Source organism: Muntiacus reevesi, chromosome 4 (assembly GCF_963930625.1).
Source record: "Muntiacus reevesi chromosome 4, mMunRee1.1, whole genome shotgun sequence".
Taxonomy (NCBI): domain Eukaryota; kingdom Metazoa; phylum Chordata; class Mammalia; order Artiodactyla; family Cervidae; genus Muntiacus; species Muntiacus reevesi.
In genome coordinates, this window is record NC_089252.1 from 144,261,326 (window position 1) to 144,549,683 (window position 288,358).

Here is a 288,358-nt window from a genome sequence, read left to right on the forward strand (position 1 = left end):
ATTCCACCCCCAAGAGAACGGAGTATCATTCCCCACTCCTTAAGTGTGGGCTTCGGATAATGACAGTACAGTATAGAAAAGCGGGGCAGAGTAACAGTACAGTGGCGAGACCTGAAACAAACACCACCTCAGCCAGGTGATCGAGTCATGTTTATAATAGGATATGTATCCTGGACATAATGTAAAGCTGCTAAGTCACTTCAGTCGTGTCCGACTCTGTGCGACCCCACAGACGGCAGCCCACCAGCTCCCCCATCCCTGGGATTCTCCAGGCAAGAACAGTGGAGTGGGCTGCCATTTCCTTCTCCAATATATGAAAGGGAAAAGTGAAAGTGAAGTCGCTCAGTCGTGTCTGACTCTTCGGGACCCCATGGACTGCAGCCCACCATTCTCCTCCGTCCATGGGATTCTCCAGGCAAGAGTTACTGGAGTGGGGTGCCATTGCCTTAACCTCTGTGGTCTTCTTCCCCAAAACCCACAACCCAGTCTATTCAGAAAAACATCAGACAAATCCCAGTTAAGGGACCACCTACAAAATACTGACCAAGCATCTTCAAGACTATCGGAAGGTTATCGAAGGTTAACTTCAAGGTTATCGGAAACAAGGAAAATCTGAGAAATTCAAGTCAAGAGGAATCTTTGGAAATGCGATGGCTAAACGGAAGGAATCCTAGACAGACAAAAGATGTTAGGAAAAAACTAAGGAAACCTGAATTAAGAATGGATGTACTAATATTCACCCATTAATTACCAAATATACTATACTTGTGTCAATAAAAGAAGACAGTGGGTGTGAGGTATATGGAAACTTTCTGCACAATCTTCACAGTTTTTCTGTAAATCTAAAACTGCTAGAAAAAAAATTAACTTTACTTTTTAAAGAAGCTTGAAGTTTCAAAAAAAAAAAAGATACTTGGTGAAAAATCTCCCTTCTACCCTTGATCATCTGCTCAGGTTTCTTCCCCTCCAAACCACCATGCCTCTTTCCAGGAGGGTTCCAGTGAGGCAGCATGGTTTGGTGTTAAGAGTCTGGCCCCCACAACTGGAATAACTGGCCCTCAGTCTTGATCTCTGTTGGTTTCTAGCCGTGTGACACCGGCAGTTCCTTACCCTGTCTGGGCCTTATGCCCTCAAAGCTAAAATCCCTATAAAAGTATTGGGAGTGTTAAACGTATTAATGTATACAGTAAGCGTCTTATAAGTGTTTGCTTTTATTATTGCATATAAGTAAGCAAATATATTTATGCAACAAATATGTTAATAGAAAATATCCAAAACTTGCAAATAAGGCACATCAAAAAAATCAGAGTCCTTTCAGAGTTATTTTAGATCATTGGCTAATAACCCCACCTATGGGTCAGCCGGGGGAAGTAACTGCTACATGATTTGCTATTGATTGATTAGTGTGTAGACTCTATAAAGAGGTTAACCAGTAGAAGATTGATGAATAGCAAATTTTTTTGCAGGTAGGAAAAAAAAAAGTTATGGTTTTATTGCCAGGTAGAAATTAATTTCTTTGTATCTAATTTTGCAGTCTTATTCAAGCATTCTTTTTCCCCCTGAATGTCAATAATAATTTTTCATTTCTTCCTTTTTTCTAAGTTTATTTTTTTAAATATTATTTGTTTGGCTGTCCCAGCACATGGAATCTTGTTCCCTGACCAGGGATCAAACCTGGGCCTCTAAAATTGGGAATGCAGACTCTTAACCACTGGACCACAAGGGAAGTCCTCATTTCTTCCTTTGATTCATCCTGCTGGTTTACTCATTAAATAGTTAAATAAATCTTGGTTCTTACTATGTATCTGTATTAGTCAAGTTTACCTTGGTGCAAATTTTGCTTTGACAAATAGTACCAGGCCATATACACTGTCCTACCCTTTGTTTTTTTTTCACTTAATACATCTTGAAGGTAGTTTCACACCAGAATATAAAGAGCTTCCTTACTCTTGTTTTGCCACTGTATAGAATACATCATATGGTTATGCAGTATTTATACTCAGAATCAATTTAGCCAGCCCCCTATTGATGAAGACTTAGGTCGTTTCCACTCTTTTATTGTTGCAAACGATGCTGTATGAATAACCCTGCACACAGCCTGAGGGCAGAGCCACTGAGAAGCTGAGGGGAGGCTGAAGGGCCTCTAGAGGGCAAAGGCGCCTAAGGGAGGGCCCTGGTGACCTGCTCCCAGCCCTGCCTAGCCGGTCTTCCCCTGGCTCTGTGCCAATCCGGCCTCCTCCTGTCTCCTCCGCTCCATCCTGAGCTCCTGGTATCTCCAGACAGGAAGGGACAGCCTTCGGTTCCCCGAAGCCCTGGGCTCTGGCTTCCACTGAAAGCCAGCTGAGGGGGCCTTGGACAGGAGGATCTTGGGGGCGCGGGGCCTGGGGCTGGTACTGTCCCTGGGCTGGAGCCACTGGGGGCGCATGCTCAGCACACCCTGAGGGCTCTGGTAGGGGGTGAAGACCCGGGGGCCGGGGGCTTCCTGAGGCGGCTGGGGGGCTGGGGGCGGGGGCGGGGCCGTGCCCAGCAGCTCGGGCACAGACTTCCTGCGCGTTCCCAGCGCGGGGGGGTGGTCAGGGCACAGGGTGTGGCAGGCGGTGGTGAGGAAAGGACTGGCCAGGCTGGTGGTGACGGTCACAAGGTGGTCCAGGACACCCCCTTCCTGAGGAGACCGCGCAAAGGGGAGGGTCAAGGTGGCCTGCAGTCGCTCTAGGAGAGACGGGGAGGCCTGAGCCTGGGCCACGAGCCCGGGCAAGGCTGGCCACTCGGGCTGATAATGCCGGCTGAGCTGCTCCACTTGGGGCCGCCGCAGCAGCTGCCGGATCCTCTGCACCGTGTCGAAGCTGTCCGTCAGAAACGCCCACTCCAGGGCAGTCTTGCCCCGGACGGGATCCACGGCTGTCAGGTCAGCACCTGGGGGGTGGGGGGCACAGGGGCGTCATGGGGTGCGACAGGGCACTGCTGACTCACAGAAGGACAGATTCTTTAGCAACAGGACTGAGTGTCTCATCCTGTTGCAGCTGGAAGCTGAGGATCCTCAGTGGCTACAGCCCAGGGTTGGTACCAGCCCCAGATTCAACTTCTGGTTTAGGACTGATGAAGAAATTGGAGTCCAGCGAGGGGGAAAAGACTTCAGAGTGACCTCCTGGGGGGGGGCGGTTTCCAAACCTGGTGTAGAACCGAGACCCCCTGAGCTAAGGCACTCATCAGAGGGATGGTGTGCAGGTTGCCCAGGATGGGGTGGGGGTCCCTGGAGCAGGTGAGGGGATCCTGCTGGTTCTCACTCCTGGTTCTGCCCTTCATCACCACACCCCCCTAATCCTGGGAAGCAGGGAGAGGCTGTCACTTTGAAACAAAGGAGGGGGTGCAGACCTTCCTCTTTTCTGACTCCAAACCCAGTCTGATGCAATGGGGAAGGGAAAAGCTGAAGGCTGGGGGTCCCCAGAGTGAACAACAGAGGGGAGACCCACCTCATGGAGTAATGAGGGTCTGAGACTCCACAGACAACGTGGACTTCACCCCAGAACAACTCTACACTGCCCCTACATTTCAACCGTCTATCACTGCATTCCTGGAACCCTGGCTCCTCAGAGCTGGAAATCAGCCCAGAGAAGGCCATCACTCTCGTTACCCTGGGTACACTCAGAGAAGGAAGCCGTTTGCGCTCAATCACTCAGTTGGTAGCACAGCCGGGATGAGAACTCAAGAATCTGGTTCCAGACTCCAGCTTTTTTTGGTATTAGATTATCCAGCTGGTCCAGTTATCCTCCCAATCTTTCTTTTCTGGGACCATCATTCACAGTGTAAACAGAGCCCTCAATAGCTGGACCCTTTATCAGAAACCCCAGCACACGTCCCCCCACTTCTTCCTTCTGGATTGATCTTCCTTCTCCATCTCTCTCCTCGTTGCAACTATGATAGCAGGCAGTGCTGGAGGGGAGGGATGGGGGAGGGACTCCAGGCCGCAGATCCTGGTCCGGGCCCCATGCACCTGCCATGAGAAGGGCAGCGACACATTCTGAGCGATCCCGCATGGCGGCCTTCATCAGCGCGGTCAGTCCCCGCTGGTCCCGGCGCTCCAGGTCAAGGCCTGCATAGTAGTTGATCAGGTGACTCACCAGAGACACGTGGCCTACAAGGCACCAAGGGCAGAGCTTAGCTACTCAAGAAAGGGATGATAAAGCCCCAAACCCACCTTGCATCCAACAAGGCAGCGTCTGGGGTGGGAGAACGTCATTGCAGACAGTGTGGGGCTATGGGCGGGTCTGGAGCAGGACTACTGATTAAGGATGGGGTTAGCAGCCTCTCACCTGCTTGGGCAGCCAGCATAAGGGCTGTGTCCCCTTCTTTGTCCTGCTGGTTCACATCCAGGAAAGGACAGCGGCTGAGCAGGGCCACCACACTTTGGAAACCATGGTAGCAGGCGACCATGAGGCCTGTCTGGAGGAGGGGCAGCTCAGCCTCTGTGGTTTCCTCCAGGAGCTCCATGTGGGCCCTGGGTCCTCTAAACCCACAACCGTCTCAGAGATGTCCCAGGACCTGGGAAGACCCACTCTTACCCACTCCCTCCTGAGGACCCAGGCGATGGGTGCTGACCCTGAAGCTCACAGCGCCCTCGCTGCCCTGCAAAGCCCCCTGGGGTGGCTCACCCTCCCGTTGCCGTCCACCTGGGTGGCTTCCTCTGGGGAGACCCCATCATCCAGCATGGCTTGCAGCTGGGCAGGGTCATTGCGGACACAGGCCCAGTACAGGGCCCCCAGTGTGCAGCCTGGGGCAGAGGCCTCACTGTCCGGGCAGGACAGGGCCTCAGACGCATCCAGCCTTCCCTTCTGCCAGGTCGGCTCCTGGTCTTCCATCTTGCAGCCAAGAAGGCGAATGGCTCCTTCTCATGTGGTTGACATCTATAACACAGGATGAGGGGAACAGTGTTCTCCCTGGACCCCGAGAGGGATCCCAGCAGTTGTGACTGCCCAACTGGCCCTGGGGAGAGCTTTTTCTTGCTGGAGTCTCCTGTCCCATCTACCTTGGAGAAAGGACAAACCCCTGGCAGAGAGTTGCAAGAGTCTTAAGAGTACAGAAGTCCTTCACTATTAAGTGAGGATCCTAGTGAGATTCAAGGAGAGGAGCGGTCTTCTCTTTCCCATGGGACCTTACCTGGGGTTCGCAGGGTCCCTAGCAGGCAGTCACTGCTGGGGCCCAGCCTGGAGCCCAAAGCATTCCCCAGACTCCTGGGAGCACACTCACCGTGTCTCTGGCGTGTGTCGAGGTGGACTATCCGCCCCAGGAAGCAACGCTGGTGACAGATGGCTCGCCTTAACGGAAAAAGCTGCCTCAAACACCTCGGAGCTGAGCTGGATCAAGCCGGGTTAGTTGGGGGGAGGCGGTGCGGGGGGCGGGGGCGGGGGCGGGGGCGGGCGGGCAAGGCGGGCCGGCGCTCTCCTCTCCAAGATGACAGAGACCCGCCCTAAAAGCCTGCCCGGGTGGGCGGGGCCCAGTCAGGGTAGCTCCGCCCCCGCGGAGGCGGTTCGGAGAGTAAGCACCCCGTCTCAGCCGGCGCACTCACCTTGCGCCTTCAGGGGAGACTGGCTGTATCAGAAACCGATCCTTCGATGGTGGAAGGGCTACGATGCCCCCAGACGCAGTCTCAAAAGCTGAAGTCCCTTCTTGGTGGAGCGGGGTCTTGGTGATGGGGCGGTGGTGGAAGAGGGTGCTATTGATGACATCTCACTAAACACGGGCTGGAGCGGAGATGGGGGTTCCAGGGGTCACCTGGATCTATTTTTTAAGGTTCTGGAGAAATTAAAGTATAAAGAATTGCTTAATCAAGGGCACAAAAATTATGATATAGAAAGTTTACGGGATTAGTTTGTGGTAAATTAAATATGAAATATTTAAATTATGTTGATATCTAAATGAATTCATTTGATTATGTAAGTTGTTTACTTATATTTATTAAATTAATAATGAAGTATTGTTAAACCATTCTTTAAGTTAAATTACTAATAAATATCAAGTTTAATGAATTGTTTTGGGGCTTCAGGTGTAGAAAATGGAGCAAGTCATATTCCTCTGCTTATATCAGTCCAATTATAAGACTGTATAAGATCTCTCTCTTGTTTTACTTTACTTTATTTGGCTTATCTCTTTCTTCCCTGATCCCCAGAGCCCATTCTCCTTTTCTTTACCAATTGACACAAATATCCTTGAAAATGTACATTTCATTGAGAAAGGTACGGTTGATTTGTGTATGTTTTAACTAGCACCTTGCTTCCCTTGTGACTCAGCTGGTAAAGAATCTACCTGCAATGCAGGAGACCTGGGTTCGATCCCTGGGTTGGGAAGATCCCTTGGAGAAGGGAAATGCTACCCACTCCAGTATTCTGGCCTGGAAAATTCCACAAATGGTATAGTCCATGGGGTTGCAAAGAGTTGGACACCACTGAGCGACTTTCACTTTCACTTTCACTAACACCTTAGATTGTGCTAAGCTCATTGTGTTTGTTCTCTTCACTCAGCGCTATGTTTTCAGGTTCTGTCCTTGTTGCATTCCTTGCAGTGTATCCGTCAGGAGTACCTTTGGTTGTAAGTAATCAAAAACTGACCTCAGCGGTGTGGTGGCTGCCACAGACTGACTGTTCAACATCCATCCAAAACTACAGATGCTGGAAAGCTAAAATGACACCTCCCAGATTCTTGTGAGCTAGGAATCTATGATTTATGTTCTGCTCTTGTGTGAGACATAAATTTGGAATACAGCTAAGTAGCATGGGACATCCGTTTTGCTGTCACAGACCATGATAGATGCAGGGGGATTCTGGTGAGTAGCTTCCTGATTCATCGGCTTCCTGTAGTAATGACTGTTGTTTTCCCCATCACAAGCAGAGGTCATGTGCCTCTCAAAGCTGGGAGTTGTTCCTGGACCTAGAGCCTGCTTCTCCATTTAAACTAGCCAGGTTTATTTCTATTGTCTGTAATTGAACAGACACTCTGACTCATGTGGCTTAAACAAATAGAGATTTATTCTTCATACAAGATAAAAAGTTCAGGGATAAGAAGCTGTTGGTGTTGATTTAGTAACAAGATTTCAAGGTCTTCTCTAGGAGTCTCTTGACTTTCCCTCATGGTCACAGGATGGCTACTATACCTCTAGCCATCACAGCAAAATGTGGTGAATGTACACTATGGGTTTTGTGCAGCATTTGGAAGAAATCTACTAGCTTATCTGTTAGACATCACTGGTTAGATAATGCAGTCCCTATCCATAACTCCCCATTCTCTCTAGTCACCTTTTAGTTAGGTAAGGCAAAGTAACACAATTTTGGCCAATGAAATGCAAGCAGCACTCTGATGGCTGAGGCTCCTGGAAAAATCTTGTTCTCTTGATAAAATATGTGCAGTGTACCTTTTAACCTTTCTTTCTTCCCTCTTTTCCTGTTGCATAGAATTCTATAGAGTGCATCCATTACATTTTACATATCTACTCTTCCAGTGTTGGATACATATGTTGCCTCCAACTTCATGCCACTGCAAATAATGTTCAGTGAGCATCCTTGTACATCTCTAGTTGTAGACCTGAAAAAGAGTTTCTCTGAGACTGCTAGGTCATAGGACGTACACACACTTATTGACCAGGTCCTGTCAGATTGCTCCCTATTTTACAGTGTACCCACCAACAGTGCATTGAAATATTTCAAATCCTTACCAACCCTTGTACTTATTTGGCCTTCTAATTTAAATATATATATATATATATATATATATATATATATATATTTATTTATTTATTTATTTGGCTGTGCCAGGTCTTAGTTGTGGCACACGGGATCTTTAGTTCCGACATGCAAACTCTTAGTTGCTACGTGTTCCCCACCCAGGGATCAGACCCAGGCCCCTTTCTTTGGGAGCACAGAGTCTTAGCCATTGGACCACCAGGGAAGTCCCCTTAGACTTCTAATTTTTGTCAATCTGATAGTACAGAACTATAAAGGGATACGGCTATTTTACATTGGATTTTTCTGATTATCAACAAGTTGAGCATCTCTCTACATATCTGATAGTCATTCTTGTTTCCCCTCCTGGGAATCACCTATTGATAGTGTTGGTCCAGTGTTCTATTGGATTTTCCTGTGTTTTTCTTATTGGATTTTCAAGAATTCCTTTTAATATTCTAGATAATAAACCCATTGTTAGACGGGTTTTGAATGTGGCTACTGTAGGCTCAGAGGTTAAAGCGTCTGCCTCCAATGCAGGAAACCTGGGTTCGATCCCTGGGTCGGGAAGATCCCCTGGAGAAGGAAATGGCAACCCACTCCAGTATTCTTGCCTGGAGAATCCCATGGACGGAGGAGCTTGGTAGGCTACAGTCCACAGGGTCGCAAAGAGTTGGACACAACTGAGTGACTTCACTTCACTTCACTTCACTGTATATAAAGCTTTCTGTTAGCTTTATCTGTTGTGAACTTTATTGATAGAAATCCTAAATTTTGATGTGGTTAAATTCATAAAAATTTCTCCTTATACTTGGTGCTTTTGAGTCTTGCTTGAGAAGAATTTCCCATTCCAAGATCACAAGGATCTTCATTTCTCTTATTAATCTTGCAGTTTTTTTAGTATTTAGTCTTTAATCCATCTGGAATTTACTTTTATATATGGTATGAGGAAGACTCTGTTATTAACAGAATTGGGTCTCCCTAAAATTCATGTGTTGAAGCCATGACCCCTTACTGTGACTATATTTGGAGATAGGGACATAATGGAGGTAATTAAGACTAAATGAGGTCATAGGGTAAGGCCCCATTCCAATAGGAGTCTACTGTCCTTTTATTTTTTTAATTAAAAACATTTTTGGCTGCGCTGGGTCTTCGTTGTGGTGCACGGGGCTCCTCTAGTTACGGCGCTGTGGCCCTCTCGTGTTGCACCGCGGGGGTTTCTCATTGCAGTGCTCAGGCTTAGTTGCCCTGTGGCATGTGCAATCTTAGTTCCCCAACCAAGGATCAAATCCAGGTCCCCTGCACTGGAAGGCGGGTTCTCAACCACTGGACCACCAGGGAAGCCCTGGGACTGCTATCCTTTTAAGAAAAGGAAGAAAAAAAGAAAAGGAAGAAAAGAAGAGACATCAGAGCACGCTGCCTCTTTCTTTTTCTCCCTGCCACACCAGCCCCTATATAAGGACAGTGGAAAGGCCACGAGAAGGTACAGTGAGAAGACAGCCATCTACCAGCTAAGGAGAGACCTCTTACAGGAACCCAGCTCTGCTCACATGTTGATCTTGGACTTCCAGCCTCCAGAACTGTGAGAAAATTCATTCCTATGGTTTAAGCCTCCTATTCTGTGGTCCTTTGTCATGACAGCTCAAACAGACTAATACAAAATCCAGCCTTTTCTCCAACTAGTGAATAACCCCATCTATTAAGCAATTCTCTTTCCCCTGTAGCATCATCTTTACCATCTATAAACTTCGAGTTCCCTTTAATGTTTCATGTCGTGTTTAAGTTTTCTTTTATCATTTTATTAGAGCCTTTCTCTGCTGATGCAACATTGATTTTACTACATCGGTTTTGCAGTGTGTTTGACTACCTAACAGGGTGAGCGCTCCATCTTTTAAAAATTTCTTTTTCAAAATTGATTTTTATCTTTTCACATAAAATTACAAATCAGTTTGCTGGATTCTTTAGAAAAGAATTTGCCAGCATTCTGATAGAAATTGCATTGAATTTATAGATTAATTTGAAGACAGTGGACTGCTTCACAACATTAAATTTTCTCCTCCACAGAACATGGTATATTTATTCATTTTCCAGGTTTCCCTTTATGTCCTTCAATAGTGTTAACTTTTTTCCTTCTCCAGCACAGTCTTATACATTCACTGTTAGGTGGGTTCCTAGATTCTTTCTAGTTTTTCTTGCTATCATAATTAAAGTCTCATGTTTTTGTTTTCCTTATTGTTGATGTAGATGCAACTTTTTCTTAGCCCTCATGTATGCTGAATCAGATTAACCACAATCCCCAGTTAATGACATATTCTCCTTATTGATGCCTATATAGTCTGCTTTTATTTTGTTTATTACTTAGTTAATTATTTTTAATAAAGCAATAAGCACCCAGAATAACATCTCCAAGCAAAAGCTAGAACTTGACATCACACTACGTGATTTCCTCAATTACCTTCTGCCTCTCCCCACTCAAGGCAGCTATAATCCTGAATTTCATATCCATTATTTTGTTGCTTTCCTTGATATATTGTTTCATTGCATCTTTAGATATTCCTTCAAAGTATATACATTATGTATATTACACATGTATAATTCTGGTATTTTAGTTTACAGGATGTAAATGCTGTGGTAGTCATTTGCTCTCTGCTTTTATCATTGAATAACATTTGCTAAGACTCACTCATACTGTTGTGTGTGCTACAGTCCCTTCATCTTGGTTGCTATGTAATACTCTACTGTCTGAATATACCACAGCTATCCTACTGCCTTATCGATGGATATTTGGGGTGTTTCCAAGTTTCTGCTACTATAAATTGTGCTTGAGTTTGCCTAACTCAACAACTGTCCTCAGACTAAAGTACATTCCTTGCTCTGTTTCCCTGAGTTTCTACCTTCCCTTAGATTTTAACCTAATAAATTCTTGCTCTCTGGCCAATTCTTCTGGCTTTTAAATAATTTGCACTTGCATTTTAACTAGCATTTTTACTGTTTTACTCAGAAAGATTAGCCCTGAGTCCAGCCAGTCATATTACTGGAAATAGAATTTCCTCTAACCCTAATTAAAAAATCAGTCTAACAGGAAAATGGGCAAAAGACATGGTAATTAATTCATAGAAGAAATACAAATGGCCAAAATAAATATATGAAAAGATGCTTCACTTCACAAGTAAGCAGGAAAAGGCAAATTAAAACAATAATGAAATGTTACTTTGGACCATCATTTCAGCAAAAATTAAACATTAATAATATCAAATGCTTACACTGTTGGAAGAATGTAAATTAGCAGAGTATTTTTGGAAAGTATTTTGACAGTGTCTATCAAAATAACAAATGTACATACACATTAACCCAGCACTTTGGGAAAGTGCCTTCCCAAAACAGCACTTGCATATGTGAACAAGGATATACAGGATATACTTTGCAGCATTATTTGTATTGAAAATGTTAGTCACTCAGTCATGTCCAACTCTTTGTGACCCCATGAGCTGAAGGAAGCCTGCCAGGTTCCTCTGTCCATGGGATTTCCTAAGAAAGAAAATTGGAGTGGGTAGCCATTCCCTTCTCCAGATCTTCCTGACCCAGGGATTGAACCGGGTCTCTTGCATTGCAGGCAGATTATTCATATTAATTAAAAAAAATTTAGAAACAACTTTTAAATGTTCATCAGTAGAAGGAGGGCTTGAAGAAATATGCACATGCAAATTTTGCCTTCATTAAAAAATAATAGGATACATCCATATGGACTGCTCTGAAAATATCTCTTAGATGTGTTAATGAAGAAGAAAAACCCAAGGTAATATATATGTGGTATGTGTGTGCAAGCACATGCACAGTTGACTGCTTACATGTATGTAAAGACCTGAAACAGTAGTTCTCAACATTGGCTGCACAGTGTAATTACTTGGGGACTTTTAAAAATAGTGATACCTGGAACCACCCCAGAGATTCTGAGGTAATTGGTCTGGGGCACAACTTGGGCAATGGGATTTAAAAAATCTCCCCATGTGATCCTAGTGTGCAGCCAAAGCTGAGAGCTACTGTAAAGAATGAAGCTCATTAAAATGTTGGCAGTAAGGAACATCCCTGGTGGTTCAGTGGTTAAGACTCCGCACTTCCAATGCAGGGAGGGTGGGCTTGATCCCTGGTCAGGGAACATGCCACACAATCAAAAAAAAAAAAAAAAAAAAATGTTGGCAGTAATTAACTTAAGGAGGGGGATAGGAATGAAGTGAAAGGGGACCTTCATATTTTGGTTTTTAATGTTTGAATCTTCCACCAGGATAATTATTTCTTGATAACAAAAAGGGGAAAGAAAAGAAGCAGAAATATTTCCTCTTCTTCCCCAACCTTTCCTGTGCAGAGTTCATCATTCCTTGGTGCTCTGTTCTTCATTCACTCATGCATTCATTCATTCCATAGCTATTCCTTGAACCCTGCTTTGTGTCAGGCACACATTTTAGCTCTGGTGCTTTTCACACTAGTTATCACACTAGTTATCATTAATTTTGTACTTAGCTGTTTCCCGCACCTGGGTCCCCTCTGTCTCCTGCATGTGGCACAGTGTCTACCACTCAGAATATTCACAATTTCCTGAGTTTCTCCTTTGGTGTGAACCCCTCAGGAGTGACTGTAGACGGCTAGGAGCCTTTAACCTGTTCTGAGAGTCCCATAGCTAAAACATCTAGCTAGGTGAAAGGGGCTTTCACATTTTGCTCTTCGAATTCTCTTCCTTCCTAGAGAAAGTCCAACCAGTCCAGTACACACCACCCCCAACCCCTTCAAGGGTCCTGTTTCTGCAAGGCCACTCTCAGCCAGCAGGTGGCAGCCCTGTGCAGGAATTGGGAGAGCACACTCCCGCACCCGGCCCAAAAGAATGGAGGCTACAGCAGAGGCTTCTGGGGTCAGGCGCACGGGCAGGTCTTGGCAAGACAGGTGCACAGGCGGAGAGGCCTGGGGTTCCATTTTTGGCACAAAGGACAAGAGAATTATTTTTGTAGATCAACATGAACCAACTGGTCTGGGTACGCAGGTTTGTGAGGTTCTTTCACCTTCCATCTGCAGCAGTGGCTCGTTTGGAGGTGTCCTCTGCAGTCTTTGTCCTCTGGAGGACTCTCTGTCTCTCTCCAACCCCTGCTCAGCATCCCAGCCTGGGTCTTGACGCTTCCTGCCTGTATATGTCTTTGCTGATAGAGATGATTGTGGTGGTGGGAGAATGGAGGTTGCTGGTTAATGTGTAAAATAAGGGTAACATCCTGGATAATACAGGGACCTTCTATCAGGTACATTTCCTTCTGGAGTCTTCATGTGGCAGACTTAAGGATTAACAGTGAAGGAACTATCCAGGTTGTCCTGCTATTATCTCTGAGCTGCTGAGTCTGACAAGAGTTTGCCAGAATGCTCCTTTCTTGCCACTCCGGTTTCTCTTCAGCCTGGCTCTCTTCACTGCCTTCTGTCTGTCTGTCTTCTTTCTGTCTGGCTTCCCTTTTTATCCATCCTTTCAGCTTTTGATCTTTCTCATCTTATTGTCTGAATCCTTCTTTTTATCCTTCTAACTCTCTCTCTTAAGTCCTGATAATATACATTGTTTAGAATACAAGCTTGATTCTCTATCTCGCTCTCTGACTGTCATGCCATATCTCCAGCCATCTAATCCTCTGAGCTGGGGTTTTCAGGAGTCTTGACTTGTGGAATTCAATCAGAAAAAAAAAAAAAAAAAAAAACGGGAGAGGTTTAAGGAGAGAGCAGTTGCAAATTTGCAGAGAAAGAGCTCAGCAAACTCGGGTCCAATCTGGCGCACAGATCAGTCACCTGTTGGGAGTCAAATGTCTTGTCAGCTCCTCCTCTTCCTTTTTTCCAGAATCTTTCTCCAGCACGAGCCCCCCTACTCCCACCCTACATGCCTAGTGGCAGGTACAGCTAGGGCCAGAGGTCAGTAGGGAAATGGGCCAACTCTGCTTAAGGACTAGACATGGAATGGGACTCAGCAGGCTGGGGCGGAGAATGGAGGAGGTGGCCTCTGACCCCAGCTCTGGCCCCTTCTGGGGGTCCTGTGTGACCTGCCATAGGTCATGGCCCCTCCTCCCCAACCACAATCTACATCACAAAACCCACAGCTCATAACTCACTGCCAACCAGGGAAGTCTGGGATTGATTTAGGGGCCCCTCTGATCAGTTTACCCTGACTAGACTGTGGCCGTTTGGGTGGGGGTGGGGATGAGGGTCATGGGTGAAGTTCAGGCAGGGGTATCCTGGCCCAGAACTACATCATACCTGTTGCACTCTTAGTGGATTTGTGGGAGGAGGGATCCAGGCACAGGAGTTCAAGTTTCTCACCCACCAGCCCATCCTCGCTGGCTCAGCCCAGGGCCATACTGAGGGAGCAGCATCCATGGCCTATTAGGTTTGCAGGGTCGGTGTCCTCAGGGTTCAGGTCCCTGGCATCTTACAAAGCAAAGAGAGCATCCTTACCCACCAAGGGAGTAGCCAGGTGAGTCCTAAATAAGCCCCTCCACCAGTCACCACAAACCTCATGTATACTGCTGGGCTCAGGGCAAATCTTCCCAGTCTAGGGTTCCATAGTCCACCATCAATTACCTGTATGTTTCACCTGGTGCATTTCATGTTGTTAGTTTCCATCCATCCACACTATACATTTCTGGAGATAATCACTAAAGAATCTCCTTCACTTGGAATGTTGCCAGTTTTTTTGACCATCATCCACAGTAAATATGGGCTTGTCTGGTGACTCAGATGGTAAAAAATCTGCCTGCCAATGCAGGAGACCTGGGTCGGGAAGATGACCTGGGTCAGGAAGATCTCCTGAAGAAGGAAATGGCAACCCACTCCAGTATTCTTGCTTGGAGAGAATACATGGACAAGAAGAGCTTGGCAGGCTTCAGTCTATGGGGTCGCAAAGAGACACGACTGAAATACATCTACCTCTGGCCCTAGGACACATGAATATGCATACACCTAAGAGGAAAGTGTGGGACTTCCCTGGCGGTCCAGTGGTTAGGTCCAGGTGGCTGCCAAAGCAGGAGACACGAGTTCAGTCCCCGGTCTGGAAAGATCCCCCATGCCGCAGAGCAACTGAGTCTGTGAGCCACAGCTCCTGAAGTGTGTGTGCTCAAGAGCCCATGCTACAATGACTGAAGCCCATGCACCTAGAGCCCACGTTCCATGACAAGAGAAACCACCGAAATGAGAAGCCTGTTCACTGCGATGGAGAGGAGCCCCCCACTTTCTGAAAACTAAAGGAAGCCTGTGCGCAGCAATGACGACCCAGTGCACCCATCAATACATAAACAATTAAATACATAAAAGCAAAGTGTAATGAAACCATGTGCTGCACTATGATCTTTTCTACTCCATTTTATTTTTTTTGTAAGAAACATTTTAAAAAATACTTTTACGAACAACTAAGGGGCTGACAGGTTGTAAGTAACTTCTTAAATTTTTTACACCTTCACAAATTGTAACGCCCATTTTACAAACAGGAAAATCCGAATCCTCTTCATAAAAGCCGGTGAGAAGGTCAGGCAGGGTTCTTTCATTGATCCATTTTATAGATGAGGAAACAGAGACTCCAAGAGGTGAATGGACCTGCTTGAGATCACCCAGCTGGTGAGTGACAGAGATGGGTTTCCAAGACAGATCTTCCCTGGGTAGAGTGGGTTTGTGGTCCCCCACACACTGTGGCATCCCTCCTCAACCCTCCCCGTTGATATCTTTGTCTATTTCCAGTTTGAAGGCCATCCCTTCCAAAGGGAAGATGGAGGGACAGAATAGCTGAGTGATTCTGTTTTCCATGTCATCTGTTAACCCTGCACCATCTGCCAATGCTACTGTCAGCTCTGACCCTCTCTCTCTGAGTGGCTGGAGTGGGGGAGGAGTCATTTTCCTGGGGTCTGGACTCAGAATACCCACAGAAAACTCATTTTTCTGCTCAGAACCAACAGCAGGGGCCTGGAATTACAGGGCGTGTCAGGGAGTGGAGCGAGAGGAGAGAAGGGATTTTCTGACATCAGAGGGATACAATAGCAGTCCCCCGCCCCCTACTCTCAGGGGCTTGTCTTCACGCCCCTCACACCTTCACCTTGGTGAGGCTCTAGACCTACCGGGAGAGTGAGTTGACCACATGCTCTGGGGGCAAAGGCAAAGTAAGTCCATCTTACAGGGAGCTGAGGCAGATTTATGGGGCCTCGGGTGTGGCCGGCTGTTACTCAGCCTCTGACTTTTTAATTCCCCAGCCTCCTCACCCACCCCGCCTCCTCCCCAAGAAGGCCTTTGTGCAGGACAATGAGGAATCTATAAATTCCGGGGGACAGGGGCGTGGGGGAGGGGAGCACCGGTCACTTCGGCTCAGCGGAGACAGCAAGGGGGGGCCTTCACGGACCTGCTGTGGCTCAACTGTTCCACACAGGCCCAGAGAGAAAGGTGGGGCCAAGCCTTACCACTGCCTGACTGACAACAAGCTGAGTCTCCCAGGACGAGGGTGTCTCTAGTCCCTGCTTCGTTCACTCTGTCTTTGGGTTTTGTTGTCAATACATCACTGTATTTATTTATTTTCCCTCTCTTCCTCATCATCCCCTAGTCATTCCCTCACCCGCGCATTATTCACTCAACAAACACTCACTGAGTCGTAAGTGTCCAGGCCAAGGATGGGGGACACCACGGGCAGACCCCAGCCGGCCCTGGAGGAGCACACAGCAGACAGCTGCGGCTCAGAGGGGCCAAAGTGTAGCTCTAACCTTAGTTTTTCAGGCTAGCAAGCTTCACCCTCCTCTCTTTCCTCAGCAGGTCCTCTGCAGGTGATGTACTCCCACTGGCATTTTTTTGTTGTTTTATAGAAGCAGAGTTGATTTACAATGTTGTGTTAGTTTTAGGTATACAGCAAAGCAATTCAGTTATACATGTATCTTTATTTTTTTCAGATTCTTTTCCCTTATAGGTTGGAGCATTTTTAATGTAATCCTGCCAAGGGCTCTGGGAGTTAGGGATTATGTACGTGTCCCCGGACACTGTGCTAATATGGCCCTGAGAAGGTAAGTGGTTGCCCTCTGGCAGGGGACAGCACATCGGGACCCAGGCCCTTACCTCTGCATCACAGCTGCACCTCTGGGTGCTGTGGGGACCCAGAGCAAGGGCATGGGCTGTGGCCTAAATGTCCTCTTCTACTCACTTGCCCAAACTAGCCCTGGGCACCATGGTGACCCTTCCTCAGTTTTCTGTTCTGTTCTACCTTCACACAGTAGTTACTAAATGCCCCAGGCTCAACCATGTATTTACTCATCTCAACCATCCATTGTATGATAATACATTAATGAATCCAATGCTTATGATGCATGTGTATGTTTGTTGAACAATCACACATCCTGTGTGTCCTGTTGTGTGTCTACTTGTAAACTGGGGATATTTGTATGTACTTCGTCATAGAAATTAATCAAGCCGTGTGAAGCACTTAATGCCTGGCACATAGTAAGTGTTCAGTCAATGTGGTTGCTAAGATTTCTCTTACTGGAAACCACAGGCTGGCCTGCATGAATGAGGCATTTGGGTGAACACAGGGATTTGCAGCAGGTCCCTCTCAAAGAGAAACCCCTGAGAGGTGAGCAGATGGCCCAGAGTCCCCTTCATTTCCCAGGGACTCCCGCATTCCTGAAATGAATGGAGATGTTGAGCACTTTCTAGGTTTGTGCTGGGTGTCAGGCTAGCAGACAAGGAACATGCCCAAATTTACGGAGCTGGGCTTCTAATAGATGAAACAGACCACAAACCAAGTGAATGAAGACAGTTACAGAAAGCGGTAAGTCCTGTGGAAGATACAGACAAGGTTAAGTGACACAGTACATCGGCAGATGGCGCGTGGGGCTGCTTCAGTACTGAGGTCAGGGCTGATGGGGAAGTGACAACCCTGTGAAGAACCTGGGCAGAGCGTTCCCGGCAAAGGTATCCTCATGGTCAAGGCCAGAGATGGGGGAAAGCTTGTCAAGTTCAAGGAGCAGAAAGGCAGCCAGTGGGAGGAGAGCCTGGGCAGAACAGGGAATGATGGAGGAGAGGTTGGCACAGGCAGGGGCCAGGGTGAGAAGCTGGGGCTCTCTTCCAAGGGAAGCCATGGAGGTTGTTTAGCAGGAGTGACATGCTCTGATTTGTTATCTGATTTGTATTTTTAATGGGTCCCTGGCAGCTGGGTGAGCTGACTGTTGAGGACCCAAGAGAGCAGGCAGGAGCTTCTGTAGTTGTGCAAGGAAGTAGGAGTAATAGGGGCTTGCACCCTGGAGAGAGTGGCAAGCAGGGGCTGATCCAAGATACATCTTGGAGACAATTCCCTGTTGGTCTAGTGGTCAGGGCTCCGTGTTCTCACTGCCAATGGCCTGGTTCAATTCCTGCTGAGAGAACTAAAATCCCACAAACCCAGCAGTGTGGCAAGATACCATCTTGGAGGCAGAAAAAATTTTGCTAGTGGACTGGACAAGCGATGGATGGGAGAGAAATTCGGGGAGGAGACAAAGAGTTAGAGAAGCCAGGTTTGCAAAGCTGTCTGGGCCCTGGATTTGAGAGCCCTTCTGCTCTCTCTGGCTCTGCCCCACGTAGGTCATTTGCTCTCCTTCACACAGTCGTCTGCCCTAAAGCAGGGGCAGTCCAGGCTCGCTCCATCCCTCGGTGAGAAAAGGTGCCCCATGCCTTCCTCCACAGTCAACACCTGCCAAGGTGAAGCTTGGATTTCAGACCATTCACTCCCGGCCATTGTTTAGACCACAACCCGCACAAGCGCACAGCTCCCCTCTCCCCAAGCTGGACCACTGGCCCAGCCTGAAACATGCTCGGATCTCAGACCTACAAGCGACCGGCTGGTAAGGACACCGGCCTGAGACGACTCAGGGCAGGAGTGGGAAGGGAGGGCTCGGCCTTTCCTAAGGGAATCTCCCGGCCCCGCTCCCGGGGGAAGGAAGTCCCCTCCCGGACCTGCGCCCCCGACCCCTCTCCCCGCCGCGGAGGCCGCTGCCCCTCCCGCCAGCGAAAGCTCGAGGAGCCGATCTTCCGGCCTCGGGCTACGGGCGGGGGAGGGTCCGAGCGGTAATTGCTGCCATCTGCTCCCTCCTCCCCTCCCCTGCCCCCAAGCCTGGGGGAGGGGCTGGGACGTGCCAAACACCCCCCTCTTAGGCGCACCCCGGCAGGCGGGAGTTCAGGGGTGACCCGCGGACGCGCCTTCGGGCGAATGCAGGGGGGCCACGAGAGCGTCCCCACCCTCCTCTCTGGCAGCGGACGAGGGGTGCCCTGCTGGAATCACCCAGAAGCCCAGAGTTCAGGTTCTGCTCCTCTGGGATAGGGATTTAGGAAGCATCCGGGGAGCGGTCCACCTCAACTCTCTCTCGCAGGCTCTGGTCCGTGGTTGAGGCTTGTTTTGGGATACTGACGCGTCCATCTCTCAACTGCAGGGCTGTGACTGGTGTTGGGGGGAGGGGAGGGTGGAACTCTAGGCTGGGTCTGGAAGCTAGGCGTCTGGCGACCGAACTTGGCTCTCAGACGCCTCCCTCCGGCTGGGCTGAAATTCTCAAAGGGTTGCTCCTCAAGGATGGCTCATCCTGAATAGGTTCCTCCTCTGTGAAATGGGGATACCCCAGTATCTACTTCTTGGGAGATTCCACCCAGGGCCACTTGCTAGACCAGGAGCATCAGGCCTGCCCCTGGGCATGGGGAGGCCCTGGGCGGGGGGGAGTGATGACAGGGGCTGAGTGAGCCCTGTGGAAGGTGCTGTGACAGCTGGGGACCCTGAGGAGGTAGGGGCTCTGCTGGGGAAGAGGGAGGGTGGGCTAGGGACTGGAGGCCGGGGACAGATTATGGGAGCAGCCTTGCTGATTTCACACCCATCTCCTGAGGTCTCTGCAACCTCAGGTAGTTTGGATATTGTTCACTTGACCTCTATCCCTGTACTGATGACAGCTCTGAGCGCTGGGGATGCTCACAGGGCAGAGTACCCCCATGCCCTGGCACAGGGAGCCACTGCCCAGATGCTTACACATCTTCACACCCACCCTCAGGGTCTAAACAGCCACACAGGTGCAGAAGCACAGGTACTGGTCCTGAGTGAGATTTGTTCAGTCAATAAGTCATGTCTGATGCTTTGAGACCCCACGGACTGCCGCACACCAGGTTTCCCTGTCCTTCATTATCTCCTGGAGTTTGCTCAAACTCATATCTATTGAGTCAGTGATGCCATCCAGCCATCTCACCCTCTGTCGTCCCCTTCGCCTCCTGCCTTCAGTCTTTCCCAGCATTAGGGCCTTTTCAAATGAGTCAGTTCTTCACATCAGGTGGCCAAAGTATTGGAGTTTCAGCTTCAGCATCAGTCCTTCCAATGAATATTCAGGGTTGATTTCCTTTAGGATTGACTGGGTTGACTTCCTTGCTGTCCAAGGTACTGTCAAGAGTCTTCTCCACTACCACGGTTCAAAGCATCAGTTCTTCAGCGCTCAGCCTTCTTTATAGTCCAACTCTCACATCCGTACATGACTACTGGAAAAACCATAGCTTTGACTAGATGGACCTTTGTCGGCAAACTAATGTCTCTGCTTTTTAATATGCTAAGTTTGTCATGGCTTTTCTTCTAAGGAGCAAAAGTCTTTTAATTTCATGGCTGTGGCCACCGTCCACAGTGATTTTGGAGCCCAAGAAAAAAATCTGTCACTGTTTCCATTTTTCCCCATCTATTTGCCCTAAAGTGACGAGACCAGATGACATGATCTTAGTTTTAAGTCAGCTTTTTCACTCTCCTCTTTTGCCCTCATCAAGAAACTCTTTAGTCCCTCTTCATTTTCTACCATTAGAGTGGTATTATCTGCATATCTGAGGTTGTTGATATTTCTCCCAGCAATCTTGATTCCAGTTTGTGATTAAGCCTGGCATTTCACATGATGTACTCTGCATAGAAGTTAAATAAGCAGGGTGACAATATACAGCCTTGACATACTCCTTTCCCAATTTTGAACCAGTATGTTGGTCCATGTCCAGTTCTAACTGTTGCTTATTGACCTGCATATAGGTTTCTCAGGAGGCAGGTAGGTGGCATGGTATTTCCATCTCTTTAAGAATTTTCCACAGTTTGTTGTAATCCACAGAGTCAAAGGCTTTCATGTAGTCAATGAAGCAGAGGTAGATGTTTTTCTGGCATTCTCTTGCGTTTTCTATGGACCCAACGGATGTTGGCAATTTGATCTCTGGTTCTTCTGCCTTCTCAACCCAACTTGTACATCTGGAAGTTCTCAGTTCATATACTGTTGAAGCCTAGCTTGAAGGATTTTGAGCATTACCTAGCTAGTATGTGAAATGAGCACAAAGGTAGGGTAGTTTAAACTTCTTTGGCATTGCCTTTCTTTGGGATTGGAATAAAAACTGACTGTTTCCAGTCCTGTGGCCCTTGGTGAGTTTTCCAAATTTGCTGATGTATTGAATGGAGCACTTTCACAGCATCATCTTTTAGGATTTGAAATAGCTCAGTCGGAATTCCATCCCTTCCACTAGCTTTGTTCGTAGTAAGGCCCACTTTACTTGGCACTCCAGGATGTCTGGGTCTAGGTGACAACACCAGGGTGGTTAACCGGGTCATTAAGACATTTTTTATGTAGTTCTTCTGTGTATTCTTGCCACCTCTTCTTAATCTTTTCTGCTTCTGTTAGGTCCTTGCCATTTCTGTCCTTTATGAGCCCATCTTTGCATGAAATGTTCCCTTTGCGTCTTTAATTTTCTTGACAAGAGCTCTAGTCGTTCCCATTCTATTGTTTTCCTCTATTTCTTTGCATTGTTCACTTAGGAAGGCTTTCTTATCTCTCTTTGCTATTCTCTGGAACTCTCCATTCAGTTGGGTAAATCTTTCCATTTCCCCTTTGCCTTTCGCTTCTTTTCTTCTCTCAACTATTTTTAAGACCGCCTCAGACAACCATTTTGCCTTCTTGCATTTCTTTTTCTTTGGGATGGTTTTGGTGAGATCAGGCTCCTAGGTACTCCAAGCCCAAACCCAGCTCCTCTTGTCAAGATCCCCAGGTGACACAGATATCCTTCCCGCTGAAAACCCAGGACCTCACTGTGGAGTCCTATCCTTGTACCAAGGCCACAGACACGGAGCCCATAACAAAGGTCACCTCTGGAATTGACTGAGCCCTTTTGTAACCAATACCAAAAACGGCCACCTTGGTATTCACCCTATAGCACTCTTGCAGCAGGAATCTTTTTGTCTTTAGGCTGAACAAATTGGCTACTAACTCATGGAGAGTGTTGCCTCTTCCTTGAGCTGGCCCACTGTTCTAGTAGTATCTAGTCGGCTGTCTCTGTTCTGTCGGGAGATCAGCCTGCCATGCTCGCCATGCCCACATCATCTCTGCTCTTTGTTCTTAATAAACTCACTCCTTTCTGAAATGCTCTGTGTTTGGAAATTGTTTTTCATCCCGTGCTCAGACTGCCATGACACACAAATTCAGCACAGAATCCCTGCCACCTCCCCTCCTGCAACCTTGCCATGTCCAACAAACTCGTGTTTGCCACTGAGGCCAGCTCTACAGGGGTGGAGTTGCAACTTCCTCCCCCCCAACCATCTCTACCTCTGGCCTGATGGCCTGATTCCTCAACAGAGGTGAGTCCTGGGGATGCCCAGCAGGCCTGCTCCTGGCCCTCAAGAGGTTCTCACCGCAGAGTGGGGATGCAGTGTGAGATGTTCCAGAATCCTCAGGAGTATTGGACAACCCGACGGTCCTGCCTGCTAGAGGTGTCAAGACGATGACTTCTGGGTTGGGGCTGGAAGGAAAAATAAAACTTCATGGGGAAGGAAGAACAGCATGTGCTAAGACATGGGAGTGTGGAGGTAGTGATGTGTCTGGAACAAGAGTGTTGGAGGGGAGGAACTGACTGGGATAAGGAGCAGAGAGGTGTGTGAAAGGAGGGCTGAAGAGGCATATATACCTTAGACTTGGGTTTGTTGTAGCAAATTGACATGTCAGCACAGGAAGGGACAGACAAGAAGGTAAGAGGCTAGAAGAAGTGAAATTGACACAAAGTAAGATTAAAAGGTGGGCTTGCTGGTGGCTCCTATGGTAAAGAATCTGCCTGCAATGCAGAAGACCTGGGTTTGATCTCTGGGTCAGCAAGATCCTCTGGAGAAGGGAATGTCTACCAACTCCAGTATTCTTGCCCAAAGGATTCCATGGACAGTGGAGCCTGGAGGGCTACAGTCCATGGGGTCACAAAGAGTCAGACAGGACGGAGTGACTAACACTTGCACTTTTTTTCAAGATTAAAAGGTGGGTACTAGCCCAGTGATTAAAAAGGCCATTCATTCATCTGGGCCTCAGACCTAGAAGACAATAGGGACGAGTGGGGCCGTGGCTCTCAGGTCAGCCCCAGGGATCCCTTCCGAAGGCCGCAGTTGCTGCTCACCTCTGGCCAGTTGTTGCCATGCCAGCTTCTGAGCTGTGTTGTCAGCTATTTTCAAGAAAAATTAGAAACATAGGGTTTTACGGGTTGCTTCCTGGTTTTTAATTGTTGACAACTCTCTTTTAAAACTTTAAAATGGTATGTGTGTCTAAAACACATGTAGCAAAGATATACCTGAGGATGCAAACAGTGACAGCTATGGAGATGCTGGAAAGTTGTTGGAGGTTTTATAAAAGGGAAATGATCTTTATAACAGGCCTGAGTTTTAGGCCCACTTAGGGGCATTATGGAGGAAAGTCCTGGCCAGTGGGGGCAGTTGCAAGTGTTAGAACCAGAAGATCTGAGGCCTGAACACAAGCAGCTGGCCTGGAAAGGAGGGAAGGCACTGGGCACAGCATATGGGTCTTCAGGAATTAGCCTCCCCTTTAAGACATTGCAAAAATATCATATAGTGGGTGGGGAGGCCTCTCTGGAGTGGGATGCCCCAGAAAATCCCCAAGGTTGCACTTTGGTAGGCAGGCAGGCCACTTGGAAGAACTGGGTAAGACATTCCAAACAGCCCCATGAGGGAGGGGCTGTGTTGGGGGAGGGGCTCAGGAATCCGCCTGGCCTTCAGGAAGACCCCAGCCAGTCCTAATGGGAACCACACGTGGAGTGAGCTGAAATCCTGGATTGCCTGTGACGTCTGGCTTTGGAATCGGACACTTGGCTCAGGTCACTCCTGACCTGCTCAAGTCTGAGGCCTCCCTGGCTCCCTTCCTAATCGCTGCCAGACACATTCTGCCCTGCACCCAGCTCTGGGGCCTGCCTGGGTCCTGGAGAGGAGGTGCTTCCCAGTACCGCCCCCCTCCCCAATTTCCTGCCAGGAGAGAACCTAAGCTCTGGAGAAGTATGGATTCTCAGATCAGAATCCTAGGTTTCCTGCTGGGCCAAGGGTTGATGCTCTCAGAATGTCAGAATCAGAAGTCCTTTCCATTGTCCCCCAGAACAATGTGTCCTGAACTTCACACCCCTCCTGGAGCGCTGAGCTGGTGCTCGCCTTGTAGAAACTGGTGCCCTGGCCTTCATCCCGCCCCTGTAGCATCTCTGGGGCTCTCTGTGGCTCCCATAGGGATAATTTCCTGCAGGACCTCAGACACCCGGGGCAGGGAGCAGTCCAAAGGGCTGGGCAAGAGCCTTGTGAGCAGGTGGTTTACTCCTAAGGATTCCCTGTAAAAACAGGTTAGGGGAACAGGTGTCTCCTAGCATAATTCCTTGTGCTCTCTCTTCCCCCTAACTCAAACACCTCCTGGTCCAGGGATGGAGTTGTGTCACAAGATGTCTTAACACAACACAGCAGATGTAGGAAAACTCCTAGTCCTTATTCGAGTGGGCCACTCCAGCCTTTTGCCATGGCTGTCATCATACCCGCTAAACCTTCTTCATAACCCTCTACCAATGGTGTGTATGTATGTGGGGGTGGGGGTGAGGGGTTCACTTCCTGCTCAACGCAGGACCCTCTCAGTGGTCCCCTACAGGCCCAGCCCCCTTCCTCCTGGGTATCCTCCTTGAGAAGTTCCAGGCAGCCTGCTCAGCATCAGGCCAGGGGCCCAGGAGCTTGGACAGGCTGCATTCCTGGGGGAAGGGGAGAGGAGAGCAGGACTGCACAGAACCCCCTCCTCCCTTCCAACACAGACCCCAGGCTGCCCAGCCTGGAGCTCTCTTCTCCAGTCTGCTGAAGATGGCCAGAACAGCGCCAGCAAAGCTCCTGGCAAAGGCAGCAATGCCAGGAACCTAGGAGCTTCTCCTGGGCTCTGCTGAGCAGGAAGCCATCTGTACTTGGAGCTATTCCACCCCTGAGGAAACCTAAGGTTTTCCAGCATTGATAATGACCCACAGTGGGCCCTGGGTAAGAGGCCCATGGGATGAGACGGAGGGAATGCAAGGCAGAGGGACAGGGCAACTCCTTGGCATAACTTAGCACCACACTCCTGCAAGGCAGCTCCATCTCCAGGGCGCGAGAACTTAGGGACCTGCAGAGAGAAATCAGGCCCAGCAGAATGGTAGTCAGACAGCTGTTGGAGGAGAAGATAAAGAGTACGGGGGTGGGGGGTGGGAGGGGGCGGGACAAGGAACCTCCTCCGGAACTGTAGGTTCGGGTAGTCCCTCCAACCCAATCCACCCCCATCCCCCAGCCAGGTTTCGGGAAGCTCTCCCAATGAATATTTAATAGCTCAGCGCTGGGCCTGATTGAATTTTAATGCTGGCGACCCGAGAGCTCCAGCCGAGTTCAGGCAATTAGTCAGGAGCCATTAACTGCTGACGGAGCTGATTTATGGGCGGGACTGGTGGTGGGTGGTGGGTGGTGGGGGAGCCCAAGCTGGGTGGAGGCCCTGGATTAGGCGGACAAAATCTCTGGGGTCAGCCAATCCCTACGGCTGTCTTGGCTTGGTTTGCATCTCATTTGCATAGCACTCTGAGCAGGCAAACCTGGGTGGTGAGGAAACCCAAGAATAGGGGCATCTGTCTGAGAGCTAGACCCAGGCTTGGCCCTCTTCCTGAGGCCTCACTGGCATTTATGTCAAGGAAAACCACGCTGTGTTTTGCATGTGGAATTGCATTATTCAAAGGACCTCTCTGCCCCCCACGCCCATATCTTGGTAAGGCCCAGTTCTGGGGAAAAATTCCAGAGGAGGAGCAGAGGGGTAGAGAGCAGGGCTGACCTGGGCACTCTGGGCAAAGCTGAGGGGCCTGGGGACCTAACAAGAGACTCTAGGTTAAAACAGACAGGAGTCCTAACTGTGACTCTATGCATTCCATGGCTCTCCCACCTCCTTGCGCCACCGCCCCTGCCGGTTCCGGGTACCCCCTTTGCTTCTCAGAAGGAGGTTCTGCTTGATGCGGATGAGGGTTGTGGGTTTTCATAGGACTGAATTATGCCTCCGAGGCCTGGGAATGAATTCAGGGGGCTCTTGGAGGAGATGACCCTCCTCCCCTCGCTACCCTCATCCCCCTGACCTGTGTGAATGAGCTGGGACTCAGCCTGGAGTGCTCTATTGAACTATGCCCGACCCCTTAAATCGCAGGTCAAGGATTTAGCTGGCCTGTCGGCTGCCACTCTGGCAGGTGGCCTCCTCCTCACCAGCCCCCACCCCTGTCTGAGCCTTCAACCACTGAGGATGTGGTGGAGAGCGGAATCCTTCTCCTGGGGTCCAGGCCTTATTTGAGCTGGAGTGATCTTTACTGAGGGAGGGGCAATGGAAGGGAATGGAAAGAGCTCTGGGCTGAGAAGCTAGTCCCTACAGGGAGGCTTGTAGAGAAGTTGGCAGGGAGCGGGGGTGGGGGGATGGTCATTAGTCAAGGATGGCTTCCTGGAAGAGGGAGGGCAGAGTAGTGTGCCTGGAAGGAAGGGAGGGACGGGTCAAAGAAAAAGAAAAGGAGAGGAAATCTACTGCAGGGGAACACCCTGTTGGAATCAGGAGAAGGTGAAATGTAAGCTCAAAACTGTCCATCCCTGTTAGCAGTAGCTCAGTATGAGCCTGCCTGCCTAGGCAGGTGAGGCAGAGTGTGAAGAGAAAATGAAAATTCCTATCACTACTGTGTGCCAGGCACTATGCTGAGCACTTTAAATATATTGTTTCATCTAATTTTTATAGCATTCTCAGTAGGAGGGTGAAAAAACTGGCTTGAAACTCAACCTTGAAAAAAAAAAACTAAGATTATGGCATCCAGTCCCATCACTTTAGGGCAAATAGAAGGGGAAAAAGTGGAAGCAGTGACAGATTTTATTTTCTTGGGCTCCAAAATCACTGTGGACAGCCATGAAATTAAAAGACACTCCTTGGAAAGAAAGCTATGACAAACCTAGATAGCGTGTTTAAAAGTAGACATCACGTTGCTGACAAAGGTCTGTCTATTCAAAGCTATGGTTTTTCCAGGAGTTGTGTGCAGATGGACCATAAAGAGTTGGACCATAAAGAAGGCTGAGTGCTGAAGAACTGATGCTTTCCAATGTGGTGCTGCAGAAGACTCTTGAGAGTCCCTTGGACTGCAAGATCAAACCAGTCAGTCCTAAAGGAAATCAACCCTGAATATTCATTGGAAGGACTGATGCTGAAGCTGAAGTTCCAATACTTTGGCCACCTGATGCGAAAAGCCAACTCATTGGAAAAGACCCTGGGAAAGATTGAAGGCAGGAGGCGAAGGGGGTGGCAGAGGATGAGATGGTTAGGTAGTGTCACCGACTCAATGGACATGAATTTGAGCAAACTCCAGGAGATAGTGGAGGACAGAGGAGCCTGTCTCACTGAAGTTATCGGTGTCCCAAAAAGTCAGACACGACTTAACGACTGAACAACAAGATTTCTTAGGACTCTCAATTTACAGATGAGGACTCTGAAGCTCCAAGAGAAGGAATAACTTGCCCATGATCACATAGCTACTTGTTGGCAGAGTCTTTGCTCTTGTCTACCACTCCATCCTGCTCAAAGGCATCTCAGATTCAACTTATAACTCTTTTTTATACTTTTCAAATCTACTTTTTACCCCATTTTTTTTTGGCTGTGCTGCACAGGATCCTAGTTCCCTGACAATGGATAGAACATGGGCCCCCTGCAGTGGAAGCACAGACTCTTAACCATTGGATTGCCAGGTCAGTCCCCTCCCATGTTTCTTAACTTCCCTCTACCAGCTTCCCTCTAACTAGTGATAAAAATACTGCAGGTAAAGATAAAGATACTGCAGGTAATCTTTGCCAAAATCCTGAGAAACAATCCCCGTCTACACTGTCACCCAAGCCTGAGTCCTTGGTGTCATCAATGATTTACAATTCTGGGAACTACTTCCTAAAGATTTCTGAATTCTGTTCCCACCTCTTCCCCTTGGTTCAGGCCCAGGTAATTCTCAGGCCAGGTGAGGTAAGACAGGAGCCCTTACTATGTGCCAGGCCCTGTGCTAAGAGCATTCCTGCATTTTCTCTTAATTGATCCTCACCAGAAGTCCGAGAGTGGGTCTTTTGATTGCTAGGTCACCAAGTTACAAACAAGGTGAATAAAGTCAGGAAATGGTCCGAAGAAACCCCCAGTTGTATTGGGCTCACTATGATGTTGGGGTGAGGAGGAGACCCCACCAGATGACACAGAGCTCCAAAATCTCTTGCCCTTTTCTGCTGTTCATAGACGTTCACAGTTTCCTAGACTGGCTCTGTGTCCTGACCTCAGGGTGCTTCTCCCCACTTTGACAGAGGAATTGGGTTTCAAGTGACAGAAGACCCAACTTAAATATGCCCTAACCACTAGGATGTTTGTTTATTTTGTTGCAAAGCAAGACTTGCTATATGGGACTGTTGGCTAATTCAGTGACACAGCAATGTTGTCAAGGAGCTACATTTCCTTCCTTCCTTCTTTTTTCATTCTTTACTTCTTTTATTAACTTTACTGAAATTACATGCAGTAGAATGCACATTTTAAAAATACAGTTTGATGAGTTTTGACAAATATATACCTGATAACCACCATTCCAATCAAGATATAGAACATTGACATCATGCCAGAAAGTTCTCTTGTGTCCATGTGTAGTCCCTTCCTCCCTTATCCTCATAGGTAACCCTTGATCTGATTTCTCCCTCCATAGATCAGTCTTATATGTTCTAGACCTTCCTATGAATGGAATCAAATTATATATACTCTTTTGTGTCTGACTCTTTTGCTTCAGACAGTGTTTTTGAGACTCATCCATTTAGTTGTATGTATCACTAGTTCATTTTTATTGCTGAGTAGGATTCCATTCTCTGAATACTCTACTATATTGCATTCTTTTTTCTCTGCCATTTTTAACATGTTGGTTTACATCCTTGTACCCTAACTTTTCTTAAAATCACAAGATGGCTCTGCAATACTAGATACCACATACAGACAACAATATTCAGTGTACAAGAAAAGCTATTTCTCCTTTGGCTTCTGAGAAGTCTTCCAGAATTCTCCCAAAGAACATCCCGCCATGCATTATAGGTCAGAATCATGTAAGTCATATTACATGTCCATTCTTTTTAAAAATTAATTAATTTGTTTGGCTGCCTCGGGTCTTAGCTGCAGCACATGGGATCTTTCATTGTGGTTCCAGGGTAACTTAGTTGCCCCTGGGAATGTGGGATCTAGTTCCTCAACCAACGATTGAACCCATGTCCCCTGCATTGGACGGTGGATTCCTTTTTTATTTTATTTTATTTATTTTTGTATTTTGGCTGTGCTGGGTCTTTGATGCTGCATGGGCTTTTCTCTAGTTGTGGTGAGTGGGCGCTACTCTCTAGTTGCAGTGCTCGGGCTTCTAACTGCTGTAGCTTCTCTTGTTATGGAGTACAGGCTCTAGGCACACAGGTTCGTAGTTGTGGTACACAGGCTTAGTTGCTCTCTGGCATGTGGGATCTTCCTGGACCTGGGATCGAACCTGTGTCTCCTACATTGGCAGGCAGATTCTTACCACTGAGCCAGCAGGGCAGCCCAGAAGGTGGATTCTTAACCATCAAATCACCAGGGAGTTCCTTACATGTCCGTTCTTAACCCAAACACTGGCCAAGAATAGAATTCCCACAGGTGTCTCAGAATAATCCAGACTCACCCCTGGGGCTGGGGAGGGGCTTGGCCTCCCCTAAAGAACCTGGCAGCCCGGTCCCTGAAAAAAAAACCAAGGCTATGTTAGCAAGAAATGGGGGGCAATGATTGTTGGTCAATAATCAGTAGTCTCTGCTTTATCTGATTCTTCAGTGTTAACAATTCAGGTTTTATTCAGGGATCCACCTCTCAAGAAATGTAACCCATTTCCAACAAAGGAATAAACCCTGATGGAGTAAATCCTGATATGTCTATGTCAGTCCTAGTAATCCTGCCCACCCCCAGCCCCAACCCAACCAGAGATTGGTTTAAGGATGAGAACTGTGGAAGACACTGATTGTAGCCACCTAACATCCATTCTTCTGTCTTCTTCCTTAATAATAAAGAGCTGCATTTTATTTAGGGTGACATAGTGCTCTGCTGAAAAAATGTTTTTAGTTTTCCTTGTAGCTACATATGGCCATGTGACCAAGTTCTGACCAATACAATGTAAATAGAAATGCTGGCGGAACATCTGAGAAGGTTGCTTACAAGAGTTGATTCTGCTGAGGAACAACCTCTGGCCCTTCATTTTTGCTACTTTTGGTCTACAACATGGATCCAACATGGTCTACAACATGGAACTCCAGCAGCTATTTTGGAACATGAAGTGAATTTGAGAATGAAATCATGTGAGATATATTGGGCCTCCAGTGACGCTGAAACTATAGAGCCAGCACACCAGCACTGTCTATTTTCAGACTTCTTTTATTTATTTATTTTAGGTAAGAAGTGGATTTATTCAGATTCAGATTCAGAGGAAGTACACTCACAGACAGAGCATGGGCCATTGTAGAGGGTGAGTGCGGCCAGACTTCTTTTATATGAGAAAGAATAAACTTTGAATCATTCTGAATTTTGTTAACATCTACAACTGATGAACACAGGCAATAACGATTTCTGGTCAAAGAGACAAGAGGGAAAAATCTTCTGGATGTCTCTGGGAGAAGTTTCTTTGTTCTCTAAAGGAGGCACCTGAGAGGAACAGTTGGGCCCATGAGGGATGATTAGAACTACATTCAGGCATTTTGTGACTTGAGGGGAACCATCTAGGGACACAACAGAGATGGTGAGGGTGTTGGATATGAAGATGGAAGGAACCTGGGTCCCTGAAGAAGGTGCTGAGTCTCGGAATTAACCAACTCTGGAGTTACCGTTTCTCATTCTTATGTAAAATATTGTATTTGATCAATTCAGAAGTGCACATTTGGTCACACTGTAACATTTCTGAAATCAGTATACATCCTACTACCAGCAGTGCCTTAACCTACTGTCAGCCAGACAGCAGTTGTGCTTTAGAGTTGTACATGTGTTGTGCATGTGTTGTACATGTTGTACATGTGTCCTTGCTGCACATGGACACATTTTGGTGACTTTCCTGGTGTCATGATTGGACAATTGCAACCCAATGATGTTTCAGTCCATAGACCATATAAGGACTCTCTGGGTTCTGACTGATATCTAGAAATTTTTATCAAATATCTGTCAAGATCCTCTGCCAGCAAGCATCAAGACTTCCAGAATGAATATTGGTGGCTTAAAAGAAAGCCTCAAGGTTAACAGCGGATGTGGTAGACAACCTGCAAAACCATCCCCAATTGTCATCACCTCGGACTAGTCACACCCTTGTGTAGCCCCTTCCCACAACGTTCTGGTTTGGTCTTTGTGACCGGTTAGCATAGGGCAGAAATCATGACACTATGTCACTTTCAGTATTAGGATGTAAAAAGGCTGTGGCTTCTGTCTTGGATGACTGACTAGGCGGGAAGTAGATTCTGCTACCCACAGCTTGAGGGCTAGCTCATAAGAGACACCAAAGTCACCAAAATGTGTACATGTGCTATCTGGCTTGACAGTAGGTTAAGGCACTGCTGATAGTAGGATGTATACTGATTTCAGAAATGTTACAATGTGACCAAATGTGCATTTCTGAATTGATCAAATACAATATTTTACATAAGAATGAGAAACAGTAACTCCAGAGTTGATTAACTCAGAAACATCCAGCTAAACCACTCCCAGATTCCTGACCAATAAAAATGATAACATAATAAATGTCTGTCTCTTTTAACTGCTGAGATTTGGGGTAATTTTTTTTTTTTTACAGAGCAACAAACAGTTAATTCAGTGGAGCAGTCTTTTAAGAAATATTGTCTCACCAGTCCTTAAATCTACCCTGATGAGGAGTCCATGTGGAAAAACACTGGCAGCTCAGAGTTGAAAAGTGATTCCAAGAATCAGACTCTGGATGTAATAAACTGAAAGAAATTCATAAGTAATTTATTTCACCCATGTTTTCCTAGTTCAATAGGTGCAAAAGTAATTTATGTTTAAAAGTAGGGATTTCCCTGGTGGTCCAGTGGTTAAGAATGTGCCTTCCAATGTAGGGGATGCAGGTTTGATCCTTGGTCAGGGAACTAAGATCCTGCACATCATGGGGCAAGCCCGAGCATCACATCTAGAGAAATCCCATACACAGCTGCAAAGAAAAAAAAGTCAAAAGAAAAAAAAAGTGTATTTCTATGTAAGTTCAAAAGGACATTTTAAAGAAATGTAAAATAAAAATTCTAAGTGATAAGAAACCATTGTGTGTGAATATGTGTGTGTTAGTTGCTCAGTCATGTCCGACTCTTTGCGACCCCATGGACTATTGCTGGACTATAGCTCACCAGGCTCCTCTGTCCATCCATGGAATTCTCCAGGCAAGAATACTGAAGTGAGTGGCCATTCCCCTCCTCAGGAGATCTTCCTTTCTCAGGGGTTGAACCTGGGTCTCCCGCATTGCGGGAAGATTCTTTACCAGCTGAGCTACTAGGGAGCAACCCGGGAAGCCCTAAGAAATCATTATGTCAGTTTAATTGGCAGTGCGTTTTCTCTCTAATGGTACATAAAGTAACACTGCTTCTTAATATCAGTGGCATCTAAATTGGATGAAATATGATCATGTGTTTTGCTTACTATACAAGCCATTGTGAGGCCAGTTTTCTGGTGCTTGCAGTTGAGGATTCAAACTCAGCTGTATAGGAGAGGGTTGAGGAGGAAGTGAGTGAGGAGAAGGAGAGAACAGTGTGTGAGGGAAACTAGGAGGTTGGGCAGGGGTCTGTGGTCAACAGCTCAAAAGTATTTACGGGAAACCCATGTTGCTCACTGTTTCAAGTGCATTAGTCCTAAGCCTCCAGTGCGTTATTAAGGTCCTAGCAATTGCTGGCTGCGTTGGAAATACTTGCATTTCCCAAACAAAAGTAAAGACATGTGACCTGACACAGGAATTTTCCTCTATTTAAAAATTTTTAATCCACCCGTACCCCCCTCCCCCACCCAACTCCATGCTTTTAGTTTTATAGCTTTAGGGCTCATACAAGGGCAAGTGGAAACATGCTAGACAGAAGCTTCCCTGGGACATAGGTTGCCCCTCATCTCCCAGAGCAGCGGCCAGTTGTTGGGAAAATGTCCAGAGGCCAGAATCTCAACTAGGCAAGAGAGAGGACTGAGGCTAGGGATCCAGATAGCTTTAGAGTGAGGTGTGAATCGCGATTCCTACATTCTTGACGACTCAATCGTTTGTTTCACGAACATCTCATCATCCTTCCTTGGTAAAGCCGCATGAGGCCTGGGCATCTATCATCAACCCACTTTACAGATTGGGAAGCTGAGGGGAGAGTGTTAAATTTACAGGGTGAAGGACAAACCAAGATTTGAATTCAGGCAGTCTGGCTCCAGAGCCTGCGCCTGTCTCAGGCACTGCCTTAGGGCACTTTAGATCTGCGGGAAATTTAGCAATCGCAGATCCAAAGCCCTGATTTTACAGTTGAGGAAGCAGCGGTTTCACAGAGGGTGCAAGCCTTGTCCAAGATCCACACTGAAGCGTGGCTGGGCGGGACCCGGGCTGGGGTACTCTGGATTAGAGCTGGTAAAAGAAGGGGGCGGAGGAGGGGGCTGTAGGCACCCGGAAGCACTGCCCCTCCCCACCTCGCCCCCAGTGCAAAGCGCCCCATCTTTCCATTTTGGGAACGGGTTTTACTTGGTGGGAGCGGGGGTGGGGGTGGCCTCCGAAAGCCACCCGGCCGCCTTCATTCTCGGGATTCCCTGAGGGAGCCATTGTCCGGGAGGAATGTTCGGCCGGCAGCCCCGAGGGGGGCGGAGCCTCTCTGCGTGCCCCAGACAAGCCTGCTTTGTGCTCTCCACTCAGGGCCCCTCCTGGCCTTCCCAGTATTTTTCAGGGCTTCCAGGCCGGGTCGCTAAAGGAGGAAGCTATTGGATAATGCCTGGGCCTTGGGAGAGGCACTGGTCCCTGAAACGCGTCTGGGAGGGCTGCCTGGAGGAGATGTGAGGGCATCACCCAGAGAGCTGGGGTAGTGTTTCCTCAAAGTCAAAAATTTGCATTCCCAGCATCTTATTACTAGAATTTGATCCTAATCTGACACATGCACAAAGGTGGGTGTTACAAGTCAGTTCATCACGCTTTTATTTTTAGGGGGGGAAAAACTGACAACAAAGGATATTGTTAAATTAATTCTTGCATGTCCAGATGATGGAATATTAAACTGTCATTAAAATTATGTGATATAAACAACAAGGATTAATCATATAGCACAGGGAACTATATTCAATATCTTGTAATAAACTGTAATGGAAAAGAATCCGAAACAAGAATACAGATATATACATATATATGTACTACAGAATCACTTTGTTGTACACCTGAAACTACTACAATATTGTAAATCAACCATACTTCAATAAAAAAAAATTATGTGTTATAAATATATGTGCAGACAGGAAAAGATACTCAAAATACTTGTTTATTGAGAAAGCAGATTATAAAATAGTGTGGCAATCTCTCTATATATATACATATCTAGAAAAACAAGCTGTCTTATTCCAAAATCTTACTAGTGGTTTTCTCTGAGTGGTAGGATTAAGAATGACTTTGAAAACAAATTTTTGTTTTGTGCTTGTCTGTATTTTCTAATTCTAAAAGATACTCTAAAAAGATGTTTTGTATAACTATTGTGTGTGTGTGTGTGTGTGTGTGTGTGTATGAGAGAGAAAACTGCCTGCTGCTTAGGCTGGGTGCCCCCCACAGGAGAAGTTTCTCCAGTTCTCAACGGTAGGCAAGGACAGCTGTTCAAGCATCAGAAAAAATGAACAGTGAGCATCAGACAGGCAATGTGTCTGAGCCCAGTAATAATAGCAACAACTTAGCACTTCACACAGTGCTTCCACACACATGATCTTATTTGAATGCTACCACAACCCTCTCAGAACACATCATTCACCTTTTACAGGTGAGGAGCCAGGCTCCAGCAGCTAAGAACTCCCCCTCTGCCCCTGGCAGCAACAGCAAGTAGGGGAGCTAGGATTGAATCCAGGGTCTCAGATCTCTAGTCACCACATCCCACTGCCTCCCCACACATGTCCACTTCAGCATCTGCATTTGTTCCTCCACCTGTCTCTCTCCTCCTCTGACTGAGTTTCTCTGGTGCACTTAAGAGTGTTATTCAAGTCTCTGTTCCCAGGACTTAATACATGGTGGGCATCAGTACATGCTATTGAATAAACAAATGAATGAACAAACAAACATTCAAACCTGGAGCCCTGGTGAAGCAAGTCTTAATAGTTTCCAAACCAGTTCTTTGTAGCCTGTGTCTCTTTATACTTGCTGTTCTGTATTTATTTCCTTTTTGATCTTTAATACTTGCAAAGCCGTTTGGAAAATGGCTGACAGGGAATGTGTGGGAACAGCTCTTCGTCTGGATCTGAATCAAAGCTTTAAAAAGGCTCCCATTACCCACTACGCAACAGTAACTGGAGGCAGCCACCCTAGAGGCCAAGGGCACAGAGGAGAAGCCCTCGGTGAGCTCTCCTCCCTGCCTGGGGGGAGGGTTTCTGTCCAGGACCAGTGCTTGGAAAGGATGGGGCTCCTCACTTTGAGTACAGACCCTTCCAGACCCCAGACCCAGAGTGGTGGACATTCCTTCGTTGGAGAGAGGACTGTGGTTATAAAGCCTGGGCCAATCAGGGAAGGCATCCTGGAGGAGAGGCCTGGTAGGCTGGTTTAGGAAGGGGAGAGGCCAGGGCAGAGGGGAGAAAAGCAGGGAACATGCCTGAGCAGTTGGGCGCTGGATGATTTAAGTACAACCAGATGTGCTGGGAATCTCCTGTCAGGCCCAGCCCCAGTGAGGGCAGCGTGGGGGTGGGGAAGATCTCTGAGCCACTTGGATTTCCAGTTCCCCATTCTGCCCTGGATCTGTAAGCTTTAAGGAAGGGAGAAGCCAGTGGAGTTCCAGAGGAGCTGGCATGTGAAAGAGTGAGCCAGGCAGGCTTGGGTGGAGTCTTCTGCCTTTGGCTAGGGTATAGGAAGGGAAGGGTTCTTCCAGGAAGCAAGATATTTATTGGGCTCAATCCCTGGAACCTAGAAAGAAGGATAAGGAGAGCCCTGGGGTAGGAGTTATCAGCTGTGCTGGGAGTAGGGGATAGCTAGGGGAATTTACAGAAGAGGACGTGTCTAAGTTGGGGTTCTGCAGGATGAACAGGAGTTGCCGCCCAAGCAGACTAGGGGAAATGGGACTCCAGGGAGGAGGACTCTGTGGTTTTAAAATGGTGTGGGTGCTTAGCGAGAGGTTCTGTGGGGGTATGTCACAGGGGTACGTTGTGGGATGATAGTTCAGTTTGGGGCGCTGGCCCAAAAGCCAGGATGGGGGTGGGATGGGTACGCTACGGCTCACAGACAAATTGGCAGAGCCAGAGGAGGTATGGGGATTTTGGAAGTGGGTCCCAGGCTCCCCAAGTGTTGGGCCTCTGGAGGAAAGGAGGGGACTGATAGCCAGCCCCAGCTGCTCCCCCAAGTCTTAAGTGGTCTGGCACAGAACTGTGTCTGCCCAGAGGAAGGGGTGCTTTTTCTTATTCTCATGGAAGCTCTTAGGAGCCCTTGGCTAGCTGTGAGGTGGGGATTGGACCCAGACACAGACTGTAGCTCACTAGGAGGGCAAAGTTGGTATGAGCACATGAAGAGTAAGTGAGGGCATGAACAGGATTGGGGAGGCACTGGGAACTGGGCCTTGAAGTCCAAACAGCCAGAAAGAGAAGGGCTAAGGCTCCACTTGTAGGGGAGTAGCCTGAGCCCAGGGTGAGTGGGGGGTGTGGTAGCCAGCGGGTGTGGTATGCTCTGGGCACACACCCTAGTCCCCCAGCCTGGACACATTTCCTTCCTTTCTTGTTTCTTAATGACTCCTGAGTGGCCGATCCAGAGGACTACAAAGAGAGGTCTCTCCGCCCTGCCCTTTCCTCTTCCTCTCTTCCATTTCTTTCTCCCTTCCTCCCCCTACCCCCATCCTTCCCCAGGCCCTTTTCTTTCCTTCCTCTTCACCCCACCTGCTCCTCCCTCCCTCTCTGGCTTCTGCATCTGCCCTTTCTTCTTTCTCCCTTCAAAACCCTTCATGCTGATTCTCCCTGGACCAACAGGGGTTGTTTTCCTTGATGTTTTCAGAAAGGCCTTGCTGCAAGTCTCTGGGCCAGGAAGATCACACAGACACACCTCTGCACACATACCCATGTCCCACACCCACACACACACGTGCACAGGCGCTCGGCAGCACACCAAGCATAGTATCTGCCTCCTCCTTGGATGTCACATGAGCAAAAGGGCTGGGAAAGAACGGAGGGCTCTCTGCAGAGGCCAAGCAGAGCATTACCGTCAACACTACCACTATCATTATCCAATCCATCGCCAGGCACTTGACCTACCCTGGGATGATCACAAGACCAGCCAGAACTCTGTCCTCAGCAGGGGGCTCTTAGGGCACAGATCCCTCAACTGGGGACAGTCAGGAGTCCTCAGAGAACAGAACCTCCCCCAAGGCCCCGCCCAGGAGGGCAGACATGATGATGAAGGGCCATTTGCCAGGATTGAGTATTTGTCAGCCCAGGAGGCTGGATGATGTATTAACAGGACTTTAATGAGCTTGAGGAGGAGGAGCCACACTTCACTGCCTGAGCCTGGTGGGCAGAGGAGTGACCAGACCAACCTCACCCCCATCTACTAACGTAAGTCAACCTATGCCTGTTTGCCCATCAGAAACAATTCAGTGCCTCCAAGTTGCAGCCCTTTCCCTCGTGAAGTCAGGTAAAGGCCTCTCGGTGTGCTATCTTACCGGGAAGGCCTTCCTGAGGTTTAACCTCATCTTTCATACCAGCTCTGGAGGAATGGGGGAGGGGTGTGTGTGGAGGAGAACCCCATCCCTGCTCCAGGGGAGCACCTCATCAACTCGTTCCTCCACCCTCACTCCTGTCATCCACCCCACGCCGGAGCCTGGAGGAGCACGGCCTCCACTGACACCTAGCCACACTGCCCTAGCAGTGCCAGGCCTGGCCTCTAGGCACCAGTGCTGCTGGCTGGGGTCACTCAGCTCATGTGGACATTCCCCTTATTCCTGCCCCTGACCCTTGGGGACCCTGACAGATAGGGTGGAAAGAGTACAGTCAATTCTAGATCCAACTTTGCTGTGTGACCCCAAATGCATCTCTTCTCTCTGGTCCTCAGGGACCTCATCAGTAAAGAAATTCTCAACAAATTCCTTCTCCCCCTGCTGTCTCGGGATTGTCCCTTCAACCTGGGGTTCAGTTTTCCTATAGAAGCTTTAGCTCCGTTTCTTCTGCCTTTCTGATTTTGAAGGCAGAGGTTTCAAATGCCCCACCATTCTGACCCTGTGTCAAGGTGTGGTCCTAGGGATGTAGAGTAGAGAGGAAGAGTGAGTTCTGGGGTCAGAGAAGATCCTGACTTTGGTGAATTCCAGAAACTGCCTGGGTTCTAGTCTTGTTTCCTTCTGTGGATTGGGAAAAATATAGAAGCCTCCTGGTTTCTTTTAAGGGTACTCTGGGAGATCAAAACCCAGAGCTACCAGAGGAGGCTGGTGAGACCCCAGAGACCCACCACTAGCAGAAGGGAAGGGGAGAGTTTAGAATTCTACAAAACACTGAGGACAGAACACTGCTGGGCAGCTGGAGTGAGAGCACAAGGGTAACTTTGTCCAGCTAGTGCTCAGAGAGGTTGAGCAGCGCCGCAAAGAAACAAAAAAACATTCCAAGAAGACGCGACCAGCAAGCTCTGCCCTTGCGTGGGAGCACAGGCGATCTTGGGACCCGTGATGCTCAGCATCTCCTAAGGAGGAAATGTATCTGGAATTTCCAACCTAAGCTCGGATCTCTCTCCTACAACCTCCTGGGGCAAAGTGGGTTCTGCGGGCTGCTGGCTCTGCAGGTTTCCTTTCCTGTCTGAATCGCTCGCTGCTGAAGCCTTGTGTCACTGTGTCTGACAGAATTCTACCCTCGGAGGTGCTGCCCCGGGAGGATGTGCCTTTGGGACGCTAGGGTGTTCCCGGCACAGAGTGGACGCTTGGAATGTGTTGAATGAATGCACTCATCAATGAACGCCTTTGGACAACTCTAAGCAGATCACAGGTGCGTGATTCATCCTGCTTGGCTCAGTGTGGCTGCCGTCTTCTTAGGGAAAGCCCTCCAGTGAAGCCCACAGTTTAGACATCACATCACACCCTCCATTGCCCACCTCCTGGGCTCTCAGTCTTCCCCCCGAACCCACCCCACTTGGAGTCCGCGAAGAGCAGTGGACTTGAGCTGCGTGTATCCCATCTGTGCATCCGGGCTGGCAAAGCCAACAGTTCACCTGGGGCAGGTGGGAGGCTGGGAATGACAGAGTGAGTCCACCAGGCTTTGGCCGAGAGGCCGAGGCAGTCCAGGGAGTGGGGGTCGAAGGCAGCTAGCGGACGGGGCGGGCCGGGCCTGCTGTTTTCCCCTTTGCCCTTCGACCCAGGAAGCCGCTCACACCCGGCGGACACGCTCGGCCGCCCTACTGCTCAGTCCCGGCCTCCCGCTTCGGGGACCGCTCCCCACCCGGCCCTGCCTCCACCCCCACCCCAACTTCCCGCTCCAGCGGCCCAGGAGAGGCGGGGGCGGGCCTGAGAGTGGCGCAAGGACACTCCACACCAAGGGTCATTTGCGCTTTTTTCCCCTCGGTGGCTAATTTATTTTAGAGCTAGGGAGGAGAGGGGCGGGGCCAGGCCGGGCTGGTGGAGGGGAGGGGCCCGGCGGGCCTAGGGGGGATGGGGGCGGGGCGGGGGCGAGGAGGGGAGGGCGGGGAAGCGGCCGGGGGTGGGGAGGGCCGGGGAAGGGGCGGGAGCTGGGGGAAGGGAGGGGCACACGGGGAGGGGAGGAGCGGGGAAAGGGGAGGGGAGCAAAGGCCTGCGAGGGAGGGCGCTGGGGGCGGGCGAGGGGAGGCGGGGGTGGGGGTGGGGGTCCTGCCTGCGGGGGGAGCCGGGGCGGCCCCTTGTCCGGCCACCCCCACTGCCCAGTCCTGCTCCCGCCCGCGGCGGCCGCAGCAGCCGCAGCAGTAGCGGCTCCAGGATGGTGAGCGCCGCTGCCCCCCAGCCCCGGCCTGTCGCCCCCGGCCCGCGCCCCGGCCTCGGGGCCGGACGCCCCCTCAGGCCGCGCACACTCACCTAGGACCCGGCCGGGATGCCGAGGTACGAGGCCGCGGGCCCGGCGGGGGCAGGCACGGGAGCGCGCGGGCGGGCCGAGGTCAGGGGGTGGTGACCGTTCGGTCGGGGTGTCGGGAGCTTTGTCCGCGGGCGCGGGGCAGTGCGAGGGCCGGAGAGGGCGGGGGCTGCGGGTCGCGGGGTTCAACGAGGCGGGGGTCGAAGGGCAAGGCCAGCGAGAGACCCGGGCGGGTGCGTGGGAGCTGAGGGTCACTTCCCGGGGGGAGGGGGCGGGCAGGGAAGGGGCTCTTCTCTGCGCCGCCGACGGGCACCCTCTTCGCCGCCCCCTTTGGTGCGGAGGCTGCAGCAGTAGCGAGCGGCAGGCTCTGGGGGGAGCCTGCGGGATTGGGGGGTGGGGACCCAGAATTTGCGGGTTCGGGTCCCAGAAGGATCCAGTGTCCGGAGCCCGAGGGCCGGCCCGAGGCCCCTCCCACTCCGTCAGGTCTTTGTCCAGCGGCCCCTGTGTGTGATGGAGGGGGGTGGGGACTGGGTTCCAGGCCCGGAGATTCCCCAGCATCGTGACGGGGCAGTGACAGGAGACTGAGGCCACTTGGGGCCCTGCGTCTCTCACGCCCACCCCCTGCCTTTCTTTTCTTCTAGCCCTGGAGCGCATAGAGCCCATCTCCGAGTCAGGGTGTTGCGGGAAGCCGCACTTACCTTTACCCCTGGGCTACAGGCTGCTAGGGAGAACCTCTAAGCTCCCGGCTCTCTTTCTAGAGCCCTTTAAACTTCCCCACTCCGAGAGCCCTCTCTTGGTCTAAATAGAGATTCCCTTGCTAAGGACCCCGCTCTGTAGAGGGTCCTCCGTTAGGGTTGGGCACACAGTAGGTGCGCAGGAAATGTAGGCCTCCTCCTTGGGCCCCTCCAGTCCCGGTGGCCTCTTGGGCGGAGGAGGCCTGGGAAGGGGTCTGCGCGGGGGCGAGTGTAAGCGGCCTGGAGCCTGCGCCCAGCGGCAGCCAGGAGCCCGGAGCGGAGGGGTGGGTGGGCTGTTAAAGGGACGGTCACTAAATCAGGATTAGGCCGTGGGGCTGTCAGGCTGCCAGGCCCTGTCTCCATGGATACCTAATTTGGAGGAGAATAGAGGACGGAAGAATGTTTGCGTTGTCGTCCGCCAGGGCTGCAGAGGCTAAGCGGACTCCAGCCCTCGGCCAGGCAGCAAGGAATGGGGACCCGGTTCGAACCCCACTCTGGGCTGCGGCGGGGCGGGAGAACTTTTCGGTCTGGGGGCCCAGAGCCTTCCCTGAGGAGTTGCTGGAGTGGGCCAAGTGGTGCGGTGGTCCAAAGAACTCTGACCTTGCACAGGGAGCCCAGACCTTCCCCGAGTCCAACCTGAACCCCGGTGCATCCTCCTGGGAACGGCCGGGCTGGGGTTCCTCGGAGCCCCCCTCCCGGAGCTCCTAGCCGGGAGCAAACGCCGTCCTCCGCTGCTCCGTAGGCGGGGAGGACGGACGCTGGGCGGCTGGAGGTTGAGCGCGGCGGGACCTAGGCGCGCGCGGGTACCCGGCGGCCGCCCGAGCCGCGGGGCAGGGGGCGGGGCGGACTTCCTGGGGTGGGCGAGAAAGGGGCGGGGCTTGCCTGCCGGCCTCGCTCCGCCGGGTGACAGGCCTCGTAAATCCCCTTCTCCCATTTTTAACGCCATTTCATTTATTTCCACTTGATTCCTTGGGAGTCCGCAGCAACCGCCGCTGTAAGGAGCGACCCTTGTGCCCTCCGTGTAATGTCTTCTTGAGGAAAGTCCTCTTGGGCCAAAGGGAATTAGCTCTGTGGGGACAGTGGAGTGGCTCCTGGGAGAGGCCCAGCGACCTCCACTTTTCAGGGGGACCCCCCATCTCAGGGGAAGAGGAGGGCTGAGAGACACATGGATGAGTTTGCTCTCCGAGGGCCTGCGGGGTTTTCTGGCCATAGTGTAAGGGTGGGCTGGGCTGAGGATGGGTGAGTGGACAAGTCCAGTGCTCCGCCTGGAACCGGGCAGGAGAGGGACCCGACCCGAGTGTAGTGTTCTCAGAGCCTTGCTCTCGGTCATCCATGGCCGCAGCTTTTTATGGAGCAAGAATCCCCTCCCCTCCCCTGCCTGGGCTGCCGCTTTATTGCAGAGACCTCAGACTCTCCACGCAATTTCACGCCTCTCTGCCTTTGCTCTTGCTGTTCCCTCAGCCAAATGCCTTCCCATTGTCCCTGTCTCTCCACAGCCTCCTCATTCTTCAAGGCCCGACTGGGATGCCACACTTCCCCCATGTAGCCTCCCCCAGAGCCCCCAGCTCTAGTCACTCACTCCTCCCTACATGTTCTCCTACCCCTGCACCTGTGCCTCCCCTCAGCCTCGGAGGCTGTGTTGGCACTAGGCTTTGCCTCCAGGAGGCCAAGGGTGGGGCGTATACTTCCTGGCGCCCCATCCCCACTGGGCTTGGCACTTTGTAGGTGCTCCATAAATATTTGTTGGTTGAATAAAAGGGTTTTTGTATGGGCAGCCTGCAAACCATGGCCTTCCAGGCAAATAGCTCTGTGCTCCTGGGTGGGTGGAGGTCCCTGGGTGGGTCTCTTCCTCCTCCTCCTGGCCAACCCTCCCCCACCCCCAAGTCCAGGAGGACTTTGCCCCTTCCTTTCCCCACAGACCAGCATTCTTTCTCTGCCATTATCATCCTGTTAAACAGAGAGGCCAGTCAGGATCCATATGGATCACATTAACAATTGCTTATTATCTGGGCCAGGACTGCCCCCACTCTCCACCCCCAGCTCCTACTGCTGCAGTTGCTGGACCCTTAGGAACCCAGCTTCCCCCTCCCCCACCATTGGTCAGCCAGGGATTGCAGGGGACAGGCTGATCTCCCTTACCTTCCCTGTGTCTTCTATTTAATTTGCTTCTTCTTGACTTGGCTGGCTCCTCTACCTGATTTAATGAAAACTAGTTTCCCCATGGGATCATGGCTCAGTGAAGTTACAGGGCTGCTGAGGAGAGGGGTGGACCTGAGTTCAGATACACCTGTGGTCCAAAACACTGAGAGCTTCTGCCTTCCAGTGAACGGAGGCTGTGGGCTGTGGTAGGCTCCAAAGGACTGACTGTGGGGTATACTGGTATATTTTGCCATCTCAGCCCTGAGCTGGCCCTGCTCCCTTTTGGGAGCTGGCAGGCTAGCAAGGAAGATGAAGACAGGAGAGACCCTGTGCAACTGTGTGGGTCCCCACCTTGTGTTTCAGTTGAAGAATCAAGAAATTTCAAGAGCAGCTGCTGAGTTAGCCTTGAAGGATGGGGAGTGGAGTTTCTGTTTAAATGCATATAGCCCAAGATGGAATGGAAGGGATCTTCAAGATTACCAGGCCCCACCCCAACCAGGCCTGGGTTCATAACTTTTTTTGATTTACAGACCTCCTCAGAAGGGCCGACAAAAGCCATCCCCAGAAAAATCCACTTTTATCAGTTGACACCAGACTTTGCATTCTGCTTTAAAGGGCTCTTGGACCCCCTGAACCTCACGGGGTCTGTGCATCAAGAACCCCTTGTCCTAGTCCAGACCCCCCTGAAGGGCTGAGAGCAGAGTGAGGCCTAGAGCCCAGCATTCTTGCCCTTCACTCTGTGCTTTCTCCATGGTCCGAGGACAGGATGAGCCAAGAGACCAGGGGTATCGGATAGAACTGCTGGGCCCAACTTTGAGTGGGAAAGGTTCACCCTGCCTGGGTCAGGCTATGGGCCAGTCATCTCATCTCTGAGTGTGTCACCTGGAGTGAGGAGGTCCAGGGGTTAATTTGTTTCAGGACCCACTCATCCCAGGGATGAGTGACAAGAGAGTCCAGCTCTTCTCTGAGCATTCTCTTAAGTGTCTTGATGAATCATAGCTAACACATAGAACTTATGTGTATATCTTATTCTATATCTCATCGGTGAATTGCAACTAATTATGGCACCCTCCTGTAAGCATTTTTGTGACAGTTAAATGAGGCAGGAGACACAAGCCCTGAGCTCCAGTCTTGAAGGACTATGGGCCTGTGAGGGTCTGGTTAGAAATGCAGTGGACAGCGCTCAGGGCTATACAGATCTTTCTTGATTTATGATAGGGTTATGTCCTGATAAATGCATCGTAAGTTGAAAATATTTTTAGGTCAAAAACACATTTAATACACCCTAACCTACTGAACAGCCTTCCCTGGTAGCTCAGATGGTAAAGAATCCACCTGCAACATGGGAGACCTGGATTCGATCCCTGGGTTTGGAAGATCCCTTGGAGGAGGGCATGACAACCCTCCTTGCCTGGAGAATCCCATGGACAGAGGAGCCTGGTGGGCTACAGTCCATGATGTCGTGAAGAGTTGGACATGACTGAGTGACAGCACAGCACAGCTCAACCAACTGAACATCATAGCTTAGCCTAGCCGACCTTACAGGTGACCAGGAATACTCACGTTAGCCTGAAGTTGGGCAAAATCATCTAACACAAAACCTACTTTATAATAGCGTTCAGTATCTCATGTTAGTTATTGCAGACTGTACTGACAGTGAAAAACAGAATGGCTTAATGGGTGCAAAATGGTTGTGAGTGTATCACTTGTTTACCCTTGTGATGGCATGACTGACTGGGAGCTGTACCTCATTGCCACTGTCTGGCATCACAGGAGAGGATCCTACTGTGTATCACCAGTCTGGGAAAATATCAACATCCACAATTCAAAGTATGGTTTCTACTGGGTGAAGATCACAGCATTGTAAAGTCAAAAAGTTTTAAGTCAAACCATCATGGGTTGGGACTGTCTTTGATTACTACTGATGTTGACATTTTCCTGCTTGAGCCAGTCAAGGAGAAGGGACTGCAGTGGAGCCACCTAGGTGCCTTGCTCTCTTTTCTTTAGTACTAAGGATGCATGGACAGTCAGCCTTTGCAGTTCACCTTGGGGACTCGTGGTGAGGTGGACAGTTCTCAGTGAATGGGAGCATTAGTCAGCAGCTTCAGTCCAGCCTCCATAGGCCCCATCCCCAATTTATGATGATCATTCTTGCCTCCCACCCAAGTGGCCAACCCCTGGGCTGCAGTGATCCTGCCAGTCATGTCCGACTCTTTGCAACCCTATGGACTGCAGTATGCCAGGCTTCCCTGTCTATCATCAGCTCCCAGAGCTTGCTCAAACTCGTGTCCATCGAGTCAGTGATGCCATCCAACTATCTCATCCTCTGTTGTCTCCTTCTCCTCCTGCCTTCAATCTTTCCCAGCATCAGGGTCTTTCCCAATGAGTCAGTTCTTCAGGTGGCCAAAGTATTGGAGTTTCAACTTCAGTATCAGTTCTTCCAATGAATATTCAGGACTGATTTCCCTTAGGATTGACTGGTTTGATCTCCTTGCTGTCCAAGGGACTCTCAAGAGTCTTCTCCAACACCACCATTCAAAAGCATTAATTCTTCGGTGCTCAGCCTTCTTTATGGACCAACTCTCACATCCATACATGACTATTGGCAAAACTATAGTTTTGACTAGACCCTGCTACTAGACAGGTCTAATTGCCTGGACAAGTCACATACTCTGTGTCTCAACATCTTCATCTGCAGAAGGGGGATAAGAACACTGGCGAGTGAGCTTGTAGGTAATAGAGGCCTTGGTTTCACATAATGTGCTCTTTGTTTCTGAAGTACATGCCTACCTCTGGTGACCTTTTCAGTGACTCAGAACCCATGCAGGGAACCTCCTCCCAGTGCAGGAGGAAGGAGAAAAAGAGGACATGTATGTGAAAGTTCTGGCCCAGGGCAGGGCTTGCCCTGGCCATCTTTGAAGTTCTCTCCGAAGCCGAGTTCAGGCAGTAGGGGGCTCAGGAGTGGGTGAGAGGAGAAGCAACTTGGCTACTACTTCTGAAGTCCCTCCAGCTCCTCTCACTGTCTGGAAGACCCAGGCCACCTGACCCCAGCCCAGTGCTGGGATTAGTCAGTCGGGGATGGAGGGGAGGATGTGACAAAGAGACTACATTTACTCTAACAAACCTGTGTCGAACACCTGCTGGGTCCTGGCACTGTGCCAGGTCCTGTATCTCAGCCAGGCTCCCAAGGATGCCCAGCCAGGGCCAGGATTCCTGGGCCCCTAAGACTCCACACACACTCGCCGTGCACCTGAGTGGAGCTATCATGCCTTGAACCTCCCGGAGCCACCCTCCGCTTCCTGTGTGGCCTGGGAGGAGCATAGCACATCTGCAGGCAGCCCTGGCCCTGTTCGCTTTGCTGCAGGCCCCTTCGTGAAGCCCAGCCACACTCCCCATACACTCTGCAGGGCCCTGAGCCAGGCCTGAATACTTTATCTGAGTAGCCATTCATCCAAGGCTTCCCTGGTGGCTCAGACAGTGAAGAATCTGCCTGCAACGCAGGAGACTCATGTTCGATCCCTGGGTCAGGAAGATCCCCTGGAGAAGGGAATGTTAACCCACTCCAGTATTCTTGCCTGGAGAATTCCATGGACAGAGGAGCCTGGTGGGCTACAGTCGGTCCATGGGGTTGCAAAGAGTTGGACATGACTGAGTGACCGTCACTCACTCAGTCTTTCATCCACTGAGCGTTATTCTAACGTGGTCCCACTTTCAAGGAGATTATAAGACATTCAGGGACCAGTGGACAGGCCAAAGGACAGGCTGAGCTTTGAGAGCCACACTCCTGGTTTTCCCCGCATAGAAGGGAGCCACTGAGGGTGGTTGAGCTGGGAGTGGTGGATGGGCCTCAGGATGGGCTGAAGGAAGACTTGGGCAAGAGACTGGTTCCTTCACAGCAGGGCCTTGCATCATTGGCAGACTCCCCAAGAGACTTCTTTTCCCCAAGGGGGCCTTTCATAGGTGACAGAGGTGCTAATTTAGTGGGAGTTAAGAAACTGGGAAAGTCCACCTGCTGCTGACTGGCCTACTGGGCCCTTGGATGCTTGAGAGTCTGGGGTGTTATGTTCTTCTTTCAGGCCAGCAGGGGAAAGAAACGAGTGAGATTTGGGTTATACTGAAAAATGACACCTCCCCACCTCATCATGTTCTTCCACACCTACCCGGTCTGCCTGAAGGTTTCTGTCAGGGCAGAGGGGCTCCAGGGAACTCTGGCCATCAGGGGGTATCACTGCTCCCAGCCATCTCCTCAGAGAGACAGTAGCCACTGGTGGCCAATGACACTCATCCCTTTAGGAAGAGGCTCCTTTTCCAAGTGGACTTTGTCCTGCGTGGGATGGCCATTCTTCTATCTTTGTCTTCCACACTAGTCCTCTTTAGGCCAGAGTCTCGGGGCCTCAACCCCTTTTGGGAGAGTAGAAATTGTCTCATAGGGGTAGGGTGGCCAAGAGTTCAGTTTCTGGACTTGCTGGGTTTGTAGTGTCTATTAGACATGTAAGTGGGGATGACCCAGAAAAACTGCAAAGGAGCCCATCAGTCTGCTTGGAAGTGCCCTTCCCAATAGACAATCTCTCATGTTGAATGCCTCTACTGATGGGGAGCTCATCACTTTTAGAGAACCCACATGTTATCAGACAGCTAACATTAAGCCCCAAATCTTTCATGGCAAATTCAACTCATTTGAGGATGGTGGGAAGGGGGACAGGCGGGAAGGGGCTGCACAGAGCTGCCACCCAGAGATGACTCAGGTATTCAGAAATATTTGATCCCCAGAAGTCTCTCCCTCCGAGTAAACACTCCCCATTCCCTAGTCATGGTCTGCTGCAGCTCGCTGCCTACCTCTCTGATCCCTCTCCTTAGGGCTGTGACTATAACCAGGGTCTGGGGTCTCAGACCTGCAAGGACTTACTTGGTGCCAAAGTAAAGTATGGACAAGTTAACTGTGCCTCAGTTTCCTCCTCTGGGAGTTGTTGTGAGGATTACACCAGCTCCTGTGCTTCCAGCAGTGCTCGGCTCTTGTGTGGGATCTCAAACTGGCACAGACAGGAGTTGCCGTGGTTGTCTGGTCTTTGCCTAGCACCGTCCCCCCACCCCAACTCCTCTTTCTCTCTCTGTTCCTGTGGTCTTGCAGGTGTGGGGGCCACCCCCTTGAGGACAGCCCTGCCCACTCACACCCAGGTAGACCGGCCAGGCTGCATAGCTGGAGTTACTCAGCTTGGCTCCCCCAGGGCTGGGAAGGGAAAAGAAGCAGGCAGAGGCAGCCACTGGGGAATCCAGGGTGGGCTGCCTGGGCCTGCCCCCTTACCACTGCTGGCCAGGCCGGTGGGGGCATCTGCTCTCACCGACCCCTATGCAGGGGTGGGGAGGCTATATATGGGGCTCCGGAAGGTGGGGTCACCCAGACTTTAAAGCTTAAGCTTTTTGGAGATCACGTGCCACCCAAACTGACTCAAGCCAACTTTGGATTCTAAACCAGGCTGTGGGGAGGAGGTGGGGTTTGAGAGGGGGGCCTTTGTCTGCTTGGCTAAGACCCGTGGTCCACGATCCTTGAGAAGTTCAGGAATGGAGCTGTATTCCAATGTTATTAGTTCCCTTTGTAGCTCCATGTTTTTAAAAGTTCTACCCCCTACAGCTTTATTAAGGTGTAATTGACAAAGTAATCCCGTGTTATCATTTTTTAAAAATTGAAGTGTAATCGACATAGATCACTGTGTTAGTTTCAGGTATACGGCATAATGATTTGATGTTTGTGTATATGAAGAGATGGTCACCACAATAAGTCTAGCTAACATCTGTCACCATATGTAGTTATACCTTTTTTTCTCTTGTGTATTTTTATCTTATGCATTGATAAGTAATTTTGAGAATAGGCCATGGGTTTACTAGGCTGCACAAGGGGACTATGACTGAAAACTGGTCAGGAGGCCTGCCTGTAGACAGGAAAAGTATGGCTCGGGATGAAGTTGGGTCTGGCACGGAGGGCTCTCAAGAGGAACCTGAAGGGGTATGTGGCTTATCTAGGCAATTTCTAAGTAGCACAGAGGACAGAAGAGACGGCAGGGCCTTGGGGCTTCCCCCTCTATTGGCCGAGGAGGAGTAGGTGAGAGGTGCCCCAGGATGCAGGGCAGCAGGGCCAGGGGTGAGGCTAGGACATCCAGGGAAGCTCTGGTCTGGGACTCAGGCCCCCCGCCCCCACGGTCATACCCAAGAGTGGAGAGCCAAGGGGCCTCACACCGCAGGGCAGAGCCCCCCTTCTCAGGAGGCCCAGCTGGGAGGCTGCATTCTCTCCAGGGGGTCCCTTGTTCCACTGGGTCCTTTTGGTGCCAGAGATCCTCCCCCACCCTGCCTTTTCCAGGCTGAAGTACTTGGCCAGCCCCCTTGGGATCCAAGTCCCAGAGTGCCTAGTATGTCGCCCCCATCCCTGGCCCTCCTCCAGGTAGTCCTGAAAGTACCACTCTTCTTCCATTGCCTTCACACCGGCCTGGGGGCATGCTGGGATATGCTGGGTCCTCTGTGGAGGAAACAGAGAGCTTCAGACACCTACCCCACATCTCTGAGGCTGACCCACTCCCCGCATCATCTGAGCCCCGAAGGAGGTGGGACTGTGACCTACAGATGGACCCCTGGGCTCAGAGACCCCCCCTAGTCTCAGATCAGTCCAGATACCTGAATAACTCAAGTCACTCATGAGACCAGGCTGCATTTGAGGGTCCCTGGAAGCAGCCAGTGAAGGTGAGAAAAGGAGAAAGAAGGGAAGGACTGTGTTCTGCTGTCCAGTGGGCTTACACCATAATCCTCTCCTAGCAGTCTGTTGGGGCTACTCAATGACGTCATGAAGATCAAGACCCCGGCCCAGGATGCAATGACCTCTGGAAGATAATAGCCTGACCCTCCAGCCCTGGAAAACACAGACATAGAGTGGGCCCTCCTTCCCTTTGTGTCCTGCCCCAGGGCCCAGGAGTTGAAGTCCACCCTAACCTGCTCCAGAGCAGCTCAAGTAGTGAGAGTGGGGTGGACTGTGGCATGTGGCGGGATGGACTGTGCTGTCCTTAAAGCAGTTATCAGCCCCAAAGATTCGCTTTTTTTGGCCTCCATGAAAACTCTATTTGCTCAATACGGTGCCTCACACAGACCTGGGAAGAAGCCCATCGGCTTTGCTGACCTTCACTGAGGGGCAAGCAACTGATACCCTGGAACCTCTCAGAACTGTAGGTGGTTTAAAAGAGGATGGCTGTTAATCAGAACGATTTTCTGTTGCTGAAGTTTCAGGCAGCCTGAGTAAAGCAAACCAAACTGAGGCAGGCAGAGACAAACTGGGTTTTCTTTAGAGGAAGGGGCAAGGGTGATAACTGGGCCAGTTCTCCCTACCTGGTGTCTCCAGGAAGATGAATTGGGGACCGGAAACCAGTATCCCCTGCCCTGTGTTTCTGGATATCTCCCAGCCTGGGGAAGGGGTGAGATTATGTGGCTGGAAGGAAAGGTCTCTGAGCATCTCCCAGCAGCTCCAGCCGTCAGGAGGGTAAGAGAAAACATGATGGAGATGCTGTTGGAAAGAAAGGGCTGGGCAGCAGAGCAGAGCTGGAAAAGTGATTAGTAGCTCTGATGAGGCTGAAATCAGCCCCAGTGGCCCCGGGGCAGCTCAGGAGAGAAAAAGAGCTGTCATTCATGGAAGGCAGACCTGAGAAGCTCCCCCAAAGGCAGCCAGAACCCAGGGGGTACAGGGTGGTCCCCAAGCCCTGGGGACAGATGCCCTTCATGGAGCTGGGAGTAGTATTGAATCTGCTACTCAGATAAAGCACTGGCTGCCCGTGTCCCTGGTCCTGCACCCCAGGACCTTCTGCAGGAGTGAGGCAAGCCCGGGAGCCATGCCCAACCTTCTAGGGGAGTAGATGGGCTGTTTGATCAGTGAGTGTGTAAATTGGGATTTTATGGATCGCTTATTCACTGCTGGAGCTGGGGCCCCCAAATTCCTCTGTGCCCCAGAATGCTTAATTTAGTCCTGAGCTTTCCCCTGGGAGAGGACGGAGGACAGCTCCCCACAGGCCCCCTCCCCTCCTGCTGTGTCTCCTCCCAAGGCCCCAGGCTTTGTCATTGCAGGTTGAGCGGTTCAGATGTGCTAATACACTCCCTGGGGGTCACTGGACAGTGGGACTTACCCTTGAGTGCTGTGATTGGCCAGAGAGACCATGGAGGGAGGTTCATGGCAGCAGCTGGGAGTGTGTGTGTGTGTGCGTGTGCGCGCGCGCACACTCACACCCGCTGGCTGTGCGCCTGTTTGAGGGGAGGGGTTTGGGGGGCGTCCGTCCTGCTCAGACCACTGGGCAGAGACAAAGGGTCTTCATCTAACCTGCAACGAGGATTAAGTCCAGAACAAGCCACATGCCTACCTGGTCAAGCTGGTTAGGGAGCCCACCTGTCTGTCTACATCCTCTTATTACATCTTGACGTGGTGGGACTTACTCAGTGTACACTGAATGGATGGATGGATGAGTGACCACAAGATGGACTGCGTTTTTAACTCGGGTTGTGTGTGCTCGAATGATTCAGCATCTACAGATTCCTAAATCTGCCCCTAGGATTCCTAAGTATCTCCCCTTCCTCTCACTGCTGACACAAGGCCAGACCTGAAGGACTGACCAGGCCTCGGGGGACACAGCTGTGACCCCCAGACTCTGTTGCCACTGGAGAGTGCTTTTGCTGTCGTCAGGTTTTCCCCTGCCGGCCCCCATCTGTCCATGGCATTTGATGAGGATGAGGATGGTAGGGGAGGGGGGACCGGTGTCGAGCAGCTGATGGGGGAGGGAAGGAGGCACAGCCCGAAGGACCGGATGACAAACTGCTCTGTCCTACTATCCTCTCCTCCTCTCCAGCCTGCCCCTCCTCTCCTGATGGCAGGCGGGACAGGCTGAGCTGGCGGGAAATGCTTGGTCTAGTTAGTTTTCTGCCCTTCCTCCCTGGCTCCCGGGGAAGCTGGAGTCCTGAGCAACAGAATCCCAAGTCCTAGGGATGTCTTACCTGGAGACCCTAAGAAATGAGAGTTCAAGAGAAGCCTGCGTTTTTTACTCGGGTTGTGTGTGCTCGAATGGTGGGCTCCCTAACCAGCTGACTTGGGCGGAGGCTCCAGCTATAACGTGAAGCATCCCAGCTGCAGAACCGATCCTGGCTGAGATGAAAGCAGTGCTGTCCTTTCTGAGGAACTTTCTGCAGTGGTGGGGACGCTCGTGGGTACCACCACCCCATGTGATTAGTGAGTGCTTAGGGTGTGGTGAGTGCTATTGAGGAACCGAATTCTTAATTGAATTTCACCTTAATAATATATTTTTATTTTTAAATAATAGTCATAATAAATTATTTCATTTAGAATAATTAATACATTTTAATGAATTTACATTTAAATAGTTCCCCACGGCTAATGGCTGTGATGTGGACTGCACAGGATTAGAGGCTGTGTTCAGAGATGGAAGCCAGGCTCTTGCGTGCAGAGCCCTTCCTGCCTGTGTGGACCTTAGGCGGGGTTCTTCCCAGGGTGCAGTGCCCTCTCCCCAGTCTGTCAGAGCACCCCAGCCCCAGGGTGGATCATCTGCTCCTGTGGGCAGCTGAGTGGCCCTTAGGAGGTCCTGGCCACTGAGAGGGCCCAATACCCAGGGACACACCCACAGCCCAGAATGGGAAAGGAGTGGCTTCTGGAGCTCTAGACTTTGAGGCATCTTAGAACTTCCTTGGGGGTGTCAGTCCTAGAAGGCTTCCTGGAAGAGGGAGTGGGGAGTGGGCTGGGGCTTGTGCCTTAGAGCCTAGCCTTGCGTTTGGTGCCCAGACACCTTGGCCAAGACTGGGAGAGGGAGGGGCTGGCAGCATAGGCTCAGAGTCCCAGCTTCCCCGCTTACTAGCTGTCGTGACCTTGGGAGAATCACCCCCCCTTCTCTGAGCCTTCATTTTGTCTTCTGTAAAATGGGGAGAATGCTCCTATCTAGCAGGGAAGCTGTGAGGATAAAACTGAATGGCAGTTATTAAAAATTCTTTGCAAACACTAAGAGGATGGTAGAAAGGGAAGGTTTACCCTCAAGGGTGCTGGGCCCCTGGCCTGGCCTCTCAAGATCACAACAGATGGTCATAGCTTGTCTGTGGCCCTGACCGCGGACACAGGCAGGGATTTCTGCACTCTCCCCTCCCCCCAGCACATGTGCACACACACAACCCAGATGGGGGCCACTTGGCTAGCCTCCTGCTGTTTGGCATTTGACATATGAGGAGTCCAGGGCCAGAGCACAACCCCCCCACCCCAGCCACCCCCATCCCAGAGAGGAGCCAGACTGGCGGGGAGGCCTTACTACCTCAAGGAAGCAGGATCCCAAGGGCCCTGATCTCTTTACCATGTGTCCGGTGGCCTTTGATGGGAATTCCATTGCCCCTTTTGTCCCCTCTCAGAGGCCTGGCTGGGGAAAGAGAGAAGGAGGAAGATTTTTTTTTTTTTTTTTGGAAAAAAAAAAAAAGCCAGGTGGGGTCCCTGGGGGCTGGGCTGAGTGCCCTTCAGCTCCAATCAGATCAGGGCTGGGTATTTCCTCTGGTGTTCACAGACACAAATTCCCCTGTCCACGCCTGAAGAAGTTCCCTGGCTTTGCTTCTTGCTACTCTCAACAGCTGGTGTGGGCTCAAATTTCGTCACCTGGATTTTTTTATTTGGACACAGAGGTACTTTCAAGCCTCTTTGGTCATTTATCCATCCATCCATTCATTTATCCATCCATCCATCCATCCATCCATTTATCCAGGTATTCATCCATCCAGGCATCCATTTATCCACTCTAGAGAGTCTATTAAGAACTTATTGTGTGCTCAGCACTGACCTAGGTTCTTGGGAAATGAAGTGAACAAAACCAAGTACCTGCTTTCATGCAACTTTCCAGTGGGTAAAAGACGAGAAAGCAACAAGTGGGTCAGATTATGATGAGTGCTACAGAGAACATCAAGCTGGGGGGTCTGGGTCTGCTGCGATGACAGCTGAGCAGAGGCCTGGAGTGATGGAGGGTGAGTCGTGTGGAGATCTGGGGAAATAGCATCACAAGCACCAAGTGTAGCAAGGACAGGGCCTCCGTCCGAGTGGGAGCAGAGCCAGTGTGGAGGGAGCTGTGAGGAAGCCACTGTGCCTGAGGGGAGGCCCCAGGGGGAGTGGCGGGAGGGGAGGACTGGAGGCGAAGGGGAGTGGAGAAGGGGAGTGGATCGGGAGGACGAGGTTGACCACTGGGAGGACTCTGACTTTTATTCTCTGTGACATAGGAGACTCTGGAAGTTTCCAAGTGGAAGAATGACATGCTCAGACATGTTTTCAAAGGTCCTGTGGCTGCATGTTGAGACTGGGGAGTGGGGGACAAGGGTGGACGTGGGAGGGGAGGTGGCAGGCCGCTGCCGTCCTCTGGGTGAGAGGTAGTTGCAGTTTGGATAGATTTGGAAGCCCGAGCCAGTCTGATCTGCTGGTCTGGGGTGTGAAAGAGAGTGGTTAGAGACAACCCCACGGTTTCTAACCTGAGCACTTAGAAACGATGAGACTGCCATTTCCTGAGATGGGGACTTGGGGTGAGGGAGTGAGAAACTCGGAAGTTTGATTGGGACATGTCAGTCATGCCCATTTAACATTTAAGTGGGAGGGTCAGGGAGAAGTTTGACTGTGCCAGTAGGGTGTGTGAGGGAAAACTAGCTGGAGAATCCTCAGTGTACAGCCAGTGGTCAAGGCCATGAGCCTGGATGGGGTCTCCAAGAAATTAATGTGAAGAGAAGGATCCAAGACAACCTTGGGCTCAGCAAGGCTCAAAAGAGAGGGGGTGAAAGGAGGGCATGAAAGAAATAAAGGAGGAGAGGGGTTGGGGCACCCAGTGAAGAAGCTTCAGGGAAGAAGGGTGATCAGCTGAGTCCACACTGAGCTGAGTACTGGCCCTCAGACTGACTGTCAGATTTAACAACACGCACGCAGGCAGCTGGAGTGCTGGGTATGAAAACCTGGTTGGAGGAAGTTCAAGTGAGAATGGGGGGGGAGGAATCAGAAATTGTATTATAGGCATCTTTTGAATTCTTTGTTTGTTTTGTTTTTTATTTTGGTAAACAGCAAGCAGAGAGCAATAGGATGTAGTTGGAAGAGGATCAAGAGATTCTTTTGAGCTCCCTTGACTCCGAGATGGGAGAAGGAGCAGCCTGTTTGTGGGCTGAAGAGGATGACCGATAGAGGGGAAATTGATCACACAGAAGAGGGGAGACTTGAGGGAACACAGTCTGAGCTTTGAAAGGGGATGGGATCCAGGAGCAAGAGGAAGAACAATCTCTATTTTTGTTGCCAGGAGGGACTTTCTCTGGCTCCCTCAAAAGGCAAGGGGTCAGTTAGGACTGGAGTGGCCAAGGAGGATGCATGAAGAAGGAAGGGACTGCCGTGGGCCCTGAAAGATGGGACAGTGATGGTTGGCAGAGGGAGGACTTTCATTGGGTGGCCTTGGGTAAGCAAGGCCCGATAGGCCAGAGTGAGCAAGCAGGGCTGTTTTCCAGGTTTCTTTTGGCTCCAACCATTGCGACCTCCTGGCACACATCCCCTTCCTCATTTCCCTAGGCTGTCCCATCTCCCTTTCCCAGTTCCAAGTTCTCCACCATTCTCCAGCCAAGGAGCAAATTTAGGGACCGGGAGGAGAGTGTTCAAATCTGCTGGCTGGACTCCTGCTCCCCTGGGATCTGCTCTTCAACTGGATATCCTTGCCTTCCCACAGCCTGTGGAGGTGGAAACCAACGACCAGAAGGAGGAGGCCCTCTTTCTGAGCTTGGGCAAGTGGGACCTCCTCCCTGGGACCCAGTTTTATAACATCTACTTGGGTGGGGTGTTGGGCTTCTCTGGTGGCTCAGCCTGCATTTTGGGAGACCTGGGTTTGATGTCTGGGTTGGGAAGATCCCCTGAGGGAGGGCATGGCTACCCACTCCAGTGTTCTTGGCCAGGAGAATCCCATGGACAGAGGCGCCTGGGGGGCTACAGTCCAAGCAGTCACAGAGTTGGACACGACTGAGCGACTAAGCACAGTGGGTGGGGTGTTGTGCGGGAGCGATGACAGGGACGTGCCAGCACTCCCTGCTCAGCCCAGTGGCCGAGGACACACCCCAGTGCTCTGTGCCTGCAGAGACCCATTTTAGGTGCTGCTCTGATCCCCCGCCGCCGAAAATAGGCTTAGGCTCCACTGCTTCCAGAATTGATTCTTTTCTTTCTTGCTCCTTACACTTTTCACTTTTCCCTTTTTTTCTTTTTAAGGGTTTTTCTTTTTTTTTTTTTTTTGGTATGTGAATGGCTTTTAAAGTCTTTATTGAATTTGTTACAGTATTGTTTCTGTTTTATGTTTTGTTTTTTGGCCCCGAGGCATGTGGGATCTTAGTTCCCCAAAAGGGATGGAACGCAAACCCGATGCATTGAAAGCACAGACTTTAACTACTGGGAAGTCCCTCCCCTTCTTTCTTTCTCTTCCTTCCCCTCTTTCTTTTCCTTTCTCTTCACCCGTCTTTCTTTCCTTCTTCCTTTTCTTTTCTCTTCCTTTCTATGGACATGATCACTCTTACTTTATCTTCCCTGTTAGATGATAGAGTCACAAGGAAGGGTCACAGTCTGATCCATTTTGCCCCTCTGACAACTGCTCAGTGGCTAGCACTCTGAAGGTATTAATATATGGAAGCGTTTTCTGGCTGGATGCAAGCAAGACAGTGAACCTGCAGAAAATGGGCTCCAGCCCATGGACCACAGAGTTCTGTAGCTGCCTTTCAGGCCTCCTTTGGCTCATCCCTTAAGCACTTCTTGAGCCCCATCTTGTGTCTAAGGCAGGGTGCGGGGGACCCAGCTGTGCTGGGGCTGCTCTCTGACCAGACTGGGGGAACAGCTTCCTAAGGTGGGCACAAGAGCCGAGGCAGGCGACCCATCCTGTCCTCCAGAGTCCCCTGCGTGTCCCCTGTCCTCCCCTCTTGCAGTAACTGGGGGTTGGCACGAGGTGGGGTCAGGGCCCCCTGGTGGATGGGGAACAGTCCCCTTCAAGCTCTGCCAGGCAGCTAGAGAACCACTGTACCTCCCCACCCCCCCAAACACCACCACCCAGGGCACCAGTTGTGAGCAGGAGACAAAAAGCCGGGACAAAAGGCCTGTGGGAGCCGTGGTGAATAGATTAATGAGATTTCCATACGAGGCGGACAATAGGATTCTCCACTCCAGCCCCTTTGTCCCAGGCTGAGATAATGGAGCCCGAGGAGCTGCCCCAGGAGGGCGACATCCACCCGGGCCCCTGTCCTCACAGGCCTGGAGCCCCAGCGCAGCTGCCCCTCTTTCCAGCCCTGCCCCCAGCCCCTGGGTGAGGGAACTCTGAACCAGAGAAACTCTATGAGTAGGGAAGGGGTGTTGTGGGCCTTCTTAGGGAGTTGGAGGGGTGTACGGGGGTCCCTGCCACCTCAGCCTGTATAAAAGTTCCCAGAGAGAGAAAGTTTGCTGTCCACCGTCTATACTGTCTCACTTGAGAGCTGAAGAAAGTGAGGCTTGGAGAGGTTGGGTGTCTTGCCGGTGAACACACGGGGACTGCTCGGGCTATCTGCTGCCTCTTGATGCCACAGTGGGGATGGAGGAGCGTCTGAGGCCTGTGTGAGGGAGAAACACACTCCTGAGTGTGCCCCCTTCCTCTCACACACCTCTACCTCGGTGCTCCCCTTCTGACACCAGATGTGAGGGTTTTCCACACACCAACCCGTTCTGGTGGTAGCGGCCTGGTGGTAGCGGCAGATCCCAAGGGGTAAGGGTGCTCCCGCAAGACCGCCCCTTCAGGTGCCAGTCACACATCCAGGCTGTTACCTGTGCTTCTGACTGATGGGGCGTGAATCAGAGGTTCCCACGACCCTCTTCTCGGATTGATGAACTTGCTAGAGTGGCTCACAGATCTCACGAAACCAGTTTACTTACCAGATTATCAGCTTATTATAAAAGGATGTAAGGCAGAAGCAGCCAGATGGAAGAGATGCACAGGGCAGATGTGGGAAGATGCCTAGAGCTTCCATGCCCTCTCTCCCAGCAGTCACCCAACCACTCCTCCCCAGAAGCTCTCCCAACCCCACTGACTAAACCATTGGCCACTGGTGATTGAACTCAATCTCCAGCCCCTCTCCTTTCCCCAGGAGGTGGGGGGTAGTTTGTGTTTGGGGGAGCTGAAGGGTCCAACCCTCTAATCATGGCCGGTTCCTCTTACCACCAGCCTTCATCCTTAGGTTTCCCAGGAGCTTTCCAAAAACCCTCATTAATATAAACTCAAGTGTGGTTGAAGGGGGCTTGTTACGAATAACAAGACACTCATTTCATCTTTATTGCTCTGAAGCTATTTCAGGAACTGAGGACAAGAGACCGAATATTATTATGAAGCATGTTCCTGTCGCGCTTATGCTTAGGAAATTCCAAGGGTTTGGGGAGCTGTGAGCCAGGAGGAGTGGATGAAGACTAACTATATATTTCTTTTAAAAAATATTTATTTATTTTTGGCTCTGCTGGGTCTTTACTGTTGCGTGGGCTTTTCTCTAATTCAGTGAGCAGGGGCCGCCTTCCAGCTGCAGTGCGCAGGCCTCTCACTTTGATGGGTTCTCTTGTTGCGGAGCACAGGCCCTAGAGCTTGCAGGCTTCAGTAGTTGCAGCACACAGGCTCAGTAGTTGCGGCTCGAGGGCTCCGGAGCACAGGCTCAATAGTTGTGACACACGGGCCTAGGTGCTCCGTGGCAGGTGGGATCCTCCCGGATCAGGGATTGCACCCGTGTCCCTTGCGTTGGCAGGTGGATTCTTCACCACTGAGCCACCAGGGAAACCCTAAATATATATTTCTTATTGTAAATCACACTACCACAGCCCGTGTCAGGCCTGATGCAGTTTCCTGGGCCTGGTCCACAGGGATGGGAGAGGCCCATGAGGGCTAAGATCAGTGTGATGAGTTCCTTGGCCATTTGTAAAGGCCCAGACACTCCCTCTTTGATCCTGGAAGACTTCTTGCAAATGAGGGGGCGGCGTTTATGGAATTCTTTTCTCCTCTTTCATCCAGCAATCCTTTCTGTTACTATTTATTGGTCACCTATGAGTTAGAAGGACTGGACTCTGTGTGGAGTCACGCAGAGTTCCAGCCTTCAAGGGTCCACAGACAAAGAGCTTAAGTGACATTTTCTCCACGGAACCCCAGCCACCTCCAGGGAAGGTGGTAGACTCAAATAAGGAACTGTCTGCACAGCCTAGGGGCATGGATGCTTATCAGATGGCGAGTCTGCTGGGAAAGGAGAGCTCTCCTTGGCCTGCTTTGCAGTGAGAGGACACACATTCTCCCGCCTGTGGGGGCACTGGAGACTGGGCTCCCCCAGGGGAAGATTGCAGGTTTGAAGTGTAAACACGCAGCTCTTGAGGTGTAGCCACATTTCCCGGCAAACACAGAAATGTTTCCACAGGGCCAAGGGAATGGGCCTTGGAGGCTGTGTCACGGCCTCAGGGCAAACACAGAAATGTTTCCACAGGGCCAAGGGAATGGGCCTTGGAGGCTGTGTCACGGCCTCAGGCTCTTCTGTGGTTGTGAGTACCGAGGACTGGACCAGGGAGCCCGTGCAACCAAGAGGTATGGGCCTGGGGTCTGTACTTACATTGCTAGGGTCTGAATCCTGCTCCCCTTGGTAAAAGCTGGGTGACCTTAGAATGTATCAGTCTCTCTGTACCTCAGTCGCTTCACCTGCCAAATGGGGATTGAGACAATAGTATTTCTCCCGAGGTTCTTATGAGGGCTACACCAGATAGTGCGTAAAGCACAGAGTGGGGGCTGGCTCTCCCCCAGTGGGGACAGTGGGGAGCCAGCATAAGGACCAGTCTGTTTATTAGAGCTGGAAGGAACCTCCCTCACAGAGCATCCTCCACATTCCCCCAACCTCAAGGGGGAGTGACTTGTTCAGATTTACTCAGCAAGGCTGGGCCACTGCTCAGGTTTCTACCTGTACTATTTGTCATACTGCTTCGTATCTGACCCTGGATTCTGTAGTTATTTATTTGGCCACATCAGATCTGGGCTCTCCAGTTGTGTGATGCTTGGGCTCAGCAGTTGCACTGCGTGGGCTTAGTTGCCCCAGGGCATGTGGGATCTTAGTTCCCCGACCAGGGATCGAACCCTTGTCCCCTGCATTGCTAGGCAGATTCTTTAACCACTGGCCCACCAGGGAAATCTGTATTCATCTTTTTAAATCCTCATGGCCACTGTGCAGGGCAAATGTTATGCTGTTTTTCAACAGACGGAGAAATTGAGCTTCAGTGACGTCCAGCAGTCAGCCCAACCTAACACTGTAAGGGTCAGAGCCTCGATTCAAATCCAGTTCTCTGATTCGAAACCTACAGTTTCCCTCAAGTCCCTGGGGCTTGTCTTCTGTCTAGCCCAGCTGATATAGGGACTGAAGTATGCCCTATGAACCTGGGGAGGAGGTGGGGAGCCTCTTCAGGGGAGATCCCTCCTGCTCCTGTGGGAAGCAGACCACAGAAAGGCCCCGCATCTCTGTGTGAGAGGAGAGGGCTGTAATTGGCCTGAGGGCAGGAACAGGGAGACAGCATGCTCTGCCTGCTCTCACCGCAGATAATATCATGCAGGTAGATGGTGATGCTTCAGGGAAGAATGAAGGAGGAGGAGAGAGATGGGCTGGTAGTCAGTCAGTGGAGGACTTAGGGTCAAGGAAGTCTTTTTGAAGCTGGGAAAGAATTAGGCTTGCTGTGGGGGCAAAGCCAGGGCATGGTAATGGGGAAGCAGTCAATTAACGGAGCAAGGTCCCAGCCTAGGCTGGAGAGGTTGAGCTGGAGAGACCCTCAGGCCTTCTGGTCTCTAAAATGGATGTAGATGTAGATAAAGGTGAAAACAGAAGGCCAGAGGTGATGGAGACGTGCCCCCAGCTACCATGGAAGGGAATTGCCTGAAGCAGAAGGCCTGTGTCTGAGCAGATTGAGGGTAGAGATCAAGTGGGTAGGATGGGCTGCAGGGGCTGGGAAACCCCAGCGGGGCTGAGTCCAGAGCAGATGAGATAGACAGGTGTGGAACTGGCAGGACAGGTTTAGAGGGCCAGAGGTAGTGGGTTTCTGAAGTCCACAAGGGCTGAGGTGGGAGTGATTCAGTGCGGACCATGGCCTGAGTGCTTGGTCTGGAGAGTGCGGACCTGAGTGAAGGCCACTGCCGGCCAGGGCAGGAGCTGGTGAGAGGGGCTGGGAAGATACCCCATGACACCGAGGAGGAGCAGCAGATCTGGCAGATGGTGAAGGAAATGTGTGTGACCAAGTCCAGACCCAGAGTCTTCTTTGCTGTGTCTGTGTCTGTTCTTCTGGGAGGGACCACCTTTCCTTCCAGCATGCCCAGTTAATAAGTTCAGGGAGAGTGCTTTCATCAGGTCAAATCTCTTTTCTCTATGTTAAGGAGCAAAAGTATACATAATAATGAACAGAAAAACAACAACAACATAAAACAGGTTTAGGGCCCATGTCATAACACAATCTGTACAATTCTGACGTTACCACATATGACCCTGCAACAGGAACCACTTGAGATTTCTGATGTCCCAGGAAATTATCTCCTTTGACAACAGGTAAAGCCTCTGTTCTCTGGAGACTCCTCAGTAGGAGCTGCACATATGCCTCCCTCACACCTCCCCCTCAATTCTGCTGTCTCTGCTTGCTCTCTTGCCATTGGTGGCCAGGATCACCTCTCAGATGGAGGTGAAACAATTCTTAAGAACTCCCCTTTTGGGACTTCCCTGGTGGTCCAGTAGTTAAGACTGGGTGCTTCCAATGCAAGGGGCGTGGGCTCAATCCCTGTTTGGGGAACTAAGATCCCAAATGCTGTGCAGTGCAGCCAAAACAAACAAAAAAAGAATTCCTCTTTTAAAGCTCTAGTATCTATGGCTCATGCCTTCCCTAGGGCAGCAGGGATGAGGGTAACCTGTTTTATTTTCAAAGACTGACCTCACCTCACTGATGCCATAACAGGTGGTCAGCCAAGCTACTACAATAAGGGCAATTGCCTGAGAAGCAACCTGATAATTTTCAAACTCTTCTTGTACCACTGCCCCACAGATACCCACTTCCAGGGTTCCGGTGACCCAGCAGTTCTTGGTACTCCCTCCAGGCTTGCAGTGTATGGTTATACAGGTTGTGTACTACACACAAGTCCTACTTCTATAGGGGCACAGGTCACGTCATAGACACAGATTTATCACAATTTCTCAGAAGGTGGCAGTAAGGCATCTTGAGGTGGGGAAGAGGACATATGAGCTATTCTAGCCTTAGTTTCTCAATGCACTGTGCTCCGAGTCTTTGAATTGCTGGAATCCTCTAGCCTGTCAGGTCAACTTTGGCCTCTCACCCTTCAAGTTCCTGTGAAGACACCCCTCCCTGGCAAGGCCTTCTCAACTAGGCACAGTATGCTCCCCTGAGCCCTGGAGCTCTGGGCACACACCTCTGCTTTTCACCTCATAAAGGATGTTATCTCTTCCTCCTGGTTGAAACATCATATCCACTTTTCAATCTGCTCCCATGCCTGGCACAGCTTATAGTATGTGCTCAGTAAAATTCTGTTAAAGCAAGAATATTGACCTGTAAGCTTAACTAAGAGCTTAGGACTGAGGAATAATCATTAGCAAAAACTGTCTCTGGCATGTCATGGGCCCATTTAGTCTCTGAGCTGTTATTCTCAGATCAGGCAAACAAAATGGAGCCATACAGTTGGAAAGTGCCGTTACCCAGGCCTTGAATCCCTTTTACCAGTTGGGCTCATGCCTGGACCGGTGCTGAGGGACAGTGTATGAAGTAAATACTTCTGCAGTGTTTATATCATGACCACCTAAGAGGCCATTTCTTGAGGTCCATGAAAAAAAGTTCTATGATCTCTATGCCAGGAATATTTTTGCTTGTTTTGAGTATGATGGTGTTTTACTTTGCAGAGTTATTTGGTTCCTGGGAAGCGCAGATAAACTTGTGAACAACTTTCTGTTTTGTAATATTCATTTTTATTCATTTTGCTGTGCTGGGTCATAGTTGTGACACATGGGATCTTCGTTGCCACAAGTGGGATCTTTTGTTGAAGCATGCGATCTCTTAGGTGGGACATGTGGGACCTAGTTCTCTGACCAGGGACTGAACTCGGGCCCCCTGCATTGCGAGTCTTAGCCACTGTACCACCAGGTAAATCCCATTTCTATGATGGGCACTAACTTTGTCCCATCTTCTCCAGAAGACATTTATGTCTATTCGAAACAACCTTTTTGTATTGTGGTGAAACATTCTGGGAATGAGGCAGGTGACAGCACCTGCTCTGGGTATGCACCCATCACTGGCAGAGTTGGGTCTGGAACCCAGGTGCTCTGACTCCATCAGGCAGATACTACAAGAAACCACGTGGAAAGCAAGTGATGCTTCTGGGTCAGCCTCTGGGGTTTCCCAGGGATAGTGAGACTCTGCCACAGACACCATCCTTCACTACAGTAGGTCTGACCGTGTGTCCTACAGCGCATGGCTGGAGGCACCAGGACAAAACAATAGTCATCGCATAGTAGGTGAGGTTAGGACCCAAAAAACCATCATTTTCAGATGCATCTTGGTTCTGAGGAAAGTATTTTCAGACAACTTTAATTGTGGGACAAGACAAATATGGTGATTTTGGTGCCTGAAGATGGCCCGGGTAGGGTGGAACGCTGTGGGTGGATGCGGGAAAACCAGCCTGTCTCAAGCTACGGTTTAAGGTTCACGGTTTAAGGTTCGCCTGCGGCTGGCAGTCGGTGGGTCCTTAGAGGCTCTTCAGGATCTCACTAGGCGCTTCTCTTGCCTGCAGCTCTGTCGAAGATGCACTGGACACCGGAACACGCCCAGCCCCTCAACCAGTGGCCAGAGCAGCACCTGGACGTCTCCTCCACCACCCCGTCGCCGGCCCACAAGTTGGAGTTGCCCCCTGGGGGTCGCCAGCGCTGCCACTATGCTTGGGCACACGACGACATCTCTGCCCTCACTGCCTCCAACCTTCTCAAACGCTACGCCGAGAAGTACTCGGGGGTCCTGGACTCGCCCTACGAGCGCCCCACCCTGGGCGGCTACGGCGACGCCGCCTTCCTCAACGGCGCCAAAGGGGACCCCGAACCCTGGCCGGGGCCAGAGACTCCTTATCCCTTGGCCTCGCTCCACGAGGGCCTCCCGGGAACCAAGTCGGGCAGTGGGGGCGGCTCCGGGGGTCTCGGCGGTTCCCCGGTTTTAGCCGGAAACCTGCCTGAACCCCTCTACGCCGGCAACGCGTGCGGGGGCCCGTCGGCGGCGCCGGAGTACGCGACGGGCTACGGCGGGGGGTACCTGGCGCCGGGTTACTGCGCGCAGACTGGCGCCGCGCTGCCCCCGCCGCCCCCGGCCGCGCTCCTGCAGCCCCCGCCCCCGCCGGGCTACGGCCCCTCTGGGTCTTTATACAACTACCCCGCGGGGGGCTACGCCGCGCAGCCGGGTTACGGGGCCCTCCCGCCGCCGCCCGCTCCGCCCCCGGCCCCCTACCTGACCTCTGGTCTGGCGGCGCCCACGCCCCTGCCCACGCCCGCCCCACCCCGGCCGTCACCCGCCTCCTACGGTTTCCAGGGGGTAGCGGAGGCCGGGGTGTCGCTAAAGCGCAAGGCTACAGACGAAGGAGCCGAAGTCCGCTACCGCAAGTACGCCTTCGAACCCGCCAAAGCCCCGGCGGCCGACGGCGCCTCCTACCCCGCCGCGGACAACGGCGAGTGTCGGGGCAATGGGTTCCGGGCGAAGCCGCCAGGAGCGGGGGAGGAGGCGTCAGGCAAGTACGCTGGTGGCGTCCCCCTCAAAGTCCTGGGCTCCCCCATCTACGGCCCGCAACTTGAGCCCTTTGAGAAGTTCCCGGAGCGGGCCCCGGTGCCGGCTCCCCGCGGGGGCTTCGCGGTGCCGTCGGGAGAGCCTCCTAAAGGTGTGGACCAGGGGGCTCTGGAGCTGGCGACCAGCAAGATGGTGGACTGCGGACCACCGGTGCAGTGGGCGGACGTGGCGGGCCAGGGAGCGCTCAAGGCGGCACTGGAGGAGGAGCTGGTGTGGCCCCTGCTGAGGCCGCCCGCCTACCCTGGCAGCCCGCGCCCGCCGCGGACCGTGCTGCTCTTCGGACCGCGGGGCGCTGGCAAAGCGCTGCTGGGCCGCTGCCTGGCGACGCAACTGGGCGCCACCCTGCTGCGCCTGCGCGGAGGCACGCTGGTCGCGCCGGGCGCTGCCGAAGGCGCGCGCCTCCTTCAGGCAGCCTTCGCGGCTGCGCGCTGCCGCCCGCCCGCGGTGCTCCTCATCAGCGAGCTGGACGCGCTGCTGTCCGCCCGGGATGACGGCACGGCCGCCGCAGGCGCGCTGCAGGCGCCGCTCCTGGCCTGCCTGGACGGCGGCTGCGGTGCGGGAGCCGACGGCGTGCTGGTCGTGGGCACCACTTCACGGCCCGCGGCCCTGGACGAGGCGACCCGCCGGCGCTTCGCTCTCCGCTTCTACGTGACGCTGCCCGACGGCCCGGCCCGCGGGCAGATCCTGCAGCGGGCGCTGGCCCAGCAGGGCTGCGCGCTGAGCGAGCGGGAGCTGGCCGCCTTGGTGCAGGGCACCCAGGGCTTCTCTGGGGGCGAGCTGGGGCAGCTCTGCCAGCAGGCGGCGGCCGGGGCGGGCCTCCCGGGTTTGCAGCGCCCCATCTCCTATAAGGACGTGGAGGCAGCGCTGGCCAAGGTGGGCCCTAGGGCCTCACCCAAGGACCTGGACTCGTTCGTGGAGTGGGACAAAATGTACGGTTTCGGACACTGATGGCGCACCAGGAGGCCCAGGGAGCTGCCGCCCACTCCCCGCCCCTCTGTTTGCGAAGGGTCTTCTTTAATCCCACCGGGCTGGGGCGTGCCGGAGTGAGGGGTGTGGGGTGGGGGAGCGGAGGGGGCTGCCGGTGGATTTTTTTTTTTTTTTCCGTGGGAAGGAAAATGCTTGTGCTAGGCAGAGAGATGCCATATGCGCTGTGTACTCAGGTTTTTTCCTATTTATTGTGGACGGGAAGCTCGCCATCTCTGCCCCGCGGAAGACTGGCCCCGGGGCCTAAGGAACTCCTGCTCTCTCGCCACAATCCTTTTGTCTCCTCGCTGTCTGAATTGCTCCCTCCCCCTTCTCCACGTCTCCCTTTCTCTCCTTCTGGTGGTTTTCTTTCTCCGTTGCTTTGTCACTGACCATACACCCTTCTCTCCCTCCCCGCCTCCGGCCGTTTCCCTTTTGCTCCTCCCCGCCCTGTCTCTCCATCTATCACTTTCAGTGCTTCTGTTTCTATCCCTTGCTCTCCATCCACTCTGTGTCTTGGTCCCTGTCCCTGCCTTCTGTCCCTCATATTCAAAGACTGCAGTGTCCCTTTGCGGAAGATCTGGAGGTTAAGGGACTGAGGAGGAGGGGGTTCCCTTCACCCCTTATCCCTCATCCAGCTGAAACCTTAGGTCTGTGGGAGTCAAGCAAAAAAGAAAAACACCCAAAGAAGGGGGTTTTGTTGTTGTTGTTTTTGAGGAGGAAAATTCCAGAAATGTAGCTTGTTTAATATTTTAGGCCTCTTATTTTTGTAAGATGTGTAGACTTTGCTGTTTTTCTTTTGACGACTCAGGAAGAAACTGACCTCAGAAAGAATGTTAGATTTTGGCTGCTTTCCTGTGTGTGTCCCCCCCACCCTCAGCCCTTCAACCCCTTAAGCCCTAGGGAAGCAGGTTCTCTCAGAAGACTCAGAAAGTGAGACCTGAGGGGAAAGGGAGAGGAAGATGGAGAGGCCACACTCCAACCCCTGCGCTTCTTGGGACAGAAGCAGAATGTATTGTAGGGGCCTCCTCCTCAGGGCCAAGATTGTAGGCAGAGGTGATGAGGACTGCGTTGTGGCATTTGGAAGGAGGTAGGTCTTGCTCCCTTCCTGCTGCTCTTCCTGTAGGCCCCACCCCTCAGCTGACTGGGGTGTTTTGTGTGGAGGGTTGGTTACCCAGAGTTGGGATGCCCTTGCCCACTGCCTGCCCCAGACCTAGCAGGTAGGCTGAGAGGGCCCAAATGGGAAGATGACCCAGGTGGAAAGTCCCCAGAGAGGTCCTCCCACCTGGTCCCTGTCTAGGCAGAGGTCTCCTGTAACTTATGCTAAGATTTCCTCTGGAGGGAAGGTAGTCTGGCCACAGGTCTGATTGGGCACAGAGTTCATTACAGACTCAGCCTCCATGGTCTGCTGGGAGGCTCAGAGGCGGGGTGAGTGACTGTCCGTCCATTGCAGGAAAAGGTTCTGAGGGGACTCTTACCTCTCCTGTTCTCTTAGGGTCCTAAGTCTAGAGCTCCAGGGGCTATGAGAGGGTGAAGGAGATGGGCAGCTGTGTTCCCCTGAATAAACATTGGACTTTTATTCTCAGTCCCAAACTCTCCACCGGAAGTCCAGGCTTAGGCACCCTTCCTTGTGAGAACTGTATTCTTCTTCCCACCAACTTTCCTGTGATGGGCCTTTGGGGAGTCCATTTCACAACTCTGACCTTGGTCCAGAGGTTGGGGGACAAGCCACCACCCCACTTCTCTCTCCCACCACCTTGACAGCTCCTGCAGTCTCTCCCACCTCCCACTCCCAGCTGGAAGGAAGTCCAAGGGGATGTTTCAGGTGCCAAGGTGCTGAGGGTCTGTGCTGGTCTAGGAGTGCTAACAGGAAAGCTGCTCTGTTTTCTCTTCTCCCTCCCCACCTTGGTCCCTGCCCTTCCTTCTGCTCCTCGGAGCTGGCTGACTGAAGGCCTCAGAAGCAGGGGGTGCAGGGTCTTGGCTGTGAAAGGCCCGTGGGGGGAGCAGGGAGTGAGCAGGTTCTCTCAGGTGTGTGTATGTATAAGGGGGGGTGGGTGGGTGGAGGGCATTGGGGAGGGGATTTGGGATCTCAGCCATCCCTTCAAGAGGCAGACAGCTCTGGGGGTTGGGGGGAAGAGCTCACTGACCGAGACCCAGGGCCCCCACCGCCTCCTCTACTGGCCTTGGGGAGCTTTGCACAAGGAGACAGCCCCCAGTCTACTAGCACCTACCTCTTGGGCACTGGGGCGAGTGGGAGAAGGGCAGGTCCAGCTCTGGCAATGTTGTGGGGGGGCATACCAAAGAATCCAGGGGCAGGGATGGGGGGAGGGCAGGCTGGCTCTCTTCTTCCTTTACCCACGTTGGGGTTGGGGTCCTCCTCTCCAGCTGTAACCATTTCTACCTCATTTTGATGCGTGTTGTACATGGATATATTTATCTCCTGTCTGATGACGCTCTGCAGTTCGGTCTGTCTACCTCAGAAGAGACTGTATTTTAAAAGAAAGTATGACACAGTATTAAAGCGATGACACGTGGTTTCCAGAGGATTTCTTGGGGGCAGCAGGACGTGGGGAGCCCTCTGGGGAATGCATGGGCTTCCAGGCCTGCTCGTGCCATGGATGTGGCTCTGGGTGAGTTTGTTTCTTCAGCAAAACATGACCATTCCTATTACTCTGGCACTGTGAGTGCCTACCACACAAGTGAAACCACCGGGGGGAAAACTCCTCGATAGGGAAGGCCTGCCTGCAATTCTGAGCTCCTAGAGGCTCACTGACTTAGCCCCCGACCTCTGAAGCATGAGGGATGAAGAAGGGCTCATATGTTTGCTGAGTGAGTGAGTGGGTGAATGAATAGATGAATGCTGAAGAGGAAGTTTCACTTAGAACCTGGATAGCAGCCCTTGTTGGCCAGAGCTAGGATCGTATTTGTAGTCCATCCTTGGTTGGAGGGAAAGGGGACAGAGGGCAGGGTGGAGACACCGCGTGTTCCAGTCTTTGAGGTCACTTGGGATCCTTCGTCTACCACCATCTGTCAATCCCCAGACCGACAGCTCAACATAAACTGGGACACAAAAAACTGGGGAGGAACATCTTGTTTAAAAGGCTGTATGGAGATGTCCGTGAGAGGTCTGGAGCCACAACTTCCTGAGGATCTGAATGTGCTTAACAAAATGATCAAAAATGCATGGAACGGCCAGGGAAGCAGGCCCCCTGGCTTCCACTGGCCCAGGCTTAGAGCCTATCCAGGGCTTTCAGGAGCCAAAGTCCGCCCATGGCCAGATTCTATGAAGCAGTTTCCGCTCCGAGAGAAACAACTGGTGTGCCTGAGTGTGAGGACTCCAGCACAATGAACTGCGGCTCAGCGACCCCAACCCTCTCGGCCCTTGGAGGTCCAGACCCCCTTGCCATCTAGTTGGTTTACTGCACACCTACTCTGTGTAGACAGCACTCAGAATACAGAAGTGGTTAAGTACAGCCTCAGTTCTGGAGAGCCCACATTACAGGATGGGAAAAGCTCAACAATGGATCATTTGAAAATATAGCTAGATAAAGCTGCTCGAGGAGGGACCTTATAAAAATTTTTATATTCTTACATCTAGCATAGTGTTTGGTGCATATAGGAGACACTGAATAAATCCTTGAATTCATTTCCAGCAAGTATCCTGATGAAGGATGCACAGGTTATTTCGAGAATGCCCAGAAAAGATCCTGACTGGGTGGGGGTGGGGGTGGTACTGGCGCTGGGTCAGAACCACTTCCTGGACTGGTTTGGGTAGGTTCAGCTTGACAAAGTTATGGAAGCTGGAAACTGTACCATACCTGTGACTATAGTTACAAGAGCATAAAGTGAGGGCAAGAGTGAGGGGAAGGGAGAGGAACAATGGGACCATAAGGCTGCACCAGGAGGCTCTTCCATGAAGCCTGTGGGGGCGGGGTGGGGAGGGGGTTAGTCACTGGTGGACAGGGACTGATTTGCAAGTTAAAGAGTTCACACATGGATTCAACGAATCTTTAACTGAACACCTGTTATGCACTAGTTGCTACAGGGACAACAGGTAGCCCTTACAGTCAAATGGGGCCGCTTCCCAGGCACAGTGGTAAAGAATCCGCCTGCCAATGCAGGGGACGCAAGACAGGTGGGTTCGATCTGGGGGTTAGGAAGATCCCGTGGAGGAGGAAATGTCAACCCACTCCAGTATTGCCTGGAGGATCCCATGGACAGAGAAGCCTGGTGGGCTATAGTCCATGGGGTCACAAGGAGTCAGACATGACTCGGCACCCACACAGTCAAATGGGGGAGACAGTATGAAGACAGAGCTGTAGGGTGCTGTAGGAGCAGATAGGGGTGCCTAGAGAAGACATAGGGCCAAGGCTGTGGGTGGGAGGCAGGGAGGGCATCCCAGAAAGGACTTGTCAGCTGAGGAGTGACTGAGGCAGAGCAGAGAGTGCAGTCCAAGATCTAAAGAAGCACCTGAGTTGAGCTTACTTGGGGAAAGGAAGTGAGTTCAGTCCGTGTGTGTGGAGGCAGCGTGGGGACTTGAGGATTGCTTACTTTATCCAAACAGAGCATGAGGGTTTGGATGGACCTGTGGGAGGACAGGAAAGGGTAGTCTATACATATTCAGTAGGTAATAAGAAAGCTTCCCATGTGGGCTAGTGGTAAAGAACCCGCCTGCCAAAGTAGATGTAAGAGATGGGTTGTACCCCTGGGTTGGGAAGATCCTCTGGAGGAGGGGAGGAAAACCACTTAAGTATTTTTGCTTGGAGAATACCATGGACAGAGGAGCCTGGTGGGTTACAGTCCATGGAGTTGCAGAGTCGGACACTACTGCAGCAACAGCACGCAGGTAATAAGAAAATTTGGGAATTGATTGGATATAGGAAATGAGGAGAGTAAGGGGTCTAAGGCTTCTGGTGGAGGGTGAGGGGCGGTAAATGGGAATCATGAGATGTTGGAGACTTGCTAAGTTTGACGGAAATGGGCCAGACAGGAGGCCTCCAGCAGGCATTTCAATATAAGGGCAGGGGATCCTAGCCTCCAGTACCCCTACTCCATCTCTGGGTATTGAAAACTCATTTCAGCCCCGGGGTTTTTACGAGACTCCCCTCGTAACTCCTCCTTTCTGGGTGTTAGGAGATCCTCCTCCAAGTTGTGTTGGAGGACCCCCTTCTCATCCCTGGATGTTCCCCCCGCCCCTAGTCCCTGGATGTGGGAACCTGGTTCCTGCCACCCAAACCTGGATGTTGGCCCCCCTCCCCCACCCGCGGGCATTCGGAGCTCCTCCCCCCACTGTCGGTGGATAGCAGTCACCCACTCCTCGGCGATGGCGGCAGGGGCTCCGGCGGGGGCCCTGGCGCTGGCGCTCTGGGGCTGGGCTTTGGCTCCGGCGGGGGCCGTGGACGCCATGGGCCCTCACGCGGCCGTCCGCCTGGCCCAGCTGCTGACCCCGGAGGAGTGCGGCCACTTCCAGTCGCTGCTGAAGGCGCCGGAGCCGGACGTCGAGGCTGAGCTGGCCAGGCTTTCGGAGGACCAGCTGGCGCAGCCCGAGCCTGTGCCCACGTCGGAGATGCCAGGCCGACGGCGGCGGAGGCGCGAGGCAGCGGGGGAGCCGGCGGGCCCGGCGGCCGAGCCTGCCGACGTGTCCGACGGCTGCCGGGAGGGGCTGGCGGCCTGGCTGGCTGCCGAGGCCCCGTCCTTGTCGTGGGACCGCGTGGCCCGGGCCCTGCGGCGAAGCGGCCGTCCAGACGTGGCTCGGGAGCTGGGCAAAAACCTCCACCAGCAGGCAACGCTACAGCTGCGCAAGTTCGGGCAGCACTACGAGCCCACAGCCGACGCCCCCGCTGCCCCCGTCCCGGCCCCGGCCCCCGCCCCGGCCCCGCGTTCCCGCCGCTCCTCGGTCCCCGAGACCAACTGGGACGAGCTGGAGCTGATCGTGGAGCGACTGCCCCAGGGGCCGTATCAGCGGAGCCCCGCGGGCTGGGCCGGGCCGCTGGCTCTCGGCTTCCTCACCGGCTTCGGGGGGGCGCTGGGCGTCGGAGCGCTGCTCATCCTGCTCATTCCGTGGATCACCGGCGGCGATGGCGACTGGGTGTGGCTGGGCAGCCCCCGACCGCCCACCCCGCCCCTGCTTGGGTCCGCCAGGGCTCCTGGCTGCGGGGAAGCGGAGCCGCTCTTGACTGCAGAGCCGCTGGCGTCCCCTGAGGCCTGGGCTGCAGGCGGGTCCCATACCTCCTTGCCTCTGTGACCCCAGCTGTGAAATGGGAGCACAGACCTGGTGGTGTGCCTCTTTTGACATATAAAAGTTACAAAATACGCAACAGTGGGAACGATCAGTTTATCAGTTGGTTGGGAATGACTACATAGCCAGTGGGGCTGCCAGTGGAAGAGGAGGGGCTCAGGTGCCAGTCTGCCGGCTATGGGAGGGGAGGCAGCCCCCCCAGTTCGTGTCAGCTTTTGTTCCTTCTTCATCTTGCACTTAACTCTTCCACTAAGAGCTACCATTTATTGAGCACTCACTGTTCCAGGCCCTAGGCTAAGCAGTTACATACATTATTTGTTACCCTCTTCAGAAACCCAAGAAGGAAGGTATTATCTACATTACACATAAGGAAACTGGTCACAACTAGTTAGTGGCATAGTCAGGTGTTTGAATGCAGAGCTGCTTTGAACCAAAAGTTTGAGCTCCAGGGGGAATGATCTGTGAAAAGCAATGGAGCTGGGGGAAAAGGAGGAAGCCCCTGGGGGAAAACGAGATGCAGGGCTTCAGGTTACTCTGAGGCCCTGCTGGGGCTGCGCCCACTTCCAGGGGCTGCTGTGCCTGCGCCCACTTCCAGGGGCTGCTGTGCCCACTTCCAGGGGTTGCTGCCCCCGATCTGCTCTCCACTCAGGCAAGGCCTCCTGAAGCTCTCCCTGGAGTCCCAAACTCTCCCTACCCACCTGAGTGGGTGGGGCACTGCCAGCCCCACTAAGGGAGCTGAGCCTGGGTGAGACCCCACACCGACTTCACTCAGACTGTGCCCCCACCAGGGGGAAGGACAGCAGACGCCCTGGGGTCCTGCTGGGTGGGCATCCCTGGGCCAAGGGGCTCTGGTGTGAGAGTAATGACAGAATGACAGGCCAGTCCAAGAGGAGAGTTGAAAACAAGATTGACGTAACCCTTTATTGCAAATTCTAAAGTAAAAAGATGTACAGTACAAAGTAAAATTGAAATTTCAGACTATAAACTTCCAATCCACTTATACATTCTCATTTCTCAAGCATTTCTGCCATTTCCGCATAAACGGAACAGGGAACAAGTCGAGGGGGTGAGGGAAGGAGATACAGCAAGGGTAAAAGAATTGTGTCTAGAACAATCACAAACCCCAGAAGCAAGTGAAAGGAAAGACATTTTCTCGACCTGCTGTCCTGGTGATGAGAAGCGGGGGTGGTTGGAGCAGTGCAGTTTAAAATGGCTCTCAGAATAGCAGCATTTATGGTACCATTTCATCTTCCGGAAGTCCAAATAAATACTTTGCCCTTCCCTAGTGCCTTTGCCTCTGTATCTCAAAAAACACTTTACAAAACATTTAGTTAAAGCCTCACAACACCCCTGTGAGGTAGGTCAGTATTATTATCCCCATTTTACAGACGGGGAAACTGAGGCACAGAGAGGTTAAGTGACTTGCCCAAGGCCACACAGCGAGTCAGTGGTCGAGTTAGGGATGGAACACAGGAGTTCTGTCCCTTTTCTGGAACCACTGGACCGCGCTCCCCTTTACCTATATACATTCTTCACACACACACACACCACACGTGCACACCTGCCCACCCCACCCCACTTAGCCTCTATGTACAGCAAAGAGCAGTGGGGGGGCAGGGGCAGGGGGTGCCTCAGGAGCGTTTTGACAGGAAATCTTGGTGCTCTTGGAAGGGGAATCCAAGAAACCACAATGCTGAGCCACAGCCCAGATGGCAAAACTTGGGCCCCTCCCCACCCAGACTCCCTCTTCTCTCCTGATGTCCCCCCTGGCTGGCTAGCTGCAGCCAATTCTTTAGGGGGTGGGGGTACCTGAAAATGAACGAAGCTTTTTGCAAAACTTTGGGCAACATCTGAGAAAAGAAAGAGGCATCATTACAAGAAGATGCCCAGGACTCAGTCACTAAGTCACAACCATGGCCATCTAACCTCCACAGCAGGCCTGGAGGCTGGGGGCCAAGAGGGGAGGATGGGGACTGACCTACCAGCCATCTCTCTCCAGAGCGGAGCTCCTGGAGCGGACTAGAGTGGGCACTTCAAAATCCTCCTGAGTGTTCCTGGACTGGGAGACGTGGCCTAGAGAGGGGTGTCCCCAAAGCGGGGCGGGGTGGTGCCAATGAGACCAGCTGAGTCTGCTGGTCTGTAGGTGGGGGAGATGGAGGGCAGGGCCCAGCAGTAGCTAGCAGAGTGGAGGCTGTTGGGCATTGTGCTCGCCCGAGCTGTGGGGCGTTGGAATGGTTTTCTTCTTAAAATACTGGTGCAAAAGGCAGGAGTAAGGCCAGCCCAGCTGGGTTGGCTGACATCATCTCTGGGGGCTCTGCTGGGGGACCGGTGAGGAATAGGTATCATGGGCCTGGAAGCAGTGGCCCAGCAGGGGGACAAATGCCACACGCGGTGGGTGAGTGGGGACCTGGGGAGATCAGGACTTCGGTTTTCTCTCCAATCTTGGCTTTTTAGCCAGAACTTTGCGAGAAATCCTCATTTCTCTCCCTTTCGTTCCCCTCCTTTCCCCAAATGCGCTAAAGTCCCACTTCCCAGGAATAAAAAGTATTGGGAGAGTCAAGCAACAAACGCACACCAAGACAGGCTTCCCTTGTACGGTAAAAAGGGTCATTTTTATTTTGTTTCCTTTTGGCTTATAGAAGTGATGTATGTTTCATCACGTCTTGGTTAGAGCAGTGCTGGCCTCCATGCATTCACTAATACACTAGTCTTTACTATTGGTCTTTTACAAGCTTACGTTGGTTGCAGCAAAAAATGAGAGCACTCTGGGCATTGCTGTTCCAGGGGCTTTGACCGGGAGTTTCTGTTAATCTCTCCTCAGTCAACTTCTGATGCCAAGAGTGGCTTATTCAGAGGGGTGGGTGCAAGGCAGCTGACTTGGGGTGTCTCCTGCTCTCGCCCTCGGCTTTAAATGACGGAGTCTCCTCATCCTAAGCAACAAGGAGGTTAAAGAAAAGAAGAGGGGAAAGTGTTTTTCACACACAAACCAGCAACCATGTCAGCTGCTGCTCGGTGGCTTTGGCTCTGCGTTTTAAATTAACAGCATCACACATGTCTTTTTACTTTTTGTCCTTTTTTTAAAGGTGGATTCTGGAGTATAAATACTGCACCAAGGACCTGGCTACAAAAAATAAATATTTATATCGTATTTATATATCTATATATATATATGTGCAGTGATACTGTGGCTGCTGCTGCTTTTTGATTGGCTTCGTTAATATTTGGCAAAGCGTTGCCACTTATCCACTGGGTGAAGACATGTGAGAACGCCTTCACTGACTTTCAGTTCAATGCCTGTTAACTGCGGGTGTAAACTGCTGGTGATGGTGTCACTTACTACCAAAGAAGTGTGGAGCAGGGCGGGTGAGTGCGAGAGTGCGTGAACGAGTGGGTGGGTGGAGGGCCACCAGGTGAGGAGAAAGAAGGTGGGAAAAGTTTTTTAGAAACAAACAAACAAAAAAAAGTGAAATTTCAAATAGAGTGGAGGTGGCTTCTTCCCTATGAAGCTGGCTGATGGGTGTCAGATACCAAGGCCTGTGTGTGTCACTGAGGAGATAGCCTGCTGGGTGGGGAGACCAGGGCCTGGGGGAGGAAAAAAGATCAGAGCTCAAAAAATCTCATTAATATGCTCTAGTAGCTTAATGACATCACTAGCACGAGCACTTGGAGGACGAGCGGGATCTTATAGCTCTGTGGCCCATCTCAAGACCTAAGAACAAGAACAATTATGAAGTTTAGCCAAATCTTGCATAGAAGTGGTTAGAATTTATTGCACATTGGAACAAAAATATATATATTTTTTTGTTGTTTTGGAAAAGACCATTAGCAATAAAAAATTTTTTGTCTGTCTGTCTGGTTTGGGGATGTACATTGGCTGACAGCATCTAAGTTCTAAGAAGAAATAAAAGTATAAAAAATAAAAATAAACATGACAATGGCATAAGCCAGAAGCCATTTCCTATTTAATAAGTTAATACTTTGTATTTACAAAAAGGCATGCCAATAAAATAAAATGATATATTACAGTATTTATAATTCTCTTAAAAAGAATAACCACACGTCAGCTTCTGTTTTGTGCTGTTTACGATGTAGCCTGTACATGTTAACTATACATTCATCCTAGCAGTTAGCAGGGTCACTGAAGAAAACGCCTTCCCAAGGTGGAATCGGGTGTAGTACAAAAAGTTCTACGGATGGTGTCGCAGAAGCAGGCTTCTGAGAACTGGACAGAGTTTCTAATGGTCCAGCAAGATAGAAAGCTCTGCTTACTGACTGGCTGTGGTTTGTTCTATGCAAAACTAGTCAGGTGGACTGTGAAATTACATCCAAAGTGCTCCTACTGCAAGGCCGATTGGTGTGTCTGACTATGGGTTGTTTTTCCCCCTCTACCGTATGGTTCAGGAAGAATTCATTTTGATTTGGTTTGCATGCTGAGGTCTCTCCTCATTCTTTGAATCGACTTCCTGACACATTCACCTGCAGCATCTTAGCTCTGAAATCTAGTCATCGGATGAGAAACCCCTGGACTAAGAACTCTCTTCCCGGAAGTGGGAGACAGAACGGAAGCTATGACGCTCCCCGCCAAAGCCACCCTCCAATGACAATGTGCAGGTCGCTAAGCAGATGGCGAAATTGGCTGAAAGGGAATGTGCTGGGGGAAGCTGGAAGTTCTTAAGGATTCATATTAAATTGCTTTCTCATGAGAACCAGTGCAATAAAGAAATCAAGTGGGCTGGGTTCAGAGGCGGCTCCATCTCTCCTGAGGTCCCACCAGTGACCATTTATCCTAATAAGAAATGAAAAGAAACCACAGCCATAGCTCAATGCTGCTGCCCTCACCCACCTCTGTGGGTAAAGGAAGCCCTGCATGGTGGAAGAATGTGATGGAGGCAAGAGGAACTGTGCAGCGATTGAGCTTGTGACAACTACTCCATAGAAGAGAGAGGCCCGTTCGGAATATCTGAACCCCTCGCCATGTGGACCCCAGCCCGGAGAAAGCCACAATGCAGAAGGACATGATACTGATGAAGTGAGCACCCCTTTACCCCCAACGAAAGGTTGTTTTAAGTTCCCCAAATGACCTTCTAGAGATAACATGCTACTCTGAATAGCACTTTTATCTCTGCCCCCAAAAAGTGTCAGTTGTCCAGTATGAAGGCTAAACAATCATCATAAATATTGCAAGATATAAATGAAAAAAACTTTTTTGATTTTTGTTTTTAGCCCTAAGATTTGGTTTTACAGTGACATTAATACAAGCCATTCGAGATCAAAGTTTCCCCACGTACAGGACACAGAGCAGCATTAAAGAGTTCATCTTTCAAAATGTGCAACAATGGCTGTATGTTAGAGATGTCTGTTAAACATATACACACAACGGATCCATCTGCTTGTTGGACTGGGTTTGTTTTTTTTTGTTGGTGGTGGTGGTCAATTGGTTGGTTATGTTTCCCTACCCAGAAGGTGTATGAAAGACTTCTAAGAATTCAGAAAGAATTGCAGCGGGTATGGAATGCTTACCATTTTTTCTCCAAATACAGTGAACGGTGCAGGGCTGGGTCCTGTCCAAAGGCTGACCCAGTGCAGGGGACAGGATCAGTAGTGTCCTGTGGTGTATGGTTCTCATGCATGACTCCTGATCACGGCATGCCATCATGCAAATCATTTCTACGCATTGAACGAACACAATGTTTGGAATCGGCCTGAGCAAGTCCTCCTCAGCCTGAAGAAACCTGATTGTTTTCCCCCACCCATCTCCAAACCACGTGAAGCCCATGTGGAGAAGATGCGGCTTTATGTCAAAGAAACTGACAAGTAAATGACATGGGCTAAATGTGAGTGTGTGTGTTTTTTCTTTTTGCTGCTTAGCTTAACTAATGTAAGAATGCAAATAGAGTTTGCATGAACAAACAAACTTTTAAAGTGATGCTTTCTGCTTCTGAGAATCAACAAAATGAAAAACAAACAAAAAAATCCATCTGGCTGCAACGGAAATACACTGGTCCCGGCAGCCTCACCTCTGTTTTATGTATCCTGTTAGTTTTGTCCTAAGTTGCATTGACTGATGTGGAACATGCAGTAACCACCTGCCCAAGCATTAGAAAATCGTGAGTCCAGGGAGCAGGGTCCTTTGCCCTTGGCAGGTCACTGCTCAAGATGCAACCGTGGTACGTGGTAAGCAGACTACGTTTGGTATAGATCTTCGGGATAAAGTGTCTCCACAGCTGTTCTGCATTGATAATATTCAGGAAGTTTGTAAACAATCTTTCACTTGCAAGTTTTAAGTCTGTACAATGTTGAATTTTTGCTTTCCTCTAACACTTGGATTCTCTGACCTCTTTTTGTCTTTTGGCTCTTTCCCTTCGTCCTTCCTCCGCCCGTTGCTGTTTCTCCTTCTCGGGTTTAGTCACACTGTCATAGGAGGGGAGGGAGGCTGTGGACGGGGTGCTCTCTTTTTTCTCCCGGTGTGTGCCTCCATTCTCCAGCTTATTGGAAGTTGTCTTTTTGCAGATGAAGCCCCGCCTGGCTAAATGTCCCCGGTAGGCGCGCTGCAGGACCACTGCTGACACCTCTTCCTGCTTGCGCCGCAGCGTGGTTGTGATTGGCTCATAAGACACTTTGGAAGGATTGGATGCCACGAACCTCTCCTCCATCTGTTGCCGAAGGATGTCCAACTCCCCGCTATCTCCCAGAACCCGCTTGGTGAAGGCAAAAAGGATGTCCAAGCAGTGGATGCGATCCCCGCTGACCATTGGCAGATCCATGGCAATGAGCTCAATGGTGTTGGGCTTGGGCACGCGGAGAGGATGCTCCAGGGCATCTGCAAAGTCTGCCAGCTTACAGTACTCGATGAACTGGGTGGCATCGGGGTCGAACTTCTCCCAGATCTCATAGAAGGTCTCAAAGTCGTCCTCGCTCAGAGGGTCTGCACTTTCCTCTGTGGCTACGCTGAAGTTTTCCAAGATGATGGCAATGTACATGTTCACTACAATCAGGAAGGAGATGATGATGTAGCTTACAAAGAAGAAGATGCCCACCGAAGGGTTCCCGCAGTCTCCTTTAAAGCCGCTCCCTGGGTGTTCCTTGTCCAAATTGCAGTCAGGGGGCCGGTTTAGGATGGGCAGCAGGAGGCCGTCCCAACCAGCCGACGTGGTGATCTGAAAGAGGCAGATCATGCTGTTGCCGAAGGTCTCAAAGTTGAACATGTCATCAATGCCAGCCTCGTGCTTCACGTATGCAAAATTAGACATCCCAAAGATGGAGAAGATGAACATGACCAGGAAGAGCAGAAGGCCGATGTTGAACAGAGCAGGCAAGGACATCATTAAGGCAAAGAGCAGGGTACGAATTCCCTTGGCGCCTTTGATCAGACGCAGGATGCGCCCAATACGGGCCAATCGGATGACTCGGAACAGGGTTGGGGAGACAAAGTATTTCTCAATGATATCAGCCAGGAACATTCCTAAGAAGGGGAACGGGAGACATGTTACTGAGATTGGAGATGCCGCTCCTCTTTACTTATGTCACCTGGCACTATGGAACCCTTAACTTCAAAGGACTTTATAGAGTGAGTGCCTTACTAGCCAATCTGAACTCTCATAATAAAAAAAATTTTCTCAAAAGAAAATCACGTTTCAAACATGTAGAAAAGCAGAGAGAACAACAGTACCCATACACCAAGTCTGCTTCCACTTATCACCGCCAGAAGCAACCACTATCCTGTAGATGGCATGCATCATCTCTGTCTTCATAATTTTGCTAGGTATGAAATATATAGGTAGCAGTCTACAAGGTTTAAGGAATCATACCATATCTATCTTTCTAGATCTCTAATTTGCCTTTTTTTAATGTTTTTTTCCTTCTAGATCTCTAATTTGCTTTTGAAACCTAACATGACTTTGTGAGATTGATCTCTGGTGTTAAATTTGGGTTTTTGTTTTTGTTTTCAGATTTGTCTGTGCATGACTCCCTGAGATGTTATGGATTCTTCTCCAAACTGCTGTCAAATTGCCACATTCACAAACAGTGAATGAGAAGTCCCGGCTCCACCCTGTGGTTGCAAAATCTTAGTCTGCTAAGGTCATCAATTCTCAGGGCATTTTCTTCCTGGCTCTGAAAGACATTTCTGGTTTCTCATGGCCCCATGTCCCTGCCCCACCAAACTCGCCTGCAAACTAAAGGGACTTCTCAGGAGTGGTTTTCAACTCACAGTTTCTAGATTTTGTGTTTAAAGTCATAAATCAGAAACCAGTATCAGCAGATAAAAATGTCAAGGCATTAACAGGATATGAAACACACATATCAAAGGGCCTATTTCTGTTCACATTCCTCCAGGGGTCCACCTCCCCAGACCACTTGCCTTTAAAACTACAGAGTGAAAGTGGGAGGGTCACAGAAGGAAGAGGCAATGAAACAGCTGGGAGACAACAACTGAAGGGTGGCATTGACACCACATGCTCTTCCTTCCGTGTCCTCTCCTGCCGTGGAGCCCCCATGAGACAGAGTGAGCTTCAGCCCACAGGAGACTTCACTTAAATAAAGAAATAGCCTCCAATCCTGGGGACTCATAAACACTGGGGCAGTGAACTGCAGAAAACTTATTTTAAGGTTTTATGCTAGGAAAGAATCCTAAATTTCAGGAAGGGACGAGGTACAGGAAGTGCAGAGTAGGCAGACAACCTGTTGGGGTCTTGAGGATGAATGTTTTACTGTGCCAGAGAAAAGTGGGGAGAGATAGGCAGACAGCTATCTAGGCAGTGGAGTCAACTTTTAAGGGGTTCTCTAGGAGGTGCCTACAAGACCCAGTGCTGGGCTTCCCTGGTGGATCAGATGGTAAAGAATCTGCCTGTAACACAGGAGACCTGGTTCAATCCCTGGGTTGGAAAGATCCCCTGGAGAAGGGAATGGCTACCTACTCCAGTTATTCTTGCCTGGAGAATTCCATGGACAGAGGAGCCTGGTGGACTATAGTCCATGGGTCGCAAAGAGCTGAACACAATTGAGTGACTGGCACTTTCATTTTCACTTTCTCGGAGGTGCCAGGGTAAGTTTTACCCCAACTCTTCTTAATTTAAAAAGATTTTTTCCCACACTTTTGTTTCTGAACAAATTAATGATATTAAAAAAAATCCCAAGCATCAAGAGAAACACTTCTTCCTACTTATTTTCAAGTACCATCTGAAAATAGGGGGCATTGATCTGTGGGTTTTCCATCCCACTCAATGATGGGTGGGCAGAAAAAGTTCAAGAACAGTGGTCAAGGGCAGCATTATCCAAAGTGTGTTTGGTGGGAGGTTTCGAGTGTGGAGCTGAGGCCAGGGGTTGGGCTTGCTCGCTCATCAGCTGCATATCTCAGTAATTGCTCTATGCCTTGGTTCCTCAGGATATTTACAGGGCTGTTGTGATGACTACATGAATTAAAACATGTAGAACACTTAGAATGATGACCGGCACAGAGTATATTCCATTGAAGTCTGAGAAACATTATTATTACTTGAAAACAGGGTGTTGTGATTGGATAAAGGTGGGATGGTGTTTTAAACAGAATTCTTTACTCCAAGACTTCCAAGAGCCTCCTGTGGGCTAATGTGCCCTGTGACCCTCTGAAGGGAAATACAATGTACAGTGTTGCCCAAAGTGGTTTCATTATGGGATTCTTTCCTTGAGGAGAAATATGTGAGATTACTGAACACATTTTTGGGCCTGGTGCTCTGGAGGACAGAACTAGACAGCGGGAGAACAGTTGCTTTCTGGTGCCCACAGTCGTGACCTCAGCTCTGGGACAGGTTTCCTGTCTCGGGCACTGTGGCTCGAGTCACACCCACCTGGACCAAGGCAGTGAGGCATCATTCGAGAAGCCCGTGAGGAAGGCAGGGAAATTTTGAGGAGGGTGGGCAACAGGACAGCATTTCCGCTGCCTGCCGGGACAGCAGCCCTTCCAGGCCCTTTGTTGGTTAAAACAAACGCCACAAAGTCACTGTTAAAAACCAGCTTGAGTTCTGTCTCTGCCACCTCTGAGTTGAGTGACTCTGGACATCTTCACAGCAAAAGATAATAAAATACCTTGATTCCTGGGCTGTCATAATGAGATAACACAAGTGAAGAAACTCTCAAACTACTTGGCACCATGAAATTGTAGTAAATGAGTGCTGGCAACAGCAGAAGTGTTAACACAGCCATCATCACCAGAATTCTCATTAATATCCAATGTAACAATCTCTTACCATGACTTTTTCCACGTTATACTGCTACTGATTGCCAGATTTTAAAACACAATTTTTTTTACACCTTCCTTGTTAGAATGTAAACTCTTTGAAAGCAAGAACCGAATCTAATTTTTTCCCCCTCTTCAACCACAGAATTTTTAGTCCAAGACTACTGTGAACACTCACAGAAACTTGCTGACCCATGTCAGCGATGTAGGGCAGACCCACAAGATGACTGAGGGTACCACGAGTGTAAACCTTCGGGCCCCTCAGCCCCGTGTCATTCGCCACACTCCCAGGAATCCCATCCTCAGGGTCAGCCGGGTCCCTTCCCCTGCCCCTCCTGCCCCACTCACCCACAATGGAGAGGATGACCACCACGAAGTCGAAGATGTTCCAGCCAATGGTGAAGTAGTAGTGCCGCAAGGCAAACATTTTGAGCACACACTCACAGGTGAAGAAGATGACGAAGACCAGGTTGATCCAGTAGAGAATGTTCTCCATCTGCTTGCTCTGAGTATCTGTCTCCACCATCATCGTCACCATGTTAAGGCAAATGAGCATCATGATAACAATGTCGAAGGCTTGTTGAGTGACAAAATCAAAGACGATCCCTTGGATTTTGTTCTGGGTGGGGAGAGAGGAAAGACAGAAAAGGCTTCTTGAAAACCTTCCCCAGCAGACTGTGGGAGCTGCCACCCTATGAATCAAAGTCCTCTCTGCTTTCTCGGGTGCAGGGCTGGCCAGCAGCAGGAGATGGACAAAGACCACTGTCAACGTTCCCTCATCAAGAGCTCTTTAAAATCACCACTCTTCTTTCTGCCATCACATGCTTCCGTGTGCCTTCCTACCTCTCCAGCTGTCCCTTTTTGGTCTCATTTGCTGGCCATTTCTTCTCTCCCTTCATCTCTTCTTTCTTCCCTGGAGAGCTCAAGTACCATCTTTTCCTACTGCTCACACAGTATCTCTATACTTAGTTTCCCAAGTGTTTTCTCTTCCAACTTGTATCTTTCCTCCAAACTCCTGAGCTGTTTGCTTGGCACTGCTCCTGGATGAATCATAAGCATCTCGAGCTCAACAAGTCCTTTCTCCCACCATCCCCCAACTTGCTCCTTTCTCACTGCGATTATTCATCCAGTATCTAAGCCAGAAATCTAAGGGTCATTCTTGCTCTTCCCTTTCCCTCATCCCTCATCCCACGCACTGCAGGCCCTGTTGATTCTTCCTTGAATTCATCCACTTCATTCCATTTCTGTTGCCCTCCTCTAGCCTAAGCCACCATAGTCTTAGACCCTCTGGACCTCTAGAAGGGTCTCCTGACTGGTCTTCCTGCTTCTTCTCTTGCCCTTATCCAACACAGTCTTCACAGAGTGACAAGTGTTGATTACTTAAAAACAGAAATGGATCACATCACTCTCCTACTTAAAAGCTCTCACCGGTTTCCCATCAGGCTTGCAATAAAATTCCTGTGGTTAACCTAGGTTTAAAAGTGCCTTCCACAGTCTGGTCTTGCTCACCTTACACCCCCTCCTCTAGTTGATCACCAACTAGCTACACTAATATTTTCCACTTTTAAGGCCTCATTTGCTTTTCCAGGATCTCCTTCCCCAGCATTCTGACTCCTTCTCATCCACTCAAATAGACCCGACTCTGTTGGAAGTCATGCCAGGCTTCCATTATTTTCTATCATGGCCCTTCAGTGCATTTTTTTTCCCTCACAAGATTCCACATTTTATAATTACTGTTGGTTACTTATTTATTATCTATAGCCCCACTCCACCGTAAGCTCCATGATAGTGGTGTCTAAATTTTATCACTTTTTGCATAGTGCTTGGCACACAGTAGGAGATCTGTAACTATTTGTGGAATAACTATTGACACTTCCTACCACACTGAACATTTCTATGTTAGCGGGGGAGAAAATACACGCAGGGTCCCATGTACAAAGCACTGAAGAGAGTTTTAGAAATGTCAGCCCTCGTCCATTCCCTCTGGCCACACTTCTATCACAATGCGGAAACTAACATCAAAGAAATATAAAAAATATTCTCTTTCTTAAGAGCTCTCTGATTTTTTTCGGGTACCTAGGCACTTAAGCATATGCTTGTTTTTAGGATTACTTAACTTGGTGGTTTTCAAACTGTTCTGCAATGAGCAAGGGCTTTCGTCTCCCTCAGGATTTGGGGAGAGGAGGTCACCAGAAACAGGGATGTGGGGCTAAGTCAGGAAAAGGCTCTCAGACACCCATTCTTGTCTTTTGCTCTCCTCAGAAGACTGGCCCAAACCTGGGACTCCCATTCTTGACTCAAACGAAATAGCTCCACTTTTATTTTTACAAATTAGGCTGTCAGGTACGCTTTTAAGAGTTCTGCTGTAGGTTTTTTAAATTTTATTTTAAGTAAAAAGTTACTTTAAATAAAAGTTATAGAAGATGGTACTTTGAGCCTGGCTTTTGGGGGTCACATCCCACCTAGCAGGGTGTATGGCTTCAGGAACATAGCATCTCCTTCTCTGAAGCAAGAGGACGATCCCCAACACGAGGGCCATGCAGAATCCCTGTCCCCAAGTCTGTTTTACAAAAGGCTCAGTTCAAGGGAGGAAATTGGGCCACCTAACTTCCCTAGTTTCACTCTTGTCTGCTCTCACAAATAACTAGAAAAGAGCATTCTTTTCACTTTCAGGCACATTCCTGCAAAGATTTACTTGTTAAGGACAGCATGGAGAAAACAATGACCAAATCCTATCTTGTGCTTATAGGAAAGAGATCAGCTTTCACGTCACATTCTGCTATTAATTTTTATGTGGTCTCTTAAAACAAACATCTCTCTATCAGGGCGAGAGCAAATGTGGTCAACACGTCGACTCTCTGTTGCCACCCAAGGAAGGCTCAGAGAAAAGGCTAGGTGCAAATGCAAAGCCACTCCGTACCTTAATCCCTGTCCTCCCTTCTTCCTCAGATCTTTTTGTTTTTGGCTGCTCTGCACAACTCACCGGATCTTAGTTCCCTGACCAGGAACTGAACCCGTGCCCCTGACAGTGAAAGCACAGAGTCCTAACCACTGGACCGCCAGGAAATTCCCGTCCTCAGATCTTGTGGATGGACAGCAGGGGTGGACTGGAGGACACAGGCTGCTCCTCACTTGCCCCTTCCTTTCTCTGCAGTAACTCTGCCGTGTCTTCGTAGGGAGTCTCACCCTGCCCTGGGCTGGCACAATGAACTCACCAGAGGGCGGGGGATGGGTTTCTGTGGTTTCTTTGAGCCCAGCTTTTTCATGGCATTGTAGTACTTCTTCTGTTCTTCAGTCATGAAGATGTCCTGACCTCCAAAGTAAAGGAGGGAAAAAGAGGATGTGCAATTACAACTGGCTCTTACATGCTGTAGGTGCAGCCCTGAGAACCCAGAAGGCCTTACACCCTTCACTGTAAACCAGGGGTCACCCTCTTCACTGTAAGCCAGAGGTCAGTTTAGCTAATGGCCGTCCCAGAGTGAGGAAGACCTGACAACTATTCTAACTCAAAAATACACCTGTCTTTGTTTTCAGCTTGGGATTTCTGAGATCTGCTAGGAGATGGGAAGGAAGGAAGGAAGGAAATAGACTGACAGACCCTCAGGGAAGGGTAAATTTGAGAGCCATGATTCCAAACACATCTTCATAAATTTTGGAGGGGCCTTCTTTCCTATGGAGAAGGAAACGGCAACCCACTCCAGTACTCTTGCCTGGAAAATCCCATGGATGGAGGAGCCTGGTGGGCTACAATTCATGGGTTCGCAAAGTCGGACACGACTGAGCGACTTCACTTTTCACTTTACTTCTTTCCTAATACAATTCTTGATAAAGACATTTTATTTATTTATTTTTGAAAAAGACGTTTTAAAATGAAAGGATTTTTAAGTCCTAGCTAGTGGCCCATTTTCGACAATATTAAAAATTCAGAAATCTTGGTGGGAGCAATTTGAGAAGTTCCTTGGAGTTTGTTGGGACACACTTGATTTAGAAAATGAACAAGAGTAATCTTTTCAATTTGCTTTAGAAAAAGTGTTAACCATCTGGGACAAGTGAGGAAGTGAGCTTTCCAAGGTTGATCTCTCAAATCCCAATGTGCTGGTGGTCCACGAAGTAACAAAGATAATGACAAGTTGACACAGTTTCTACTTCTCACTAAAGCTGTTCATCTGCTGCTTTCCTTTTCAGCTGTTGCTAGACCCTCTGGGACCCAACCTCTCTCTGGTGGGAGGTTAAACCCAGTAAAGAGCCTCAAGGATTGCTAGTAAATTTGGTACCAGTAAATTGCTGGTTTGGTCTAGTAAGTGTGGAAAACCTCACACTGCAAAATCCAGCAAAAGACAACGAGCTGGCTGGGGCTAATGTACTGTCCGGCTGTGCCACAGTGATGTCATGATGTGGATTCTAAAGAAAGAGAGGAGTTTTTCTCCAGACAGAGGGACAGAAGTGCCGAGAGGCACTGGGTTGACCTCTGGCCACCGGCAATGCGGGGAGGAGACCTATCTTTTTCTTTTGTTGATTGAAGTTATCAATGATGACACCAATGAACAGGTTCAGGGTGAAGAAGGAGCCGAAGATGATGAAGATGACAAAGTAGATGTACATGTAGATGTTGTCCTCATACTTAGGCTGCTCATCAGGCTGTCAAAAGAAAGGAGAGAAAAGAGAGTCAGCTCCTAGCTTGGGGGATCAGGTAGGAGATTTTGACATTCCAAGGCCATCAGCTACATCAACCACCTGAGCCATTGAGCAAGCTGGAGTGGGAGCCCTAGATTCTGTCTGCTTTTCCACACTGGCAGGTCCTGCCCTGAAAAGGTGTTATTCCTGCCAGGACATAGGTGGAGAATATGCAAGCTGTGAGGGGAAGGAGAAGGGAGGGCTGTCTGCTAGGAGCCACACTTAGTTCAAATCGGCATGGAAGAGTAGACAGTTCCATGAGGGTCAGGTGAAAGCCAGCAGCCTAACCATCTGGAGCCACTGTTAAGAGAGTGAGTGAGAACTCACTGAGAGGAGGAAAGTGATCTATAATACTCACTGAGAGGAGGAAAGTGATCTATAATCAATAAGACAAGCAGTAACTGTTCTAACCCTTTCTCTCTTTCTTGACTGAGCTTCACCATGCCATGAGCTTTCTAATCATTTAAGAAGGTTGTGCTTTCACCAGGTATATCCTTACCTTTCGGGAATCTACAGCTGCATACATGATGTCCATCCAGCCTTTGAAGGTTGCCTGGCAAACAGAGTCAGTCATTAGACTGTGCCTGTTAGGGGGTGGGTGGGTGGAGTCTAGGTAGGGTCAAAAAGGCAGGCTTAGGTTCTGTAAGAACACAAGTCAGGAAGTTTGGGTGCAGCCTCACGTGGACACAGAAATTTTCTGTTTGTTAATACAGGTGCCAAGGGAGCTTTGTCTAAGTCCCTGAGTATAACATCAAAGTCTGGCAGAGGAACATGCTGACAATGGTAGTTGAGTCAATACTTTTACAAAAGGTCTTCAGAATGAGTCTAAGAAGGTTGCCTAAAGCAAGGGCAAACTCATATTTATGAATGGCAGGGATCTACTGAGGTTACAAAAGGTTTTCGGAATGAGTCTAAGAAGGTTGCCTAAAGCAAGGGCAAACTCATATTTATGAATATGAGGTTACTCAGAACTTACCTCTCCTCCATGAAGGGGTCGTTTTAAAAAACGGTGTTAAACTAAGTAATGGCGGTTTGAAAAATTCATAGTTGCATTAAGAAAAAACCTCAACCAGAACTGTTCCCTCTTAAGTAACACAAATTTACCCTACTGTAGTGGCAATACAGGCTTTATTCTAGGCAGCCCCTACCCAGCTCTCTCATTGTGCCTAACCTGATTTTGGAAACTAATATGGGTAACCAATTTAACAGCCTCCATGTTTACCATTTATTTTATGTTTTATTAACTCAACCAGATTCTAAGTTTTCTCAGGGCCTGGGTAGTTCTTTATTCATCTGATGGCCCTGGTAATGCCCAAGCACAGTGCCTGGCATATGGTGGGGACCCAGTACAACGTTTGGCCAGCTGATGGGCACTGGTTTCTTGAAGCTGCTCCAATTCTGGTTCAATCTGTGGGTCCAATTTTTTGAACCGGGACAGAACAACTAAAGAGCTGTGGAATGGGATAAACCACTGTTCATCCCATTAACTCAGCCTCCTTCTACTAGCTAACAGTTAAGAGTTTACTATACTCGAGTGCTTCACCTGCACTATCATATTTAATACTCCCAGAAACTATATGATGTAGAAACAGTTGTAATAGTAACAAAGAAACATAATAGCAAACATTATTAATTAAGCATGTGCCTGCTGTGTGCCAGGCATTGTGCTAGGGAACGTTAATAAGTCACCATGAATCTGCTTAACCACCATGCAAGGTATTACTATTCAAATTTAACAGATGAAGAAAAAGACTCAGGGAGGTTGAGTAATTTGTCCAAGGTTACATATCCAATAAACGTCGGAGTATGGCTCAAACATACATCTGATTTCAAAGCCCAGGAGCGTTCACTGCATCATATTATCTTGTCAAACACTCCAAAAAATTGGCCAGAGAGAAAGAGAAAACTAGACATGATGAAATGCTTCATTTCTTGCTCTGATACATTGAGACCTTTCTCTGCGGTTAAGATGACATAGTGGCAGCATCATAGCATCGTTATATTGTCATATTCTTCAGTTAACTCTAGCATAGCAGTAATGTGGGATTGTTCTGCTCCATCAAAATTGCCCCTTTTTCTTCTTTTTGGTCTGTGACTTACCTACTTTAACTACATACTTCTGTCCTGGAGAGAGAAGGTGATTTCTCTGCAACCATAGTGTGTTGCAGAAATCCTTATTTGTTGCTAAGCAGAACTCAGCTTCTAAGCACAATGACAGATTCCCTTGACTGAGGTCTTGGAGACCTCACAGTATTCAGGAGGGGTGTTTCCCTGGAACTGCTTTGGGAAATGACAGTGACCCCTGACTTAAGAGCAACCCTGATTCTGGACATAGGGCTGAAAAAGAACGAAATGAGATTTCTGCTAACCGTCCAATTCTCACAGGACTGAAAACAACCTTACCACTTGAAGAAGCGCCAGATATCCTGCCCCAACGTTGTCAAAGTTGATCTTCACGTTCTTCCATCTGATTTCTGTGTTGTTCCCCTCCATGAGCTTTTCACACTCTGTTTTATTGTTGACATCTTCAATTTCAAATCGGATCTCAGAAGACTCATTAAAGCAATAGTGGTACTTTCCCGCAAACAGGTTAACTCCCATGATGCTGAAAATCAGCCAGAAGATGAGACAGACCAGCAGCACATTCATGATGGAGGGGATGGCGCCCACCAAGGCATTCACCACCACCTGCATTGGAAGGGGGAGGTTGCTGAGTGTCGGGAAGAAGTACAGGCACGCGCACTCTTTTGATTTCCAGGAGGGGAATGACACTGTGTGGCTTGTTATGACTATGGAAACATTATGTTCCCTTTGGAATTAGGTTTATCAGATAGATCCAAAAACAGGACCAAAATTTTGTATATTTCTGAAGTATACTTTGGGGGATTCTAAACATTACTTATTTATTTCATTGAACACAAAGTCCGCTGCCCAAGTTGACCTAGGTAGGTCTATCTCCTAGGCACCAATCTGGGACCAAACAAATCATTTCATTGTCTAGTCTTCCTTCTTACCAACTCATGAAATATGGCCCCCATAGGACAATCTGAGTGATTTCAAGCTCACTAGTTGCCTTTCTACAGACATTCCCCCTCTGCAAATCAAGGTGAGATTGTTCAAAATCACAGAGAACTACCCTGTGGGGTTAGCAGTGAATCACTCAACAGAACATAAAGTCTCTTTTATGACTATGCAAGGCCAGTTGTCTTATTTCAGGCAAGAGCTGAGCATGCATCATTTTGCAGGCTCAAGAAAAAAAAAAAGCTATATTCCCTCTACCAAACAGTATAAAATAAAATCTGAACAGTTGTGTTTTTCACGCAAGGTTCATTATTCTTCTTCAATCTTTTTATTTTTCTGAGTTTGCAGGCTTCTCAGTCTGAGTCGGCCCCTGCTTGGCTAATGCTGATATCTCTCTGGTCAATCCCGGGTTTGACTTGACTCTTCACAACGTACTATTGGAAAAAGGAGTGACTTAGGGTTTTTGGAGTGTTTCGGGTTAGATCACTGCTCTTGAAACCCCCCAAACTGGCATACTGTTAAAAATCACTGACTACAGTAGACTCGGGAATGAAAAAAAAAAGGAAAAGAAGTCCCATTAGGAATCCAAGTTTCTGGGTTGTTTTTAACTTTGCTTCATACTATAGATGAGAAGAGCTAGACAGTACTTCCACTGTTGTAATAGTTTTCACTAGAGGAGTTCAAAGTGCTTACAAAAATAGCATTTCAGGTAGTGGGACAGAAATCAATGCTGGCGATCATTCCTGCCCTGATTCTTAATTGCTGTTGTCTTAAGCAGGACTAAGGCCCAGAAAGGTGACCCTGAAATGGGAAGCATGTTTCTTTTCTAGCATCCTCGAAGGATAAGTGGAGTTAAAACAGAGATCCTGGATATAAACAAACTCTTCTCATGTTTTGTTAGAGGGAGGTGACAAGTATCACCACGCTCCTCTATCTGTTTTTCAGTGTAGGGAAGAAGATAGGATCCGCTGCCAACCAGCACGGGACCAAAAGGGCTCAAGGGTCGTGCTGTACAAGGAACACCAGGGGGCAGCTCTGGGCTCTAGTTTGAGCCTGATCGGGATCCGAAGATTGTACTGCCACTCACTGGAACATGTGGCTCAGAAGAACTGTCTCTTCTGTCCTCTATCAGAAAGGCAATGATATTCTGTTAAGGGGTCACTCTCCCTTAAATTAAAATATTAGTTTTGTGTTTCTCCAATTCATGTATGAAGGCCTTTAGACTGAGAGGCAGTTATTTCTTAATTCTTAGACCAAGAAATCTCTTTTAGATCTAATAGTTTTGTCCTTAGAATAAAATAATTATACTTCCATTGTTCATCACTTTGAGCAAGGAGAGCCAGGATATCTGAAATCTGGAAACTCCCCAAGGTTATTTTTGAGAATGATACTCATGTTTACTTATGTTACCAAATTTGTCAGGTGATCAGACTTGAACTTAATCTCCTCTTTCTATAGCTGTTCACCCTTTGATGGGAGCACTACGAGGCAATGAAATGTGCAAAAGAACAGGCAAAAGGAGGATGACCCACAAATGAAATAATTATTTCTCAAAAGTAAGAGAGTAAGTTATGTAAAGTTTCAAAAGCTCCAGTCTATGTGACAGCATTTTGCAGCAGAGCTTGGATGAGAGATGATGACCTTCTATTAGACCGTCACAGGTCTACGATATGGAAGTTGGTCCCCAAAGAGCTGAAACCTAGAAATCTTGCTTTTTATATCAATTCAGAATATACCTACTTCAGGAACTCTTCTGGCTACCTTAACCTAGTCTAACCTGTCCTACATGGTGTGTGTCTTACAGTCAAGTATGGGGTAATATTTACAGCAGGGAAGAATAATCAGCTACTTTCACTTTTATACTCACGGATCTGCACAAAGGAATCAATACACAAAAGTATTTACTGGGTGTTCTGTGATATGTAGGACATAGAAATCCCATAAAGTCCAATGTGTACTTAAAGATGTAAATGTGCTTTCACTTATAATGAAATGTACTTTCATTAAAATCAAAGACTAACTTAGCTTCATTACATGAATAAAACAGTAAAGAGAGTTGATGAAATTTCTAATAATTCTTCCTTGTGAACATTAGCTAATATTCTCAGCAACCAAAGAGCAAGAAAATATGCTCTTACTTTGACTCTTAAAACTACAGATATATATGTATATATATATATAAAAAAAAATGATGTTTCCAAGGATAGTTACATAATAAATTGGATCTCCTCTTCTTCCTTCTAATAGCTCAAATTACTCTATATTGTTTTTAATTATGATGAAATTCATTATTTTAAAAGATTAGGTATACAAATAATACTTAAAGCGAGGATCTAGCAATCTATAAAGCTACTTTTTTCAATAGAAGTTTATATTTAGCGATTGATACAAATCTCATTTAATTGATGAAAAATTCCAATGTGTACTAATTCTTTCAGCATTTTTGTCTTCTCTATAATGCCTGGAACATTATTGCTCATTAAATACTATAAAACCTGTCAAATAGGTTTTACTACATGGCAGAGGGAACATGGCTTTAATGGACAACTATGTACTGACAATCAACAAAAATGCATGCATGTTTCATAGCATTACTATTGTGTACCCTCAAAAAATTTAATAGCACAGCAAAACCCTTAAATGAAGATTACTATGGAGGAGAGAAAAGCAAAGAATTCCATTAAGTATTCCTTTGCTGATAGCATGAGTATTTCAGTGTTCTGGTCTTTGGTTTTAGGAAGAGACTGAAGTCAGGGTCCCAGGACAAGCTAGGGCCTTATGTTCCCTCACAAGTGAAGGTCTGAGCCTCTCACTGGAGCAGCACAGTGACAGTTGAGTCCATCCGCGTTGATGGTACTTAGTTCTTGTTTAACAATTTCTAAGGGTAGTCTCTCAAGTGGTGGCATACCCAAGGACTCAAACCAATAAGTGGAAAACATTCCCGCGGAAGAGCAACGTTCAAACGAAACGTTGGCCCCTAATTCTGCTTATTACTGGGGGACTTACAATAAGCTCAGGCAAATTCGTCTTCCCTTCTTGCAGTTCTTGCACAAAAGGGCTGGGGGACTGCCGCCCAGGAATGGATTGTGAGCCCTCACCTCCGGCTCAACCAGAAATGGCCATGCTGTCGATGACTGGAGTCAACCAAAGGCGGGGACATCCGTTACCAGAACTTTCCTTACTGAATGTCTATTGTTTGAAAGTCTGATTTGGGGTTCAAACTTGTGCCTGCCTTGATTATCTCATCTCAAAAAAACCTTTGCTAATGCTTTTCAAATAAAACTTTCTATTCTAAGGTCACCCATTCCAATCTCTGGGTTCCTAAATGACTAGAAAGTTGACAAGTTTTGAGGGGATGAAACGGAGTCCAGGAAAGGAGAGGAGCTAAAGGGAAGAGGTGTGGCCACTAGAAGGGCCCTGGTGTTCAGACTATTCACACAAGGTCCTTGAGGGTCAACTGGCCATAGCCGGTCAATGAGGGCTATCTCTGCCCCAGGGTGGGACTGGCAGTAATGGGCACCCAGTCGGAGAAAGGTTGTAGCAAGTGTCAGCTGGGCATCTTTCGCTCAGGCTTTCTTTGGGTATTACTGGTTTCGTTTTAGGAGATCTGGGACCCATCCTGGGGCATGTTGGAGGATCACAGGCTACTGAGTTGAGGCACAATGTTGCCATTATTGCCTTCAGTCAACAAAATGGATGATCAGCTCTGTAACAAAACTAGTACAACTTACTTAAGATATTTAACTAACCTCTTCTGAAAATAGTAGGAAGGTTGGGGAGGAGGGAAGAGCATTTTAACCCTATTTTCAATGACACCAGAGCCCCCTAAAATGCTAAGCCCTCTTCAATAGACGCTCTCCCCACTTACATTTAGCCTGAGCATAACAATGACCTAATTGCACACATTCTGAAATCTCCTATCTGTGGGAGAAAGACTTAGAATCCCAACTTTTGTTCCTTAAATTCAAATAAATGTATGCTGCTGTGGAATGGACGTTCCTGCAGATGGTTTCAGGTGGGCTGCAGGAAGGTTATATTTAGTGAACCAAACTGTGACTGTGCTGCAGCAGAAATGCAAACGTCTCACAGAAAGCGTTTGTCTGGACAAACTAAAATAATCCAGTCCCCAAGTCCAAGAGAGACTGTTCATCTTCCTGGGCAGATGTGGGTGGCTTCACGGAACAGTGGCCAGGAACCCACAGATGAGAACAGACTGAGGCAGCGCCATTCTGGTTCCTAGTTTCCCTGAGCAGCCTTGCTCTGTGTGGGCCACTGCCGACAGTTTAACATTTGATCTCTACACGCTGAAAAAATATCCTCTGATTTGCTCTCCTGCATGTACTCAACATGTGAGTTAAAGTGAGTTTTCTTGGTCTCGTTAAGTATAACAGACCTCTCTGATTACCATGGGACAACTATTACCACCAAAAGCCAGATGTCCATTTGATTTTAGAAAACTGACTATGTGTGTGCTCATGCACACACATGTGACCACACGCAAAGTTTTTTTAAACCAAGAGAGACAGCAAAGAGGCACCAAAAGAGGGAGCCTTATTTCTCAGTTGGCAGGGTGACAGCACCTTGCACTGTTTGGATTTGGGTGGAGTATCGCCCAAGCAGGTAACAGCAGGGGTTGAGAAATTTCAGAAGAATTAGCTGATAGTCATCTATCATTGTATCTGGTTGTTATTTTAGCCGTGTTACGATAGGGGACCAGAGAGCATGGGCAGAGGGGGAGGGGATGAGGAGGAAAGCTTTGCCATCAGACAGAGGCTGCCAGTCCTTACGGGACTGGGCTGAGAACAACAAGGTGCAATAAGAGGAATCAGAATAGGAAGAAAAGCATTTCTTTTCCCAGGGTCATGCCAAATTCTGTTCTATCCCCATTTCCAGGCCTACCATCCCAGTTTCTAGTCCCTTTTCAGCTACTTTCTCAGTGACTCCAAGGCCACGGTCCCCACCTGGCTCACGCCCCTATCCAGCACTCTCCCTGTCTGTGGCCTCTGCTTTTCAGTGAGTCTGTGGGTGACAATTCCCCTTCTTTGCACCTGGTGATTCTCCCTATTGAATCAACAGCCCAGAAAGCCACCCCAAGTGCTACAGGTAAGCCAGGCCAGATGAGAATAGCCAATGTTAACATGGTCTGCAATGGCATGTTGTTGGGGGTGGGGCCAATATTAATATGATGAGGCAGCTTAATGTGAGTCCCCTTCGCACGGGGGCAGGTGCGGGGGAGAGAGAGTGGAGGATCAAGACAGCAGCTGCATCACAGAATTCGTGTTTGAATGATCTTCCCACCGTGTGATCAGTTCTAGCATGCTTAAACAGTTTCCACTGGCATGCAGAAGGATCAGCTGCTCTTAGTATCTTACCCTCATCCCTTCAAATCGTGATAAGGCTCTTAAGGGTCTCAAAGCTCTTAGGGTCCTAAGGGACTTTATGGCACCTAGTTCCGAGTAGCCCAGGGCATTAGCTATAAGGCTGACTAAAGAGACCTACACGGAAACAGAAGAGAAAAAGAAAAACAAAAAAAAGGAAACAAAAGATAAAACAGCAACAACAACAAAAAAGAAACAGAGGATCCGGAGTGTTAGAATAAAACCCCTAGCACTGATTATACAGACTGGGCCCCGCCCCCCCGGAACAGGAAGTGTGTTACACCAGCTGCCTACTGCAACTTGGACTCAAACGACCTGGAAGGAAAGGTGGTTGAGGCAGAAGAAAAAAACACAAAGGGAAGAGAACGTCGAGAGAGGGCAGTAGAACAAACATACAAGTTGGCAAAGGGAAGAGGCTGACGGGATAGGGAGAATGAGGAAGTTCCATTGGAAGGAGAGGAGCCTGAACAGATGACAAAAACCTTACCCTCGCCCTTTACAGTCTCTGCAGGTCCCAGAAGTTCCCATTAAATTAAGCCAGACAAATTTAATGGTACCTATGGAAAAGAATACAGATAAATACATACACTCCACACCGGCTGCCCCCTCCTCAGCTCATTCACCACGGACTTCCAACAAGGACAAGCTCTCTTACTCCTGATTGACAAGAAACCATTTGTTTGAGAATTGGATGAGTTACTACAACAACAAGGATACAGATTCAATAAGTACCACAGTAGACTTTCCAGTTCCCAACAAGAAAAGGACCAAACGAAGAAACTTCTTGACAGAACTTTGGCTCCATGGGAACTCAAGTGACTCTCTCACTTTTAACTGCAACAATCCTTCCATCTTTTTAACTATGATCACGGCTCCTTCATGGTCATAAGAACTTGGGTGGGTCTGGACAACTGAATCCATATTTTCCCTTATAATTCCCATACTTTCTCTCCACAAAGCCCCAAAAGAACTGGCCTCGGGTCTAGCTTTTCTAGGAAAATCTTCTCTTATTCTTATCGTCAGGATAATGGCTGGAAGGCCTCTTGGATGAATTTTTACTTTACAGATAAGGAAACTGAGACTCATACACAAGAATTTGCCCAGTGTCAACACTGGCAGTTCTGCAGCCAGGATTAAAGGCCCAAACTCCTGATTCCCAGGCAGAACTCTTTCTTTCATAGACAGGTCAATGCCCCCACTGGCTGGATGACAAAAATCCCAATAAAGGATTATGGTATCTGCACAATTTGGAGCTGTGTATATTGTCATCCTGGAGAGAAGTAGTCTGGTGTCTAGGCCTGGAGTCACAGTCAAATGCTTTCCTGCTTTTGCAGAGGCAAACCCACCTTATTCTACCAGAGCTCTCAGAGTGGCTATCTCACAGATCCCTTAACTACATGGAGGGCTGCCTGGGCCTAACCGGAGAGAGGCACAGAGCTCTTCAGGGGGAAGACGACCTGAAATACCTTTAGTTAGACTGTTTGGACTCTGGGTTTCTTAGAGAAGTATTTCCCTGATACTGTACCACAAGTCTGGGATAGGTTGATGCTCTCATCAACAATTCTTAAATTCCCTGTACTGGGAAGTAATGATTATAGGTTGGTTTAGCCTAAACTGATGATATTTTAAAGCAAATTTAGAGGCAAAAAGAGAGAAACAATCTACAACTTGGTTCTTGGTTTCATTTGATGCTTTTTATCTCTAGCTGAGGGACTTAAACTTCTTAAGATTCTGTATCTCTGAACTGTACAAAAAGTTTTTTTTGTTTTTTTTTTTTTTTTTTTAAGAAAACAAAGATATTTATAATCAAGCAGCAGGCTGGTAGGGGTAGAAGTAGCAGGTCAATGGCCTAGTGAGGGTCAGGGATGAGCGGGCTCAGAGGTTTCAGTGTTTAAAGCAGAGTGAACCTTCAGCTATGCCTGTCTTAATAATCCATGAGTGGAGATCTCTTCCCTGGAGGCCCAGGCAGTAGCCAAAGCAAATCTGGAATGAACTGCTGCCCTCTTTGGCTACTCAGGTTCTTCGAAGGGTAGATGGCTCAGAGTGTAATTTCTATTCAAAACAACAGCCTCAAAAGCTTTATCTAGAACACAGCAGTACCAACCAATCATTTTCCCTCCATCCATCATTGACAGTAAGAATCTACATGGAGGTGTCTTTTGTCTACAACTGCCAGGTGAGGCCAACTCTTAACCCTGAAGCATCTAAAACTGTCATATTCTTAAGTGAGACCTGAGTGGGTAAATCTGAAGGTAAGCTACTTCAACCAAATACTCGAGGTCAAAATATCCAAATCAATTCTGCATAACTATACCAGGTAAAGATTACAGAAAACTAAGCTTCATACAAGGCAAGATGATTCTGGTTCTTGGTGGGGGAGTGTGGTGATTTATCTGATAATAAATAGGTCCAAAGTGGGGAGAAGGGTGGAGGAGGTACAGATGCCAATTCAGAAGCTGGCTGTAAATGCTGCTGAGATAGTCTGCTATTCAACTGACCAATCTAACCAAGATCTCCTCCTAAGACAGCATTAGCAAGTGTCCTATCTGGGGAGTTAGTGGTAATTTTAAAATCTGCTGAGTCTCCACGTTAAACACTCACTGGACATAATCAGAACATTGCTTAAAATAACTAAGGAAAGAATAAAACCTGAAAAAGAAAAGGGACTGAGGGCCAGTAAAAATCCAGGCTACCTGTGGCTGCAGGCCTAGAAGAAAAGGGAGACACTGGATGACTTTTTTAAAATGACATGAACATTTTCAAACGGAGTGTGTTCAGTAGTGAAGTCAGGATGAGGTGAATGGTCTCTGCAAGTTCCCATCCCTGGAACAGATATGCTGGCTAATCTCTGGATTTGCTGGGGGTAAATTTCCCTGGGAAAAGATGATGAAATTCTTTGCCAGGACACCATCTCCAGGGCAGCCAGGGACCTGGGCAGGAGAAAACGTTGCCTCTGGGAACGCACATGGCTTATAAACAAAGAAAAGTTCATCTTGGAAGTTGTCTAGATCATCTCCATGATTCTAAAAAGTACTCTTAGCGGCTCTAAGAGGCAATGAGGAAGAATGAAAATCCATCAGAGGAACAAACATGGTGATGAGTAACAGGTTCCAGCATCAAGTCACTGGTGGATGAAATGGGAGGAAAGAGTTTCTCAGAGGCTGCTAAATTAGGACCGAAAATTTACACCTGCTGGATGTTCCAAAATGCCAAAGGGACCAGACATTTTATTTAAAAGGACAGTAAAACCTCTGATGGTTCCAGCTGTCCAGGTGTCAGTCTAAACCTTATTCTCAACTCATAACTCAAACAGTGCAGCCAGGGCATGGACTGCAGCTGCCACCCCAACCCCAACTCCAGCACACCCTGCTTCACACTGGTTATGTGTGTCTGTGTCGCATTTTTTCAGCCCTTTGAGAGAAGTAATCTTGTCTTCTATTCTCTTGTATTCCCCACAACACTTGGCAGAAGGTTTTGTGCTGTGGGTGTTGAATAAACATTTGATACATGAAGAATAAATGCATTGCTCTGCCTGAGAGAAAACAAGAGTCCTAGGAAAGACCTGTTCCCAGAATGCTGGATTTCCCCAAGCCTGGAATCAGGTAAGAGTGGCCTGGACAGCCAAGGTGAGCTTCCCAAAGGCCAGGGCCATACCTCCCTGCCCCCTGTGACTCCCTATGGCTCCTAAGACAATTCTACATGGAGAATGGTATTTTGTTTATTTCTGTTTACTCATTACTGGTCCAGAAGTGTTTCAGGAGTCAGAGCCAGGTCTCATGGCAATGTAAGAATCTAGCAACTCCCCAAAGTTAGGGGGATTTAAGGATTACCGTCAGCAGGCTCCATGTCTTTCTCAAGCTTTTTGCTTCCCCGTCACTTAGTATAAACAGTGCTAAAAGTATTTGCTAAATACACAGTGACCTGCAGAACTGTTAATTCTTTTATAATAGCAGCAGAATGTGGGGTACTTGATTGCCCACCCAGAGGGAAGAGGAGGAGATGTCAAAAGGTTAGGGTGAACAGGAGGCAGGTCAAGGTGGGGAAGGTTGGTGCTGAATCACAGCTTCCCTAGGGCTGTTGGAAGTGTGGGAGTGGACATACCTATCTGAGTTCCCGGAACGTCTAGAAGACAAGGGGCCCCTAGGTCTCCTGCACGTGTCCACCTGACTCTAAGTGGTCCTGAGGAGTCACAGTGAAATAAAGGCTCCAGGGTACCTCCGCTGTTCTGTAGAAAGAGAACTGGCCTGTGTCACCTCAGTTCTCTGGGTCTGATCCCAAACCCATTCCTCACCTCCTAGAACTCATGCTTCCCATCTGCGGGAGGAGGTAGAGGCCCTTCCGTCACAAGGGGCTGCCCATGCCAGCCACCCTGGGGCAAGACCTCCCTGGTTCACTGTAAGGGCAGTGACCTCCTCACCTCATTGGAGCACAGTGCCAGCTCTTGGAAGGAGTCGAGGATGCTGTGTTGGGAAAGGAGTGCATTAACCCAGCAGAGACCACCCTGGTGCGGAGTGCCAGGTGCCTCTGACTTCTGTGCTGCTTCGTGCCAGCCAAAGGAGTTCCACAGGTGGTTCACCAATGAAACCTATTTTAAATGGACCAGCCCAGCTGCCAAACACTCCCCTTCTCCACCCTCAGAAGGATGTGAAGTCACCTTCGGCCCTGCTCCTGAAATTCCCATTAGTTCTCATTCAAATGCTCATTTGACTAGGAGAAAAAAGCTTCAGTGATCAGACAGAATAAGAAGCACTCATCATGGTTAGAAAGTCCAATAAGGAACAGTTCCTGGTGGAGTGAGAAATAGTTACAGGTGACGTGGCTTCACCCTGAAAAATAACACAGCAGGTAAAGACCACTGAGCCATGGAGATGGTCTCGAAACCTGGAGGAAAAAAGGACTTTTTAAGTTTGATCACCACTGTGGAAATAGCCATGTGTGGGAAGGAGTAAGAGTCGGGGGAGGGTTTCTTTTGCGTTGTTTCCTCTCCTTGACAGAGACAGACTTGCTCGGATGAGTCTGGTATGAAGACTTGAGATGGATGGGAGTGTACCTGGGGATGGTCAGCAGGAGAGTCTACTTAGATCCCACCACCACCCACTCCATCCTCTCAGCTCTCTCCTGGCAGCAGGAGGAGGACAACACTGCTGGTTTGGGGCCAGAACCTTCCTGTTCCCAGTCTAATAACAAAGCTTGGACACCAGTGATTTCTCTTCCCATTCCTAATCTCAGAAACTTCTAGGTCAAACCACTAGTGAACTGGTGACTTAGGCCCTGGAGCAAATACGGGGACTTCAGGGTCGCTTCCCAAGTCAGCACCTGAGTGCTCCGAAGAGAACCCAAACGTCCTATCGGGCTATCCCCTGGGCCCCAGGCAACTCTAGCCACTAGAGGAAAGACAGTCCCTGTTTTTGTATTCCTGCTGGCAGCGGAGGGAAGTAGAAAGCAGGACACGTACAGCCACGATGAGGAAGTCCAGCCAGCACCAGGCATTGGTGAAGAACTTGACGAAGCCATAGGCTGTCCACTTGAGCAACATCTCCAGGATGAAGATGTAGGTGAAGACTTTATCAGCGTACTCCAGGATGGTGCGGATGGTCTTCCTCTGCTCGATGTAGATGTCCTCAAAGGCCTGGAAGAGAGGCAGCAGCTGCCTATAGTGCCTACAGAGAAACAGGCAACACGGAAGTACCACCCGCCACCTCCGCAACCCCTGGCAGCCTTCCCACCTGTGCTGGCCGGTCATCAGCTCCCCATCTTCCTTCACTCTACCCCTTGCTACACGTGGCTTTTCTTTGTAAAAAAGTTTTCTTGAGATGTCATTTTCATCCCTCATAATTCATCTATTTAAAGTTTACAGCGCAATAGCTCTTAATGCATTCAGAGTTATATATTCATCACCATAGTCGATTTTAGAATATTTTCATTAACCTCCAAAGAAACCCAACACCCTCCAGCCGTCACCCTCTAGTCTCCCGATCTCCCTCTAGTCCTGGCAACCACCAATCTGCTTTCTGTCTCCGCAGACCTGCACCTTCTGGACATTTTGTATAAACTGAACCATATAACATGTGGTCCTTTGTGAATCAGGGATATTAGAGAAGAAAGGGAAGTTGCTTTGAATGAGGCAAGCTAAGCAGTGAAGATATTTGGTCATTTGTATTCTTATCCTGATGAAAAGGGGGTCTTGGACTCAAGAGGGATCATGCTGAGGTCTAGGATGAAGATACAGACAAGTGTGAATTCTAATCCCCAGGGCTCAAAACACCAGCCCGAAGCACTGGAGTAGATTGTTACTCTTGGTCTACAGCCAAGCTGTGTTATTAGAAAAACTGGGCTTAGGCCCGTCCAGTCTTCCCTGCTAGTCCCTACCCCCCGGCCCAGCCAATCCCCCAGCAAATCCTCCCCCGGACCTCACCAGGGCACCACTGCTGAGTAGAATCATGAAGATGATGAAGGTCTCGAACCAGTTGTGCTCCACGATGAGGAAGCAGGTTTTCCGCAGGATCCACCAAGACTTGCCCAGTCCTTCCTCAATGTTGACCTGGCAGCACTTAAATCTCTGGACACAACCTGGCACCGGTGGGAGAGGCAGATCAGATTGTGGGACGTGCCCCGCCCAGACGCGCCCTCCCCTCCTCCCAAGGCCCCCCAGGTGCTGCCCCACCACACAGCACAACAGTTCAGCGGCTGACTCAGAAGTGGAGAGGGTGGTGGGCTGAGGCTATGCTGCCAGGCAGCCAGGGCAAGGCCCTCTGGTGAAGGGAAGATATCCGATAAAGAAGCAGTGAGAGGGAGGAGAAGAGGGTAGTCAGGAGGCAGACACGGTGGAAGTCTTGGGACTGATGTCGACAAAAATGGACAAACAAAAGTTTGAGAATAAAAACTTGTTACAGCTGAGAATCAAATGGGGAAAATGGTATCAACCTCCCTGAAATTGATGAGGCGGGGAACAAAGTTCCTGCAGATACCCACAGAGCCCCCCTCTCCCCGGCCAACCACTGACCCTAGCATAAACGTTGTCTGCAAATCATGCAAGTGCCACATGTCATCCGCCCTCCTGGCCCCCTTTCACCTTCCGTGAAGCAGGCATCTGGATCCAAGTACTCCTCAGGCTGCTCCACAGGGACTTCTTCAACTTCTGGTTTGATGTCAATGGTACTTCCTTCAGAGGAGCTGGTGTCGTCCAGTTTCTAGATACATAAGGAGAAAGGAGAGAAGCAATGCTACAGCAGCACATCTGCTCTATGCTGACTATGCTGCCTTTAGCACTGATGATGCAGCAGCTACAATTCAGGCTAGAAACTCATCCTCATCCAATTCACCATGGGCTAACAGTTACCACAGGGCCTTCAGAACCTGTCAGGAGGGGGTACAACATCACAGCCTGCTCACGGATGACAGGGATCCTCCCTAAGCAGAAGGTGCCTATAGCTGGTCTCAGTGGTACAGCTCAGACAGATTGACGGCAGGGAAGTATGCAAGGGTTTCCTCCAGCCTCTGATCCAGATGACTCAGAAGCAACAGAGGCAGATCTGGGAACATCTCAGGAATCTAGCTCGTCTGGGGGTGGATAGAATTGGTTCTCAAAGTTGAAAGTGAAGTGAAAGTGAAAGTCGCTCAGTCTTGTCCAACTCTTTTGCGACCCCATGGACTGTAGCCTGCCAGGCTCCTGTGTCCACAGAATTCTCCAGGCCAGGATACTGGAGTGGGTGGCCATTCCCTTCTCCAGGGGATCTTCCTGGGGGATTGAATCCAGGTCTCCTGCATTGCAGGCGGATTCTTTACTGTCTGAGCCATCAGGGAAGCCCAAAAGTTCAAAGTTGAGAGTTGACTATTTCAGAATCTCTCTGCCAGGCCCACGGCTGGACCAGTGCCAAGGCTGATCATTTGTTCTTACACAGGATCAAGACAGGTTTCTCAGCTGGGACCTTACATCTTTGCTGCCTTCAGGATCCGACTCGCTGCTGACGTCCTCGGTGTTCAGATTCTCAAAATCGGACTCGCCGACAGCGATGGGCACTCGCACGGTCAGGTTGGGGTTGTTGATGAAGGACATGTGGTCCTCGTCGATGATGTACTTCTCCACGCTGCTGCCTATGCCGCTGGTGGTGCCATTGCCATTCTTCTGGAAGTCACCGTTCCGGTGGATGTCGGCACCGGTGTGGTTGGCGATGCAGTTGGCTTTCTTCTCGTACAGCTCGTCCAGAGGTTTCACTTCATCGGCCTCGCGCTGCTTGAAATGGGCCTGCATGAAGGCATGCACTTTCAGCTTGATCCACGCCACGCCCTTCTTGATCCGGATCACAGAGATTTGCAGATTGTTCATTTCTCCATCATCGTCCGTGGCTGCCAGGTTGTCAGCACTGAAGGAGCTCAGAAGCAAGGCCAGAAACAGGTTCAGCACCTGTACCAGGAGCATTAGGAAAATGGCGATTGAATGGAGAATGGTGTTGGGTACAGTTATCCACTAAACTAGGGCTGTAAATTGCAAGCTCACAGGCTTACGTAAAAGACTTGAGAGTTTCTACTGTGTACTGTTTCACTCACATGGTGTTTTAAGTGCTCATGTCACTATGTGTATATTTTGTTTGGCCTTGGTTGTAATACGACGAGTTTAGTACTCCTTTTTTTGGTTCTTTTGTAGTGCTATTCACATATATATGTACTTCAAAACATACTGCTTTTCTTATAATCAGAAAAAGCAAAGGTTATATCCATTTTGGGAGAAAATTCTCCAAAAATACAAACAAAACGGTGGGCATGGATTATTGAGAAGGATCAAAGAATGCCTAGATACCATGTGTTCTTGAGCAGCAGATGTCCTGGAGGACCCAGGTTAGAAAAAAATTAGGCTTGGAGAACCAGACTTTCATACAACAAATCTAGAAGGTGGAACTGAAATATATTCCATGCTATCCTATTTTAAGAATTGATTTTGTTTTCCTGACATTTATCATAATTAAGTAGCTCTAGCAAGAGGGTGATGGTGACTTTTGCATTCTATATGTAAGTGTCAGGCCATTAGAAACAAGCTTCATTTATGTTTTTTCTTTCTTTTTTTTTTTTTTTAACCACATTGGGCATTAAGATTAATTTATTTTTCTTAAGACTTACTTTTGAAAAGTGGGAGAGATGTTCACTTCTTGATTTACACTTGGCCCTTATTTGCTCATACTTCTGAAGAAGAGTAAGGCATACATTTCAGGTGGAAGTAATCATATGTGCAAGGTGGGAGAAACAGAAATGATATATGAACTCTACGTATCTGGGTTACCTTGGCTACTTGCAGTATTACAGGGGAATACAGTCGGTTAAATGGAGGTCAGCTGATGAGGGCTTTGAAGGCCAGGCTGAAATATTTGAGTTTTAATTGGATCCACTATTGGTCCTTGAATAAAGGAGTCACAGATGATGACAGAGATTTGAGAAAGTCATTCCTACTAGGTACACACATGGTGGGTTGGGAGGAGGGGTTAGGAGTTAGGAGGCTGTTACTTCCATGAGTTGATAAGGGTCTGGATCAGGCTATAGGAATCTCAAACCTCAGCAAGCAGAAGAATCTCCTGGAGTGGGATGCTTGTTAAAAACGAGCATCTCCTTGGTCTCACCGGAAAGATTCTGATTCAGTAGATCTGGTGTAGGTCCTGGGACTTGGCCTTTTTTAATGAGTGAAACTCAAGGTGCCTGTAACGAAGGTGGTCTTCCTTGGACTTTTAGAAATACCAGATGGGTTGTAGAAACAGAAAGGAAGGGGCAGATCTCAAAAATACTACAAAGAAAGATGCATATATAGAAATGCTAAGAAGAAAGGTATGAAATATATCAGATATTTACCTGGAATGGAGAGAAAAGTCACAAGAGACTTACAGATTCCTAGAGATGACATGGGCAGAAGGATTGAGCCAACGGGAAACTGGGAAAAGTGTCATCACAGGCAGAAATAATAGTGGATTTTGTCGTGTGCTCAGGTGTCTGCAGCCGGTCATGGGAAGATGTCCCTGAGACTACTGAGCACAGGAGACTAGAGAAGTGGGAGGTCAGGGCTGGTGATGCTGACCCTACAATGGACAGCAGCTGTAGGCAGTAGCTGTCTTCACTGAAGGAGTGGGAAGACTGGAGGGATCAGGACTGAGGGGAAGATGGCTGGGAGTGGAGAATGGGAGTGACTAAGAAACATTATATTGCCTGTTTTTACAGGGCCAATGAAAGACGAGGGTGGGCAAGGCTGGTTCAGAGGTTGATGAGTAGGAATGTCCTACTGGCATATGCTTTTCTATGGCGGAAAAAGGAAGAGAACCACTCTGGATGAGCTTATAAGGGCTCATCTGAGTGTGTCTTCTTCCAGCTCTCCTTGTTGTACACTTGCAGGTGGGCTTTGGCCTGATTTGAAAGATAACTGCTTCTCAAACTATAACATGCATGTGGATCACCTGGGGATGTTGTTAAAAATGCAGATACTGATTGTGGGGAGTGGCCTAAGATTCTGAATCTCTAGTACACCCTTGAACGTTCTCATTGCTGGCAGTCCTCGGATGACACTTTGAGAAACAAGGTGTTAACTTCTGTTGGTGAACATTCTATTTACAGAGGCAAGAGACAGCAGGTGGATAGAGTGAAGCAAGGAAGTGATTTGAAATTTATAAACATCAGATAAAATCCTAGGATGGCTTAGATCCATGGTTCTCAAAGGAGGGCAATTTTGCCCCCTGAAGACAGTTGGTAATGTCTGGAGACATCTTTGGTTTTTACAACTTGGGCTGGGGGTCACTACTGGCCAGTAAAGAGTAGATGCCAGGGATACTGCAAATACCTTACAATACACAGGACAGTTCCACAACAAATAATTATCCAGCCCAAAAGATCAGGCTGAGAAGTTCTGAGGTTTTTTTTAATAGTAGAAAGACCATAGACTTTGAAGTCAAGGATCTAATATAAGCCCTGCCTTTTATTAGCTGTGGGACTTTGGAAAAGTGCCTTAACTTTGCTGAATTTTGTTTCCACAATTGTGAAAAGGTTGACAGGTTGTGAGGCTCATGACCCAGTAGGCCTCTGAAAACAGCAGTCTCTTTTCCTTTGTACCTTAGGGTTCTTGGGCCAAGAAAGAATAAAGACCAACACAGACATGGAAGGACTAAGTAGACTGGGCTTCTGGGTCAAGAATAAAATGCTCAGAGCAAAGAACAAAAAGATGTACAAGTTAGTACTAACCACCAAGTTGCCAATAACCATGACCATCATGAAGACAATGAGGCACATGGCCTGGCCAGCCACCTCCATGCAGTCCCACATGGTCTCGATCCATTCCCCGCACAACACTCGAAAGACAATGAGGAAAGAATGGAAAAAGTCATGCATGTGCCAGCGAGGGAGTTCACAGTCCTGGTTGATCTTGCAGACACATTCTTTGTAGCTCTTTCCAAAGAGCTGCATCCCCACCACGGCAAAGATGAAGACAATAATGGCCAGCACAAGGGTCAGGTTGCCCAGGGCACCCACTGAATTTCCAATAATCTTGATCAGCATGTTCAGGGTGGGCCAGGATTTGGCCAATTTGAAGACTCGGAGCTACGGAAAAGAAACCCAAATGAAATATAATTAATTTATTCTTATCACATGGCTACAATAAAAACATACTAAATTAGTAAGATCATTACATTTCCTGAGCACCCTTGGAAAATCCTCAGGGTTTTCTAACAGTATCTTAAAACTGAGAGAAACTGAGGCACAGATGAAGGAAAACTAATTAACTGTAAAATAAGTGAAAGATTTAGAGCTAAGAACCAAGAATACTACCTCTAGTCCCTGCATTAGTCTCTAGGTCAATCCACCTTTTAAAAATCCATACATGAACATATCCTTTTCCTGTTGATTTTCCCTTGACTTCTCAGCAGTTGTATTAAGGAAAATGTGATTTGTAGTTAACCAAAAGATGAGCTTGGTAAGGACAGTGAGAATAAATCATCTGTCTCTTTAAAAAAGCAAGGATTTAAAAATTCTACATATTTCTCTTAAAAATTCTACATATCTCTGCCAATAAACAGGTTATAAACTTTGTGACATGCTTGGACTAACTGGAAGGAAAAGTACAGCCTCTTAGGGGCAGTTCCAATATACCAAAAACCTTATGAAAAGGGACTACATTGATATTAATTCAGAGGATATAACATTTTGTATCTGTTAATCAGAAAATTTTTGTATTCTGTGATGAATGATTATAAGGTCTTGACTAACCAGCTGAGAATTATAATGAATAAAGCCCATGAACAGAGATCATCATCGTATGTCTTAAGTTAATAACTACACATGTATAACAGGATGTAACAGGAATTCTGGTAGAAAGCAACCACACTGATTTGGACAATTTTTTTTTTCCCTACTGAAAATCTGAGTTTTATCTGAGAGTTCAAGATTTAGCAGGTGATGCTCTGTATGTAATCTGGGTCTCTCACAGTTTTTCACCATTCTGACTGGATGTTAATTTATTCAGAGTATTAGTGATAATGCTTCTTTCACTTAATTCTTCATCTTATCTTCTAAATAGCAAGAACTACTCTCAGAAAGTCTACTGTTGGCTGGATCCTAAACAAAGACCAGTAAGCAGAGGTTCCAGAAATGAGACAGATGTTATATGTGACTTGGACTGAATGAGATTTCTGTTTTATAAACAGTTTCACTCTAATCCAATTCTCTTTCTTAGATAAGCTGAATATCCTTAAATCCTTTCCATTGTGAGTGCTTAGGTATTTTCCCAGTAAGAGAAACAAATCTAAGCCATTTCTGATGCTCTGTCTGAGTGGGATACCCTCAAGGTAACTCAGCTTCTCAAGGGACTCAATCAGGACATCACTCATGCCTATGCTTCATGGGAAGCTATTCTGAGGATATTGTTAACTGTTAATACTTTCAGAGGCATGTTAGTAATTTGAACACTAATTTTTTCAAATACATTAAGAAAATCCTCTTAGCTAAAGATCTGTGTTCAACAACTAATTTCAATATAACTTTAAAAAACAATATTTTATTCTCATTTTCTGAAAGGGGTCACCATGATAGAAGAAATGAGCCATCTCTGGAAAAGGGAGAAATATTTGCCATTTCAGGGAGATGTTCAGAGAAAGAAATGGGCTCACCAGCAAATTCAAATCAGACCTCAGAATAGCTCTTGTGAATCCTTCTTCATCTTTTAGATTAACCATTATTTTCTGAGGAACTTCAAAAAAACTGATTTATGTTTGTTGACTGATTAAAAAAACCTACTTTCTATATTAGGTAATTAGCAGAAAAGTTTTTCAATATTTTAGTTGATAAACCAATAGACAGTCAACTGAAACTGGGAGCAGAATACAGCTAAGAATTTTGTAAAATCATCAGATTAACTTATACAAAATTTTTCCTAGTAGCTACAAGACAGGAAAATGTAAAAAAGAAATTGGAGAAATATGGAATACCAATCGGAAAGATCGCAGCACCGAAAGCCCCTCCACGTCTGCTAGACTCAGTTCCATTAAACTGAGGGAGACAATAAATCCATCAAAAATGTTCCAACCTTCTTGGAAATAATAGTAGGGATCCATGGCTATGAGCTTCAGGAACATTTCCGCTGTGAAAATTCCAGTGAAAACCTAAAGAGGGGGAAGGCAGGGGTAAGAAAAAGAAATAATAAAAAGAAGATGCCTCTATCATTATCTTTGAATACGGCATGTCCAAGAAGCCACAAGCATCAGCCTTCACTAAATTCTGCCTCTGAGGACATCAATACCTGGATGTCCCCTGACAACTCCATCCGATGCAGGAAAGTCTTATTTTCCTCTTGAATGAAGAGGAAATGTTCCCATCTTTGTTGCCAGAACTACCCAATACATATTGTTCAAGAGAGCAGTTAAAAAATTATTCTAAGCAATCAGGAATATCACACAGGTGACTCCTAAAGGGTCAGCAGTCATTTGAATGTGTATGCCACATTTGGGATATTGACCAAAAAAAGAAAAAAAAATCACTCACTGTGTTCTAATTACAAAAATACAGCATTATTCCTGATTTAACATTATGTATCTTCTTGAATGCAGACATATACTGCAGAGCTTCTTATGTTAAATGGTAAAAGCAACAGAACATTGCTTAAAGTGTGTAAAATATTAGAGAAATAGTCTCACTGCCTTGCATACAATTATTATTTTAATGTACTCCTTTTTTTCAGATGCATAAAAATATTTTGTCAGAGTTTAAAACCACAGACTACATAATATCTTGGCTTTTCACTTATCTTGATTTATCATGACTCATTTCACTTAACACATATTTTTCACTTATGACTCCATTCATGTTGCAACAGTCTTCCTAGTTCCCACTTTCATTGCTTGTATAATATTCTACTGGGTAAATACATCCTCAAAGAATTCTCTCATTGTTGGAGACTCTGGTGCTTCCTTCTGATTTTTTCAATATGATAATCAAGGATGTAATCATTGTTCTAGATTTGGAGCTTACTGGGTACAAGAATTTCTTCTCTCTGTTACCTGACTCACTCCCACCTTTCTGCCTTTCAGAGCATCGTGTGTTTCCCCAAAGCCTTCTGTATCCTGAGGACCTTAGTAGCATAACGTGTAGGCAGAAAGCAAAATCCTATGAACACCAGTTTTGACAAGATCAATACCCTCATTCTAGGCTGACCACGTAATATCCGACTATCACTAAATATCCTGTTTTTAGAGGAGAGGACTTTATATGCATCAGATTTAAAATTCATAATCAGTCAATAACTGTAACCTCTTGGTTACCAAGTTTACATATGAAGGGGCTTGAGAAAAACTTCAGAGATATGGTCTGAGGTCAGAATTAAAAATAGTGAAAAATACTTAAATTATACTTGTTTGGAAAGACACTGAATTAATGTGTAGCAAAACAAAACAGAATGACTTGATGAAAATAAAACAAAAGGGGTAAGTGGTTTGGAAAATTTTGGTTTCCATATACATTTCTAAGCTTCTCCCATCCTGGGTTGGGAAGATCCGCTAGAGAAGGGATAGGCTCCCCACTCCAGTATTCTTGGGCTTCCCTTGTGGCTCAGCTGGTAAAGAATCCGCTTGCAATGTGGAAGACTTGAGTTCGATCCCTGGGCTGGGAAGATCCCCTGCAGAAGGGAAAGGCTACTCACTCCAGTATTTTGGCCTAGACAATGCCATGGACTGTATAGTCCATGGAGTGGCAAAGAGTCGGACACGACTGAGTGACTTTCACTTCCCAGGTGGCTCAGTGGTAAAGAATCTGCCCGCCAATGCAAAACACGCAGGTTCGATCCCTGGGTCAGGAAAATCCCCTGGAGAAGGAAATGGCAACCCAATCCAGTATTCTTGCCTGGAGAATCCCATGGACAGAGGAGCCTGGTGGGCTACAGTCCATAGGGTTGCAAAGAGTTGAACATAGTTGAATGACTGAGCACACTCACATGCACTTTTTTAAACTGAAGATGCAATATTCTAAAATTGAAAGAAAATACTCCCTGAAGAGATCTGGTCAACTTAAATCAAAAGTTCATAGTGCAAGCTAAGTGTGTACAGATGGAATATTACTCTTTATGAGGTCAGTCAAGTGGGGGCAGATAATCAAATCAACTCTTGACACACACTTTGCCCTTATCGTCAGCCCATCAAAGATTTCTCTGCTTAGAAACATTAACGCACTTAACGCACACTAAGCAGAAACTGAATCTGCTGTCCCGTTGGTTCTTGGTGAACACACAGAAAGTGCTCAGTAACAGAACAGGGTGATGAACCTCAGAACAGCTATCCTGTGAATTCTGGTTCCTGAGAGAAGATGCAGTTCTGTGGTGCTGCCTTTTAATGGGAGGCTGGGCCTCCAGATGCCTGGTAGAAACACCTGTGATAGGGACTTCCTGGTGGTTCTGTGGCTAAGACTTCACACTCCCGATGCAGGGAGCCCTGGTACAATCCTTTAGTCAGGCAGTGAACTAGATTCTGCACACCACAACTGAAAAAAACACAAAGAAAAAAGAAAAAAAGATACCCTGCGTGCTGCAACTAAGACCTGGCACAGCCCAATAAATAAATAAACATTAAAATAAAAAAAAAGAAATGCCTGTGACAGAGGTATGCTGCTTCATGCCTTCAGCCCACACAGTGGGCTGCCCTTGTTTGGAGTTTGGGTAAATATAAGTTTGTAGCTGTTGGCTGTATGAAGGAATTACTTTTTTGAAAAATGGAGAAGAGCAGATTCAAGGTTATTCTTTTGATGCCATCAACAACTGTATATAAATGTCACTCTTGTGACTGTCATCCAATATTCACCTCAGAATTTATGTTCTAGTGCAGCTGCTATCGGTATAGCTGGGAATCTCTGGGGTCACTAAGACCCTTTCAAGGGGCCTGAAGTCCTCTCTCCCTTTAAAAAGAGGTATACATAAGGGACTACAGGGAAGAAAAATGACAATATGAAAAGGATTCCATTCGGCTGAAAACTTAGTTTAAGCTGCAGTTAAGAAACCATAACATTCATGTGTATTTGGTGAAGGAGGAAAAAACAACTTCTTGTTTTTCCTTTTTGGCTCAGAATCTCAGAAATTACACTTACGTGTCAGGTGAACCTTTTGCCCTTCCTTCCATACTCCTTCCCCTCAAAAGATCCGGTCCTAAAGCCCTATCCACATGGAGCGGGGCTCAGTGTCAGGTGTTGGGGCCCAAGCAGGGCATCTGTGCAGGAGGGCGGCTTAGTGTGGGCTGTCAGAGCCGATGCAAGCCAAGAAGAGCGTCCACTCCGGGGGGACAGTCCCATGTCTGAGCAGGATAAGGAGAGTATTTGTGTTGCATGCCTGCCCAGCACAGGGTGTTGAAACCTAAGGCGGATGGGAGGGTGTCCCCCATGGAGAGGGTGGGAGACCTGGCAGAGAGAGTGACAGCTTAGGCAGGTGGATGCGGCATCCCCAGGGGGAGGCCAGCCTGGTGAGGGGTGTCAAGGACCCGAGTGGGTTGATGGCATCCAGCCATTCAGAGAGGTGGCCCAGTGAAGGGTGTCAGGGCCAAGCAAGCTGAGGGGGAAGTGGCCTAGGATCTAGAGCAAGCTACAGAGGTGGGTGAGTGTGTGTGTGTGAGTGTGAGTGTGAGTGCTGAGTGAGAAGAACTTCTGGGGAGGAGGGGCAGTGTGTATTTCTGCGTGATTGTGTGTGTGTGTGTGTGATCGTGTGTGTGTTTGTCTGGAGCCAGCTACAGAGCTGGGCGAGGAGAACTTCTGGGTGGAAGGACAGCCTGAGAGTGAGTGTGTGTGGGGGTGGGAAGTGTCCCTGCAGACGGGCAGCAGGGAGCGGAGAGTCAGCGCCTGAGCAGGGCAAGGAATGGTGCCCCGGTGTGGGATGTCCGCGCCCAAGCAGGATGTAGACAGCTTCTGGGTGCGGAAGCCTGGGCTGGGGTGAGGAGGAGTCCTTGCAGGGGAAGGCCCACCCTGAGGCGTCTGAGCTCAAGTGGGGCAGAGGAAATAAGGCTGCGTGGGGGCCGCCTGGCCAGGGAGGATGGGGCCTGAGAAGTGTGAGGGGGGATCTAAGCAGAGGACACTTGGGTGCTGATGCTGGAGGGCCTGGCACGGGGACTCAGGGTCTGACCAGGGGGAGGGGACCCCCATGTTGCAAGAGGTAACAGTGGCTTTTTCTTTTTTAATGAAATAATATACTAAGGATAGTGGCAACCAGGTTCCTTTTTGTGGGAGAAGGAGTTATAAACAGAAAGAAGAAAGATAGAATGAGCCCTGTAATGGTAGGTTAGAATAAGCGGTGAGCCCTGTACAGAAAGGGCCCAGCTATGCGTATTGCTCCAACAGATGTTGATTTCTAAACATCAATTTCCACTAAAAACAATCAGAGTTGCTTGAGAAATGGCAGATTCCAGGCCTGAGACAGGAAAAAAAGTATAAAGTTAGCCTGGAATATTTCTGAGAAAACAAGGCAATGAGGACTTGTTGAAAGGACATGAAAGCTACCTTGAAGGGACTCCCACTGCCAAATCAGGAATGGTTTAATCATCTACATACAGGATAATAATGGATTAAAACCCACTGAATAAAACTGAAAACTGGGAGTCTATACAGATATAATAAAGGAATAAATCAAAAGTTTAATGAAAAGCAGGAAGTTTAGATAGTTTCAAAGTGTCTTTCTCATGAACACTTATTAATTATAAACAGAAAAAGAGTAACTGTACATGCGAGAAGCCTGGAAGAACCTCCTCAATCAAGTGACCAAGGGACCAAGGGCAGAAATGGGACACATGGAAATCACGTGCCACCTGGTAGACGCAATGAGAAAACAACAGCCTCACCTGGGCAACAGTCTCGCCAAATGCATGACCTGAGTCTGATCAGGAGGAGGCATCAGACAAAGCAAGATTGAGGGAATTCTACAAAATAACTGGACAGTCATCCTCACAGGTATCAAGGTCACAGAAGTCAAAGAAAGACTGAGGAGCTCTCTCAGAGTGAAGAAGGTTAAAGAGACATGATAACTAAACTCAAGAGTAACTCTGGAATGTCATTTTTTGGGTATAAAGACATTATTGGACTTACCAGCAAAATCTGAATGGGCCTCAGAATTTGATGGTAATGTACATGGAGATTTCCTGATTTTGGCAGTTATATCATGGTTCTGTAGGAGAATGTACTTGTTTATAAAAATGTACACTACAAGGACTTCCCCAGTAGTCCAGTGGCTAAGACTCTCTGCTCCCAGTGCAGGGGGTCCAGGTTTGACCGCTGGTCAGGGAACTAGACTCTACATGCCTCAACTGAATAAAAAAAAAAAAAAAGATCCCGCACACAGCAACACAGACGGACAATCTTGGGTGCTGCAACTAAGACCTGGCTCAGCCAAATACACGATAGATAAATAAAAATAAATAAATAATTTTTAAAAACCACACATTACAGTATTCTGGGGTGACAGGCTACATTAGCAACTTACTCTAAAAGATAGTTTTTTACATTGCACTTGAAACTTTTCTGGAAGACTGACATTGTTTAAAAAGCTACCATATAAACTCACTATTGTGTTCAAATGGTTACCAAAACAACAAAAAGGCAGGAAAAGGACGATTACATTTACCTACTAAACAATACAAAAGTCACGTAGCCTCCCTGGCTTCAATTCCCTCTATAAACACGGGGGCTGGATGGAACTATCTTTATGCTTCCTCCTACTACGAACAGTTTTTCTTAGGGAGAGGCTAGAAGAGACAGGGATTGATAATTTATAGACTGCTGCTCTTATCTTCCCTCAAAAACATCCAAGGACAAACACAATAGTGTACATCTATGTACAAACACAACCCAATTCACTGTCCCAGCTGTGGAAAAAGCCTCTCTGTCCAACCACAGGAGAAGGTCCTAGTCTATTTCACGAGTTAGTTCATCCATCTTTTTTTGGTTGTTGTTCTCTTACTCTCAGGTTCAGTCAAAGGCTGTATCCACATTTCCAAGTCTTTGAAAATTCTCCTACTGAACTACACTTACACAGTTCCTAGGTATGAAGAGTACTGTTCACTATTTCCAAAATTTCTGTATGGGTTCTCGTTTTATCCTCTCAAATACTGATGACGTGGTATTACTCTCATTTTATAGATGCAAAACATTTCTGGGCAGAAATCAATGGCTTATTCACAGCTAATATCCAAACTAGTAAAGTAATGCTCAAAATTCTCCAAGCCAGGCTTTAGCAATATGTGAACTGTGAGCTTCCAGATGTTCAAACTGGTTTTAGAAAAGGCAGAGGAACCAGAGATCAAATTGCCAACATCCACTGGATCATCGAAAAAGCAAGAGAGTTCCAGAAAAACACCTACTTCTGCTTTATTGACTATGCCAAAGCCTTTGACTGTGTGGATCGCAATAAACTGTGGAAAATTCTGAAAGAGATGGGAATACCAGACCACCTGACCTGCCTCATGAGAAACCTGTATGCAGGTCAGGAAGCAACAGTTAGAAATGGACATGGAACAACAGACTGGTTCCAAATAGGAAAAGAAGTACATACGACTCAAGGGTACGTATTGTCACCCTGCTTATTTAACTTCTATGCAGAGTACATCATGAGAAACGCTGGGCTGGAAGAAGCACAAGCTGGAATCAAGATTGCTGGGAGAAATATCAATAACCTCAGATATGCAGATGACACAACTCTTATGGAAGAAAGTGAAGAAAAACTAAAGAGCCTCTTGATGAAAGTGAAAGAGGAGAGTGAAAAAGTTGGCTTAAAGCTCAACATTCAGAAAACTAAAATCATGGCATCCAGTCCCATCACTTCATGGCAAATAGATGGGGAAACAGTAGAAACAGTGGCTGACTTTATTTTTCTGGGCTCCAAAATCACTGCAGGTGGTGACTGTAGCCATGAAATTAAAAGACGCTTACTCCTTGGAAGGAAAGTTATGACCAACCTAGACAGCATATTAAAAAGCAGAGACAATACTTTGCCAACAAAGGTCCGTCTAGTCAAGGCTATGGTTTTTCCAGTAGTCATGTATAGATGTGAGAGTTGGACTATAAAGAAAGCTGAGCACTGAAGAATTGATGATTTTGAACTGTGGTGTTGGAGAAGACTCTTGAGAGTCCCTTGGACTGCAAGGAGATCCAACCAGTCCATCCTAAAGGAGATCAGTCCTGGGTGTTCATTGGAAGAACTGATGCTGAAGCTGAAACTCCAAAACTTTGGCCACCTGATGCGAAGAGCTGACTCATTTGAAAAGACCCTGATGCTGGGAGGGACTGGGGGCAGGAGAAGAAGGGGACGACGGAGGATGAGATGGTTGGATGGCATCAGCGACTCAATGGACATGAGTTTGGGTAGACTCTGGGAGTTGATGATGGAGAGGGAGGCCTGGCGTGCTGTAGTTCATGGGGTCGCAAAGAGTTGGGACACGACTGAGTGACTGAACTGACTGCATGTGTCCAAAATAGAGCTCCTGATTTTAAACTCCACCCTGTTCCTTGCTCAAGTCATTCCCATTTCCCCCTCGGTTACCCAATGCCCCCAGTCTGGGTACCGTTCCTGCTATCTCTCCCTCCCCCTGCCTCCAGAGTATCCTGGACCATTCACTGCTCTCTGGCCCCACTGCTCCTCGTACATTACTTCTCCCTTGAAGACTCTGCCCCTGGAGTGCTTTCCCATTTTAGAGCTTGCTCTGGTTGGCTTGGCCCCCTGAACATCAGCTACTGACCTTCTCCTTTCTCCCTTTTTTTCACTGATGATTCTGAGCAAAGTTGTCAGAATGCTCACAACTCTAATTTCGGTGTGACCCTAAATTTCTAGGTTTTCGAGAAGGAAAAAATGATGTTATTTGCTGGCCCAGTCTGAGGTAATTCTGTTGGTAGTATGTGGCAGTAAAAATCAAGGACTGATTCTGCCAAAAGCGAGTAAAGACTTTAGAAAAAAAAAAAAAAACTATAGAAAATATACCACCACTATCAACAACAAAGTTGATCAAGTAGTATTTCTCATTACATAACCATTGGGCAATAACATAAAGAGTATATCTACATGATGCTGTTGATTGGCTCAAAAATGCTGCTTGACGGCCAAGCCCCAGAGGTCAGTCAACCACACAGCGAGCTGACCCTCAGGCACCTTTCAGAGCAGGTTAACAGATTTCCTGGATAGTCTATGGTGGTGTCCTGCTTCAAGACTACAGGTATTTCACTGAACTGCCCAACACAGTGGTGGGCTGCAAGTGCATCACTGACTCAGACATGGAGATTGGAAAGAGTACAGCAGCATCTTGGAAATATACTAGGGAATACAATCAGCTATGACAACTAACCAGATAAGGGATCCCTTTTGCCATGTATGTTTTCAGAATTAGAAGTCAAAATGATATCACTATTATAACACACCGATAGAGTATTAAGCCTTCAGGTAGAAACTTTGTGTGTGTATGAGAGAGGGAGAGGCGGAGAGAGAGGAACAATTACCAGGCAGTGATCATGCAAAATTACATGGTAACAACTAGAATGGTATGCCCATGGTGCAATTTCTAAGGATTATGAGGCCAGATGACCTACAGGATTCTTTCCAACTAATTTTTTACTATCAAAATTTAATCAACTCCTGATTTTTGTACTAAAGAAGATAGTCCCCAAATCACAACTACTTGACTTCTGAATACACTGTATAATCTATTTCTCTTTTAAACTGCATACTTATCATCTAAATAATACAAATTAAGTTTATGACTTGAGCCAACATTAAAATAAATTTGGCACAGATCAACTAATGGTTAGAAACTGGATGATAGCTCAGAAGTTGGACTGGGTGGGGAGACCAGCGTAGAATTTAAAATTTCCTGTAGATAGTCCCCATATCAATAATGAAGATATGACAGTGTGGGAAAATTTATCATTACATGTAACATACTAAAAGACCTCCCCTATTTTGTGGTGGTTGTTACTGAAGGTGAAAGGGGTAGTGATTTGCTGGAGTCATACAGAATTAAAGTGAGAAGCAGAAAGAGAAAGACATCCACAAGTCCTTGGCTGAGGCTGCTGAAACCAACCCACTGCACCATGCCTCCCATTCTGTCACCGGGGTTGGATGCCTGCCAAGAGCTCCTAAATGACGTCTTCAAAGTTCTGCAGAAAGAGAAAACAGCCAAGGGATCACAAAAGCTAGCAGAAGCGGCTGGGGCTGTGGCATATGTGGGAGCATTTGCCTTCCAATTAACTATTACTTTCTTTTTGACTAAACTCCAGCTCTCAGTATCAGAAAAGAAATATTACCCACAGGCAAAACCTGTTCAGATGGCGCAGTCCGAAGGCCGTGCTCCATCTTACCAGATTTCCCACAGCCAAGACGTGTTCAAACTGTGGCGTCATAGGGTGGTGCTCCATTGCCATAAACAGGGTGTTCAGGACGATGCAGATGGTGATGGCCAGGTCCACAAAAGGGTCCATGACAATCAGGTTCACAATCTCCTTCAGCTTTATCCAGTAGGGGTGACACTCCCAGATGAGAAAAGTGTTGGCAAACTTATACCAGCACGGGGGGCACTTCCTCTGAGACTCTTCCAGCTCTGTAGTGAGTCAAGAACAAAGGAAGCCCCTCAGTCTTGGGAAGGAAACGAAAGGGTTAGCCTTGGCTGGTCTGTCTCGCTGTTACTGACACGAGAAGGAAGGTGGCGGGGGAGTGCTGACTATCCTGAGACTTTCCCTCAGTTTTCCTTCTCTTGAAGGTGAAAAGGAGGCTGATCAGCGCCAGGTCACGTCCCTGTTAACAATGAGCTAGTTATAAACAAAACTCAACACACCCGTTTGGGGAGCATGGCAGCCCTGCTTCAACTGGCTTTAACATGCACAGCTGTATGATCTCAGGCGAGGGAGCGCTGACTTCTCTGCGCCTCTGCTGCCTCATCTGAAAGGGCAGACTTCTAGGCTAAAGGACTAAAGGAGTCCTTAACTTTCCTCCATCGCTTCCGCACTAAGCGGTTGACAGCAGACAGCACAGGGCCTGGCATAAGGTAACTCCATAAACGGTGGATACACATTGTATCATTAAACTATTATCAGAGAAGCAGAACACTCTGAAGCCAGACATATGTGGGCACAATCAGCTCAGACAATTGCTGAGTAAATTATTTCCATTTTCTGTGGGAATTAAATGAGCTAAAATACATATAAAGTGCCTCAGAACACCCTAGTGTATAGCAAGTGCTGTGGAAGTCTTTGCTACTGTTATACATTTTCTTTACAGCAGAATCTGCATCGTCAATCAAGACACCATGTGACTCTCTCTTCCGCTCTTGCGGATGCGGGAGTTCACAGTGCCGTCAGGAGCAGAAACCATGTCCCTTCCTCTCTGCTCCTTCCCTCCTCTTTGTCATCTCTCTCCTCTCTTTCTTTCTCTTTCCTTTTACCCATTCCCACTCTCACCCTTCCCTTCTCTATCTCCTTCCTCTTCCCTTCCCTTGAGCTCTTTCTTTTTTCCTTTTTCTTACTCTCTTTTGTTTTCTCCTGTCTCTTTAGTCTGTTACTCTTTTAAAAGCAGAACCCGTTTTTTCAAACAACTTCTTATTTGACTTCCAATACATAAAACAGACAAACCAGGAGCTGCTCTAGCTGAGGCAGGAAGAGAAGCCTGGAGTCCAGTGTAATCCAAGTCTTCCTTCCCTGAGGTACTGCCTCAGGATCCTAGGACTCTGATAAAACCAGACCGAGAATCCCTGGACACAACGAGCTCAAAGGTAGTTTTACAAAGCGAAGATGGGAAAGGATGATCACAGTCAGCCATTCCGCTACAACAATCTAGGTGTGATATCCCTTCAAATTAAACATAAAATATAACAGATAGTATCACTACAGTTCAAGAACCTTGATCTGGAAGAATGTTCTTTAAGAGGTATAACTCTGAAAACTCGGCAGCATGACAACCTTTAAAGGCCAGGTCTTGGTTTTGTGAGGTTGGATACAACTGTGTCTCCTACTGCCCCAGACCTACTCAAATCCATTAATGAAATCAAATCATCTGGGGAATAGAAAAAAATTTCCCAACATTTCACCAAGAACAAGATGGCTGCTTTGTATCAATCTACTTCCCCATTTTCAACCAGCTGGATGGTGCCCATGGTGATGACTTTATTTTAGATGGGGTGCTTTGGTTGGGCTTTTGATTGGCTCCCTGGTTGCTAAGAAAATAGGTTGCCTTGGTTTTTCAGATTTAAGGGCCACAGTAAGCGCCACGTGGGAGTCTGCGTGGGAAAGGAAGTCTGTGAAGAAAATTTGCTTTGGCTTCTTCCTCACAGAACTCCCTCCCTTCCCAAGGTAAATTTAGTTTTCTCCCAAAAAAGAAAATTGAAAAGGTTCTCTTATTTCCATAAATTCTTATAGCACATATTTGGAAATTTGGTTCCGTTCCTTTTTTTAATCTCCCCCTTTCTCCAAATGTCTGCTGATCATGGGCAGGTGGAGGTTGAATCCGTGACTATTCACGTTTCTAACAGTTGATACAATTGTAATGTTTTACAATGAACTAGGCTCCAAGTCCTCCCCAGACAGCAAAGGGTGGGGGGTGGTTTCCCTACCCTATGGGGCACCGGAAAGGGATACTAGGCATCTCCTCCCCCCATTTATAGAGATGGGAAGATCCTCAGGATAATCCTTTCTGTTTCACAGGGACTAAGTAAAGCTGTGGAGCTCTAGGAGCTAGAAAAGACCGACTAGGTGAATACGGAGGTTTATGAAGTGACTCGCAACTCTGCAAACTATTATTGGCCCCACATGACTGGAACGGTAAGAGAATGTGGTCTGGGGCAATGTGTTAACCTATGGGGAGAGATGTCCAAAAGTTTGTGGAGCTGCTCTTAGTTTGTTCCTGAACATTTTCAGAGAGGTGATTATAGTCTTCTCAACCTTGAGGGCACTGGGGACTGCTTGCAGAGAAAGGCCTCAGGATTCCTCTAAGATGGCAGCCTCAGCAGACCAGGAGGTTTCTGGAGGCAAGGGCCTCTCCCAGCTCACTTCAACAATAGGCCAGGCACTAGGAATGCATCTGGTGAACAAGAGTCGCCACTCTCACAGAGCTGACAGCCATGGTTGGAAAGGCAGATACCAGGTAAGCAATTGCACTGACACTTTTGAAGCTGCTTAACCTGAGAATCAATAATGCTAAGCACCATCACTTCCTCATTCTTACTTCAACTCTCTCCCGAAGCTCTACTGCTTTGAGAAGTAAGACTGCATCACTCTCTGCCGATATCCCATGCCTTGTCCTCTGAAATATCCCCAAAGTTATGGTTCTGCTGACAGTGAATTCCACTGAGTTTACTGGATCCTGGTGTTTGCAATAGGATGGGGGGAGACAGAGCAGGCAGGATTATCCCACTATTTACAGTATTCTGGAATTCTCCACTGTGGTTTCTAAACCATTAGATAGGAGGTCTGCTTCTTTGGACTAAAATGATGTCAGTTTCCTAACTGAAGGCCTGAAAAGAAGAAACAATTATTCATTCAACGCTGGCTTTCCTTGTTGCAGCAATCATGAAATACAGAGGGAGTGGTGGTTAAATAGGAATAGATCTTTCTTAATGTCCATTAACTCTTTCTCACAGTGTTCAGCTCCAGCCAACCACTGTTCTTTGCTTACAGCAGCTCTGTCTCATCAGCTTTAGCAAAGAAAATCAAATACTAGGAGAGGGGATCAGAGGGAAAGGCAGCACAGGCACTAAGGCCCCCAAGGGACTCCTGCAGCCCCAGAACTCCTCCCCAGTTTCAAGCACAACAAAATTCAGTTCAGTATACATCTTTCGAGCATCAGCTTTTGCCACCACCCTGTGCTAGGCCTCTGAGGTAATCAATAAACCACTGTTGTAATGCATGGATAGTTCTCCTGCTCTGATGTTTTTACCAGGAATAAAATATGCCTGGTGGAGGCTGTTAGCTTTTCCTTCTCAACTGCCATAGATAGTCAGAGAAACCTTGTCTTGCTCTCCAAATGAAGAATAAAATTAGCCAAGCTGTTAATAATATATCTTATCTTGGAATTCTTATGATTTGCAATTATTTACCTGTTATCTCAAAGTGTGAAGATTAAAGATGTTCTATTAGACAATGACCTCAATGAGAATTAAAGAAATCAGGAGCTGAAAGCAGTTCAGCGTTCCTTTTACTTGATACACTCTCAAGACCAGTCTAGGTTCAGTCTAACTCCTTGTCTACGTGTGCAGATGTGAGCAGTCCAGGGGAGCTTGAGGTTCGTTTCCAGGGATTCTCCTTGCACCACAGATGCCTGCCCCTGCCCAACACACCCACACCCACACCTGCCCACATACCCTCCCCCAAACACTCACAGACCAGAAGTGGTATTTCGCTTAAATGACTCAAAAAAAAAACCAAAAAATGTTCCAGAACACCAGAATAATTTGAGTCTCCTTATCTCAGGGACTCTAAGTATTATGGTGTAGCCTGGGAGTGTGGACTCTGAAGAACTGCAGTCAGGAACAGTGTGGGTCTATCATGTGACAAATCAGCTAAATTAACATGAATCAAATGAAGAAGCAGCATTTGGAGTCAACCAGAATCCTGTGAGAAAAAAAATCCAGTCACTGACTCTACCACCAAAGAAATCCAGAAGAGTCTGGCATACAGACCACCATCTGGCATACAGATGGGACTGAAAGTGGACCTGGGCTGGGGGGCTTCGGGGTAATGGGAAATGCTCAGCTGCCCCTCAGCAAGTCAGGCTGTGATGTGGAGGAGCCCCTGACATGGAGTCCAGGCTCTGACAGCCACGCTGCTGCAGACACGCTATGGTTCAACAGTGGCCGCTCTTTCCCGGGGTACCGGGTGCCAATGTAAGAGGGATTTCGGCTTACCTGTTCACATGCCCGGTGTATTTATGGATATGTGGGGGTGTTAAAGACAGGCAGAATTAGGTATAATCAAAATGCACAGTGTATTTGTCCTTAAGGGAAAACCAAAAGCTTTGTAAGTAGCTAAAGAGGAAAAGGGGAAGGTACGTCTGGTGGTCGGGGGCATGAGGGGGTTCCGTCATTTTATGGCATGACAATTCTTCTGTCTGCACTCCTCTCTGTCTCACATCATCTCACCTGTGCCTCACCTGTGATGATTACAGAGCCAAGGTTCTCCGGCTCACTCCTACGTTGTTCCTCTGTACTTCTTACCTATCTGTGCACAGCTTTGAAGTCCTTACTGGATTCTCCGCATGCAGATTTGGGATGCTGGCTTCTATAACCAACAGACTCTATTCCTAAAGCTCAGAGATAGTTTCTGCAAGCAAAACTCAGACCAAGGGACTATATTCATATTATGCACACTACATATTTATATCCCAGCAGCTTGGACCAACATCACAGGGCACATACCTTCTACCAGTGTATTTGTAACAACGCTCAATATACTGTTGATCCTGTCCTTTCGTCCATAGGAAGCCAGTTGGTCCATAGAAACTAAGAGAGATCCAGGACCTTTTTTCTTAATTTCCACCTCAGTTGTAGCCTGAAAAAAAAAACCAAACAAACAGGAAGTTGGGTGGGTGAAGTCTTATGAATGTTAAGGCTATGCCTTACTGGACATAGTCCAGAGGAACAAGAACATATGCTCTTCATTAGATCTTTTTATTCTAATCCTACAGTCCTAATTACTTCAAGAGGTAGAATGAAACAAATTGGCCATGGGTCATCCTTAGTTCCAGAGATGACAAGACCAAGTTGTTTAGATGTATACAAAATCTACAATGAATCCAAGAGCTGCTCAATCTAAGCATGGAGTAGGAAGGCCAGATTCCCTGGGGCAATGCCATCAGAAGTAGACCCTGAGGTTTTCCTGTCCTCGTCTCTGATCAACAGCATGTGGACAGAACTGGACCATATGATAAAATAAGTCAAATTCACCTGTACTCGAAATTTCAAGAAGGGCCAAGTCCCTGAGCACACTGAATATTACAGATACTGTCTCCTCCTTGTATAGGAACACCATCACTCTACCAGACTGCCACTTTCAAATGTCAAACCTGAGCCTCACTGAACATTAGCAAGTTGAAGGTCTACCCCAAATATCCTCTAAGCCACCATAAACAAGTATGGTAGGTTTTGCTATCTTAACAAAAGACATTGCCTCATATAGGTGTACTTTGCCTTTTTACATTTTTATTTTATGAGTTAACCTGCAATGTTCAAATTCCCAACCAAATAAAATGGGCAGAAAATACCATCAGATTGTTAAAGTATTTTCCACACACTCCACCCTGGGCAATGCTGGTATGGTAGGTTACAGCAAAGGGTTTCTTAACGTCTCTCGCTTCTGTCCTTTGTGCCAACGTGAATATTCCACATCAGATCAGGCTTAGTAGGGTGACTTAAAACCCAACTTTCTAGTAACCATGTTGTCCACTGTAACATGTCATCCATAGAAACCTGTAGGCTCCTTCCATGTGAAGGAAAGAGGGCAGAGACAGTCACCGTCCCTCACAGGACAGGGAAGACATATGTTTGTATGAAGCTAGAGAAGTATTTGTCTAATCAGTGCCAGAGTGTTCTGAAAAGAAAACAAGTGACTTTGGAGAGCTACATCAGAAAGTCTTTTTATTCTTATATATATTTAGAAGAACCATACTGAAGAGAGCTCCTGGCAGACTATACTTTATCCCATTGTAGTATTTTATCAGACAGTTTCAGATTCAGAGGTTTGGTTCACCTTAGGGTTTTACTTGTTCTATTTTGTTTGTTTGGCAGAGCTACAGAAGAAATGCAAAAGAAAAAGAACTGGTTTCCTTGGGAATTCCTAGATGCAATACTATACAAACATCTGTATTTGTAAGAATGACTTGTTAGCTATTACCTCAGTTCATGATAATGTATATTTCTTTGAGAAATCACTTTTTGCTACAATTCCCAGCCTGATATTCATGACACTTAATAAATGAGATTAAACGACTGCACTTTAAGAGTGATAATCATCTAAAAATGAACACAGAAAGTCCCAATACAATGGACATTCTTATTTCTAACATCTATTGACTCTAGATTTTTACTGACCTGCCCTTGTGCAAATCTACAGTAGACAATTTCGTAATGCTGACCTTCAAGGGGCTGTAATATCTAGCAGACTGGCTGGTTCATCAAAGATGATGAAATTGCATTTAATATGGCTTTGGTACTAATACAGCTTACTGTTTTCTGGGCACACTGGATATAAGAATACATAAATTCTTCAGACTTTAATAACACCAACTCTAAAAAACAAACTGAGTGAAAACACTATCTTAAAAGACCTGGTCAAATTATTAGGTTATCATTTGTTGATACCTATCCAAAAGAAAACAATTTTTTGCTTGGGTTAAAAATATCCACAAAAATTCAAGAAAAATTAATCTCCAAACTTAATATTAAGACGGGACAAGTATTATTTATATCTTTCTATGTAAAATAAAAGTAAACTACAGCAGGACTATGTGGAGACAATTTTGAAATATTAAAATTTGTCCCATAATCCATAATGTTATCAAACTATAATGCATACTGTACATCACTTAAGTTTCAAAAAAGAAACAGATGAAAGATGCTAAGAAATGAATATCTCAAAGCCCATATTTAGGAAACTTTAGAGGGTCAAAAGAGAAATTCATTAATTATTTTTTTACAATGGCAGTATTTAGCATAGATCCAAATAAATGGCTCCACCAAAAATCTTGGTAACAATAAGATATCCAGAAAATTCCCACATATTTTCAAATTAAACAACAGTCTTCTAAAGATCCATGAATCAAAAAGATGATCACAGGGAAACTAAAAAAATATTTTAACTGATGATAATGAAAACATAATACATCAAGATTTATGGGATAAAGCTAATGAAACTGTTAAGAGAAAAATTTTTAGCTTTAAATGTTTAGATTAAAAGATAAAAAAGATATAAAATCAATGCTCTAAGCTTATACTTTAAGAAACTAGTAAAAGAAGATCAAATTAAACCCTAGGTTAAGTAGGGTTTCATCTTATTTACCTTTCATCTAGGTTAGTAGATGAAAGGAAATAACAGTAAGAATGGAAATCAATGAATTGGTAAATGGACAAACAACATACAATTTTAAAAAAGGTCAAATATTGGTTCTTTAAGAAGATTAATAAAACTGATAATTCCCCTGGCAAGACTGGTCAAGGAAAAAATAGAGAAAATGCAAATTATAATTTTTAGGAATGAAAAAAGCGGATATTACTACAAATCCTATAGGAATTATTAAAATAAAAAGGATACATTATGAACAGTTTTATGCTGTTTCATCTTAAATGAAACGGACAAACATATCCAAACACAAATTATAAAACTGACATAGAAAAAATAGAAAATCTAAATAGCTCATATTAATTTACAAAATAATAATAAAAAATCTTATCACTAAGAGAGCTCTAGACCCAGACAGACCTCCACAATTGAATTCCATCAAATGTTACAGATGGAAGAAATAATACCAATTTTACACAAGTTCTTTCAGAAAACAAAGGCTAAGAGAATGCTTGTCAACTTGTTTTATAAAGCTAACATAACTCTGAATATTAAATCTGACAAGAATATTACAAGAAAAGAAAATTAGAGATGAAAATCTCCCATAAACAGAAATGTCAAATTCTTAACAAATATGAATAAATAGAATCCAACAATATATACAAAGGATACTATATAATGACCATCAGGGCTTATTCCAGGAAAGCAAAGTTAATTTAATACTAGGAAAAAAGTCAGTGTTATTCATCACATTAACAGAATAAAGGAAAAAACCATATGATCATCTTCCTGATGCAGAAAAAAGAACACTTAACAAAATTCAACACTTCTGCATAAAAATAAAATTTCTTAGCAAGCCATGAATAACAATGCAGCAGTTCCAATCTGACAAAGAACATTTATGAATCTATAGCCAACATTACACTTCTCAGTGAAACATTAAATCCTTTTCTCTAATACTGGAAAAAAGGAAGGATGTATGCTTTTATCAATTCTATTCAATTTTGTATCTAAAGTCTTAGCTAGTGCAATAAAGCAAGAAAAATAAATTAAAAGCATAAAGTCTGCAGTTGCTGCTATTCACAGAAAATATGGTGCATGTAGGAAAAACTATGGAATTTAACAAACAAACAAATAAACAAACCCAAAAACCAAACTCTAAAACAAAAAACCCTCCAAGGCTAACAGAACCAATACACTAATTTATCAAGGTCATGAGCTATAAGGTCAATATGCAAAAATCAACTGTATTTCTATATTCTGGAAACAAATAATTGAAAATAAAAACTTTAATTATACCTTTTACAATAGTATCAATAGTAATTTGAAATTAATTCATTTGAGTTGAATCAAAGACCTAAATGTAAAACTCAGAACCACAAAGCTTATAGAAGAAACACATCTTCATGATCCTGGGGATCAGCAAAGAGTTCTTGGATAGGATGCAAAAAAAACATCGTGGAAGAAATGCTTAACTTCATTAAAATTAAAATTTTACCTACCTAATAAAGAACTTGCAGATGTACTCGTCATATGGAAATTTCTGGACTTTAGTAAAAAACAAGGCAAAACTTAAAAAAAAAAAAAAACTAAAAAAATCCATAAAAGATAAACAGTGTAGTTGAAAACGGGCAAAAGATGTGAATAAAAAATTAGCAAGAAAAGATAAATGTGAAGCCAATAAGCATATAAAGAGATAACCTCAAAAAAAAAAAGATAACTTCATCATTTTTATCAAAGAAATGTAAATTAAAATCATAATAAATAAATAAATACATTTTTAAAAAGGGACTTCCCTGGTGGTCCAGTGATTAAGAATCTGCCTGCTAATGCAGGGTTCGATCCCTGGTCCGGGAATATCCCACATGCTGCAGGACAGCTAAGCCTATGAGCTGCAACTACTGAGCCCATGTGACACAACTACTCAAGCCCACACGCCTAGAGCCTGCAAACGAGAGAAGCCACCATTCGTCACAACTAGAGAAAGCCTGCGTGCAGCAATGAAGACCCAGCACAGCCAAAAATAAATATAAATAAATAAATTAAAAAATCATAATAACACTTCATATCCACTAAAATTCTAAAATCAACACTAATTATGGGCTAGGAATATGGAGCAACTGGAACTCTTAACACATTGTTGGTGGGAGTACAAAAAATGGTATAACTATTTTGGAACACTTGTTTGGTAGTTTTTATATAAATAAAGTTAAACGTATATTTACCATATGATCCAGGAATTTCATTCTGAGGTATTTATTCAATATAAACAAAAACACTTATCTACAAAAAGAGCTGTATAAAAATGCTCTCAGCAAGCCATACTACCACATACTGGAAATAATCTGAATGTCCAACAACAGGAAAACGGATAAATAAATTGGGATATATTTATACAAAAAAAATACCACTCATCAATAACAAAGAATGAACTACTGATACACAAAACAACATGAATGTACATCCAAACATTCTGTTGAGTGAAACAAGCCAAATAAAAGCTATATATTGTATTTGTATATGGGCCTGAAAAAATGCAAGAAAACTAACCTATGATGATACAAATCAGAAATGGTGGTTTGGGGGAAGAGCTTGACTAGAAAGAGGCATGAGGGTACTTTTTGGGAGGGTCTTATGGTAAAGAGGAGTTTCTGGAACAATTCTCAACTGATCAGAGAGTGCCTCCTCCACCTCCCTTTTACCTACATCTTGGGTAATTCTTGGTTGCCAATTACCCAGTGCGCTACAGAAATACTGATTATGCAGTGAAATTCCTTTGAGAAGGAAGATGGAATGCAGAGTGCATAAATTTGTATAAGATGTTATCTGTATTGCGGAAATAAAGATCAACTAAATAAGAAAATCAAAGGCTATTTATTCTGAGTTTGATGTAGTGAGGGAGTCAAGTCATATCATGCACGTTTTGGCAGAAATTCAAAGACAGGCAGAGGAGTAGCAAAGTCTTGAATAAGAGTAGGAAAAAACCAAAAGGCTTTAGGTGAGCCTGATTCAAAGCTGCTGGTGAGAAGCTGCAGGCGAGCTAAGAAGCAGCAGGGCAGCCTACATGATTGGCTAGGGGTGCCTATTTGGCTTTCTCTGGGCAGTCCTAAATTGGAAACAGGGACAAAAATTAGGGAAGCTGTCAGTTATTAATCTAGTAATCAAGCCCTGGCTGCTTTGGGCTGATTGTTGCAAAAGTTACTGTTTAACTCCCTGGACTGTCACTAGAGACAGCAATCTGGCTTTCTGAAAGTTTGATTTATAGCAGGCTGGTTTCTTGGTTATTTATTGTAGAGTGTGTCGTGTATGCCTCTTTGAGACTTCGTGGACTGTGGCCCTCCAACTCCTTTCTCCATGGAACTCTCCAGGCAAGAATACTCGAGTGGGTTGCCATTTCCTCCTCCAGGGGATCTTCCCAACCCAGGGATCCTCTCAGTGTCTCCTGCATCAGCAGGCAGATTCTTTACCACTGTGCCACCTGGGAGGCCCCTGTTTATTGTAGACAAATAGATTAATTATTGTAGGTAAATAGACCTTGGGCAGGTTACTGGCGAAAATTCTATTTTTATATATAGTCTGTTCATTGTCCATTTGTGCATGCATTTCTTAGTACTCAGCAGATCAGACTGATCAATGGAGAGACAGAGCAAACATATTCATCACTGTTAACTGCCTAAAATGACATAATCTGAAAAAGCTTATGAGGAGCACTACTTAAGAGTGCTAAGCACCAGTTGGGAGCTAAGATGGTATCCAGAGAAAAATGCATCTCTACTACTAAGAAAATTTAATCCACTGACATCAGGGTACATAGGATATACCAAGATGGGTGGGTAGCTCCAGCAGTCCCTCCTCCCTAGGTGAGGTTGTGAAAGCTGGGACTGAAAGTCCAGATACTTGGCCAGTGTTTCTGGGTTTTTTTTGTTTGTTTTTTCCAATTAGAAAAAACTGAGATAAAATGTACATAACATAAAACTCACCATTTGAACCGTTATAAAGTATATGACTCAGTAGCTTTTAGTATATTTACAGTGCAGATGGGCTTCCCAGGTGGTGCAAGGGTGGTGCCAATGCAGGAGACATTAGAGATATGGGTTTGATCCCTGGGTTGGGAAGATTCCCTGGAGGAGGGCATGGTAACTCACTCCAGTATTACTGCCTGGAGAATCTCATGGATAGGGGAGCCTGGTGGGCCACAGTTCATAGGGTTGCAAAGAGTTGAACACGACTGAGGAGACAGCACATATGGGTGGATTCACAAGGCTGTTACTATTTAATACCAGGACATTTTCATCATACCAAAGAACACCACCTGTCAGCAGTCAATCCCAACCCCTGCCTCTACCCAGCCTCTGCTGCTGCTGCTAAGTCACTTCAGTCATGTCTGACTCAGTGCGACCCCATAGATGGCAGCCCACCAAGCTCCCCCGTCCCTGGGATTCTCCAGGCAAGAACACTGGAGTGGGTTGCCATTTTCTTCTCCAATGCATGAAAGTGAAGTCGCTCAGTCATGTCCGACTCTTAGCGACCCCATGGACTGCAGCCTACCAGGCTCCTCCATCCATGGGATTTTCCAGGCAAGATTACTGGAGTGGGTTGCCATTGCCTTCTCTGACCCAGCCTCTAGGAACCAACAATCTGCTTTCTGTCTGTATGGATCTGCCTTTTCCAGACATTTCACATAAATGGAATAATATGGTATGTGCCTAGCTCCTCTCACCTAGCATAATTTTTCAAGGTTTATTCACACTGTAGAATGTATCAATTCATGTTGGCTGAATGAAATTCCATTATAGGGATTCCATTGTATCATATTTTGTTTCTCCATTCATCAGCTATTAGGTACTTGAATTGTTTCTACTTTTGGCTATTATGAATAAAGATTTTAATAATACTTAAGTATAAATTTTTGTGTGAACACATGTTTGAAATTCTCCTGGGTATATACCTAGGAGTAGAATTTCTGGGTCATATGGTAACTCTATGTTTACCTTTTGGAGGAGCTGCCAAACTGTCTTTAAGTATTTGCACCATTTTACTTTCCTAACAGTAATGTTGGTTGTCGTTTCTTATGTCAGACCACGGCCAATTGAAGGGAAGAAAACCTGGAGCAGACATTTTCCCAGGTACAGCAGCTTCATCCTCACCTTCCATCTAGAACTTGCTTAGGATTCAGTGAGATATGTCTCTGCTATTGGCTCAAGTGCCCAATTCTCATCACCTGGGAGGTGCGGCAAAGGCGTCTTCCTCCAAGCATGCTGAGACCCAGGGACCAAAGGAAAGATAACGTACTCATTTTCTCCTCTGCCTGATTTTTTTAGGTCATTTTGGGGCGGAGGGCAGATGAAGGTGTATTTTTGTTTCATTTTATTGGGGAGAGAGGAGGAAAACTAACAACTTTTAAAAGTCAGGAGCCTCTGCCTTTTAAAAATTCAGCCCCTAAGGAGTAATAGCGGAAGCAACTGAGAACCTTAATTACTTTAAACCCAGTACACATTTGTTCCATTTCTCTTAATTCAAATGCAAAGTTTATTATGCATTTAGCCACTGACTTCCAACCTCCTAAATTGTAGCTGCCCTTCTCAAAGAGATATTCTACCATATCTGCCGATGTCAGGTTTTGACCACATTTCCACAGATCTACCCAAGGACTCTCAACTTGTTATTGATTCTAAACTGATTTAACATGGAAATATATAACTGGACATTTATCAGCCAGTCACCTTTCCTGGGACTAAAATTTAGAGCATTTAAGAAGGGGCCTTAGAACCTAGTCATTTACCTCCAGTTCAAGCCTTGCTAAAATTTTTGTGGTATGTATTCTGCTTCAAAACAACTGTACAAAAATTTCTCCTTCTCAAAGGATCTTTAGAATCTTAGAAGAAATCTGACTCTCTCCAAGTTAAGCAATTCAGCAGAAATACCACTGTCTACTTTTCCTGTTAAAAAGACCAAAAATGCACATGGAAAGGAATAGAAATTGGATTTCTGAATACCAAGAATGGGCCAAGTAATATGCTTCACATTTTATAAATGTTATTACATTTAATCTTCAAATAGCTGTCTAACAAAGGTCCTTTTATCTCACTTTTTTTTTTTTACAGATAAGGATATGGGCTTAGAGATGCTAATTTTTCAGGATCATGAAGAACTCAGGCTTCATAGTTAGCATAGCATAATGGTTAGGGGTTAACGCCGTGCAGTTAGATTGTCTGGATTCAAATCCTAACTATACTGCTTACTGTGCAACCTTGGACAAGTGACTTTATTTCTCTAAGCCTTGGTCTCCTCCTTGTAAAACGCACACAGTAGTAGGATCTAACTCAGAGGGCAGGTGCTGTGAGCATGAAATGAGATAATACCTCTACATCGGCAACATGGCTTCTGAGTCATGTGTGTTTTGGATAGTCAGGAGCACCCGCTTCCTTTACAAGTGAAGAGCAATGATTTTCCAGCTCAGAGCTGAAGACATGGGAAAAGTCCCCTTATCCTGTGTTTCAGCAAAAAGCAAAAGCAAAAATTCTCAAACTATCAAGAAATCATCACCATTCAACCACAACTGAATAATGAATGAAGATGTGAAATATTTTTGATGAGATTCTAATGAGGTGATGTCTGGATGTCTTTTTTTCATTAAGAATATTGTATTTCTTCATTTAAGCCTAAATAAAAACTACTATGTGGGATAGCTCAAGCATTCATGCTGTGTGAGACCAACCGTGGACCATCAACGGCTCCTATACCAGTCCATAAAGCGTGAGTACGTAACTGGAAGCACTATGATGGTTCAGGCAAAGACAAGTTAATCCGTAGCTGCAGATGTATCCAAAATGTTTTGACAGTGAGAATCACCATCTTCTAGCCGAAAGGGGTATAATAATTGCTCATTTGGCCCGGGCTGCATGTAACATCATGAATATATTAATTCCTTCTAGGATAAATGACTGTTTTCCTACTTCCAAAATAAGCAGTCAGGAAGTTCTCTTGGCATCAGAAAGACCTTGGTACCATTTCTACAAGTTACCAAATCTCTGTTAACTGGATAAAACCACCTACTGAATGAGGAGGTTAAATGAGAACATATGTATAAACTGCTGAGCATTGTGTAGTCAGATCTCAATATATGGTAGCTATAAGGATTAGGTCCACTGCAGCAAACTAGAAAGAACAACAAAGTGTAAGAAAGGAAAAAAAATCACTAGTAATTTCCCCTCCCAATACTGTTAACTTGCAGTCAGCCATCCTTTTCCCTATGCAGTTTGTCTTTACATAGATGATATACCACACAAATGATATGCATTCTGTTTTTGGTCTGTCTTTTTGGCTTATTCGTGTAACTTAGGTATTTTTCCACACCATTAACTACTAGGAGGAACTTCCCTATGGCTTCCAACAAAACAGTTTTTCCTAGTTATGAAGCCCTTGAGAAGAATACAGTCCTGCCTTCCTCATCTTCCTGCCACTTTGGGATTGGATCTCCTGACCTGGGGAATGCTCAAGTCTGTCAGCATCATCACTCAGGACCACTGCAAAGAAATCTTCTAAATGCTTACAGGGTGCTGAGCATGCAGGACCCCCCCAAAATCCCAAAGGTAGCGTTGCATCGGCCACAGGGTAAGGCAGTGCAGACAGCCGTACATTCCACAGCCATCTGCTCAACTGCCTCTCACATTTTCCTCCCACACAATAAAACAGAAGCTGCTAAAAAAAAAAAAAAACAAAACCTGCAAACCTGCTTATCTGCCTTTAAGCTGAACTTCAAGCTCCTTCTTCCTGGACACCTTTTCTAATACTTTCTCTTCAAAGAAAAAGCAAGATATGTTATTTGACTTAAATATTTTTTAAAGCTGGTAGGATATAAAATTTTACTTTGGTTCTCAACATTTGACCTGTCCCAACTGTACTGTCCATGCTGATCTACCTGTCATTTTCCATTGATTTTGTCTCTTATTTTTCCAGAGAATATAATTTTCTATCTAATTGTGGAGCCCAAAATTTATATCTAGACATAGAATTAGTGAAAATCAAAAGTTATATTTAAAGTAAAGACAGTCATTCGTAACATATATTTTGGCCAACTATCTGGTTTAGCGGGGGACTTTGGAACCACTACTTGTTATTATTATTGTCCCTATTACACCTGATCTGAAACAAACAGTTCTCAAGAAGAGCAATGGTCATGTGACTAGGTAGAAAAGACATTAAAATTAACTGAGAAATTGAAGACTCAGGTTTCTGAAAGGCTTTTCAATGATGAGTTGTGTAACCCCAAGGAGTACAAATTTACTGAGCCTGTTTCCCCATCTCAAAAACAGGAATATCAGCTCCACTTTGTCACCCTTATGGAATTTTCACTTAGAACAAATAAGGCATGTAAAAGTAAACTGTAGCTTGTAAAGAACCTCCTAAATGTAAGGGGGAAAATATTTTCCTTTTAAATAAAAGAGTAGGAAGAGAAAGGACAACATCAAACATCCTGTCTTTTGAATTTAGGACAGTCAACAACTGTCCTAGGATAGTCCAACAACTGTCCTAAAGTGCTAAATAACAGGTCATTCTGAATAATTACATCCTGGATTGTCCAGTTTACCTCCACACATGCATCATGCTAGTTAAAGGGTCAGCTATCTTCATGCTGTGTTAGAGAAAACTGAAGTGTTACAACAAAACGGACCGACATGCTATCTTAAGAAGCTCAGACCAGCTAAGGAGGGACTGAGGAAAGTTAAGGAATCAGAGGTAGAAAGGATCAGGATCATTAAGGTTACAAGAATTTAAAGCTAGAAAAAAGGTATAAACAGCTTAGAATCTAAAGCAATGTTAAGAGATGGCTATTCCCAAAGAGGGGCGCCATTATCCTAACCCCTAGCCAAGTGATTTTGTGAAGTGACGCTATTATATGCCACTTCTCCAGAGCCTGACATTTGATTACATTTAAAATTCATCTTTCACTTCCCTGTTCCTTCCTCCCCCACGTACCATGTGCCATGTGTTCTTGTCCCAACCACCTACCTTTCCCTCCTTTGATTTATCTCAATCCCCTTATTAAACGTCCAGCTCCCCACCAGCTTCCTTCACCTCTCTCTGCCTGGCTCTCCCAGTGCCCACTTCCTATCCTCAGTATCACACATGCACATGCCTCTTTGGAAAAATCACATCTCATTCTTGTAGAGGAGACTAAGAAAATTGTTCAAAGATATATTTGAACTTTTTTTTTTTTTAATAGAAAGAAAAGAGCTTTAAATTCCAAGCTGTTTCCCTACAAGGAGGCAGGACGTAGGGGGAGAGAAGCAATGGTAGTTTCAAACCCGCATAGACTTGGTCATTGGTGATGGCAGAGGCCCTTCTCATTCCATCTGGGCAGAATCCGCTGGCCAGAGGCATTCAGTCAAAGCAGGTGGGGGTGGGGTCGGGAAGAGAGGCAGACAGAGACGTGCAAAGATGGAGAGAAAGAAACATCCATAAAATAAAGCGTTGATGGGGGGAGGGCAAGAGTCAGAAACGAGAAAGGAAGGTGGGGGTGGGGATGGGGAACGGAGCAAGGAATAAAGTACAAGGGAAAAGAGGGTGAGTAAAGGAGGAGGGCTGAAGAAATAGAAACAAGTCAGGAGGGAGAAGACAGAAGCGGTAGGCGGTAGAGACGTGAGTCCAGACGGGAGCTGGAGAGCAAATGGGACCGAGTGGGATGGGGGGAGCAAAGGAGAGAAGAGAGGAAGGGAGCGGGAGAGACTGCCATGCCTAGCCGCGGTCTACCGGTTTACTTCCTTACACTGTCATCGGTAGCTGCCTTATCTATTTTCACCTCTGGCAGGAGACGCCCGCTGATGTGGGAGCCGGGGCCGCCGATGAGCGACACGACGCCGTTGCAGTCGACCGTGCTGTTGCGCTTGACGCTGCGCCGCAGGCTGGGGAAGATGCGCGACGAGCGGCTGCCCTGGCTGTAGCCGCTGTAGCCGCTGTAGCTGCTGCGCCGCTCGCGCGCCCGGATGGGGATGAAGAGCGAGTCCCGGCGGCCCTCGCTCTCCTCCACCGTGCTGTGCTCGTCGTCCGCAAACTCATTCTCCGAGCCCGGGTCCCGGAAGCGCCCGGGCCCCCGGAAGCTGAAGATGCTGCTCCTGCTGTTGTGGCGGGAGAGGAATGGGGAGCCCGGAATGCTGAGCAGTGACTGTAGGGGCGAGAGAGACCAGAGAGGCAGGCGTGAGACGGGAAGGGGCCCCACAGAAGATGAACAAAGGCTGTTAGCTTCCCCAGTCTGGCCCCATCCTTGCATTCCTGCTACTCAGAACACAGGTGTTTCCAGAAAGCACTTTCGGATGTTGAATTTCTACTGCCGTTCAACACCCATCACCACTCACTTCTTGCCCCATAATCTTGAGGCACACCTGTCTTTGACCTGTTAACCATTCACAAGTTCTATGCGCTGTTCACCTAACACACTGAAACCAGGTTTTTCTGTCATGCTCTGCGTACCAAATCCACTGGGAAACAGACACTGGGTGTCTGTTTTTCATTACTATGAGCTCATGTGGAGTGTGCTTTTAATCTACCAGGTTAGCTTCTATGCCACACTTGGCAAAAGGAGAGATTTAGAAGTGCCCAGTATGGTGATTGCAGCCATGAAATTAAAAGACGCTTACTCCTTGGAAGGAAAGTTAAGACCAACCTAGATAGCATATTAAAAAGCAGAGACATTACTTTGCCAACAAAGGTCCGTCTAGTCAAGGCTATGGTTTTTCCAGTGGTCATGTATGGATGTGAGAGTTGGACTGTGAAGAAAGCTGAGCACCGAAGAATTGATGCTTTTGAGCTGTGGTGTTGGAGAAGACTCTTGAGAGTCCCTTGGACTGCAAGGAGATTCAACCAGTCCATCCTAAAGGAGATCAGTCCTGGGTGTTCACTGGAAGGACTGATGCTGAAGCTGAAACTCCAATACTTTGACCACCTCATGTTAAGAGTTGACTCATTGGAAAAGACCCTGATGCTGGGAGGGATTGGGGGCAGGAGGAGAAGGGGACGACGGAGGATGAGATGGCTGGATGGCATCACCGACTCAATGGACATGACTTTGAGTAAACTCTGGAAGTTGGTGATGGACAAGGAGGCCTGGCATGCTGCGATTCATGGGGTCGCAAAGAATTGGACACGACTGAGAGACTGAAATGAACTGAACTGAAGCCACTTACTACTCTTTCAATGCAAGTTAAGAACTATGGCAACAGTGGTTTTTCAGTTCTGCTGAAAATGGTATCTGTCCCCTTCTACTCCACTTTTTTTCAACTTTTTTTTCCATCAGAAGTTTAACTATTTGTAAGTTCCCAGAATTGACATTTTCAAGTTAAACTCATATTTATCACTTAGAAAATTTTCATTTTTCTCTTTCAGCTTATACTTCCATTCCACATTACCTAGAGAATTTTGTGCTAATGTGTATCTTTATGCTTCAATGCATTGTATTGACCCCCTTTCAATACTTTTCTGCAACAATAAAGTGTAAACTGTACCTAAAACCAATTTCCCATGACCATGAGCCTCCAAGAAATTTAAAAAATTCCCCTGGATTGTGCTTTTATTACAATTCTCATTAATACAACTGATCACAAATATTCTATGTTTTATAAGTAATTATTAAGCTTAAAATTTTTTTATTAAAATGTATCTCAATGAGATGAATGAGCTTTTCTTTCCCCCAATTGGTGTTTTGGTATTTAAATATCTGTAGATAATATAACTTATTATTAGAATCATACATGGCTCAACAGAAGCCCCCCTCCCCTTTCTAAGATTAGATTTTAAGTGCTGAGAAACCTTATTCATATAAATGGTATCTTGGAACAGAAGAACACTGTTAGAGTAATGTCACTCAATTCTTTGAACTCCTTCCAAGTTATATGCCAAAATTACATAGTAAGCTATCAGCAAAATTTATCTTAATGATCTATCAGCTGACAATTAAATCAAGTCCTCTTTCAATATTGTTGAAAGCAAAGAATTGAAAATCACCCAACCTGCCAAAGGACTTGTTACCCAGTTGTTAGAATATTCCATTTCCTGATTTCTAAAGGTATCAAAAAGGCTTTATTTATCATTTACTAATAATTATATCAGTGCCTCTTACAGGGGTTATTCTTTTAAAGGAACTTTACTTGACCTAACAGAAAAGGTTGGAATAATCAAAGCCTTGTCAATTTCTATATATCAATGCCAACATTAATTTTTTAATAAAATGATCTTACGCTGCATGCTTTAGAGATGTTTTCATTAAAACTTTAAAGCCATAGATTTAGCCCATTTAATTTAAAAAATGCCCATCATATGATCTAATTAGCAAAAACAGTTCCCATTACCAAAGCAATTGGCCAAATCAGACTTATTTTTATTGGAAAAAGTATGACCTCATTTTTCATTTTAAATGAATGTATGACTATGTATCCCAGTGACATCCATCCTGCTCCTGAACTTAAAACATCTGAATGCCCCTGATTATAATTCTATATTTCATTCTTATTAGAAGTATGTAAGGGAGGTAAATTCAGAAAGCCTTACAATGGATTTAAGTTTCCCAGATTAAAGAAATGCCAAAGAATGTTCAAACTACCGTACAAGTATACGCTTATTTCACATGCTAGCAAGGTTATGCACAAAATCCTTCAAGCTAGACTTCAACAGTATGTGAGCCAAGAACTTCCAGATGTACAAGCTGGGTTTAGAAAAGGCAGAGGAATCAGAGATCAAATTGCCAACATTCGTTGGATCATAGAGAAAGCAAGAGGATTCCAGAAAAACACCTACTTCTGCTTTACTAAGAGACTATGCTAAAGCCTTGGACTGTGTGGATCACAACAAACTGTGGAAAATTCTTAAAGAGATGGGAATCAGACCTCTTTACGTGTCTCCTGAGAAACCTGTGTGCAGGTCAAGAAGCAACAGTTAGAACCAGACATGGAACAACGGACTACTTCAAAATTGGGAAAGGAGTATATTGTCAAGGCTGTATACTGACATGGATGTATATTGTCACTCTGCTTATTTAACTTCTATGCAGGCTATATCATACGAAATGCTGGGCTGGATGAATCACAAGCTAGAATCAAGACTGCCAGGAAAATATCGACAACCACAGATATGCAGATGATACCACTCTAATGGCAGAAACAAAGAGGAACTAAAGAGTCTCTTGATGAGCATGAAAGAGAAGGGTGAAAAAGCTAGCTTAAAACTCAACATTAAAAAAACTAAGATCATAGTATCCAGCCCCATCACTTTATGGTAAAGAGATGGGGAAAAAGTGGAAACAGTGACAGATTATATTTTCTTGGGCTCTAAAACCACTGCTGACAGTGATTGTAGCCATGAAATTAAAAGACGCTTGCTCCTTGGAAGGAAAACTATGACAAATCAGACAGCATATTAAAAACCAGAGACATAACTTTGCTGATAAAGGTTCATATAACCCGAGCTATGGTTTTTTTTTTTTCCAGTAGTCATGTAGGGATGTGAGAGTTGGACCATAAAGAAGGCTGAGTACCGAAGAATTGATGCTTTCGAATTGTGGTGCTGAAGAAGACTCTTGAAAGTCCCTTGGACTGCAAGATCAAACCAATCAATCCTAACAGAATCAACCCAGAATATTCATTGGAAGGACTGATGCTAAAGCTGAAGCTTCAATATTTTGGTCACCTGATGCGAAGAGCTGATTCACTGGAAGATTCTGATGCTGGGAAAGGTTGAAGGCAACAGGAGAAGGGGTGGCAGAGGATGAGATTGTTAGACAGCATCATCAACTCAATGGACATGAATCTGAGCAAACTCTGGGAAATAGTGAAGGAAAGGGAAGTCTGGCATGCTGGAGTCCACGGTGTCGCAAAGAGTCAGACATAACTGAGGGATTGAACAACAACAGATTAAAGAAAACTCTGTAGACACTAACATTTTGAACTGTCCCTTTGTCTGGCACCCCAAAGATCTTCAGGATTTGGGGTGATAGAGAGGTATGCCTTCCTTTTGTAAAGTGGGAGAAGGCTGACTGTGAAAAGAAAAATGGAAAAGGAGAAATTGTGTGACTTTAGACCACAGGGTTCACCCTAGGTATAAGAACATGTAACTTAAAGATCTGAAAATCAAGTTCCTTAAAACCTGCTTGAAAAATCTTCAAGTGCCCTGAAAGCATGCAATCCCAGTTTGAGGACCAGGGCTCTAAGAGAACAAAACCTGACAAACAACTCACCTCAGACAACCCTCCTTGCTACCCTGGGATAATTAGTTCGCCCAATTATGACTCTAAAGAAATTTCAAAGTAACTTTTAACTATATAAGATGTTTGCCTCAGAGCTTAGGCCTTAACCTTCTTTTAAAATGATTCCACTGTGAAAGTTCTCTGTGGCAACTCAACCTGAGGGCCTCAACTAACTACTGAGCCTGTGCACCCCAGAGCCTGTGCTCTGCAACGAGAGGCCACCACAATGAGAAGCCTGCCCCCTGCAAGGAAGAATAATCCCTGCTCATCACAACTAGAGCAAGCCCACACGTAGTGTCGAAGACCCAAAATGACCAAAAATAGATAAATAACATATGTATTTTTAATAAGGCACACACATGGCCAATTGTTTTACTTCCTTCTTCATGCTCTTGGGTTGGCAGAGGGGATCAGTGCCTCCTCTAGCTTACTGCTTGCTATTCCTCATCTCACATATATGTTTGGGCACCCTCACTGATTCATTCTCCTCAACCAGCTCTCAAAGTGTGATTTACAGATCACTGCTAGTATATGATCCATTGCTGGTTTGCAATGAGACAGTAAAAAGTTGAGAGAAGCATTTAGAAATTTTAATAGCAATTAGGCATTTTCACAACATCCAAGAATGGGATATTTTTCTCTAGAAATTTACTGTTATTATATTTTATAAGAGTATCTATCAGTTCATGAAGAACTGGGAAAAATAGAAACTGATCCTTCCCTACACATAATGTGAGAAGCACTTCTCTAAACAATGTGACTGGCCAGAAGACTTATAAGTGTCTGGGAATGTACCTATGATTTTGTTTTAATCAGATATGGTAAGCCGGGCCCAGAGCCTTTGCTGTGGTTTCCTCAGATAGGGATGGTGAAGCAGAGCAGGCACACTGGAACAAGTTTAAAATCGGACACTTTGAATAATTTTAGACAGGCTTTGGGCTACAGAAAGAATTTTCCATAGTTTGTTGTGATCCACATAGTGGATTTAGGGCTGGGGAAATATTGGCTGGTGTGTGAATTAGATGAAAGGAGGCTGGGGATAAAGGTCTTGGATTGGTTGATCTGCACATGAAAGGGCAAGTTGCTCGTTATCTCTAGAAATTAAACGAGCACTGGGAGGGGCAGCTCTCTCCAGCCAGCAAGGCTCCTAGCATGTCAAAGCATCGTAAAATACAGAAAATAAAATCTGCCTCCCTTCTCACAGCAAGCCTCCGTGGACTGGATCCGTGATTTTTATTAACAAAATGTTAGGTGCTGACACTGCCTAGTATATTAGGTCTGCGTATTAGGAAAGAAATCTGGTTTTTATTTGACAAAAGATCATCAAATACTTGTTGTGTGCTAAGTGATATGGATACAGTGGTGAACAAGACTTATAACACAGTCCCTGCCCTCTCAAAAGCTACAGCCTAGTAGAAAATATTATGGACTGTATGAGGAAAAATTATATACTATGTTAGACCTCATATAGTATATAATGATACCTGACTATTCTTAACTGATAGGAAAGTGATAGGAAGTGATGGAAAGATAATGACAAATTCAGTGACCCAGGGACACTCAGGAATCAGGATCCTGAAAAAAAAGAAACTAAAAGTAAACAGTGTATCTATTATTCTTTAATTCTTTGTTCCATTCTTGGCAAAAGAGTCCACTGCAATCAACATGGAAGGGAAAAGATGAACTTGTCCCACTTAGCCTTGTACCTCTTGCATCTAGCCCTGATCTGGCCAGTTCCCTAAGGAGACACATCCTGAGACTAGCCACCCTGGCCCCTCCCCAATCTTAATTTTCCTGGATTGAAGAGTTTCATTGATGACTCGGGACCTGTTGCTCTATTAACTCCTGGGATTCAGCTAGTTTATGAGATGGGTCCTGTTTTCAAAATCTTTCCTATCAACAAACCAGGAAGAAGCTTCTGGTCCTTTTCAGGCAGTCACATCACAGCTAACTAAAAATACTACTTTAGGTGTCTGCTTGGGAGAACAGCTCTGGGATGTTCTTGATTTGAGGGCATGGCCTCAGATTTTACAGAAAAATTAACCGGGAATTTCAGGGCATCCATGTCAGCTGTCTACTGGAATGAAGCTTAACAATGACTAGGATGTTTGGAATGTAAGAAATTGATGATTTAAATGTCCTATTTCCATGCCATAGTTCATCTTTTCTTCACTTCACTTTTTCTTTCCAATACAACAGTGGTTCTTAAAATGTGGTCTGGGAACTCCTAGGTCCTTGTGCCCTTTTTACGGGGGGTGGGTCACAAGATTAAACCACTGCATAATAATATTAAGAAGATGTCTGCCTTTATCACTCTCATTTCTCAGAGGTACAGACTGCAAGCCTGACAGCTTCCCAGAATTTAAAGACTTTTCTTATGAGCTTGAGCGAGAATGTATGTGATTTTTTAATATTCTGTGTTAGTACTTGGAAGAGCTGCATAACTCAGTGAAGTGGTATTTCCCAAATGATCAGTGCAGGATCCTACAAATCATTCAAGAATTAAATATCTATGGCATAAAATACAACAAAGGATTTTAATGTAACAGTACCAAGTTACTGATACAGTTTCAGCTTCCATATTGGAACTAACCATTTAAAAACCTACTATTATCCAATTTTGGAATAGCATCAAAGAAGAATATTCACAATTATCTGAAAAGGTTGTTAAAATATTCCTCCCTTTTCCAACTATATCTGTATGAAAACAGATTTTCTTTAAATACTTCAACCAAAAGGAATATTGCAACAGACTGAATGAAGGTATGCTATTCTAGCCATCTCCCATTAAACCACAGATTAAAGAGATTTGCAAAGATGTAAACAGTACTATTTTTTCTATTAAATTTTTTTGATCTGGAAAACAGTTAATTTTTTCAAAAATATGTATGATTTGTGTTAAACATAGTAGGTTTATCATTACCATTTTTTCAATAAATCAGTAAATGAACATTATAAAATTTCTTAATTATTATTTCCAATACAATAAATTAAAAAATCTCTTTGGGGTCCTCAATAATTTTCAAAGATATGAAGACAAAAATGTCTGAAAACTGCTGCAGTAGAATAATTAAAATACTTTGCAAAAAGGGACTTTATAAACTCACCTAAAGCCTAAAAACACAGCAATAATTTTATGTCTCAAGAGGATCTCAAGCTAACACTGGAAATCAACTGTACTCCAGCAAAATTAATTAAAAAAAAAAGTGGCTCTCAGCAGATCTACAGTACAGGCCACTGATGTTCACTTGAACTGTGCGGTGGGAAAACCAAAGTCACCTTCAGTGTGAAGCCAACCCAACAGATGACCATGTATGTGTGGAGGTGAGTGGGGAGGGGATGGCTAGAGACTGCAGCACAAGACTTATGGTCAGAAGGACCTGGTTCAAATCTTGACTCCAACACCTACTAGCTATATAACCTTAGATAAAAGAGTTAATCTCTCTAGGCCTCAGTTTCCTCAACCATTCTTTCAGATAAAATCAGAGAAACTTCAGGAGAGTCCTAGGACAAAGAATATCACTACCTTGCAGTTTCTAAGGAAGTCTTGGCACTCAGCCATGGCCTCAAGGAATCCACAGTTTTTTCCGATGGGGAAATGAGAAGAAGTGACCATTTTCATGCAAAGCAGGACATCTCAGAAGCCCAGCTTTATTTTTTGAGCTAAGGAGCAATCACTGCAACTCTGTGCTGAAGCCTATAGATTAATCAGAGCCCATTCAATAGCGAAGTGTTAACGGCACTAAGGTATTTATTAACAAGTTTAGGATGGCTCTCAAGGCAAGGGCTGGATTACAACAAAGCTACAATCACACTTTCCCTCAAAAGAGGCTGAACTAGGAGAAAGGTGAGGTGAAGGTGAGACAGAGATGGTTCCAGGCCATAAAGAAGTTCCAGAAGGAGTTAAATCAGTTTTACAAAAGTACTTCATTCATTTTTCCAACAAATCTTTGAATGTACACAGAAGTAGGCCTTAATTTTAGGACTTTATGTGAGAGAGGACAGGATATGAAGATTAGTAAACATAAAAGCACAGAGAGTAAAAAGCAACACAATGAGGGACATATAAAACATAACGGAAAGATGAAATGATAATTTCTAACTGGGGGTAGGATGGGGAGGGTCAGGGAAGGTCTCTTGGGAGAAGAATGTGAAGAATAAGTATAATGTGGACATTCAGAAGTGGAAAAAACAGGGCTTCTTAGAGAGGTTGTTTCTGGAGCAAAATAGAGGGTAGAAAAGAAGCATCATGTATGAGAAGCATCTAATAGCTCTCTCTGCTATAAGTACAGGGTGCTTTGATGGGGCACAGGGCCTGCAGACCATAAAAGGGAAGCTGAGTCCCGGGAAGCAGGGTGCTGTGAATTCAATGCTGAAGGGTTGGGACTTCTTTAGTAAACAGACAGAACCTGATTAGGGGAAATTCCCTCTCTCAATCTTCTTAATAACTGTTTTAAGCTGTCACTATTTTCTTCAACCCCTCATTCCCTTCAATAACATTTTAAATTTCCTATATTATTGAAAATGAGACTGTCAGGGGTCATCTTTGTCCATTTCCTGCTCCCCGTCTACAAACTTATCCACACACACACACACACCCCTATTGCCCTATGTATGTTTTTTGGGGGGCGAGGACAAGGTGCCCCCTTTCTATTCAAGACAACACCTATTCTCACATCTCCCAAGACTGTTCTATTTTCTTTTCTATTCTACTCTACTCCATTTTCTACTTCCATCTCCCCTTCTTCTGGGTCTCCCCCCATAACAGATTATAGAAATGCTTATTTTCACCCACATTCTTTAAAAAAGTTTGAATGGGAAGTTCTTTCCATTCAATATGGCATCCACCCTTACCCTGGACTGAAATCTGTCTTTCAAGTTCTCAAGGACTTATACTGCCAAATCCAACAGACATTTCCAGTTCTGATCTCATGATGCATCTCTGTTAAGCTTCAATCCACTGATCGTTCCCCTCCCTCTCCCACCCTTGCGCTCTGCAGCCCTCACTGCACTCTTGGTTCTCTCAGCAGCCCTCATGACCAATATTCACTTGTTTTCCTCCATGAGGTCCATCTCCAAAGCCCATGAGCATCAGTGTCATGTTGCATGTCACTGTCCTTTTGCCTGACACAATCTCTCCACGTCGTCTCAGACAGTCTCTTGGTTTCAACCACTATCTCTTAGCCCAGGACCTCTTCCCTGAGCTATCATTTGACTATCCATGTGTCTAAATTGGTTTCCCAACAAATAATTCATATTTGGGATGTCCAAACTGGAACATACTTTTCTTCCAAACCTGGAATATTCTTTCTTGTCTTCTTGCTCCTCACCAACACAGACGCTCATTACCTGACTAACCCCTGTTTATCCTTTATTGATCTTCCCCAGAAAATCTTTGCTGAAGCTCCAGACTGGGATAGACCTGTGCCTTCTAAAACAGCTCTGTGTATTTCAACTATGAAACAATACCATCAATGCTATCATGAAAATAATTTTTTTTAGTGTATCTGGCTACCCCACTACACTGTAAGTTCCCTAGGGCAGACATGGTGCTCTAACCACCTTTCAATCTCTAGGACCTAGCACAATCCTTGACACATGGTAGGCACTCTGTAAATGCCTGGTAATGAATAACCAAGATATGTTTTAGGAAGCGATTGGCTGACAAAACATAAAACATGAAGGAGAGAGAGACAGACCAGAGGGAACGAAGCTGTCCTGGATAACTGCAGTAGGACAAAGTAATATAAGGTCTGAACTAAAGTAGGATTAATAGGAACAAAAAGAAGAGAGTGGACATGAGAGATTCTGCTGTGATAAAACCAACTGGACTAGCAAAGGACTGAACTGGGAGGGGAGGGAGGTAAGGGAGAGACACCATGAATCATCTCTGGGAAATGAGAAAAGACTCTGGCTTCCCTGCCGTACTCAGGAACTGCAATCTATTCTATACCTTACAGACTTTCTTTAAAATGGGGCATTAAATAGCTTAAGAATTGGATTTTGATGGTGTTCTTTGAAGTTCCAAAATATCTATTATATCATGAAATGTATAGTAATACAATGCTCAATAATTATCCATAAGTCCTCTCCCTTCTCTCTCTCTTAGCTTCCCAATTTAGCAAAGTTGGGTAAAACTAGAGGCTTTTAATCTACCATAGGCTAATTTATCAGCATGACATTATAAATCTAGAATAATTAATTACCAGAACTTGCCACACTCAAATAAGGTGACCTAAAGAGTTTCATGACTTTTTTTTTAACCTAAAATTACATACAACTCTTAAACAAAGGTATTTGATCTAAATTCTGAAGTTCAGATGATGATGTTCAGTTCAGATGATGAAGTTCAGTTCATGAAGTTCTTCATGATATTTTAGAGCAGTGGTCTCCAACCTTTTTGGCACCAGGGACCAGTTTCATGCAAGACAATTTTCCACAGATCGGGGTAGGGGTGGGTTTCAGGATGATTCAAGCACTTTACATTTATTGTGTACTTTATTTCTATTGTTATTACATCAGCTCCACCTCAGATCATCAGGGATTAGGTCCTGGAGGCTGGGGACCTGTATTTTAGATTAAAAGGCCTGCTGGAGTGACACAGAGTTTCTTGCTGCAGTAAGTTTGCCAAAGGTGACCAGGTTGTCCTGGGTGAGATTTAGAGCAGAGAAGGGAGGGTGGGACTAGAGCACAGGCAGCCTTCATACACAAGTAGCCCTTCTTCTTAGAGGAAAAAAAGTGGAGTGTGGAGGTGGCCTGAGGATGCAGGGATGGGACTGGAAAATGTAAACCTGAAGGGGAATACGAGAATCAAGTAAGATTAGGAAACCTAGAATTTCTTAGGCTTCTGTGACCCAGCACAAACAGCTTACCTGATTCATGATGGAAAACTTCCTCCCTATTCTGTTGTCTGGGAGCCGAAAGCCCTTCCTCCTCATACCATCTTCTGATTCTGACTTGAACACCTTCTCAGGATCCCCTTTCTCCTCTCCTTCAGAGAGCTCCTTTTGCTTCCTCTTCTTTCTCCGGTTCCGTCGCTCTTTGGCACTCTTGGAACTCAGTTTAGAGATTTCAGATGAGCTGCGGGGAGAGCCTGCTCCTTCTTCACCTTCTTCCTCTATGGCATCTTCTGAGACAGTTCCTGCTGAAGTGGCCATCGCTGCCGCCTAGGAAAGTAAAATTTCACAGCAACAGACCAGATTGGAAGCAATTAACTAGAGCCACACAAAGCTAAGCCAAGTGGTGGAGATCACTTCCTTCCTTTCCCAAAGACAGGGAAAAAAGGAGGAAGGAAAACCAGTCTGTCAGAGGACACTATGGTGGGGCCTGGTATCTCCATTTCCTAGCTAAATTTGTATGGTGGCACACAGCCCTGCATAATCAGAGTGGAACTTCATGGTGAGAGCTTTGGGACTTACTCTGTTTAGTATCTCAAACAAGAACTTGGCTGCCATCTTGATACCAAATGATCTTTTTTTGGGCAACTCTGAGAATCAATACTATATATTATGGCCCCAACAATGTAAAAAATACATTAAAAAGTAAAGTGTTATCAGTGATAAGAAAACAGACCCCGTATGATTTCAATACCTTTAGACCATGAAATTTTTGCACTTTGTTTTATGACCCAGGATACAGTCCCATGTCTCCCAGTTTATAGTCCATGGGAACGTGAATAGAATTTGCATCCTGCTGTTGAGTGAAATTATATAAACCTTAATTATGTTGAATTAGTTCATAGTGCTTTCCAGGTCTACTGTATCTTTCTACTTTCCTGTTTGTTCTATTAATTTTTGAAAGTTTGATACTTAAATTGTAACTAAAAATCTTAATCTATCTATTTTAAAATAATTGTACAGTGGAACTACATGTAACTTTGTTCGGTATTTTCCAAGTCTCCTATAAATATCACCATACTTTCATAATTTTTTCTAAAAAAAGTAAGATGTTAGGGTGTTAGTGGAATCACAAGTTTGTTTTTTAAATTTTACTTCAATATTTTACTTGTATCTTCTTTTCAAGACTCGTTATGAACACAGAGAATCCCTGAAGGAGATCCTCATGTTTCCCCCAATAAAAAAACCTATGCTTACATGATGCATTATATAAACTGCTCTGGTCACTTTTTTTTCCCTCTCTCCAGCTATCACAGCAGTTGTACACTGAACAGTTGAGAAATTCAACAGAAGATCATATTCACAAACAATTTGGCCATTAAGACAAATGTAATAATTGGACTGACCATCTGCAGTTGTTATTTGGGTTATTTCAATCAGATCAAAGACTTCTATCAGACAGTGTGCCTGAAAAGATCAACTGGAGTGGCAATCAGATGGGGCCTTAGTCACCACGATCTGGCAGGAAGGACTATGAAAAACAGCTGATCACCAACCTGGGCTTCTTCCTGTTGCTTCTTAAGTTGCTCTAACATTGCTTTGAATTCAGCCTCTTTCTGCTCTGCCTCCTCCAGTGTTGCCTGATTCTGCTCTTCATAAGCCATGGCCACCACAGCCAGGATCAAGTTCACCAGATAGAAAGAACCCACAAAGATGACCAAGACGAAGAAGATCATGTACGTTTTCCCAGCTGCTCTTAAGGTCTGTAAAGACAAAGACCACTTCTTAAGTTGCTTGCATCAAACGAATCAGGCTGAAAACATCTCATGGACTGATGTTCCTCTGCAGAGGCAGTACTGCACTTTCAACAGGACCATCCTTTCTTGTGTGGAACTTCTTCACACTGCAGACACTCAGCATCCCCAGCTGCCAAATGGCCTCCCCTACCCCCGACTCACAGGAAATGGCAGCAGTACCTCCTATTCACTGTTGACCAAAAAAAAAAAAAAATTCTCTTCCATTCCAAATACTCCTAACATACTCCTTCCATACAAAAATGCTTACTTTTTTAAAAGGAAAAATTGCTCTGAGCTAAGAATTATGTTTGACTTTGTCAGCTGGTTTTAAAACAAGTGTGAAGAAATGAAAACAAGACCTCAGGTCATTTATATACTGGTCTTCAAAGAGCATTTACAGACAAATCTCATCTGTGGAATCAGGCCCAACTCATAAGAAGTACCTATCTTGAGTGACATCCTTCCTTAGTCTTTTGCAATAGGATGAGTTTTCAAAGAGGGATATAATGTAACGGATGCGGCGGTGGGGTAGGGCAGAAAAAGGAAAGAGGATCCTAAGAGTATTCCTTTCACTAGCACCAAACAAACAGACATCAAAGAACAACTGGGTTTTAGGTTATATGCATATACACAGGACCCATTATCACTTAGTTTTCATTTTTATTCTTCTCAACCACAAATATTTCATGGAACTTAGCATCAGTTACAAATATTTCATGGGAATACTAGGCTGTACAACAGAAAGGAAGAATTCCAGGAACTCCTAATAAGAAACTTTCACTGCAAAAAAAAGTTAGTTCAATTAAAGGGTTTCCTTCATGCCTGAGGGGTTCACAATTCTTATTATCAAACTAACTAGCATCATCAAAGGCTTACAGTCAAACGTAAAACAATGGATTATCAGAGAATTTCTAAGTTGGAAGACCCTCAGCAGTCATCTAGACTAACTTCTCTATCACACCCAGCAAAATTAAATGACTTCTCCAGAGTCACCAAAGCAGGCCAACAGAATGGCAGTTTGACCTTAAAAAAAAAAAAGTCACAATGTTCTTGAAAAAATACAATTGTGTTATAAATCTCAAAATGTTGACATATTTAGGCTCCAAGATCCTTATGGATAAAACGTCATCTTTATAATGTCTAGCAAAGTGCCTTACACAACATGTTTAAAGAGGCCCTAAGCCCAAACATCCAAAAGGAGAAATACTGAAGATGGTCTGCTGAAATAGGAAGGACAGAGATAGCAGATTCCCAGGCCAGGCAAGAGGCTCTCAAGTCTGTGAGCCTCTACAGCTATACATGATGAGCATGAAAGAAACTGGGCTGAGAGCTGGGAGAATTCACTTAATTTTATAAACCCGCTGACTCTGAGAAATACCACTCTAAGATTCTGTATAATGTTTTCACCAAGGGTCTCTTACACAGAATGTCCCCAACCCCACATATTGTTATGTAAATTCCATCACCAAAAAACATGGTATTACTTACTAATTGATACAAGTTTTCCCAGTAGTCCTGGGTCATAAGGCGAAATAATGCCAAGAAGGCCCAGCTGAAAGTGTCAAAGCTCGTGTAACCATAGTTGGGATTCCTTCCTGCCTTCATACACTGGTATCCCTCTGGACATTGCCTGAGGAAAGAAAAGGAAGCACCGGGCTTTTCAGCGTAATCCTACCCGGTCATCAGCTGGAAGTCATCTCTATGACCTTGCAGATAATAAACAGCCATCTATAGAGGCTATGCCAACAAACAGGAACTTTTAAAAAAGAAGAGGAAAGAAACAAAGTAGCTAGGTGAATTTTTAAAAAAATGATGCCCTGGGGACAGTCTAGGATCAGAATCACCTTAAAAATGCGGACACCTCTGTCCTAGACAAGACCGAGGAATAAAAGCTCTGCATGTGGGATTCATGAATTTGCATTTTTAAGGGGCATGTCAGATGATTCTTAGGCATGCCAAAATTTGAGAATCACTCTCCTAGATTCATATCAATGTGCAATTCAACCAAATTTAACTTAGCTACTAACCTAAATGACAAATGCCTAGACATTCCTCTTAATCATCTCTATTCTCTTAACACTCACTGTGACAAACTGTATCATACTGGGATTTCAGTGATCTCAGTTATAATAGTTCTTCTGCTTTAAGACTCACCTGATATTTATTCCAATGTAATTTCTAGTATCTATCAATACTTCAATATAGAAATTAAACGGACTTCTAGTTAATATCACTGAACTGAATATGTAAAAATGGTTAAGAGACCAAATTTTATGTTATGTATATTTTGCCACAATGAAAAAAAGGCAGGGGGGAAGATAATACATTGCAACTCTTTTCCCTCCCACATGCTGTCAGGCCTGGCATATTTTGGGTCAACCTTGGGTGCTAACCTATCATGAAAACAGTGCCCTTACTTGATAACTTATTGTGTTAAGACAGAATGAGTGGCATCTACAAGACACAGGCAAGATATCTGGTGTTACAGATCCTATCTTTTAAATCTTTGATTTTGGCTTAAGACTAATAGCCATCTTCACCTACTAGTGAAATGTCAACTTTGGATGGGCAAATATAAAACAGAAAGAAAATCTGAGTCAACCAATTTATTGGGCCCACTACATGAGCACAAAGAAAGTGAAAATACTGTTCATTTTTGTGTGACACATTATTTCATGGGAGGAGAATAAAATTAAGTGAGCTACTTACCCAGCATCAGAACTGTTCCCACAGAGCAAAGGTTCCAGCATACCAGGAACTATGTAGAAATTTGCTGGAAAAGTTTGAAGAGGCAGGAAATGAATAAGGCAGATTTAAGTGAATGAGAGAATAAGGTTACACTGCTTCTAACTAGCCCAGTAGAAACAGTTATTGATTTTAGCTCATATAAATCTTTTCTGACAGCAGTGAAAGCTGGTAAGAATTCCTTCCCATTAACTCTCTTCCTGTATATATTTAACAATGAAAAGTGCTCCCATGTGGGCTTTACAGCAACATTCTTTCCAGACACCCGATTTCTACTTGTATTAGTACCTCAGATCTATATGCCACATTCTAGTACTCAAATCAAAGGGTCTAAAAGAGAGGTTTCTGAGTTCTTCACCCCTTTACACAACTCTACCCTTCTAACCTTATAACTTCTCTTTACCATAAACTGATCACTAGTAACCATGTCCTATTTTAAATTAGAAGACACATTACCCTTTCCTGTTTGTGTCCTTGGAATCCTCTTTGAACACTTTCTTGTGGGTACTTAGCTGCCTTTATTTCCTCAAAAGTGACTAATAGTGATACTGCTAATTTTCCCCCCTAGTTTCACAGAAGTACAGGTGGCGCTAGTGGTAAAGAACGCCCCCCTCCGCCCCCAATGCATCTTTAAGAGACTTGGGTTCTACCCCTGGGTCAGAAAGATCCCCTGGAGGAGGGTATGGCAGTCGGCTCCATTACTTTTGCCCAGAGAATCCCATGGACAGAGGAGCCTGGTGGGCTACAGCCAATAGGGTTGCAAAGAGTCACACATGACTGCAGCGACTTCGCACACACGAACACTACTACACCAAATATTCCTAAGAGTAACACCCAAGTGCTCTGGTTCCTGAAATGAACTTGTTAAAACTCCTAAACTGTGATAGGATCAAACAGTTACTTGGAGATTACCCGACTTCCCTACACCAGACTGATTGCTAAGGTCTCAGTAATATTAAGAAACCTAAGTGAACAGTGAAAGTGAAAGCTTCTCAGTCTTGTCCTACTCTTTGCGACCCTATGGACTGCACCCCGTTAGGTTCCTCTGTCCATGGAATTCTCCAGGCAAGAATATTGGAGTGGGTAGCCTTTCCCTTCTCCAGGGGATCTTCCCAACCCTGGGACTGAACCCAGGTCTCCTGTATTGTAGGTGGATTCTTCATTGTCTGAGCCACCAGGGAAGCCCAGGTATACTCTAAATGTTTAAATATCTCAGGGGAAAAAAATGATTTTTCATCAAGTTTCTAAGCTCGATTTTTCAAAGCAAAAGTTTAGTGGTACATGTGAAAAAAATATAAAGTTTCACTTATCCTTTTAAAGGGAGAGAAAAGAGAGAAGGGGTGAGAGGGCTGATATTTGCAAGCTTCTGAAGATAATCTGACCTCAAGGAATAGGAGAAAGTTCACAAAGCTTCTCCCAGCAGTCTTGGCCTTTCTTTCTGGCCCAGGCACTTTTGTACAGCCCAGGGGTAGCTCCGTCATTGGCACTGGAGACAGACTTTCTCCCCACTCGTGGAGAGAAAGGGCTACCTACTTTTATTGTTGATGTACTCTTCCCAATCAAAGCCCTTGGTGCCGTTTTCAAGATAGCTCTCGTTGAAGTTGATGGGCCACACCACACACTTGTTTCGCAGGTTTCCCATGAAGAGCTGCAGTCCGATCAAGGCAAAGACACTCAGGCAGAACACTGTCAGGATCATCACGTCTGACAGCTTCTTCACGGACTGAATCAGGGCACCCACGATGGTCTTCAGGCCTGAGGGGAGAGAACCCCCAGGGTGAGAGTTGCCCCACAGCCCTCCCCACCTCCCCCAACCTCCCCTTCAGCCACTCCTCCCCACAGCACCACCCTTGAAACATGGCCGCTTCATCTTTTATACCACGGGAATGACAATGGGTCAGTAATACTATCAATTTTCCCAGGAGCATCCATTTTTAAGTCAATACTTCTGGAAAAGAAAGTCCCTTCTCCAGTATGTGGCTCTCTTCCTGGAAGTAGTTTCTTGTCTCTGACTGCTTCTCAGCGACTCAAATGAGTCAAGCTCTTACTTGCCCGGGTGTCTCCGCAATTGCTGCTCCCTCTGCCTGGAATGCTTCCTCCATTCTCTTGTCCCTCCTGCCTGCATCCTATTCATCCTCCACTCTCAGCTGAATAGCAACTCCCCCAGAAAGCCTTCTCTGACTTCACAACTCTTCTCCCTCCCCTACTATGACTATTTTAACAGCACCTATTAGCTTCCTCTGTAGCATTTATCATGGTCATAATTAATTATATCTGTCTCGTTCACAGCTGTGTTTGTATGGCTTAGCCCACAGCAGGTACTCAGTAAATATTAGCTGAACAAACAAATGGAAAATCAGGAATAGAGGCGGCATCCAGGTTGGAAAGAGAACTACAGGGAAGTTTCAAAGCCAACAATAGATGAGAAGGTACAATAATATTTTCCCAAGAGCTCTGGAAATGCCAATGTATTGAAAAGGTTAATTATTACCAATTCAGTATTTGTGGTTTGTCTTTTCACTAAAAAATACGCATCTTCTGCATCATATATATGTCCTGTTCTCTACAACTAATCTTTTTTCTGTCCTATATTTTAAAAAAACACATAACCCACTTGAATTGGAGGCTTAAAGGCAAGCCACTGTTTCAAATGTAAATCTGCAGGCAGATTTCTTAAACGCACAGGGAGAGATCTGGGACAGGAGACAAAGCAAAGTATGGCTGTGGGTTCACGATGTTTGGATCAAGACTGAGTCTACATGTGGTTCTCCTGGGCATGCCCACACATCAGCTACCTGTAAGACATGGCCTAGGAAGCACTGAACACTCCGGGGGGCCGAAACACCAGGACGGACAGAGCAGACACAGGGCCTTGACATACAGTCTCAGAGGGAGCTTATCCCTGAGTTACTTCTGAAAGCGAGAATATCCAGTGAAACTCTACAGAAATCCTGATCCTGGCTCTGAAGTATGAGTCTGGGTAGATAATTATTAACCTTAATCAAATTATACCACTTACTTGTGTGGCCTGAGCAATATACCTAACCTCTTGGGATCTGTGTTTTCATCTCTAAAATGGGGATACTTATAGTTAAATATCATAAGGCTGTTGTGAGCGTTAACTAAGCGTGACTCATATAAACCCTTAGCACAGTACCTGGCACACAGTAAATAACTCAAATGTTAACCACTTTTGTCTGAACCTCAGTTTACACACCTGTAAAAAGGTATTGATAATACCAATCTCGTTGGCTTGTTGTAAGGTTTAAATAAGATAATGAATATTAAATACCAAGTACACTGCCGGGTACTTATATCTTGTTAGCTATCACTGTTATTCATATGTTGCCCTCCTCCAAGAGGTATGACTGGGATAATATCACTGCGTGGCTAACCTTGTACGATGGTGATCTAATGGGAGGTGTGGACATGACTCTTCTTTTGCTGTATTTTGCAAGTAACCACCTAGAATTTTCAAAGTTAAGCCTGAGAGTGGTAATGGATGCTGCGTTTAGCATAAGACCTGTCACAAAGCAGGCACTTACTCTGTGTGTGTGTGTGTGTGTGTGTGTGTGTGTGTGTGTGTGTGTGTGTGTGTGTGTGTGTGTGTGTGTGTGTGTGTGTATTTAATTGAAGGATAACTGCTTTACAATGTTGTGGTGGTCTTGGCCAAACACCTAATATATTTTTAAGTTCTTGAAAGAGTAAATGCATATGAAATTTTCTTCTCTCTTACACAGATATCCTGAAAGACATGGAAGAGAAATTAAGGTAAAAAGAGTCAAGAGTTAGACTGTAGAGACCTCAGCGTGCAAAGGCCTGGGCTTTCTCACAGAGTGGGCCTCTCCTGGAGGCTGTGGCCACCAAAGGGATCAGGAAGAGCTTGCCTGGGCTCCAGGACATAAGGCATTTCAAGCCGGATTCCTTCTGCTCACAGGGCTGAGCAAAAAGAGTACAAGGCAGGAATCAGAAAGCAGGAGTTCTGGTCCTGGCTCAGCTTCTATCTAAGATGCACTGTGTCTCGGAACAAACTTAAGGGCACCTCCCAGCCTCATTTTCTCATACACCAAACACAGGTAAGCGTAAGAGCACCTGGCAGTGGGCAGTGGAGGAAATAAGAGCTCTTAAAAGTAAGGTGGAGATATTTGTTCGTGATTAAGTGGTTGTAGTTTCAATCTTTTATTCCTAAAGTTCTGGGAAACTGTGTATTGTTATCATGCAGTTAGGTAAGAAGGTATTGGTGGTATAAAATAAAAGGCAGCTATAGAGAAGGAAAAATTGTCCCTGTGTTATGGAACTTATTCCAGTAAGTTGCTAAGGAACAGAGAAGTCCTTCGCTACATTTGGTTGGGTTGAAGCAGGTGTATACTGGGTCAATAACTCAATTCTAGGTCCCTAAAATGACAGTTATGTTTTCAAAAAGAGTGATTTTTTTTTTAAAGAGTAGTTGATAAATCAGAATGGAAAAGAATATAAAAAGAATGTATATATATGTGTACCTGAGTCACTTTTGCTGTACATCAGTAATTAACACAATGTTGTAATTCAACTCTACATCAATTAAAAAAAAAAGAGTAGTTGATAGGTCACTGAAGAACGGTTGTAAAGTTCCTTTTCTTGAACTTCTTTATGAGGAGCTCATAGAGCAATCTCTCTTGAATGACTCAGACCATCACCTATCTGAACACCTGATGACAGTCTCAAGCCACCTTTTACTTCTATTTTCATGAACTGAGTTGTTAGCTGTCATCTGTATTAGTAACAGGAGGATAAAACTTTAAAACAGTCAAACCAATGCATTTGTGACATTAACTCATTTTTAAAAACATACAATTTGAGCATAAGTCTAATCTGATTTTCCCTGGCTGGGAACTTTCTGGACAGTTCCAAACCCTATGGGAACAGGAATTTCCAGGCAATGAGCTCAAACCATCTTCTATTCCATAAGGCCAGGCTAACAGCAGCCTTGTTTGTAGGAAGTGACCTTCTCTTAGTAGTTAGATGTCAGGATGGACATCTGACCTAAATCTAGATCCTGAACTCCAGGAGTTTGGAATGGGGCAAGAGAGTCCAGTAGCCTTTCATGTGGTGAGAATGATAATAAATAAATGTGGGAGCTGGGTGGTAGCCATATTCTATCATTATATTAGGATATTTCTGAGAAGTAAAGTCAGTATGCCTAGACACAGAAAAAGGAAACAGATGCAAGGAGAAAAGAAATATGAAGACAAGGTAGTCTTTGGTGTCTGGGGCTTTCTGGCTCTGTGTTCTGGTTTCACTGGCTTCCAGAAGCCCCAAAACATTCCAGCCTTCAATGTCCTTGAAGGATGCTTGTATCTTTCTACTTGCAACCAGAGATGTTCAACTAAGACACCAACCCTACATGGAACTCCTCGTTTTTCTGGGGATGGACCTGAACACGCACAATTAGCTGGTTCAACATCTGTTCTCCATTAACCAGAGGCCACTGCTGACGAAATCTATAAACATGAGTCCAGAAGGCTAAAATATATTTTTCAAGTGTTCTGCTTTGAGGTCTGATCAACACCTTGGTGAAGTTCTTTCAGCTTTCAAGAAGTTTAAAATAGAAACTCAAGTTGGAAATGGTATTCATAGGGCCACAAAGGAACAAATCTTAATTAAACAAAACTGATCACTAAATAACAGAATGGCCATCCACAAAGTCTGCTCTCTAAGATTCTCCTCCAGATTGTTAGGAGAAAATCCGAGGGAGGCAGAGGAAGAAGAAAGGCGATTAGCCTGATGTCTGTAGTGAAGGTAAGCACACAATGACTCAGCAACATTCAATGCAAACAGTCACTGCATTCACTCAGGCATCAACCAAGACTCTTCCTCCTTCCATAAAAGTTGATAACTGCAAACGACCATATCTGCAGACATCAATGCCAATTTAAGGAGATGACGCCCTCAATGCTTTTCTTAAGCTTAACCTTCATAGTCTGGCTAGCAGGGGCTGCCACATACTAGTTAATGCAGCCAAGCAAAAGTCCTGCCCCTGCAACCAGCAACGAAAGCCAAAAAAAGTAAGAAGTTGCTGGCAGAATTCTTGACCTGATGCATGCAGGACTGGAGAATGCCACTGCTCTGGCTGTAAGGATAAGCTGTCTACTTCCTCTGCTGGTTCACAATACCATATACCAGAACAAGCAAGAAAACCGACTATCCAAAGCAGAGCAGAATGCTCCTTCATGTGACTCCTACACAACAGAGCGTGCAACAGAAGCCACGTGGGGGCAGGTTGGACAGCGAGAACTCTTGGAAAAGGCTAACATAACTAGCACTGGGATGTGTCTGAGCAGAAGCAGTTAATATATTTACTACAGAACAAGGAAAGGCAGCTGGACCTAATGTACAGAAAGGTCAGCTCCCAGGCAGGAGTGGGACACTTAAAGAACTCTGCGAAGCAAGTGAAGCTGCTACCACAGAATTTTATTCCACCCTATGTCCAAAGGCACCTCTGAACCTCCTGTCTCATTTCCTGATGCCCAGTGATCCCTTGAATAAATGAACAAAGCCTGCTTACGTGCTGGAATCCAGGGAAATCAGCTGTGCATACTGGGATCAAGATTTTCCACCAGGCTGACGCCAGATTATAAATAGTCAATTTATCTTTCCTGGTTTGTGACTCAGGTTGAGAAATCTAACGGGTTTTAAGCCACATGAGCTATTCCTCCTACAAAATGAACATCGGAACAGGCCTCAACAGCCGTTAACACGCGGCCCTCACAATAGTCAAGGAATGGCTCCTCAGTCCCACAATCTGGCTCATCCAGACAAGTCCTGGGGTACAGTTGCGCCCAATCACTCTTCTCTGCTGCAGATTCAGTCCTCGCAATGATAGTTCTTAGAGGTTCTTTAGATCAAGAGTAACGTGCAAGAGACTTGAGGGCCCTAGATTTCTTTACTCAAGACCAGATAGATTCGTATCACAAAGTCTGACCACAATGAAACTAGCTCCCAGTGGGGGCGGAGAGATCCCATGAGGCCTCAGTGTTCCACTCAGGACCATGGTGGTAAATTTCAGCTGTCTACCTGGAGAAACAATGTGGAAAAGGGAGAAATACAAAAGCTACTGGATTAGTAACCAGAGTATTTTAAAAGAAACAATGAGTCCGAATACAGTCTTAAAACGCATTCTATTCCCCTTTACTATGCCGTAGAAATTGCTACATTCATAATAGGGACATTTTTTAAAAATGCTGTCTTTGTGAATACTGGGGTGGGAGGGAGAAGGACCTCTCATTTTCCCTGCTTTGTATCTGATACCACAAGTAAAGAGAGAGAGAAGGTAACAGAAATGAAAGCAGAGAAATATCAAACCCAAGAGAAAAATAATCAAGAAATTACAGCTCTAGAGAGAGCAAAATGGTGAACAGAAGGAGTGCTTTCAGAGGCCATTTCAATGATGATGGAAATGAAAATGGACCAACAGCGAGGCCCTCCCAACCAGTTTTATTTATACCAGTAAGTGCTACTCTCTAAGGAAACTCTCGGAAACCTGCTTTAAGATGTTCAGCGTATCTTGGGGGCATGTCAGTCCTGGGGCATGTGGCCAAAGCCCACAGAGGATGAAACTTCTGACAGTCACTTAGAAGTTCCTTTTGTACCCAGATACATGCAAAGTAAAAACAAAGTTTTAAGACATACAGCTTTCTATACAGAATACTTCAACGTCAAGTTGAATACTTCAATGTCAAGTTGAATCTGGCAAGTTCTAGAGCAAAAGAAATTTTCAAAGGGTCTTTTCCTGTAACTGGTCCCTTTAGCACAGTTCGCGTGGCACTGTTCTTCAAGCCGAGTCCTCTGAAGCAAAGGGAAATCATGAATGACAGGTATCCAAGTCTTGAGTCAGCAAATAAAGAGGATCAGAATGTGAGTTCACGCTTTTCTAAGCCACAAGAAGGGTCTAACTTGAAGCATCTTGTATAAAAGGCTGGAGCTAACTGATACACTGTACTCTCCAATCTTCAGGAAGTCCTGGCTGCCCTGACACATCCAGACTATCTACCGAAGATGCTAAGAGGGAGGACAACATCAGCCCAGGTGAGCAGGGTAAGTGCTCTAGGAAAGGAAAAACTCTCAAAAAGGGAGTTGAAAATTGTGAAATTTTACAGGTCCCTTGTCAGTTCTGTGGTAGATCTCACTTCTGCTTTTGGCAGCTTCGGCAAAAGCCTACCATCAAACTGGGAGCAGAAGGCAAAGAAAGTGACAGTTCCACTGAAGTGGCCGATGAGAAAACTTGGTATGCAAAGCAACAGCTTTCATTCAGAGGGAGCTAAGGCCCTGCTCTGTGACTGCAGAGTCAAAATGACTCCAATTTCCAATCAAGAGATGGCTCAGGTTCACCGACTCAGACTGAGGTTCCCCACCGTGGAAGTAGACCTGGATAACAGGCAGGGAGGCACAGGAAAACAGCCCTCCACAAGTAGAATGGGGAGCAAAAGAACTTGGGATAAAAAGTCACACTTTAAGAATTGACTATATCATTGACTTTATTATCCCTTAAAGTTATTGTCAAAACCCCCCCAAAGCTAGCTCAACTAGGAGGTGCTTCTAGAAATAGGAATCCAATAACTTATTTTAAACTGCAAAGTTGGTGTCTAAATCTTCACACAAACTCTTTCTTTGGGTTTAGGTTTCTTCTTTATAATTGCTACTGCTAAAATCATTTATATAGGACTATTACAGGCCAGGCACTGTGTTTATAGATATATTTTTATAATACAGAATGCAAAACTAGACATTAATATATACCTATAAAACTAGAGCATTAAGGATAAATAATGTGCCATCAGTCAGAGTTATCTTGCAGAAATGCTGTGGTCAGAAGTTAATCATACAGCAGAGACAGAGACAGAGGCTAAGAGCTGGAGCAGAGATAGCATCTGCTGCCCTAGTTAGTGAGGAGAGCACAGCTTTCCAATTTAGTTCTGGAAGAGAAGTTTTGAGATCACAAGAACATAAAGGGACAGATGCCTTGCGGAGTACACTGGGGGAAGTGAGTAGAAAACATGGCATCATATTTAAAAGAGGCCAGAGGAGGAAAGAGACCAAAAGAAAAATGACAGTAAAGACTTGGTGGTACAGATGTGTTACAAAAAGAAAAAAAAAAAGACAAGGCCTGCTTAAGGATTAGCCTGCCATCAACAAGCTTCATAACGGTGCCTAGAGAATGAGCTGGATTTTCTGTCAAAGGGATTTATTAATAAAATGGCTAAGAACTAAACTTTGACAAGTCACGGTTATAGTTTTTTGCCAATAACAATATACTGTAGGGGACTTCCTTGATGATCCAGTGGTTAGGACTTTGCCTTCCCATGTGTGGGGTGTGAGTTCGATCCCTGGTCAAAGAGGTAAGATCCTACATGCCTGGCTGCCAAAAAATCAACCCATAAAACAGAGGCAATATTGTAACAAATACAATAAAGACCTTGAAGATGGTTCATATAAAAAAAAAAAATCTTAAAAAAAAAAAAGAATATACTCCACTGACATCTAGCCTCTGGTTGACAAGGAGTAAGCTACCATTGCTAAAAATAAAGTAATTCATTCTCAATAGGGCCATAATTTATGGGCCCACTTCATGGCTCATGTTTGTAAAAGTGGAGAAACTGAGATTTACCTCCCTGAGGTTCTCAGTCAGCAGAATTCTACCTCTGTACTTCCCTCTTTCTGCATTTGATATCTAGATAATGTTGAAAAGGAGAAGAGTATTTTTGGTGCAGCCACAAGAAGAGCCATGTGATGCCAGGAATAGGATGCCTCTGTTCTTCATGTCCCTGTTTCTACAAAACTGCAGCGGAAAGCCTGGCCTCTTGGGAGTCTTCCTTCCCTAAAAACTCCTGAATACAACCAAAGTCCAACCAGCAACAACACAGTCTAGACTTCTGCCATGTTTCTGCCATGTTAGTTAGCCTACTAACTAAAATATCTTTCCTTCCAGATTTTAAGACTGGTCTTCTGAAAGATAGTTATTACCGAGCAGCAAGGATTTGAATTAAATTAATTGATCTCAACCTCAGGGGGCCATCGATGGGCTTTGCTGGGGAGGCGGTGCCTATGAAATTTCACCTGGTTCTCAGAAGGATACAAAACCTTCAAAAGGTTAAGAACTATTGGGCTAGCTCAATCAGAATCAAGAAAAAGAGGCAAAAAATGTAAAGACTGTCAATCAACTACCTCTCAACTAGTCCCTGATTACTTTTTTTTCCTTGTAAAGTACTTTACTTTTTTGTTTGCCCATGTGCTTAGATGTATCTTATCTTACCTTTGACTTTTTTTTTTTTTAATGGCACCCACATAAGCTTTCATTGGGATTTATGTCTGAGAATGGTCTCTGAATATATTATGTAGTAGATACCTACTGGTTCTTATTCTAGTGAATTAAGACAGCAACAGTATGTGATATACAGTGATTATCAAAGTTCAGGTCACTAACACCAAGGCTCTTAAATTTGTCTGGAACACTGGACTAGTCAATGGGATAAGGGTTCTTCTGTGATTAAATAATTCCATTAACACAGTAACAGTAAAAGTGCAATTCTTTGAATAACATCCCATCAGCAAACCATGCGACAGGAAGCCTGGAAATCACAAGCAATGGAATGATGGTGAATGTTAAAATTACTGTAATTCCATGAGGCCAGGAAGCAAATGATTCATATTCAAACAGACAGCTAGCTCCGTGACAATTTTTTCAGGTATCTTAAGATCCAAGTGACTCTTAAGCACGTGCTTTTTCAGAGCATGGATGGAAAGGGGGCTGCATGCCTTGCAAGCACTGTCAGAGCAACTTTGGCTTAAGGACCAAAGAGCCATTGCAGAGAACATCTCCTGGGAAAAACATGCGAAATGCAAGGCCATCTCAGCTGTGCTGACGCTGCTTCAGGATGTGGTGGACAGAGCAAATGGAGGAGATAAGAGGAGATGAGGCAAAGTCAGTTTGGTGTTTCAATTTCCTCACCTGGAATTACAGAGATCGTTTTCAAAGCTCGGAGAACCCTGAATGTTCTCAGCGCTGAAACATTGCCCAGGTCCACAAACTCTGTCACATATCTGTAGTAAGGGAGGCCACGCACAGACACAAATGACAGACACGGACACACACACACACCAAAGGAAAAGAAACGAAACCACAACAAAACAAAAAGTACAATACGTCACGTCAGGGCCCTAGCCCAACACCTAACACCAACCCCGGGCCATCTTACCTGGGATTACCGAAATAGTTTTCAAAGCCCTCAGAACCCTGAAAGTGCGTAGAGCTGAAACATTGCCTAGGTTTACAAACTCTGTTATATACCTGCAGAATCAAACCAAAGTTAACTTGTAATGGTACCACTGCGCGAGGGTTTGAGAATAGGGGTAAGAAAGGGTCTTACAAGCAAGATATGATTTCACTTTTTTCCTTGAAAAAGAAAAGTTTCAAATATAAGCATTTAAGGAACATATTTTATTTTTTTCAGTTGGGCAAGGAGAAAACCAAAGTGTGTTTGAAAGAAGTGATACCACCAGAAGGCTCCTGGGGCTTTCTCACGCAGCATCATGATGTGCAGATCCCAATCAGAATGACTACTCTTAGTCCATTCTCTTATTCCAGTTAAAAGGAAGGCCAGGAGGTATTCAAAGGCTTATGTCTCCAAGTTTTGTGAATAATTTCTTAGGAAAAGGAGACAGATTTCTGCAGCAGGAGCCCCATATAAACAAATCTACATTAAAATAACTTCCTGGTTGACAATGGAAAAAATGCCTAAATCTTTGCATATATGACTTATCCAAGAGTTGTCTGCATATCGTTGCAGTCATGCCCACATACGAAGTTTTAGCTTGTGACATACAGGAGAAACACAGATCATGGGATCAGAGCCAATATTCTGTTAAGTGTTCATTTAATCACCAGCTCTGTGCCTAGCAAGGACACACACCAGTGTATTCATAACTCTGGAAAGCTAGAAATTTTCTTAATATAACAGAAAGTCAAAGTTCCAGTTTCAAATGTTCAGTGTGTATCATTCATTCACACTTTATAGTTGAAATACATCTTTGCATCAGATGCTCAGATCCAAACATATACAAATGCACTCAATCTCTTACACATCTGTGTGCACACATATAAACACACACACAATCTATACTATACCTTCACCCCCTACCAAACCACAAAACACTTTCCCCAACATGAAAATGCAAATAAAGTCTGCTACACCTCTTCTATCATCATCTAAGTTTCCCGAAGAGATGCATTTTCATCGTTAAAACAATACTAATTACATAGAGCAGCTAGCATGCCAATGTGGAGTTACATTGATCCCAAGTAATAATAGTTTGAAGCTCTAGTCAGCAATTCTTTAGGAAGTGAGCAGATTGGATACTTGGCTTATGCGTTGACTCTAAAATGTGTTCTGAATTCTATAACATCTGGACAGCCTCAAGAAATTACATGTAACATAATATACCCAGGAAAGTGAGTTCTAGCCTAAGGTTTACACCTAAAAAATATGAAGTCTTCACCAAGGCCTCCTAGTGATAATTATGTATACCCTGGTCAATGTTATGGGGGAAACAAAATATAAGGGAGTTGCAATAGAAAATCACTTGCTACTTTTGCTCCCATCTGCTCATCCTCTCCCATATGTACACCCTGTCACTGCCTAAACCCCAAGAGGCCTTCATAAGAATCAGACATTGTCCATACCACTTTACATGGTTATCCTTTAATTCCTCACACAACTAAGCCCATAAACTCACACTTACACTGTCATACAAACACACCCAAGGGTACAACCACACACATGCAATCACACCCAGAACAGCAATAAAGTAAGCAGAGAACTTACGCCATCATGATGACACTGAAATCTAACCAGTTCCATGGATCCCGTAAAAAGGTAAAGCCATCTATGCAGAAACCTCTTGCAATGATTTTCACTAGTGATTCAAATGTATAAATCCCTGTGAACGTGTACCTGTCGAAAAAATGGATAGCTTGAGGCAATTTCTAAACAGAAAAGAACTTTAAATGAACCTTCTAAGAAAGCACTTGCTGACATGCAGCCTCACTTAACAGAGACAAAACAGAAAGGACACAACTGATGCAGCAGAAAGGAAGTGAGGAAGAGAAAGGGATGCATCTAATGAAAATTACTGAAATGCACAAACCAAGAAAGTTGGAATGTGGCACTGGGTCCTGAAGGGCATCACAAAGGAATAGCTCTGTACTGCCACCTAGCACGTGATCATTTTGAACCAGGAAAGGAGGCCCCAGAGCCAATTTTCACTTGAAACAACATGAAAAGGAAGGCTAAAGCTGGAGAAAAAGGCAGTATCATCAGGAATTGAGGGTAGAAGATGGTGATGGGCCAGTTAAAGCTTTGGCTAACACAGGCTACCATAGGAAAGGGCAGAGGTGGTGAGTCGTCACTTCCACGGCAGGCTTTCTCTTTCTAGAGTTGATTTCTAAGGATATTTCTTCAATTCCACATGTATCCTCTCACCCACTCCGTGAAATAAAATGTGGGCAATAATCGAGAAACAATAATTTCCAGAGTTGATTTCTAAGGATACTTACTTCTTAAATTACAGATGTATCCTCACCCAGTGAAATAAAAAATGGGTAATAACCTAGAAATAATAACTTCCCGAGTTGATGTTTAAGGATATTTCCTAAATTCCACATGTATCCTCATCCATCTCTGTCACATGAAAAGTGGGCAAATGATTTTCTTCCTTGATGGATAAGCTGTGCAGTGCAAGATGTAGTGACTAGATATATTTAACAAGTGAGCAGAAAAATAAATACACGAGCTACTTACTCCACATTCTTCGACCAGTCAGGAGGGTTACTAAAAGTCATGAATACACAGTTGGTCAAAATAGTGCACATAATGATCATGCTAAATACTGTAGAAAAGAGTCAAGGCAGAATATACAAAATCTGGCCTGCTTTTATCCTCAGGAAGCAAATACATTTCACATTAAGTATCATGAGAATTAAAATCAGTAACCTGAAAGGAGACAAAGCACAGAGGAGGAAAAGGCAAGGTGATAATGAAAACTGTGGCCACCACCATGAACCACATGAGTGCCACCATATGTATCCACACCCAGCCAGAGAATGTGAGTGGACACAGCAGGATGGTCACTCTTTTTTTCAAAAGGGCTGTCATTGTTCTCCTTTTGGAAAAACATTTTTCCTTCTTACCACTTATGCCTCTAAATACCTTTTTGCCCAGTAACCAGAAATCTTGCAGTCTGCCAGATGCCAAAGTCATTGGATGAGAAAAACAAATTAAATCTATCTATGTTATCGAGGAGTCATTTATTGTTAATTATCTTGCATTACCAGTTATTTGAAAATGTTCATGTATTTAACAGTTTACTTTTTTCCCATAGCCCTTCAAAGGGCTGTGTCCTTGCAGGGCAAAGCAACAGTTAATGTCTGCTGAATCTGTCAAATTTGGGAAATCAGTTGTGGTAAGGACTGGGTAAGGATTTTAAGGACATCTATACCACCGTACTCCTAAGAATCAGGTAACGAGGCAAATTCATCTGATCTTTCTGAGAGTGCCCAGGAATGTTTATGGGTAGCAAATCATTTTGCTGCCATTGCGATTCCATCCAAGATCTTGCTCAGCCCTTCTTGTTCTTGTCTGGCTCAGTCACTAAGTCATGTCCGACTCTTGTGACCCCATGGACTGTAGCCCGCCAGGCTCCTCTGTCCATGGGATTTTCCAGGCAAGAATACTGGACTGGGTTGCCATTTCCTTCTCCATATTCTTGTCTACTGAGAAGAATTAAACTGCTTTAGATCAATACGAGTTACTTAAACTGCACAGAAGTCATATCTCATCTGTTACTAATTCACTCTCTCTTGCTGATGGCATTCACTACCTTCATTCTATTAGTGGAGTTTTAGAACACTTCTTACAGCTGGATTTTTTTCTTCCCACAGCTGGATTTTTCTTCAGGGAATAACAACATGTTCTGGTTAGAATAGAAAAAAAAATCATCCTCTGATCCAACAAGAAAGGAGTCCATTGTGAATTATTTATTTTCTTATAAATCTTTAGATTTCAGAACTATGTTGCTTATAAAACCCACAAATTCCAGATCAGGCTGCTAAATTCTTAACAAAAACAAAAGGTGCAAAAGCTTAACAAACCTGTTTATGAAGCAGCAACTGCTGGTTTCTTCATCCTACTTGGAGGATACAAAACTCTGAAGCATGGGACTAAGTATCATCAAATTAAATACCAGCCATGAAGGTTTAAAGTTACTAAGTGAAGTTGCTAAACCCATCGTGTAATTTTTCATCTGTCATACGCTCTCCTATATTAAGGAGATACAAAGTCAAGCCACATGAGTAAACTGGCATTTTCTTTTAAGGGGGGCAAAAATATATATAAAAAATTCATATCAATCCTGCAATCTAGATCTAAACCTGTGCACCAAAGAGGCCATTTAATCTGAGACATTATCTTACTTCCTAAGTTTGTGGTTTAAGAAATCAAAGCAGATCTCTAAAACACTTGCTCAATTATTTATAGTAGCTTTTCAAAAATTCTAATATGGGCTTTAATATGTAAAAAGCTGAATAATACAACTTGTTATGAAATTACTAAAGTCTGAGTGCTTTAAAAATTAAGACTTCAGTAAAGTTACCATCTTAACCTGTCCCTCTTAACGATACCCAGAAAATTCCATATTCCTGTGATATCATCCTAAGAAAAAAGAAATCTGCTGAAGCTCAGCTAAGGTTTTAGCAGAAGTTCTGACTGGAGGAATAGTCATCTACACCAATGATAAAATAGTTAATATACAATTAGGTGGTGGACATTCAGAAACACATACCAGTGAACACACAATGGCTACATTCACTCCACATTTGCAGAAAAGGATATGAATGTATCAAAATTTTAATAGCTATTCTTCTTATCAGGTTAAAAGGACTTAAAATGTACAAGGCAGGCGTGGCACTAAATCTGAAGAGAGTTTTCCCTCTGTTTAATACTACAAAGGTCTGCGGAGAAAGAAAGAGAGAAATTATTAAAGCACAGGAATTAATCACCACATGAAATAACATTTTTTTAGGCAAGAAATAAACTCACATGGACTCATGTTTTACTTCCCAATTTGGTGTCTAAGGAAACAAACCTTAAGGCAATGTACTAAGGCAAGAGAAACTGCTTTCCCTCATCTCCCTTCCTTGCACTGCTCCAGATTACATTACAAATAGATGACACTATCTTAGCAGTTTTAAAGATCAGACTTTTCTTTCAGAAACAAGCCATGTCAACTATACCTAAGCTGCCTGTGCCTGCTCTGGACAAGATTCTGAAGTTTATTAATTTAGGATTCATTCACTCAACAAATAATTACTGAGTGCCAACCATGTTCCAGGCAATGTTCCAGGTGCTTGGGAAGGATCGGTGAACAAGGCCACCCTAGTGAGAGGAGCTTATGTTCTAAGAGGGGAGACAGACAATAAATAAAAAACCTAATGAGTAAGTAAATTATATCAAATGTGATACGTGCTGTAGGAAAAGGAGGAAGATCAGGGAAAGGCAACTCGAGAGTGCAGGCATCAGAGAATGGGTGAATGTTTCATTTTTTAATTGAAATGTTATGCCAATCTCTGCTGTAACAGCAAGGTGATTCAATTATACACATATATACTTTCTTTACCATTATGGTTTATCCCAGGGGATTGGATGTTGTTCCCTGTGCTATACATTAGGACCTTGTTCATCCATTCTAAATGTAATAGTTTGCATCTACCAACCCCAAGCTCTTGGTCCATCCCTCTCAGGTGATCAGGGTAAGCCTACTGAGGAGAGAGATTTGAGCAAAGACTCAAGGAGGTGAGAGGAGTTATTCATCTTGTTGATATTTACCTACCAAGTCTACTCTACTTAGCTTTTAAGAACCTCCATTATCAGCCTTGCCAAATTCATTCAACTACATTCCGAGCATAAATCCTCCTGTCGTGCCAAACCAGAACAGGTTATAGGAATTCAAACTTTGGCCTGGGCTCTCATTGCCCATCCTACTCAGATGCCTTTTCCTGTTGCATGAATTATTCAAATATTTTGGAGCATCTGTTTTGTGCCAAGCATTGTGCTAAGCTTCTTGGATACGAGCTTGAATAAAACTGTACTTTTAGGGACGACATATATGTGAACTAATAATAATAAACATAAAATTCAATAACAAAAATATACATAATGTATGAGAGGCAGCAGAAGAGAGAGATTTTTACTTTCCCATTGGATGGGCAATTCAAGGGAGGGGAGTGAGCTGGGAGGTGGGAGGTATTCACAAAGGCAGGTTACTAAACATTTGGAAGGGGTTTTAAAGGATAAGTGCCAATTCGGAGAGATTAATTGAGCAGATCAAGGGGGAAGGGTTAGCATAGGATTACAAAGGCACAGTAGCTCAGAACTGGGGGTGTTTTCAGGGAATTGATAAGTAATTCAGTGCTGCTGGAGGTTTAAAGAGAGGGAGAACAGCAAACTATGGAGCTGGAGATGCAGGGCCTACTAGACTGAGGTCCTAAGGACACAGGCCCGTGGCAAGTACTCAGCCCTAGCATCTAACCGTGCAGGTGAAAAAGCACATGGTCAAATGCTGGCCCTTTTAGTAGGCGTTTGCTTTCGTTTTGTCCTTTAATTTAAAGTAGTACATATTCACAATCATAAAAAAAAGGAACAGAAGACAAGTTCCATCTCATTACTCAATGATAACCTTTGCTTATGTATCATCTTTTCTTATGGATCTTTTCAAAACTTTTCTGTATTAATATAAACACACAGATACTGCTTTAAAAAGACTCTTCTCTCCCTCCCTTACCCTCCCCTCAATTGTACTATAAATACTCTTCTGCACCTTGCATTAAAAAAATGAACCCCCACAAGGAAAAACCCAGGGCCAGATGGCTTCTCTGATGAGTTCCTCCAAACGTTTAAAGAATTAATATCAGTCCTTCATAAATTCTTCCAAAAAATAGGAGAAAAGGACACACTTTCCAACTCATTCTGTAAGGCCAGTATTGCCTTGATACAAAACCAGACAGAGACACTTAAAGAAAAGAAAACTATAGACTAATATCCCTTATGAATATAAACACAAAAACCTCAACAAAATACCAGCAAACAGTATCTGGCAGCATATAAAAAAGGGATTACACACCACCAAATGGGATTTATCCCAGAAATACAAAGATAATTTAACATATGAAAGTCAATCAATGTAATACAACATATTAATAAAATAAAGGACAATTACTGCATGATCATCACAAAAGAGGCATCAAAAGCACTTGACAAAATCCAAAATTCTTTCATAATAAAATACACAGCAAACTAGTAATAGAACAGAACGTCCTTAGCCTGATGAAGGGCATCTATGAAAAACCCACAGCTATCATCATATTTAATGTTAAAAGACTAAAAACTTTCTCCTTAAGACCAGGAATAAGACATAGATTCCACTCTCATCACTTTCATTCAACATTGTACTAGATGTTCTAGACAAGGCAATTAAGCAAGTAAAACTATTTCTAATTGCAGATGAAATAAGCTCTTATATGGAAAACCCTAAGGAAGACATAAACACAAAACAGAGCTCATTAACAAGTTCAGTAAGGTTCTAAGACATAAAAGCAACATATAAATATCAGTTACATTTCTATACACTAGGAGAAAACAATATGAAAATGAAATTAAGAATACAACGCCATTACAAGAGCATCCAAAAAAATAAAACACATAGGAATAAATTTAACAAAAGAAGTATAAGAGCTATACACTAAAAACTATAAAACATCAGTAAAAGAAACGGGGGAAAAAATAAATAAATGGAAAGACGTCTGATGCTCACGGACTGCAAGGCTTAATATTGCTATGGTTCAGTGCAATCTGTCAAAATTTCAACTTCCTTTTTTGGCAGAAATTAACAAGATGATCCTAAGATCTGTATAGAAATTTAAGGGAACCAAATTATGATCCTGAAAAAAAAGAACAAAGTTGAGGACTCACACTGCTGCATTTTTTAAACTTATGACAAAACTATAATAATCAAAACCGGTACTAACATAATACCATAAAATAGCCAAACACATCAACAGGATAGAACTGAGAGTTCAGAAATAAACTATAGTCTATAGTCAACTGATTTTTTGACAAGCGTGCCAAGACAATCCAAAGGGGAAAGAACAGTCTTCAATAAATGGTGGTGGGACAAACAGATGCAAAAGAATAAATCTGAACCTCTATCTCACACCCAATGTGAAAATTAACTCAAAATGGATAAAAAAAAAAAACCTAAATGTAAAGGTTGAAACTATAAAACTCAGTGAAGAAAACATAGGTGTAAATCTTTTAACCTTTGGATTAGGTAACAGTGTCATAAATGGGACACCGAAAGCAAAAGCAACCAAGGAAAAAACAGATTAAATTGAACTTCATCAAAATTGAAAACTTCTGTGCAACAAATACACTATTAAGAAAGTGAAAAGACAACCGAAAGAATGGGTGAAAATATCTGCAAATCGTGTATCTAATAAGGGTTTTGCAGCCAGACTAGATTACAAAAACACCTACACCTCAGTAAAGAGACAAACAATCCAAGTTAAAAATGGGCAAGGATCTGAATAGACATTTCTACAAAGCAGATATACAAACAGCTAATAAGCACATGAAAAGACACTCAATATTATTAGTCATTAGAGAAATGCAAATAAAACCACAATGAGATACCCCTTTACACCCATTAGAATGGTAACAATTTTTTAAAAGAACATGGAAAATAACAAATGTTGGCAAGAATATAAAGAAACTGGAACTCTCACATATTATTGGTAGGAATGGAAAATGGTTCAGCCACTTTGGAAAACAGCTGACAGTTCCGCAAAAGTTAAACACTGAGATACCATATGACCTAGCAACTCCATTCCTAGCTAGATACCCAGGAGAACTGAAAACAGGTTCACACAAAAATGAATACATGGATGTTCATAAAAGCATCAAAATACTGCAATAGTGGAAGCAACCATTAACTTACAAAAACGTAAACAAAATGTAGTATATATCCATATGATGGGGTAGTATCCAGTCTTAAAAGGGTTGAAATTCTGACACATGCTAAACATAGATGAACCTAGAAGACATTAGGCTAAGTGAAATAAGTCAGACACAAAAGGACAAATATTATATGATTTCGCTTATATGAGGTACCTAGAATTAGCAAATACATACAGACAGAAAGCAGAAGAGAGTTTATAAGGGGCTTTAGGCAGGAGGAATGGAGAGTTATTTTTTAATGGGTATAAGTTTCTGTTTGAGATGATGAAAAAGATGTGGAAATGGATGCCGGCGAAGGTTGTACAACATGGTGGATATATTTAATACCATTGAATAGTGCCCTTAAGAAAGGTTAAAATGGTAAAGTGTGTGTTATATATAGTTTACTACAATAAAAATATATAGTTGACTCTTGAACAACATGGGCTTGAATGGCGCAGGTTCACCTGTACATGGACTTTTTTTCAGCAGGAAATCCTGCAGTGCTACATTATCCACAGACAGTGGACTCTGCCGCTGCGGAAGCACAGATACAAACCAACTACAAGCTCTAAGGGACCGAGGCGTGAGGGCACCGCACATGCAGAGGGCTGCCTATTGTTATGGGTGGATTTTCGACTGGGTCCTTCATGCCTGTGTCGTTCAAGGGTCAACTGCATATTATTACCTGGAAAGTGAACAGTAAGGTGTTATTGATAAATTTTTAAAAATCAATTTTATTCCAAATCAAATAATAGAATTAAGAATAGCAACAGCTAAAAGTGTTTCTTAACCCATTGGAAACTTCAGAAAGAGTTAAGGACCTTTTTGAAAAATAAAGACATCTGGGCAAAGAAAAAAAAGAAAGGAAGAGAAGTTAAGTATTTATACATGCTACAACATGAGTGAAACTTGAAAAACCTTGAAAAGAGTTTAAACACAAAAGGCCACATACTGTAGGATTCCATTTATATGGAATGTCTAGAATAGGCAAATCCTGATAGAAAGTTGGTTAGCCTAGGGTTGGATGGAGAGGGGATTAGGAACTCCTTGCTAGTGGGTCTCTTGTGGCTGTTTAGTAGACAAGTCACGTCTGACATGTCGTGACCCTATGGACTGTATAGCCCACCAGCTCCTCTTGTCTATGGGATTCTCCAGGCAAGAATACTGGAGTGGGTTGCGATTTCCTTCTGCAGGGGATCCTGTGACTCTGGATCAAACCCACGTCACCTGCATTGGCAGGTGGGTTCTTTACCACTGAGTCACCAGGGAAGCCAGTGGGTCTCTTTAGGGTGATGAAAATGTTCTGAAGTTAGAAAGTGATGATGGCTTCACAAACTAGTGAGTAAAAAGCCCATGAACTGTACACGTTAAAATGGTGGATTTTTTAGCATGTGAACTATATCTCAATGAAAACAAAAATACCACAAAAATGAACCATACGAGATGCGTAAGACATATTGAAAAGTCTACAGAATGATACCACAAACATCTCTCTATCCATCAGTTAGCCTAGGAAATAACACCTTATCAATATGGTTTCTTCCCGCAGCCCTATCTATCCAGCTTCGTCCACTTCCTTCCCACAGAGGTCAGTGTTACTTTGAATTTGGTACTGAGGTCCCACTTTAAAAAAAAAAAAAAGACTTGTTGGTTTGTTTCTTTTTGGCTGCACTGGGTCTTCTTCGCTGCACACAGGCGCTCTCCAGGTGTGGCAGGCAGGGGCTACTCTTCGTCGCGGTGAGCAGGCTTCTCATGCTCTTGCTGCAGAGCATGGACTCAACGGCACACAGGCTTCAGTGGTTGCAGCTCGCAGGCTCAGTGCTCGGCACACAGGCTTAGCTGCTCTGCTGCGTGTGGCATCTTCCCAGACCAGGGATGGAACCCGTGTCCCTTGCACTGGCAGGCAGATTCTTAATCACTAGACCACCAGGGAAGCCCAAGGTCCCACTTTTTTATGATAAATTTGCAATTCCTCTGACCTCCCCCTTTCCTGAACTCCTGTTACTCTCAGAGTTTGTGTCTTTCCTTATTCTCCAAGTTCTTTTTGTTCCCTCCCCTCCAGCCTCCACTTCTACTAGGTTTCAAGCTCTTGGAGAGCAGGAAACAACCTCACACTTCCTCCCACAGTTTCAATATAATGCTCAATCCAAGTACTCCCAATGCACACTGGCTGGCAGATTTTTAAAAAGTTCCTGTCCTCTCATCTTCTATTCTTTCCGTTCCTGGCAGAGTCCCACCATTTTCTCCACGAAAAGCGGTGCTGGTGTTGAGCCATGTGCGTTCTGGAAATGCTCGATGAAGCAGCCCCAGTGCAGAGACTGCACTGAGATCATATTCTTCCTGTACTAGAAGCTACTGGCCCCAGGCAGCGGGTGGGGGTGAGGGGGCAGGCAGTGGTGGTGATAACTGCAGGGAAAACTAATCCTAAGAGCAAGAGGAAGTAGTAGGCTTGGGGTCAGGCTGAGAGAGGTCCAGGGCCGAGTCTGGCTCTTCCATATTTTGGCCTCTCGGAGGTACAAAGAGCCCTGCTTGAAACTTCTAATCCAATTCTGAGAATATAAAGAAATATTATACTGTAAACACACACAGGAAGTTAACAAGTGATATAGCATTATTAACAACAGTACAAATTTTGCTCAAATTCCACAAAATTTTATGCTAGTGTCCGTTATTTGTTTTCATACCTATTACTTCTCCACATTGTATTTAATTGCATTAAGCAGCTTCAGCAGCATACAACAAATTCTGGTAAATTCTCTTTTCATTTTTATTCTATTACAATTTTTCTCCCTAATTTTCCTTATTATGGCTTCTTAGATACACCATCATTTAAAAGTGGATATTTAATTTCCAAATACATGGGATTTTGTTTAAAGTATCTTTAATATTAATTTCTCATTTTGATACTAATTTCTCATTTAAATGCTTCCTTCTCTGCAATCACTCTGTGTTTTTTTCAGTCAGTTTTATTGAGACTTATGATGGCTAAGTTGAAGATCTCTTTTGGTAAATGTCACACTGCACTTGAAAATATGTGGATTATTTTCAAATTTCTTTTGATATTGATTTCTATCATAATTCTACAATGATAAGAGAACAGACTCTATATGATTTCAATACCTTTAGACCCTGAATTTCTGCACCTTATTTTATGTCCCTGAATATATTCCAGTGTCTCCTAGTTTGCTTGAATAGAATTTGTATCCTACTGTTGAGTGAAAATTGTATAAATCTTAATTATGTTTAATTGATTCACAGTGCTTTTCCGGTCTACTATATCTTTCTACTTCTCTGTATATCCATTCTATTAATTTTTGAGAGTTTGATATTGAAACTCCAACCTAAAATCTTAGTTTACCTACTTAAAAAATAATGTAATATATAGTGGAATTATGTGTAACTTTGTTCTGTATATCCCAAGTCTCCTGTAAATGTGTTATCATACTTCATAATTCAAAAAAATAAAAACTAAAGAGCCCTGGACTTTCCTGAAATCTCTTCTCTGAAGTACTTGTATTCCTCTGCGTTTCTATAGCAACCCCCTCCAAGAAAATGTCAAGCCTTTTAAATAACCTCCTCATTCAACCTCATTATATTCCCATGAAGTATGTGTGAAGGAGGGATTATTATCCCCTGTGCATTTCACAAAATCTCAGGAGAGGGACACCACCTATCAAAGGTTAGGCTGCAAGGAGCAACATATGATGCCAAGTTTGGAGTCTCTGTACAGCTTCTGTTTGCCAGATGGAGAAGTAATTCAGTGACAGTGCGACAGGGAATGAACCTGGTGTGGGGCACAGAGTCTCTGGTGGATGAGAAACCTGAGCCCCTGAGGTTCACTGCATGAAAGCCTCAGCAACAACGAAAGAAGTGCTGGCCCACGTCCCAGGATCTAAAACCACCAGGCCGGGCCTGTACAAAACCTCCTACCTGCCTTAGAAGAAGACAGGCATCAGAGTTTTTTAAAGTAACAAACTCTGCACCTCCCCGATTTCTCATCTTTTAGCCTGGCCATGATGGAAAGACAGGTCTAGAGGAACCGCTGAGGGTATTTCCTATCTCAGGATCAGAGCCTGCATGGCAGCGCAGAGCAGGTGCTCAGTAAATGCTACTTGAGGACTGAACAAATGCTTGCATGGCTGAGGTAAGGGAAAAGAAACGGAAGGCATTAGGAAACTGACGTTGTCAGGCCTTGGTTGAAGAAAAACCAGGAGGTAGCTAGGATTCTGAATGAGTACAGTGATACGTTAGCAAGAATGATGCTGATGATCCTGAGGGAAACTAGGTCTCTACAGTGAATTTTAAAAAGATGGTTTTGTCGGAATAAAGGTTTCCTTACGGACATTTTATGTGTGAAGTAGAAATTTCATAATTAATTTGGATACTGAATACTGCATATAGAATAGTTTAACCATCACTCCTTTCTAAGTATCTATATCCTCTATCTTTATCAAGTATAAAAACAGGAGATCTTTTTTTTGGCTCAAAGAGAAATAAACCTCTAGTTTACACTAAAAGTCCAGAAATGAAGGTGAATCCTCCATACTTTAAAGTAGTAAATGACGCATACTTTATTGTTAAATAATTAGATTTACACATGCTTAACTTATATGCAGTTTTTCAAACATCATCTTTTGCAAAAGGCAAGACGGTGTCTGGACCAACACAAGGTCTCAAAGCTTAAGAATCTCCTCTTACACTGGGACTTGCAGTGCTTATCTGAGAGAATAATATATATCAGGGGTTAGCAAATCTTTTTTGTAAAGGGTCAGATAGCAAATATTACAGGCTCTATGGACCATACAGTCCCTGATGCAACAACTCAACTCTGCCACTGCAGTTGCAAAAATAACTATAGACAATATGTAAACAAATAAGAGGGACTATGCTTCAATAAAACTTTATTTACGGACAAGGCAATTTTAATTTCCTAAAATTTTCATACGTCACAGAATATTAATTTTTTTTTTTTTTTACACTTTTCCCCAATTACTTAAAGGGTTTCCCTGGTGGCTCAGATGGTAAATAATCTGCCTGCAATGTGGGAGACATGGGTTCGATCCCTGGGTTGGGACGATCCCCTGGAGAAGGGAATGGCAATCCACTCCACTATTCATGCCTAGAGAGTCCCCGTGGACAGAGGAGCCTGACAGGCTATAGTCCCTGGGGTCACAAAGAGTAGGACACAACTGACAGACTAAGCACAGACTAAGCACAATCACTTAAAAATGTGAAAAGCCTTCTCTGTTATTTTTTGGCTGTGCCATGCTTCTTGTGGGATCTTAGTTCCCCAATCAGGGATTGAACCTGTTCCTCCTGCGGTGGAAGTCTAGAGTACTAACCTCCTAACCACTGGACCACTCTGGAAGTCCTGTGAAAACCCATCTTAACTCATGGGCCATACAAAAGTAAACGGCAGAGCTGATCTGGGCCAGGGGTCAAGGCTGGTAAATCCCTGTTTTGTATGAATAACAGCTCTGACATAAGACAGACTGGTTGCTTAAGAATAATCTGATCATCTTTAAAAAAAAAAAAACACCCCACAGATTCACAAGTCTCACCTCAGAGATTCTGATAAACAAGCTGCAGAGGAACCTGTGCTCACCAGGATTTGAGAAGTGCCACATCATCTCTCAGGTATTAAAACACATAGGCTGTCCTTCTTCACCTATCTCTACCTGGCAGTACGACTTGGGGGAGCCCCTCACTCTCTGGATCTCATTTTCCTCATCTCTAACTTAAGAGAGGGGGCTGTCTGATGGGTGTGCCCAGGTCCTTTCCAGCTCTGACATCTATGAGCTTATGATTTAGAAAATATATAGATGCATCCAATATTGTAAAAGGGCTTCCCTAGTAGCTCAGTTGGTAAAGAATCTGCCTGCAATGCAGGAGACCCTGGTTCCATGCCTGGGTTGGGAAGATCCCCTGGAGAAGGGACAGGGTACCCACTCCAGTATTCCCGGGATTCCGTTGTGGCTCAGCTGATAAAGCATCTGCCTGCAATGAGGGAGACCCCTAGGTTCGATCCCTGGGTTGGGAAGATCCCCTGCAGAAGGGAAAGGCTACCCACTCCATTATTCTGGCCTGGAGAACTCCAGGGACTATATAGTCCATGAGATCACAAAGAGTCAGACATGACTGAGCGATTTTTACTTCCAAGATCAAGTGCAACAAAGGGCAAACCATAGTTTTGAGGAGAAAGCCTACTATTCTATTCTTTCCCTTATATTTCATCTTGGTGGAACTCTCCTGAGTTAGTTATTTTGCTCTTTTGAGTGAAACTGTCAAGGCTGGGGTCAACAGTGCTCAATACTATCCTGACAATTGTACTTATGTGAGAAGTGGGCAGCATGGGGCAGTCCCAAGGCAGTATTGTACCACGGGCTGCTTTTTCCCACTCTAGATCCTCTACTTTTATCACCTTTTCTGAGCAGAACAGTGACTATGCAAAAGAGAATAAATAAGGAGGATTGGTGATGGGCTGAATTTAAAAAATATATATATATACACAAAAGCATTTTAAAGTTATATGCATAGTTGATTTAAATCTCAGTAGGGGATGACAGAGAATGAGATGGTTGGATGGCATCACCGACTCAATGGACATGAGTTTGAGTAAACTCCGGGAGTTGGTGAAGGACAGGGAGGCCTGGTGTGCTGCAGTCCATGGGGTCGAAAAGAGCCGGACACGACTGAGTGACTGAACTGAACTGAATCATTGTTAAACTGCTGATAAGAATCCAGAAAAGGGGAGTCACCCTTTGTTCAATCCTATACCCCAACACCAGACCCTTTAAAGCCTAGGAGGAGTGTGAAAGGACAGCTAGCTTTGGATTCTTACGAGGATATTATTTAAGCAACAGTCACTTGGTACCCATGAAGTCCAATAATATTTTACCCAATCTGTCTTAAATTAGATCTTTGTGAAGTAAATGAGTTAAAAGGGAAATTGATATTGAATTGTGGTTTATGGCCCAGGGGAAAATATCAGTTTATAACAACAGCCACTGAATGTGTGTGAGTACAAGGCCCATTAGCAGTGGTGGAACGGCTCTTAACGAGTTATGGCATGGACTATTAATAAATGTGTCATGCCGGCATAACATGAGGCTTCTGAAAAGCACAGGCTTTTCATTTCTAACTAGCTATGTGGGGCTTGAAGCACACGCTGGAGGAGCTTTGCCACTGCTAACACCAGGTAAGAGGCACTCCCTTCAGGGTCTACATAAGGAGCAGCGATATTGTGCAAGGCCAAGTACGAGCTTGTTCATATTCATGCCAAACAAATCCTAGCACATGGCAAACACAATGCAATAAATGCACACAGTTACTAAAGTACTGCATGTAGCCAACTCATGAGCAGCCCCCACCCTCACCCTGTGACTAGGTTAAATTTTTTAGCCATTCACAATGTACACATTAAATAAGAAAGGGTGCACGAATTGGGAAGGACATTACAGAGAACTCAGTGTATGGGTTTAGTACATCACAAACAGAAAGCTTCCTAGAGGTTTATCACCCGGTCCCAGGTTTGCTGTGGGTCACAAGGCCCAGGACAGCAGTTCTCCACCCAGCCAGATTTCTTCCTCCCCTGAGAAGTCATCATTTCCACCAGGGCAAAGGGGACCTGCAGGCACCTGAGGGCCTTCTGGGTCTAATGAACACCTAGGGGTTCAGGGATTGAGCTAATCTACAAAGGGGGAGGTGGGAATCAATACCCTTTGGCTCCATCTGCTATAACTGTTATCCACACTGCTTTATGACCGTCTCCCAGAGTTTGGACCCTAGATCCTAACTGTTTCGACTTCTGGAGCTGCCTAATCCTCTCATCTTTAAATGACTTCTCTAGCCTTAAATTCTTGCCTGCTAACCTAATACATATATACACCTTATTCTCCCACATCTATGTACCTTTTCTGAACCAGGTAACTAGCTGATTAAACTTTTAGTAGTTGTTAGTTCTTTCCTGCCTAAGTATAAATTTTTTATTCTGGTAACTTCTAATGGCAAATCCTCTCTGCCTAATGGTTTCAGAGTGTACACGCACAGAGAGGTACTCTTCTACCAATAATACAAATACAGCTGATTGGAAAAACAGCTCTAACAGTGGTAAGAGCAGTAGTGAGCAGTAGTAGCCAATTGTCCACTAATCAACAGCTATTTGGCATTCACTTCTGAGTAATTACACAGCCATATAGCAGGCAACAAACAAACGTCCTTTCAAAATTTCCCTGTTTTAATAAAGAAAAGCATGAAAGGAGATCAGTCCTGGGTATTGACTGGAAGGACTGATGTTGAAGCTGAAACTCTAATACTTCGGCCACCTGATGCGAAGAGCTGACTCATTGGAAAAGACCCTGATGCTGGGAGGGATTGAAGACAGGAGGAGAAGGGGACGACGCAGGATGAGATGGCTGGATGGCATCACCGACACAATGGACATGGGTTTGGGTGGACTTTGGGAGTTGGTGATAGACAGGGAGGCCTGGCGTGCTGTGGTTCATGGGGTTGCAAAGAGTCAGACATAACTGAGAGATTGAACTGAACTGAAACAGATTCTACCTCAGACTAGGAAGCTGTTCAGACATAAATGACCTGTACTGTCAAAATGACTATACCATGTTACAGGGAGTTCTGATGTCTTTTATTTACTTATATATTTATTATATTTTGGAAATCTTCTTTGGCCACACCACATGGCCTATGTGATCTAGTTCCCCAACCAGGAATCGCACCCATGCCCCCTGCAGTGGAAGCATGGAGTTATAACCAGTGGACTGCCAGGAAGTCCCAAATTATACACTGTAGTTTTTAGGGTGGGGGGGAGGGTGGGCTGCATCTCATGGCTTGCAGAATCTAAGTTGCTCAACCAGTGACTGAACCCAGGCTTCTGCAGTTAAAGTGCCCAATCCTAACCACTAGGCCACCAGGGAACTCTCCTGATGCCTTTCTTAATGCTAGTCTGCTCAGTGGGTCCCTCAAGGAAAATGACAATTATACTCCCAACGTGCCCTAGGAAAGCCTCCAGTAAAGGCACAACTGGCCTGAATTTACAGAGGACCTGAGCCCTGACACCCAGCTGAGAAATACTGAACCGAAAAGCAGGACACTAGGGCACAGGCCATTTTTTTTCCTTTAGGCTTATACTTCTGTTTGAGCCACGTGAATATTTGTAGCCCTCCTCTTCCAAGGCTCTATTTCACTATACTGAGAACAGAGCGAGAGGCCTTTAAATCCCATGTTTATAATTTTACTTCCCTTACTTATTAATAACTGCACCTGTGAGTCTATTTGAAGAAATAACATTTAGCATGTATTAAGCATTTACTATGCAGAAGGAACCCTACTGAGATGCCTTTTACAATACCTGTCTCACAACAACCACTTGATAAAGAAGGTATATTTTATTAATAATGAAACTGCAACGAAAAGGTCAGCTTGCCCAAAGTGAAAGTGAGGTCACTCAGTCGTGTCCGACTCTTTGTGACCCCATGGACTGTAGCCCACCAGGTTCCACTGTCCATGGGATTCTCCAGGGCAAGAATACTGGAGTGGGTTGCCATTTCCTTCTCCAACTTGCCCAAGACCACTGTTATTTAGTGGTGAAACTTAGAACTGAACCAAGGCAATCTAACGCCAAAGCCTATTCTCTTAATTATCACATCATACTGCAATTTTTTAAAAACTTCAAAACTACTTATCAACTCTAACTCCTCACTTTATAGACAAGAAAGCAAGCACAAGGATTTTCCTGGTGGTCCAGTGGTTAAGAACCCACCTGCCAATGCAAGAGACACCAGTTTGATCCCTGGTCTGGGAAGATCCCACACGCTGCGCAGCAGCTAAGCCCGTGAGCCAAAACTACTGAGCTCATGTGCCTAGAAGCCATGCTCCGAAACAAGAGAAGCCACCGCAATGAGAAGCCCTTGCTCTGCAACTTGAGAAAGCCTGCATGCAACAACAAAGACCCAGCATAGCCAAAAATAAATTTTACAAAAATTAAAAATAAAAAAAAGAAGAGAAAGCAATCAAACACAGTGTGCTCTGCTCAAGCTGAGTCATCTGATCCAAACCTCAGACCAATGAAGAAATCATTTTTACTAAATACTTTTAATTCTGACAAAAAAGAAAGCCCCCTGCATATGCCAGAGACATCATAGCAGCTGTGTATGGTATTTTCCCAAGTCAAGCTTGATGAAGATGATGCCAGCATCCCGTCTCTCTGTGGCTTTGCTGGTTCCCAATGGTTCTGCATATACTTTCTCATTTGCTTTGACCTTGTGACCCCCATGTCCTCCAACCCACATCTGGAGCAGGTGACACCGATTCCTGCCTACATCCTGATCACAGGAAGACATACTGGCAGACCAGCAGCTGCTTCAGCGCTAAGCCAGCATGCTCCTGCTCCCTGAGGCAGGGCGCACTGACCCTCCTACCTGGCCTCCCTTCCTCACCATTCTTCAATCAAATTTGCCATTGATCTCCTTCTCCCTTTCACTCGTGGGGTCCCCAGCCTGCACCTGCTCTAGAGCAAAGAGGAAGGTGGATTTAGTATGGAAAGCATACTAATGCCTCTCTTCATTGCACTGTGCTCGTACCCTAGAATTTCTTCTCACTTTCCTCTCTCTTAGAAAGCAGCAGAGTAGAATGGTTTGGAAGCATTGAGGCCACCTGGATTTAAGATCCAGCTGTTACTTATTAGTTGTTATGATTTTAGGCAACTAACTCAGGTTGCCATGGCTCCATGTTCTTATGGATGAAATACAGATAATGACTGACAGTACCTATTTTATCAGATTATAAGGGTTAAATGAAAATTCACAAAAAGTCCTGACTACAGTGCCTACCCCAGAATAAGGACTCCAAACAAATGGAATTACGATGGTACTGCTGCTGTCATACAGACCATTGCTGCTCCCTCTGGTCCTTGGCAGGGTGGCAGGAGGAGACTCTCAGGGCTAATATTCAACTTATTCAGTATTCACACACGTGGCACAAGCCAGTAGGACCCTAGTGCATAAGCTGGACCAAGAGTCTACAGTCACTAGGGCCAAAGTCACAGGACACTGTACTGGTTCAAAACGGGCCCCAGAGGTTATTTCACACTGAGAACTCCAGCAGCAGGAGAAAATAAAAACTGCTGAGTATGTACACAGTGGGGTGCAACCTGCCCCTCTCCTTTATCTCGTCTCACCAGACCACACCCCATGCTCCAGTCACAGTGAACTCATGGCTCTAAACACTTTAATGTTGTTCACGCCTCTCTGTCTTTTCATGTACTGTTCTTTCGACCCAAACTACTCTTTCTTCTCTTCTCCAACAAGTGAAATGTTTATTAAACATACTTTAATACTTCAAGGTACAGTTCAAATATCACCTTTTCAACATTCAACTTTCTCACACAGAATTACCCTTCCTGCCGGTGTGTTCCCACTACACTTTGTACTTACTTCTGTTATAGCACTTCATATAGTATTGTCATTTTGTTTACACACTGATCTCCCTCATTGGACCCCGAGATCCTTACAGGCTGTTAAAGTGCTGCACTCAGTATGCCAGCAAATACGGAAAACTCAGCAGTGGTCACAGGACTGGAAAAAGTCAGTTTTCATTCCAATCCGAAAGAAAGGCAATGCCAAAGAATGTTCAAACTATGCACAACTGCACTCATTTCACACGCCAGCATAGTAATGCTCAAAATTCTCCAAGCCAGGCTTCAACAGTACGTGAACCAAGAACTTCTAGATGTTCAAGCTGGATTTAGAAAAGGCAGAGGAACGAGAGATCAAATTGCCAACATCTGCTGGATCGTAGAAAAAGCAAGAGAGTTCCAGGAAAACATCTACTTCTGTTTCATTGACTGCACTAAAGCCTTTGACTGTGTGGATCACAACAAACTGTGGAAAATTCTTAAAGAGATGGGAATACCAGACCACCTGCCTCCTGAGAAATCTGTATGCAGGTCAAGAAGCAACAGTTAGAACCAAACATGGAACAACAGACTGGTTCCAAACTGGGAAAGGAGTACGTCAAGGCTGTAGATTGTCACCCTGCTTATTTAACTTCTAAGCAGAGTACATCATGTGAAATGCCAGGCCGAATCACAAACTGGAATCAAGATTACTGGGAGAAATATCAACAACCTCAGATATGCAGATGATACCACCCTTACAGCAGACAGCGAAGAGGAACATAAAATGCCTCTTGATGAAGGTGAAAGAAGAGAGCGAAAAAGCTGGCTTAAAACTCAACATTTAAAAAACAAAGATCATGCCATCTGGTTGCATCACTTCATGGCAAATAGATGGGGAAACAATGGAAACAGTGAGACTTTATTTTCTTGGGCTTCAAAATCACTGCAGATGGTGACTGCAGACATGAAATTAAAAGATGCTTGCTCCTTTGAAGAAAAGCTATAACAAACCTAGACAGCATATTAAAAAGCAGAAATATTACTTAGCTGACAAAGGTCCTTCTAGTTAAAGCTATAGTTTTTCCAGTAGTCATGTATGGATGTGACAGTTGAACCATAAAGAAGGCTGAGTGCAAAAGAATTGATGCTTTTTAGCTGTGGTATCAGAGAAGACTCTTGAGAGTCCCTTGGACTGCAAGGAGATCAAACCAGTCAATCCTAAAGGAAATCGATCCTGAATATTCATTAGAAGGACTGATGCTAAAGCTAAAGCTCCAATACTTTGGCCACCTGATGCAAAGAGCCAACTCATCAGAAAAGACTGATGCTGGGAAAGATTGAAGGTGGGAGAAGAAGGGGATGACAGAGGACGAGATGGTTGGAGGGCATCAGTGACTCAATGGACATGAGTTTGAGCAAGCTCCGGGAGATGGTGAAGCACAGGGAAGCCTGGTGTACTGCATTCCATGAGGTCACAAAGAGTCAGACACAACTGAGCAACTAAACAAGAACAACAACTGTGACTTTCTTAGCTTAGCAAGCAGAAGATGTCATATAATACCTGTCTGGGACAAGGTAGACTGTTCATACATATTTGCTGACTGTATGAATGAACCTCTTAGTCATGAGGAAGTTATGTAGCTAAAATCAACTAACTTATTACTATATCCAACTTTACGCAAGGTGCCTAATTGACCTTTTCCACTCTGTAGCTCATCCACTCATAAAAATTCATTAATTTTAGTTTGAAAAGTTTTCTTATGTTTTCTATATCTTAGACTGAGGCAGTGCAAGGCCTCATAGGCAGGGCCTCATATTGAGGCAGTGCAAAATGACAGAAATGATCTAAAAATGACAGTAGAAAACAAAACTTGCAATACACTCTCTGGAGACAGCATGGCATGGTAGAAAGACGGGTATTAAATTCACAGATCCCAGGAACTGAAACCTGCCTCTTCCACACACTAGGTGAGGGAATTTCAGCAGTAAATTAACGTTTCTGAGCCAAAATTTTTTCTCACTTGTAAAAATGTGCAACATTCTACTGACAGTTCCCTAATATTGGTGATCCTCAGGAATACAGAAAATTGGAGAGGCATTAATAATACCTAGAATTTGTGTGGTATCATCAACTAAAACAGCAGATGAAATAAGATAAGTAGGTTTGAGGGGAAAAAATTAGTTCAATTTTGAATACACTGAGTTGCCTACGGGAAGTCCAGATAGAGATGCCTGGCAAGACACTGAATATTTAAGGAGTGTTCTAGGCTGGAGATACAGACTCAAGAGTAGTGAGAGAATGGATGAGATCAGTCAGGAAGAGTGTGCCAAGTGAGAGGAACACGGGCCAAGGACTGAACCCACGGGAATGTCAACGCTTAAGGGAAAGGTGGAAGAAATGAAGGAGAAAGAAGGGAAAGAATAGTCCAAGATGTCAGGTGAATTAGGCCAAGGAAGTAAGGAGCTGCAAGAATCAGGGAGTCATAAATAGTGCCAAATACAGCAAAAAGGATCAGTGAGATAAGAACTGAAAAAAATGTCCATTAGACTTGGCAATTTGAGATCATGGAGGATCTTATACTGAGAATGTGGTCAAGAGGGGAGGATGAAAGCCAGGCTGCAAGGATGGAGGAGTGGGTGGGAGATGCGCGGGTGGTGAGGGCAAGTCAAAGGCTACTCTTTAAAAGCTTCAGTGGCATGGAAAGAGAGATGACGCCTCCTGGGGGTATGGGGTCAAACGTGGGTTGATGAAGATGGGAAGGCTTTGAGTATGTTTATAGGCTGAGGGGAAGAACCACTCTGAAAGGGAAAGACTGAAAGTACAGAAAAGAGAGGGGATAACTGAGAGAGTCAAGTGCTAGAGAAGGTTGAAAGGCAGGATCAAAGTCACAAGGAGAAGCACTGACCTTGAGAAGTAGATGGGTTGGGTACTTTATCCTCTGAAATTGGGGAACTCTTTTATTCAAACTTAATTCCACAGGCCAAAGTTTGTAGACTCACAGTGTCTGGAATATGACTGCTTCTTCAGAGCAGGTATCAAACATGCTGCTAGAATCAGAGTTGACAAAAATTTCCTTTCATGGGGAAATCTTAATCTTGAATTCTGTCAAATAGAGTTATACGTAAAGAATTTATGGCTCAGGTGAATTTGGAATCAATCAGTAAGAGAAGCATCCCTCTGTATAATGATGTCACAGTCTTACTCTCCTTGATTACGGTTCAGGTGATTTGCTAATAAAAATAATACACATCCAAGAATTCAGGTAAAAGCTGTTACACCACAATGTGGCTCAGAACTTTGGATTTGCAACTCAGATCTTGTACAAGGTCTAGAGAAGACCTGAGGTTCTTTTCTGGGGAAAATGCTAGGTTTATCCATATGTGCCCCTATAGCTCACATGAATGCTGAAACCTACTGAACTCCTACCTATATAAAAACCTGAAACTAGCAAACTCAACAGAGTAACAATACTGGCTTTTACACAACTCAGAATATCTGCGGTATGGGTCCTTTCAAAGGTTATAATTTGACTTCCCTGGTGGCTCAGATGGTATGGGTCCTTTCAAAGATTATAATTTAGTACTTGCTAAAAGTCTATTTAAGACAGCATTGTAGCCCTTGATTCTTTTGGATTCTAGTTTAGGTCTCTGTACCAAGGTTAGAGTACCACAATCTTTAAAGTACCTGGACTCTATTAACTTTATTAATGTACCTATCACTACCTGCAATAATTTTTATTTCTTTAATAGTTTATTATCTGTCTCCCCAACAAAAACTAACTTCCAAGCATAGTATATAGAACTTGCCTGCTTTGTTCCCAAGGGCATGGAACAGAACCTAGGTGTGTAGAAATTGCTCAAAACAATTTATCAAACTGTCAGATAAAGGACTGAATGTCTTTAAGCCTCTACAATTAATCACAAACTCCTATCAACTTATACTCACTTTTGATGTCACCGAGTCCCCTCACTTTTCACTTCCACCACTACAGTTTAGACCCTCACTATCACTACTTCATAGCTGACCGTTCTGTCCAAGTTCTCTTTCCCTCTGGTCCATACCTTACATCACTGTCACATTCACCTCTCTGTCTAACATTACAACCTCTCCATGACTTGGCTCCAGCACTCCCTTCCCAGAATCATTGCCCACTCTCCAAATTCCAATCAAATGAGACGATTCAGCTTTCTCTTACACTGTCCTATGCCCTGGTTTCTAAGTCTTTGTTCATATTCTTCTCTTGCCTATAATGTTACAGTCTATCCCTCATTTCTAAAATCCAAACCCTAATCCAAACATTATTCCTACTATGAAGTAAATAAGGCCTGTTCTGAGGCCCCCTATCAAAAGTGATATCACACTACACACTATTATGTTATAAGCTACATAAGGGTAAAAAACTGACTTTATTAATCTTTATTTCCCACAAGCGAACCCAATACCCCCAAGGCCTCACACAGAGGAAGTACTCAAGAAGTACTGATTGAATAAACAGATCATATTTTATATGAGACAACCCAAACTAATATATATTCCATGTCAGCTTCTCTCATTTCTGTTATGGTCAGTTAATACTGGGAGGGTAACACAACTCCCACAGCCAAGAAAACAGCAAAACAATAAAAGAAGACATGACAGAACAACTTAGAATATTCAGGAAATTATATCCTTTGTATAATAAAGACTTGAGACCAATAAATCAAGAACAGCACTAGGTAGAGGCTATCACTCAATGGTCTTTTATGACATCGCTCCTAAGGCTCTCCTAATTCTAAGGTTCTACAAGAGGAGAGATCAGACTGGTGGCACATCGCTCCTAAGGCTCTCCTAATTCTAAGGTTCTACAAGAGGAGAGATCAGACTGGTGGCACTTAACAGTAGTTTAGCCTTCCAAAATCTCTAAAATATCAGGAAACCTATTTCCTGATCTACTTGCTCAGCCCCTAAAGGAAAGATACACTGGTAATCAGTCTTTTCCCCCCGAGAGTTCCATTTAGTTTGGTAGATGGGAAAACTTTTCATTTGGGGAAAAAAAACCCATGATGTACCCTTTCATGTTCAAAGCACTTAGAAAAGTACATTGTGTTTTCATATGCATTATCTCATAAGACTAACTCATTCTTTTAACAGATATGGGTTGAACACTTACTACAGGGCATGGACACACTGCTCTGGCTAATGAGCATTCAAGGACATGAACAAACAAACAAATATATCATATGCTAATGGAGAAAAATGAAGCAGGGCTGGTACAATAGGCTGTTTTGTTTCATATTGGGTAGGCAAGAAATATTCTTCACAACAGCACTGTAGGATACCTGGGAGCTTAGTTATTAGCATAATTTTAATTTTCCAGATTAGGGAAGCTGAGACGCTGAATGGTTAAGTGACAGGCCGGAGATTCTCCAGAATCAGGTGGAAATGAGCTTAGAAACAAGGTTTCCCAACTTCTGGTCTATCACTAAAGCTATAAAAGAGGAATGTGATTTAAGAATGTTCAAGTTCCTTTCCATCTAGATAATGATACTCAGGGAATAGAAAAGAACCCTGTATATGAATGTTATTAACCCATCACCCTTATAAAGATCTTCCAGCCACTGGCTCACAGGACTTGACTCAATTTGATTTGGTGAATAAAACAATGGAAACATTTTGGTTTTTTATATTGTTGCAAAACAGTTTTTTAAAACAAAGTTTTAAAACATCTAATTTTCATTTAAAACAGAAAGCAGCATCTAGGCTTATTATGCAAAAACAGGCAATGTAGTACTGTATTAGCAATATTTCAAATCACACCTAATGAACATACCCTCCTTTAACTGTCTCTGCTCTGCACACCTCTTGAAAGTGTGTGAAACTAGATTCAGCAAGGATTTTCTGCCAGGAGCTCATGGGTCTGGGTGTGTGAGACAGCCTTAGCAGTTCTTCATTTAAGGAAGCTGATGGCACTAATACCAGTGAGGTAAGGAGAAAACTGCCAACACCGCTGGGAACAGGGGGCCCTGCCATACCTAACCGGTTGTTGTTCAGTCACCCAGTCATGTCTGACTCTTTGAGACTCCACGGACTACAGCACACCAGGCTTCCCTGTCCTTCACTATCTCCCAGAGTTTGCTCAAACTCACATCCATTGAGCCAGTGATATCATCCAACCATCTCATCCTCTGTTATCCCTTTCGCCTCCTGCCCTCGATCTTTCCCAGCATCAGGGTCTTTTTCAGCGAGTTGGCTCTTTGCATCAGGTGGCCAAAGTACTGGAGGTTAAACCTAAAAACTATTTCTTATCAAAGGTACAACTGAGATCTTAATGTGTTAAAGAAATTCAGGAGGAGAAATCAGTTCCAACGTGAAGAATCAAGTTAGGCTGTAAAGAAGAGGCCTCAGGGCTAGGCCTGGATGAATTGGGAGAGTGTCACCAGGTGAAGTTAAAGGACAGAGTATGTTCCAAGAGGAGGAAATGAAGAGGAGGCAGGGGGACACTAGGGAAGCAGAATAGCTTGCCACAGCTAAAACATATGTGATAGGCATACATGTAAAATACAACTAGATCTAAGCCCAACCCTTGCCTTGCAGATACTATAGATAAGGAAATTGAAGCCCAGAGAATTTAAGTGATTTGACCAAGGGCAGACAAGGGGCAAAGGCAGAACTAAAATGAAGGTTTTTATGTTCCCAATAGGTGCTCTTTTCACTGTACCATTCTGCTGGTAAGTTGGGGGATTGATAATTGAAAGGAAAGACAATTTCCTTTAAAAGTAAAAAAATGTGAAGACATAGGTTAAGTAAAAGTGTCGTGTGTTAGTTGCTCAGTCGTGTCTGACTCTATGGACTGTAGCCTGCCAGGCTCCTCTGTCCAGGGATTTCTCCAGGCAAGAATACAGTAGTGGGTAGCCATTCCCTTCTCCAGGCGATCTTCCTGACCCAGGGATTGAACCTGGATCTCCTGCATTGCAGGCAGATTCTTTGTGGTCTGAGCCATCAGGGGAGCTCCGGTTAAACAAATTCCCTCTAAATTACAGGTATAGCTGAACAGTGGTAGCAGTACTGATACTGAGCCCAAGTCTCCCGAACAAATTGTCCAGGGCTACCAGACTACTTAGAGCTCCTTCACTTGAGAAGGTAAAATACTGGAGCTAAAACAAAGACCTTCCTTTCCCAGAGAAGCATGGCATTTCTTAGGACCCATGCTAAGAAGGGTTATTACACCACAGGAATTATCAGGGATGTGAATGAAAAAGCAGGTTTTGTTTCTTTTCCCCCGTCTCCATATTTGCATGCCTAGTTTAGAAGAACTGAACAAACTGAGACAGAAGGTCAATTAATAAAAAATTAGAAAAGTGGAAAACTAGAAACATGTTGTAACAAACTGACAGGAGGCATTGGCTTTTGACAAAGTTATTTTACATTATTAAACTTACAAAATGAGAAGGCTGAACTAGATGATGTCTAAGGCCACCATATTCTAATTTTCTATGATTCTAGGTTGACTCCAATTTGCAGGAAAAGACAGACATGAAAACTCGACGGTAAACTGAACTTTGGGAAACCATATGTAATTTTTTAATGCAATATTTAATTTAATAATTAATATTAATTAATAATGCACAATTTAATGTGCCCTATTTAAAAGCACATAATCAATCCTATAATTTGGATTTTTGTTTATAGGACTTTCTTACAAGAGGGCATATCCACTGAACAAAAAGGATACATGTAACAGTCACTGGTTTTAAGGAACAGGAGAAAGAGTAGAAGCTAACTCTGAAGGCCTTCTTTCAATTTAATCCATAGATTTTCTTGCTGTCAATTTAAGACAGCTCTTAGAAATATACATGGCCATTTAAAATTCAACAAACTGCTATAAGCAAACATGGTTCATTCTTTTTAACTTTGCATAGTACTTCATAAAACAAAAAAATCAAGAGTCATTTAACCACTCACTATACAGAAAATAAATAATTTTTAAAAATTCAACAAGTTATTATTAAGAATTGGAGAGTATAGTTTGTAGTGAAGACAGAAAGACTCTGAGCAACAGAGAAAAAGTCCTTGGTTTGATTCACTAAAGAAAGTGTGGAAGGGGAGAAATGAACTGAAAATTTACCCTGATAAAACTTAAGATTCCACAGTATGAAAGAAGGGAAAACAAATAACAAAATTAAGACTTTAATTGACTTTAAAAAATAACAGAAAGAAAACCAAGAACAAAGGCATTCAGGTCAGTTCAAGTTCCTAAAATTACTTGTTTCTTTTTGCTTGTACATATACTGTATAAATAGCTTCCCTCATAGCTCAGTTGGTAAAGAATCTGCCTGCAATGCAGGAGACCTGGGTTCAATTCCTGGGTCAGGAAGATCCCCTGGAGAAGGTAATGGCTACCCATTCCAGGATTCTTGCCTGGAGAATCCCACGGACAGAGGAGCCTAGCAGGCTACATACAGTCCATAGGGTCACAAGAGTCGGACACGATTTAGTGACTAAACCACCACCACCATACTGTGTAAAGAAACTCTGGAAGATACTAACATGGCTGTTCAGGGAGGCAGGACATGCACAGATGAGAGACAGGCATAAAGGGGACACTTTTTACTGAGGTCTTCTTTACTGAATAGCTTTTACTGAATTTTTAACCATGGAAATATATTACCTATTTTTTTTTTTTATATTTTGGCTACACCACACAGCTTGTAGCATCTCAGGTCCCCAGCCAAGGATCAAACCCGCACCCCCTGCAGTGGAAACATGGAGTCTTAACCACTGAATTACCTATATTCTACTACCTATTTTTAATATTAAATACATTTAAAAGTTTAAATGTCCTTTACATTCAATTATTTGCAGGTAACACTTGAAAAACAAGAAAGTCAAAGAATGGAGACATCCAAAGTACCAAGAGGTGAAGAACATGTTGTAGCACTGGGAGGTCTGAGACAATTCAAAGAAAGGATGATCTGGATTGTGGAGGACCATCTGGGGAAGTCAGGTGAAATGTTAAATGAACACCACTGTTCAGGGCCCCAAGCAATTCACGACAGCTCACACCAGTACCAGCTTGTACAACGGTATCTTGAAAACGGGATACACATATTTTATGGCCCTGTGTCCCTGGACACTGTAAAGTCTACAAAGGAATGCAACCAGAACTTCACTAATAGGGAACTAGTTTTCTTTCATCCTCTAAAATAAAGAGAGAAGGAAATGAGAAACCAGTTTCCATGAGTCCCAAAAATGATCAATGAGGTAGAAAACGAGAACCAAAAAGAAAAAATTAAGAAATCCATTGGTAGCATTAAGCAAAGAAAAGAGATTTCACTTTGCAAGAATTACTTAAGGCAGCCCTTGAGAAACAAACAGAAAGGAATGTCCTCTTAAAGTCATTTCTCCTCTCAGGATGTTTTGGTTTGTGGGTTGATTCCCAGTCTGCTTCCTTGTAGGGGAGACCTTGCTAATTTGGCCCAGTGAAAGGCCTATTTAGTAAGAAGCATTAATAATGCTGGTGAAGATATGCAAGTGAATTTGAACAAGCCTATTTCTTTAATCAACTGAAAAAGTCCTTATTTAAAAATAAAATTAATAGCTCTGAAGGGCTACTAATGCTCTCTCTTGTCATAGGTGTTTATTTGCTTTACAATAATCATTAAACTAAGCATTTATATTTTATATATAGATATATAAAGGCACTTATAGTTTAAGAATTTTTCTGCATGGTGGTATATTTCAGTTTGCTTTTTTTCTTTAAAGAATTTTAAAAATATAATTAAAGTTATCCTTTCCATAAACTATCTACCCTGTGGTGAGGCCAAAGGCTGAAATCAGATTTCCTATCTCCACTACTGGAGTGCCATTAACATCTGGCCTACCCAAAAAAGGGCAGCCATTAGGGCCAGAGACCCACTGTCTTTGGGGCCTCACTTTTTCCAAGTTAGTACCACTGACGTCTAAGGCATTGGGAATGAAAAGAGGCTGTCTACAGGCCAGGAACCAGGGGAAAAGGCAGGCAAAGGAAAACCAGGTTCTGACACCGAACCTAGTTCTCTGTATTTTTAGTCAGTTTTAAGAAAACGAAATTTAATTTGTATCTGAGTTGGAAAAACAAATAGTTCAAATAAAAGCAAAGCGGTTTTAGCCACCTGAAAGGCCAGGGTCCAAAGGGATTTACCTATCAGTTTATTGCCATAAGGCTTCTCTGGTGGCTCAGACGGTAAAGCATCTGCCTGCAATGTGAGAGACCCAGGTTCGATCCCTGCGTCGGCAAGATCCCCTGGAGAAGGAAATAGCAATCCATTCCAGTACTCTTGCCTGGAAAATCCCAGTCAGAGGAGTCTGGTAAGCGACAGTCCATGGGGTCGCAAAGAGTTGGACACGACTGAGCGACTTCATTTTCACTTTATTGCCATAAGAGTATTTTCTGAAAAAGTTCTACTAAGACTATGGATGCAAGAGCAGCAAAGAGGAGGGAAATATATCTAAAAATATTTCAAAATTTTACAATCAATGAAATATTCTTCTTAAAAACAGTTTGATTCCATGTTTCCTTATTTACTAACCTAGACATTTAAACCTTGTCTCCTTCCTCACCTACCTACCCCTATTCAGCAAAGGCCTAGATTAAAAATTTAGATTTTAAAAGAGGAATGAGTAAACAAGGAAATCAAAGACAGTTTATGAAAACTTAGCCCCAGAACGTGACACTTGACAAAATCCTTAAAAGTCTTGTTCAACTTCTCAGTTTCTAGACAAGACATTTAGGCACAGAGAGGTGAAGTGACTTACTAAAGGTCACGAACTAGTTTTGAGAATATTTTTTATTTACTATTCCCCCCTCGCCCGCCATGAACTATTTGTGGCAGCTTAAGAAACACACATGCTAAAAAGATAACTATAAATAATAAACATGATGAATTATGATAGAGCAAGGATTTCTTCTAATCTAGTACTTTTTATATCATATGATGTTTTGTTCCTTAAACTTTCTAAATTTCCCAGTAGAAGTTATAGGCTACCGATTCAGCTTTGTTCTGAGTAGATAGCTGTTCTGAGCTGCAAGAGAAGTACGCAGGTGAAGGACCATTTTGTGTAGACAATTACTCAACTGTTTTTGCCACTCACAACTAAGATGCCTCCACAAGTACAGCTTAATCAAGAGATCTGTTCACCTCAAGTCTTACTTCTGGCCCATTGTTAAGACAAAGAAACAGAAATTTCTTCCCAAACTGAGACTGAAAGGCAATTTTAGCTAAGGTCAGTTTAGAAGGCAGTTTGGTTAATAAAGGCAGTTAAGCTTTATATTTGTAAATATGTAATTACACAAAGTCCTTTCCCCCTTCATCTGGAAACACCTGTGGATTTAATTCTTTCAATGACACCTGTCAAATGAGGGATCTCTAAAATGCTATCTGATGTCAGCCTTTAGCATTTATGGTTAACTACTTGGCAACTGGATTAACTGGGGGCTTTGCTTCTTCACTTGTTGCTTAGTTTCAAAAGATAATCATGAGAAAGAAACCCAAAGTTTGGTCAAATATGTTAGGGAAATTTGTAACTCTTGGCCAAATGAAGATGAGTATTTCTTTCACTCACACTCCCTACTAGCAGGAATAACAGAACTGACTCTCATTTAAGAATCAGTGCTGGCGGAACTCAGACAACTGTGTAACAAGGCCAAAGACCTGGTCTTCTCACTGGCCCAGTTTGGTTTACTCTATTCTATTCCTGTCCCCAGTGGTTATGATCTAACGTCATAAAGGAGGCTAGGTTAGAGTACAAATGCATCCCCATTACATTAACAATAGGCTTTGTCGCTGCAATAACAATATTATTTTTATATTTAAAGACAGGATTCTGAATGTGTGTGTGAGCAAGATTCTACAGGGCTGTACCATCTCTCACTATGCCATTTTTTTCTTGCACTATATCAAACAGTCCCCATTACATTTATGTACCCCCCTTTTTAAAATTTTGTCCCCCCCCCCTTTTTTAAATAAATCTTTTTCTGATTTGACATGGAGTCAAAAACAGAAGTCTTATTAACAGACTGAGAAGTGCCAAGACCCACAAATGACTCTTGGGAGCAATTAAACCAAAAAAGAACCCCCATAAACCGGAACGGAAACAACAGTTTAACTACTTATCCAAACTCGGGCAAAGAGACACAACTCTTTCTCCCCCTCTCCCCTAAGCCTGTTAGGAAAGGGGCATCTGCAGCTGCTGCTCCTTCTCCTCCAACTCACTTTCTGCGTCAAATAGTATGGGTCAAAGTCCTCCAGGGGAACCGCGACCAAGCCTTGTGGGATGTCCCCATAGATGAAAGGCAAACTCTTCCCTGCCTCCAGGTCACTGTTTGGCTTGGGCTTGCTGTCCTCATCGTCCTCCCGATGACTGCCATCGGCCTTGGGCGGTTTCTTGAGCTTGCTCTCGGCAATGCGCCTCTCGATGTTCGCCAGTGACTCAGGGGTGAAAGGCTTGAAACTGTCAGGGCCTGGTGGTGCGAGCAGCCGTGCTGCCATCTTCTCATCCTGCAGCAACTTCGTTAGTTATGCTGCGTCCAGGACAGGTCAGCTCTGGAAGAAACAGCAACACAGAGAGCATTAATCAATCACTACTCTGAAAGGAGGCCAGACCAACCATCTCACGCTCAACCTCTATTCACAGTCTTCGCAACATGCGGTTTCTTCCATGACATGGTTATTTTTCTCTTCAGAAAATCTGTGGCACGAATGGACAAGGCGATGTTCATAACCACCCCCTCAGGGGAATGAGCAGCCAAGGAGATCAAAACACGGCCATCTTCTGAATTGCTAGCTTTTATTAATGACTTAGACACAACTCACCATCAGGGACCACCCCAAAGATACATTCCATACCCTCCATGTTTAAGTGAAAAAAGTCAGACAAATACAAATACTATACGCTATCACTATATGTGAAATCTAAAAATGACAAGAGACTAGAGAATATTAAAAAAAAAAAGAAGCAGGCTCAAAGATATAGAGAAGAAATCACTGGTTTGTTGTCTAGTTGCTGATTCGTGTCCAACTCTTTTGAGACCCCATGGAATGTAGCCTGCCAGACACCTCTGTCCACGGGATCTCCCAGGCAAGAATATTGGAGTGGGTTGTCATTTCCTTCTCTGGGGAATCTTCCCGACCCATGGATTGAACCCATGCCTCCTGTATCAGCAAGTGGATTCTTTACCACTGAGCCACCGGGGAAGCCCAAACTGGTGGTTACCCGTGAGGAAAGGGGAGGAGAGGGAGGGTAATACAGGGATTAAGAGGTACAAACTATTAGGTATAAAATAAGCTACAAGGATATAAAGGACAACACAGGGAATGTAGCCAATATTTTATAATAACTATAAATGGAATATAACCTTTAAAAATTGTGAATCACAAAATTATATACCTGTAACTTATATAATATTATACAGCAACTATACTTTAATAAAAACATAAAAGAGATTTTCTTATAGACAACATTAAAAAAAAGAAGATATATTCCATACTCTCAACGAACGTCTACTCTAAGTAAATGAGGATATTTAACACCACCCAGAGGTGCACATCCATTCTGGAAATCTTCTATGCTCAAGTCATCTTCCTCTCCTAGAACTCTACTCCCTAAAGACATACTCTTTCTCTGGAAATCTTCTATGCTCAAGTCATCTTCCTCTCCTAGAACTCTACTCCGTAAAGACATACTCTTTCTTCCAAGGGCCACACAAGGGCAAACTGTCACTCTTTTCACATTTCACCTTCTGAAAACACTAAACCCTTCAAAACTTTGGAGGCACAACATATAGCATAAAAGCGCTTCCATGGGCTCTGGCTCTTTTGTTTGAAGTTCTTTTTCAATTCACAAAGTTTTGTAAACATCAGTCTGGGATAAAAGTCCAGACCAAGCTGATGACCAAGGTCATGCCAGAGAAAATCACAAAGCAATTTTCTTCAAGGAGAGGTCAGACATTGCTCCATGTACCTTCCACTCAGCAACAGGAAAACACGTGGAGGCGGAATCTTAAGACACTTGCCTCTGAGGCAACAGCCTTGCAGGGTGAATGACAGCAGAAAGGCCCCTGAGCAGGGCTCACACCAGAAGGGCAGGAAGTGAGAATTGAATCACAAATCAAATTCCCTTCTCAACAGAGAACCTGAAGGAGTGCCATACTAGAGCCAACGATTTCTGAGCAAGGTATCTGAAAAGCCCATTTTCATGTATGTTTATACAGAGTCCCAGGTTACTGAAATACACATCTGGGAACAAGGGGCTCCCTAGTGTCAAAGCTACAGTGTTACAAGGGCCACAGGCAGGTGCATCTCCCTGTGAAAGCCCTAGTGGTGCGGAGGTGCTGCTTCTCCCCCTCATCGTGTGAGCTCCACAAAGACCATTCCGGAAATTGTCTTGAAAGGCCAAAGACTGTTCCCTTCCTCCCACTTAGCCCTTAGGGTCCTCTTCAAGGCAAGTATCCATAAAACTTGGGGCTCCTCAAGAGAACAGTAGTAGAACTAACTCTAAATAATTTGGCAGGGGAATACCCAAGGGCTCTTTTCATATTACAAATACACCTGCAGACAGCCCCAATTCTCCAACGGTGGCGAGGTGGTGGCGACATTTTCCATGGTATCCATGCAGGCTCATTGGCTCACTTGGCTACAGACTGGCACCAGGGAGGCCAGAACCACAAGTTCGCTCCCACTGCACACACACAAAATGCCATCCCACGGATGGCGGGGTCAAAGAAATAATTTCACATATGAGGCATGGGATTTTAGAGCTGCAAGGAATTTTATATACCCAGACCATTTCGAGAATTAGGAAACTTGCAGTCAAAAGAGATGAAACAACTTGCCCAAGGTCACACAGACAGGGGGGAAAAAAATCACAAAGAACTCTGACTCCTCCTACTCATACTCCTTTTATTATGAGAAGTATCAGTTGCCCATCTTCTGATCCTACTCTGACCTCCCACTACTCCTCAACAGGAATAATCTGGTTTAAGCAAATCACAGGCTAATGCCACTGGTTCTACTGATCTAAGACTTTACTCATACTGTTTTCCCCAAACCTAAAATTCCTTTCCTCTTATCAGTCCCTGAATTGCCTCCAATAAAACCTTACTCCTCCAGAGAACCTTCCCATCAGCTCCAGCCTTTACTAATTTTTTTCCATGTGTGAACTCCTAGAGCTTTGTCATGATCTTAGCTAACATTCATCACATGTTTGCTATGTTCGGGTATTGTTCCAAGCACCTTGCTTGTATTAACTCATGCAAGCTTCAGAAAAAAACTCTAAGGGAGATATTATTATTGTCCCCATTTAACAGATGAGGAAAAACAGGCAGAGACCTAACACAGCTTGTCCAAAGCTACACAGCTGAAAAACAACAAAGTCAGGATTCAAGACACCCTATTTACATGTGTTTTGGCTCTCTGTTGTTAATCACTTAAACTATATAAATCCTCAGAGGGCTTGAGGGGTATCTTAAACTTCTTTTGTATCCTTCTCACAGAGAATAAGATTGTGCCTGGAACCCATAATTGGTCCAATACCTGGGAATCCTTGGCTTCCACAGCCACACTCATTCTCAACCCTGGGTCATCCTCACTTTCTCTTAGAGGGCAAGGAATACTGTAAAAGGAAGTCACTGCAGATGCTGACAAATTCTTGTGTCCTGACCGCACACACCTGGGGTCTTCACAGGTAATGCCATCCTACAAGAAGTCCTCTGCCTTTGCCTTCGTTTACCCCTGCCTTCTCCAAGACCAGGTTCCCTCAGTGATCCCTGCTCTCCGTCACATTCGCAATCTTTACTTTTCCTCTCCTACTTCTGTACCTTCTCCCTTTATATCTTCACACACACACCCCCACCACCTTCATTTGGCTTACGTGATCCTGGTTCTCTTCTGATACCCTGGTTCTATCCATAATTGCAGTCTCTTCTTCCTCTATCACACTTTTCTTCTCTAAGGGCTGGCTTTCTACAATCTCTCTGCATCTCTCCTTCTTTTAGGGATCTCATCTACAAAATAATCTCTTTTCAGATTTCAGTGTGAAATCTGATTTTCAGATTTCTGTCACCAGCCCCGATTGCTCTTCTGAGCCCCACAACTGCCTGTCACTTTACAATTAAAGCATTTGAAACCACTCATCCTTTTACTCCCACAACAGATTCCTGCACCTGGCTTTCTTAATTCTGTTACTTGACCATCATTTCCCCAGCCGTCTAGTGTGGAACCTCAGTCCTCTTTGACCCGTTATCCTTGTTATCCTTGACCAATTAGTCACCAGCCTCACTAAGTCTTCTTCTTTCAGAGTTTCCATTTTCAACCTAATTCAGGTCCTATTGCAATACCTTCCCACCTGTGGACCAGTCCTCAGTCCACCAGGCACATCTCCAAAGATCTGTTTCCCTAAAACTCTGCTTCCATTATGTCATTTCCCTCCCTTGAATCTAGTGGAGTTATAGAACAGAATCCAAACTCCTGCCATTTCACTGCCATTCAAGGTTTCTACAAACTTACACTTCTCAAATATTCACCTACAACTTTATACTTCTCAAACATCCTTTTATGCTGCTTCCCTACTCTGGTGACTCATTTTTAATTTTCTAGCTTTTTTTTTTTAAGGTAAGACAAAAAAAGTGTACAAATCTTAAGTGCACAGATTGGTTATTTTGTAACATGTATCTTATGTATTAATATGAGAACACCACATAATAATATAATATCTATGTAACCACCACTCAGATCAAGATACAGAAGATTTATTCCCAGCTCCCTAAATGGCTCTCCTGTGTTCCCCTATCAATAACCACTGTGACCATTCCTGCCCAGCAGAAGCTATTCTGACACCTACCATCATAGATTAGTTTGACTTTAGTAGACTATAGTATACTCTTCAAACTCAGGTTTCTTTCATTCAACACTGTTTCTGTGAAATTTACCTTTATTGTGGTATAGCAGTGTTCATTCTTTGTATTGCTCTATTAGTATTCCACCTAAGAATATAGCACAATTTATTCATCTATTCTACTCTGATAGACATTTAGGTTGTTTACGGTTTTAGTCTATCATAAGTAAAGGCTGCTCAGAGCCTTTTTGGGCATGTCTTTTTGGCCACATGTGCTCCTCTCTTTCCAGCATACAGGCGGGAGTGGAACATTGGGCTCAGAAGAGGGCATGTGGTTATTTAGCTTTAGTGACACTTCAACCAGCAAGATAAGAGGGTTCCAGTTACTCCAACCAGCGAGACAAGAGGGTTCCAGTTGCTCCACGTCCTCAGCAACACTGAGGAATGACAGTCCCTTTAATTTTATCCAGTTCTAGTGAACATATATATAATGATATCTCGCGGCTTAAAAAAAAACTTAATGAGGTAAAATTAACCATTTTAAAGGGAACAACTCAGAGGCAATTAATACATGCACAGTATAGCGCAACTACCACCTCTGCCTGCGTGCTAAGTCACTTCAGTCGTGTCTGGCTCTTCGTGACCTCATGGACTATAGCCCACCAGGCTCCTCTGTCCATGGGATTCTCCAGGCAAGAATACTGGAGAGGGTTGCCATGCCCTTCTCCAGGGGATCTTCCTGACCCAGGGATCGAACCTGCATCTCTTATGTCTCCTGCACTGGCAGGCGGGTTCTTTTTTTTTTCCAATTATTTTAATTGGAGGATAATTACTTTACAATATTGTGATGGTTTTTGTCATACATCAACATGAATCAGCTACAGGTGCACATACGTCCCCCCATTTTAAACTCCCCACCCACCTCCCTCCCCACCCCATCCCTCTGGGTTGTCCCAAAGCACTAGCTTTGAGCGCCCTGCGTCATGCACTGAATTTGCACTGGTCATCTATTTTACATGTGGTAATATACATGTTTCAATGCTATTCTCTCAAATCATCCCACCCTCGCTTTCTCCCACGTGGTCCAAAAGTCTGTTCTTTACATCTGTGTCTCTTGTTTTTCCTTTTTAATTTTTTACGGAAGGATAACTGCTTTACAGAGTTTTGTTGTTTTCTGTCAAACCTCAACATGACTCAGCCACAGGTGTACACATATCCCCTCCCTTTTGAACCTCCCCCCATCTCCCTCCCACCCCACCCCTCTAGGTTGATACAGAGCCTCTATTTGAGTTCCCAGAGTCATAAAACAAATTCCCGTTGCCTATCTACTTTGCACATGGTAATGTAAGTTTCCATGTTACTCTTTCCATATGTCTCCTCCTCTCCTCCCCTCTCCCCATGTCCATAAGTCTATTCTGTATGTCTGTTGCTGCCTTGTAAATAAATTCTTCAGGACCATTTTTCTAGATTCCGTATATGTGCATTAGAACACTATATTTATCTTTCTCTTTCTGACTCACTTTGCTCTGTATAATAGGTTCTAGGTTCATCCACCTCATTAGAACTGACTCAAATGTGTTCCTTTTTATGGCTGAGTAATATTCCATTGTGTATATGTACCACAACTTCTTTATTCATTCATCTGTCAATGGACATCTAGGTTGCGTCCATGTTCTAGCTATTGTAAACAGTGCTGCAGTGAACAATGGGATACATGTGTCTTTTTCAATTTTGGTTTCCTCAGGGTATATGCCTAGGAGTGGGATTGCTGGGTCATATGGTGGTTTTATTCCTAGTTTTTTAAGGCATCTCCATACCATCTTCCATAGTGGCTGCATCAACTTACATTCCCACCAACAGTGCAAGAGCGTTCCCTTTTCTCCACACCGTCTCCACCATTTATTGTTTGCAGGCTTTTTGATGATGGCCATTCTGACCGGTGTGAGGTGATATCTCATTGTGGTTTTGATTTGCATTTCTCTAATGAGTGATGTTGAGCATCTTTCACGTCTTTGTTAGCCATCTGTATGTCCTCTTTCGAGAAATGTCTGTTTAGGTCTTTCCCTCATTTTTGATTAGGTTGCTTGTTTTTCTGGCATTGAGTTGTATGAGCTGCTTGTATGTTTTGGAAATTAATCCTTTGTCAGTTGTTTCATTTGCTATTATTTTCTCCCATTCTGAGGCTTGTCTTTTCACCTTGCCTATGGTTTCCTTTGCTGTGCAAAAGTTTTTAAGTTTAATCAGGTCCCATTTGTTTACTTTTGCTTTTATTTCTGTTACTCTATGAGGTGGGTCATAGAGGATCTTGCTTTGATTTATGTCATCGAGTGTTCTGCCTATGTTTTCCTCTAAGAGTTTTATAGTTTCTGGTCTTACATTTAGGGCTTTAATCCATTTTGAGTTTATCTTTGTGTATGGTGTGAGGAAGTGTTCTAACTTCATGCTTTCACATGTAGCTGTACCAGCACCATTTATTGAAAAGGCTGTCTTTGCCCCATTGTATATTTTTGCCTCCTTTGTCAAAAATAAGGTACCCATAGGTGCATGGGTTTATTTCTGGGCTTTCTATCTTGTTCCATTGGTCTATATTTCTGTTTTTGTGCCAGTACCATACTGTCCTGATGACTATAGCTTTGTAGTATAATCTGAAGTCAGGAAGGTTGATTCCTCCAGCTCCACTCTTCTTTCTCAAGACATCTGCGTCTCTTTTGCTGCCTTGCACATAGGGCTGTCATTACCATCTTTCTAAATTTCATATATGTGCATTAATATACAGTATTGGTGTTTCTCTGACTTACTTCACTCTGCATTAATAGGCTCCAGTTTCATCCACCTCATTAGAACTGACTCAAATGCATCCCTTTTAATAGCTGAGTAATACTCCACTGTGTACATGTATCACAACTTCCTTATCTATTGGTCTGCTGATGGACATTTAGGCAGTTTCCATGTCCTAGCTATCGCAAACAGTGCTGCCAGCAGACATTCGGGTACATGTGTCTCATTTAATTCTGGTTTCCTCAGTGTGTATGCCCAGCAGTAGGATTGCTAGGTTGTATGGCAGTTCTATTTTCCGTTTTTTTAGGAATCTCCACACTGTTCTCCATAGTGGCTGTACTAGTTTGCATTCCCACCAACAGTGTAAGAGGGTTCCCTTTTCTCCACACTCCCTCCAGCATTTATTGTTTGTAGATTTTTTGATGGCGGCCATTCTAACCAGCGTGAGTTAATACCTCATTGTGGTTTTGATTTGCATTTCTCTAATAATGAATGATGTTGAGCATCTTTTCTCTTTTTTTGAGCATCTTTTCATTTGTTTATTGGCCATCTGTATGTCTTCTTTGGAGAAATGTCTGTTTGGTTCTTTTGCCCTCTTTTTGATTGGGTTTTTCGTTTTTCTAGTATTGAGCTATATGAAGTTGCTTGTATATTTTGAAGATTAATTCTTTGTCAGTTGTTTCACTTGTTATTATTTTCTCCAATTCTGAAAGCTGCCGGTTCACCTTGCTTATAGTTTCCTTCATTGTGCAAAAGCTTTTAAGTTTAATTAGGTCCAATTTATTTTTGTTTTAATTTTCATTACTCTGGGACGTGGGTCATAGAGGATCTTGCTGTGATTTATGTCAGAGTGTTCTGCCTATGTTTTCCTCTAAGAGTTTTATAGTTTTTGGTCTTACATTTAGATCTTTAATCCATTTTGAATTTATTTTTGTGTATGGTGTTAGAAAGTGTTCTAGTTTCATTCTTTTATACGTGGTTGACCAGTTTTCCCAGCACCACTGGCAGGTGGGTTCTTTACCACTAGCACCACCTGGGAACCCCCAACTACCACCTCTATCTAGTTCTAAAACATTTCCATCACTTCAAAGTAAAACTCTTTATCTGTTAATCAATTTCCGTCCATCCCTCTTCCCTATACCCACCCAACCCCACCCTCCCCAGCTTTTGGCAACCATGGTGTTCTGTCTCTAGAATCTACTGATTGATCTATTCTGGAAATTCATATAAATGGAATCATACAATTTGCAACCTTTTGTGTCTGGCTTCTTTCATCCACACTTAGCATGTACCAGTACTTCACTCCTCTCTATGGATGAAGAATGTTTCATTACATGTATGTATCATAATTTATTCAGCCATCCACTGAGGAACAACCGGGCAGGGTTCTTTCCACTTCTTGATTATTGGGAATAGTACATGCACATGTACTTATTTCAGTCCCTGTTTTTAGTTCTTTTAAGTATATACCTAGGAGTGGAAGTGCAGGGTCATATGGTAACTCTGTATTTTACTTTTTGAGGAAATACCAAACCATTTTTCCACAGAGGCGAAACCATTTTGCATTCTCACCCAGCAAGGTTCCAATTTCTTTACATCTTAGCCAACACATATTTTCTTTTTCTTTTTTTTTTTTCCTTAACAGCCATCGTAGTGGATATGAAGTGGTAGCTCATTTTGGTTTTGATTTGCATTTTCCTAATGACTAATGATGTTGAGCAGTTTTTCATGTGTTTGTTGGCTCACTGGAGTTTTAACTTGCTTTTCTATGATGACACTGAACACCTTTTCATATGTTGATTGACCATTTAGATATCCTCCTTTGTGGAATAACAGTTTAAGTCTTTGTCCATTTTCTTCTACTGAGTCATCTGCATTTTTCTATTTATTTCATTTTTCTATTTATTTGTGGGAGTTCTCTGTACATCCTGCATACAGGTCTCTTGTCAGATATATTTCAAATATTTTTCTTGTTTTTACTTTCTTAATGGTGTCTTTTTATAAAAAGTAGTTCTTAATTTTACTGAAATTCAAACTATCAATCTTCCCTTTCATGTGTGTGTGTTTTTGAGGCTACTGTTGTTATAAGAAATCTTTTTTTATCCCAGGGTCATGCAGCAACGAGCTTAAAATTTCTCCTAGAAGCTTTATTGTTTTACCTTCTTATTCAGACTTCATATAATTTGGAATTAATTTTTGTATATTGTGTGAGATAGAGGTCAAGGTTCATTTTTTTTTTCTCATGGATATCCAACTGACTGAGCATCACTTAATTGTCTGATTACTGTTGTTTTCATTGACTCCTAAACACACTTTCATTTTCTTATTTTAAATCTCCTGAACTCTTTCTTTCCTTCTCATCTAAATTCTGTTCATCTATAAAACCAGCTTAAATTCCTCCTCCTTCTGAGGAATAAAAATAAAAATGAACTTTTTAGATTTAGAAGGAAATTGGAGACCATTTAGCTCAACTTTTCTTAACTTCGCAGATAAAAAAATTTAACAGTAAGTTATGTAACTGCTAATCAATTGGTGACAGATGCAGAGCTAGGGCACATGTCTCCTGGCCTCCAGTATAAGGCCCTTTTCACTATGCCAGAGTCTCTGAGGCAATGCACCTCACCCATCATAAAAATAGGTGCAATTTTCAGCCCTGAGAGCTCTGAAAGAGACTGAACCAGACTTAAAGTTGGTAGAGATCGATGATTAGGGCTCCCTTCTGTTGGTCCAGTATGAAGACCTTAAAACGTCAGTTGTAGCCTGAACACACACAAATAAAGATGACTCAGGAAAAGGGGGTTGAAAAGGGAAAGAAAACGGGCACTGAACTTAGGCTACGACATAGATGAAGAAGAGAAGTCACCAGGAGGAGTTGCTAAAGGAAACACGACAGGCATGGGTACACAACAAATGTCACGAGGAGGATCAAATAGCAAGTAGTATTAAAAACTTGTCTCAGGGCTTCCTGGTGGTGCAGTGGTCAAGAATCCGCCTGCCAACCCAAGGGACGTGGGTTCAATCCCTGGTCAGGGAAGCTCCCACAGGCAGCAGGGCAACTAAGCCCATGTGCCGCAAATACTGAAGCCCACGCCCCTAGAGCCTGCGCTCCCCAACAGGAGAAGCCACCGCGGTGAGAAGCCTGCCACCCCCTCACCTTGCAGCAACTGGAGAAAGCCCATGTGGAGCAACGAAGACACAGAACAGCCAAAAAAAAAGATCTTAAAAAAACTTTCTCAGACTTAAAAAAGAACAAATTGGAGGGCTCATACTTTTTGATATCAAAAATTATTACAAAGTTACAGAACCAAAGTAGTGTGGTGCTGGCATAAAGATAGACATATAAACCAATGGAATACATGAGAGAGCCTAGAAGCAAATCTTCACACATATAGTCAAATGATGTTCAAAATTAGTGCTAAGACCATTCAATGGGGGAAAGGACAGTCAACAAATGGTGCTGGGAAAATCCAATACCCAATGCAAAAGAATAAAGCTGGACTCTCACCTTATTATACCATATACAAAAATTAATTCAAAATGGATCAAATATCAAAATGCAAGAGCTAAAAATATAAAACTCTTCAGAAGAAAACACAGGGGAAAAGCTTCATAAAGTTGAATTTGTCAATGATTTCTTGCATATGACACCAAAAGCAGAGCAACAAAAGAAAAAATGGATTTATTGTGTATCATCGAAATTAAAAGCCTTTCTGCATCCAAGGACACAATTAAGAGTGAAAAGGCAACACACGGAATGAGAGAAAATATCTGCAAATCATGTATTTCATAAGGGATTAATACTCAGGATATAGAAAGAGTTCCTATAACTCAAAATCAATGAAAAACCAAACTAATTAAAAAATGGGGACAGATGACTTGAATAGACATTTCTCCAAAGAAGATACACAAATGGACAATAACCACATGAAAAGATGCTCAACATCACTAATCATTAGGGAAATGCAAATCAAAACCCCAATGAGATACCACTTCAAACTCATTAAGATGGATATTATAAAAGGCAACAAAACAGAAAATAACAAGCATTGGAAAATGTGGAGAAACTGGAACCCCTGTGCTGTTATGGAAACAGTATGGTGCATCCTCAAAAAATTAAACACAGTATTGCCATAAGATTCAGCAATCCCACTTTTAGGGACATATCCAAAAGAACTGGAAGCAGGGATTCAAACAAATATTTATAGGCTCATGTTAACAGCAGCAGTATTCACAATAGCCAAAAGGTGGAATCAACACCAATATCAATAGGCAGATGAATGGATAAACAAAATGGGCTATAGATGTACTGCTGCTGCTGCTGCTGCTAAGTCGCTTCAGTTGTGTCCGACTCTGTGCGACTCCACAGACAGCAGCCCAGCAGGCTCCCCCGTCCCTGGGATTCTCAGGCAAGAACACTGGAGTGGGTTGCCATTTCCTTCTCCAATGCATGAAACTGAAAAGTGAAAGTGAAGTTGCTCAGTCATGTCTGACTCTTAGCGACCCTATGGACTGCAGCCCACCAAGCTCCTCCATCCATGGGATTTTCCAGGCAAGACGTACAATGGCATATTATTCAGCCTTAAAAAGGAAGGAAATTCTGACATATGCTACAATAAGAATGAACCTTGACGCCAGTATGCTAAGTAAAATAAACTAGACATGAAAGGACAAATACTGTATGATTCCACTTAACATTCGGTACCTATAATCAAATGCATAGAGACAAAAAGTAGAATAGTGGTTACTAGGAGCTGGGGGGAGGAAGCAAGGGAGTTATTGTTTAATGGGTAGAGAGTTTCAGTTTGGGATGACAAAAAAGTTCTGAAGATGGATAGAGGTGATAGTTGTACAACAACGTGAATAAACGCAAGTCTACTGAATTGTACGCTTAAATGGTTAAAAAGGAAAGTTTTATATTTTGTATATTTTGCCATTTTTAAAGAGAAAAAAACTGAAACATTTACTATACCCCTATTATATGCCAGAAACTGTACTGCTGATCAATATAGCTCCTGGTCTTCAGGGACCTTTAAAGTCTTCAGAGGCAGAAGACAAGTAAACAGCAAAGTACAACAGGATAAATCCAGCAGGCTTCCAGAGACATACACAAGCAAGACACCTAATCTAGTTCAGAGAGATCGGGAAGGTTTCCTGCAATGAGTTACATCTTAGCTAAAGCCCAAAGCTGGTGAAGTAGAAGATGGCAGGAAAATGGTTACAGCTTTGCAGGAAGAAGAATAGCATATACAGACCACAGACAAGGGAGATCAGGCCCCTTACGTACTGCATAAGTGTTCAGTGTAACTGGACTTTAGAAAACTAACAACAGGTAGACGGGTGTCTATGGGGAGGCAAAATCATGATCATGTGAAATGGTTTTGATTTTATCCCAAAGACAATATGAAGGTCCTGAAGGTTAAATGACTTGATCAAAGTTACACTTTAGGAAGATTATTCCAGCTACAATGCAAAGAATGAGGCAGGCAGGGGGGAGAAGAGGTGGAGAAGGGGCAAGATCAGAGTGAAGACGACCAGGTAGAAGACTGTTGAAGCAGCTCAGCTGAGAGAAAACGAAGGCCTGAACCAGACAGCAGCAATAGGGGTTATGCACAGAATGGAATGTCAACTAACCGAAGTGGGAGGTAAGGCAGAAGGAAAATTAAGAAAGAGGCCCAGATTTTTGCCATGGGCGATGGGTGCAAGGTAGTAAAATTCAGAGACAGGGAATAAGATGTGATGCACAGCTCTGGGCTTCAGATTATGACTTCACTCTTCAACATGGGGAGTTTCAGTTGCTTTGGTACATCCACATGGAGGCTCTGAAGAGCCAGTAGATATGTGGCTCTGAAGTTCAAGGGAAAGACTTAGGGACGAGAGCTGAAAGGAGAGAAGAAGCTTGGGACAGAACTATAGCTAGACTCTGAGGACTGCCAGCCAGTCTTTGCAGGTTGATGTATAGCTCACTTGGAATGAGCCAGAGGAGCCGCACTGCACTGGGAGGAAGGTGGGTGGCTCTTATCACAGGAGAAGAGAGAAAAGCAGCCAGATGGGCAGGGTTTACACTGTCCCCACTCCTTGGAGCCCCCCTTCCTCCAATGACAACTAGATGCTAGGCGGCCAATTTTCTACTTTGTCACTTACAGATTTCATTTTGGAAAATCCTATAATAATTCTAGACATTGAAATAAAAGCAATTTTGTCAAATCTTAATTTTACTCATTTGAAATAGAAAACACTGCAGTCCTAAACCTTTCCTGATAACATCAAAATCTGGCTTTCCCTCCTAAAATATCTTCTGACCCATCCCCACCCCCCAGTCAATGTCAGCACCCATGCTAACTGACAGCTGCCCTGTGCATTCTTCCGTCTCACAGGTTTTCTACCTTGTGAAGCCACTTCAAAGTTTGTTCTTCTTAAGCCTCACACCCACCCAACTTTCCCAAAGCTGAGCTATTTTACTATGATTCTCAATAAGTGGTCTCTTCCTAATCCTTGTAGGAGAGTCACTCTTGGCTGATTTACATCTGTCTTCCCGCAGACACCCAAGATATTGTCTACAGAATATTTTGAAAGAGGCTTAATATGGATATAAACTTAAGATTAACCATCATAAGTATGTAACTCTATCAGGAGGTACATGTGAAGCACTTAGACTTTGAGTACTTGAATATTTTGATCTAAAAATGCTTTTAAATGAAGTCAAAACCAATGACTATAATGATTTTAAATGGAACCAAAAGTTCCTCTGAGCAGGTCCCATCAGCCCAAAATGAAGACAGATTTCCTCCTTGTCTATGTAGCCATACAACTATTAAGCCTAGCCTTTCATCTGTTTCTCAACAAATAGCCCAAGCAAGAGGTCATTAGACTTCCATCCCCCTGGCTCTGTTGACACTACAAGTCACATTCTTCCTCAATTTTATCACCTATTCCCCAACACCAGCTTTCTTTTTTTCAAATTTAACTGTCCTTCCCTGTTCCTCTAATTTATTCCACAAGGTACAAGAGCCTTCGCCTTTCCACCCCTTTGTAAACTGTGGTTGTCACCCTCTCATCTATTGCCATCCTCTTTGCAAGTCTCCTGATTCAAGTTATTCGAGGCAAACAATTTTTCTTCCCTATTGCTTTATAACCGAAAAGGGCTTTGGTGATTTGTGGTTCTCTACTTCTTTTTGCCTCAATTCCAACACGCATATTAGACTTTACGCTCAGTATCCTATGAAATTTTTTCACAGTAATATTGAAACTCCCCTCTCACCTATGTGGTCCCTATCTCCCGTCCCCATGCAGTTGTTTAAAGAGAGTAGATGTTGTCTTATTTTCCACTAGATTGTCCCTACGTATTCCAGAGAACTAAACTACTGACATATGCTTAACACTGAGAAAAGAAATCTCAATTAACAGGTGTCCCTACTCCAAGGGAAGACCAAAGTGTTTAAGCAGCCATATTTTATTTCAAGTATCTAAGGCAGGCTTCTCGGTACAGCTCCAGAGCTTGAATGAGAAATGTTCACTTTATACCATTTCCCATAAAGATCTACTGGGCATGGTGGGGACAGGAAAACCCCTCCATATGAAGGAACATCATTGGGAGTGGAGCAAGGAAATAGCTGTACACACACAAACATTATAAAATTCCTAATTATAACGAGGGAATCAATAAATCTCACGTGTGCGCTCAGTGGCTTCAGTCATGTCCAACTCTTTGTGATCCTATGGACTGTAGCCTGCCAGGCTCCTCTGTCCACGAGATTCTCCAGGCAAGAGTACTGGAGTGGGATGCCATGCCCTTCTCTAGGGGATCTTCCCAACCCAGGGACTGAACCTGCATCTCTTACACCTCCTGCATTGGCAGGCAGGTTCTTTACCACTAGCACCACCTGGAAAGCCCACAAATCTCATATTTAATGTTGCTTTTTTTCCTTTACTATTGCTAATAGATACAGTTAATCAGCTTAAGTCCACTGAATATATGATTTGGGGTAGAGATTCACTGCTTCTGACCAAAAATCCAACAGTTTTAAACTTTGCCTCTACTACATAATGACTATGAGACCTACTACTGTGACAAAGAAAACACAGGGGTTAACACAGTGTCTAACATGTAGAATGGGTAGAGTAAATATTAGCTCTCGATATGATCTGTATCAGCAGTTTAATTTTTTCCATTCCACACATGCTTCATAAAATAAGTAAAAATTCAAAACAACTTTAGCAAATCATTGCATAAATCCTGCTGAACCAAGATGCCATCATTGTAGATATTCATTTTTGGTGGGTAATCTATGATATGAAACCTGACCTAAAAATGTTCACTTTTCAGTTGACACAAAAAAATCCAACTGTGGTGTGCACAATTTAGGCAAGTTGTACATACTCTCTACTACATCACAGACTACACACAGCCAGCGGCAGGCTTGCCAAGTTTAAGTGAGGAATGAAGATGGTTTCACTCTTACCAGAGGAAGAGATGGTGGAAACGCTTACTGGACTTACCTTTCACAACTGAGGATTAAGATATGGACTATGATAACAAAACATCACAGGGTTGTATTACTTTCATCTGTATATAACTTTTTTCATTGCATTCAGAATTCAGAAATTAAGTCATGAGATTTCACAGATAGCTTTGACTTTTCCATCTTCAAAATATAGCATTTGACTATAATGATTATTATGAGGTTTCTGTTTTCTACTGGTAAGACCTTCGCCCATATGCTTCTGTAAAGCCTGATGCTTTGCAGTCAAAACAATAGTTGTGGACATGGTTGTGTCAGCTGTAGACAGCTGACATCACTGTTGCCATAAAGTTTTTTTTTAATTAAGACATCAGATCAAGATCTCTACTACACCTCAAAGGAGATACAATTTGAGGCCAAGCATAAGAAACTGATATTATAATTCAGACATTGTCACTGACCGGCTGTATGGCCTTTAATAAATCAATTCACCTACCCAAGCTTTGGTCTTATTTATAAAAAAAGGGAGATGAGTGAAATGATTTCTAGAGTTGACTCTGCAATTTGCCAGCTAACTGACCTTGGGAAAATTACATAATATTATGGAACCTTCATTTCCTCATTTGAGGGTTAAATGAGATGATAAATGTGAAGTAGGTCTCAATAAATAAATGATAATCATAATATTAAGAATAATAATAGTTAACATGGAGTATTTACTACGTGCTCTGGGCACAGCTCTAAGAGTTTTTATAATAATTCTTTTGATTCTTCCTACAATCCTATGAGGTAGGTATTATTACTATCCCATATTACTGAAGCACAGAGATTAAGTAATTTGCCCAAGATCACAGAATGGTTTTCAAACCCGAGCTGTCTGGCTTCAGGGTCTGTGTTCTTAATCATTTCACTATACTATTTTTTGTTATCAGCACTTTTTTCCCTTCTCTGCACCTCTTCTGAGATCCCTTTCAGCTCTGCGTTCATAAAAATACACTAATTAGCTACCCTGGACTCTGACAGGCTAAGCAAAGTTGGCTTCTCTGACAGAATTACAAAAATTCTAAATGTATGGAGGCTTAAATCAGAAAGAACTGTGTCCTGATTCAATACCTATCATCAAATAATTATGTGTTGAATAAAGGAATGAACACAGAAGCTAAAAACAGGTCAAGTACTATTTGGCTAATCCTTGCCATAACCATGACCAGGAATTCACTCATTCAATAAGCACTTCTTGGGTATCTTCTATATGGCAAGCACTGGAAAGCTTACAGCTTAGAAAACTGACATCAGAACACATTCTCCTAAGTCATTATCTGGCAGCCATATTGCAAAGTAAATTTCCACACTGGATGGTAGAAAGCTGGATGAAAACTTTAAAGCATGTTTGTTTTCAGGCAGTAGAGGTCTTTCTCAACTGAAATTTTAGATGAAATGTCAATATATAATACAGATAAAAGCATCTCTGTTCTGGTTGAAGAATGCAGTGAGCCTGGAGCCCACTCTCGCTCCACCCATGTCACCTTAAAGACATTTCTGCAGAGTGTCAAGATGGCTCTAAAGCTATTAAACAAAACAATGACGGAGTCTCTATCAACTCCAGAATTCAATGGACATCTCTAACAGCAATGGACAGTGATTGTTTACTAATAAAGTTCACTTGATATGGACACGCAGAAATACATGAATGTGGTTATGTGCCTGTATGCAAGGTTGGTGCAATGTCTATAAAGATTATTATAACATTGTCAGGCATTTTATAGACATTAACTTTAATTCTAACACCACCAAATTAAGTAGGTATTGACAGTTTCATTTCACAAGTGAAGAAAGTTAAGACATATGTAAAAAATATGAATTCCCAAGGTCATATGGGAAGAGCCCCCTTCCAAAGCCCACAGGGTTTCCCCTGTAGACTAAGGTCAAGTACTTGCCTAATCCAAAGAAGTTCTACAAACAGGAGGAAGACTTTTAATGGCAACATAAGAACAGACAGCTACGCAGGCAACTCACATGTTGTTTCACTGGTCAAAAAGGGTGAACACCTCAACTGGGTCAGACCTAGGGCATTCAAGTAACACTAGACACCAGAGCCTTACTAAGAGGTTGGAACATGGGTACCACAAAGGTCTCATCGAGCACCTCTGGTTTTAGATCTTCACTCGCAGAATCAATCACTAACATACACATTACCACATGTAAAATAGAAAGCCAGTGGGAGTTTGCTGTATGACGTAGGGAACCCAAAGCCGGTGCTCTGTGACAACCGAGAGGAGGAGGAGGGTGGGAGAGAGGTACAAGAGGGAGGGGACATATGTATGCTGATGGCCAATTCATGTTAACATATGGTAAAAAACCAGCGCATTACTGTAATTATCCTACACTTAAAAATAAAACATAAATTACAAAAAAATCAATAATACCCAGGCAGACCCATTACACGGTTACTAGAAGATCACCTACTTACCAAACTCAGAAGCAGGGCTCACACTTCCGTGAGGCTCTACGGGGAAAGGAAAGACAGGTCACCCAAGTAGCTGCTGTGGCTCTCAGACTCAGTGACTACAAGCAGGGACACACACACACAACAGAAGGGTCTGAGACACAGCTTCAACCATGGGGTAACGAAACCCACCTCACTGGGTTACCATGAAGAGCAGATGGGAGGGTATCTGCCGAGAGCTCTAGAAGTGTTATACAAATGTAAATACACCAATACACAATCGCCCGCCTGTGAACTGCTAGGAGGTCATTGCAGCAAGCAATCCAGTGTGGTCAGCCACAATTAAAACCAGGATAGATCTTTCCTGAACAAGATTTTAGATGTGTCAAGAATCCTAGGAGATTGAGCTGACAGAGGGACAATATCTGCAAACTGCTGCGGAGGCTACAAATTAACGCAACCTCATATTTGTATGGGCTATAACATTTACAGAGCATTTTCTTTCCTTTACCTCATCTCAGCCTCACTAGTGGTTAAAGGAGCAAATATTGCTAGATCAAATTTCACAGAAAAGGTACTTTGGTTAGAGAGACCAACTGACTTGCCTTGACTCAAACTGCCAGTGTCACAGGGAGAAAGTATTAAAGAATCTGCTTGCCAATGCAGGAGATGAAGAGATGCAGATTCGATCCCTGGGATGAGAAGGTCCTCTGAAGTAGGAAATGGCAACCCATTTCGTATTCTTGTTTGGAAAATTCCATGGACAAAGGAGCCTGGTGGGCTGTAGTCCATGGGGTCACAAAAGAGTCAGACATGACAGCACACACACACACACACACACTTATCCACACACTTACCCATTTTCAAAAGAGGAAGAATTCCTTACCTGTTAAAACTAGCTATCTTCTGTATGCCAAAGAGAATAATCGGTAAGAAGGGAAAGGGGAAAACTCTTTAAATAATAATGATGATGATGGTGATGGTAAAGAGATCACGAAGGAAAACCCTAAGAACGTGGCTGCTACTGGAGAGGAAGCAACAGTTAGAACTGGACATGGAACAACAGACTGGTTCCAAATAGGTAAAGGAGTATGTCAAGGCTGTATATTGTCATCCTGCTTATTTAACTTATATGCAGAGTACATCATGAGAAACGCTGGGCTGGAGGAAGCACAAGCTGGAATCAAGATTGCCATGAGAAATATCAATAACCTCAGATATGCAGATGACACCACCCTTAGGGCAGAAAGTGAAGAACTAAAGAGCCTCTTGATGAAAGTGAAAGAGGAGAGTGAAAAAGTTGACTTAAAGCTCAACATTGAGAAAACTAAGATCATGGCATCTGGTCCCATCACTTCATGGGAAATAGATGTGGTAACAGTGGCTGATTTTATTTTTCTGGGCTCCAAAATCACTGCAGATGGTGACTGCAGCCTTGAAATTAAAAGACGCTTACTCCTTAGAGGGAAAGTTATGACCAACCTAGACAGCATATTAAAAAGGAGAGACATCACTTTGTCAACAAAGGTCCGTCTAGCCAAGGCTATGGTTTTTCCAGTAGTCATGTATGGATGTGAGAGTTGGACTATAAAGAAAGCTGAGTGCCGAAGAATTGATGCTTTTGAACTGTGGTGTTGGAGAAGACTCTTGAGAGTCCCTTGAACTGCAAGGAGATCCAGCCAGTCCATCCTAAAGGAGATCAGTCCTGGGTGTTCATTGGGAGGGCGGATGTTAAAGCTGAAACTCCAAAACTCTGGCCACCTGATGCGAAGAGTTGACTCATCTGAAAAGACCCTGATGCTGGGGAAGTTTGAAGGCAGGAGGAGAAGGGGACGACAGAGGGTGAGATGGTTGGATGGCATCACCGATTCAATGGACATGGGTTTGGGTGGACTCCAGGAGTTGGTGATGGACAGGGAGGCCTGGCGTGCTGCGGTTCATGGGGTCGCAAAGAGTCGGACACATCTGAGAGACAGAACTGAACTGGAGACAGCTGTCAGTGCAGATGGGAAGTTTGGAGACAGAAAGAAAAAGAGGAGACAGGACCTACTATATTGAGTGGGTAAAGTATACTCTTTAGGAAGTCTAGCAGTTTAATGGCCAACACACACTTTGATAACCTCTTCAATAAGCATGCAGTGAAGACAGACATTACTCATTTAACTCTTTTGGAGTTGAATTTGAGTGTGCTTTGTTTCCGCTGGCTTTGCTGCTGTTCTGTTTTGTTTTGATGGTGCCTTAAGACAAAAGCAGTTACATCTGTGTTACAACGGCAAGTGGCAGGGTGTGGGCTGGGACTCCATGCTTCCACTTTCTACCTCAGCGCTTCTCTATGACAACACATTGCCTTAAGCACTGTGGACTTGATGGGGACAGTCTTTCCAGAAGTATTTGTAACTATCATCTCCGAATATATAGCACAGTAACATGTATCTCAGTACTGTTAGTAATGCTTTCATAATGCTATTTTTTCAAATGAAATCCTACAACTACACCCTAAGATGGGCTCACAGAAGTTAAATGACACTTCAAGGTCACAAAGAGAGCAGGGAGCACAGCCAGGACTTAACTCATCATTCAGCGTGCTTTTCTGTAGGCTGATGCTTTTCAGGACAAACACGGTGATAACAAGATAAGAAATGTATTTCTAATCTCATTTGTAATGCGTTAACAAAAGTTAATCTTATGCTTTTCCCTAAGATGTTCAAAGTTCTCTCTCATCTACTCAGAGATGATGAGACTAGCAAAAATCCTGTAGAAAAATTAAAGTAGAAAATTGTTCATGGCTGTTATGGTGCCTTAAGTCTTGTTAACCACCTCACTGAGGATAAATGAATCTGACTAACCCTTAAAGCACGACCCATACCACCTCTGGACAGTATGGTAATTCTAAACTGGTGGATACACTCTGAAACTGGTATGAAGTTTAGGTTTGATGGTCTTCTGCTCAGAAACCTTCAGACTCTCATTCTCCACTGTTTTTCAGACTCTCCACTGTTTTTGATTAAAATTTCAAATCCTTAAATGAGCACTCAGGGCCCTTTATAGCCTATTAATAGACATTCTCTGCTTGCATCCTATGCTTCATAAACCACTCCTCACTCCTGTATTTTTCCATCCACACACCTGTGGCAGTGCCGCTCCTTTTGCCAGGCATATCCCCTCTAGTCAAAAACAGCTAACATACAATGTTTAGTTTTATGTTTCTGTTTCTTTTCCCTTATCTGATCGTAAGCGCCTCAAGCACAAAGATCACAATTATTAATCATTGCATCCTCCAAACACTTTGCCTTGTGCTTTGCCCAGGAAGAGGAATACAGTAGGACATCAGATAATTATGGCATTTATGAGAGAATAACCTCCAGCTTTTTGTCTTAAGACAACAGCCATACTGTGAAGCAAATTGATTCTAATACCTTTAAAATAATGCATCCATATGTCTTGAGACTGTGAATATTCAAGAGAACCAGGGCTCAAACCAACTATATAACTAACTTTCTATTAACTGTCTTTCCACATACCCATAGTCCAAGAGTTTTGTGATAAAAGGAAGTGACAGTTTGGGAATGTGGCACTTGTTAATAAAATGAAGCATTGCCTTTGGGCCGAAGTGGCCATGCTTTCATTCAGACTACAAGGTGGAAGATGGTAACAGCTTTGAATCATTGGGCCCAACAGGCTGACTGACTCCTGATATTAATTGAAATATGATAGATTGAGGCAGTCTATAAAAACTGTATTATTAAAAAGATGAATACTCAGGACAGTAGTTCCACTGTGAAAAGGTAGAAGAGGCAGGCGGAAACTTGACTTGCTAGTTTTACAGGTATGTTCACTGAAAACTTATCAAGTATATAGTCACGGTTTCTGCCATTTTCTGTATGCATGCTATATTGTGATAAGAAGTTTTTATAAAATGAATGATGACTAAAGAACTTAACTAATATTAAGAAAGCATACCGCTTAAAGCAAGGTCTGAAAATAACATTTAAAATCAGATAAGATGGAGGAGGAACAAGTTAAAACTTTAAAAACTAATTTATTTCAATCCCAGGTATGCTTCCTTCATTTCAGTGCTTCCTCATTCATTAGCTCAAGTAAGGCACCAGCATTTAAAACTCTAGCTTTTCACTTCTTCGCTTAAAAGTTCCAGAGAAAATTCTGGAATTCTTATTACTCAATCTAAAGACTTCTCTTGTACCTATGAGCAGAAAACATAGTTTATCAAATGTTTCAGTTTCCAGAATGTTCCCTTCAGCTGTGACCTTTGCATTAACTGGTTCATTCAGTTTACTCTTTAATTCAAGCACCACCAGTGCTTTCTACGAAGGCAATGGCACCCCACTCCAGTACTCTTGTCTAGAAAATCCCATGGATGGAGGAGCCTGGTAGGCTGCGGTCCATGGGGTCGCAAAGAGTCAGACACGACTGAGCAACTTCACTTTCACTTTTCACTTTCACACACTGAAGAAGGAAATGGCAACCCACTCCAGTGTTCTTGCCTGGAGAATCCCGGGACGGGGGAGCCTGGTGGGCTGCCATCTATGGGGTCGCACAGAGTCGGACACGACTGAAGTGACTTAGCAGCAGCACCAGTGCTTTCTATGAGCTGGATATTATGCTAGATACTAGGGATTAACTGAATAATGAACAAAATATCTGTATCCGATCCTTATGGAGTTTAAATTCCAGTAGAGACAGATTATCAGCCAATTACAATGCAGTGACAACAGTATTAAGGATAAGATACTAGGGATCCATCTAACCCAGAATGAGGGGCAGATGGGTGTGGGTGGGGTAGATGCAGGATTTCCAATAAAAGTAATATCTAAGTTGAGAAGAAAAGGAAGTTTGTTCTATGAATGTGAAATATGAAGTCCTAGGGACAAGACAAAGAGAAAAGAAGAATAAAAAATTAAAATTTAAGTTTATTTCTCTGTAGTCTGATCCAGACCATCTTCAATCCCATGAGAATTTCTTCTAACTAGGAAGTAGTCAATTTGTTAATTATGCTGTCAGTCTCTGAAAATCATTATTTGCCTTAACATGATTTTACATAATACTAAATAGCATCCTTTGTCTTTTAAAATCCCAGTTTTTTTTTCCTGTAAGCTTAATTTTTATCATAAAGAAAAATAAAAAGCAAAGAGAACAGTAAAGCACTCATCAAATTAAAGTGTTTGAAAATTACAGCTAGTTAAGGTAACTGAAAAATACTCTCAGGTCGATTGGAGAAAACTCTGAGTGGCTGTCAATACTACCTTACTGTCTTATTTTGATATTCTGTGATCTCGTAAATAAATATTAAATAAATAGTATTTATTATCACTTTTTCCCTATGGAAAACTTGAAAAGTACAGAAAAATATTAAAAATGAAAATCATCTAGATATGAATGACTGTCAAATCCTTAAATGTTCTTTCCTTTGTCCATAATTTTACAAAGTTGGGGGTCATATTCTATATACATTTCTATAGAATATTTGTGTTCTCCTAAAATTTGTATGTTGAATTACAAAAGATAGAGTCCGTTGTAAAAGAAACTCCAGACAGCTCCCTTGCCCCTCCTGCCATGTGAAGTCACAGTGAAAAGACAACCTTTTACGAACCAGGAAGCAAGGACAGACCTGAATCTGCGAGCAACTTGACCTTGTACTTCCGAGACTCCAGAACTGAAAAATAAGTATATGTTGTTTACAAGTCACCTAGACAATGATGTTTTTGCTACAGCAACCTAAACAAACTAAGACGTGCATTTTGAATTCTTATTACAGTTGATTTATTTCAGGTATTAAAAAAAATACAGATATGGACTTCCCTGATGGTACAGTGGTTAAGAACCCTTGAGACACGGGTTCAATCCCTGGTCTGGGAAGATTCCATATGCCGCAGGGCAGCTAAGCCCATGTGCCGCTACCACTGAGCCCACACTCTAGAGTTCATGCTCTGCAACAGAAGAAGTCGCTACCAGGAAGGAGGAGGCCACACACCACGAGAGAGAAGCCCCTGGTCAACGCAACTAAAGAAAGCCCTCATGCAGCAACAAAGACCCAGCACAGCCATAAATAAATAAGTAAATGTTTTTTTTAAAAACCACACAGATAGTAATAGAACTTTACAGATACAACAGAAGCTCCCTGTGTAATTTTTCCTATATAATTTCTCTCTTTTCTTCTCAAAGGCAACCACTATCTTGAATTAGGTGTTTCTCAAATTCTTGCACTTTATATTATTTTATATTATTTACCACATAAACAATGTATCCATTATAAAGGACTGTTCTGCACTGTTCTAAAATTTATTATTTTATATTATTTTTGTACTATTACCACAAAGTATCCAATGTAACATATATCCAATATAACATAAATGATTGTTGTATATGTTCTGAAACTTTGTATAAATGCAAAATATTGACCATAACCTGAAACTTGCATTATCCCATTTCCTATTAAGGCTGACATTTATTCCTTTTGACATTGTTGCTTAGTTGCTAAGTCATGTCTGAATCTTTTGCAACCCCGTGGACTGTAGCCAGCCAGGCTCCTCTGTCCATGGGATTTTCCAGGCAAGAATACTGGAATGGGTTGCCATTTCCTTCCTCAGGGGATCTTCCCGACCCAAGAAAAGAACCTGTTTCTCCTACATTGCAGGTGCATTCTTTACCACCGAGCCACCAGGGAAGCCCTATGTTTGACATATTTTCCTCTAATTCGTGCATATTCTCAGTTTCATAGTAGTGGTTCATTGTTGACTACACCACAATTTATCTACTCTTCTATTGATGAAACTCTGTTTCCAAAAATGTCATATTATTATCAACAACCATAAACATTCCTGTCCCAGCTGCCATGCACTCATATGAGAAAGTCTCTTGGGTATATATACTTAGGAGTTCAAACACTAGGTTCTAGAGTATAAGCATTTTTAATTTCTACACTTAAACATTAAATATTTTAAATAATAAACCTGAATAGTTCTTCAAAACAATTATAAGGAATATCTCCATCCAAATATCCCTTCTCTAGTTTGGGTCAGGGTACCATAATTAAATAAAATCAAACGAGTAAACGTGGAAGGCTAAGAGACAATGAGCAGCAACCAGGATCTACATAGAGAACCTACACAGTGTTACAGAAATGATTCAACAGTAATTACACCTGACTATCTTCAGATAATGTGCTATCAAGGAACTGCTGAGGCATCCTTAACTCTTACCAGAACTCTCCTCAGACTACATTTAGCAGGAGAGATAAAAAACAAAGGAGAAAAGGATGTATTCTGGGGTCATAAAGAATCGGTAACGAAAATTTTGCAAAGCATATTGGTAAAAGCAAACCTCCTTAGCCAAACAGTTGATGAAGATTCTTATTGAAAATACGATTTTTAAGAAAAGAGAGACTAACAAATTGATTTTCTTAAACAGACATTCCATGGCAAAACAACAGGTTAGAAAACAGCTGAGAACTTTGAAAATGACAGGGAATATAGAGATGATTTCCCCTTGGCCTGTACCTTCAATGTATTTCTAACTATTATCTATGTATATGTATATATGTATGTAAACACATCCAAGGGTAAGGTAGATAGGTTATAGTTTGAAAAAGCCCCTGGGGATTCTGATACACCATTTCCTTTGGCATCTCTCTACCCACAGCTCCCTCACCACAGCCTTGGAAAACATTGCTGTGGGTTCTCTATAATGATGACTGATGCAACACGTAACACAGAGCTATACAAACTACTTCCACATATATTACTGCATTTGATTCTCAAAATAACTTGGCAAAGGCAGGTGCTGCTATTATTCTCATTTTATAGAAGAGAAAGATAAAGCTCAGAGAGGTAAAGCAATTTGCCCAAGGTCACAGCAAGGGATGGGGAGGGAGCTGTGAAAGCACTTGAGGAAACAGAATAATGAATACAGGTCGTGGAAGGCAAACCTGCAGGGAGGCGACGCACTCTGCAAAGACAGTCTGTTCAAAAGAGTTGGGGGCTGCACACAGCGATTCCGGGCTTCAAATGAACCCATGATTTCTTACATTCAAAAAAAAGACTTAAAGCAAATATTAAATTATTTTCTATGCTTTTCTGTATTCTCAAAAATTTCATATTAAAAACAAAAGAATTCTGTGGGCAAAGTTTAGAGATACTATTATATCAAGGTTAGAATGACAAGGAGTATATAGAACCTAAGGCCGAGGTAGAAAAGGTTTTACTTTTCCAGGGATCATAAGAGGCCAAAGGCATAACTAAGTCTAGGACTGAGATTGACGTGGGAGGACACAAGCTAGAGAGGATAGTTATGCAAACAGCAGACCTAGAGGAGAACCAGGGAGTCTCCAGAGAAGCTGGCAATACATTACACTGGTTCAAGATGATTTCAGTAACCTGAGCCCACACACCTAGGACGGACTTACTCCGGAAACTCTTCCAAATTTCCCCCACTTACAAGAAAAAATTGTTTGTGCCTTTTAAAACAACTGAATGCACCGAAGCACAATCCAGTGAGTCCTGTGGGAAAGAAGCATGACCAGCTGGACAAAGAACAGAGACTAAGAACGCTGGGGTTTATCTTGGAGGAGAAATTCCTCCTTCTCTTAAAAGTGAAGGCTACGGTAAGTAACTTGAGCAAAGCCTGGTGCCCCAGGAGTCATGGGGTAGGGGGCCATATTGCCTCATAAGCTTGCTGGGAAAATCATTTTATATTTTTAAAAAAATCTTCCACCTTATCTGTCTTGCTGGCTTTACCTATTTCCCTGATCTTCCCACATTAACACAGTGGGGTGGGGGTGGGGATAGGGCTGTGTCTTGCTGAAGGTGGGTAGCTGAGCCAAGAATAGAACCCTCGCATCCTGTCTCTCGGTTCACTTCTGGACCATGCTACCTCAGGAAGGAACATTTGAAAATAGTAGTTCTCTCCCATCTTGCAACCAAGCTGTGCATAAGCACATGATCAATGAATGAAGTTGGCTAAGTGACTCAGCACTGGGCTGGCTCTCCTGTGAGTCAGGCTCAGGATCCTGAGTGGTTGGAAGCACACACTCTTTAAATAAGATTTTAAAACTAAGGTCTTTACCACCCAGGAGCATTGGAAGATTTCGGGGGTACTTTACTTTGTTTGAACATGGATCAGGATGTCACCTCTTACATTTAAGGTGTGAATCAGTTTAATTATATTGTCTACAATTTTCATGAATGTACTTTCTCTGTACTCTGTACTCAGGTAGCAGTCTTAGAACTCAGGACCAGCTGAGGTGGAGAGGCAGGAGCACAGACAGGACAGTGGATAAGCGGCTGGATAATAGGAATTAACTAACAATTTAGGATCATATCTGCCTTTCTTCCTCTTTAATGCAAAAAAGACCCCAAAGTAAGGCCTTCTCGTATTCCTCTAAAGATAACAACTATACACATAGATTTGGGGGCACACCAGTAAGCTGTTCCAACCTGACCCTGTCAGTAGCCGTTGGTTTGACCACCTGCTCCCAGCAGGGAAGAAGCGAGCCTCTGAGCAATGACCCCTGTGACAGATGGCATAGTACAGACAGAAAAGGGCCAGCCAAAAATATTTCTTCCCACAGAGGGAGGGAGCCTGGGTGTTTAAAGAAAGGAGTCAAAGGAACAAAGCAATGAAATTCACCAAGTGTATCTAAAACTCACCCTCAGGCTATCAATAGTCTTTTGAATGACAAATGAATCAAAACCTTTGATGAAGGGACCTCAGGACCCTGGGTACAACAAGCTGCCACTAGCAAGGTTTTAGAACAAATTATCTTGGGGAAAAAAATGTGACAACGAGCTTAGTGAAGGACTCTCAGAGTCATTAAAGAGAACCTGAGCACTTAAGGCAACCTCAAAATCAACTCCAGTTTTCAGAGACTGACTAGTCTTGAAGTAACACAGAGAGTTCAGAGGACAGTGATTGCAGACGTCAGTCTTGCAAGGGGCTTTAACTGGCAGGAAAAAAAAAAATTCCATTAGCCCCTGCTTTGGTTGGATTACCAGTACTAGGAGGGAGACCTAAAAGAAGCAAAAGTAGAGAAGCTGGCATAAAAATAGGTGAAAAAAAGGAAGTGTCACTTATCATGTGCCAATGCCCAGCACTCCTCAAGGAGCCTTTACACACAGTACGAAAGCAGCATTATTTGTTGCCATTTTTAAATGGAAAAAAAAAAAAAGGCAGCATTATTCACAGTAGCAGAAAAGTGGAAGCAACCTAAATGTCTACTGACAGATGTGGCATACACATACAATGGAATATCGTTAAGCCTTAAAATGGAAATTCTGACACAAGTTACGACATGGAGGAAGCTTGAAAATATTATGTTGAGTGAAATAAGTTCATCACAAAAGGACAAATACTATGTGATTTCTCTTATACAAGGTACCAAGAGTAGTCAAGTTCACAGACAGAAAGCAGAATGGTGGTTACCAGGGGATAAGGGGGAGGGGGAAAGGGGAGTTATTTTTTAATGGGTAGAGTTTCAGTCCTGCCAGATGAAAAAGTTCTGGAGGTGAATGGTGGCGATGGCTGTACAACAAAGTAAATGCACTTAATGCCACCGAACTATACACTTAAAAATAGCTAAAATGGCAACTTAAGTGTCCAGCAATAGATGAAGGAATAGTGAAGATGCAGCACATACATACAAGGAGTGTCATTCAGTCATTAAAAAGAACAAACGCTTGCCATTTGCAATAAGACAGATGCACCTAGAGGCTGTTGTGCCAAATCAAATAAATCAGACAGAAAACAACAAATATTGTATGACTTCATTTAAATGTGGAATCTAAAAACACACACAAAAATGAACATAATAAAAAAGAAACAGAGTCATAGAGCACAAACGTTTCAGTGAGGGAGATTAAGAAGTACAAACTTCCAACTGCAAAATATAGGGGCCATGGATATGAAATGTACAATGTGGGGAACAGAGTCGATAATCATGTGATATCTTCGTATGGTGAATAACTATGTGATATCTTTGTATGGTGACATATCGCAACTAGACTTCTCATAATGATCATTCTGAAGTGTACAGTGATACTGAATCACCATGTCGTGTAACAAGAACTAAACTAGAGTTGCAGGTCAATTATACCTCAAAAACAGAAAAACTCATAGAAAAACAGATCAGATCTGTAGTTATCACAGGCGAAAGGGTGGGAGGAAGGGGAAGCTGGATGAAGGCAGTCAAAAGGTTCAAACTCCCAATTATAAGATAAATAAGTAGCAGGGGGAAAATTGGTTAAAGTGGTAAACTTTATGTTATGCATATTTTACCATAATTTTTAAAAAATGAAATCAACATGTAATAGGAAACAAAGTTAAGAAACGTGTCAGGTCAAAACTAGTAAATGGAGGAACCAAGATTCAAGCTTGTAAGTCTACCACAGAACAGCCCAGGCTCTCAGAGGGAAGGAAAAGGGTCAGGAAGAGAACCTTGCTTGACCACAGCTGACCAAGCTGTAATGGCTAATCCACATCGCTCCCTTCCCACTCACTGGACTCTCATTCAAGTGTCTTTACTATAACCTTGTCTAATCTTCTCCTTTCGTCTCATAGCCTTCTCCCAGGAGTATACCCTGGTTAGGGAACATCCTGTATATTCCAAGCTCACCATCACCACCCAGCAGATTCCAACCCAAAGAGACTCCCTGAATTGGAAAGTAACTGAATATCACAACTCCAGTTATGTAGGTCCTCTAACCAGTTCTTACTTGCTGAAAAAATTATGCTCCAGAATTCACTTGCAAAGCAAAAGAAAGTTTAAACTGCTAGAATTCTGAAGCACTTTAACTTGTTTATTTGACCCAGAGGAGCTACACTGGGAAGGTTTTGCCTTTCACAGAAATTTTGGCATTGTCTAGAGATATTTTGGGAGGCTTCCTGTGGCTCAGCGGTAAAGAATCTGCCTGTAATGCAGTAGACCAGTGTTTGATCCCTGGGTCGGGAAGATTCCCCTGGAAAAGGGAATGGCTACACACTCTAGTACTCTTGCCTGGAAAATCCCATGGACTGGTGGGCTACAGTCTGTGGGGTTACAAAGAGTCGGACATGACTGAGCAACTAAGCGTGCGCGCACACACACACACGCACACACACACACCCATTTTTGAGTGCCACAACTGGGGCCGAAGTGGGTGCTACTGGCATTTAGCGGTAGGCTGGGATTGCAGCTAACCATCCTACAGTGCACAGAGCAGCCCAGCACTACAACAGAGAACTCTCCCAGTTTTCCCGATGAAAGTGCCAAGGTGGAGATGCGCCGACGGCCTGGCCACTCCATGCCACATGCACTGCCTTTACAAACTGCCAAGAGACAAAAGACAGCTCTGCTGTTCAGAGCAACAGAGAGCTTCTACCCGAGGCAGTTCATCTGTAAATAAGCACATTCCACACATTCCATCAGAATTTGCCCCTGCCAGCTTTCACCTATCAGCCTTAACGCTAATCCTTGAGTAGTCAGGTCTCTGATTTACATGACAGTCCTTCAAAGTCAGAAGACAGTTACCACATCTTATAAACAGTCGATGGACATCTATATAATTGTCCAGACCTGCCTTTATGCTTAGTTAGGTGTGAGAGTCCTGCACTGAAATTCCCAAGAGCAGGTAACATACCTGCATTGTGTTGCCCAGCTTGCTGGTAAAAATACCCAGACCAGTACTTAATAGTATATAACTAGTACTCACTAACTAAACATGAAGGTTTAGTAAACATGGTAAACAGGAAGGAAACATGCCAGCCAGAGATAATTCCTGGATCAGACGTGTTGCGTGCTAAATCACTTCAGTCGTGTCTGACTCTTTGCGACCCTATGGACTGTAGTTCACCAGGCTCCTCTGTCCATGGGATTCTCCAGGCAAGAATCCTGGAGTGGGTTGTCATTTTCTTCTCCAGGGGATCTTTCCAACCCAGAGATCGAACCTGAGTCTACGGCATCTCCTGCAGTGGCAGAGGGGTTCTTTACCACTAGCGCCACCCGGGAAGCCCTGTGGATCAGACAGGTACCCTATTTTAGGGGAGACATGCCATCACTAACACACACAAGAACAGGCCTATTGATACCAACACCTGACTCTTCTTTCCACTTTAAACAGTCTCTACCATTCAGGCCAGCAGGACACACACACACATCCCCCAGCCTGTAAGCATCCTTACACAGCAGGAATCCTCTTCATCCCCCAGAAGGAAAGTAAACCAAACATCTCCATAAAAGGCGGCTAATTCCTGGCCTATTTGCTTAGCTGAGCTACAAAACTGCTAAAAACCTCTGACACTCTACATGGATTATATTATTAATGACATCAGCAGTCTAAGAGATTGGCTCTGCAGAAGCAAGAGGCTTCGTAAGCATTAAGTCTCAACCTTGAAGAGCTACTCTGTACAATGACAAGGACTCACCTCTGAACGAAGTTTGAAGGTTGCTTGTTTGACAGAGACAGATGGATAGCTACAGTGAATAACTGCAATTTTAAGACGACTCTTAACATCTCAACAACTTGGCCTTTATTACTGTTCCCCCAGTGCATGCACCTACTAGCACACCATTCTCATTCTGACCTCTAACCGCTATCAGGCATGTCCTTCTTCTTTTGTTTCCCAAATTAAACCTACAGTGTCTTTAAGTTCTAGATCAGGATCTCCCTCAGATCTGCTACCTAGTCTGTTTTATTAAATTGTTTCCATGATGATGCCTCCCAGGCTGAGCACCAACTTGTCCTTCATGTGCATATATACTGTTTTAGAATTAGTCCCCAAAGGGTTTATTTATAATAGATGCCCTAAACACTGAACCAGTATCAATGAATCAACAAATACTGATTAAGTACCTATAATGTACTTTTCACTCTAGGTTCCATAGGAGGTAGGAAACACATACATATACTCTTCACATACTCTCATTAAAGTGCCAAAACTCACTCTAAACAATCACTAAATATAAGAAAGAACATAGTTACTAAATTACAGCTATAGTTGATAAATACTACCGAAGTTCAGAAAATAAGATCAAGGTCACTCAGTTCTCATTCCTTGGAGTTAACATCAGAAACAAGAGGAAAAAGAAATATACTCATTCATTCCCTCAATATTTTCTGGGGCTTTTTATGTATAAGACATTATAATATACCTAACATTTATACGGTACTTTAAGTCTTATACTTATTATCTCATTTTATTTTTAACAACAATATAAAATAGGTAGACAAAGTGGTAACCATCACCACCACTGGGTAAATGAGGAAATGAGGCTTAGAAAGGGGAAGACGGTGCCCCCAGGGCTCATGTAAACAACAAAACCAACAGTGGAACAAGTCTCCTGAACCCCAGTCCTCACAGTCCCAAGCAACCCCTCACAGCCCCTCCATCCCTGATCCAGCCACACACGTATGACTATACTCCTTCCCCCATCACTGCTTTTTAGATGCAATGGTAAAAAGACAACTACCTAAACATAGCTTTGAGTTTTTAAAATATCTGCTCCAGATCCTTAAAAGAAAATCTGTCAGTCATACGCCTTTCCTTATATTTGTCACGAAAAGTGAAAACTCAAATCCATAAAATAAGCTCCTCTAAAGGATATTCAGAAAACAAGTGGAGTGTGGAGGGCAGCAGAAGGGGTTTGGAGACATAGAGCAAAATGAGAGGATGTATTTTTGTATGAAATATTAATGTTGATAAAGGAGAGAAATGTACTCTATTTGGTTATGAGTTTTCCATCTCTTAGATTAAGCCCTGTGTCTTCAGAGACTAGCAAGTGCCTGGCACATGGCAGTGTGACTGAACGCATCTGTTTTTCTTGATATATCATGAGCTCCTGTGGGCAGACTTCATCTCATACACATCTGTATTCCTGTTTCAAAGTCATCAGTCAACAACGCATTGAATTAGATTATTCGACTGGTGGGTAGAGAGAGCACCGTGTAGGAAGGCTGTGTCAGTACTGTGATCTCTTAGAGCTTGTATTTGTCTGTTTGGTATTCATTTATCACAGGGCCAGACTAACGGCCAGCACTGTTTATACCTCCCCTGCCAGCAAGACCCTGTGTTCTAGACTGTCTCCTTTAACTCTCACACACAAGGCTAGTATTTCCCAGGCCCTAAATCAATCGACAGATGACAGACCAGACCACAAGCTCTATACCAGACCACAAGGAACAGTCCCTGCGCCCTAAGACCCAAGCAGTTATTCAAACTAGCCAATCCTAAGCCGCTTCCCCTGCCCTGCCTTGCCTTGCCTTTCCCAGAGCAGAGCAAAGGAAAACCATAAAGGCTCTGGGCCATGCTTCCTCCTTGCTCTGCTTCCTGATCAAACCTGCTGCTCCTCCCTGGGGCCCCATGTGATGGGGGCACGTCCCCTTCTCTGGGGGAATGTAAACGATAAACTCTTTTGATGGCATTGACCTCTCCACGCCTTTATGAAGACTTTATTAAGACTTAGGCTCTAATCAGTTGAATACTATTATTACCATCCCACCAGACACAACAAACTAGACCCTAACCCAGATTACACCTACAGGCCGGCTCACAAAAATCTTACCTTCCCTATCAGACGGCAAACTCCTTTTAAACAAGATTGTCTCTTATATCACATACTCACCAAATTTAATGCTGTGGACACAGGAGCCACATTGTAAGGTGAATGTTACAAAGATAAGTAAATAATTAGTTGACTTTTTTCAGCCCGAATCTTTATCAATTATTAACGATCCCCTCTGCCCTCAAATGGGGGACCATTCTTTAATGCTGCTGCTGCTGCTGCTAAGTCGCTTCAGTCGTGTCCAACTCTGTGTGATCCCATAGACGGCAGCCCGCCAGGCCCGCCCCCCCGTCACTGGGATTCTCCAGGCAAGAACCGTAGAGTGGGTTGCCATTTCCTTCTCCCTCTAACGCTGCACGGCGTGGCAATTTCCTTAAGTGTTTACAGCAACTTTATCTATAAAGGTACGGTGACTTTAAACTGGAAGCAACCAAGATGTCTTTCAACAGGTGAATGGATAAACCAATTTTGATGTACCTACAGAATGGAGCATTATTCAGTGACAAAAAGGAACAAGCTGCTGATCATGAAATAATCATGGATGAATCTTAAATGCATTTTGGCTAAGTGAACAACTACAAACTGTAAGATTCCATTCATGTGACATTTTGGAAAAGGCAAAACTACAGGTGTAGAAAACAGCTAGGTGGCATTAAACAGATTAAACAATGTGACGGGAGGTAATTGACCACAAGGGAAGGCACATGGAAATTTTTAGGGTGACGGAACTGTTCTCCATGGTACCAGGGTGGTAAATGTATGACCTCTGTACTTGACAAAACCCAAAAAACTGTATCTTGTGTGTTAGTTGCTCAGTTGTGCCTGACTCTTTGTGACTCCACGGACTGTAGCCCACCAGGCTCCTCTGTCCATGGAATTCTCCAGGCAAGAATCCTGGAGTGGGTTGCCATTCCCTTCTCCAGGGGATCTTCCTGACCCAGGAATTGAACCCAGATCTCCTGAATTGCAGGCAAATTGTTTACCATCTGAACATAACTTACAAAGAGTGAACCTTAATATACATAATTTTTTTAAGAATCAAAAAGGATGTCAAGGGATCCTAAGATAGAACGCAGACTGTGACAAATGAACTTAATATAAATGTCTGACATAAACTCACTGAAGGAAGTGACGTGAAACCAAAGAAACCTTGGAAAATGTTTCAACAGGAAACTATAAGGCTAAAGACAAAAGGAATTATACATAAACACTGTACCCTGGTTAGTAAATCTGTTGCTCAGAGAAATATGGGTTAACAATTCTGAACCTGTTTCACATGTATACAGAATTAAATAAATAAGGAAACCCACCATCTCTTATGGTGGATGGTGATAGGCAAGTTTCTCACTGTCAGGGAAGGAACTGTAGATAAGTAAGGGGGGAAAGCCAGAATAAACTCTGTGGTACTGCATTAGAGTCAGAGAAAGAGTGTAGATCCATGTTTACTTCAATGTGTATGCAGATGGATATAAGGAATAATTTTACATATGTATATACACATGGGTTAGTCCACATATGCGTATTTCCTAGCTCTCTCTGCTGAGGGCTTACTAGCAATGTATACACCCAAAGCTCAGATCTTGGTTTCTCCAAAGAAAAGAACCAGGGCTCCTGAAGAAAATGCTGATTCAAGAGCAAGGGCAGGGAAAATGCAAGACGAGCTTGGAACATCTCCTAGTTTCAGAAAGTAAGGAAGTGTTCAAGTGGCAAAAGGACGTGGGCATGTCAAAGGGATAGAGAATCCAACCTGGAGTAGTTCCCAGTAGCTAAAACTGGAACAATCTGAGCAATGAAATAAACAGTATGGTACAGAACGATAACCTGAAGTACACGAGTTCCTACTGATATAAATTAATGACAATTAATAAACACATGGGTAACAAGAGTAAGTCTTCCTTTACAGAAAAATTCAAATAATATATGCAGATACCACCTCCTCCAGAAGGTGGAGCTTAATCTTCACTCTTCCTCCCCCAAATGTGGGCTGGACTTAACTGACTCATTTCCAAAGAATATGATAAGGAAACAGGAAAACAGTCACTTTATGGTGGAGAAACCTGGCAAACACCACCTTAACCAAGCGATCAAGGTTACCACCACCAGCGATAGGTCGTGTTAGTGTCATATCCCCAGACAGGATATGCTGAAGAGGGCATTTCATCTCTAAGGTATTCTTCCTCAAAAACCACAACCCGAGTCTAATCCTGAGAAAGACTTCAGACAAACCCCAACTGAGAGGCAGTCTACAAAATTACTCACCAGTGATCCTCAAAATTGCCAAAGTCATAAAAAACGTGGAAAGTCTGAGAAATTGTCACAGACCAGAGGAGCCTAAGGACAGAGACATGATGACTAAATGCAATGAGGTACACTGAACTGAACCTTGGAATAGAAAAAGCACATTAGTGAAAAATCAGCTAAAATCCAAACAAAGTGTTGAATCGAACAGTAATGCACCAATTTTGGTTTCTTAGTTTTGACAAATACATGACTGTAATGTTAGACGTGAACATTGGGGGAAACATGAGTGACACACGCAAGAACCCTCTGAATTATCTTTGCAGCTTTTCTGTAAATCCAAAGTTATTCCAAAATTAAAAGTTGATTTTTTAAAATAATCTAATAGGGCTTCCCTAGTAGCTCAGTGGTAAAGAATTTGCTGCCAATGCAGAAGACTTGGGCTCAATCCTTGGGTTGGGAAGATCCCCTGGACAAAGAAATGCCAACCCATTTCAGTATTCTTGCCTGGGAAATCCCATGGACAGAGAAGCCTGGCAGCTACAGTCCATGGAGTCGCAAAGAGTCAGACATGACTGAGCAACTAGAGAACAACAGCAGGGCTAATGTCGGGTCAAATCAGTGAGGAAAAATGTACTAATGAAATTTTTATTTGCAAGATTTCTGTATAACAGAAATGTAGGGTCACATTATTGGGCATATCTTTTTACAGAGAGGAAATGAAGCGCCCCTGACATGTTATCTTATAAACTGAATCTACTGTAATGATACCTCTGTTAAGGAAGAAAATGCATTCCCATAGCACACTCATGGTCTGGTGCTTCTCTCCCAGAGGCAGAAATAATTCTCCTGGTATAAGACTACAGGGGGCTTCCCTGATGGCTCAGTTGGTAAAGAATCCACCAGCAATGCAGGAGACCTGGGTTCAATCCCTGGGTTGGGAAGATCCTTTGGAAGAGGGCATGGCAACCCACTCCAGTATCCTTGCCTGGAGAATCCCCATGGACAGAGGAGTCTGGCGGGCTACAGTCCATGGGATCGCAGAGTCGGACACGACTCAGCGACTAGGCATAGCACGCACAGGACTACAAGTTCTATCTTTGATTAAGAATGCCTTCCTTCTCCCCCGTACCGCCAATGAGAGTAAGCAGGTTTCCCTGGCCGTTTCTGCCCATGTAGCAGAACTCTGGCCTCTTTTGGGACTCTCACTTATCTGGTCTGGACTCCGGCCTGCTATAAGAGGCCTAGAGCTGTCACTAAGACTCTGCCCCTTCTTATTCACTATTGCCTCTGACACAGAACTAAAGAAAGCTGAACTATCCTAGTTTCTCTGTGTCCAAATTAAATTATTCCCAGAAGCATCACTGTGTACATAAACTGATAGTAGCAATGTCCTAGTCTGTACACAAATAACTGCAAAGGTTCTGCAAAAAGTATCTGAAGTGATAAGCAACACCTGACATCCACCCCTACTAACATGATTTTGAGAGCTCACTATCTACCAGGTCATCATCACAATGCATTTTGCATTCTTAAGTGAAAATTAGCACTATTTAGGATAATGATTTAAAAGTCAGAGCATTCACAGGCTGCCTTCTCAGAAAGATGCATACTGACTCTGATCTCTAAATCCAAATTTGGTAATGTTCAAAAGAGAATTTCTAGACCCAAACAGACATGGTAAGTTTATGATAAGCACTCTTGATAAACTAGCTTCATATGATCAGCAAAGAAGGTCACAAAACTTTATGATGATAAAAAGTAAAAGATAAAGCACTTAAACAATCAAAAGTTTCTTGAGTCTTTCCTCTACTGCATTACTCTAGAAAGTCACAACCTGAGGAGAGACCAAGGATATGCCATAAGCCATCCTCAGTATCTTCCAGTAAGCCTGCTCTACTCACGTCATTGTAAGAAGTGTCACACTTTACTTTCCCAGTTTGCCCCACAGTGCTATCTGATTCTACAGCCTTTTTTTTTTTTTTTTGACTGATGTAGAATAGGTTTGAAGGTCAATTTCAAACAAGAAATGCCAATGATGTTTTACGTAACAACTGTTTCACTGTATTAAACACACAGCCTTCCAAGATAGCTGTTTTCCTTTGTTTTCTACTATATTAAATTTCTTGTAAAAAGTTATACATGCCCATCGAAAATTTTCAAACAATATAGGGTTAAAGGAATAAAAATTAAAAACAAGATGACTATTTGAAGAGCCACCCAAATCAGCTTTATCACTTAATAATCTACGCAATTAGAATTCTCACGTGGAAAGCCACACACCATTCACTTTAAAAATAGACTTTTCAAGTCCCTGTCCAGATGCCAAAACAAAAAACCCCCAAAAAGATTTTTTAAAAGTCTTTTTTTCTCCAAATCAATTTCATAGCTAATTTTATTTCTTATTTATTAAAATTAATTGAAACAGATGACACAGGCAAAGCCAAGTAATTATGAAGATTTTTGAGCACCTCACTGATCTGATCTCTAGTCTCACGTGTCATGTCAAAAGGATCAAAAGGAAGGTTACTAGCAAAATGCTCCATCATGTTGGAAATTTTGATATACAGATTTTCTAATAAAGCCTTGCTTTCAAATAAAAACCATAAACCGTCAAAAAAACCTGAAGTGACAACTCTTTGGTATCCATATTAAATATGCTTCCAAGACTGCCTCACGTTCAACTTTTTCACATCAAATGTGGTGATCCAGGGGTCAGAAAAAAATCATTATATTTGCAGGGCCTCTGTGTCACCATCAGTACAGTGAATGACAGCAGCTTTCTCCTGCCCTCTCTACCTACCTATACAGGCATGGTTACATACGTAAGCACACATGATGCACAAAATGTTCCTCAGAAGACAGGTTTTAACGCAAACCAACATCTGAGGATTTGGAACTGATTGTCCCATCAGTTGGTCATCCACATCCTCTTGATTGTCACAGCCTTCCTTTTGGATATTTCCTATTTAGTAATTTTACAATTTTTTTCCCACAGCTTGTTGGCATGTCTCTTATTAGAGTAATAAGGGAGAAGAAAGAAGAAAAATGCCAATTAGCACGTTTTCCTTTTCTTCCACATCATGTTGGTAAAAAACCAGGCACAACCAGAGTTAGATACCAGCCAGAGATAGAAAAAGACTTAAGATTATATGAAGGTTTCTATCACGTCATCTAATAGTCCTCTCCTTACCAAGGTTTAAAAAACTGACGGATTATTTGCAGTTGTATGAAATAAGATACCAATATGCTACTAACAACTTGGTAACTTTCAGTGAACACACATCCTTTCCTGCCGAATAATGTCATTTCCAGGTATTTATTCTATAGATACTGCCCCACATATGTCAAATAGGTATACAAGGATATTCAATGCAACTTTCCTGTAACAACAAAGGACTGAATAAACATTTATTGGTGGAATAAAGTCTATCAATAAAGAACTTATTAAATGAATCATAATACATTCTTTAAATGGCATTCTATACAGCTGCTAAGAAGAATGAGGCCTTCTGTAGACCCTGCTATGGAAAGTCCCCAGGACATATTAAGTGAGAAAGCAAAGCATAGAGCAGTGTGTATAGCACACTACTGTTTTTGTCACTATATGCAGACTTATTCCCATTTTAAATATGGTATTGTGCGGAATATCTCTGTAAGGATACACAAGAAACTGGTACGTGGGTGTCTCCAGGGGAAGGAACTGGGTGGCTAGTGGATAAGTAAGCAGAGTACCTCTCTAACTTTGTTCCCTTTATAACTTCCAGATTTTGTACTGAGTACAAACACAGTCTCTTTTTAAATTTTAATTTAAATTCAAAAATTAAAAAGAAGGAAGAAAGAGCACCCTGAACCAAAAACACTGGAGTCCTTCCTTGGGGTGTCTTCTCCATTAGGGACCCTAAGGCTTGTTAGTCCAGTCACTTGATCTTTCAGGACTGATAAGCTGCCTTGAAGCCACTGCCTTTTTTGCCCCTGTCTATCTTGGTCCTCTTAAAATGTGCCTAATAAATAGCCAAAGTTTCTGGTTCCAATTAAGATGGAATAAGTATATTCCACAGTATTTCTTCCCAGGGAATTCGGCTAAACTCCACGGACAGACAGAGCTGCTCCATGCATTATCTAAAGACTAAAAAGTAACTGATGGCAGGTAGACAGAGAAAACAAACCATGGCTCAAAATATCATGAAACCTACAGAGTTTCCCTTTTTGCTTCTTCTAGTATCTCCTGGCCTGGACTCAAAGGCAGCCCAAAGTCAGAACTGTGCAACAGGTACAGAAAGAAAAAGGTCCAAGAAGACCTCCGTTTTTGGCCCAAGAAACAGTAAAGTGATTCCCTAATGGTCAGAGGGAGTAGAGGCAGCCCCCTGGTTTTGTCTGTTTCCCGTCCGTCCTCTCGCCCTACCTTCAGGGCAACTAGGCAGCAGAGGCAGTGACAACAGCGTCAGAAGGGAAAACCTCTTCTCCGACCAGAGGAACTGTGATCCCAGGAGCCTTGAAGGAAACGCCGTTGCTTTGTTTTCTTTCCTGAGCCTCCTGTCACTTGGTTCTCAAGGGAAAGGTAATCACACGATGTGCAAGGCAGAGCAGAGAAATTCTAGTCTCAGCTTTCCAGCAAGTGAGGCAAGAAGGAGAATCCTTCGGAACTGGAAAGTCTGGGTTAACAACAGGAAGAAGAGGGAGCTCAACGAAACTGTATGTGAACTCCAGGAATCACCCCCAGGCTGCACATGAAAGTATCTGACCCGAAACAACACACTGAAGATTTTGACAATTGGTCTATGAGGTACACCACTGCCCAAGTCGAAGACTAGCCACTGGCTGGTATGTACATGGAACAGATACAAATAACACAGCAAATAGCACTTTGAAAACTAAACTGATACTGAACTCCAGCCCAAAGAAGGCAGATAGGTATTTGCAGCCTGAACCTAACTGGACTGACTGTCTGATCACATAAACAAATCTATAGGATTTGAACAAGATCCAAAGTCTCATATAATTTTTTAAATGTCAGAATATAAATCCAAACTGATATACAGATGACTCTTTAACATGCTTCCCTTGTGGCTCAGATGGTAAAAATCTGCCTGCAATGCAGGAGATTCAGGTTCGATCCCTGGGTTAGAAAGACCCCTGGAGAAGGGAATGGCAGCCCACTCCACTATTCTTGCCTGGACAAGTCCATGACCAGGGGAGTCTGGCAGGCTACAGTCCATGGGGTCACAAAGAGCTGGACATGACCAAGTGACTTTCACTTCTTCACTTAAACAACATGGGTTTGAACTGTGTGGATCCACTTATACACCAATTGTTTTCAATACTACTACACAATCTCCAGCTGGCTGAACCCACAGATATGGAACTGCTGATATGGAGGGCCAATGACAAAGTTAAATGTGGATTTTTGACTGCATGGAGGTTGGTGTCCATAACCTCCACACTGTTCAAAGGTCAACCTGTACAAAAAGACTTGAAAATTTCAACATCTCACAAGGGAAAAGATAACCAACAGATACAAACTTCAAGATGTTAGAATTTTATAACCTCAGATGACAGCACCCTTATGGCAGAAAGCGAAGAGGAACTAAACAGCCTCTTGATGAATGTGAAAGAAGAGAATAGAAAAAGCTGGCTTAAAACTCAACATTCAAAAAACTTAGGTCATGGCATACAGTCCCATCACTTCATGACAAATAGATGGGGAAAAAATGGAAACAGTTGTTTCTTTGGGCTCCAAAATCACTGCAGATGGTGACTGCAGCCATGAAATTAAAAGATGCTAGCTTCTTGGAAGAAAAGCTATAACAAACCTAGACAGCATATTAAAAAGGAGAGACATCGCTTTGTCAACAAAGGTCCAACTAGTCAAAGCTATGGTTTTTCCAGTAGTCATGTATGGAGGTGAGAGTTGGACTATAAAGAAAGCTGAGCACCAAAGAATTGATGTTTCTGAACTGTGATGTTGGAGAAGACTCTTGAGAGTTCCTTGAAGAGCAAGGAGATCCAACCAGTCCAACCTAAAGGAAATTAGTCCTGAATATTCACTGGAAGGACTGATGCTGAAGCTGAAACTCTAATCCTTTGGCCACCCATGCGAAGAACTGACTCATTTGAAAAGGCCCTGATGCTGGGAAAGATTGAAAGCTGGAGGAGAAGGGGACGACAGAAGATGAGACAGTTGGATGGCATCACCGACTCAATGAACATGAGTTTGTGTAAACTCTGGGAGTTGGTGATGGACAGGGAGGCCTGGCGTGCTGCAGTCCATGGGGTCACAAAGAGTCAGACACGGAGAGGGAAGAGGATGGCACATGGGTGCTCACGGGAGCCCTTGCGCTCTTTTAAAAAAAAGAAAAAAAAAAAAGAGTCAGACACAACTGAACTGAACTGAGCGACTGAACTGAACTGAACTGAAGTGGACTGCAAGGAGATCAAACCAATCAATCCTAACAGAAATCAGTCCTGAATATTCACTGGAAGAACTGATACTAAAGCTGAAGCTCCAATACTTTGGCCACCTGATGTGATGAACTGATTCCTAGAAAAGGCCCTGATACTGGGAAAGATTGAAGGCAGGAGGAGAAGGGGACAAAAGAGGATGAGATGGTTGGATGGCATCACCGACTCAATAGACATGACTCTGAGCAAGCTCCAAGGGTTGGTGATGGATAGGGAACCCTAGCATGCTATAGTCCATGGGATCTCAAAGAGTCGGATGTGACTGAGCTACTGAACTGACCTAAAAGCACATATTATAATCATGCTCAAAGAAATAAAGAGAAATGATCTTGAAGTAAAAGGAAAAGTAGACAGTCTTGACAAAGAATAGATGAAGAAGAAGAAGAAGAACCAAGTGAAAAAATCTAAACTAGAAAATATAATGACAGAAATTTTAAAATTCACTAGATGGGCTCTACAGTGTAACTGAAATGACAGGTCAGTGAACTTGAAAATGGATCAACAGAATTATCCAAGCTGAACAACTGAGAAAAAAGACTGGAAAACAAAAATGAACAGAGCCTTGAGGACCCACTGGAAAATATCAAAAGGCCTAACATTTGTATCATCAAAGGTCGATTAGTAAAGGAGAAAGAGTGTGGTACAGAAATAATATTTGAGGGAATTCTCTGGTGGTCCAGTGGTTAAGACTTGGCACTTTCACTGCCATGAGCCCAGGCTCAATCCCTGGTCAGGGAACTAAGATCCCAAAAGATGTGTGGTGTGGTCAAAAAGAAAAGTATTTCAAGAAATAACAGCTCAATACTTCCCAACTTTAGTAAAAGACATAAACTTATAGATTCAAGAAACTCGGTGAATATCAATCAGGATAACCTCAAAGAAATTCCTGCCCAGTAAAATCTAAAGCAAAGGAAAAAAAAAAATCTTGAAAGCAGTCAGAGAAAAATAATGCACTACATATAGGGGAAAAAATAATTCAAATGACTGTGAATGTCTTATCAGAAACCATAGAGAATAGATGACAGTGGAAAAAGAATTTTAAGTGCTGGAAAACAATGGTCAAACCCAGAATTCTACATAGCCAGTGAAACAGCTTTCAAAAATGATGAAATAAATTCTCAAAGAAAACCAAGAGAAGTCATCACTAGCAGACTTGCCAAAGATGCTAAAGAAAATTCTTCGGATGGAAGGAAATGATACAATTTGGAAACAGAATTTCAGGAAAGAAGGAAGAACACTAGAAATGGTAAATATCTGAGTAAATGAACCAGCCTATTTTACTTCTAAGTTCTTTAAAACATGAAAGATGACTGAAAGCAAAAATTATAACAATGTCTGATGGGGTTTTCAATGAATATAGATGTTATGCATATGACCACAACATGATAAAAAGGAAGTGGGCAAACCAATATTTATGGTATTAAAGGTTCTATATTCTTCTTGAAGTGATAAATATTAATTTTAAGTAGAATACTTGAATATGCGTACTGTAATTCCTAGTCAACACTAAAATAACTATACAAACGAAAAAGCAGTAAAAATTCAACGTGTGTGTGTGTGTGTGAGCCACTCAGTTATGACTGATTCTTTGTGATCCCATGAACTGTAGCCCACCAGGCTCCTCTGTCCATGGAATTCTCCAGGCAAGAATACTGGAGTGGGTTGCCATTCCCTTCTCCAGGGGATCTTCCCGACCCAGGAACCAAACCCAGGTATCCCACATTGCAGGCAGATTCTTTACAATCTGAGTCACCAGGGAAACTCCAAAAACTCATACAGAAATCTAAGTAGGATATTAAAATGGTTCAAATAATCCAAAGGAAGGATGTAAAGGGAAACAAAGAAACACAAAATAGAAAGAACAGAAAAATGTAATAAAATGGCAGACCTAAATCTAAAATATCAATAATTAGATTAAATGTAAATGGTCTAAACACATCAATTAAGAGAGAAATTATCAGGATGAGTTTACCAAAAAGACACACTATTTGTAGTCTACCAGAAACCTGCTAAACACAATGACACACACGGGTTAAAAATGAAAGGGTCCTCAGTGCTGTTATATAAGGCTGCCTGGACTGAATTACAGAAAAGGAAAAAAAAAATGTTAGTAGACAGACTGGTGAAATCTATGAAATTCTGTAGCTTACTTAATAGAGTAATATACCAATGTTAATTTCTCAGTTTTGATAAATGTGCTATGGTTTTATGTCATATGTTAACATTAGGGAAAGCTAAGTAAAGGGCATATAGGAACTCTATGTACTATTTTTGCAACTCATTTATAAATGTGAAATTATTATAAAATATAAAAAATGTAAGTAAAAGGAGGTAAGAATATACTATGAAAATGACAGTTATCAGAACTATGTTAACTGTATGTTAATAGGCTATATTAACATCAGATAAAGCAGACTTCAAAACAAAGAAAATTATCAGGGATAAAAAGGATAGTAAATAATGATAAAAGGGTCAATTCACTAAAAAAAAAAAAAATCTTAAATGTGTATGCATCTAAGAAAAGACCTTCAAAATATATGAAGCAACAATTGACGGCACTAAGGAAAGAAAAGGACAAATCTACAATTTTAGAGATTTCAGTCTTCCTTTCTCAGTCCTCAATAGAAGAAGTAAATGGAAAATTATCAAGGATATAAAAATATGTACATGTTAAATATATATAATTCCTATTTGTCAATACCTCAATAAGTTTGAAAAAATAAAGAAGAGGTAGGATATAATGCTGCAATTGAATAATAAATAAATAACATTTTAGTTTTTTTAAGAAGAAGGAAAAAAATCAAGGCTATAGGAGAGTGAGGGGAGGGAAGAAAGAAGTAAAAGAGATTAAGAAGTACAAACTTTCAGTTGCTATATAAAACAGTCATGGGTGTGAAATGTATGATGTGGGGAATACAGTCAATAAGTATGTAATATCTTTGTATGGTGACATATTGTAACTAGACTTCCATGATGATCATTTTGAAAGGTACAGAAGTATATCACTATGTTGTGTAACAGAACCATAGTGTTGTAGGTCAATTATTCTTCAAAAACAAACAAACACAGAAAAAAGATCTAATCTGTGGTTATTAGAGGCAGGAGGTAGAAGGAAGGGAAACTGGACGAAGGCAATCCAAAGGAAGAAACTTCCAGTTATAAGAGAACTAAGTATTTGAAATAGACTGTACAACATGATAAATATAATGAACACTGCTATATATAATATATGAAAGCTGTTAAGAAAGTAAATCCTAAGAGTTCTCATTACAACAAAAATATTTTTTTCTATTTCTTTAATCTTATACCTACATAAGATGATAGATGCTCACTAAACTTTTTGCAATAATCATTTCACGATGTATATAAGTCAAATTATTATGCTATACACCTTAAACTTAGGCAGTGTTCCACAACAATTATATCTGAGTAAAACTGGGAGGAAAAAAAAATCAAGGATACCAAGGAACTGAACAACCAATTGCCTATAATGAACATTTATAGAATATTCCACCTAACAGTAGAATATACATTCTACTCAAGTGCACATAGGACATTCACCAAGACAGACCATACCTTGGGTCATAAAACAAACCTTAACAAATTTAAACATGTTGAAATCATACAAAGTATGTTCTCACCATAATGGAATTAAGCTAGAAATCAATAAAAGACTTTGGAAAATCTCCCAATACTCCAAACACTCAAAGCAACACACTTCTAAAGAATTCACTGGTCAAAAAAGAAGTTTCAACATGTCAAAATTTGTAAAAATGCAACCACAGCAATGGTTATAGGGAAATTTATAGTATCAAAGGCTTGTATTTAAAAAAAGGAAAGGTTTCAAATCAATGATCTAAAACAACATAGTTTTTCACCTTAAAAAAATAGTAAATTAATTCAAAGTAAGCAGAAGCGAAAAAATAAAAAGAGTAGAAATCAATTATATTGAAAACAGAAAAAAATGGAGGAAAAAATCAATGAAATCAGAAATAGGTTCTTTGAAAAGATGAAAAAATTGATAAACTTCTAGCCAAACAAAAAGAAAAAAATGAATATACAAATTATCTATATTAAGAATGAAAGACCCAGACACTAAAAGGATACTAAGAAAATACCATGAATAAATCTATGTACATAAAATTGACAACTTAGATGAATGTGTCAACTCCTTAAAAGCCACAAAGTACCAGAACTTACCCAAAAAGTATTAGACAACTTGTATTGTTCTGTATCTATTAAACAAGTTTAATTTGTAGTTAAAAACTCCCACACAAAGAAAACCCTAGGCACAGCTCATTGAAGAATTCTACCAAATATTTTAAAAAGGAATTCTACATTTTCTCTTCCCCAAAATGAACACTTTTAAACTTGTTTTATAAGACCAGCATTATCCTGATACCAACACTTGATGACAAGAAAAAAAAAAATAACGAAACTATAGACTAATATCTTAATGAACACAGATGCAAAACTCCTCAACAAATATTAGCAAATCAACCCAACAATATAGAAGAAGACATCACAACCAATTGGTATTTACCCCAAGAATGTAAGGGTAGGTCAATATCTGAAAATCAATCAGTGTAATTCATTATATTAACAGATTAAATAATTTGAAAAAAATCACATAATTATATCAACTAATACAAAAAAGCATCTGACAAAATTCAACATCCATTCCTGAAAAAACTCTCAAAAAATTGGGAACATTCCAAAGGGAATTTATTCAACCTGAGAAAGAGTATCTACAAATCTAACAGCTACCATCATACTTAATGGTGAGAAACTAAATGATTTTTCCCTAAGATCAGGAAGAAAGCAAGAATATCCATTTTCACCACTTTCATACAATATCTTACTAGAAGGCTATACTAACGGTGGAGGAGGTAAAGAAATAAAAAGGACAAAGACTAGAGAGAAAGATATAAAACTCATTTTTTACAGACGATATAACTATCCATATAGAAAATCCAGGGACATCCCTGGTGGTCCTGTGGTTAAGACTCCATGCTTCCACTACAGGGGGCACAGGTTTAACCCTGGTTGGGGAATTTGAAATCCCACATACCAAACATCACAGTAAAAAACAAACGAAATAAAACAACCCCCAAAACTATAATAAAGCTCCTAGAATTAAAGAGTTTAATAAGGCTGTAAGGCACAACTTGACACGAAGAAATCCATCCTATTTCTATATCCTGGGAATGAATTAGAAACTGAAACTTTGTTTTAAAAATTTACAATAGCTTAAAAATAGGTATAAATCTAACAATATATGAAAACCTATACACTGAAAACTATAAAATAATTGTTGTTCTGTCACTGAGTCATGTCCAATCATCAGTTCTTCAGCATTCAGCCTTCTTTATGGTCCAACTCTCACATTGTACACGACTAATGGAAAAACCATATAAAGCAATAAAAGAAATAAAATACTACCTAAGTAAATGATGAAGACATTTATCATATTCATTGACTGGAAGACACAATTATCAATTCTCAAACTGATCTCCAGATTTAATGCAGTCCCAAGCAAAACAGGGCTTCACAGGCGGCTCAGCGGTAAAGAATGCACCTGCCAATGCAGGAGACAACAGAGACATACATTCGATCCCTGGGTCAGGAAGATCCCCTGGAACAGGAAACAGCATCCCGCTCAAGTAGTCTTGCCTGGAAAAGCCCATGGACAGAGGAACCTGGTAGGCTACAGTCCATGGGGCTGCAGAGTCAGACATGACTGAGAGAAAGCACACACACAAGCAAAATGCAGGTGGGAGTTTTTGCAGACACAGACCAGCTATGAATTCAACGGAAAGACAAAAGAACTATAAGGCTGTTCAATTGCTAAGCCGTATCCAACTCTTTGCAACCCCATGGACTACAGCACACCAGGCTACTGTGTCCTTCACTGTCTCCCAGGGTTTGCTCAGATTCATGTCCATTGAGTCAGTGATGTTATCTCATCCTCTGCCGCCCTCTTCTTTTGCCTTCAATCTTTCCCAGCATCAGAGTCTTTTCCAATGAGTTGGCTCTTCCCATCAGGAGACCAAAGTACTGGAGCTTTAGCTTCAGCATCAGTCCTTCCAATGAATATTCAGGGTTGATTTCCTCTAGGATGGACTGGTTTGATCTCACTGTGGTCCAAGGGACTCTCAAGAGTCTTCTCCTCACCACAGTTCAAAAGCATCAATTCTTTGGCACTCAGCCTTCTTTACAGTCCAACTCTCACGTCTGTCTGTACATGACTACTAGAAAAACCATAACTTTGACTATATGGACCTTTGTCGGCAAGGTGATGTCTCTGCTTTTTAATACACTGTCTAGGTTTGTTATAGCTTTCCTTCCAAGGAGTATGTATCTTAATTTCATGGCTGCAGCCACTGTCCGCAGTGATTTTGCAGCCCAAGGAAATAAAATCTGTCACTGCCTCCATTATTCCCCCTTCTAATTGCCATGAAGTGATGGGACTGGATGCCATGACCTTTGGGTTTTTTTAGTAGTGAATTTTAAGCAGTTTTTTCATTCTCCTCTTTCACTTGCATCAAGAGGCTCTTTAGTTCCTCTTCACTTTGTCATTAGAGTGGTATTACCTGCATATCCGAAGTTGATATTTCTCCCTGCAATCTTGATTCCAGCTTATGATTCATCCAGTCCAACATTTCACATGATGTACCCTGCACAGAAGTTAAATAAACTGTGTGACAATATACAGCCTTGTTGTACTCCTTTCCCAACTTGGAACCAGTCAGTTGTTCCATGTAAGGTTCTAACTTGCTTCTAGACTCACATACAGGTCTCTCAGGAGACACGTATGGTGGTCTGGTATCTCTTTAAGAATTTTCCAGTTTGTTGTGATCCACACAAAGGATTTCCTGTACTTAATGAAGGAGATGTTTTTCTAGAATTCCCTTCTTTCTCTATGAGCCAATGAATGTTGGCAATTTGATCTCTGGTTCCTTTGCCTTTTCTAAACCCAGCTTGTACATATGGAAGTTTTCAGTTCATGTACTGACGAAGCCTAACTTGAAGTATTTTGAGTACAACCTTGCTAACATACAAACATGCTAAATGAGCACAATTGTATGGTAGTTTGAACATTCTCTGGCACCGCCTTTCTTTGGGACTGGAATGAAAACTGATCTTTTCCAGTCCTGTGGTCACAGCTGGGTTTTCCAAATTTGCTGGCATCCTGAGTGCCACACTTTAACAGCATCATTTTTTAGGATCTGAAATAGCTCAGCTGGAATTCCATCACCTCGACTAGTTTTATTTGTAGTAATGCTTCCTAAGGCCCATTTGACTTCACACTCCAGGATGTCTGGCTCTAGGTGAGAGACCACACCATCGTGGTTATACTGGTCATTAAGACCTTTTCTGTGTAGCTCTTCTGTGTATTCTTGCCACCTCTTCTTAATTTCTCCTGCCTCTGTTAGGTCCTTATCATTTCTGTCCTTTATCTTGCCCATCCTTGCATGAAATGTTCCATTGATATCTCTAATTTTCTTGAAAAGATCTCTAACCTTTCCCATTCTATTGTTTTCCTCTACTTCTCTGCAATGTTCATTGAAGAAGGCCTTCTTATCTTTCCTTGCTATTCTCTGAAACTCTGCATTCAGTTGGGTATATCTTTCCCTTTCTCCCTTGCTTTTCATTTCTCTTCTTTCTTAGCTATCTGTAAAGCCTACTCAGACAACCACTGTCGGGAGCCATTATGGGAGGTCCCGCCCATGACGAGGTCATGAAGAAAATACTGGGCAGGCAAGGCCGTCTGGGACGCCATCCATGACGAGGTCATGAGGAAAATACCTGACAGGCAAGGCCGTCTAGGATAAGGGACCCTCCAGGTTGGCCTCAGCCTCTACCCCACCCTGTATCCTCCCCCCTTTTCTGCTGTTGTTCTTGTTTGCCCTGTTGCAGATTCTTGTGTTGCCTGCCGAGAGTTCTCCTGCTCCTCTTTCACTGAATAAAGACCAACTTAAAACCCTAATTAATAAATCTCCTGGACGCTGGTACCCTATGAAGGGGCCAGGGATGAAGGAAATGCTTCCATTCAAATCCTTTTGCTGGCATTCTGGCTTGTTTGATAAATGTGTGCGCTCTCTCTCATTGCACAAAATGCTCATGATTGTCCTAAACACAGTACGCTAACAAAAGAAACTATTAAGCATAGGTCCCTCCACGGGGTGAGAAAAGCCCCACAAATATTACAGCCATAAATGCGCCTAATAAAAAATAAGTTTAGATAGAGGTTAGCTGGTGACTTCTTGTAGGTAATTAACTTTTAGACTAAGAGCTTGTTTTGTGCCATATCTGCTGTTTTTGCAATCCTTTGCATTTCTGTTCTGTAAAAAATGTAATCCTATCTAGTTCCCATGGAGATGATACCTAATAGAAAAAAAAATAGATTAACCACAAAAAAGACAGGGTCGGCTACTGAAGTCGCTTAAAGTTGCACCAGGTGCAAGCCATAAATTGTCAACAGGTCTGAAAGCCAAAAGATATTATACATAGAGATTAACCATTAAAAAGGCCCTAATAGGCATAGAGCCCTTTGGGGGGGGTGAGGAAGCCCTATTAGAAAATACAAAAAATATTGTTTTAAAGGTGGTTATTAGATCAACATTTGATTGATGTTAATGTGCTGAGGTTGTGCAGTGGAAACTATTGTTAACATAGTTGGAGATCTAGAAAAATAAGAGTTTAGCCCTAGTGTAAAAACAATAAGATAACTGTTAATTTTAGGAGTGCTAAACAGGGGCTACCTCACCAGAGCCGCAGAGTCTCTGTGTGTTAAACTTTTTAGATAAATTTAGCTGAGAATTTCTGCAAAAAGACTGACTTTTATGTTAACAGGATTGTATTTCTATTATGTTGCGACTTGCTGTACCATGAGACTGCCAATTTTCTGTTTTTTGCTAACCTCAAGGCCAAAAGATAATGTACAAAAAATCTATGGGAAAAGACTCTCATAAACAAAAAATATACAGCGCACACCTGGTTTCGTGAAGGACAAGCTGATGTAATGTTAAACTAAGTCTGTATGCTTATCTGCCCCTTAGAAATGTGCCAACTTAGGGTATAAAGGCTACGGTCAAAAGTAAAGCAACCGCCAGACTCTGCCGCACCTTCCTGGTCTGCTCTCTCCCTCTCTCTCCCTCGCAGACTTGGCCCTATCAAGGTCGGTCCTACGTGTCTCTCTCTCGCCGTCGCCGTTCATCCTGAGGGCTCCCCCAGATCCTGCTAGGGCTGGACCTGGGCAAACCACTTTGCCTTCTTGTATTTGTTTTTCTTGGGGAGGGTTTTGGTCACCGCCTCCTGTACAATGTTACGAACTTCCATCCATAGTTCTTCAGGCACTCTATCAGATCTAATCCCTTGAATCTAATCATCACCTCCACTGTGATAATCATACGGAATTTGATTTAGGTCATACCTGAATGGCCTAGTGGTTTTCCCTACTTTCTTCAATTTAAGCCTGAATTTTGTAATAAGGAGCTGATGATCTGCGCCACAGTCAGCTCCAGGTCTTGTCTTTGCTGACTGTATAGTTTCTCCACCTTTGGTCACAAACAATAGAATCAATCTGATTTCTGTACTGACCGTTTGGTGATGTCAATGTGTAGAGTCATCTCTTGTGTTGTTGGAAAAGGGTATTTGCTAGGACCAATGTGTTCTCTTGACAAAACTCTGTTAGCCTTTGCCTTGCTTCATTCTGTATTCCAAGGCCAAACTTGCCTGTTACTCCAGGTGTCTCTTGACTTCCTCCTTTTGCATTCCAATCCCCTATGATGAAAGGACATCTTTTCTTAGTGTTAGTTCTAGAAGGTCTAGTAGGTCTTCATAGAACTGTTCAGCTTCTTCAGCATCAGTGGCAGGGGCATAACTTGAATTACTGTGATGTTGAATGGTTTGCCTTGAAATGAACCAAGATCATTCTGTCTTTTTTGAGATTGTACCCAAGTACTGCATTTTGGACTCTTCAGTTGACTATGAGGGTTACTCCATTTCTTCCAAGGGATTCCTGCCCACAGTAGTAGATACAATGGTCATCTGAATTAAATTTGCCCATTCTGGTCCATTTTAGTTCACTGATTCCTAAGATGTCAATGTTCACTTTTGCCATCTCCTGCTGGACCACATCCAATTTACCTTGATTCATGAACCTAACATTCCAGACTCCTATGCAATACTGTTCTTTACTGCGTCAGACTATTATCACCAGCAGACACATTCACAACTGAGTTTCATTTTCGCTTTGGCCTAACCACTTCATTCTTTCCGAAGCTATTAGTAACTGTCCTCTGCTCTTCACCAGGAGCATACTAGACACCTTGTAACCTGGAGGGCTCGTCTTGAGGAGTCATATCTTCTTATCTTTTCATACTGCTTATGGAGTTCTTGTGGCAAGAATATGAGAGAGGTTTACCACTACTTCCTCCAGTGTTTTTTGCAGACATAGACAAGCTGACTACGAAATTCAATGGAGAAGCAAAAGAACTATTAATAGCCAAACAATTTTGAAGAAAGAAAAATTAGGTTGGAAGACTCACAGTACATAATTTTAAGCCTTACTGTAAAGTTACATATCTATAATCAAATCAGTGTGGTACTGGTGACAGGACAGATATGTATGACAATGAAATAGAATAATCTAGAAAAAGGCCAAAACAAATAATGCCAATTGAGTTTTGACAAGAGTGCAAAGTCAATTCAAGGGGAAAAGGATAGTCTTTTTAATAGTAATGGTGCTAGAACAATCACACATCTATCTGCAAAATAAATATGTAAAAATGAACTTTCACCTAAATTTCATATCCAACACAAAAATTAACTCAAATGAATTATACATCTAAATGTAAAATGCAAAACCATAAAATTAGAGGAAAGCAAAGAACATATTTGCAAGCTTGGATTATGTAAAGAATTCTTATTTACATCAAAAACATGACCATCAAAGAAAGAAGCTGACAAATTAAACTTACTTAAAATTTAAGCGTTAGCTCTATAAAGGACACTGTAAAGAGAAGAAAAAGAAAAGCCACACACTAGGGCAAAACATGTTCAAGTAATTTACTTGATGATTGATATCCAGCATACATATTTTTTAAAAAAAAAGGCTCTCAAAACTCACAGTAGTAAAACAGATAACTCAATTTAAAACATGAGCAAAAGATTTGAATAAAAGATTTGGTTAGGACACTTAACCAAAGACATATGGATGGCAATATATATGTGAAAAATGCTCAAAATCATTAGCTCTTAGGGAAAAGCAAACTGAAGCCACAATGAGATACCACTACATGCCTGTTAAAATTGCCAAAATAAAAAATCTGAATGCTCAATATCACTAATCATCAAGAGAAGGTGAAATCAAAACTACAGTGAGAACAGACAGCTAGGATGAAGCTGCTGCGTAGCACAGGGAACACGGCTTGGGGCTCTGTGACCTAGAGGTGCGGGAGGGGATGGCAGGGACGGAGGCACAGAGGAAGGGGGTGTATGTGTACTCAGAGCCGATACACACTGGGCACGGCAGAAACTAACACAGGACTGTACAGCAATCATCTTCCAATGAAATGTGAAATTAAAAAAATACAGTTAGCAATCACCTCACAGCTGGCAGATAGCTATTATTAAAAAAAAAAAAAAAGATAACAAGTGTTAGAAAGCATGCAGAGAAACCAGAGCCCCTGGCACACTGTTGGTGGGAATGCAAAATGGTGCAGCTGCTATGGCAGACAGCATGGAAATCCTTCAAAAAATGAAAACTAGACCTACCATACAATCCAGCATCTCACTTCTGGGTAGTTATTCAAAAGAATTAAAATCAGAATCTTGAAGAAATATTAGCTATACCATGTTCATTGCAGCACCATTCAATAGTAACCAAGATAGGGAGACAACCTAAATGACCATCTATAGATGAACATACAAAGAAAATGTGGTAGACACATACACAGGAATACTATTCAGCTTTTTTAAAAGGAAAGAAATTCTGACATATGCTATAACATGGATGAACCTTGAGGACATCATACTAGGTGTAATAAGCCAGTCATGGAAAGAGAAATACTGCATTATTACACTTATACGAGATACACAAAATCGTCACAGTCATAGAATCCACGTAGAATGTTTGCCAGGGCTGGGGGAAGAGGGAAATAGGAAGTTACTTATCACTGGACAGAAAGTTTCAATTAAGCAAGACAAATAAGCTCTAGAAATCCACTGTAAAACACTGGACCTATAGTCAATAACAATGTACACTTAAAATTTTGTTAAGAGGAAAGCTTTCTGTGGTGTTCTTACCACGATAAAACTAAAAAACAAACAAAAATTCTGACAATACCAAGTGCAAATGCAGATATTAACGACAACTCTTATACACTATTGATGGAAAAGCAAAATGATATAATCACTCTGAAAAAAAACGGTTTAGTAGTTTCTATAAAGGTAAACATATACTTACTTTGTTTCTCAGCAATTCACCCTTACAGATATCGTTGAATACTGTAAATTCAGATTCATACCGAAACCTATACATTTATAGCAGCAGTATTCATAATCACTTGAAACTGGACATATCTCAAATATGCTTCAACAAATGAATGGATAAACAAGCTGATATACAACCATACGATGGGATACTACTATGCAAAACAAAGAACAAACTATTGATAAAGAAAATAACATAGATAAATCTCCAAGGTACCATGCGAGTGAAAGAAGGCAATTTCAAAAGATTCTATTCTATAGCACGATTCTGTTTAAATGACATTATAAAACAGCAAAACCGCAGGAACAGAGAGCCATTTGGGAGCTGGCAGAGATCACACATGAGAGAGTCTGACTACAAACGGGCAGCAGAGAGCTTTTGGAGGTGATGGAACTGTTTTGTATCCTGACTGTAGTCCCGGTTACATAAATGTAACATGTATACATGTATTTATACATGTATTAAAACTCATAGAACTCTAGTCCAAAATATTTTTCAACTGTCCTCTTGTAAATTTTTAAAAAACAATAAAAAATAACCAAAGGTGTTAAAAATGTTAAAAAGGAAAAAACATATATTTGCCAAACGTAAGCTAGAACTTCAAAAGCTTTTCAAATATTACAGTAATATTGAACTTTTTCTTGTGAAGGAAACAGTCCTCTGTTTGGTTACAGCACCCCACTGGGAATAAATTTCCAAACAGGAAAAAGGACCCCGTGTGTCCCAGGGGCACTGGGTCTTGGCCCGAGGCTACAACTAGATTGCAGGAGTTATCATGCCTCAATTTCCACCAAAAGAACATCTAATACTCTCTTGCTTAAAATACAGACTAGTATCCATACTTTGAACTCTACAGACTAGATTTTTATAACATCCGCAAAAGTCAGCATTCAGTTCTCACAAGTAAGAGTTCTCAACTGGGTTCTGTGATTAAACCATGGAAGGGAAAAACAACTGGTAAACCCTGAACAACTCACCATCTGTAAACAGAAGCAGTGTCTGTAAGGAGCTAACGGTTCTGGAAACCTGGCTAGAAAAGTGGCATTGCTTCCGGGGAGGATTTTTTTCTCCTTCAGGTTTTGCAGTAGATTGCAGAGTGATAAATGCACTGCTCTTTAAAAGACCTTTCCCCAGCACTAGCCTGGGACTTTAAAGGCAGGGCTGCAGAGTCCAAGCAGGACACAGGAGTCACACCCCCTTGGGTGATGAAGGCTTACCTCAGCCCTGGGAACCTGGGCAGCCTGCGGAGCAGAAGGAAGTGGAAAATGCCCACCTCCTACAAGCTGCAAGGGACAATACAGACCAGAGACTTCCTAACGGTCAGGAAGGAGAGTGTGGCTAGGAACACAGCATGCTAGCCCCAAGGATCGAGCTGCATATAAGCTTATCAAAATGAAAGACAGAAAACATTTGGATCTAATTAACAACAAGTCCTTGATACCCACTCATGACACAAATGGACTTATTTTTTCTTTGACCCATAAAGTTTTGGAGCAATTTCTAATGCAAAGAATCTACATTAAGATCCCAAAATAAAAAAACCTTTACCCCTTCGGCCCTTATGGCATAAGTTTTCCTGTATGAGTCAGAGAGAAAAAAAAATAAAAGCCTTGCAAGGGGAGTGAAATGCTCAGGCTCACTGTGTTTTGTTCCCCACTCCACTTAATCACTCAATTCATCACTCAATCTGGGCCTTTCACCACTCTCTTTTCTAGAGACAAGGAAGAAGAAATATTACAAATGAAAGGAAAGTGAAAAAATAAAAACCCCAAAACCTACCAAAACAAGATGTCCTTTTCATCATAGGAGATTGGAATGCAAAAGTAGGAAGTCAAGACATACCTGGAGTAATAGGCACGTTTGGCCTTGGGAGTACAAAACTGAAGCAGGGCAAAGGCTAACAGAATTTTGCCAAGAGAACGCACTGGTCACAGTACACACCCTCTTTCAACAACACAAGAGACGACTCTACACATGGACATCACCAGATGGTCAATACCAAAATCAGACCGGTTATATTCTTTGCAACCAAAGGTGGAGAAGCTCTACACAGTCAGCAAAAGCAAGACCTGGAGCTGACTGTGGCTCAGGTCATGAACTCCTTATTGCCAAATTCAGACTTAAATTGAAGAAAGTAGGGAAGACCACTAGGCCATTCAGGTATGACCTAAATCAAATCCTTTACAATTATACACTGGAAATGACAAATAGATTCAAGGGATTAGATCTGATAGAGTGCCTGAAGAACTATGGACGGAGGTTCATCACATTGTATAGGAGGTGGTGATCAAGATCATCCTCAAGAAAAAGAAATGCAAAAAGGCAAAATGGTTATCTGAGGAGGCCTTACAAATAACTGTGAAAAGAAGAGAAGCAAAAGGCAAAGGAAAATAGGAAAGATATACCCATCTGAAGGCAGTTTCAAAGAATAGCATGGAGAGATAAAAAAGCCTTCCTAAGTGAACAATGCAAAGAAACAGAGGAAAACAATAGATTAAGAAAGACTAGAGATCTCTTCAAGAAAATCAGAGATACCAAGGGAACATTTCATGCAAAGATGGACAAAATAAAGGACAGAAATGGTATGGAACTAACAGAAGCAGAAGATATTAAGAAGAGGTGGCAACAATACACCAAAGAACTATACAAAAATATCTTAATGACCAGGATAACCACGATGGTGTGATCACTCAACTAGAGCCAGACATCCTGGAATGCAAAGTCAACTGGGTCGTAGGAAGCATCACTACAAACAAAGCTAATGGAGGTGATGGAACCACAGCTGAGCTACTTCAAACCCTAAAAGACGATGCTGTGAAAGTGCTGTACTCAATATGCCAGCAAATTTGGAAAACTCAGTAGTGGCCGCAGGACTGGAAAAGATCAGGTTTCACTCCAATCCAAAAGAAAGGCAATGCCAAAGAATATTCAAACTACTGCACAACTGCACTCATCTCACACGCTAGCAAAGTAATGCTCAAAATTCTCCAAGCTAGGCTTCAACAGTACATGAACTGCGAACATCCAGATGTTCAAGCTGGATTTAGAAAAGGCAAAGGAATCAGAGATCAAATAGTCAACATTCACTGGATCATAGAGAAAGCAAGAGAATTTCAGAAAAACATCTACTTCTGATTCACTGACTATGCAAAAGCCTGTGACTGTGTGGATCACAACAAACTGTGGAAAATTCTGAAAGAGCTGGGAATACCACACTACCTTACCTGCCTCCTGAGAAACCTGTATGCAGGTCAAGAAGCAACAGTTAGAACTGGACATGGAACAACAGACTGGTTCCAAACTGGGAAAAGAGTATATCAAGGCTGTATATTGTCACACTACTTATTTAACTTCTATGCAGAGTACATCATGTGAAATGCTGGGCTGGATGAAGCACTAGCTAGAATCAAGATTGCAGGGAGAAACATCAAAAACCTCAGATATGTAGATGACACCATCCTTATAGCAGAAAGCAAAGAGGAACTAAACAGCCTCTTGATGAAGATGAAAGAGGAGAGTGAAAAAGCTGGCTTACAACTCAACATTCAAAAAACAAAGATCATAGCATCCGATCCCATTACCTCATGGCAAATAGATGTGGAAACAATGGAAACAGTGACAGACTTTATTTTCTTGGGCTCCAAAATTACTGCAGATGGTGACTGCAGTCATGAAATTAAAAGACACTTGCTCCTTGGAAGAAGAGCTATGACAAACCTAGACAGCATATTAAAAAGCAGAGACATTACTTTGCCAACAAAGGTCCATACAGTCAAAGCTATGGTTTTTCCAGTAGTCATGTATGGATATGAGAGTTGGACCGTCAAGAAAGCTGAGCACCAAAGAATTGATGCTTTTGAACTGTGGTGTTGGAGAAGACTCTTGAGAGTCCCTTGGACTGCAAGGAGATCAAACCAGGCAATCCTGAATGAAATCAAATGGTAATCTTCATTGGAAAAACTGATACTAAAACTGAAGCTCCAATACTTTTGAGGGAGGCAAAGGGCCAACTCATTAGAAAAGACTGATGCTGGGAAAGATTGAAGGCAGGAGGAAAGGAGATAACAGAGGAGGAGACGGTTGGATGGCATCACCGACTCAATGGACATGAGTTTGAGCAAGGTCCAGGAGATGGGGAAGGACAGGGAAGCCTGGCGTGCTGCAGTCCATGGGGTCACAAAGAGTCAGACACAACTGAGCAACTGAACAACAACACAAACCTACTAAAATATTACTTGTATTAGAACATCTAGATTAATAAAACAGATTGCCATCATTTAGCTACGTGGTCTTTATGGACTTTCCTCAACCCAAACTATTTTAAGAATGGCTTCCCAAGAGGTTGCTGTTTAACTGTTCTTAATCACTATTACTTTGAGCATTCAAACTAGGAAACAGGTACAAACTTACAACATGATTGCACAGGGAACCTCCTGATGGGATTATTGTAAAGACGCTTTACCTCCCTAAACGACATCACGCTCAGTACCACTGCGCTGCTGCGTGGGAAGTCCTTTACGGCCCTAAACAGAGTGCTAAATTTACTAATGTCTTGTACATGAACTCTGCCTGGTCCACTGGTTCCACACAAACCATGGAGATGTCTTGCCAATAGTGTGAGTGCAAACTGCAGCAAATGTTAATTTAATTTGCAAGAACTCAGTAACTTCGGAGGGGAGAAGGAAAATTAAATGAAAAAAATCAACCAATTAAATTGCTTTTCTCTAGATGCAGTCTGTTATTTTGCATGTGTGTGTTTTGATGTTCTGATCATCCTTTATTTTTTCTTATTCAAAGATCTTTACCTACTGCAAAATGCTAGAAGCCCACATCCTTGAGCTCACCCTTCACTCTGAACTATCACTGTATACTGAAGTGACTCATTAGGGCCCACTCACCACTGTTCTGTACCCCAGCTACACCAAGGAAGTTTATGCAAGTGGAGTCTGACATTTTGTATGGACAGTCCAAGATCAATACCAGAAATGACAAGCAACATTACTGGCTCATAAAGCCTAACGTTTTCCTTCTGCTTTCATCTATTAAAATCCTCTCCATTGCTACCTTTAATTCAGCCTGCAATTTAACTTACTTACTACAATGGCTTCCAAAAAACAGAGAATATAAGCAAATGATCAAAGAGAGAAAGTCACTGAGTTTCAGTAAGGACAAAATAGTCCTTATGAAAACAAAACAGTCCTATGAAAAGGCGCATAATTCTTTCTTTATACATTAAACCAAAGGTTAGTTGAGAGTATCAAGGAAAAAGTTGAGAATATCAAGTGAGCTAAGTGTCTATATATGGACAGAATGAAAGACCACAAAACAAGCAAAGGATAGAAACCTACAAAGATTAAGTAATCTTTATCAGTGAGAGAACACAAGAATAAAAAAGTTGGAAGACTTAGGTTTTCCTTAAAGAAAGCATGAGAAACTCAGGGGGAAAACCCTCTGCAGAGAAAAGATTAAAAATTAGAAATCAGTAGCCTGCTAACCAAGATGCTCTGGACTAGACTGCCAACATATATTACAGAACTTATTTCCTCAGATTTTCTAAAGAGAAGATTCTCTGTCTCTCAACTTTAAAAGAGCAAAATAATCTTTTAACTCCTCCTCCTTCCTTCTCCTCAAGTAAAGTTATTCACCAAGTTCTATTGGGCCTTCTTAAAAACAACTTCTTACATTGAAAAATGCTGCTTAAACACACACATCCATGTGACACACACATAACAATTATATTCATGTTCTTTCCTTTCCGTCTTCATCACTACTATCCAAGTCCAAGGCTTTGTCACCACACAACTAGGCCAAATCAAACAGCCAATTAACTGGAAGTCCATTCCTTGTTCTATTTCATCCTACTGTACATTCACTGCTGCCCAATCCTCCTAAAATATTATAAACTTTGATGATGTATCATTCTGCATGCCTTTAAAAAAAAAACAAATCTTCTATGTTCTCCATTGTCTCCAAGGATAACTGCAAGCAACGTCAGCAAATTCATAATGTTTAGCTAACTCTCCCCCATCTCTGCAGGCTTATCTGCCACTGGGGTATTCTACCCTAGTCCTACTGATTCGTTCTTGGTGAAATTTCTATTCTAATTTGAATATAATTCTAATTATACTCTAATTATATTCAAATCCCCAAATTTATAACACAGAATGGAAGAGATACCTTCAACAGTGCCTTTTGAGAAAATGTTTTCATGTTAAATGACTTAATATCCTTTAAAAAAAAAAAAAAGAGGAAATTAAAAAAAAATACATTTAAGAATGTCACTAAATTGTTTTGCTAACGGGGAATTAATTGATCTAAAATGACCTAGACTGAGAATTCAAATCCTCAAACTATTTTAACAGTCTTCCTCAAAAGACAATGGATATAATTGTGTGGGGGACAGGGAAGAGAAGGTGTTTGCAAGCATATCATGTAGAAAGGACACAAAGAAGCTGGTAACAGTATTTATCTTTATAGAATGCACACTCAGTGAAGGTGACAGGATAAGAAGACTTAACTTTGAAACTTCTGATTTTTTTAACCCTTTGCCTCTGTTAACTATTCAAACAAATGTTAAAGATAAATTTTATGTATAGAATGGAGAGATACCTGCAACAGTGCCTTTTGATAAAATGTTTTTATATTAAATGACTTAAAATCCTTTTTTTAAAAAAAAAAAAAAGTTAATTAAAAACACGTTTAAGAATGTTACCATTTTTTGTTTGTTTGTTTTATTACAAAGCAAGAAAGTATTCTCCATCTTTTCCAAAGCAGAGATCAGGAAAAGTAAGCAATCTGCAGCAAAGTTCTAGCAGAGGAAGGGGTAAAATAGCATTTAAAACACAAAACATCCTCCTAAAGGTGTGTGCTAGATCCAGAAGTTCAGGATCACTCTAGCTCAGGGAACAGAACAGAGACATGTATCCAAAGGAGTCTGCAGAGGAGACAGAACTCTCCTCAAGTTCACATCCAAATTCCCTTGTCCATTTTCACTACAGCCATTCTTTTTTATTAATTGAAGGATAATTGCTTTACAGAATTTTGTTGCTTTCTGTCAAACGTCAACATGAATCAGCCATAGGTATACATATATTGCAGTCATTCTTTTCACTTTCTCTCACTTCTCTGCTTTGATAATTTCTCACACTCCCAATGGTTTCCTCCTTATCACAGTATAAATCTATTTTAAATGCTTTATTTTCTTCAAGGTATCATTCCTAGAGACAAGACATTTCTCCTTTTGATTTTCACCAAAATCTCTGGCGATTCAATCGGGAATTCTGTAGCAAATGAGACTTCTGGGTATTCTGACCTCCAAGAAAGCGCTACCAGTCTCTTTTGAAACCCGCTCAATCCTTCTCTGCAATTTAATAATAATGCATCAATTTCTTTTCAGTTAAAAGCATTTTTATTCAGTTGCTTGCTAAAACAAAAAGATACTAGTGAATGTGAAGCAAAAGCCTGCTGCATTTATCCTTAATTGAAGAAAAATTCCGTATGAAACAAGAAACTAACCATGTAATAAATTAAGTCCTATTTATTTACAGGGCTGTCACTCAGTAAAATGAAGGAAAAATGCCATTTCATATGACTTCTGGTGAACATTAAGCTTCTGGAGGCTCAGCTTTCAACTGTATGTACTTTAAAATAAGAAGAGAGTAAGAATAGATGAAAAATGAGCTATTTTTTAATTGATTTCTTCCTTTATCAATCACTATCTAAAAATTTACAGTAACATTTTAATTTTGACTTTTTCTCCTTTCCCAAGTTCACTATGATGGAAATGTTAATGATCAGTTAAATACTCAAAATGTAGAAAAAGTGAGGAAAATAAATGGCATGTATAATTCATAACCCAGATAACCCATCCCTGGATAAATAAGCATTCGCTGTATTTCTCTGATGTTCTTACTCCCCAGGAACTCAAAAGATTTTACAGCATAAAAATCACACTAATCAACCGAACATGAAAAGAGCCTGTTAATGTGTCTTTTGAGGGATTTCAGTGCTTTCCATTTCCAGATCCTGGGACAAGCCCAGTAAACGCCAAAAGCCTCTCACTACCACCAACAGTGAATATAAAACCTCTACAGACAACACTTTAGTTATCCTAACCCAATCAACTCCTTCCAGGATCAAGAGCGCTTCAGTTCCAAACTAAGAGCACATCTCACACCCTTAAGAGTCCCAGCTTTTCTTCTGTTCCGTTCTGCTCAGTACGACACATCTCCATATACCTAAGGGAAATCAGAACTATTATCTACTTTCACCTTTGCTCTTTTAGACTAAGAGCCTCCCAGAACTCTTCTACTTCAACTAGGTTACCCTCACCCCCCAGCAGCAATTATTCTCTGAGTCCTACACCAATTTCAGTCTTGCATAAGCAAAACAGTCCAGGTGATAGTGGCCATAATTCCCCTATGGTCCTGGTTATAACTTATGTTGGCAATGTGGGAGCATTTATGAGGAGCCAAACATGTGTTTATGTGCAAGAGAAATTAAGAAAGACAAGCAAACCCCAAGACACGACGACTTAAAAAAAAAAAAAAAAGTAGCTAGGATAGCTGCAGAAACAAAACAAGCATGTTACTTCACTGCCTTCTCTTTTCATCTATACTCTATTTATTGATAGGATACATCCTCTGCTCATTTTCCCTCATCTTTCCTGCTTCCAGAATGCTCTCCTTCAAAGGTACTCTTGCCCTCCCTCTGCCTATCCCAGAATCTTTCATTATGCCCACTCACTAAGATATGTTTAGCTACCTAGGATAATGATAATTTCCTAAAATAAAGTCAAAATTGTTCACATTACTTGGTTATCTGAATATCAGAATATAACACCATTTAATAGAAAAAAAAAAAATCTTTAAGCATGAATTAACCAACCTGGGTCCCTATCTCTACTCCATTATTTAATGGTCCCACAGCCCTGGACAACTCAATCTAGGATACTCAATTTCCTCAGCTTGAAAATGGGTAGAATAATATCTGTCTTACCTAACTAAAACAATCAACTCATCAAAAGGTTTTTAAAGTTTTTATAAACATAGAGTAATAATTAGGTAGATGATCAGCGATGAGACCTAAATGTAAGACACTCATTCAAAGAAAGCAGTTAGAAGATTATATAATTGAGGACTTCCCTGGTGGTCCAGTGGTTAAGACTCCACACTCCCAATGCAGGGCCATGGGTTTAATCCCTGGCCGGGGAACTAAGATCCCACATGCTGCACTCCCCACCCATCTCCTCCCCACAAGAAGGACTATACAATGGGCAAACCTAGAAGAGTGCTGAAGACAAAAGCAACTCCAAATCTGTATAATCACTTAGCACAATTAAGACATCCAACTCGAGAATAAAGGGGAACCTCAGACTTTGAGTCCATTCCACCTTCAGATCTCAAGCCATGGCTAAAACCAGCTCAGCTGCCTGCCAACTGGTGAGTGCCAGAGCATTCTCATTTGGTAAAAAGTCCTATTCTAGAACAGTTTGGGAATGAACGTGGAAAGAATTACTTTAGTAACTGCAGTTGCATGGGGATGGTGGTGGTCAGCACCGCAACTGTACAGTAAAACTTTTCTCCTTTTACATGGGCAATGTCCATCCAAAGTCAGGATACCTCTTGACTCTATCCTCAGCCAGACTGAAGATAAAGCAACCGTCTGCTTTTCAGACTACTGAAATTTAATATAGTACACAAATACTATATCAAATACACATATAAATACACACTAAGCTGCTAAATCCCGAGAGGAAAAGGAGCTAATATACACTGAGCTCCACGTGTCAGAAACCATAAGGAAACAGAGATTTCATTTAATCCCCACAAACACCATGCCATGTAGGTATTATTATTCCTATTTTTACAGATGAGAACACCAAAGCTCAGATAGATTAAATAACCTATCCAAGGTGACAAAGCTAGTAAGTAGAAGAGTGGAGACTTGAACTTTAGTGTTGCCTATCCCCAAAGCCCACACTGCTTCTGACTTTTTCCTCTCAATGGTGTAACCAGGACAACCTTCTTGGGTCTTCATTTCACCTTAATTGTGAGTCCTGGTTGTGTATCTATAACTTCACAAAGGGACAAAGAAAATTTTTCCAGATTTCTTCTTTGCCTTTTCTTTACATACATTTACTTCATGTTTCTGCACAAAATTATTCTTTTTAGGTTGAATCACTGGGCTAGATCTAATATGCTACCATTCAGTATCAGCAATTAATATACATGAAGGGTGAAAGTTCTGTTCCCTTCTTCTAACACTTTAATAGAGTTTTTGAGCATGTTATCATTTTCTAAGCTGGTTCTTGCCATTTAAAGAGTGTTAGTGCTTAGTACAATGCTTCACACACAGTAGGTGCAGAGGGAGAATATTTACTGAGTCCTGATTGAGAGAAGTTTTCTTTATTCTTCTAGTTAACTGGCTATATTCCAGCCCAATTCTAAGAATGAATTCTTTTACATTAAAGATAATTTCTTGAAATTTTTAAAAAATGATTCCAAAAAAAAGGAAATTGAAATCTAACAGTCTAGCAGTTAAGTCTCTAAATGACTGACTAGTAGACTGTGAACTTAAGAGTTTAAAAGGCTTGGTTTTAAAATACTTATTTTTATTATTCTGAATAACTTTTGCCAAGTGCTTCTTTCCCTCTTTACAGAAAAACAAAACAAAACTGAAATAACCATAAAACACAATTGTTTCACTAACGATGACTTTCCCCCCATTTCTCACATATTAAAATATTTCTGTAATAAGTATACTTTATTTTTATAATTATGGAAACTCATCTCTGAATAAACTGTTTTTTGGTTTTTTGTGGTTTTTTTTTTTTTTTTTTGGCCAATTGCAGGAACCACCTACACCCCAGAGCACTTTATTCAGACATTACTGTTTATGCAGTTAGACACTGCTTGAGCGATACAAGTTTCCCTGTGCCTGGTCCCAAGTCACTCTATGTAGAGTTGTCCCCAGGCTGCCAGGAGCTGGGACACTGCTAGGAAAAGGCAAGACCCAGAGTGGAAAGAGTGGTACCTCTGAGGAGCTGCAGAGGAGGCAGTGGGCTTTAAGAGAGCCCTTCGGGTGAGCAGAGAGGTCAGGAGTGTAGGCTTAAGGCAGGGCCCAGGGGCAAGATTCCCTGAGACAAGTCAAGCCCCAATCCTCTCTGAGGTTTCCAGAACAAGGGCTAGGTGTGGGAAGAGCAGGGGGTGTTACCTCCAGGCGCTGCTGAAGCTGGGAAGCATGGCAGAGAGGCCTGCATGATGGGCGTATAACCTGTGGCAACTGGGCCTTCCCACGACACTGGGTGATGAGTATCTGTTATGCGGGAAACTTGCACCATGGCTGGGCTGGAGCACCCAGCACCAGGCCTAGAGGCCATGGGTCTGCTGGGGTGAGCTAGCTGCTGCCTACACCCTACTTTAAGCAACTGCTGAATAAACTGCATTTTTAACACTTTCTAAACAGTGTGGTTTTACTTTCCTTCTTTGATATAATCTATAGGAATTAAGTATTCATTAATTCATGCATGTGGCTCTAGAACAACTTGTTATATATTATCGGCACATTAAAGGTAATTATTTTTGCTTCCATTCAAGCATGTTTTCCTTGCTGTAGGTGGATATGTCTCTATCTTTGTATTCTTTTCAAGCAGGTGCAGGTTTCTTGTATAATTTCTATAGAACACTGAATGTCAGTCTTTTCTTGGTAAGAAGCACAAGAACGACATCTGCCCCTGATCACGCCCAATTAATGTCTTTTAACTTTACGTCACCTTTTCAATGACACAGAAGTACTTCAGTCACAGTGGAACCCCAGTGGAATGCGCTGCTTTGTGAGGTCTCATATAAGGGGATCCCTGTGCTAAGTGGGAGATCCATACAAGCTGAATTTTATGGCCCTCTTCACTATTTTAGGATTTTAAAATACTTTTTTGACAAATTAGTTTGGTGAATCAATGAATCGCATACCAGCCTCTGCTGTGTCAAGTCCTTTTCCTAGCTCACTGTTCAAACCAACCCACATAAGATGCCCTTCTGATCCAGCTTAACTTTGCAATCCAGGTGACTAATTTGGGAGACCAAAATCTCATAACATTAATAGTTTCTTGCTACTTGAAATTATCAAAATGTGCTGAAATAATGCAGTCAGCAAAATGTCACTGTGTGACTTACATATGGATCTGTTGCAGCCTGTAAAAACGCTGTCTCCATGAGGGACAGCCAAAATGAAGAGTTATGTGGGAGTAATAAAATATGATAACTAGGTCTGCAACTTCAAGTATAAACCGAGCTGCGCATGCACACACACGCACACATCTACAGGAGAGCCTGCTGACATAAAATCAAGAAAAACCCAAACCATGTCCAGCATGTATGCACTCCACTAGCAGGCCTGCAAGGGAACTGTCCTTTCAGCACCACGGCAAGAGCCCCTGGCGTAAACCTCGACACAGGCAACCAAAGCGGGGCAAGCTGAGCCCTAAGGAACGTTTGTTAGAGACCCTGCAAAGAAAGCAACAACCAACTGTATGGTTGTTTGTTTTTAAGTACACTACCTGCCATTTCATAATCCTTTATTAATTTAAAATAAAATCCTTCAAATGTTTTGATAAAAGCTGACAAAACCCCAAAAGAAAACAGAAGAAGTATAAGTCAGCCTCTCAGACTGAACCCCAAAAACCAGGAACTGGCCTGCACTGTCAAGAACTGCGCTGCAGTACCCACCAGCAACACTACTAAGAAACACAACACATTAACACATACCCTGTATCAGATGTCCACAGAACACAGAACATGCCTAGAGCCCTCTCCAGGGACAGCCTCAATTTCTAGGACAGACAATGTTCGCTGAGTGCCGAGCCATCACTACCACCCCCCTTCCAAGCAATCAAATTCTCTTTCAGGGAGAACTGAAGGCCTTGTGTGTCATGAGCTCCAAAGAAAAAATGCTGCGGTATTTCAAGAACCAGGTTAAAGGCAATGTATTACAAAGCTTTCAGCATTTTAAGTCTGATTCCCCCAAGACTTCCACCAGGATGGTACTGGATGGTAATGTCACCCAGCCATTTGCATTACACATCAAAAATAAAAATTTTTTTTCTTAAGAAGAAAAAAAAAAAAAGTCCCCCAACCACCATTATCTTCTAATGCACGTGGAGAAAAGAGAAGTACAGAAAAGCTGTGAAACACTGAAAACCTACCACACCCGAGATCTCCCTTGGAAAACTAAAACACCCCCAGACTTAGCACACCCCGACCTCTCTGAAGGCTCTCCAGGTTCAAACTTGAGAAACAGTTACAAAAAGTGCCTTCCCCTTTGGCCCCCAGAGCCCTCACCCACACCTCCTGCCTCCATCCCGACTACTCTGGTGCCCACTGTGCATGCATTAAAAGCAATTTTCCCTGTTTGGTAGCGCTTGCTCCATGTTAATTATTTCTCCCTGTCCCTGAATTAGCCAGATGCAATGCAAAGTTTCTTCTCCAACCCTCCCCCCCTCCCCAAACAGATGACATCCTTTTATTATGGATACTAATACTGGAACCCTGGAGTCTCCGGATATAAAATGTATTCCCCCATGTTTCAAAAACTGCAGTGTAAGTGAGGAAGAGGGCACAGGGTGGGGTACCTGGAAGGAATGCCTGGTTTGAAAAATCATATTTATCAGACTGAAAAATGATTCCTACTCCATATCACCTCGAAACTGGGGCCCTTGGAGGGGTCTGAAAGCCCTAGCTAAGCCCCCCGAAAGTTAACTGCCAAGTCTCCACTGGTGGTTGCTGCTGGCACGGAGGGGATGGAGCTGAGCTCTCAGGAAAAACGCAGAGGCTTTGCAGTCCCCCGAGTACCAAGAGAGAACTACAGAGCTGGGGTCCAAGCCTGTGCAGCTGGGCAGTCCTGTAAGCCCAAAGCTAGCAGAAGCCCAGGGTGCTCGCTGCTGGTGGCACGGTGGGGGAGGGCAGGAGAGAGGAGGAGAGAAGCAGGCTCTGCATCGGGTGGCGTAGGGGTGGGGGTGGGGGAAGGGGATATTCTCAAAGTGATGTACTCCCTAATGCAGGAATCCTAGCCTGCCGAGGAAGGTCCCGGGGGCCCCCCAACACAGCCCCAGAGCACCCTGTCGGGAGGGGGACGGACGCATCCGAGTAAAGGAGGGGAGTCCCGGCTACCCTAAGAACCCACGAGCCCCTGGCTTCTGCAGTTGCTAACAACCTGGAGCTGGATGGGGGAGAAGGATGCAGTAAGACATGGGGGAGGGGGTAGAGCTAAGGAGCTGCTCTAGAAGATCCGGACAGCGCTGCCCTTCCAGTGCAACCGGGCAAGGGGCCCCGACTCTGCCCTGGCTCTGGGATACAGGAAGGAGGGGGTGCTGCACCACGGAAGGGGCGCCGAGGGCAGCCAGAGTCCCCCTGTGCAGCCAAGAGCGGAGGAGAGAGAGGGTGTTATGGGGGCGGGGGCAGTGGTCCTCAATTCTCCTCTGTGATCCCCGATAAACACGTTAGAAGGAAGCAAGACTTCCAAGCACCTGTACAAAGCCCGGAGGGCAGAAACCCCGCTCCACGGCCCCTAGAGCCCCGCCGCGCACTCTGCGGCAAAGCCCCTGACTGGAGATGGGCGAGCCCCGCTCCAGAGTCCCGAGGCGAGAAAGGGAACCCGGCGGACGAGGAGCGGCGCCGGGGCAGGGGCTCTGGGGCGACTTACGGCAGCGGCGGCGAGGGAGGCAGCGGCGGCCCTAGCGCGGGGCCCGGGAGGCGCGGCCGGACTGCAGAGGCGCCGAGGATGCGGCGGGCGGGACTGCGGTGGGCGCCATCTTGGAGCGCTCCCCGCGCCCGCCCCCCGCGCCGCCCGAGTCCTTGCATAATTGATGACTCGCGCCCGCCGCGCGCCGCCGCGCGCGCCCCCGCCGCCGGGCCCCCCGCCCACCCCGCCCCCGCGCCGACCCCCGGCGCGCGCCCCCCGCCCGCCCCCGACCCCCGCCCGCGCACGCCGCCCCCGCCCGCCCGCCCGCCTGCGTCCCGAGGCCCACCTACCCCTGCAGGGCGCGCCCGTTCGCTCGCGGCGCTCCGCGCCGTTCGCCTGTCCGCTCGCTGGCTGTCAGGCCGGCGTCCCCGCGCCGCCCGGACCGGATCCGGGGCGAGGGAGCAGGGCGCCGGTAGGGGGCGCCGCGCCGGAGCGCCTCGCGAGCGTCCCCGGGCCCGCCTCCCCGACGCCCCCACCGAGCCGCGCGGGAGGGGCTCCCGGGCAGAGCGCCGGGACGCGGCCGCGGAACACGCTGGCGGGCTGTCAGCCAGCACGCGGGCGTTGAAACCCGAAAGGTGCTATGTGGACTCGAGGGCCCTGTGACCCTTGTAAATGCCAAGCCTTACCTTTTTCCTGAACGGCAGTCGCAGAAAAAAATGTCCAGCAATATTGCAGTGCTCAGTTGTTGGAATTTTTGACATCTGTAAACACCAGGAACTCAATTTATCCGATCTTTGGCCATCGGAGAAAAAATAAACACACACACTCAGAGAAGTCTATTAACAGCAGCTGGAGCCTTGTGATTCAGTGGACAGAGAGCCCTAGTAGGAGGAGGAGGGAGACATCTGTTCACCCAGACCTGAAACTAAAAGTCACCTTAATCTTTTTGAACCTCAGTTTGTCCATCTGTAAGGTAGGCACAATCATTTGCTTACTCCACACTCTCTTAGGAAGATCTAGATAATGAATGTGTGGACTCTTAGCACTTTATTGTGCCTCTCGTAGATATTTCTTTCTATTGCAAGTTCACAGTTAAGAGTGAAAGTGTGGTCAGGCTGCTACTTACTAACTGGGCAGCCTTGGACATGAATAACTCTGAGCTTCAGTGTCATCTGTAAAAGGGTACAATCATAGGACCAGCCCGTAGGTTTGTTGTGATACTTAAAGAGGAGGTTGCATTTTACACACTTATCTGGCACACATAGTGTGCCCACTATATACATTTTAAAATAGCTTTATGGAAGTATATTTGATATAGAATAAACTATGCATGGCTAGAGTGAACAGTTTTGATGTATGTATACATGGAACTATCAACAACCATCAAGGTAATGAACATACCCATCACCTCCAAAAGTTTTCCCAAGCCTCTGTGTAATCCCTCCTTACATCACTCTTCCTGCACTCACTCCCTCTCCAGGCAACCACAATCTTCTGTTACTGTATATTAGTTTGCATTTGCCAGAATTTTAAACAAATAGGATCGTATCATATGTATTTTCTTTGTATGGCTTCTTCAACTCAGCATAATAATTTTGAAATTATTCTGTTGTTGATTATTCAGTCATCTATGGATAGTTCTTTCCCTTTTATTGCTGAGTACTAATCTTTATAAAATAATGAATACTTTTAGAACTAACACCCAAAAAAGATGTCCTTCTCATTATAGGGGACTGGAATGCAAAAGTAGGAAGTCAAGAAACACCTGGAGTAACAGGCAAATTTGACCCTGGAGTATGGGATGAAGCAGGGCAAAGGCTAATAGAGTTTTGCCAAGAGAACACACTGGTCATAGCAAACACCCTCTTCCAACAACACAAGAGATGACTCTACACATGGACATCACCAGATGGTCAACACTGAAATCAGATGGATTATATTCTTTGCAGTCAAAGATGGAGAAGCTCTATACAGGCAGCAAAAACAAGACCGGAAGCTGACTGTGGCTCAGATCATGAACTCCTTATTGCCAAATTCAGACTGAAATTGAAGAAAGTAGGGAAAACCACTAGACCATTCAGGTATGCCCTAAATCAAATCCCTTATGACTATACAGTGGAAGTAAGAAATAGATTTAAGGGACTAGATCTGATAGACAGAGGGCCTGATCAACTATGGACAGAGGTTCATGACATTGTACAGGAGACAGGGATCAAGACCATTCCCATGGAAAAGAAATGCAAAAAGGCAAAATGGTTGTCTGAGGAGGCCTTACAAATAGCTGTGAAAAGAAGAGAAGTGAAAAGCAAAGGAGAAAACGAAAGATATTCCCATTTGAATGCAGAGTTCCAAAGAATAGCCAGGAGAGATAAGAAAGCCTTCCTCAGCCATCAGTGCAAAGAAATAGAGGAAAACAATAGATTAAGAAAGACTAGAGATCTCTTCAAGAAAATTAGAGATACCAAGGGAACATTTCATGCAAAGATGGACAAAATAAAGGACAGAAATGGTATGGACCTAACAGAAGCAGAAGATACTAAGAAGAGGTGGCAAGAATACACAGAACTGTACAAAAAAAGATCTTCATGGCCCAGATAATCACAATGGTGTGATCACTCACCTAGAGCCAGACATCCTAGAATGTGAAGTCAAGTGGACCTTAGAAAGCATCACTACAAACAAAGCTAGTGGAGGTGATGGAATTCCAGTTGAGCTATTTCAAATCCTGAAAGATGATGCTGTGAAAGTGCTGCACTCAATATGCCAGCAAATTTGGAAAACTCAGCAGTGGCCACAGGGCTGGAAAAGGTCAGTTTTCATTCCAATCCCAAAGAAAGGCAATGCCAAAGAATGCTCAAACTACCGCACAATTGCACTCATCTCACACGCTAATAAAGTAATGCCCAAAATTCTCCAAGCCAGGCTTCAGCAATACGTGAACCGTGAACTTCCAGATGTTCACGCTGGTTTTAGAAAAGGCAGAGGAACCAGAAATCAAATTGCCAACATCTGTTAGATCATTGAAAAAACCAGAGAGTTCCAGAAAAACATCTACTTCTGCTTTATTGACTATGCCAAAGCCTTTGACTGTGTGGATCACAATAAACTGTGGAAAATTCTGAAAGAGATGGGAATACCAGACCACCTGACCTGCCTCTTGAGAAACCTGTATGCAGGTCAGGAAGCAACAGTTAGAACTGGACATGGAACAACAGACTGGTTCCAAATAGGAAAAGGAGTAAGTCAAGGCTGTATATTGTCACCCTGCTTATTTAACTTCTATGCAGAGTATGTCATGAGAAACCCTGGGCTGGAAGAAGCACAAGCTGAAATCAAGAAATATCAATAACCTCAGTTATGCAGATGACACCACCCTTATGGCAGAAAGTGAAGAACTAAAGAGCCTCTTGATGAAAGTGAAAGAGGAGAGTGAAAAAGTTGGTTTAAAGCTCAACATTGAGAAAACTAAAATCATGGCATCTGGTCCCATCACTGCATGGCAAATACATGGGGAAACAGTGGAAACAGTGTCAGACTTTATTTTGGGGGGCTCCAAAATCACTGTGGATGGTGACTGCAGCCATGAAATTAAAAGATGCTTACTCCTTGAAAGGAAAGTTATGACCAACCTAGACAGCATATTAAAAAGCAGAGACATTACTTTGCCAACAAAGGTCCATCTAGTCAAGGCTATGGTTTTCCCAGTGGTCATGTATGGATGTGAGAGCTGGACTGTGAAGAAAGCTGAGTGCCAAAGAATTGATGCTTTTGAACTGTGGTGTTGGAGAAGACTCTTGAGAGTCCCTTGGATTGCAAGGAGATCCAGCCAGTCCATCCTAAAGGAGATCAGTCCTGGGTGTTCATTGGAAGGACTGATGCTGAAGCTGAAACTCCAATACTTTGGCCATCTCATGCAAAGAGTTGACTCATTGGAAAAGACCCTGCTGCTGGGAGGGATTGGGGTCAGGAGGAGAAGGGGACGACAGAGGATGAGATGGCTGGATGGCATCACCGACTGGATGGACATGAGTTTGAATAAACTCAAAGTTTCTATTCAAGTCTTTTTGCCTATTTTTTTCAGTTGGAGTGTTTGTTTCTCATTAATGAGTTTTGAGAGGTGTTTATATATTCTGGATACAAGTCTTTTATGAGATATGAGATTTGTACATATTGTCTCCCAGTCTGGGTGTACCTTTTAATTGTCTTAAAGTTTTTCAAAGTGCAAAAATTCTTGATTTTTATGAAGTCTGACTGATTTTCTCCTCATTTATGGATCCTGCTTTTGGAGTCATAAATAGGTGTTTGTTTGTTTGTTTTCCTTTGACATGGATATCTAGTTTTTCCTGCACTATCTGATTGCCCATACACATTTGTCAAAGATCAGTTAATCATTAAGGGTCTAATTCTGGCCTCTCTATTTTATTTCATTGATCTTTTTGTCTATCTTGACTCTAAGACCCCATTGTCTTGATTGCCTTAGCTTTTTGATAAATCTTGAAGTCAGATAATATAAGCCCTCCGACTTTGCTTTTCTTTTTTAATATTGATTTTGCTATTCTAGTTCCTTTGCATTTCTATATGAATTTTAGAATCAGCTTGTCCAATTCTGCAAAAAAAAAAAAAGGTCCTTGGGATTTTGGTCAAGATTACATTGAATCTACAGATGTTTTTGGGGAGAATTGACATTATTACAACAACATGATGTATCATTCTGTTTATTTCAGTTCTCTTTAATTTCTTTCAACAATGTTCTATAGTTTTCAGGATACAGGTCTTGTTCACCTTTCTGGGATTTATTCTTAAATATTTCACATTTTTGATGCTTTAAATAGTGTTTTTGTTTTTTAGCCACTCCACATGGCATGTGGGATCCTAGTTCCCCAACCAGGGATCAAACCTGTGCCCCCTGCAGTGGAAACTCAAAGTACCAACTACTGGACCGTCAGGGAAGTCCCAGTATTTTTATATTTTAACTTCTGATTATTCATTGGTAGTATATAAAGTACAATTAACTTTTATATATTGATCTTATGTCCTGAAACTTTGCTAAATTCACTTACTAGCTCTACTAGATTTTTTGTAGAGTCTTATCAGATTTTTTACAGAGGTGATTGTATCACTGGCAAATAAACCCAGTTTTGTTTCTTCCTTTCCAATCTGAATGCCTTTTATTCCTTTTTCTTACCTTATTGCACTAGCCAGAACCTCTAGTACAATAATGAATAGAAGTGGTATGAGCAAAAATCTTCCTCATCTTAGGAGGAATACATTTAGCCTTTTACCACTAAATATGATGTTAACTGTAGGTTTTTCCTAGATATTCTATCATGTTGAGAGGAGTGCCTCCTCTTTTCCTGCTTTCCTGAGGGTTTTTTAAATCAGGAGTGAATATTTAACTTTCTCAATCCTTTTTCTGCATATGGTTTTTGTTTTTAGTTTGTTAATATGGTGAGTTACATGGATTGATTTTCAAATGTTAAACCAATCTAAGGTAGTGAACTGGTCATGGTGTATTATCCTTTTCATATATTTTTGGATTTCATTTACTAACATTTTGTTAAAAATTGCTGCATCTGTGTTCATGAGGTGTTTTGGTCTACAGTTTTCTTGTAATGCCCTGTTTCTGGTATTAGAGTAACCCTGGCCTCAGAGAATAGGTTAGGAGGTAGTCCTTCCTCTTCATTTTTCTGGAAGAGTTTGTGTAGAATTTATATTTTTTGATGGCTCAGATGGTAAAGCATCTGTGTGCAATGTGGGAGACCCAGGTTCAATCCCTGGGTCGGGAAGATCCCCTGGAGAAGGAAATGGCAATCCACTCCAGTACTCTTGCCTGGAAAATTCCATAGACTGAAGAGCCTAGTAGGCTACAGTCCATGGGGTCACAAAGAGTCGGACATGACTGAGCGACTTCACTTTCACTTTCCTTAAATGTTTAATAGATTTTCCCAAATGAAATCATTTGGCCCAGAGTTTTCTTTGAAGGAAAGTTTTAACTACAAATTAAACGTCTTTAATAGATTAGGGCCATTCAGGTTTTTATTTCTTCTTTGAGTGAACTTTGATAGTTGTGTCTTTCAAGGAACTTCCATTTCATCTAAGTCATTGGATTTATAGCCATAGGGTTGTTCACAATAATACCATATTTTTCATTTACTACCTATAGAATCAGTAGTGATGCCAACTCTCTCATTCCTGAGACTGGTAATTTATGACTTTTTTCTCTCTTTTTTTTTTGTTTTCTGATTAGTCTGGCTAAAAGTTTATAATTTTTACTGACTTCCCAAAGAACCACTTTTTAGTTTCATTGATTTTTCTCTACTGATTTTCTTTGTTTTCGGTCATTGATTTCCACTCAGATTGTTATTATTTCCTTTATTCTGCTTACTTTGTTTCATTTGTTCTTTTTCCCCCTAGATTCTTAAAGTAGAAACTGAGGTCATTGATTTGAGACTTTCTCCTTTTCCAAAACAGACATTTTATTATTATACATTTCTCTCTAAGTACTGCTTTAGCAGCAAACCACAAACTTTGATATGTTAGATTTTCATTTTAATTAAGTTAAAGAAACTTTCTAATTTCCCTTTCGATTTTTTCATTGCTTCATGGATTATTTAAAAGTATATTATCTAATTTTCACATGTTTAAGGATTTTCCAGCTATCTTTCTGTTATCAATTTCTAATTTTATTGCACTTTGGTCAGAGAACATGAATTGTGTCTTGAACCGTTTAAAAATTTTTGAGACTCTTTTTTAATAGCCCAGAATATGACTTATCTTGGTAAATATTCCATGTGCAATTAAGAAGGATGTGTTCTCTGCTGTTCTATACACATTAATTAGGCCGAGTTGATTAATAGTAATGTTCAAGTGTACTGTATTGTTCTATATCTTTACTGATTTTCTTTCTACTTGTTTTATCAGTTATTGAGAGAAGGATGTTGAAATCTCTGAATATAATTGTAGATTAGTGCAATTCTATCAGTGTTTGCCTCATGTATTTTGAAATTCTGTTTTTAGGCACATTAGTGTTTAGGATTGTTATGTCCTATTGATGAATTGACTTCTTTATTGTTACAAAATGACCTTCTTCATCCCTGGTAATATTTTTTGCTCTGAAATTTACTTTGTCTAATATAGAAAAACACTGGCATGGTATTTCTTCATATTTTAAAAATTTTAACCTATTTATATCTTTATATTTAAAATGGGTTTCTTTTCGGCAACATCTGGTTGAAGCTTGTTCCCCAGTCCCCCACTCCTGCCATCTAACAAGTTATGTTTTTCAATTGGGGTGGTTAGACAATTTACAGTTCATGTGGTTATTAATATGGTTGGGGTTAAATCTAGCATTGTGCTGTTTATTTCCTATTTATCTTTCTATTCTTTATTTCTCCTCTTTTTATCCCTTATATTGATTAATGGGTATTTATTTTATGAGGTAATTATAAAGAGAAGGAATGGAAACGAAATCCACAAAAATGGTTAAGCAGAATTACTAAAAGCTTTGTGTAGTGTAGTTTATAAGAGAGCCAACATGTAAATAGGTTAGAATTTTGAGATTATAGATTTTTTTTAAAAAATTCAATCTCATGACATGGAGAAACTCTTCTTCCTTGCCTTGGTAAATAGTTTTTATTTTGCATTTTTGAAACTCTTATGATTGTTATAGTAAGGATGTATGTCCTTGATACTAAAACTGGCTTTTCCTGAAAACCAGACCCTTTGGAGCTATCATTAGACATTATTTGCCAAAAACTGAGAGAGAGCAGAGTTCTATATCCTTTCTCCAATATTTTAACAAACTTGGAAAGTCAGCCTCCTGGGATTACATGGGGTTCATGTAATAGAATTTGTTACTTTTAAGCTCCATACAAACTTTTCAAAATTTTAAGAATTTTTGCTGACTTCATGAGAATCTTTGAAGGCATCAAAATGTCAGGGATTTCCTTTAACAACTAAGCTCATGTCAGAAAAAATTTCAATACACCTGGAAATGAGTTTACATTTAGAAAGATGAACAAGGGATTAGATTTACCCAGGGTTGCTCCAGGGGGCAAAACTAAGACCAGGGTTGGGTGTTCCTAGGAGATAAGTGCCAGCTTAATATGAGGAAGGATGTTCTAATAGAGCTGACCAGCAACAAATCAGACCACCCCGAGGAAAAGAGGAAAAGAGCCAAAAGAATTTGTTCAAGGAGAAATTGTTAGATCAGTCATTCTGGACATTTTTAGGATCAAGGACCCATTCGAAAGCTATGAACTTCTTTTTCTTCCCAGATAAATTCACAGATACATGCACACACATGCACATATACTAACACACAGCTTCACATTATCTTGTGAAACTCATCCTTGACCCCGGGTTAAGGATGACTGATGTACACGGATGTTTAAAGTGTGAAGTGGGACATGCCCCTTCCCACCCTGAGAGCCTGTGACCCTCTTGCTCTGTCTCCATCCTCACCACTACTTTTAGAGGTCAGCTAGGGTTTCCTGATGGAAATCCGGCAGAAGTACCTTCCCTCTTTGGATGTTCTGCCTGGCTTTTCATCTCTACCTTTTGACCCAATAATAATTTACTTAATCTTCTATCCCTCATTCCAGACATTACTGCTTCCTCTAAATTTACCGTTCCCTTCAATGGTAACAGGATTTAATACCTTAGCTTTCTGTGATGCCACCAGACTCCAGTCTGGAGATTTTATCTCTGAGATTACTCCTAATCTCCCACACAGAAATATTGGTGATGTGGAGGACATTATTCACTCTAGTCTTCGTTTTCTCTGCAACCAGTGTGAAATCCCTCACGATAATATACACTATGTGCCAGTAGGCTTGTGGACTTTTGGACTATCCTAATTTTGATTTAACTTACTTTTGGCTTGTTGTTGTTGCCTGTTGTTTAGTCACTAAGTCATGTACAATTCTTTGAGACCCCATGGACTATAGCCCACCAGGCTCCTCTGTCCATGGGATTTCCCAGGAAAGAATACTGGAGTGGGTTGCCGTTTCTTTCTCCGGGGATCTTCCTGACCCAGGGATCGAACCCACATCTCCTGCATTGGCAGGCAGATTCTTTACCACTGAGTCACCTGGGAGGGAAGCCCCCTCCCAGGATTGGCCCTTGTTAGGCCAACTGTCTCTGACTTCATCTCCTATCTGCACCCATACCACACACACTCACTGGCCTTCCTCATTACTCAGAGACACCAGGGTTTTTGCACTTGCTAATCCTTCTGCCTGGATCAGCCTTCTCTCTTCCTCCAGACAGCCACAGGTGTCCCCTTACTCCCTTTAGCTATAAACTCAGATATCTCTTTCTCAGTGATGCCTCCCCTGGTCATCCTATCCAAAATTTCAATTCTACTCCCAACATTTCCAATTCCCCTTCCCTGCTTTATTTTTCTCCTTAGCAAATATCATTATTTAGCATACTGTCTATTTTATTTATTTGTCTTGTCTATTGTTTGACTCTCCCACTAGAACATAAACTCTGGTATGGAAGGGATTTTAAGTCTGCTTTATTCACTGCTTTATCCTCAGTATCTAGAAGATCTATCAAGCACTCAAAATAAATATATTGAATGAATGACAGAAGGAAACTAAAATGGAAAAAAAAAAATAAGGTGTTAGCACAGGGTTAGATGAACAGATCCATGGAGCTGAATGGAAATCCCAGAAACAGACCCCCACGTATATAAATCCTTGATGTTTGACCACAGTTGATACTGCAGATCAATGGGGAAATTACAGACTTTTCAATAAATGGTGCTGAAATTGGATAACCACATGGAAAATAATGAAATTAGACTACTTCCATGTGAAATAAAGATCTAAATGTGAAAGAACTATAAAAGCTTTGACTCTAATACTGAAGAATAACTACATGGCCTCAGGGAAAAGAAGGATTTCTTAAATAAGACACAAAAAGCACTATCTGTAAAGGAGAAGATAAATCCAGTCCTCATCAAATTGAATCTTTATTTTCCAAAAGATACCATAAAGAAAATGCAAAGACAAGGTGTGGGTAGGGAAAATATCTGAAACACATATAACTGGCACAAGGTTAAAATTAAGAACTCCTGCAATCAAACCACCATTAGAAACTAGGCAAAACACTTAAGTGCTTCACATGAAGAGAAATCTCAATGATCAATAAGCACATAAAGAGGTGTTCAACTTTATTAACAATGAAAAATCAAATTAAATCCTCAATGAAATGCCTACCAGATTAACAGAAAAATTCAAAATCTGACAGTGCCAGTATGTTGGCATAGATGTGGGACGAGATCTTTCACATACCATTAAATGGGCACCCTTGTGAGACAGAATGGAATTATCCAGGCAAATTGAAGACAAACATATTCTATATCCTGGCAAGTTCACTCTCATGCGTGGACCTTAGAGAAACTCAGGCCCATGTGCACCAGGATACATGGGGAGAAAATGTTCATAAAAGCAATGCTTACTATAGTCAAAGGTCCTTCAACCCTAGAATGAATAAGTTAAATGCAGTACAGTCACAGAAAAGACTACAACAATGAAAATGAACTAACCTGCCCCACATGAAACAACATGGATGACTCTCAGAAACATCGAGTTGGACACAGAAGCAAGACACAAAGTAGATAGAGCTGATTACTCCCTTTACATAAAGTTCAAAAACAGATCAACTACATTACATAAACTAGGGATCAGATATAGGTGGTAAAATATAAAGAAAAGCAAGAAAATGGTTATCACCAAGGTCAGGACAGTGACTACCTCTGTGGGGGAAGGAAGGAAATTATAATAGAGAAGGGACAACTGAAGGGCTTCTTGGGGGCCAACAATGTTCTGTTTCTCAACTTGGGTGGCATTTTACAGGTTTTCTGATTTGTCTTGAAATTATACTCTCTGTTTCATGCCCTCTGCTGTACGTATGATGCATCTCATAATAAAATTTTTAAATGTGGAAAAAGAAGAAGTAAGCTTGCAGCTGTAAACACTAGAGACAAAAGTTAAAACATCTAAGAAAATATAGTCCTATTAAGAAAATGGAAATATTGGATCGATTAAAGAGTGAGATGTCACATGTGCCTGTGGCATAGCTTTGTGATATGGGTGATCCCACCATAAGTACCAGGTAAAAATAAGAAAAATCAATTTGTAAAACTGTTTCAGCAGGTATTCTAGCCAGTGTACAGAAAGATGCTCATCATCTGAGATAATGATGTAACTCTGAGATAATGATGTAGTAACTCTTGTTACTACAAGAGTCTGAAAGAGTCATTTAAAATTTTCAGTTAAAAAAATTTTTTTTTTCAGTTATACTTGAGAAGAAAATTGTATACTAGTGTGGTGTATTACTAAAGTCAATACAAACTACAATAACAGAGGTACACTGTAATCCCACTGGCTAAGCACAGTACAATTTCATTTTTCACATGCAGCCCGATGGGCAGCAGGGAGGAGAAGTAAAGCAGCTTTGCTCCACATTCATTCAGGAACTTCCCGATGTCAACAATCAGCTTGCAGACCCCACAGAAAGTTTTATGGTTACATCATTTCTGCCCACATTCCATTGGCCAGAATCTAATCACGTGGTCCAACATGCAACGAATAATGGAAAACAAAGTCCTTTGCTAGAAGCCACTTGTTAGCAGCAGCTCTATATTGCACAAGGGGAACATAAGACTTCATGAAACAGCTGGACTTCACCGCCACAGTGGTATTCATTATTTTATATATTTTTGAAGATTTCAGAATATGTATTTTTTGACCCTCAAAGTTCCACTGTACATCAACTACAGCATTGTTATAGTATGTTGTCTAAACTGTAAACTTCATATTGATAAGAAATGAGTCTTTCAGGCAAACCTCAACATGAATCAGCCATAACAGAAAACAGCAAAATTCTGTAAAGCAATTATCCTTCGATAAAAAATAAATTTTAAAAAAAGATAATCATAAAAAAAAAAGAAATGATTCTTTCATTTTAACAGGTAAGAGCACACAGAAAAAGTCTAGCCTCCTCCTCCTATTTTACACAAAAGTTGACATAGTGTACAAAGTGTTCTGCATCTTGCTTTTATCGCTTACCAGTGTAAATCGGGAAATTTCCAATGCCTTTACGTAAAGAGCCTCCTCATTCTTTGTTGTAACTGCATAGTATCCCACCATATGTATGCTTTGTCATTTCTTTAAGCAGGGACGGGTTGTGTATCCCCAGTGCCTGATATCACACCTGATACATAGGGAGGGCACTTTATAAATGTTTGAAAAATGAATAACTCTGACCTCAGGAAGATAGTAGTATAATAAAGCATACAAACCTAGACATGAAGAAGGCCAAGAACATGGTATATTATATAACAGTATACACGACACATTAAACAAGCAGAGATAGTTTATTTTAAAGGTAATTATTCAAGTGGGACATGATGTCTAAGAGCCCATGTTCTGAGCTCGCGTTCAGACCACCTGAGTTGCAATGAGAGCTCTACCATTCACTAAGCATACAACCTCGGGCAAATGACTTACTTGTCACTGTGCCTCTATTTCTTCACCTTTCCGTTGGACTAACTAAATGGGATAATACACATTAAAACTTTGCACCATTCCTGGCATAGCCCCAGCACTCAGGTTAGATATCATCTCAGATGAGATGGGGCTAACAGAGGCAGACTCGTGGAGGTGTATTTTGATGGGAAAGGAGGAGAGTGGTACAAATAATAGAAAGGTCTCAACAGGAAGGAATGCCGAGAGCAAAGGTGTAGCGATAGGATCCCTAAGGACTCTGTGGGGGATGTCAACAGATTTGTATTTGGAGCCCAGACAGCTTCCTGAGGAGTAATGAAAAAACGAGATTGGTGAGATGTAGACTCTTGACAGCAAATTGAAATTTGTGATTAATACCAGTGTAAGTCAGAGAGATGACATTGCATAGCTCTGTTTCAGGAAGATAATTTTAACAAGCAGTGTTCAGAATAGATCAGAAAGACGAGTGAAAAAAAAATTAATACTGTGTGATGATCATTTTAATGTTTCAAAACATCAAATCACTGAGTTGTGCACCTGGAATTGACAGTGTCATAGGTCAATTTTACTTTAATTTTCCTGACTAGTCAAATGCATTAATAAAAAAATTAATATTATGTTCCTACTTTGTGTTGATTTTGGCACTTCATAAACTTGATCTCATTTTGTTCTCACTCAGCTCTATGATGAAGGTATTATTAGCCCTGTTGTAGAAACAATCTGACTTGAAGAGGCTGGGTATTATGTACTGCCCACAGTTGGAGAACAAAGAATCAGCAAAGTTAAGTAGAACCTGAACTTGTCTGATCCCAAAGCAGAGGTGTGCTAGGACTGACACATACAGTCTTGCGAGAGCTGATAGGCAAAATTTCAGGAATTTTGTCAGCATTTGTCAAGCAGCTAAGTGATACAAACTTAAGTAATGTAAAACTTAAGTGATGCAAACTTACACTTGAATTATATTTAAAACAAGAGAATAAATACTGAAACTTCATCAGTTCCTAAATATTATCACTAACTGTGATAGTGTCTGTGCTCTTAAGGTTATTTACATCTTTTGGGTCTGTGGAGTGGAAATACTAAATAATGTTGTGCTACCTTGAATCTCTTCCCAACTACAGTCGGTAAGATCATATTGATAGCTTGAAATTGACCATGATGGGAGTATTTATGACATAACAAATGGGACACATTACAATTCAGGACTTGATTTATCATTTTGCCAATTGTCTAGACTTAAGAAGGTGGTGGGAAAATGTTAGAAATGTAGACTAAACTTAAAAATGTGTTGTGTCTATAGCTACTACATTTTTCAAAACACGAAAACATTGAGGAACAATTCTTTCAGTATTAGAAGACTGTTATCTGATTCAGCAAGGAAGTCACTTATGTCATTGACAAACCAGTGAAGTTTCAACATATGTCTTTGCTGTTCATTTTGCTCTTATTCATTAATGTAAACAAAAATACCAACATTGATGACAAAACTGTACTCTTTTGTCAACTGCAACCATAGGTTGGCTGTGGATACAGAGTTAGGGAAAAACCACAAGAGCTTTCTGTGAGAATGCATTGGCGAATTGGCTATATGGTTGTTGTTGTTCAGTCACTAAGTTGTGTTCAACTCCTTGCGACCCCATGGACTACAGCACACCAGACTTCCCTGCCCTTCACCATCTTCTGGAGCTTGCTCAAACGCATGTCCATTGAGTCAGTGATGCCATCCAACCATCTCATCCTCTGTCGCTCCCTTCTCCTCCTGCCCTCAATCTTTCCCAGCATCAGGGTCTTTTCTAATGAGTCAGCTCTTCCCATCAGGTGGCCAAAGTGTTGGAGCTTCAGCTTCAGCATCCAGTCCTTCCAATGAATATTTAGGGTTGATGTCCTTTAGGATTGACTGGTTTGAACTCCTTGCTGTCCAAGTGACTCTCAAGAGTCTTCTCCAACACCACAGTTCAAAAGCATCAATTCTTCAGCTCTCAGCTTTCTTTATGGTCCAACTCTCACATCTGTACATGACTACTGGAAAAACCATAACTTTGACTGTATGGACTTTGTCGGCAAAGTGATGTCTCTGCTTTTTAATACTCTTTCTAGGTTTGTCATGACTTTTCTTCCAAGGAGCAAGTATCTTTTAATTTCATGGCTGCAGTCACAGTCCACAGTGATTTTGGAGCCCAGGAAAATAAAGTCTATCACTATTTCCATTTTTCCCCATTTATTTGCAATGAAGTGATGGGACTGATGCCATGATCTTAGTTTTTTGAATCTTGAGCTTTAAACCAGCTTTTTAACTCTCCTCTTTCACCCTCATCAAGAGTCACTTTAGTTCCTCTTCCTGCTTCACTTCCTGCTATATGGTCATTTACAACAAAGAGTAGTATACTTAATAATATTTGTAAGCTGTGTGCTACCTATCCTTTCTATCAGTAAAATTTATAATAAACATATATATGCACATTTTTTAGAAAGCCAGTTGCTAAACATATATCAACCCTTCAGTTCTCTAAGTTCTCATGTCACCTTGCCTCCCAAGGGGAGAGGGAGAAAAACTGTGCTTCTCTGGATCAAGTTAATGAACACCAGCCTCCTTCAAACATAGTATACTTATTTTAGGCAAACTATGCTATTTTCTTTTAACCTTTTCCCTGATTTTATTCTAGGTCCTTGAAATACATCACTTCTTATTTTCAGCCCAAATTATGCAAGTATGTAAGACTTCCTCTAATTCTGTAAATAGTAATTTTCTGACTCTGCCTTTTCCTTCAACATACTGATTCATCGGTTCTAAGATGCACATTTTTTTTTTCACATTTTAACATCTCTGAAATCGAGAATCCTCTTATAGTCACTGTTGGCCCGGCAGCAGCTGTGTCACTGCTTCCCATGTGTGAACTTGGCCATACCTCTTCTATCGGCATCACTGCAGATGAGCTTAACTGATGTCTAAAACATCCTTTAAAAGGCTGCTCACTGAAATAAAAGGTTACCGTAGTCACAGAACGGCAGAGAAACAGAGCAACACGGACAAACTGGTAGAAATAAACCAAACATTTCACTATGGAGGAATGGCCAAAATGCTAATTCTCTGGTAAAGACCAGCCAAGAGCTTTATAAGACTGAAGAGAGGAAGAGGCCCACAACTAGATGAAGCTGTGTTCCATTTTGTACCTGACATACATAAATGCAAAAGCAATGTCAATCAGAACATCATGCACCAAGCAAATACGGCAAATAAAGGGAGGAAAATTTGCCAAATCTCTAGGAATAAATAAAATTTGAGATTTGCTGAAATCTGATGACTAGTTTTATTTTCCTCTTCCATTCACAGATTTATATCATCAAACATTGCTTTGCATGTGTCTCAAATATCTTATTATATGTTTTGGTATTTAACTAGAGAAATATAAAACTAGTTTGAAACCAAAAGAAGGCCATCTCCATATAGGATCTGTCCTAACTCTATGTGCCTCTCTTTCAGTCTTCCTTCCTTTAGAATATAACAGCAACCAACTGCTTTTTTCAAATAACTTTTAGATTGATGCATAATGCACATACAAAAACTTCAAAGATTGTAAAGGTACAGTTCAAAGAATTACTACAAAGTAACCACCATGCCGGTTAAGAAATAGAACATCAATAGTATCCCAGACGGGTCCCCCGCAGTTACTAAATATACTCTCTTCCCCAAAGATAACCTCTAACAATATAGATTCATTTTGCCCAGTTTTAAACTTTATTTAAGTAGAATGAGATAGTTTACATTGTTTTACTTTTATTTCTTTCACTCAATAATATGTTTGTGAGGTTTATCATTAGCCCTATTCTCACATTGAATAAAACTTCAGGAGTGAGAAGGGAGAGTCAGTCAATGCTTTTCAAAAATATTGATAACCCTACTCTTAAGAGACTTTGGGCTTCCCAGGTGGTGCTAGTGGTAAAGAACCCACCTGCCAATGCAGGAGACATAAGAGATGTGGGTTTGATCCCTGGGTCGAGAAGACCCCCTGGAGGAGGGCATGGCAACCCACTCCGGTACTCTTGCCTGGAAAATCCAGTGACCGGCAGGCTACAGTCCATAGGGTCACGCGGAGTCGGACACAACTTACCACACACCCACGCAAGAGGCTTTGGGATATTTTGATTGCTCTCTTCTTTTCCTCAACGTGAAAACATTGACCTTGCCTTACACTTTTTTTAATTTTTTTTTGAGCTGGATTCCCTTTCTCACCACTTCCCAGCACCAGCAGATACTAGATGCTTCCAGTGGGACCCCAGACAGCACTACCATCTCCCCAGCCTCCCCATCAGGAGAAGAGGCTTATTCCTTGCTCTTGTCATAGTTGGCCAGCACCCAGGGCTGGTATGGTGCCTCACAGGAGGGCACCCGGAAACCCAGGGGTTTCCTTCTACCTTGTTGCTCTGCCATCTTCAAGAGGCAGTCCTCATGGTCCAAGATAAGGCACCACAACATCGACCTTGTGAGCAGTAGTATAGGGAGGGGGGAGAGAAAGCCCTGTTCTCTTTAAGGGTGCAATCTTGCACAGGTTACCTTTTCTCATAGCAGCCCATAAGCCAGAACTTTGTCATATGGCCACATTGAACTGCAAGGAAGAATAAATAGCTTATTTTCTGGAAGACCATGAGCCCAGGCTTAGAAGAAGGGGAGAGCTAATGTTGGGGAGCAACTGGCACTCCCTGCCACCCCACCTTTGGAGTGAATGCCAACACTTTCACTAGGTCCCCCTGCTGAACAACCCAGTATCCAGAAGCAGTGAATCCCAGCAGCTCTGCGTCTGAGCAGTGATGCTCCTCAAAGCATGCTCAGAACACTTTGTACCTCTTGGATTCTCACATCACTTCTGTGCACATGTCTTATTCCCCTACCAGATGGAAATCTTCTTGAGGGCAGGATCCAAGTTGGATTCAGTTTGCATTTTCCATGCTAAGAAGCAATTTTTGCATTGAAATTGTTTCAAGTATTTATCCTGCCTTTCTGTGGGAACTATAAATAGGGATAACCAAATAGGTAAGGAGAAATTTCCTTTTTTAGAAATATTCCAGCTAATATATAAAGAAGAAATGATAGTATTAAAATATCACCACTTCATAATTCCTAAAGAAATAATAATGGATTGAACATGACTGCTGACACCTCAAAAGGAGAGACAACCCTACACGTTTTTAAACCTCTGCAGTTTGGGGGCTCCCCAGGTAACGTTGGTAAAGAACCCACCTACCAATGCAGGACACGTGAGAGATGGGGGTTCAGTCCCTGGGTCAGGAAGATCCCCTGGCGGAGGAAATGGCAACCGACTCCAGTATTCTTGCCTAGAAAATTCCATGGATAAAGGAGACTGGTAGGCTACAGTTCATGGGGTCACAAAGAATTGGACATGACTGAGCATGTGCACACACACACACATGATTATTAGTTTATTAGTATCATCCAGGACTCAGATGTTCAGTATTCCTCCTGAAATTACACAAACAAATGCAAATGGAAAGAATCCAAGTCAAAATTATGTAACAAAATAGCATTCCATCACAAAAGCATGTTAAATTATAAGAATGTTATTTTAAAACACTGGCACTTTAAGAAAATGATAGTCTTGAAAACCACAGAATTGCCAAATTGTTCTCTAAACTGCTAAGCAAATAAACATATGACCCTAATGAATGAGCTTGAATTTTAGAAAAATCAAATTCAAATAAATCAGATAATTCACACTGAGATACAAAGTTTATGTGTCTTCTTCCCCCATGTCTATTGATTATAAAGGGGCAAACCATAATATAGGAAAATATGCCTGATTTAAAGTGTGGCACACAATTTTAAAAGTTGACCCAATTAATTAAGTATCTTTACTAGAACATCTCAAGTTTCCTAAATAATCCATATTTAGATAAAAAAGAAAAGATATTTATAGCCAGCACTTTTTTCCCAGAGCCTCTGTCAATGTCAACAAAAAAACTTACTATGTCAGTCTTGTATTTTAAGCTCACACTTCTGGGGCTACATTCTCAGGTTTTTAACGAGGGAGCTGCAAATATAACTACCCAGTGCATGGACTGTTTTACTAGTCCCTCAGGGACAGACTTTCAAAATGCTTGATTCCAATAATCCCATGCTGTGAGTAGACGGGTTAGTCTTCACTTTGTAAATGTAACTGGGTTCTTTTTTTTTTTTTAATTATTTTTTTTTCAGTGGGTTTTGTCATACATTGATATGAATCAGCCATGGAGTTACACGTATTCCCCATCCCGATCCCCCCTCCCACCTCCCTCTCCACCCGATTCCTCTGGGTCTTCCTGGTGCACCAGGCCCGAGCACTTGACTCATGCATCCCACCTGGGCTGGTGATCTGTTTCACCATAGATAATATACATGCTGTTCTTTCGAAACATCCCACCCTCACCTTCTCCCACAGAGTTCAAAAGTCTGTTCTGTACTTCTGTGTCTCTTTTTCTGTTTTGCATATAGGGTTATCGTGTAACTGGGTTCTGTGAACTCGATATCAACTGATCAAGATTTGAGCCTCAGTTATGAAGGAAAACTGTCTCAATTCAACTTTTATTACCCTCATCGTGAGTATGCAAGGTATGTGACAAAAGCTTATTATCAGCTAACTATATGAAAGATAAACACTGTAATAATTCATGTGATCCAAAATGTGCAAAAGGAAAAGACTAGCTTCTGCTCAAGGAGAAAATTTTCAGACCTATGAAAAGGACAACAATACTAATAAAAAGTTGTATGTGTTTAGAAGCATTCAGAATGTCAACAAAACAGCTGCAACTTTTTTTCTTTTTTTGCAATTACAGGGTGGTGTTCAGTTAACAGAATAAGAATTATTTCATATAAGCTTCATCAGCGACAACTGAAGATGAAAAAAACTTCCATTCCCATATATAACTAACTTGTGCTATGCACCAACAAGAACATGCTTTAAATTTCCAGGCAAATTTGCAACCCCTATATTGTACCAGGCAGGGTTAGTAGTTGTTGAAAATACCACGGGGACAGGGCCATCTAAAGACACATTTGGTAGTGTGTTAACTACATAAAAAAAGACACTGCAGTTTAAAGACAAATCTTACACAGTCTTACATTTCAGTTTTTTTCTTTGAAAGGAGTGAGCTGTCCACACAGGGGTTAAATTCTTTTTTTTGGTGGGGGGATTAAATTCTTTACAGACAAGAGAAAAGAAACTGGGCTAGAAGCAACTTATCATCTTCTTCCTCTTCATTTTCTTTTTAAAATAAATGTTGATTTATTTATTTCTGGCTGCACTGGGTCTTCATTGATGCAGGCTTTTCTCTATTTGTGGTGAGTGGGGGCTATTCTCTAGTTGCAGTACACAGGCTTCTCATTATGGTAGCTTCTCTTGTTGCAGGGCTCTAGGCTCAGGGGACTCAGTAGTTGCGGCTCATGGGTTCTCATCATATTCCTTCTTATTCTCACTTTTTTCAGCCTTGATGTCTCCTTGGGTTGCTGGATCACGATAGTCACTCAGTCATGTCTGACTCTTTGCAACCCCAAGCCACCAGGGAAGTCTACTATTAAGAGATATTTCTAAGTATATAAAAGACAGGTCAACTTAAAAAGTATCAGCAGACTAAGTGCTTGACTTTACCTTATAATCTATAAAAATATGGAAGCTTCATGAACTTGCATATCATCCTTGTGCAGGGCCATGCTAATCTTCCATGTTGTTCCAAATTTAGTAAATGTGCTCACTGTTGCTGCATCAGGTTCCCCTTTAGCCAGGCATGCAGTAATACTCTTTTCCTACTTTTCCTCCAGCTGAGCAGTCTTCTTCTCACAAGGCTGCTTGTCATCCGCTGCAGTGTTAGTCCACATCTCTCTCAGCTTCTTTGCAGCTTTACCAGTGAAAAGGCCAGGGTGTTCTCCTTTGATTTTTGGACAATATTCAGAACAAAGCCAGGAAAAGGGCAAAGGAGGCCTCTTGGGTGCATTGGGATATTTGAACTTTTTGGTTTCCTCTTTAGGAGGGATATACATTTTAATTTCTTCATGACGGGCCTCGTCTGCCTTTGCCATGTCTATGAATGTCCCTTTCTCTAGAGCAAACGTGGTCCTCCACCTCTCTGCATACTTCTTAGAAAACTCTGAGACGTTGACTGAGCATCTGGGTGCTTCTTCTTGTGCTCCTCCAAGCAAGTTTGCCCAGAAAATGCATATGATGACATTTTTCTCTTGGCTTCTTAGGATCTCCTTGGCCCACGTTTAATTATTTTTCCTCAGCCATGCACAGGGTCACCCAGTGCTACCCAGCTCTCATTTGCCCTGGCGCCATCTCTGAGAAACTCAACATACTGCGATGGCTGTAAGCGTGGGAGCCAGACACAGCCTCCTCACCTTCTTCAAACTGTCAACAACCGTACATCTTGTATCTGTCTGACAAGGTCTTGCAAAAACAGATAATCCAGGGACTTCCCTGGCAGTCCAGTTAAGATTTCAAACTTCCATTGCAGGAGGCATGGGTTTGATCCCTAGCCAGGGAACTAAGATCCCACATGCCTTGAGGTATAGATGGAAAAATAAAATCTGAATTTAAAAGAAATATAGAGGAGGGGGGAATATTTTAAATAATACCATAGGTGGGAATCTCTAAAGGACAAATGACCTGGTTTCTTCAATATGTAAGTTGAAAGGAAAAGACAGAAAGACAAAAGGGAAAAACTTATAGATTACAAAAAACTCAAAAGGTGCATCAATCACTTGCAATATGTGGACCTTATTTAGATCTTGATTTAAACAAACTATGAAAATAACCAAACATGCAAACCTGAAATGAGTGAATATTTGATATGAAGCAATTATTGTTAATTTTTAAGGTTCAATAATGATATTATGGTTATGTCCTTGGTTAGGAGTTCTTATCTTTTGGCGATTCAAGTTGAAATATTTACAGATTAAATAACATAAAGCCATGGGGGAGGGGTGTATAGGTGAAAAAATACAAATGAGTTAATAGCTATAGTTGGGTGATGGGTACGTGGAGTTCTATTATATATTTTCTCTACTTTTATTTTTGCTTGAAATTCTCCATAATACGTTTTTAATACAAAAAATGGCCTCCTTCATGGTGCCTAGATCAGCAGTTACACACGGCAGGTACTCTGTGAAAAATATGTACTGAATTGTCAGACTGCATCAGCTTTAGCAGAAAGGGTCATCTGGGCTGCAACACCCATTTTCAGTACTGATATTCACCCAATGTCTTACATACAATGACCACTCGCTGCCTTCTTAGAATTCCCATCAGGCCCCTCATGTAGGATACGAACAGACAGCTGATCAGAGCTGAATGCACCTGGGGTAGCAACCAAATCACAGATAGGTAAGCCAATCAGATTTTCTCTCAGTGACTTGAAATAAGATGCTAAGACTTGGTCAGACAAGAAGGGGCCCTACAAATGAAAGATTTTATAGGGTGGAGGGCAAAAGTCTGCACCACACATTTACATGAAAAGAAGTTCAATTTCACTCACTGTAAGAGACATACAAATTGAAACTACAGTGAAAAGCCATTCCGTACCCATCAGATTAGCAAAAATTCAAAAGTGTAGCAACATATATGGTTGGCAAGGTGGTGATGATACAAGGACTCTCATATATTGCAGGTAATAATACGAATGAGTGCAGCCCTGTGGAGAGGAAGTTGGTAATACCTATCACGTACCTTGTGAGCCAGAAATCCCATTTCTAAGAACTTAAGCTCAAAAGACACCTCGACCAATACAAAACTACATAGGCATGGGGTTATTTATTACAGCATATGGGTAAGTTACAACTGCAAAATACTGGAATATTCCTTTGTGTCTGTGTATATTCCTTGTGTCTGGCTTCTTTGATTCAAGGTTTTTTGAGATTAGTCTTTGTTGTCATGTGTATCACAGTTCATTTCTATTTATTACAGAATAGTGGTCCACTATATGGGTATACCACAATTTCTTGATCCAGTCATCCAGTGATGGATCTGCATTGTTTCCAGGTTTTTTACTATTATGAATAAAGTGACTATGAAAATTCATATACAAGTCTTTGCGTGGATGTAGATTCTCATTTCTCTTAGGCTAATACATGCAAGTAAAGTTTCTAGGTCACATGGTAAATATAAAACTTTACAATACAGATTTATTTAAAAAACTGCCAATTTCCCCCAAAGTGGTTCCAATAGCAATATATGAGCATTTTAGTCATCCACATCTTTGTCAATGATGTTATTGTCCTTCTCTTAATTTTAGTCATTCTAGTGAGTATAATGGTATGTCATTGTGGTTTTAATATGAATTTCCTGATGATTAATGTTCTGGAGCATCTTTTTTATGCGATTATTGGCCACTAGTATATCTTATTGGTGAACCAGGGCTTCATGGAGAAATTGCTCATTCCAGAGCTAAAACATCACAGCGGCAGCAGATTCCTTGACATATACACACACCTTGCTACTTGCAACCAAGGCTTCTGGAATTGAACCACTCTGAACTGACCTCCTGGAGAGCAGAAGTTGTATTCCTTTTTGTTGCCTCCCCATGCCCAGTGTGTGGCACTTAATAGATGCTCACAATGGTTTGTTGGAATGAATTTATTTCTGTAGTTCTGTTAATGTCTTACTACCTGGAAATCCACAGTTTCCATCTGTGGATCGGGAAGATCCCCTGGAGAAGGGAATGGCTACCCACTCCAATATTCTTGCCTGGAGAATCCCATGGATAGAGGAGCCTGGTGGGCTACCAT

The 288,358-nt window shown here is 43.7% G+C and overlaps 4 protein-coding genes, 1 non-coding gene and 2 pseudogenes across 18 annotated transcripts; 3 read left to right on the plus strand and 4 right to left on the minus strand.

The window, feature by feature from the left end:
* Positions 1 to 2,075: 2,075 nt before the first annotated feature.
* Positions 2,076 to 5,342, minus strand: ANKRD33 (ankyrin repeat domain 33). 4 transcript variants are annotated; one of them, XM_065932099.1, is made up of 5 exons: positions 5,245 to 5,342; positions 4,650 to 4,901; positions 4,311 to 4,440; positions 3,992 to 4,132; positions 2,076 to 2,913 (listed from the first exon to the last, which is right to left on the minus strand). In XM_065932099.1, exons 2-5 carry the CDS (start codon positions 4,854 to 4,856, stop codon positions 2,198 to 2,200), a joined length of 1,194 nt encoding a protein of 397 aa, XP_065788171.1. In that variant the 5' UTR covers positions 4,857 to 4,901; positions 5,245 to 5,342; the 3' UTR covers positions 2,076 to 2,197. The 4 variants fall into 4 exon arrangements, with proteins under 4 accessions (XP_065788171.1, XP_065788172.1, XP_065788174.1 ...); XM_065932100.1 differs by lacking the exon at positions 4,650 to 4,901 and having other exon boundaries at positions 4,311 to 4,436; positions 5,245 to 5,321; XM_065932102.1 differs by lacking the exon at positions 4,650 to 4,901 and having other exon boundaries at positions 5,245 to 5,314.
* A 34,761-nt stretch (positions 5,343 to 40,103) lies between these two features.
* FIGNL2 (fidgetin like 2) lies at positions 40,104 to 66,057 on the plus strand. Its single transcript, XM_065932103.1, has 2 exons — positions 40,104 to 40,299; positions 63,996 to 66,057. Exon 2 carries the CDS (start codon positions 64,007 to 64,009, stop codon positions 65,975 to 65,977), a length of 1,971 nt encoding a protein of 656 aa, XP_065788175.1. The 5' UTR covers positions 40,104 to 40,299; positions 63,996 to 64,006; the 3' UTR covers positions 65,978 to 66,057.
* Positions 66,058 to 71,315: 5,258 nt separating this feature from the next.
* TMDD1 (transmembrane and death domain 1) lies at positions 71,316 to 72,236 on the plus strand. Its single transcript, XM_065935059.1, has one exon. It carries the CDS (start codon positions 71,316 to 71,318, stop codon positions 72,234 to 72,236), a length of 921 nt encoding a protein of 306 aa, XP_065791131.1.
* A 3,676-nt stretch (positions 72,237 to 75,912) lies between these two features.
* On the minus strand, positions 75,913 to 195,625 carry SCN8A (sodium voltage-gated channel alpha subunit 8). Of its 11 annotated transcripts, none has more exons than XM_065934373.1 (29): positions 195,350 to 195,625; positions 167,545 to 167,663; positions 165,457 to 165,546; positions 164,482 to 164,610; positions 162,609 to 162,700; positions 153,158 to 153,379; positions 151,589 to 151,652; positions 150,368 to 150,509; positions 148,640 to 148,846; positions 147,173 to 147,413; positions 141,422 to 141,433; positions 141,177 to 141,238; positions 135,978 to 136,179; positions 133,369 to 133,376; positions 123,377 to 123,509; positions 118,335 to 118,573; positions 108,965 to 109,138; positions 106,725 to 107,081; positions 103,450 to 103,920; positions 102,589 to 102,706; positions 101,932 to 102,086; positions 100,972 to 101,145; positions 95,511 to 95,633; positions 89,521 to 89,805; positions 87,602 to 87,670; positions 86,944 to 87,072; positions 85,659 to 85,763; positions 82,792 to 83,062; positions 75,913 to 79,692 (listed from the first exon to the last, which is right to left on the minus strand). In XM_065934373.1, the coding sequence occupies exons 1-29, from the start codon at positions 195,623 to 195,625 to the stop codon at positions 78,545 to 78,547; spliced, it is 5,817 nt and encodes a 1,938-aa protein (XP_065790445.1). In that variant the 3' UTR covers positions 75,913 to 78,544. The 11 variants fall into 11 exon arrangements, with proteins under 11 accessions (XP_065790445.1, XP_065790442.1, XP_065790446.1 ...); XM_065934370.1 differs by lacking the exon at positions 133,369 to 133,376 and adding an exon at positions 129,225 to 129,227 and having other exon boundaries at positions 135,817 to 136,179; XM_065934374.1 differs by lacking the exon at positions 162,609 to 162,700 and adding an exon at positions 162,856 to 162,947.
* Positions 195,626 to 238,562: 42,937 nt separating this feature from the next.
* Positions 238,563 to 238,635, plus strand: TRNAE-UUC (transfer RNA glutamic acid (anticodon UUC)). The gene has a single exon. It is a non-coding gene; the product is annotated as a tRNA-Glu (tRNA).
* A 46,146-nt stretch (positions 238,636 to 284,781) lies between these two features.
* On the minus strand, positions 284,782 to 285,845 carry LOC136167528 (high mobility group protein B1 pseudogene; annotated as a pseudogene).
* Positions 285,239 to 285,331, minus strand: LOC136168062 (U6 spliceosomal RNA; annotated as a pseudogene).
* Positions 285,846 to 288,358: the final 2,513 nt, after the last annotated feature.

Coding starts and splice junctions, on each gene's coding strand:
- FIGNL2 (XM_065932103.1), top strand. CDS start 64,007: ATGCACTGGACACCGGAACACGCCCAGCCCCTCAACCAGTGGCCAGAG.
- ANKRD33 (XM_065932099.1), bottom strand. CDS start 4,856: ATGGAAGACCAGGAGCCGACCTGGCAGAAGGGAAGGCTGGATGCGTCT. Junction 4,441..4,649: donor AGGTGGACGGCAACGGGAGG/GTGAGCCACCCC, acceptor CCCCTCCTCCAG/ACAGGCCTCATGGTCGCCTG. Junction 4,133..4,310: donor TATGCTGGCTGCCCAAGCAG/GTGAGAGGCTGC, acceptor GGTGCCTTGTAG/GCCACGTGTCTCTGGTGAGT.
- TMDD1 (XM_065935059.1), top strand. CDS start 71,316: ATGGCGGCAGGGGCTCCGGCGGGGGCCCTGGCGCTGGCGCTCTGGGGC.
- SCN8A (XM_065934364.1), bottom strand. CDS start 195,625: ATGGCAGCACGGCTGCTCGCACCACCAGGCCCTGACAGTTTCAAGCCT. Junction 147,414..148,639: donor AGCAACAGGAAGAAGCCCAG/GTTGGTGATCAG, acceptor TTACTTTCCTAG/GCGGCAGCGATGGCCACTTC. Junction 95,634..100,971: donor TGGACTTCCTCATCGTGGCT/GTACGTGTCCTG, acceptor GTTTCCGTGTAG/GTCTCTTTAGTCAGCCTTAT.